The sequence below is a fragment of the Bos indicus genome, chromosome 7, assembly GCF_029378745.1.
Source record: "Bos indicus isolate NIAB-ARS_2022 breed Sahiwal x Tharparkar chromosome 7, NIAB-ARS_B.indTharparkar_mat_pri_1.0, whole genome shotgun sequence".
NCBI classification, from domain to species: Eukaryota; Metazoa; Chordata; class Mammalia; order Artiodactyla; family Bovidae; genus Bos; species Bos indicus.
In genome coordinates this window covers 36,988,447-37,276,804 of record NC_091766.1, presented here as the reverse complement: position 1 = coordinate 37,276,804, position 288,358 = coordinate 36,988,447, and the positions used below count along the sequence as shown (strand labels likewise).

The window sequence follows — 288,358 nt, the reverse complement described above, 5'->3', positions numbered from 1 at the left end:
GAAGGGGATGACAGAGGACTAGATGGTTGGATGGCATCACTGACTCAATGGACATGAGTTTGAGCAAGCTCCAGTAGATGGTGAAGGACAGGGAGGCCTGATGTGCTGCAGTCCATGGGGTCACAAAGAGTCGGACACGACTGAGCGACTGAACAACAACAGCCCATGTCCTCCCTCTCGAACCTTTCCATCAGGTAGTTTTAGATGAAATTGTATGAAGTTGCCCACAGTCAACCGTTTTGTGCCTAGAAACGGCAGTGTCATGTGGTTCAACTCCGTACTTCTCTGTTGGCCTCTTGACCCTCCTTCCAGGGTGGGGACGGAGGAGGAGCTTGCACAAGAGCAGCAGAAAGGCTGTCCCATTCGGGCTGCTGTCACCCCACCTCCCAGATTAGCTTTTAGTCTCCCCCTCTTGACCCCTGAGGCAGTGTCTCCCACCTTCAGCCTCCATCAGCTGTTTCCTCTTAATACTCAAAGCTCATCACTCACAATTTCAACTTGCCACTTCCAGAAGAGACCCCAGATCAGAATCCACCCTGTCTCCCGAGTTCTAGCCCTGTGTATCCACTGCTGGAGAGACAAGTACATGTCTCACAGGGGGAGAAAGAATGGGGCGACTGTGTCCATCTGTGATGCCCTCCCCCCAACCCTGGGACGAGAGTGGGCACAGAAGTGTGGGTGGACTTATACACCCTTTCCCACTGCTAGAGATAACTGAGGCCCCTGCCCTCCTTGCTTCTGAAGGGCACACCATCTGTACCTTCATAGAACTCTCTCCAAGCAACGACTTTCAGCTGGGGACCAATCTCTTTGCAAAGATGGGAAACTGAGGCACCAGTAAAACACCGAGCAGACAGGAGTCCTGCTCAAAGCTAGAACTCAAAAGTATTATCAGCCTGGATTAAAAAACAACAGCAAAGAATGAATTACAAACCAAGTCTCTTGTTGGCAATTAGCATGTTATTGGATGTCTACTATGTGTGATACAGGGTGGGTATGTGGGTGTGTAGGTGGGCGGAGGGGGGTCCCAGGGGACAGATGGAGACTGTGAGGCGGCCTCTCCCAGCAGAGGAGGGGAGTTCTAGAACCTAGGAGAGAAATCACATTAGACACATCAGGATGCATTTTTGGCTTCAGGGGCCTGAGGAGTGAAATATTCTCATGTATGTCATGGTCACATTTTATGCATCCCATGCTTTTATGAGGATCCTGCATAATTCAAGACAACTTTTCCCATAGCAGCAAATGTGAAGTCAGGGGGCTGTGTTCCAGGAGCACATAAATCTGTAATTACTATGTTGTCCTCTCGCTTTCAAGCTGCCTCCCCACCCCCAGCATTATCTTTAATATTTGGCAGAGCCTTTTCTTCCATTAACAGCATGTCAGAGTGTATGGATGGGTTTTATCATGGCATTTTGCCACATCTAACTTCTCTTGCCAAGATTTTGATTTGGGGGCCCCTATTATCAGCCCCCATTAACATCCCCATTCAGGGCTCTTTTAAGTGGTACTTCTATATCAGATTTTCTTAAGATAATAAATTCTATCAGTAATGATTAATATTAGCAAAATAGTCACCAATATACTAACAGACTCTTTCATATATATAAACATTAAGAAGGTTCACAGATTACAGATCCTGAAAAAGCATGGTAGACATTTCTATGGCCTTACATGTGGGAAAAATGCAAATGGTTTCCAAGGGTCTCTGCTGGTCTTAAAATTATGCAGTTCCTGATGGATTTTTTTGGGGGGGGGATTCATATTCTGATTTTGTATATAACATGAGACTGTTAAGTCTATACTACTGTTTATCACTTGGTTTGGATTTTCTGCAATTATGTTGTGATAATTAACTGGGACCCTCTCTTGTGTGCCTGACAATTTAGGCTGGAAATCCTCTAGGCAGAGAGGCAGGCCTGAGCAGTGTGAGAGGAGGTGCAGGGGATGTGGGATGCAGGAGAGGCTGGATCTGGGTGACAGCTGATAGCAATGAATGGAAAGTGAGTTTTCCACCCCAAGTGTACTGTCCTGCTGGTTGGTCACCTCTGTCAGCAAGGAAATGAAAGCTCATTAACTGCCTCTTCAACCCCCAGTGGAAAACACCCCAGGGGAAACTCAAGGAGTGTTGATTCCCTGACTAGTTCTTAGGCAGTAGTTCTCAAACAGTGGTCCCTGATCAGTGCCATCAGCACCACCTGGGGGTCTTGTTACAGTGCACATTCCCATCCAGTTCAGCTGCTGGAGCCTGAGCATCTGCATTCCTAACAAGCTCCCAGGGGATTTAGATTCTGCTGGTCCAGGGACCACATTTTGGGTCATAAGGCTGTTGAGGTCTTTTAGGGCCCATCAGCTCTGTCCCCTAATACCTCTTCACCCACTTGTGTGTGTGTGCTCAGTCACTAAGTTGTGTCCAGCTCTTTGCGACCCCATGGACTGTAGGCCACCAGACTCCTCTGTCCATGGAATTTTCCAGGCAAGAATACTGGAGTGGGTTGCCATTTCCTTCTCCAGGGAATCTTCCTGAACCAGGGACTGAGCCTGTGTCTCTTGTGTTTCCTGCATTGGCAGGTGGATTATTTACCACTCTGCCACCTCAGGAAGTCCCTTCACCCACTTCTAAGTGCCTCAGATTCACCTGATCATACAGTTAGAGGAAAGGTCAAACACTGCTGAAGCCGCAATGTCAGTGATGAATTCTTTCACGGGAGGCAACGACTGGTTCACCTTTTGATACTGGAGAGAGGATGAGGCCCCAGCTTTGACCTGGGAGAGAGGACAGAGGAAGGAATCTGGAAAGCCAGAATCATAGCAAAGACTTGATGGTTCTGCACAGGACGAGCCAAAGGGGTCCTGGGAGCCTCCATCTCTCAGAATGGCTCTGGCTCCATGCTGCTTCGGCTGTATTTATTATGTCTGACTTCACAGAAAGGGGCTTTGTTTAGGGGGTGAGCTAACTGAGGCATCAAGGTATATGAGGTAGACCTTGTCATCCAGGAGTGTAATGTTGGATTTTTAACTGTTTCCAGAACAAGACTTAAGCACCCCAACTCTGCACAAAACCCACCATGGTTAGTTTCCAGTTTCTAAGCACTTTCTCATCCCGGACAGAGAGGCGGACAATCCTGAAAGAGCCTGCTTTCTTCTCTAGAAGCCAGAGGTCTCTCTTACATGTCAAAATATATTCAGCATTGGGGGGAAATGACATGACAACTCATTTTCCTGTAAAATTCATCTTCACAAAGGACAGCAGGCAATGTGCAAGAGCCATGCATGGGATTCCTGAGATTTATTTTTCTTCTTTAAACACACCTTTTACTAGGACTCTGATGATGTGCATACAATAAAAACATTCATTTTAGAAGGCAGAGGAGTCTCTGAACTGTTTCTATTGTGCATTATATTGGTCAGGAGAGAATAAGCTCATTATTCCCATACAGGCAGGAGAGCAGGAAGTGATTAAACCTTTTGATAAGAAGATAAATGATAGGAAATCCATCTGAAAGCCAGTCAGCCTTTCCACACGGGGCCAGCACAAAGCCTGCCTTCTTTGTGCGGCAGCCCCCTCCTTCCAGCTGTTGTCCGCCGTTGGCGGTGACCCTCTTGGAGCCCCACACCTGGGGCAGTAGTGGTTCCTGAAAGCAGGACCTGGAGGCATGGGCACGCCCCTGGCCCTTCACGCCTGTCACCCTCAGCGCCCTTGGAACCGTTTGCTGTTCAGTGTGTGCTCCCCGGATGCTTGATGCTTCCAGATGTTGGAGATCAGGTCTCACGTGCCCAGCCTGCGATACATGGGAACTTAGGAAGATTCGTTAGGTGGATGGATATATAGATGGATAGATGAAAGCTGATCAAACTTTAAAGTGGCCTTCACTGAAAGCTTTGGAGAAGGCAATAGCACCCCACTCCAGTACTCTTGCCTGGAAACTCCCATGGACGGAGGAGCCTGGTAGGCTGCAGTCCATGGGGTCGCTAAGAGTCGGACACAACTGAGCGACTTCACTTTCACTTTTCACTTTCATGTATTGAAGAAGGAAATGGCAACCCACTCCAGTGTTCTTGCCTGGAGAATCCCAGGGATGGGGGAGCCTGGTGGGCTGCCGTCTGTGGGGTCACACAGAGTCGGACACGACTGAAGCGACTTAGCAGCAGCAGCAGCAGCAGCAGGCCAGACTGTTGTATGAATTGGTAACTGAGAGACCATATGTTTGCATCACTTACCCATCTAGGGGGGCTTCCCTGGTGGCACTAGGGGTAAAGAACCCAGCCACCAATGCAGGAGACTTAAGAAATGCTGGTTTGATCTCTGGGTGGAGAAGATCCCCTGGAAGAGGGCTTGGCAACCCACTCCAGTATTCTTGCCTGGAGAATCCCATGGACAGAAGAGCCTGGCGGGCTGTGGTACATAGGGTCACAAACAGTGGGACAGGACTGAAGCAACTTAGCGTGCACGCACCCCTCTACTGGGCAGGTTTCTTCTTGGGGAGATCAGGGGGCACCCATCTTTCTCAGGAATTTTGTGTGCATGCAATGATTTGCTTTATTTTATTTTTTAATATTTATTTACTTATTTGGCTGTACTGGTCTTAGTTGTGGCACATGGGGTCTTCGATCTTTGTTGTGGCGTGCAAACTCTTAGTTAGAGCATGCGGAATCTAGTTCCCCAACCAGGGACCAAACCCAGGTTTCCTGCATTGGGAGCATGGAGTATTAGCCAATTGACCACCAGGGAAGTCTCTGATTTAAGTGCATCAAAAATTGTATCCACTGATGTCCAGGCTCTTAAGTAACACAAACCAACTTCAGTTTGTCTGCTTCAGATGTCATAGCTCACATTCAGGGCCTTGAAGGCACTCCGGACATAGGACCCTCCAACTCTCAGCTCCCTCTCATTTCATCTCAGGTCGTGGCCCAGCAGGGTCTGGACTTCCAGTCCCAAGTTTAATATTCAGGAAGAAAGGAGTCACTGAGAGATTATGGAAATACCACTCCATGGCCCACCTTCCTCCCATTTCTGTGCCTCCGTGCTTCAGGTAAAGCATCGCATGTTTAGAATTAGTGACTTGCTTGACCGCCAGCCAGAATCCACTCATTTAATTGATGCTTCTGAACGTCTGTGTAGCAAAGATAAGGATTAAAAATAGTCTAGGTGGTGTTTCTATGCAAAAAAAAAAAAAGCTTCCTTTTCTTATGTACAGGTAAATATAAACAAAAGAAAACCCCAGCCTTCTCATTAGACATCCTATGTATGCTCTTGATCTCATCTGACAAATTAACAGCTCTGTCCCTTCCACAAGCCATGTTCACCTCTTCCCTTTTGGACCTCACGGTGATGGGTGGACAGAACTCCCAAGAGCCCTGAAGCATACATTGGGCTCTGTTGTCAGCTTGCTCTAAATTTTGTCTCACGCATGCGAAAGCAACAGTGCTTTGTAATCCTGTATCAGGAGTTTATCAAATTAGAGCTTTCTCAAGTGTCAGAATCAATTAGAGGACAAATTATTTTCTGGAACAATACTAATACGAGGCCAGGGGTCTCATTTGCTGTCTTGTGTGTGAAATGATATTGTTTACATGGGTGTATTTTTAACAGGTCCTTCATGCAGGATAAATTGAGTTTTGGGATTACCTATTAATACTAGCGAATTTACCTATTAATTTATCTATTAATTCCAGCGAATAAAATATAAAAAGAGAGTCACTTTTTATAAATAATATAAATTTATAAAAAATATAAATTTCAGTGAAATTTCTTTGGACTGACAAAAATCTTTGGTTTAGGAATCAAAACATGTACATTCTGATCCCCGCTTTGCCATTTACTTACTGGCGTTCTGTCCAGAGTGAACATCTGTTGTTTTTGCCTGCCTATCACCCATGTCCTCGTCTTCAAGTACCAGCAGCTCTTTCTCACTCACTTGCCATGTTTTCCCTGGGACTGATCCCAAATCCCAGCCCCAAGGAATGTTCTAGGCCAGGACATTCAGGTGTATGGTGATTAGTTCAGCATTGGGCATGCAATTTAAACCAGGTCAATGAAATTCAAGCTGTGACACCTGCTAGAACCGCTCTTTTTCACTGGGATTGCCCATTTGGTAGAATACTAGAGCTACTGGTGGCCATCTTTGTTCACAGCAAAGCAAATGCATTGGCAAGAAATGGAAAAAACATACATGTTTGGGATAATGTTAATTGAGCACTTAGAAACAGCCTTGAAAGTGAAAGTGAAAGTGTTAGTCGCTCAATCGTGTCTGACTCTTTGCTATGGACTCCTCTGTCCATGGAATCCTCTAGGCAAGAATACTGAAGGAGGTTGCCATGCCCTTCTCCAGGAGATCTTTCCGACCCAGGGATCAAACCTGGATCTCCCACATTGCGGGCAGATTCTTTACCATCTGAGCCACCAGGGAAGCCCCAGATACAGCCTTACCTGTACAAATAATGCTGCTGCTGCTGCTAAGTCACTTCAGTCGTGTCCGACTCTGTGCAACCCCAGAGACAGCAGCCCACCAGGCTTCCCCGTCCCTGGGGTTCTCCAGGCAAGAACACTGGAGTGGGTTGCCATTTCCTTCTCCAATGCATGAAAGCGAAAAGTGAAAGTGAAGTTGCTCAGTCATGTCCGACTCTTAGCGACCCCATGGACTGCAGCCTACCAGGCTCCTCTGTCCATGGATTTTCCAGGCAAGAGTACTGGAGTGGGGTGCCATTGCCTTCTCTGATACAAATAATGCCTCACATACAAAAGCTAATAAACGTTCCACATATTTGCCTTTTTCTTTTCTCTCACTCCTTCCTATCCTTTCCTTCCTGACTTGGTTTTTGTTATTTGCAACCAAAAGAACAGTGATTTTAGCAAAGGCCTTAACCTCTTTGGTCTTTACTGTACAATTGATAAAATTAAATGAAATGAGATTCCTTGCCTGTCCATGCAGGAGACATAAATGACAAAGGTTCAATCTCTGGGTTGGGAAGATCCCCTGAAGGAGGGCACAGGAACCCTCTCCAGTACTCTTGCCTGGAGAACCCATGGACAGAGGACCCTGGTGGGCTATAGTCCATACGTTTGCACAGAGTCGGACATAACTGAAGCGACTAAGCACATAGGCTTTTATGACTCAAATATCCATTATAGAGATGGTGAAGCACCTTTGGAAATGTGTTTATCTGGGACACCAACTAAACATACGGGGACTGGGAAGAGTCAGTGTCCCCCCAAACCTTTCTAAGCCCTGGCTCCAGGGAGCAGTGGCTGCATCATGTCACTGGCCATCTCATCTGCCCTCCTGGGTTGGTGAATGAGCTGACCGGTCCCACCAAGCCAGACCTGTCCAGAGGGTGACAACCATTGCAAGCACACGGATATCCCTGCAGCGTGTGTAACTGGCACACTGACTGACCCAAACTTGGGGGGTGCAGGTAGAAAACAATTTTGTTGTTGTTCAGTCACTCAGTCGTGTCTGACTTCGCAGCCCCATGGACTGCAACACACCAGGCTCCTCTGTCCTTCACCATCTCCTGGAGTTTGCTCAAACTCACGCCCATTGAGTTGATGATGCCATCTAACCATCTCATCCTCTGTCATCCCCTTCTCCTCCTGCCCATAATCTTTCCCCAGCATCAGGGTCTTTTCCAGTGAGTTTGCTCTTTACGTCAGGTGACTTAAGTATTGGAGCTTCAGCTTCAGCACCAGCCCTTTCTCATTGTTGACTCTCCAGATCCATTCTCTGTAGCAATTTTTATCCATCCATGATAAAATTTCTTGGGAATTCCCTGAATGGTCCAGTAGTTAGGACGCTATGCTTTCACTGCATGGCCTGAGTTCAGTACCTGGTTGGGGAACTAAGATTCTGCAAGCCACATGGTGAGGCCACACACACACAAATTCTGGTCGTTTAAGAATAGTTACAGTTCAGTAATTAAAAGTACCCAGTCTGCTGTAATAATTAAAACCAAACTTGACTGAAATAGGAAAGCTCTGTCCTCCCAGCTTAGGTTTGAGCAGTGGGAGATGGATGAAGGTTGGCTGGATTCTCTTCCATCCCTACTGTCCTGTTCACCTTCTCTTCACTTTACCAGGCTGCTTCTGGCTCCTCCAGAGCCTGGAGAGGGTGGAGAGAGCAGAGATGGGGGTAGGAAAACTTGAATTTGGCTGGTGTCGATATAACTCATGCTGTTGCCTCTTGGGTAGACAGGTTCCCAGCAGGGCCCATGTGGGGTTTATGGGGGGACATTCTTGGGAGCCTTCAACTGCCGTGGGTATCACCTGAGTCCACTGGCCCTGTAGTTCACTTTCCTTCCAGGTGGCCCATATGGGCCGGGTCTAAGATGTTTTGCTAGGCCAGGTCCCTTCTTGCGGTCCCACATCTCATCCTGGGGAGATGGCCACTGTGGATGTATAGTCAGTTTTCAGGAACCCTCTCTGCTCCGCCACCAGGCTGGTTCAGCATGCCTCTGCCTGTGGACTTCTTGAGGAGTGAGCCAGACTTAGTCTCTGTCCCCCAAGCATTCCAGGGGACACAGATCAGACTCTCCAAGTGATTCTTTTGAAGCCGTTATCAGCTGGATTGAAAAGGGGTAAAGCCTCAGCCCTCCTTCACGACCCCAATGTAGGATGGAGCCTTGCAGACTCAGGGCACACTCTCATGCCTGTCCAAAGAAAACCTGGAAGCTTCCTTCAGCTCCGGGCAGATGACGGCTGGTGGACACATCTTTGCAGTGGCCTGTGTAATGGTCGAGCACCCCACTTTGGACTGGAGCTTCCTTGACTCCTAGTGTTCTCTCATACTTCTCTGCCTCTGGGATCTTAACCAAAACTGAGACGACATAAAGAGCCCCCTGTTAATTTCCTGTCCAGGAACTGCCCTGGTGGTCCAGTGGCTAAGATTCTGTGCTCCCAGTGCAGGAGCCCAGGTTTGATCCCTGGTCAGGGAACTGGATCCCACATGCTACTACTAAGAGTTCACATCTGTAATTAAAGATCTCATGTGCCACAACTAAGACCCAGTGCAGCCAAATAAATAAATAAAATTTAAAATATATTTCCTGTCCATGCCTTGGGGTCGCTGTCAGAATTTTCTAGTTCTAAGTGCAAGTGGAATCTTCTTGGTAGAGGGGTCTCCAATCCTATCCTTGGACTCTTCCCCCAAATCATCTCTCTGCCCAGGAATCAGTAGGATCTGGGCCACCATGACCCCAGGAGTGAAGGGGGCACACCTTTGCACAGGAGGGTTCATTTTGATTTCTTGCTCCCTTGCTCATTTGGGAGGATTTCAATCACACTTGATGAGTCTTCAAGCACTCTTCCCAATGATTTGCATCATTATTTAGATTCTAACATATATCATTTGTCTGAACACCTTTGTGAGTTAGACTCCTAGAAGGAGACCAGAGAGGTTGAGCACCTCACCCAAGGTCACACAGCAGAGCCATGGCAAAAACTCTACGACTGTGACCCGCAGATCATTGCTCTGGCCTCTACACCTTGCCAGCGCCCTCCCAAGCTCATTATCATCTGTTAAAAATCCCTCCTCCCATTTTTACACACAGCCTCTGAGATGTCTACAGATTCATTTTAAACAGAAAGCAGACATTTCCAGAACTCATTTCCATTTCCAGCTCTGAGGAGTGTTAACATCTGAGTACTTGGCTGATCATTTTTCCTCTAGCAGCAATAATTGTTTTGAAGAACTTGACACACATTTCACCAGGACTCAGTGCTACCGGGCGGGCAGGGAGCTGTGAGCAACTGAATTCCAAGAGCTAAATTTACATGGTACGGGTGTCCAGAGAATGAGCTGAACACCCAGCTCCCATTAACAATAATGAGAGGTGTGCGTTAAGCTCTTCCTTGTTGCCAGAAATATATCTCATCCTCTGGGGATCTGTTCTGATCCTTGGCCCTTCTGTGCACCTAGCCTCCACAGCATTTGCTCTGTAATTTATAAAAGATGTGTGTTGCACCTGGGTGCCTCAGAAAATTTAACATAATTTAAAAGCATTCAACACCAGCCTTAAATTAAATCTCCCCAAATCCCTTGCCAGACAAGTATAATTAAACTCAGACCCACACAGGTGAGTCTATTAATACATTTGAGGGATCAGGAGCCCTGGGCTGGGTCTAAGACAGGAGCAGTTCCAGAGACTGGAGGGGGGAGGAGGATTGTTGCACAGGTGGTGTGGCATCCTGAGGGCAGATCCCAGAGCTTGGGAGGGCACCATTGTTCCCAGACACTCTGAGCTGTAACAGACACCATCTTACTCACCTGGCTCCGCCCATCAAGGAGAATAGCTCTGGCTTCCCACTCAACACCTTCCCACTCAAAACACCAGGCTGGCCTGACCCCAGGCTTCTCAGCAGAGCAGGAGAGTAAAGTAATCAGAGTCTCTCCCAGTACTGGGATCACTTGCTCATTGTGAGGTAGAAGGGTATCCCATGGACAAAGTGCTTGAGCTTAGGACCTGAATGATCTGCTACTACACCAATAACAACAACACTTGCCACTAAAACACTTATTTTTTAAACCCAAGTCCCTGGAACCTTGGGTAGCATGAACAGTACCACTTTGGGAATTAGAGGGAACTGGGTTGTGTCTTGGCTCTTACTACCCACTAGTGCTGCTGCTGCTGCTGAGTCACTTCAGTCGTGTCTGACTCTATGCGACCCCATAGACAGCAGCCCACCAGGCTCCCCCGTCCCTGGGATTCTCCAGGCAACAACATTGGAGTGGGTTGCCATTTCCTTCTCCAATGCATGAAAGTGAAAAGTGAAAGTGAAGTCACTCAGTCATGTCCAACCCTCAGTGACCCCATGGACTGCAGCCTACCAGGCTCCTCCATCTATGGGATTTTCCAGGCAAGAGTACTGGAGTGGGGTGCCATTGCCTTCTCCGACCCACTAGTGAGTGACCTTCAATAAGTCATGTCACCTCTCAGCTTCATTGTCCTCATCTGTAAGGGGGAAGGGGATAACAGAGTCCACTCTACCATCGCTTTCTTTTTTTTTGAAAGATGTTATCAGTTGGGGAATCTGGATAAAAGGTATACAGGAGTTCTTTCTGCTATTCTTTTTAACTTAGCACTTTATTTTTTATGATAAAATTTATTAAGAAATAAAATATATGTAAATAACATTTTTGAGGACTCAAATACGTGTTATTTAATTTTCTTTACCCTTTACCAATATTTTTTTTTTAATTTTTAACTTTTATTGGACTATAGTTGCCTTAGTGGCACAGATGGTAAAAAAATCTGCCTACATTGCAAGAGACCTGGGTTTGACCCCTGGGTCAGGAAGATCCCCTGGAGAAGGACATGGGAGAAGAATACCTACTCTAGTATTCTTGCTTGGAGAATGCCATGGATGAGGAACCTGGAGGGCTGTAGTCCATGGGGTTGCAAAAGAGTAGGACACGACTGAGCAACTGACACTTTCCCACTTTTGCCTTACAGTGTTGTGTTAGTTTCTGCTTGGGGATCAGTTACATATACACATATCCACTTTTTTCAGATCTCCTTCCCATTAGGTCCCCGCAGAGCGCTGGGTAGAGTTGCTTGTGCTGTACAGTGGTTTCTCACTAGTTACCTGTTTTATACATAGTGGTGTGTATGTGTCACTCCCGATCTCCCAGTTCATCGCACCAGCCCCCTTCCTTGGTATCCATATGTTTGTCCTCTGCATCTGTGTCTCTCTTCTGCTTTGGTTCATCTCTAACATTTTTCTAGATTCCACATATAAGAGATAGTACACCATGTTTGCTTCTCTGACTTCACTCCGTATGATAGTCTCTAGGTCTATCCACACCTCTGCAAATGATGGCGTTCTGGTACTTTTTATGGCTAATTTTCCCTTGTATATATGTACCACATCTTCCTTCTCCTTTCCTCTATTGATAGGCATTTAGTTTGATGCTGCAACGCACATTGGAGTGCATGCATCTTTTTGAATTATGGCTTTCTCCGGGTATATGCTCAGGAGTGGGATTGCTGGGTCATACGGTGGACCTTTTTTAGTTTTTTGAGGAAACTCCATACTGTTCTCTGTAGTGGTTGTGGCAATTTACATTCCCACTAACGGTGTAGGAGGGTTCCCTCATTTTTATTTTTGGCTGTACTGCACGGCATGTGGAACTTCCCCAACCAGGGGTCAAACCTGCGTCCCCTGCTTTGGAAGTGCAGAGTCTTAACCCCTGAACCACCAAGGAAGTCCTGCCGCAGCTTTCTTAACAGACAGACCTGGACGCCCTATTTCCAGGGTTGCCCTACCTCCGTGGTGCAAGCTGGATAAATTCGCATGACGCTGAATCCCTGGTATTTTATCCCAGACTGCAAATCATCTCAATATTTCTCTTATTTCCAAATCTAAAAGCAAGGGTGCTCCATAAGCTCCTAAGTAAATATGTCCTTGTGCTCCACTCTAGATGGGATTCTAGAGAAACAGAATCACTCAACTGAGACAATAAAGAAAAAGCCAAATTAGGACCTGAACAATCCGTGTAATGGCTTTACCTATGTACTTGGTAGGGTTGGAGGCCCCAATTGGGATTGTGCGTTAGAATTGCATAGTCCAGAGTATGTGTGTGTGTGTGTGTGTGTGTGTGTCTCTGTGTATAATACATTATATATATGTGCTGTGCTTAGTCATGTCTGGCTCTTTGTGACCCTGTGGACTGTAGCCTGCCAGCCCCTCTGTCCATGGGATTCTCCAGGAAACCCTGGAGTGGACATTATAAATATATGCACATACATTCTCATTAACCTTTTTTATATTGATTACATGTTGAAATAATATTTTGAACTTAATCGGTTAGATAAAATATTTATTTAAATTTTACTGACTTCTTTTACATTTTTTAATATGGCTACCAGAAAGTTAAAAATTACATATATCTTTTGTATTACATCTATACTATCCTGGAGGTATCTTTTGTTGCCATTGTGAGAGGTAGATACATAGCAACATCAGCTCAAACAAGGGGTTTTATTTTCTGGATCCTTGTGTAATTGTTCAGAAACCTCAGAACCCAAACTCCAGTGTGGATATTGCTCTGGGCGACTGGGTCTGGGAGGCATTCCTGTGTCCCCAGTGGCTCAAAGGCTTCCAGCAGCGGAGTCAGACGTCATCTTCAGCCTGCGTGGTTCACCAGCTCCTGTTCATGCATGTTCTCTCGCCTTCCCCGACCAGTGGGCAGCCTCTCTCCAGATTTTGTGTTTATATTTCTGAGAGAAGGGGAATCATACTGGCCTAGCTAATGTCTCTCTTCTCCATCAGCTCCCATGGTCAGTCCCAACAGCATCCAGTTAGTGTTTGGATTCAGACAAAGCACAGGAAGAAGCTCAGGTGAGGGTCGTACAACAGAGTGAGAGGAAATCTAGGAGAGAAGGCTTTTGTTATGTGCTGAGTTTTGAAATGAAGTGAAAATCACTTAGTTGTGTCCGACTCTTTGCGACCTCATGGACTGTACGGTCCATGGAATTCTCTAGGCAAGAATACTGGAGTGGGTAGCCTTTCCCTTCTCCAGGGGATCTCCCCAACCCAGGGATCAAACCCAGGTCTCTTGCATTGCAGGCTGATTCTTTACCAGCTGAGCCACAAGGGAAGCCCGTGCTGAGTTTTGTTCCCCTTCAAATTCAGACATTAAAATCCTAACCTCCTGAATGTGACTGTATTTGTAGGATCTTTGGAAATGTACTTAATATAAAAAGAGGTCATGAGTTGGGTCCTAATGATGTGCGGCCTAATAAAAGCCTTGAGGTGCAGACCTATGAGGGCAAAGATCGTATGAAGACACAGGAGAAGGTGGTCACTTACAAGTGAAAGCAGGGGGCCTCAGAGGAGACTGACCCTGGTGGCATCTTGATCTCAGATTTCTAGCCCCAAGAGTTGTGAGGAAGTAAGTTTCTGTTGTTTGAGCCACTTCATCTGCAGTACAGTTTTATAGCAGCCCTAGAACACTAAAGGAAACAGGGACAAACTTTATTTTCTTGGGCTCCAAACCACTGCAGTTGGTGACTGCAGTCATGAAATTTAAAGACGCTTGCTCCTGGGAAGAAAAGCTATGACAAACCTAGACAGCATATCAGAAAGCAGACACATTACTTTGCCAACAAAGGTCCATCTAGTCAAAGCTGTGGTTTTTCCAGTAGTCATGTATGGATGTGAGAGTTGGACTATAAAGAAAGCTGAGCACCGAAGAATTGATGCTTTTGAACTGTGGTGTTGGAGAAGACTCTTGAGAGTCTCTTGGACTGCAAGGAGATCCAACCAGTCCATCCTAAAGGAAATCAGTCCTGAATATTCATTGGAAGGACTGATGCTGAAGCTAAAGCTTCAATACTTTGGCCACCTAATGAGAAGAGCCGACTCATTTGAAAAGACCCTGATGCTGGGAAAGATTGAAGGCAGGAGGAGAAGGAGACAACAGAGGATGAGATGGCTGGATGGCATTACCGACTCAATGAACATGAATTTGAGCAAGCTCCGGGAGTTGAGCAGACTCCAAACAGAGGAGCCTGGCGTGCTGCAGTCCATGGGGTCACAAAGAGTCAGACACGATTCAGTGACTGAACAGCAGCAACAATCAAACTCACACAGCCTCAAAGATGAACTTGCCCCAGGCTCAGATTTTCTGTCAACTCAGCCTACCTGGGCTGCAGACTTGTGACTGGTGAAGGCAGCCAGGGAGATTTCCCGACAGGAAGTCAGCCCATCCAGGTGTTCACATCTCCCTGACTCTGTGGCTGGAGGCATAGCCGTGGGGGGAGCCCTCCCCTCACCCCTGCTGCGGTGCACTTCAGCCGGCCGCTCCTTTCTGCTCTGTTGGCTCCTGGAGGATGAGGTCTGCTTTCCACACCTGCTGCTGTCTTTCCCTCCTGAGTTGGCAGCAGGAAGACAAGGACTTGCCCTGGCTTCTCAGCAGCTGCGAGGCAGCTGTTTTTGCTTTGAAAGTCACCAACCTGGGAGCTCCCAGAACTGCTACCCTCTTTAGTGGAACAGGCCCCGAAAGAGCACGTGGCAGGCTGCCGAGTGCCAGGAGAAAGTGTAGTTGTCATCCGAGGCCTTGAAACTTTTAAAGTGACTCAGCAAAGCTGTGTACCCAAAACGTTATCAATTATGCATCATAAAGAAGTTGTTTAAATGCTCAATGTACTAATTAAATAGTACTTTAATTCATAGCAATACGGAGTCATTATGAACCCCACTCCACCCCTTTGCAAAATGCATAGGTGCGCAGAATGGACACCCCTTGAGAAGCCTTGCCATTGGAGAGAAATACTCAGGGTGTATTAATGGAACACAGTACAGAGATGCTTCTTTAAGTCCGTTTTCTGTACCTGTTTTTGCCTGTCATCCTGTGATTGCAGAAATCTGCAGCCTGAAATCTCTACTCCTCCTGTCTGCTAAGTTTTTGAGTTCAAGAAAGGGGCAGCTGTTTGGCTTCTGACAGTGTGCGATGCACCTCACTAGCACTGGGCTCTGAAGGTCACACTTGAACCTGGGACATATGTAGATGTGGCCAGCACCACCCTTCAGAGAGGCTCCACCTTTACCTCCAGAACTTGGGGTTCCTCCAGAACCTGTAGCCTTGGATGGTCTCAGGATGTCCCTTATCGCAGCCACTTGCCAGATGCATTGTTATATTGAGAGAAAATGGTTTATGAGAAATCAGAGTGACAGTAATATAGTTTGTAACAAGGGAGAATTGAAATGCTTGCAGATAAAATTCACTTACAGTGGTTATCTCGGGAAACTTTTCAATTTTCTGCTCCATTTTTTGGTAGTGACATTATATTCATTTTTAAAATAATAATAAAGGAGACAAAGCATCTAAATGTCTCCTCTCTACAGTTGAATCAGATGCCCCACATCGTGGCTGTGGCAGACCATCCATCCAGACTGCACAGAGTCTGGGATGACATCCAAGCCGTGTGACCCACCAACAGTCTAGCCCATCACTGGGAGTTTGATTGCCAAACAGGCTGGTGTATTGGAGAGAGCATCCACGAGAGGGAAAATCCAGAATGTAGCCCCTGGCAAAGGAGAGGCCCTGGGCAGGGCCCACTAGGAAGCACAGCCTTGGCCGCGTGTCTTAGCCCAGCATTCTCTGCCCTTGCCTGACCCATCTCCCCTGTTAGGTTCTGTCCTCCAAAGCCAGATGGTGTGAAAGGAGCTGGTTTCCCTGAGAACACAACAAAGTGGCCCTGTCTTTAGGGCTGGAGGGGCCGGGGCGAGAGAATAGAGCTGCAGCTTTCTGCCTGCAAAACCCACATCTCAGGGTACCGCCAGCCGCCTCCTGGCAGCCCCTCTCCTTCCTCCCATGGGCTTTCCACGGGAAGGAAGGAGGGTGAGGAACCAGGGAATGAACAGTCAGTATGTGTCAACCATGAGCCAACTGCTTTATGTGAATTAATCCATCTGAGTTGTCACAAGGACTTGGAGAGATTGGGGTGGTAGTCTACGTTTTTTTAAAAAAACTGTTTATTTTTGGCTGTGCTGGGTCTTCGTTGCTGCACTGGCTTTTCTCTCGTTGTAGTGAGTAGGGCTACGCTCTAGTGGCGCTGCACAGCTTCTCATTGTGGTGGCTTCCTTTGTAGTGGAACACAAGTTCTAGACTCTGTGGGCTTCAGTAATTATGGCGCATGGGCTCAGTAGTTGCAGTTCCCAGGCTCTAGAGCAGAGGCTCAATAGTTGTGGTGCACGAGCTTAGTTGCTCCGTGGCATGTAGGATCTTCCCGGACCAGGGATTGAACCTGTGTCTCCTGCACTGGCAGGCGGATTCTTTACCACTGAACCACAAGCCCTCTACCTTTATAAAATGAGGAAACTGGGGCTAACGACCTAAGAAATGAGTCAACTAACATCATGCAGCCAATAAGACAGATGATCAAGACTTGATTCCAGATTTTCTGACGTTGAAATTCAGGCTCCTGGCTTGACTTCTGGTGCATCCTACAGGGTGAACAACTAGTTCCAAGACTCCAAGTCTATTTTTTCCCCCAAATGTATTGCTATGGACTGAGTTTCTTTTGCCTAGCTTAGCAATATGTGTAGATTAGAGATGCAGGTACAGAGTCCATAGAAGGGACAACTGGAAGCTGACCACACTAGGCTAGAAAATTGTGGATGCAATAGGTTGTGTGGCTTGGCCATTGTTCCTCCTGTGAACACTGAGCGTGGAGAGTGTAGTCTCCCCTGCACACCCCCCACTCCTCCTCTTCCACCACTGCACCCAGCACCGTTCTTCATTTCGTACAAGTTTAAAAAGTGTTGAACCACAGTCAGAATAAAGTTGTGAGCAGATGAGCCTTTTATCATGTGCCCCAGTGTGAAGTCTGCATGCGAAGTGTGTACTAGGATCACCTAATCACTAGGGCTCAAAATTGGGAAAGGAGTACATCAAGGCTGAATAGTGTCACCTTGTTGTTGAATTTCTATGCAGGGTACATCATGTGAAATGCCGGGCTGGATGAAGCTCAAGCTGGAATCAAGATTGCCGGGAGAAATATCAATAACCTCAGATATGCAGATGACACCACCCTAATGGCAGAAAGCAGAGAGGAACTAAAGAACTTCTTGATGAAGGTGAAAGAGGAGAGTGAAAAAGTTGGCTTAAAACAACATTCAAAAAACTAAAATCATGGCATCTGGTCCCATCACTTCATGGCAAATAGATGGGGAAAAAATGGAAACAGTGGCAGGTTTTATTTTCCTGGGCTCCAAAATCACTGCAGATGGTGACTGCAGTCATGAAATTAAAAGACACTTGCTCCTTGGAAGAAAAGCTATGACAAATCTAGACAGCATATTAAAAAGCAGAGACATTACTTTGTTGACAAAGATCCATCTAGTCCAAGCTATGGTTTTTCCAGTGGTCATGTATGGATGTGAGAGTTGGACCGTAAAGACAACTGAGTGCCAAAGAATTGATGCTTCTGAACTGTGGTGTTGGAGCAGACTTTTGAGAGCCCCTTGGACTGCAAGGAGATCCAACCAGTCCATTCTGAAGGAAATAAGCCCTGAATATTCATTGGAAGGACTGATGCTGAAGCTGAAGCTCCAATACTTTGGTCACCTGATGTGAAGAGCCAACGCACTGGAAAAGACCCTGATGGTGGGACAGATTGAGGGCAAGACCAGAAGAGGGCAACAGAGCATGAGATGGTTTGACGGCATCACTCACTTGATGGACGTGAGTTTGAGCCAACTCTGGGGAATAGTGAAGGACAGGGAAGCCTGGCGTGCTGTAGTCCATGGGGTCACAAAGAGTCAGACACGACTGAGCGACTGAACAAGAGCAGCCACTGCTGGGGCACACTTCATCATGCAATGCGTTGTTCTTTCAGCAGAGCGGAGAGATTCCTGTAAGCCCAGTAGCCTGGTCACTGTTCTTACGTAGCCAAATATGACATTTCTCTGCTCTGTGGGGAAGTGGGTGAGGGTTGAAGGCAAGAAAAACAAGACAATACTCTGAAGAAACGTGGTCCAGAGAAACAGACTCCTCTGAAGACATTAGAGCGACAACAAAGGGCAGAGTTTGCTAAATGTCTTTCCTTTCTCTGCCACCTTTATGATTTTTTGTCATTACATTAGATCACTGAGCTATTATTTATTTTATATTTTGACTTGACTCATTTGTATTTTGGCCACCTCTCAGGCAATCATATCCATCAAGTTACTTTCTAGTTATATAGTTTTCTAAAATGTCCTTAAATTAGGATAATTGGAATAAAAAATATTTGTGTGGCCTGTATAAATCATCCGAGGGCCAGACTATGGCAATCAAGGCCCAAGGGGACCAAGAACGCTTTCCTCCTCTGCATGGGGCTGTCTGTACTTGGGGTCCTAAGAGCTGGAATCTGCCAGCGCCCACCCCTTGCCCTAGTGTTGGAAAGGACAGTAACTACACAGGCCCTGAGTGCCACTGGGGCGGAGCCTATCTGTCATGAGAGGTGTGTTTCCTGAGAACTCAGACTGCTCGGTTGTTGCCATGTGAGCAGTAGGCATGCTTCCAGAACCCCAAATCGGGATACGTGGTTTGGTCACAAGGTAGAATATATATTTTTTTATCAGAGTATAATTGCTTTACAATGTTGTGTTAGTTTCTGTGCTACAGCAAAGTGAATCAGCTATGCATATACATATACCCCTCCCTCTTAGACCTCCCTCCACCTGACCCCCACCCCACCCCTGTAGGTCATCACAGAGCTCTGAGCTGGGATCCCTGTGCTTTAGCAGGCTCCCACCAGCCATCCGTTTTACCCATGGTAATGTATATGTATACACGTACGGGCTTCCCTGGTGGCTCAGAGGTCAAGAATCGCTTGAGATGCAGGAGACTGTCTGGAGTGCAGGAGATGAACCCTTCCCTGGGTTGGGAAGGTCCCCTGGAGAAGGAAATGGCTACCCACTCCAGTATTCTTGCCTGGAGAATTCCATGGACGGAGGAAACTGATGGTCTACAGTCCATGGGGATCACTAAGAGTTGGGCACAACTTAACAACTAAACCGTCATCACTGCTGTATTGTCAATCCTAATCTCCCAATTCGCCTCCCGCTTCCCCTCGCCTCCTGAGTCCACATTCTGTTCTCTGCATCTGCGTCTCTATTCCTGCCCTGGAAATAGGTTCATCTGTACCATTTTTCTAGATCCCATACATATACATTAATATACAATATTTGTTCTTTTTTCTGATGCACTTCCTTCTTTATGACAGATCCTTGGTCCATCCACATCACTACAAATGACCCAATTTCATTCCTTTTTGTGGCTGAGTAATATCCCATTGTCTATATGTACCACATCTTCTTTATTCATTCATCTGTCGATGGACATCTAGGTTGCTTCCATGTCCTAGTTACTGTAAAAAGTGCTGCAGTGAACATTGGGGTACGTGTTTTTTTTTTTTTTTTTTTGAGTTATGGTTTTCTCAGGGTGTATGCCCAGGAGTGGGATTGCTGGGTCATAGGGTGGTTTTATTCCTAGTTTTTAAAGGAACCTCCATCCTGTTATCCATAGTGACTATATCAGTTTACATTCCCACCAATAGTGCAAAAGCATTCTCTTTTCTCCACACCCTCTCCAGCATTTATTAATCATAGACTTTTTTGATGATGGCCATTCTAACTGATGGAGAAGGCGATGGAATTCTTGCCTGGAAAATCGCATGGATGGAGGAGCCTGGTGGGCTGCAGTCCATGGGGTCGTTAAGAGTTGGACACGACTGAGCGACATCACTTTCACTTTTCACTTTCATGCATTGGAGAAGGAAATGGCAACCCACTCCAATGTTGTTGCCTGGAGAATCCCAGGGATGGGGGAGCCTGGTGGGCTGCTGTCTATGGGGTCACACAGAGTCGGACATGACTGAAGCGACTTAGCAGCATTCTAACTGGTATAAAGTGATACCTCACTGTAGTTTTGATTTGCATTTCTCTAATAATGAATGATGTTGAGCATCTTTTCATGTGACTCTTGGCCATCTGTGTGTCTTCTTTTGAGAAATGTCTATTTAGGTCTTCCACCCATTTTTTATTTTTTTATATTGAGCTGCATGAGCTGCTTGTATATTTTGGGATAGAATATTTTTAAATGAAACATTTCCCCAAAATATGGAGAGCGAGGTTGTTGTAGTCACAGCACTTTCGGAGTGGGGTGGGGTGGCTGCTCTCCTGCTCCTTCATGGGTCTGGTGCTTAGAGTAAAAGTGGACCCACCTGGGGGCAGCTTGTGCCCTCTGCTGCCTTGCCGGGTTTTATGAGCTGGCTTGAATGCAGCTGTACGTTTTCCAGAACTTTAATCCCCTGTATCTTATTACTTGAAACCCGCAGACTCTTTCATGAGCATGCGTTGCTGTGGTCCAAACTAACTGGAGAAAGAAAGAGAGGAGAGAAGGGAGTGGCGAGGCTAGAGATTGAGAGAGAGAATGAAAGCAGGTGAATTGATGTGATATGAGGAGCAGGAGGCCCAGCACTGAGAAGGAAAATAAAGTGGAAGCCCAAGGGTCTCCTACCAGTGCCCTTTTCTGGCCCAGACAAGGTGGCCAGAAGGCAAAATAAAAGAGCTCCCGCTGGAATGGGGGTCTTTATAATATTTGGGCAGAGAGACCTATTCACCATGTGGTTTTCCTGCCTCAGTCACCTCAGGAAATTTTCTTTGTGTGTGTTGATAGGTTAGGGCTCTTTCTTTAAATTCTGTTAATTTTAATTTATTTATTATCTTTTTGGCTGTGCCGGGTCTTCATTGTTCCATGGGCTTTTTTCTAGTTGCAGAGAGCAGGGGCCTCTCTCCAGCCGTGGTGCATGGGCTTCTCGTTGTGGTGGCTGCTCTTGGTGAGGAGCACAGGCTCTAGGTGTGTGGGCTCAGGAGTTGCGCTCCTAGACTCTAGAGCACTGGTTCAGTAGCTGTGGTGCACGGGCTTAGCTTTTCTGTGGTATGTGGGATCTTCCCAGACCAGGAATCGAACCTGTGTCTCCAGCATTGGCAAAGAGGTTCTTTATCACTGAGCCACCAGGGAAACCCTAGTTAGGGCTCTTAATTGCAAGGGACACAAGAACCTGCTCAAAGAGTTTTCAGCAAAACCAGAAGGTGTTGATTCTTGTAGGCTACACTGCACTTCCCTGGTGGCTCACTTCCCTGGTGGCTCAGAGGGTAAATCATCTGCCTGCAATGTGGGAGACCTGGGTTCGACCCCCAGGTCGGGAAGATCTGCTGGAGAAGGAAATGGCAACCCCCTCTAGTAATCATGCCTGGAAAATTCCACGGACAGAGGAGCCTGGTAGGCTGCAGTGTATGGGATCGCAAAGAGTCACACACGGCTGAGCAACTTCACTTCTCAGGCTACACTGCACAGGGGTAGGGCTGGTTTTGGGTATGGCTGAGCACGAACCTCAGATAGTGTCTTCAAAACTCAATTTATTTTCCTTTCATTTTCAGTGCTATTTACCAAGTTGGCTTCTGTCTTTTTAAATTTAAATTTTTATTTTATATTGGAGTATAGTTGATTTACAGTGTTGTGTTAGTTTCAGGTATATAGCAAAGTGATTCAGTTACACATATACCCATTCTTTTTCCGATTCTTTTCCTATATAGGTTATTAGAATGTACTGAGTAGAGTTCCCTGTGTTATACATTAGGTCCTTGTTGATTATCTGTTTTTGTCTTTATTTTTTGACCATGCCATGTGGCATGCAGGATCTTAATTCCCCGACCCCCTGCATTGGAAGTGCAGAGTCTTAACCACTGGACCAGGAGGGAAGTATCAGTTATCTATATATAGTAGTAGTATGTATATATACTATATACGTATATATTAATCCCAAACTCCTAATTTACCCCCTACCTTTCCCCTTTGGGAACCATAAGTCTGTTTTTGAAGTCTGTGAATCTGTTTCTATTTTGTGAGTAAGTCCATTTGCTTCGTCTTGACTTTACAGAGTCCTAACCTGGCTGCAGGAGCACCGCTGCTGACGTTGTGTTTGATTTCCAGAACATATTCGGCTGCAACTCACTCCTCTTCAGCTTTTCAGCAGATCCAGGGTTGTAGGAAAGTCAAAGGCCATTTCTGCCAAACTCAGGCCTAACTGAATCTCAAAGGAGAAAAACTGAAGGGCAACAACCAGGCATTGAATTTGATTCAGAAAGATCTCTTTGGTGGTTTTTACACCTTGATGTACAAAGTAAGTTATTGATTTCCATCATTAAATTGGGACTTGGATTATCAGATTTCTGCTCAGTGTGTGAAATAGACTTTAAAAAGATAAGGAAAATATTTTTTAAAAAGATAGCCATATAACCACCCTTTGCAGAGATTGAGACTTTTGGAAGCACTCTCTGGGCCAGACTCACTGTGGCCAAGGACGTCCTTGAAGGCACAGGTGCCCACTGAACCAGGCTGATATTTTGGCTCCTCTCTCTGAATTATTTCCCCTTCAGACTTTCTAGTTTTGCTCCATAATGTAACTGACACCATAATCCAAAGGTACGGGTCCAAAAGGAAACCAGAGGGACTTGGTTTCGAGTTTCCTGACAGAGAGTACAGAATAACTCAAACTTACTGTTAGACACTGACATTTGTTTCCTCACAGCACCTTTAAAAGAAGATCGATATTCTTCATGTATCTGCTGGAGGAAGGGTCTCAGACAGCCTCCCCAGGTCACCTTGAGCCCTGAGATGATAAACGGCAGCATCCCGTCCCATCCTGGCCTGTGTTGTTCCTTCTCCACACCCGCTCCTGCTCCATCCTACCTTCTGTACTTGCTGCCCTTTGCAACCACCTCCTCTTCCCTGAACTCGGGCCAAAGCTGACTTGGCTGAGACAACCACAGCATTGCTGCCTATTTACCTTGGAATAATACAAAATAAAAGCTGTGCTGACACTCTTGAGTTTATCGAGAATTTTCAGTTTTCATGCTTTCTCTCTCATTCGAGTGCTGTAACGCTTCCACGAGGAAGGCTGAGACTATGTAAGGGCTCTGGGTCATTGCTGCACCTCAGCCCAGCCCAAACACGGGCCCAAAACACCAATAATCAGGTCCTCACCACATGAGTCTGCAATCTGAGCAGTGCCCTGTGGGGCAGGCTCGCCTCTGCTCCACGAGGGATAAGCTGAGACAATTTGATGGGAAGCTGTAGGATGAATTTCTAAGATGGCTCACTCACCTGGCTGGCCAAGTGGTGCTGGCCATTCCACTGGGCTTCTCCAGGGGCTAGTTGGATTTCCTCACAGCATGGTGGCTGGGTCCTGACAATGAGTATCCCAAGAGACGTAGAGTGAAATTCTGTTGTTTTTTTAAAAGGCCTGGGTTCAGACACTGGCATAGCAGAATTTGTGCTAGATTCTGCTGGCTCAGCTGTCACAAAGCCCAGATTGCAGGGGAGGCACAGAGGCCTGGACCTCTCAGTGGGAAGAGTGGCGAGGAACTGGAGGGCCATGTTTTAAAACTGCCAAGTTGAGATGAGGGAGTTGAAACCCCAAGACATCTAGTGACTTGCTGGAGGTCACTTCAGTAGACACCTTTTGGGGTGCCTGCCCAGTTTGTTACCACCTTGAGATTTGCTCTTCATCCTTGGGGTGCCCTCTGAAGCCCTATTCATACTAGGAAACCAGGTGCCATAGGAGTTCGATGGTCTGCATGAATAGTGCCCTCTGGAGTTTCTCAGTGCCACCATCCTGAAGGCCCCACTGTGACTTGCTCCCAGGAATTTGGAATTGGGATGCAGACAGATGAGGACTGTAATTGGCAGACAGACCTAGAGTCCTGTCTCTGGGTCAGAGGAAGCCCAGAGCAGGGGCACCCCAATGCATGTTCAAGATAGGGGAAGTTACTTCTTTTCTCTGGGCCTCATCTTTCTGTGAATGATGCTGATGATGATCTGTGTTGATTCACAGCAGAAGGGAAATGTACAAACTTGGCTCCCCAAAGCACTTTCAGTGTCATATTTCCTGTTTTTTTTTTTTTTTTTTTTTTTTAACCTGAAGTGTAATTAATTTAAAATGTTGTGTTAGTTGTGGATATGTAGCAAAGTGATTCAGTTCAGTTTAGTTCAGTTCAGTCACTCAGTCGTGTCTGACTCTTTGCGACCCCATGAATCGCAGCACGCCAGGCCTCCCTGTCCATCACCAACTCCCAGAGTTCACCCAGACTCATGTCCATCGAGTCAGTGATGCCATCCAGCCATCTCATCCTCTGTTATCCCCTTCTCCTCCTGCCCCCAATCCCTCCCAGCATCAGAGTCTTTTCCAATGAGTCAACTCTTCACATGAGGTGGCCAAAGTACTGGAGTTTCAGCTTTAGCATCATTCCTTCCAAAGAAATCCCAGGGCTGATCTCCTTGCAGTCCAAGGGACTCTCAAGAGTCTTCTCCAACACCACAGTTCAAAAGCATCAATTCTTCGGCGCTCAGCCTTCTTCACAGTCCAACTCTCACATCCATACATGACCACTGGAAAAACCATAGCCTTGACTAGACGAACCTTTGTTGGCAAAGTAATGTCTCTGCTTTTCAATATGCTATCTAGGTTGATCATAACTTTTCTTCAAAGGAGTAAGCATCTTTTAATTTCATGGCTGCAGTCACCATCTGCAGTGATTTTGAAGCCCCCCAAAATAAAGTCAGCCACTGTTTCCACTGTTGCCCCATCTATTTCCCATGAAGTGATGGGGCCAGATGCCATGATCTTCCTTTTCTGAATGTTGAGCTTTAAGCCAACTTTTTCACTCTCCACTTTCACTTTCATCAAGAGGCTTTTACATATATTATTGTTCAGTCTCTTAATTCAGTTCAGTTCAGTTCAGTCGCTCAGTCATGTCCGACTCTTTGAGACCCCATGAACTGCAGCACACCAGGCCTCCCTGTCCATCACCAACTCCTGGAGTTCACCCAAACTCATGTCCATTGAGTCGGTGATGCCATCCAGCCATCTCATCCTCTGTTGTCCCCTTCTCCTCCTGCCCCCAATCACTCCCAGCATCAGTGTCTTTTCCAATGAGTCAACTCTTTGCATGAGGTGGCCAAAGTATTGGAGTTTCAGCTTTAGCATCATTCCTTCCAAAGAACATCCAGGACTGATCTCCTTTAGAATGGACTGGTTGGATCTCCTTGCAGTCCAAGGGACTCTCAAGAGTCTTCTCCAACACCACAGTTCAAAAGCATCAATTTTTCGGCACTCAGCTTTCTTCACAGTCCAACTCTCACATCCATACATGACCACTGGAAAAACCATAGCCTTGACTAGATGGACCTTTGTTGGCAAAGTAATATCTCTGCTTTTCAATATGCTATCTAGGTTGGTTATAACTTTCCTTCCAAGGAGTAAGCGTCTTTTAATTTCATGGCTGCAATCACCATCTGCAATGATTTTGGAGCCCCAAAAAATAAAGTCAGCCACTGTTTCCACTATTTCCCCATGTATTTCCCATTAAGTGATGGGACCAGATGCCATGATCTTCCTTTTCTGAATGTTGAGCTTTAAGCCAACTTTTTCACTCTCCACTTTCACTCTCATCAAGAGGCTTTTTAGTTCCTCTTCACTTTCTGCCATAAGGGTGGTGTCATCTGCATATCTGAGGTTATTGATATTTCTCCCGGCAATCTTGATTCCAGCTTGTGCTTCTTCCAGCCCAGCGTTTCTCATGATGTACTCTGCATAGAAGTTAAATAAGCAGGGTGGCAATATACAGCCTTGATATACTCCTTTTCCTATTTGGAACCAGTCTGTTGTTCCATGTCCAGTTCTAATTGTTGCTTCCTGACCTGCATATAGGTTTCTCAAGAGGCAGGTCAGGTGGTCTAGTGTTCCTATCACTTTAAGAATTTTCCACAGTTTATTGTGATCCACACAGTCAAAGGCTTTGGCATAGTCAATAAAGCAGAAATAGATGTTTTTCTGGAACTCTCTTGCTTTTTCCATGATCCAGCAGACGTTGGCAATTTGATCTCTGGTTCCTCTGCCTTTTCTAAAACCAGCTTGAACATCTGGAAGTTCACGGTTCATGTATTGCTGAAGCCTGGCTTGGAGAGTTTTGAGCATTACTTTACTAGCATGTGAGATGAGTGCAATTGTGCGGTAGTTTGAGCATTCTTTGGCATTGCCTTTCTTTGGGATTGGAATGAAAACTGACCTTGTCCAGTCCTGTGGCCACTGCTGAGTTTTCCAAATTTGCTGGCATACTGAGTGCAGCACTTTCACAGCATCATCATTCAGGATTTGAAATAGCTCCACTGGAATTCCATCACCTCCACTAGCTTTGTTTGTAGTGATGCTTTCTAAGGCCCACTTGACTTCACGTTCCAGGATGTCTGGCTCTAGGTGAGTGATCACACCATCGTGATTATCTGGGTCTTGAAGATCTTTTTTGTACAGTTCTTCTGTGTATTCTTACCACCTCTTCTTAATATTTTCTGCTTCTGTTAGGTCCATACCATTTCTGTCCTTTATCAAGCCCATCTTTTCATGAAATGTTCCCTTGGTATCTCTAATTTTCTTGAAGAGATCTCTAGTTTTTCCCACTCTGTTGTTTTCCTCTATATCTTTGCATTGATCACTGAGGAAGGCTTTCTTATCTCTCCTTGCTATTCTTTGGAACTCTGTATTCAGATGCTTATATCTGCTTTTCTCCTTTGCTTTTCGCTTCTCTTCTTTTCACACATATTTGTAAGACCTCCCCAGGCAGCCATTTTGCTTTTTGGCATTTCTTTTCCATGGGGATGGTCTTGATCCCTGTCTCCTGTACAATGTCACGAACCTCATTCCATAGTTCATCAGGCACTTTGTCTATCAGATCTAGTCCCTTAAATCTATTTCTCACGTCCACTGTATAATCGTAAGGGATTTGATTTAGGTCATACCTGAATGGTCTAGTGGTTTTCCCCACTTTCTTCAATTTAAGTCTGAATTTGGCAATAAGGAGTTCATGATCTGAGCCACAGTCACTTAAATCATGTCCAATTCTTTGCAACCCCATGAACTGTAGCCCGCCTCTGTAGGCTTCTCTGTCCATGGCATTTCCCAGAGAAGAATACTGGAGTGGGTTGCCATTTCCTTCTCCAGGGGATCTTCCCGGATCAGGGTCAAACCCACATCTCCTGTATTGCAGGTGGATTTTTTTTACCACTGTGCCACCAGGGAAGCCCATATATATATATATACATACAACATATATGTGTATACATATTCTTTTTCAGATTCTTTTTAATTATTGATTATTACAAGATATTGAATATAGTCCTCTGTGCTATACAGTAGGACTTTGTTGGTTATCTGTTTTGTATAAAATAGGGTATATATATTAATCCCAAACTCTTCTTTATCTCTGCTCCCCCATCTCCTTTGGTAACCATAAATTTGTTTTCTAAATCTGTGAATCTATTTGTGTTTTGTAAATAAGTTCATTTGTATTATTTTTTTAGATTCCACATATAATCTGTCTCATATATCTCTCTTTGTCTGACTTACTTCACTTACTCTGATAATCTTTAGGTCCGTCCATATTGCTGCAAATAGCATAATTTCATTTGTTTTTGTGACTGTGAAATGTTTCATTGTATATGTGTGTATATATATATATACACACCACATCTTTATTCATTCATCTGTCTATGGACACTTAGGTTGCTTCTGTGTCCTGACTGTTGTAAATAGCGCTGCTATGAACATTGGGGTGCATGAGTCTTTTTGAATGAGAGTTTTGCTTGGATATATGCCTAGCAGTGGAATTATTAGATCATATGGTAGCTCTGGTTCTAGTTTTTTAAGGAACCTCCATACCACTCTCCATAGTGGCTTCACTGATTTAGATTCCCATAAACAGTGTCATTTCCTGGTATTTTGATTCTCATCTTAACATTGTCGGAAGACTGAGAATAGGGTAAGGAGTGGCTCATTTTGTGATTGACTCGACTACATGAAGTCACAGATTCTCTGCTTCAGAGTGGAAAGACTGAGGCTGAGATTCCACGAGCACTGAGGTGCCCCAGGCAGTGGGGCAATGGTACGTTCCTGTGGGGCCTGTCTTACCAGCAGGCCTGGCCTCCAGGTCTGCTATATGGGCCAGAAGAAATCATGCCTGGAGAGGAGCTTATCACCCATGAGACACTTCATGACATTGTTTTTAGTACCGTCATCATATAACAGTGGTTCTCAGTTGGGGTGAATTTACCCACAGGGATCAGTTGGCAGTGTCTGAGACAGTTTCGGTGGTCACAAGTGGGGAAGGAGTAAGCTATTGGCATCTAGTAGGTGGAGGCCAGAGGTGCTGCCCCCCTTTTCCCCAATAAAAAATTATCCAACCCAAAATGTCTATAGTACCCAAGGTTGAGAAGTCCTGCTATATCCAGTGGCCCAAGGGAAAATTTGAACTTGCAATCTACATTGACTCAAAGTTTAGATTATGGCTTGAGTTTTTAACATTGGGCTTTTTTTTTTTTCTTCTGGGTTATGACTCAGGTAACAGGTGAAATCTCCCTGCATCTTGAATTAATTTCATGAAGTTAATTCAATTCTAAGTCCATACCTCCTTGCCTAAGATTTCTGCAAACTCCCATGTTCGTGCTTCTGATCACCTTCCATAACCACATGTGGTGTCTGTTCTGTTCCATATCAGCTCATGTGTGAAACTCACCTTCTGTGTCAATTTCCATTCAAGTGTGAGCATGCACACACACCCTATGGGCACTAGACAGTTTATATGTGTGTGTGGTACAGTATTGTGTGTGTGTGTGTTTCAGAGGGGACAGGATGGACTAGGAGATTTTCAATGGGGCATTATTCCTGTTCTTAAGTTTCTTACCTGCCATGCTCATGGGTCACATGGAAACAAGAGTTGCAGCAATGAGTGTATGAAGAGTAGAGAGCGAGGTATAATAACTGGTGGCTATGAGAGAGTGATCGGAGAAGGCAATGGCACCCCACTCCAGTACTCTTGCCTGGAAAATTCCATGGATGGAGGAGCCTGGTAGGCTGCAGTCCATGGGGTCGCGAAGAGTTGGACATGACTGAGTGACTTCACTTTCCCTTTTCACTTTCATGAATTGGAGAAGGAAATGGCAACCCACTCCAGTGTTCTTGCCAGGAGAATCCCAGGGACAGGGGAGCCTGGTGGGCTGCCGTCAATGGGGTCACACAGAGTTGGACACGACTGAAGTGACTTAGCAGCAGTAGCAGCAGCATGAGACAGTGATATTTTAAAAATGGAATGTTCTGTGAATGAAAAAGCCAAGGGAAGTATTTCTTAAACTTTTTTGACCATAACTCTCAGGAAAAAAAATCTGACACCACAGTTCTGTATGCCTATCAAGTACGTATAATTCAAGCAAAAGTTTCTTGAGATATGCCCTTATTACATGCAATGATCTTGGATGTTTTCTTTTCCATTTTGTAAAAATGCTGCTGCTGCTGCTGCTAAGTCACTTCAGTTGTGTCCGACTCTGTGCAGCCCCATAGATAGCAGCCCACCAGGCTCCCCTGTCCCTGGTATTCTCCAGGCAAGAACACTGGAGTGGGTTGCCATTTCCTTCTCCAGTAAAAATGCTACAGCTCACTAAATTGCCTTCATGACTTACCATTGGCTCTGATCGGCAGTTTGAAAATGTGGTGAGGGTGATGCCCTAGGTTTAAAGCCTGAGTAATGGAGATGGATGGATGTGAGGAAGAGTAAGGCTGCTAGTGTTGACAGAGTTGGGAGCTGCAAAGCTTGGGTACTACGTGGTCTTCACAGTTGTACCCAAATTCTCCAGGAGAATGGTGGGACTTGTGGATCAGGGAAGGTTGTAACACATGAGCCCAAGTCATCAGTAATATGGAAGAACCATCAGAATGTCATTCAATGTTTAAAAGGACAAGAGTGAGAAAGCAGGTTGGAAAAAAGCCTCAGAGGTAGTGTTTCTCTTTGAATGGTAGCATATTCACCCAGTCATGTCTAACTCTTTGCGACCCCATGAACTATAGCCTACCAGTCTCCTCTGTCCATGGAATTCTCCAGGCAAGAATGCTGGAGTGGGTAGCTGTCCCCTTCTCCAGGGGATCTTCCCCACCCTGGGATCAAACCAGAGTTTACTACATTGCAGGCAGATTCTTCACTGTCTGAGCCATCAGGGAAGCCCACTGGCGGTTTAGACGAACTCTAAACATCCTTCCAGTCACCAGCACCCATGGTACAATAAGCTGTACTGCACAGGTAGATAATCTTTGTTGATGGATAATTTTTTTTGGCAAATATTTATCCAGCACCAACTAACTTACCACCAGATCCCTGCACTTCTGTGACCTGCTTTGTTCTCCCTAAGAGCATCCTAGAGACTCGCAGCTACACCTGTGAATGCTGTCTGATAACGTTATCCTGTTCCTCCGATACTATCTTCTGCATTAACACATGAGTCAAATGTAAGAAAGCAATTAGAACATGTAAAAGTCTGAACTTGTAACTTGAAAATAACTCCTGACCCCTTTATAGCAGAGAATTTAGGGCAAGATTGTATGACTCATACAGTCTAGGACTAACTTCAATGCCTGCAAGAGTATTAGAATGAGCAAGCAGTGAATCTGCAGTCTAAATGATGAAAGACTCAGCCACTGGACTCCAATTATTACTTCAGACACAATGTTCCTGCTTCAGGCTCTTTGGGAGAAGCCTGGGTTTGAAAAGATCACCGTTTATTTACCTCTTTCCTTGCTCAGCATCAATCTGTGGTCCTGCAAGAGTAAGACAGAGGTTGCTGTCTCCAGCTCTCTAACCCTTGGCAGAGTCTGGGGTCTGTTGGACCCGTGTGTGAATCTAGGCTCAGTTGCTCACCAGCGTTCCCATCTAGATGTCAGTCTTCTATTTATAATATAGGCTTCTTATGCCTGAAACATGTAGGACAATACCTGGCACAAAATAGATCTCTAAAAATATTATTTCTTTTGCCATCCTTCCCTTTACCCTCCCTCCTTATGGTAGCTGGCTTCTCAGTTCTTCACCCCTTACTGTGTGCCATTTCCCATGTTCCTTCTATGAGAGGCAGAATATATTTTTCTGCCCTTCTGATCCTGGGCTTGCCCTAGTTAGTTTTATCTTGGCCATGCAACTTGCTATGGCTGTTGGCATATAAGCAGACATGATGTAAGTGGAGGCTTGAAATGTGTTTTCATGGTTGAGCTTGCACTCCCACTTTTTTTTTTTTTTAACCATGAGAACAACATGTTTCAAAAAGCTGCTGGGCCAAGGAGGGTGGAAAACCTGTGGCGAGACCTGGACCCAGCCTGCAGGTTGGTGTAAAGTCCAGCTGAACCCAGGCTGATCTTCAGGGGGAGAAATACATGCTTCTGGTCATAGGCCTGTGAGTTAATGCAACATTATTGTAGCAATAGCTAACTGATAACTACCTTATAAATTTCGTCCTCCATAATACATGTTTCATATATTCAGTAACAGAGAGAGTAACTTTTCCAGGGAAGCAGTAGAACAAAGCGAATCACTGGTGTATAAAAGGGACTAAAGGTCCGGTGGTGTCAGTGGCTAAGACTCCACATTCCCAGCGTTGGGGTCCTGGGTTAGATCCCTGGTCAGGAAACTAGATCCCATATGCCACAATTAAGAGTTCACATGCTGCAACTGAAGATGCCGAGTACCTCAGCTAAGACCCAGCACAGCCAAATAAGTAAAAAAAAAGATCAAAGGGACTAGAGATTTATTTTTCTGCTGAGCCTGAGAAACATGTTGTAGTGTCACATACTGCAACTTCCCCTCCATCTGTGTCTGTGGGTAGGGGATTTCATATCAAGATGAAACTGGAGATGGCTCCATTTTCTTGAAGATAGTAGTGCCAGGATTATTTTTCTCTGAGACTAGACCCAAACTATTATTAATTGAAAAAAAATAAGCATACTTTACATGAAGCTATATTTTATTGACTTCAGGAGAAGGCAGATTCTTATTGGGTGAAGTTGTCTGCTCCTTGGTAGTCATAAGGTGACCTGAGCCATCATGGTGGAGAAACTAAACGAGGTTCCTGTTGTACCAGAGACAGAGTCCTTTTCTGTCCACTCTGCAGCCTCTGAAAGCAGAGGAAAAGGGGCACCACCTCACATAACTCCTGAAGGCCTGCAGACTTGTCTCCCGTGGGGAAAGTGAAAGTGTTAGTCTCTCAGTTGTGTCCAACTCTTTGTGACCCCATGGACTGTAGCCCACTAGGGATTCTCCAGGCAAGAATACTGGAGTGGGTTGCCATTCCCTTCTCCAGGGGATCTTCCCAACCCAGGGATTGAACCCAGTTCTCCTACATGTGGGCACATTCTTTACCAGCTGAGCTACCAGGGAAGTCCAAGAATACTGGAATGGGTAGCTTATCCTTTCCCCAGGGGATCTTCCCGACCCAGGAATCGAATCAGGGTCTCCTGCATTGCAGGCAGATTCTTACCAGCTGAGCTACTGGGGAAGGCCATGGGGAAAGTGGACTCCAAACAGATAGAGGCAGGGGATGGGAAGCAGCAGGGCTCAGAGAAGGGCTGCAGGAGAAGACGGATGGAGGCTCCTGGGGACAGGGGCCCTACTCGGGCCCCCCAGAGCAGGGAGCATTAGGGAGCCGGTGGGTGGGGGGACTAGAATTCCAGGTGTGCCCCACTCACCTAGCCAGCAATCAGGCACGAACCATTGTCTGCCTGGCGCACCATCAAGACAGAAGGAGGGAACTTCCTTATTTTTCTGATTCTCACGGGAGCACAGCATAAACTGGCAGCTGTTCTGGATAAGAACAAAACACCGCTTCTGTGGGACTGTCCGTGGGGGACATCCTCTGAAGACCTAAACTCTGAGGTCTGTTCTCCCAGCCCCAAGTGTGTCTGGGACAAGGAACCATGCTAGTTAAATAAAGCCGCTTCTTCCTGTCTGTTCACCGAGTCTGCTGTAGGCTACCTTTCTTTCAGTAAAGTGTCCTGCTGAGTTCAGAGTGAGCTCCTGCCGAGGAAGACGGGTGCGGTGCCCCTTCCAGAGAGGAAGCACCTGTTTCCTGGTTACCTGGTAGTGCCCGGCCCTTCTGCATTGGCCTCTAATTCCTTTGGCCCCAGGGACCATCATGCATATTTCTCTGCTTGCCCACAGTCCCCATGAAGTACTGAGGGACATCTCCCTGTGATATAGAAAGAAGGGCGGGTCCTGCTACACCCTGCTTACCATTCTCTTCTATTTCTTCTGTGCAGAGAACTCCCACTGATGAGTTTCCTTTTTTCATTGCTCTTTCCTCTGTTTGTATCCCACTGGGGATAGAGCCAGGTTTCGTTGGGGTCTGTGCTTACATGATGTGAAGGGCCTACTTTATGGGAAAAAAAAAAAAAAGTGGAAAAGAACATTGTGGGATTGGGTGTAGAAGTGGAGTTTTACTTATATGAGACTGGAAGGGGCTGGTGGAAGGACCTGATCCTGAAGTTGGGGTGTTCTTTGCTTCCTGGGAGTCTGTCTCTGAGCACAGCTGATTTAATTTCTCCCCCTTTGGTCTAGGAGGATGGGAGCCAGGAGCCAGAGCCTCCTCGGGGGTGGTGGGCAGAGGGGGGGGAGTTGGCTTCCTCCTGGGCTCCTTGTGGGGATGTCCTCCAGTTCAAGCTGGGCCTGCACTGCTGGCAAGGATGCCCCCAAAACGCAGCTGCCCGCCGTGTCCTGGGGTGTCATCCTTAGAAGGGCTCCAGTAAGGGCCCAGCCAGGCTTTGAGGGCAGAGTCATCCCCCATGACCAGAAAACAAGTGGGATCCTCATGCCAAGGTCTTGGCACATGTCAAATGTCACCCACAGCACTTTGATCATCCCCTTAACGGAATCTGCTGGTGGAGAGGCTAGGCTACACCAGAAACATCCACTGGCATTTTCTCTTTTGTCAAGGAACACACCCAACCTCTCCTGAGGCCACTTTGTCTGAAATAGTCTCTTCCAAGGCTTCCTTTTCTTAAAATGTCCACAGTTGACCATTCCTTCAGATAAGAAATGGGATTAGGGGTTTGTGCCTTGCAAACGAATCTAAGAGAGAATAAAAATGCTGAGGTGTGGCCTGACTTTTCCTGGGTAATTATTCAGGCCGGAGAAAGGACAAGAAAGGAAACAGGGCAGGCATGGAGCTCTGGATAGCCAGCGCACAGAGCCCTGCTTTTGGGTCCGCCGGTTCCAGCTGTTGAGTTATCCTTAGGTCACTTCTGCCAAGGAAAGCCAGATTGGCCTGGAATGGTCCCGTGTGCACCTCTTGTTCCTGACAGATCGGGTCATCCTGAGCGAACGTCCTGTTAAGATGGCACACGATGGGGAGATGAGGTTCTGCAAAGGGAAGCTGAGAGCATGGGGGAGGGGTGCAGAGCAGCACAGGCACTAAAGGTGTGCTCTAGGGTGGAAACAGCCTCTCCCGCAGTCTGCCGTCGGAAGGCGCTTTCACAGCAGCGCCACTCCACCATTAGATGGGTTAGAGTTCAGGGTGTAAGGAGGTGAGACACAGGGTGTTTTGGTGGAAGGCTGGGCTTCAGGGAAGATCTGGAACATGGAAACTGGTAAGAGTCAAATCTGGATAAAGGATTCAAGAGGAAAAGAAGACCCTGAGCCCTGGAGAGTGTGGGGTCAGTGCTGAATGAGATAAGGTTGCTAAAAGGAGGATGGGTCCTAACCAGAAACTATATTGAGTTCACCAGTTTGGGGAGAACGCTTAAGTTTTTCCTATAATGAAGCACTATCCTTTTACAGGGCTTCCCTGGTGGCTCAGTGGTAAAGAATCTGCCTGCAATTCAGGAGCTACAGGATACATGGGTTCAATCCTTGGGTTGGAAATATCCACTGGAGGAGGAAATGGCAACCCACTTCAGTATTCTTGCCTGTAGAATCCCATGGACAGAGGAGTCTGGCAGGCTACAGTCCATGGGGTCATAAAGAGTCAGACACAACTGAAGCAACTTAGCACGCATCCTTTTACAGTAGCCATTTTTCAAAACGGTATCCAGGCATCTCAGCCCAAATGGGGGTCAGACGGTAAAGGAAGCAGGCTTGGAGAAGCAAGCAATTTTGTATTTACTGGCTGAGGCTAAGGCTCCGAGCAGCATCTCTGCAAGGGATTTTGGGAGCTCTGAGGTGTTGAACAGTCATTGGCAAAGCTGTCTGGGACCTCTCATAAAGCCATGGGAGACTATGACAGGCTGCTTCTCAGAAAGAACAGAGGACAAATAACATCATTTTGGAATTTAAAAAAGCAAACAAACTTACGACATCACAGAGCCCTGAGGAAGGACTTACTATATCAAATAGTGGGTCACAATTAATGCTCAGGATCTATTCAGTGAGGTCTTCATAGTCACAAAATGAGAGTGTCATGACTGGAATGCAGCCTGCTCCTACTTCAGGGTCCCTGGGATCATAAATTACTTGTCTGTTCAAACTGTGGAAATAAGTCCTTGTCCCATCAGATTCCTTGGGCTTAGAACGCATGCTGTGAGCTCATCTGTAGAGTGGCTCTCCCAGTGAAGGACGGTGGGCTCTCAAGGGGAGGCTGGCCAGCGAGGAGCAGGGAATGTGGTCATTGTCAGAGGTGGAAGAGATGAGTGGCCCCATCTCTCTCCCTGCAAAGAGCAGGGAGACCTGTGCTCTGTGACATCTTGCCTCTTCTTGGCTTCCTAGGTAACCCCCTACACTTTTAGAACAGGTGTATTTCCTGTCCACATGCCTCCAGAACCACTGGGCTCTGCCTAGAACCCCAGTGTTGGCTCTAACCCAGTCTGGGCTCCCATCCCTCCTTCAGCTGCGTTGCATTTGGCTTTTTGTCCCACTGGAAGCTGCTGCACGAAGGGGGAACAGGCTATTGCTTTTGTTCTTTTAACTACACAGAGGAGTGGAAAGTACCTACGTGTCTTTCTCCAAAAAACAGTTTTTAGACGGTTCCCAATTCGGCTTTTCTTTTTTTCTTCCAAAATGCCTAGATTTATTCTTGGAAGTAGCTCCCTGCTGCTGATGTGACACCTCTTCTTGGTTATGCCTAAGCAGGATCACTGAGCCAGAGTCCCTGGTTATCTGTTTTATGAGGAAGTACACGCAGTTCTGCTTTGCAGAAGAACACCGAGCTTGCAGGCAATGCCCTCGTTTTGGTTCTTGGTTGCTTCAGGTGAGGTTTTGTTGGCCAGTTTTAGACTCTCCATCAGCCTTGTGGGCTTTGAGGATCTTAAGCAAATAGAGGAAACCCATGATCTGAATTCGTCGCTCCCTGCTTAAACATCTTTGATGGTTCTCATGCCAAGCCCAAGATTCCTTAGCCTCACATAAAAGGCCCTTCATGATTTAACTGCAGCCAAAATGTCAAGCCTCCTCTTGTTCTGCCATGAGCATGCACTCCACACCCTAGGTGTGCCACCCTGCTCCTTTCCTATAAAACTGGTTGCCCATCTCTGTACTTCCTCTGCCTGTAGGAGACCCTCAGGTGGGAAGCCTCCTGTTCCCTCCTCCTAGTTTCTGGAACGCTGGCCTTCCTCAAGTAAAGTTCATGTCTCTCTTCTGTGTTTCCATGTTGATGGTCATCTGTCTTTCGGGACACATATCGAGTTTCATTCTAATTATTTGCTCACATCTACCTTCCCTGACCATGAGATCCTTGAACGAAGGCACCAGGTTCTTATTCTCAACATTAAACTGTTAGTCTGGAGTCTGGCCAGAGCTCAGTTCAGTTTAGTCACTCAGTTGTGTCTGACTTTTTAAAACCCAATGGACTGCAGCATGCCAGGCTTCCTGTCCATCACCAACTCCCGGAGCTTACTCAAACTCATGTCCATTGATTCAGTGATGGCATCCAACTATCTCATCCTCTGTTGTCCCCTACTCCTCCTGCCTTCAGTCTTTCCCAGCATCATGGTCTTTTCCAATGAGTCAGTTCTTCAAGTTAGGTGGCCAAAGTATTGGAGTTTCAGCTTCAGCATCAGTCCTTCCAATGAACAGTCAGGACTGATTTCCTTTAGGATGAACTGGTTGGATCTCCTTGCAGTCCAAGGGACTCTCAAGAGTCTTCTCCAACACCACAGTCCAAAAGTATCAATTCTTTGGCGCTCAGCTTTCTTTATAGTCCGATTCTCTCATCTACACATGACTACTGGGAAAACCATAGCTTTGACTAAATGGACCTTTGTTGGCAAAGTAATGTCTCTGCTTTTTAATATGCTGTCTAGGTTGGTCATAGTTTTTCTTCCAAGGATCAAGCGTCTTTTAATTTCATGGTTGCAGTCACCCTCTGAAGTGATTTTGGGGCCCCCCAAAATAAAGTCTGTCACTGTTCCCATTTTTTCCCCATCTATTTGCTGTGAAGTGATGGGACCAGATGCCATGTTTTTAGTTTTCTGAATGTTGAGTTTTAAGCCAACTTTTTCACTTTCATCAAAAGGCTCTTTAGGTCTTCACTTTCTGCCATAAGGGTGATGTTATCTGCATATCTGAGGTTATTGATATTTCTCCCAGCAGTCTTGATTCCAGCTTGTTCTTCATCCAGCTCGACATTTTGCATGATGTACTCTACATATAAGTTAAATAAGCAGGGTGACAATGTACAGCCTTGACATACTCCTTTCCCAATTTGGAACCAGTCTGTTGTTCAGTAAATATTTGATGAGCAGAATGAACAGTTTGACGAGGGCATCTTTTCTTTAGATGGCAGAAACAGCCCTTTTTAGATGGACACATGTCATCCCTGCAGGAGCCGGATGTTCAGGGAGGGACTCACCTCCATTCTCCTCCCCTTCCTTAGGTCTCCTCTGGCCAAAAGGGCCAGAATTCCCAGGAGATGGCTAACGCCTCTCCTGATGGTCTGTTTCCTGTTACGAACTAAAGGAAACGATATACCATTGTGTTTGCCTTCTTTTTTCTCTCTTGGAGGACAGGAAGTTCAGAGTGAAGCCAGTGCTTCCTGATACAATTATTCTACAGACTGCCTCCTTCTTTTGCCTTTTTGCCTTCTTGGCTCTCACCTCCTGAGTTTAGTTGTAGAGGCTGCATGATTCTTTCATATCTGTGCTTTTCACTGAAAGCCGTGTCACATCCTTTTGGAAGCAGGTGGGACATAAATAATAAATGGGAGATGAGGACATGATACGGTGTTCGTATGTTGCTCCACGACAGCCTTGCTAACACCAGAGGTTTCCCACCCCATCTGTGGGTGTATGCTCCTGCCTTCCTCCAATGCACACCCTGGATTCTTGGTCACACTTGTGAGGCAGTGTCACTGCTTACATCATCCCTCACTGGAGTAAAGTCTGTTGACTTGTCTCTTCACTGGAGCACCTGTCACAAATTTCAGAGAATAGGTTCTGTGCATGCAAGGCATTGATCTTTTTTTTAAACAATATGTATGTATATATTTGGCTGTATTGTGTCTCAGTTGCAGCACGTGGAGTCTTTGTTTCATCATGAGGAATCTTTCACTGTGGCACGTGGGATCAGTAGTGGCCCTGTGGTATGTGGGGTCTGAGTTCCCTGACCAGGGATCAAATCTGCAAATCTTCTCCATTGCAAGGCAGGTTCTTAACCACCAAGTCACCTGGGACCACTGGATCTCCAGGGAAGGCCCCTGCATCCATCTTCTTGTGTTTTGTTTATTTTTTGTATTTTCTTGGGCTGTGCTGGGTCTTCATTGCTACTTGGGCTTTTTTCTAGTTGTGGTGAGGGGTGGCTACTCTCTAGTTGTGGTGTGATGGCTTCTCAGTGCAGTGGCTTCTCTTGTTGTGAAGCTTGGGCTTTAGGGCTGTAAGGGCTTCAGGAGTTGTGGCACATGGGCTCAGTAGTTGTGGTTCCTGGGCTCTGGAGCATAGACTCAAAAGTTGTGGTGCACGGGCCTAGCCGCTCCTTGGCATGTGGGATCTGCCCAACTTATGGATTGAACCCGTGTCTCCTGCATTGGCAAGTGGATTCTTTACCACTGAGCCACCAGGGAAGAAGCCCTCCTGCATCCATCTTTACTGTGGATGGATCTCCCTGACTTGCCTGCCATGTGCTTTGTAGGAGATTCTGAAAAGGTAGGGTGATTAGAAAAATATTACGCTTCAGAGTGACCACCTTTCATAGCATCTCTGCTGCTAAGTCACTTCAGTCGTGTCCGACTCTGTGCAACCCCATAGACCGCAGCCCACCAGGCTTCCCCGTCCCTGGGATTCTCCAGACAAGAACACTAGAGTGGGTTGCCATTTCCTTCTCCAGTGCATGAAAGTGAAAAGTGAAAGTGAAGTCTCTCAGTCGTGTCCAACTCTTAGCGACCCCATGGACTGCACAGCCCACCAGGCTCCTCTGTCCATAGCTTCTCTGGAAACACACAAAGACACACATGTACACACGTAATTTTACATACAACTTCAAGGGGGTCAGGAACTCTGGTTTAAAAACCCATTCTATACAGAATGGCTTCAATGGGACGTTGTTCCCGGTCAGAGATGGCTACATCATATGTAGGTGAATAAATACGTGATAAATGCTGAGGAAAGGTTGACAAGAGAACAGTATGATGGTTTCGCTTTACCTGCTTTAAAACTACCATAACTAATGCAGGCATAGTACTGACACAAATACAAAGATTGATGAATAGAAGAGAACAAGGAAAGAGATCCAGAAGACAGTGTATGATAAAGATGATGACCACACTCTGGGTTCAATCACAGAAGCAGAACCACTATCAGTGACATGGAGTGGCAGTTGTCAAGAGAGGTGATATGACCCCAAGGTATGTTTGGCAATGTGTGGAGGCATTATTGTTTTTTTTTGGTAGCTGCAACTAAGGGCCAAGTGCTACAGTGTGTAACAGAGGGCAGGGAGCTACCGATATCCCAATGCACAGGACAGCCTCACATAACACAGAGTTCTCCAACCCAGTGTTAATACCGTTGAAGTTGAGAAGCCCTGATATAAAGGATTTATTATTTACTATAGGTTATACCTGGTACTTCTCAGGTGGCACTAGTGGTAGAGAATCCACCTGCCAGTGCAGGAAACCTAAGAGACATGGGTTCGACCCTTGGGTTGGAAAGATTCCCTGGAGGAGTGTAGCATGGCAACCCACTCCAGTATTCTTGCCTGGAGAATCCCATGGACAGAGGAGCCTGGCAGGCTACAGTCCATAGGCTCTCATAGAGTCAGACATGACTGAAGCAATTTAGCATGCACGCAGGGTGTACACTTAAAATTTTACCAGTATTCAGGGACACTAAAAGCAATGAACCTTTTTGCCCACAAGATCGACCCAACTTAAAAAGACAGAGACCTTACAAGGGTGGTCACGGTGTGGGGAGAAGGAGAAGTACCTTTGTGATTGGTTGTTATGAGCTGAACATTTGTGTCCCCCCAAAGTTCCTGAACTGAACTGAAAGTTCCTATGTCAAAACCTTATGCCCTGTGATGTGGTAGTTTTAGAATATGGGGCCTTTGGGAAATAATTAGGGTTAGAAGGGCTCCAGATGAGTCTTCTCATCCAGGATTCATGTTCTTGTCAGGGTCACCAGCGAGCTGTGCCCTCTCTCTGCTCTCTGCCAGGTGCGCCTATAACACGGAGCTGGAGGTCAGCACCGGAAGAGGCTCCTCATCAGAACCTGATCATTCTGGCACCTGATCTGTTATTTATAAGCCACCTAAATTACAGTATTTTGTTATAGCACCCCAAGGTAAGACATTAGTGTTATTGTGAATTAGAGGCTCAATTCTGAGTAATTTTTAGAAATAATCATTAATACCAAAATACGCACAACTTTTAATATAGGCTTCCCTGGTAGCTCAGCTGGGAAAGAATCTGCCTGCAGTATGGGAGACCTGGGTTCGATCCCTGGATTGGGAAGATCCACTGGAGAAGGGGTAGGCTACCCACTCCAGTATTCGTGGACTTCCCTGGTGGCTCAGCTGGTAAAGAATCCGCCTGCAGTGTGGGAGATCTGGGTTTGATCCCTGGGTTGGGAAGATCCCCTGGAGAAGGGAAAGGCTACCCATGGTCACAAAGAGTCAGACTCAATTGAGCAACTTTCACTTTTAAAATAGTAACCCAATTTCTGGGAATCTAATAAATCAAAATAATGTCAATTTTTAATGATAGAGCTTCCAGTTTATGTATTTTAGCCTTGTTGACATGGGAACAAGTAAATACATATTGCAATCTACCAAGTTTAAAATATTGTGAAGTCCAATATCACTATTCACTTGAAGATCTAGTGAATGTAATTACTGCGATTAGCAGTATATGGACGGAGAAGGCAATGGCACCCCACTCCACTACTCTTGCCTGGAAAATTCCATGGATGGAGGAGCCTGGTAGGCTGCAGTCCATGGGGTCGCTCAGAGTCGGACACGACTGAGCGACTTCACTTTCACTTTTCACTTTCATGCATTGGAGAAGGAAATGGCAACCCACTCCAGTGTTCTTGCCTGGAGAATACCAGGAACGGGGGAGCCTGGTGGGCTGCCGTCTATGGGGTCGCACAGAGTCGGACACAACTGAAGCGACTTAGCAGCAGCCGCAGTATATGGATAGTGGAAATATAGATAGATTCCATATTTGAAAAGAATCCTGCCAAAGAGATAGTATGTGAGAGCGCATGTCAGATTGTTAACACCGGTTACAATGTATGTGTGGGTGTGTGCGTGTGTGTGTGTGGGTGTGTGCATGTGTGTGTGTGTGTATGTGTGTATACAAGAGGAAGAGGCTGCCAAGGGAAAAACAGTATTGTGTGTAGACATTGACTGTGTAATGCGTGCTAACTTCAGAGACCTAAGCATCTGAAGAAATGTGTCTGTCTTAGATTTGAAGACTTGTGTGCTTGCGGATTTCTCCATGAGCTTTATTCTGCTGGGCCTTTGTTAAGACATGCTGTCTCTTTCTCATGGAACAACCCCTCTATGCCACCACCGTGAGATCCAACTGTCAGCCCCACTCACTCAGCTCATTCCTACTCATCTTTGAAGACCCAGCTTGGGGGCCACCTCCTCCAGGAAGCCCTCTCGAAGCCCCCTCCAGCCCCACAATCCGGGTGGGGGCCCCTCCTCTGGTCTCTCCTTGGGCCCCACATCACCAGATCTTGCCCACTTTTCCAGCCACTAGAATAGCAGCCAGAGAATGATGTGTAATCAGTGTTTGCTCACTAATGAATCAGTTTCAGATTTTCTGACAGATGTTTTGGGGAAAGGCCTCTGTTTCCATGTGGTCATTAGAATTAGGCCACAATGCTTGTCAACCTAACACTAAAGCAGAGTGAGGCCTAGCCAAGAGGAGAGACTTTATTATTCAATGTCCCATCCCTCCCCTACTGGCCCCCATCTCTGAATACCAGGCACTTGTTGAGAATCTCCCTCTTCATCTGATATCTGGGGCTCTGATATCCCGGGAAAACTCTATTTCCGTTTTTAACGTTTAAAGAGTAAAAACATACCGAGCACCTGTGGAGTCCCATTAACCACATGGGATGTCATGTTTGTTCAAACACAATCAGGGCCCAGAGACTGCTTACAGCATTGCCACTCAGCCTTCACATGCAGAGTCGGGATGTTAGAGCAAGCCCAACGAACTTGTATTTACAGTCGAAACAGACCCTCACAAAGGCTAAGGAAAAGCCAGCAGTCCCTACCCGTGTCTGAAACCTCAGGGCCATGCAAAAATCATAGGAGAAAGGCCCCTGTCCTCTGATCCCCCCGTGCAGCAAGGCAAGGGGGGATAGATGGATGCTGTTTATTGGAAATTGTTGTGTGCCAGCATTTTCTTAAATTATCTGATTTAATTCTTTCCTAAAAACTTACTTTTTAAAAATGAGGAAATTTGGGCTCAGAAAGGCTGAGCAATTTTCCCCAAACTTAAAAATAATGATCATCGAACTGCAAAATCAGACTATGCTCCTTCCTTCTATCCTTAGGTGGTACCCAAGACATTCTTCAGTGGGCAGCTAACTCCCAAATCAGCACAGAGGCTCCAGGGAATGCAGCAAGGCTCTGATCTGGCCGGAGAGGATGGCTGCTGGGCCTCCACTGACACGGCCCACCCCAGCTGTGGGCTTCAGCCATGAGTCCCAAGGCTCACGAGTCCCCACACTCAGTGTGGTCAATCTTGCCAAGTGTTTGAATCCAGAAGTCATGTGTGTTGGGGGCTCATGTGCCTTTGTGGGGTGCCCGCTTTAGATCTGTGTGAAGAGAGTCAGAGATTGGCAGGGCAATCTCTGCCAATAAACTAAGACGGGGCACCAGAGACTGAGGGGCCCCTGAGACACAGAGAGCACCCTGCTTCTTGACTTTCTAGTTTTGGGGACTGGGCCTTCATGTGGATCAATGAACCCTTGTACCTGGGATTTGTGATACCCTCCTATCCTGTTAACAAACTCCTGCTTTACTTAATTGACTCTATGTCATTTGGGGCTTCCCAGGTGGCACAGTGGTAAAGAATCTGCCTGCCAATGCAGGAGACATGAATTTGATCCTGGCTTGGGAAGATCCCCTGGGAAGGAAATGGCAACCCACGGACAGAGAAGCCTGGCCGGCTACAGTCCATGAGGTCTCAAAAAGTCAGACACTACTGAGCACTAAGCACAGCCCAGTATGGGCAGGATTCTTGCCTGGAAAATCCCACAGACAGAGGAACCTGGTGGATGACAGTCCATGGGGTCACAAAGAGTTGGGCACAACCTAGTGGCTAAACAACAATGACGGCTACATGTCATGTTAGTTTGGTCCCCAAGTTGTATGCTTTGTCCAGAAGGCTCAGTGTCCCAGCCCCATGATTCAGCAAAGCTGACTAGACACTGCCTTTATTCAACATGCCTTCCAAGAGGCCTTCCAGGATGATACAGCTGACTGACGCAGCCTGTAGGCCCACTTGCTGTAGATGGAGGGCTCATATAGTGGCTTCTTCTTCCTGTTTCACCACGTGTACCAGCACATGCTCTCCCCTTCAAACTGCACTTATCCTAGACTTTATAGCACAGGGGTATTTTACTGTGGACATCTGAAACCGCTGGCAGCTGTGGAGGTACATCATAGTGATGGACTTTCAAGGGTGCATCTGGTGATGTTCCTTTTGTTCAGGCATCAGTGCCGACTACGGAGAACGTCCTTCTCCTTGAGATTCTGGGAAGAAGGCTTTGGTCTAGCTTGGGTCACCTGTCTACCTCCTGGTTGCTGTTGGTGTTCAGTTGCCTAGTCGTCCGACTCTTTGTGACCCCATGGACCACAGCACACCAGGCCTCCCCGTCCCTCACCATTTCCAGGAGTTTGCCCAAGTTCATGTTCATGGCGTCAGTGATGCCATCCAACCATCTCATCCTCTGACGCCTTCTTCTCCTTCTGCCCTACAGTCTTTCCCATCAGGGTCTTTTCCAATGAGTTGGCCATCCTCTTGTTTAGAGGAGGACAAACAACCTTAACGTATGGTCCCATCAAGACCATTACAAAGGGGGAATTAGCTCTCCAAAGGAAAGTAGGATGCTATTATCAGGAAAAAAAGAAGCAAACAAGCAGGACATCTAAATGTCTACACTACCCAAGGCTACCGTGTGTGGCCTCCATTCATTTGCACCTGCCTCTTCCATGTACGAAGGCAGATGGGAGGGCTGCTTTGTCCCCTGCCCATGTATCCCCATAAGCTCTATTAAAATCAAATTTCCCACCTTCAAATGAGGTTCTTGGGTCAGGAGGAGCCCCTGGAGAAGGAAATGGCAACCTACTCCAGTATTCTTGCCTGGAGAATCCCATGGATGGAGGAGCCTGGTGGGCTAGAGTCAGTAGGATCACAGAGAGTCGGATATGACTGAAGTGAGTGAGCAATGTGGTTCTTTATATTTACTATAAACCAATTCAATCTGCATTTAAAAATTATAGAGTGGGGTTGTAGGGTCCCCTCTGGGGCCTGCCATGTCTTTTAGCACGAGTTGAGTCCCATGAAATCTTAAGGATAAGCATTGTGCATGTCGGCTTGCTTTTGTTGAGCATCCTACAGTTTCTTATCTTAGTGAAAAGGCTTCAGATTCTGGGTCCTTCCCTTTCCCTGGGGAAGCCGTCACACTATCCTGTTTGCAAAGGCAGTTACTCTGTGTGGATGATCCTCAAGACTCTCGCACCAGTTCTCCTCAAAGATCCTGAAAGGGAAACAGTCGTGTTGTTTTCAGCTTGAAGAGGTTTCCTCCCAGAGTGTCACCCTTACCCCGACTCAGGGGATGTGAAGAAAGGTGGGGTGTAGGTGGCCCGCTGATGCTGGAAGGGGCTCCACCAGCACCCACCATCCCCCTACCCCACTGCCTTCTCTGGGCTCTCTGCAGGTCTTTGAAGGAGGCACTGGGGTGAGGGCACCCCTAAGTGAGGAAGTTCTTATGAGGCTGCGTCCCCTTCTCCCCTTTGCCCACCCACAAAAAGATCCGAAACTTCTTTAAGCCAACATTTTTGCCTCCAGTTTTTGAATAAGTGAAACTTGAAGCTTTGATACCTTATTTATTTTAAAATCAAATGTAACTCCTTCCCACACAGCCCAGATGTTCCTTCACTTTTCCTATTTTGACTTCCGCTTGACATGAGTGATGACTGATGGAAATGAGGGCCAGCGAAGGTGTCATTGCAAACCACCCCATGCCCCTTGAAAGGCTCCTGACCTGTGGATTCTCCCAACTCTTCACCCAGAGCTTCTTTGCCTCCTCAAGACCCTGGTTGATCTTGTGTCTGAACTTGGGAAATGTGTGAGCCTGCTAATTCAGGCTCACTCTGTCAGCTTGCCTATGCTGGCACATCAGAGAGACGAATGAAGAGCCAGAGTAAAAATGAACCTAAAATAAATGGTATTTGAAGACCTTGAAACAGATTAATTTAGATGTGATTTGAAAAAGAGTGGGTTGGCTTTCCCCTCTGCTTAATTTCTTAGTTGGGATTTGGAGATTTTCTTTTTTTAATGGTAGAGCAAAAGATTCAAGTTCTATCCCTTTAATTTCTTCACATTGCTGCAGAGAGTAATGAAGGCTCAACTTGGCTCAAATATTTTTCCTTTGTGTAGAGCGGGCACTCAGTTAATGAGAGGACTCTTGGGCTTCTGGGTATGAGAGAGCTTGTTCTACCCTCCTAGCCCCCACTGCAGAGAGAGGAAGAGGCAGATATTAAACACGGCTCAAAAAAAAAAAAAAAAAAAAAAAAAGTAAAGAAGAGCCCTGGTCCTTGAACTACCTCTAAAAGATATCCTATTACATTTTTTTCAGTGTTTCCTAGGAAACCAGTTCAGTGTAAAAACGTATTCTTTGTCTTCTGCTCTTTGCAAAATTGTTTGAACCATCATATCTCATAAAAGGTTGCTCTACCGGCAATTTGAACAGCATTTAAAAAAAAAAAAAAGCTTAATCTGCAGTTTGCTGCACCAATGAAGGTGATACACCTTTATCAAAGGCTTGAATGCTTCAGATTGTATTTGCTGAAAACGGATAAGATTATGCCATTATTTCTGAAGTGTCTGTGGAATCAAATCTCGTTGTCTTTTCCCCTCCAAATCATGTCTCCCAACCCCTCCGCCCGCCCCCCACCCCCAGACTCTAGTTGCTTTAAAAAAAAAAAACAAAAACAAACTCTACGATGGTTTTAGGAGATTCTTCTCACTACTTACATAGAACATCAAAAAAGAGAAGCGAACCTGCCTCCTTTCTTCATGCCATCCTTTCTTCCTCTCCCGTCATCTTTCCCTCCCTCCCTCTCCCGCCTCCTTCTCCCTAGTATTCAGCATGCATGTGCTTGGTGTCCACGGCTGACGTGCTTGTGTGTCTCAGGGTCATCACCGGCTCACTGTCCCCTCATGCCCACTCTGCCGTCTGGGGTAATCTCTGATTTCTATTCCGCTATCACTGCGTGACTAGTTCTTACTGTGATTTTGCAGACAATGTAAGTATTTGAGTGGGTACTGGGGTGGGGCTCTCATGAGGCTTCTGGGTTTAGGCTATTAGAAGATTTGTTTGTTTTGGACATGTGAAATTGCAGTTGCTAACTTCATCTCACACGCAAAAGCCCTTTGGAAAATAGGACCAGTGTCCCCGCAGCACTGGCGTGGGCGTGAGCATATGGCGTAGCTGCGGGATGGGCTGCTCAGTGTTGTCTGTACTGTTGGAAGAGTGTTGCTGAGGGATTAGTCTGACTCCCATCCCTTGTGTCATTAATCACTTAGCTTCCTGCAGAGTTGGCTGTCTCTTGGTGTCTGATGTGTGTGTGTAAGTCGCTCAGTCATGTCCGATTCTTTGCGACCCCACTGACTGTAGCCCGCCAGGCTTCTCTGTCCATGGGATTCTCCAGGCAAGAATACTGGAGTGAGTTGCTGTGTCCTCCTCTAGGGGATCTTTGTGACCCAGGGATCGAACCCAGGTCTTCTGCATTGCAGGTGAATTCTTTACCATCTGAGCCACCAGAGAAGCCCAAGAATACTGGAGTGGGTAGCCTGTCCCTTCCCAGGAATCAAACTGGGTTCTCCTGCATTGCAGGTGGATTATTTTTACTAACCGAGCTACCCAGGAAGCCCTGGTGTCTGATAAGCACTCTTTATCATGTTAGAAAAGAATCTCCTAGCCCACCTCACCTAATAAGACATAAGATAATTAAAAGCACTGGCTATGGGGGTCATCGACCCATCGCCAGCTCAGTGAGTACGGAGGTTCTTTAATTTGTTTGTGCTTCACTTAGCTTATCTGTCATATGGCACTGACAAAGGCAGGGTTCTTGTGAGGATTCAGTGAGCTAAAGTTGGGAAAACACATAACCCAGGATCTGGTACCTGGTGAGTGTGTAATCAGTGCTACTGCTGTTATGACAACCATGGCAACTGCTAGCAGTAACTTTGTTCCTGCGTGGATGTGTGTGGAGACTCAACTCTAACTGTCTTATCTCTGATGATAACTTAGTTTAGCAAATAATTTCTTGTGTACCTCCAATTTATCAGGCTCAATTGTCGACTGTGGACTTACAAAGGTGAAAAAGATTCAGTTCCTGCCCTTTGGTGTGTTAACAGTCTAATGGAGAAGTAAATCTTTCCAATGGGTTTGTGGTACAAATGAGAAGCTTGTATGCACAGGCTGCCTTGGGGGACAAGAGAAGGAAAGCCCACTTCTGCGTGAGAACTCATAGAAGGCTTGGTGGATGCACGGTACCTAAACCAAGTGTTGATGTAGCAATTCATGGTTGATTACATCTCATTTCCCCCTGGTCTTAGTTGTGGCATGTGGGATCTAGTTCCCTGACTAGGGATTGAACCCGGGCCTGTTGAATTGGGAGCACAGAGTCTTAGCCACTAGACCACCAGGGAAGTCCCTTCTTCTTTTTTAAAGTCCCAGCACACTTCTGAGTTTTCGCTGAGCACAAGCCTCTGAAGTCTACATTTCCTAGTTGCCATCACTTGTGTCGATGTGCAGTTACATTCCTGTCCCTGGGATGTGCTGAAGACTTCTTGCAACTATTGGGATGAGCTCTTAAAAATGGCTGGGAATGCTCCAGCGTGCCTTCTACTCTCCTGTGCTCTTCCTGTTGACTGAGAAAACGGCACAATTAGAAGAGCTTCTCAGATCCAAAGAAAGACAGAGCATGTTGAAAATTGCAGAGCTGCTGGATCGTGTGTTTGGGGGCTTTTATATGAGAGTGAAATGAACTTCTGTCTTTTTTTTCAGCCTCCAAGTTCAGCTGTTACTTTTTTTCAGAAGTTAAATCCGTACTTCACAGCGTATGGTGTCAGGCAGTGAATTAGGAATTGGGACGCCTGCTTCCTGCCCTCAGCTCTAGACACGGACAAGCAGTGTATTATTGAGCCACCACTTATGATTTCATCTTCTCCAACAGAAGGATGTCGAACTATATCTTTCAGCACCACGAGATACATGATAATGACTCTCACTGATATTTCTGGTATAATGCTTTACAGGGGTAACAAAGCAGTTTTTCCCTTGAAAAAAAATGTCACAAACCCTTGGGATGTGGCACAGGGATGGGCTGGGGACTGAGTGAGCAGTTCTTCCATCCAGGCCAACTGGAGCTGAGATTGGAAATGCTTTGGACCTGGACAGGGCAGCACTGGAGGTGTGCTCAGGGAATGAGGCTATGAGGGTGTTGGAAGAAAGTACAAGACTCATTGGAAAAGACCCTGATGCTGGGAAAGATTGAAGACAGGAGGAGAAGGGGACGACAGAGGATGAGATGGTTGGATGGCATCACTGACTTGACAGACCTGAGTTTGAGCAAGCTCCAGGAGTTGGTGATGACAGGGAAGCCTGGCATGCTGCAGTCCGTGGGGTTGCAAAGAGTTGGATACGACTGAGCAACTGAACAACAAGTCACCATAGCGGACAGGTGGTCCAGGGCCACCAGGCATCATAGGATGCCATGGACATTGCCTCAACACCCAAGGCTGTGAGTGAACTTGCAGCTGTGTTCCTTGCAGTGCATTCTGGAGCCTATTCTGGAGGCCAGGCTGTCTAGCCCAGAGACTGCACTGGGGCCAAGCAGAGAGGAAGAGTCTTGGGAGCAGCGAAGGCAGGATTCAGTGATAGGACTACCAGTTCTCCCCAGCCAGCCATCTAGGAATGGAGGAGGAGAACAGCACTGCAGGCTGGGGAGCCCCTGGCCTCTGAGCAGGCGTCATGTGGCTGAGATGGCCGCATCAGTAAGAAAGAGCCTGGGCTCTCTTGGGCCAGGCAGCGCTTTTGTTTAACCAGGTCCGGCTGGCTGCTTTTGTTTTCAGATAAGTAGTGTTTAGGGGAGAGAGAAAAAAGAGACGTTTCCATTATCAGCAGGATGGGGACTCAAAGTCATTTATTTAATCAGAAGATTTAAAGGACTAGGATCTCATTTTGGATGCCAAGTTGGGGAAGAAGAATGCAGTAGGATTTCGCGTTTTGTAAGTACCAGTAAACATTCACCTTGGGTGACTTTAACACGCTCCTGCAAAGTAGACAGGGGCACCATCATTGTCCACTTCGAAGATGGGAAGGGGAAGATGCCAAGAGTTTGAATGACCACCCCACAACTGGGGAGGCTGGCTCAGAGTAGGCCCACAGACTTACAGTGCGAGGCGCTTTCTTCTCAGCTGCTTTGCCTTGTGAGAAGTGAGAACTCTAAGTCACCAAATGAGGGCTGACTGTCCCTAAAAGCCCCCAGGGGCTGGCCTTTGTGGGGCATCTCATCCTCCTGACACCACCCCTACTGAGCCCTGCTCTGTCCCTGGGCCCAGGCTCTTCAGCTGCTCTGGCCAGGTAATTAGAGAGGATCTTTTTGGGTCACTCTTTCCTGAGGACAAAACAAGCCCTTTGGTTTCTCAATTAGAAAGCTCAACAGATTGAGTGACAAGGAAAAGTTTTTGATCTTGCTATTACAGTCACCTAATTAAAATGAGAGGCAGATGTTCTAACACCTAGTAATTTTCGCCTCACTTTACTCTGGCTCCAATTACAGCCCTTCCCTACTGACTTACACTGTTTAAATTACAAAGTCAGAAGGAAATATGAGTATTTACCTGTTTCTATTCATTCATGTAAGTCTAACACATTATCTTTTCTCCCCAAGACAGAAATGTGATCACAGGCCTTCTCCCTGGAAGCAGAGAGGGACACATCTTTGGTTCTTAAAATTAAACACCAATAAGAATTTGAATCAGCCCGCACCTAGTCAGACTTCTATGGACAACTTTATTTCACAAAAGAAATGTACTCTTTCCCCAGGAATGGAGGAGGCACGTCTTCACAACAACTGCAGCCCGTATTGTCCTGGAATACACACTTTGGAATAGAAAACTTCCTTGACAAAGTCAACCAGTTATTGATTCAGACCCTTTAGATCAGGGAAAGTTAATTGCTTCAAAGGTCATTCTGTTTTTTGAGTACATAATTAAGTAAACAGCACCCCGCAGCAGTTGGAATTATGTATATATTTTGTACCAGAGCTACCAAAGGCGGTGCCAGCCAAGCCTTCGTCTTTATTGAAAGCATAGTTGTGTACTGAGAAAAGGCTTGTGGGCTGGGAACAGGGTTTTAACTGGTAAACAAACAAATGGCAAGCCATCAACCAAGCAGAAAGAGAACAGTGGGGTAAAGAAGGGTGATTTTCCTCTCCCTCCAAGTGGAATCTGTCTGAGGTTATGAGTCAGGAGGTGAGTGAAGATGCCGGCTTCTTCAGAGTGCTGGAGAACAGCCTTGCATGGTGACTGGCTGGGTCACGCTGCCCCCAGGGCAGGAGGGAGGCCAGCCACCCGTTCCGGACGAGATGGGCCTGACCCTGTGCACCACGTACCCTATGAACTCCAGGTGGCCATGGGCAGTGATGTGACAGAGGAAGATGGGTACCTGGGTGGAGGCCATCTCTATCTTCTGTCTCCTATTGGGAGAATTGTCTAGGTGCTCAACTGAATCATCCCACCACTGACATCAGAGATGGAGTCGAATTGTTTAGCTGATATCCATACTGCCAAAGTGGCCAAAGGGGCTTACGTGAGAAGTCAACAGGGATATTTCTTTTTTTAAAGAAAACCATTTATTTATTTTTTTGTTTAGTCTGGGTCTTAATTGCGTCATGCGTGCATGCTAAGTCGCTTCAGTCATATCGGACTCTGTGCTACCTTATGGACCACAGCCCGCCAGGCTCCTCTGTCCATGGGATTCTCCAGGCAGGAATACTGGACTGGGTTGCCATGCCCTCTTCCAGGGGATCTTCCTGACCCAGGGGTCAAATTTGCATCTTTCACGTCTCTTATGTCTCCTGAATTGGCAGGTGGGTTCTTTACCACTAGCGCCACCTGAGAAGCCCTAATTGCAGCATGCAGTATCATTTTTTTAGTTGTGACATGTGGGATCTGGTTCCCTGACTAGGAATTGAACCCAGGCCCCCTGCATTGGGAGCACAGATTCTTAACCACTATCCCACCAGGGCAGTCCCCCAGCTTGGCTATTTCTTACTTACCTCTTCCTCTATTCTTACTTCTCCTCATTCTTCTATGAAAGGAAGGGTAAGCAGAATCTTTACCCTTCAACATAGGGGACATTTCTTCTTCTGTGTTCCGAATTAATCCTGCGTTCTCTTAAGCTTCTTATATTTCTCTTGTGCTCTTGGGGTTCGGATAGGAAGAAGAAGCTATAACAGCCGGGCCTTTCATCCTTTTTTTCCACTGAGGCAGCCCGCGTCACCGCCCCTGAAGTGGCAGGGTACGTCTCCAGAAGGGAGGTCAGGGAATTTGGCTTCAGCTCTTTCTTTTCTTGCTTTGTGGATAGTTCCTTATAACCTGGCTGGCATCAGGACTTTGCAGACGCAGGAAGGAAGAGATGTGTTCTTTAATGATGGAAAAATATTAGAGCACAATGCCCTCAAAATAGAACGTGTGCACCTCGCCTTTATTTTGGGGACTTTTATTGTTGTAACCATCTCTCCTGGGAAATGCTGTGGGAGGCTTTTCCCCTTTGGTGAAGCAGAATAATTGTGTAACCTGAGGTGTCCCTGAGAGAGCTGAAGGGATGATGTCAACACACAGGTTTTAGAAACATGACTGCATATTTTTTAATGTCAATCACTGCTCAAGTAACATCCCTTGTCTCCAAAGTCCAATTTCTGTAAAATGAAGATAATCATATATGTGGCTGCCCACCCCACCAGGCTGCTATGAGGATCTAATGATATAATGGATAAGATTATGTCTGCAGACTATAAAATGCCCCCAGTGTAAATTGTCATTTTCATCAGCAATCAGAAGACCTGCTACTTTTGGGTTGGTGCCATTCCACATTTCATCGTTTATGAAGCAAGCATTAGCCTTATTTTTGAAATTTGTGCTTCTGCGCTGACACAGATCAGGCCTGCAAAATGTTCAGTGTCCATATCTAAGAAAGAAGTTTGTTGAGATCACCCACTTTCTCATCACCCTGTAACGTGGTCAGGGCAGGTGTCATGATGAACAGGATAAAAGAGAGCGTTTGGTTCTCAGACAGAGTTTTCATCATCTTTCTCATCCTAGGAGACCCCTGGGAATCCTGCCAGAGTTTCTTTTCGTGTTGGTTGCCTGGCACTGGTGTTGTGTCCAATGTCACCTTCATCTGTTTTTTTGTTTTGTTTTGTTTTTTTTAAACTGAAAATCATCAATGAGAAAAATGCCTTCAATTTCATGGTGTCCTACTTTCGCCTTCATTAACATCCCCTTATTTGAACCATTATTGCAGCTCTGTCAGTGGGACCAATAATGTGGGACCAATCACTTGATGTTAGTGATTCTCAAGAGAGAATCTCCTATTTGAAGCAGATTAGGAAGAATAAAAAAACGGCCAGTGCCTGTGGGCTGCCAGTGACCCGTGTCCAGGCCCCTCTACAAAGGTCTTGGCTCCCACTCCTGTGACTATGGTTTATGACTGTGTGCGCACGCTCAGTCACTCAGTCATGTCTGACTCTTGGTGACCCCATGGGTTGCAGTCCGCCAGGCTCCTGTGTCCACGGGATTCTCCAGGCAAGAGTACTGGAGTGGGTTGCCATTTCCTGTTCCCAGACCAGGGATTGAACCCGAGTCTCCTGCACTGCATGTGGATTCTTTTACTGCTGAGCCACCTGGAAGCCCCTTATGAGTGTTCACTTTTGACCACAAAGTACTGAGATGGAACGCATGTTTTATCAGGAAAGGGGAGGAAGCCTTCCCAAAGGGTCCACGTCCAGTGGGCACTGGTTCTGACCCCTGTGCCAGGTTTGGTTTTAGACCAAGGAGGGAAAAGCCTTGTCACAGCAGCTGTGTGCACATGTGTGCAGGGATGTGTTTACCGAGGGGGTTGGGGAACTCCCCACCACTCAGCTGCCTCTCTGGATTGGCTCAGATTTCATTTCCATTTGCCAGAGGGACATCTGCACGTTTTTCTGCCCAGTCATATCTAATGTGCATCAGTTCAGCCCTAACCCTCTGTTGAGGTTAACCACCCCCACCTCCAGGCATCCCCTAGGGGTTAGAGCTGAGGATACACAATAGTCTAAATGGAATATTGAAGATCCCCATCTGTCTGGCAGGGCCGATCAATAATTGTGAGCCTTCCTTCCCAATTCTGTACAAGAGACACGTTACCACCTGGGTTTAAGATGGGCGTGAGATGCAGGTTTCTAAGGGTTACTGAGTCCAAACACCCAGCTGTCACAGTGTTCAGCCTGGACAAGGATTAAGCTCTTGATTGTGCTATTTTGTTACTAAAGGGTTCTTTGAAATCTCCCTCACCCCTTTCCCTCATGCAAAATATCCCAGGGTCCTGAAACTGTAGGTGCCCTTCTGACAACTTCTATTTCACTTACTGAATGACTTTTCTGGAAAGAGCTTTTGTTCTGGCAGTCAAACCTAGGCCCTGTGATTCTGTGAGTCTTGTATGTCTTCTGCCAACTTACAAGACTGAACAATGAGACAAGTTTGTGCTTGCTTGACATTGTACTTAAGGGAAGCAGGCAGGTCTAAGACACCAACTCTGGCCCCATGAAATACCTAGCCTGGCCCCATGAAATACTTGGCCTGTATTGGGACAGCCACTCCTGGGAGCTGGCTGTCTAAAAACTTTTGGCAGAAGCCACCAACCCTATAACAGGCAAGCAAGGAAACATAATTAAAAAGCTGGGTTACCTGATGCACATCTCAGGTCTGAGCAGGGACATCCCCAGGGCCTAAAATGCAGCTAAAATATAGGCTGCATCTGGTCAGCCTTGGTCACCTCTTCACCACCAGAACAAAGCCAGCTTCAGTGAAAGTCACCATCTCAAGTTTCAGGTTGCATGGTAGGCAGGACCTGTCTACCTACTTGTCAGTGTGGTCTGAACCTCAGCCTTTCCCTTTGCCTCAACCTGGATGAAGGAATTTGGGATGCTCAGCTGGGGAAGAGTGAGGTATGTCCAAATGACTTCCAGAAGGATGGCTGAGTAATTTGGAGATGCAGTTTGGGAGTAGTAGGTGTCATGTCTTTTAAGCTAGTATTACTCTAATGATGAAGGTGAAAGAGGAGAGTAAAAAAACTGGCTTAAAATTCAACATTCAGAAAACTAAGATCATGGCATCTGGTCCCATCACTTCATGGCAAATAGAAGGGGAAAAAAGGGAAATGGTGGCAGATTTTATTTTCTTGGGTTCCAAAATCACTGTGGATGGTGACTAAGCCATGAAATTAAAAGACTATGACCAACCTAGACAGCATACTAAAAAGCAGAGACATTGCCAACAAAGGTCTCTCTAGTCAAAGCTATGGTTTTTCCAGTAGTCATGTATAGATGTGAGAGTTCGACCATAAAGAAAGCTGAGCACTGAAAAATTGATCCTTTTGAACTGTGGTGTTGGAGAAGACTCTAGAGAGTCCCGTGGACTGCAAGGAGATCCAACCAGTCCATCCTAAAGGAAATCAGTCCTGAATATTCATTGGAAGGACTGATGCTGAAGCTGAAACTCCAATACTTTGACCACCTGATGCGAAGAACTGACTCATTGGAAAAGACCATGATGCTGGGAAAGATTGAAGGTGGGAGAAGAGGATGACAGAGGATGAGATGGTTGGATGACATCACCAACTCGATGGACATGAGTTTGAGTAAGCTCTGGGAGTTGGTAATGGACAGGGAAGCCTGGCGCGCTGCAGTTCATGGGGTTGCAAATAGTTGGACATGACTGAGTGGCTGAACTGAACTGAATAGTAAAAGGCAATAAATTTGTGCTTGGTAGAGTGTTCTACCACCAGCTTTAGATCATGGGCAAATCCTTTTACTCAGCGGACTACAGCTTCCTCATTTTTTAAAACAGAAGGGTCAGACAAGCTGTTGGTCATTCTCTGCATTTGACATTTGGGTATAACTGGACAGGACAAACCTGTCAGTCACAGAAGGAGAAGGAAGCTCTTCTGACCAGCCAAGGAAGGAATGGTCACAGAGCTGAGTCAGTTCTGTTTCCAAAAGAATCCAAAACTGGATGTGGGGTTTTCATGCATTGCTCCTACCAACTTGGCATGCCGCTTGGCACACCGCCCGACAGTCAGCAGCCTCTTCCTGAACCAGTCCATTTTGCACATTACTGCCAGGTAGCTTTCTAAACACAAACACATGTGCGTGCAGCTTCACAGACTTCTAATGCGCTCCACTGCCCATCAGCTAGAATCCTGCCCCTGGTACACAGGCCTCTCCTGGTCTGACCCCTTTTCCCAGCCCTGCTCTGGCCAGGCTCTTTCACAGATCCCGCTCAAGGTTCCCTAAACTTTCTGTGTTGCAGTCACAGCGGCCTTGGCACCTTTGTACAAGTTAGCCCTTCCGTCTGGGTCAGACGTCCAGAGAACTGATTCTATAAGGACCAGCTCATATGCAGAGCCCCAGATCTCTGGGCCTTGCCCTCAGCACTTTGTTCCCATCTCCCAGTCTTAGAGGCCATGTCCACCCCTCCTTATAAATGAGGAGGCAGAGACTATATTCTAGTCAACTTTGCGCCTGATAGCACTTGGCCCTGTGGGTGGGATTCAAGTAAAACAATTGGAAATAACTTAGCAAAAGGTGACCAGACCACTGAGGGGTGTAAACTGAGGTCCAACCACAGCTTTTCACACTCAAACTGACCCAAAACACTTGAAAAAAATAATTTCAGAAGGTCAACAGTAAAATACTACAGCTGAAGACTTATTTAAATAACTGTTTTAAAAATACTACACAAGGGGGAAAAAACCTGATCTAGGCATTTCAAAATGCTACCCTGCAAAATAAAAACCAAGTGCTGTACTGCAATATACCTCCATCCGTGTCTTCTGGCTTATAAGAGATAGATGCTAACAAGGAGTAAAATCTGGCACCCTCTACCTTATTAATATGTAAAAAGGCTGAAGTCACATCTGTGCAAAGATCTATTTTTAGTGGACCTTACGTACTAAAATCCTAGCCTTGATCTCTTAAACTATCAAGCCTACCATAAATGTTTGATGATGAACAAGCCCATAAAAAGAAAATGCATAAAATGAATCGAGGGAGTCAACGTGTGCTCTGCCTTTTAATTACTGGTGGCTTCTGCTCCAATCCTGCTCCGGGCTGGGTGCAGGCAGAGAAAACACATCAATAATTTGGGGAGCAGGGTGTGGGTACTGCAAACAAATGGGCCTAACTACATTGTGATTTATGCTTTGGAAGCCAAATAGAGATGGAAAGAGAAGCATCCGAGCCCAAAAGGGGAGGGGCGAGAACGGAGGAAATTACGAGATAAACAAAAGCATTCAGGACACAAAAGAGAATGCAGAACAGTCTTGTTTTATTACTTTTAAGTAATAAAGAGCCTTTTCCTTGCCTTTTTGTCTTTTTTCCCTTTTTTTCTCTTCTTTTTTTTACTTTTTTACAACATACATTAAGTCATGAATCAGATGTTAGGGGATGTGGAGATGGAAGGAAAATTGGTGACATCACAATATTTTTACAACTTTACAACAAATATAAATCTGAGTTGGTTGCATCTACCAGTGTCTAGCAAGGGTGGAGAGCAAAGGCACACGCAGGTTTAGGGACCCTCCCCCCACACGCTGTGGGGAACAAAAGAAAACGGGAAAAATACTTCAATGCAGAAGACCACCTCAATACCTGTGGGCATTTTAGGGTTAACACCATGAGTGATGGGTTGTGGGAGGCAGGGAGGGGTGGAGGCAGACACGGGTCTCTGTAACACAGCTGAGGCATTGATGCCCGCACATGGGGACCAGAGAGAGTAGGTGGGTGCTGCACCTCATTTCTGGTGGGAGTGAAGCTTGGGGAAGAAGGCAGCAGGGTGATTATACCCATCCTCTTCCTAAGTTCCCCATTTCTAAAGAAAATAGACGGAAAGAGACAATATCTCTCTTTGCAGCGAAGTTTCATGGTTTCAGGGCACAGAGTTCACAGGATGTGAATATGGATTCCATTAACAAAACAAAAGCATAACAACACAAGAACAACAAAAACCTGTCCCCAACGAGAGCAAAACTGAAGGGGTGTCTGGAATAAGAAGGTCGTGCATGAGTTCTGGCTGCACACCCGGGTCTCACTCTGATTATGGAGGTACCACTCTTCACTAGCCAATTCAAAGTTATCCCCGATCGTCTTTTTCAGAAGTTTCCTTTTTAAGACAAAACTAAACCCAGAGATTGAACTGGAAATGAAAACGAGACAAAGAGGCCACTAGGTGTACTGTTTAGCGGTTTAAAAAAACAATAACAACCAACAACAATGCTCACAGTTTACAATATGTTGACAGTTCTTTGCAATAGAGTAAGTAAACAAAAGTCCCTTGTGTGTGCTTGAGCTAATGAAAACCAAGGGGAAAAACACACACCCCACCCCCTCCCCCTACAAACAACAGCCACAAAAGGATAGTGAAATAAAAAAAAACTAAAAACCTTTTGCCCCAGTCAACGTTTTTGCAGCATCCATTGTGGTTGGCCTTGTACTTGGAGTTACTCATTAATCACAGCAGGGACCAGCCTGCCTGCATCTATTTCCATGGTATTTCTTTGTGTGCACTGCACGTGTGTGCCTAGCACATGGCTTGGAGACTTCCCCCAGGTGCCTGCCCAACCTTACACAGCGTGTTCTCCTGGCAGTGGACACAGCAGAAATGAGGACTGGGACATTAGTCCCTTTTCTGCTGGCTAATGAGGACATCATCATGTTGAAATGATCTGAGAATACAAGGGAAGCAGGGAGCTCTGGAGGAAGAAAGAGGATTTGCCACCCACAACACTGGGATCCATGCTTGGCAGAATGGCCAAAGGGTGGTTGGGGTTGGCACCACTAGATGGAAGTGTGAATCGGGCTGTGGTACCACCCGGCTCCCCTATAACCATCACTACTGCATCCTCCTTCCCTCAGCTGGATGCTAATCTTCCAGAGGACTGCAGTGGGGGTGGGAGGAGGGAGGATCAAATAAATATCTGCATTTATTTCAAAAGAGGGAAAAGATTATCATAATGACAGTTTACAAGTGTACACAACTCAGGGTGTAAGGCACAAATTTACATGTGGAAAACAGGCTATTCACAGATGTAACCCCACGAAAAACCTGTGTGATCAAACCATTAATTTATGCAAGGTAGCAGCCAGCATATTAATTAGTTCACACCAGTGGTAGATTTTGTTTGCTGTCTCACATGCAAGGTAAAATGAGATGGTGTTTCACAAGCTGGTGCCTTCACAGAAAGTAGGAACCCCTGACAAAGCTATGTTGGCAGCAATGGGACATGAAGTGCCATTCTCAAAGTTCCTCTCCTGGTTGCTTTAAGTTAGGATCTGGAAGGACTTTTAAACAAATTATTCTTTTGCATGTTATAGGCCAGGGACCTGACCAGAAAATTAAGCTGGTAGATTTAAATAAATATTCCCCTCTTAAGTGTTTTTTCTTTAGCTAGAGATCAGACAGTCCAAACACAAAGCTCAGAATTCCAGCTCCGACTTATTTACTCAGTGAATTTATTGTAAAAATAAAGAAACTCAATTATTCCAGTTAATGGATTTCACGTTAAATAGTTTTAACTATCAAGGGGGCTTTCTGAAGAGCTGTTCAGAGGATGGTATGTGGAAGAGTCCTTTCCTTAAGGAAAAAAAAAAATGTGAACAATAAATAAAGAGTTACTTGCGTTAACGGTCACGTTATTTCATTAAAAGAGAGGAGCAGAAATCTATGACATAGTTGCCCAGCATGGCATTCATCTGTTATAACAGAAAGCTGTAACTGGTGGGCATTTCACAGTATCTGCGCATAGTAAACTTCTGCCATTGTTAAAGTCTGAGTTAGAATTATCAATGAATTCTTTTTTTTTGTCTTTTTAATTCTCATTTTTAAAAAATGTGTTTTGCAGGTGGGAGCGCTAGCCCAGTTGGGCAGCGCCCCGTGCAGTCATGGACACGATGTTGCCGTTGCTATCCACGTGTGTGTGTGTGTGTGTGTGTGTGTGTGTGTGTGTGTGTGTGCGCGTGCGCGCACGCGCGCGCGAGGGCGTGCAGACGCACACAGTAGGCGTGGGTGGAGGGGTGGGTATGTGTGCTTTTGGCTCATGTTTGTGATGCTGATTGAAGTCTTTCGTGAGTCCAGCCTGTTGCAGGGCGTGGGGGAAGAGTGAAGGAAGAAGAATGGAGGTGAGTCCTTCGTCGTGAACCTTCACCGAACCGCACGGCCCAATTGTCGACAGTCCCTTCGCCCCCACTGCGTCCCAGGGAGGGACTCAGAGTCCCGGGCGCCGCCGCGGCCGTCTTGGTCGGGTGGGTACTCAGCCATGGAGAACCTTGCCGAGCTGAGCGGGCGGGCGCCTCGCCTTTTCCTGCTGGTTCGACACCTGCCCCCTCCCCACCCCGGGGATTATGTACACGCGTCGTTGGGCTTCATGGATGTGGAAAGAGGGGCAAAGGAGGGTTTGGGGGGCACGTCCGGCTTTAGCGAGGGCGTGCGCTTCAGCCCTGCCCGGGTCAGTGAGTTGTAGGCGCTGTTGAGGCTGGGCTGCCTCGACACAGTCACGGCCTGGCCTGAGGGCTGCGGCGAGCTGTGCGCCTGGATGGAGTCCACCCTCTGTGGGGCAGGGGGCGGGTTGTCTCCCCGGCCAAAGCTCTGGTTCCTGGAGAGGTGGGAGGAATTGGAGGAGTTAGTATTGTTTCTTTTGAGGGTGGCGGCCTGATGGCTTCTGGTGAGCGAGTTCGTGGGGTAGCTCCTCTTATAGTCCAGCCCGTAGGACGAGGAGGGGCGCATCTCCAGCCGCTTGCTCAGGCCGTTCTGCGACAGGGAGGCTCCGGGAGGGCCCAGGGAGGCCTCCCGCTGGGGGACTTTGGGGGGCAGGCTGTCCAGGTTCTCCACCAGGTTCACCCCATGGTTGGGACTCTTGCTGCTGAGATGTTCCTTGATGGTCTTATACTCCAGGGTGGCCGCCTGGTCCTCCAGAGCCATCTGTGCCACCTCGCTCATTTTGGGCTGGTCCACGTACTCGTGCTGGTAGCCCTGCCGCGTGGTGGGCAGCACAACCACGCTGGGGATGTGGCTGGGGGAGGCCCGCAGGGGCAGGTCAGTGGGGATCACTGGGGAGCCCATGGGGGGCATGTCCTTGGTGCAGGCGTTGATGAGGTTCTGATTCCGTTCCCACTCGCGGCTGCCACGGCTGGGCTTGCGTTTCTGCTGCAGCGTTGGCGTGGACTCCGGGGTGGGCAGGGCGGCCAGGTCCAGGTGGTGCTGATCGGCCTTGATGAGCATCTTGGCGGTGTTGCTGGGAGTGGCGAGCTTGCCGTTGTGCATGAGTGGCGTGAGGATGGCCTCTGGCTTGGGGTCTTTGGACTGGGTGTCCCCGAAGAGGCCACTGAGCTTGGTGACGCTGCTCATGGAGCCGCGGCGCGAGTGGGTGAGCTCCTTCTCCTTGCGCTGCACGGAGGACACGTCTTTGCGCCGGTGATCGCAGACGCAGTAGACGATGACGCCCGAGAACACGGCCCCCATGACAAAAGCCAGAATGACCGCGATGGCCAGGAGGGTGACAGGAACGAGCTGGTCGTGGCCTTTGAGATAGCTCTCCCGAATCACTCCTGCAAAAGACATCGCATATGGTGTGAAGAAATGAGAGCAGACCCCGAGGCTTAATTTTGTTTGGCATTCACCCTGTTAATTAATAACAGTAATAAGTGACAATGGCACCTCTGCAGAACTTGTCTTTGAGGCTCCCTCTTGCCAAACATTAACTCATTAATCCTCTCCGCCCCACCCCCCAGGATGTAAACTGACTTCCCTTATTGTCTTCTTTGTGTTTTGGAAAGGTGCATTCCCCTCTTTCCAAGTATGGGCTCTAAGTTGGTTCAGTCCGTGGAATATGGCGGTTTTTTCCTTTCCAAAATCTAATCCTTTTTCCCTTTTCATCTTTTTTTCAATCTTCCCCATCATAAAAGTGCCAGTGAGGTATTCTGTGTCTGGGGAAATAGGCAATACTTTTATGCATGTTAAATAAACAAATGGCACAATGCTCCAGGCTTCCAGGGAGTTTGCTGATGACTTACTTCCTGGTGGGCCCCATGGCCTCTGTCTGGAGAACAGCTAGGTTAGCATTTCAAGCAACAGGGAGAAAGACAGTGGGTATCATTTATAATGAAAGAGAGTAGCTAAAGCCCATAGATTACAAATGTTTATGCTGATTTTGCATCACTTCTCCCAAAACAAAGAACCCATGTAAAAAAACTCAATTTTAGGTAAATAAGCTGAATATTTGAATGAAGCTCTTCCTCTACTTGAGCTGAAAGAATATTTCAAAGTAGAGACCATTTGGGGTCCTGTAGTGGGTTTGAGAAGTGTCAGGTCTCATTATTACAGCTAGAGTTTGCTGTCACGGTGAGATTCTTCAGCAGAGCTAATCTCTTCAATTTAATAAAAATTATGTGACTCTGCCTGTCAATAATCTTACACTACATTAACCAAGATGCTGTGTTTCTGAAGAAAGTGGCTTTCCCTGTTCCTGCTTAATCAGCCACCAAGCTGAGAGACTCTAATCAAATGCAAACACTGAAGCTTTTATTTTTTAAAGCCAAGTGAGAATACACATCACAATTGTCAGATCTTAAGTGCTTGATGCAGTAGCTGAAAAAATAAAATCTCAAATACCTCAATTCCTGCCTCTGGAGAGTGAAAGAACATGAATACATTAGAGGCTCTAACATAGGCTGAGGAAATGTAAACATTGTTCCTATTATGGAAATGATAGTAAGACAGAAAATGTACCTTCTCTGGTCTCAGGAGACACATTTTTCATCAACTAAATCAACTCTTTCTGGAATATGTTTAATGTATTTTACTGGCAGATATCAGTAGTACAGAATGAGAATAAAATGAAATAAAAATCTCTACCCTTTCCCAAACCCACAACACACAACCCTTACACTTCTGTTGAAATGCTTTGTGTGTGACACCCGAGACCCTGAGGAAATGCAGCTTTGTCATGGGGTTTTTCTGTTACAATATTTTGATTGGTGAAGCAATGGTTTTAAAACTCAGAAAACTTAGCCTGGAGAAGAAAGCATTCTCTTTCTCTTTGTGTACTGTCCTCATCCCCTCAATCGTGACATCACAGTTGGTTGCTGTGGAAATGACTGTCCTGTGACAAAGGATTGCAACTGCAGGTGGGGAATAAATATTATAGAAACACCAAATATCTCTTGAGAAACAAAGATTCTGTGATTAAACAAATGCCCTTGGTGTTGAAGGGTAAGGGGGGAAACTCACCCAGGGAAAATACGATCAGACACTGACTAATTTCCAAATGTGACACTTGTCAAATATTTCACGATTTATCTTCATGAACTTTTAAAGGGTAGAAACTGAGAGGCAAAAAACCAGCAGGAAATTCAGCTAAAACTCACACCTTTTTAGGCTGTGGAGCTCCCCAAACAGTGGGGTGTCTTGCATCCAAATATGTTGTAATACCAAGTAACTGCGCTAATGAGAATTTCTTCCTTAAATTTGCATTTCCTTGTTATAGCAACCAATTTTCTTTCAACTTTGGTTTTGCATAGTGTTCTACTAAACATCATTTTTAACCACCTACATATGATGGCACAGAAATGTACACCTGTGAATAAAATGGGCTTAATTTCACTTATTGACTTGGTGATGTCAGTGGGGTGTAACACAGGCTAGGCCCCCCCAATACAGATATTAGGTAGATTGTTTCATAGCAGTGGGCATTTCTTGGGCCCCTTCTGGCAACTGTATTTATGGGGGCTCCCCAATAAATTCATACTTGTGATAGGTAGTGATCTACAATTGACTGTCAATTTACAATTTAAATTACCATCTAAGTTTAAGAGGATCATAGAAGAAGGCTAGAGCAATCCATTTGTTTCATTTATTGTTTAATTGGGAAAACTGCAAAATTTTAAAGTATATACATTGCTTCTTCTTAACTTTGCTTTTAGCTCCCAAATAGTCTTTCTTGTCTGAAGATGCTTAACTATCCGAGTCTCTTGGACCCCATTTGCTCTTTCACTGGGAAAGACTCTTTTAGTGCATGACATTTGAGTTCAGGTTTTTGGTTGTTTAACAAATCAAGCAGGGTCTGACCTTTGAGAAAAATAGTCTCAGACAGCTTTCTTTGGCTCATTTTGTTATGTAAATAGTGTCTTTAAAAACCTTTCTGCATTTCTTGGGCTTTGAGATAGCTACCTTGAAACAGGTGGCTTCCCTCCTCTGCTTGTGCAAAATCAGAAACCCCATGTCCAAAGTTAGAAACAGATCAGAGATTAACTTGAAAGCAAAGTCAAGAAGATAAGACGTGAAAAGTTATTTTTGGAAGATGCTTTCCAAACTTAAAGCTTTCTGATTATATCATAAGAAAAGGGCAAAGCAGCATCTGTGGAAATGATTAAATCAGCTTTGTACAGATGGTCATTGTGAAGACTTGAACACACCAGACCTGTCAGTCAGGCTGAGGGTAGTGTAACACTAGAGATCTTGCTCCCACTTACTGCTGGGTGACCATTAAGCAAGTGACAATGTCTCTGGGCCTCAGTTTTTTCCATCTGTAATGTGGGGTAAACACCCTTAATTTTAATGCCTTACTGCGTAGTTATAAGAATCAGTTGAAATAATGATTAAGAAAGAGCTTAAGTACAGCAGTTTGCTGGACACATCTAAAGATCAGAGGAAGCCACCAAAGAGAGATGGGGGGTTAGTAGCTCACGGAGGGCTTAAGAGTGACAGTCACAGCTTTGCCATTAGATTCTATTTGCTATGGGTCTCCCAGAGGAGGGGCAGACGTGTTCTTCCCAGCTCCAATCCTTGGGCTTTGCAAATGTTGCCAAAAGGTTGATATGTTGAGGCAACATCAGGGAACATGTACCTCTGTTTCAGGATTGCCTGTAGGCCCTGAATTTTGAAATAAGTGAAACAACAACAGTGGGAAATGTTGAGCAAAACACAGTGATTATATTAATAGTTGGGCTTCCCAGGTGGCACTAGTGGTAAAGAACCTTCCTGCCAGTGCAGGAGATGTAAAGAGACGCAGGTTTGATCCCTGGGTTGAGAAGATCCCCTGGAGGAGGGCTTGGCAATCACTCCAGTATTCTTGCCTAGAGAATCCCTTGGACAGAAGAGCCTGGTGGGCTATAGTGCATGGGGTTGCAAAGAGTCTGACATTACTGAAATGACTTAGGACTCATGCATATTACTAGTTAGACTCCTGCTGCTGCTGCTGCTGCTGCTAAGTCGCTTCAGTCGTGTCTGACTCTGTGCGACCCCATAGACGGCAGCCCACCAGGCTCCCCCGTCCCTGGGATTCTCCAGGCAAGAGCACTGGAGTGGGTTGCCATTTCCTTCTCCAATGCATGAAAGTGAAAAGTGAAAGTGAAGTTGTTCAGTCATGTCCGACTCTTAGCGACACCATGGACTGCAGCCCACCAGGCTCCTCCGTCCATGGGATTTTCCAGGCAAGAGTACTGGAGTGGGGTGCCATTGCCTTCTCCGAGTTAGATTCCTAGTGGGGTAATAATCCTATAATCAGCTCCTTGAGGGTAGGGTACATATTTTATATGTGTTTATAATCCTCACCATCCCCAGGGCTCTTGGTCGAGCACTTACTGAGTAATTATTAAATAAATGGGTTTGCAACACATTTAGAGACAGATTTTAAATAAACTTCTAAACTTGGTGGGTCATCTTTGAAGTGATTTGCTTCTGAAATCACAGAATATCCCCATATAACAGAATATAATCATACTAACAACCATTAGATGAAAGAAATCTATAAAGGTGCTCAATATGTATTCAAAATAATAATAGGATAAACTATTTTTAAAGTAAAAAGATATTTGTTCTGGGATAATTCCAAAAGAGAGGATAAAGGTAAATGGGTTATTTGTAACAACTGAGTGCTCCAGCGAAATCAGCTAATACAAAACCAATGCGTCTTTGCAAAGGGCTCAGGGTTCGGGTTGGAGGAACATCATTGCTTCAGGAGTGGCGCGGAAACCCTAGGCAAGTAGAAGGGCCTTTGTAGGGTGATGCCTTTTCCACCCTGGGCTGTTGGAATACCTTCCTCTACCGACCCCTGGGCCTTCTGCTCTCGCCAGTTGAAAATGGGGCATTAGTAATGAAAAGAGTATCTGAGAAACCCTTTGCATTGATTCATTAACCACCAGCTATTTCTCACTAGTCATGAGGTGCTAAATGGTTATTCTTTCCACCTTCCTATTGCAGGAAGCTAGACACACAATGGCCCAAAGATTTCTCTGAAATCATGCCTTAAATTGGCAGAACTGAGAAAGAATAGAATCTCCACTCTTTTTTTTTTCTGAGCTGAGAGAGTTTTCAGAGGCTGCTGGAAGGAGGTCTCAGAGGGGCAGTGTGAAGCTCTTTAGAGGCTGAAAAGATTATGAACAACCCCACCCTCCAGGCCCTACAATATGTAATTCACAATAAGAGCAGTTATAAATGGCAAAATAAGAGGAAACCCAACACAGTTCTGATTTTTCCTATGATGACGATGTCCATGCACTTTGAAATGTCAAACATCAAGTTCCTTATTTAAATAATGGTTTTTGGTAGCTCGAAGATTCTCTACCATTGCCTCTAGTCTGCACAGGATGCCCAGCGTCAGGCTTGGGAACAACATGCCTCAGAAAAGATACTCTCCTAACTCAGGGCTGGATTGTGATGTTGTTGGCGCCTTGACTGTCCTCTCCTGGACTAACAAGGTTTTGACCAAATGCACCTTGTGGCTGCCTTCAGCAAGCAATTACTGAGCATGGATGAAAGTCCCTTGGTGGGCTTTGGGGGGACAAAGATGAAGGAGGCACAAAGTCTGTGATCCAGTACGGGAGAAGATAGGTGTGTGCATATGAACTACATCCAAAGCCCAGAAGCATCATGAGATGATTGCTTCTACCTAATACGGATGGGCAAAGGCTTTATATAGGAGCTGGCGTTTGAGCTAAGACTTCAAGTGCATGGGATGTCAACCCAAGTGGAGAGAGCAACAAGAACCCAGGCATGGAGGGGAGGAAAGAGCAGGCTGTGTTCAGTGATGGCCAGTGGTCCAGGTGCCTTCTAGCCTCTTAGCTCTAGGCACCACCTCTCTGCTGCATTCTTATTGCTTCTGGGCTTTCACACAGGCTGCTCCCTCTGCCCAGAAAACCTCTGCTCACCTCCCAGCCTTCTGACCTCCTCCAGGTCTCAGCTGACCTGAAGAAACTGTCTCCAATTCCCTCAAGCCAGTTTAGCTCTTCCTTCTGTTAAGGGTTCCTGGACCTCTGCACCTCTCTCCCCTAAAGTCATCACTTATGATGCTCTGTTTTTTACACCTAAATTGCTCCAGACAGATCCAGGAAGGAGAGATTTTCTGCTCCGCTGCACCCCCAGGCATACAGGTGCTCAGTAAATAGCTGTTAAATAAATAGTAAATGAGTGCATGCCTGAATGAGTACTTGGAGGGGAAGATAGGAGTGAGAGCTGAACCCCATTTGGAAACAGGCTGTGAAAAGCCTTGAAAGTCTAAAAAAGATGTTTAGAAGACATGTCCATTTGGAAGGAAAATTACCGATTAATTTACCTGTGATTTCAAGGGTCTTCTTGCCTAAGAAAACTGACTTTCAGCTTATTCTGTTCCACACTGAATCCATTATTGAGAAACTACAGGCTTCCAAGAGTCAGTACCTTTGCATCAAAAGCACAGCCAGCCTACTTGAATTTATTATCACTGTTATTAAAATAAGACTCTGTCTTCAACTATACTTATCCCCTGCACCATACAGACATGGCTGGGAGATGTTACCTGTCCTATCAAAGAAATGAAGCCAAACAAAGAGAAATAAATTTACTCTCGCACCTGTTAAACTAAGTACCAAAGGAAAAGCCTTACCCATCCCCACTCCAGTTACCTTGCTAAGTACATGAGACCTTCTACTATCAGAACCTTGAAATGGTTAAGTGCACACTTTCCCCTCTCACCCCTGTTCACTGGACTGCCTGTTTCGGAGCTGCTGCGATATGATGGATGTGTCTGTCTCCACAGTGAAGTGATTAATAGGCATCTGTGTGAAGCGGACCCGCTGACCACAAAGACAACAAAGCCTCTCTGTGTCCTTTAGAGAAATATGCAGAGGCAAAAAGGAGGATGGACATTTCTTCCACCACTGAGCCAGAGCAGGGCTCGTGTTGGGCCTGAGAGCTAAGAAAGATGGCAAAATACCAAGAAAAGCTCCGGAGTGGGATCCCCTAAAAATAGACTCTTGCTTCTGCTTTATAGTAAGACAAGCCTGTAATTTCCTTGAAATCCTCATAACAACTTGGGTGAATGGAATCCAACAACCCAATTTTTCTTGTTTGAAAATCTTAAGTGCACCAAAATGCCAGCCTCAGAGTCCTGCAAGGCAGCATGAATGAATGAACGAGTCACGGGCCAAGCATCGCGGCCGCTAACCACAGAGGACCCGCTGTAATCCCTGCAAAGAGAGAAAAAAACAAATAGGGGAAAAACCTAACTGCAGATAATTTATTCTCAGAGCCACACCCCGGCCCATGGAGATGACCACACGGAAAGTGCAGGGGGAGCTCTCTGTGGTTATCTCGGCAGGAAGCAGCCTTCTCCTAGTCTTACACGGCATAATGCGAACCAGATGGCTTAGGAATAAATGGAACCACCAGCAGCCATGGAAATGGGCTCAGAGTTTACAACTCAAACTTTCCCTTTTTATTTTATTTTCAAATCGTTTTTTTCCCCCCTGGCAGGCCAAAGATTAGGTACTGGAAGAGGCCATGGTCTGTCTTCCAGAGGTATCAAGTTAATGACTGACCACGCCACAGTAGAGACAGCTTCCTGGCTGTTTAATATCCTCCGTTCAGAGGCTATTTTAAAACTCCCATATTGAAATGATGCTGCCTGTGGTCGTCTGCGGATGAATCCACTTCCAGTCCTATCACCTCTGAAACTGATGCATTATTTGTTGTGGCGATGCCATCGCAGGAGGAAAAGGGAGGATGAGCATAAAGCTTCATTTTCCCCTCCGTGCCAGTGGGAGTGCTTGGTTGGCTCCTCCTCCTCGGCCCCACTATTTTAGACTCGGCCCTGCCCCTGGGAGGACTGCACCCAGAGCAGAGATGAGGTCTAGAATGGGGGTCATGATCAGATCATTTTTAAAAGCCATGCTTTGGAATGTTGACCTGTGGTTCCATGTGCTGAGACTCTCACTGTCTTTGTAAAGGTAATGACTATTTCAGATTGGCCAAGTTTTAAGCAGAATTTGCATGGTTTACTTTCCTTCTATTTGAGGTTTTCTTTCTTGGAAGACTAGAAACCCAACATCTAAAGTTTTGGAAACCAGACAAAGCATTTCTGTTTTCCAGCTTCCCGGTTCCATCTTTCTTTGCTCTCTTAAGAGACATCAAGGCTACAAAATAAGGAAGTAGATCGTCTTATAAAATTGTGGAATTTGGGTCATTCTTTGGAATTTTTTGCAGCACTCTGATATTTTTTCTCTGCAATGCAAAGATAAAACAAATTTGAGGAAACAGGTTTGTTTAAATACTCTTAAACTTACTGTTAAGGAGACAGGTTTGTTTGAATACTCTTAAAACTTAAACTTACTGGGAATATAGTTCATGGAATCTGGGTTATAGATGATTTTGGGTATTATTGGTTAAGAATGTAAATCTTGAGATCATAAAGACCTGGGTATCAGTCTTGAATCTATAACTAACTAGTTGTGTTCCTGGGCAAGTCACTCAATCTCTCTAAGCCCCAGTAGTATTGACTCTGAGATGGGTGTTGTGGATAGATTAAATAGATTGAATAAACGAATTCATGTAAAGCATTTAGCACTGTGCAGGACACATTTAATGCTCAATTAATAATGTAAGGTGAGTGTTTCCAACTGACAAGTTACCTGCTTTCTGTGTGGTCCCAGATAAACTGTTTTGATGCAACACTTTGGGTTCAAGTGTGTTAACCAAGAATGGAGAAATAAGGATTTAAAAATATAACAGAATCTTGGAGAGAGACCTTAAATAAGATAGCCCATACAATTTGAAAAGTGTCCTAAATTAGGGTGACTCCGTATTAGTAACCTGTTGGAAATACAAATCCTTGGGTCCTACTAGAACTTTTGAATCAGAATCTCTGGAGATTGGGTTCAGAAATCTGTGTTTTAACAAGGCCTCCAGATGATTCATACATTCGCTAAAGCTTGAGAGGCACTGCCCTAAATGATAGGAATAATATTCCAGAGAACAACATCAAAGTGTTTCACTTTGAAATCCAACCCCAGACAGCACTGAGGCAATGTGTAGCCAGACTTGCTAAATTATTTGTAAAATAAAAAAAATAATAATGCAATCTTCCTTGATGTTCACGAAAGTATGAATCTTTAGTGGGTCTTGTGTATGACATTTTCTTGCAGTTGCCATATTCTGACAAAGGATACAAAATTGATGTGATTTTATTGGTGAGAACAATACATCCCTAACACTTCCCCTTGGTACCTGACAAAAGCTTGACGTATGGCCTAAAATGCTGTACCACTACTTCTGTAACAGAATCAACCCTTCTGCTGGAGCCAGAAGCTGCTGGCAAAATGCCCACTGTCTCTTTATTTGCCCCACTATAAAGTCGCAGGAATTTCTCATGCTCCCCATCTCTGTCCCAGGGGCCTTCAGTTAGTGGATGGTCCTAGAGAGCCCAGTCAGGACTGGGTCTCGGGGACAGAGGAAAGAGAAGCTTGGTAGGAGCTCACTACCAAATAGTTGCGTAGAGCATCCTCCCTTAAAGCTTGCATCCCATGTCACCTTGACATCTCCTCAAACAATGCACAGCCATCAAGGGACATCTGGTTCAGGGGATCTTTCCCCTTACCTCGCCACGATCAGACAAGAGAATAAAAAACCCAGGAAGATTCTTTTCCTTTCTTTTCTGGATAGAAGTAGGGGACCTGAGCTCATGTTCTGTTCCTCAAATGAAGGTCCTGCTTTACAACGTGCACTCAGCAGAGCTCGGTGGTTACACATCTGCTGAGGTGAACTGAATCTGCAAACCCATAGAATTATATAAGACATTTTAAGTTACATTAAATTTCTGCTGTGTGCTTTTAAATCATGGAGTGCAAGACCCGTCAGCACTTAGGGTATATTTATTACCTTAACAAATGTCAGATGATTGTGTCCAGTGTTATCTATTATTTATGAATAACAAGAGGCTGTAGGGCTGGAAATGACAGGCTCTAATATGTCCAAAAGGTTAGGCGTAACGCAGTGTGCTGCCCTGTAAATTTCTTGACATCATTTTCTCTCCTAATGAGCGCTGTCTGTGGTGATTGTACTGAACTTCCATTATCTCTATACAGTTCCTAATGGCTGCGCCTGCCTTCAGTGAAGAAATCTAATTGCAGATACATATTTGAAAAAGAGTGCATCTTTTTTAAAAACACAAATTTTAAAAATAATTGCAGTGGGAAATTCCTATTGTCACATTAAAAAGGAATCTCTTTACAAAGATAACACCCAACTGTAGACTTACAAGAGCTTAAGAAATACTAATTAAGGATGACAAACCTTCATACCACCCGTAATTAGCTTTCTGACACCTGTGAAGAGCCCGTGTTCTCTGTACCCAATATATGTGAATTTACCCAGCTGTGTTTCAGTGGTTGACTCTAGAGTCTTTCTGTGACTGAAGTGCTGGGAGACTGGTGTCTGATGGGGTTCTTGTGGGTCTGCTCAGGCCTGCAGCACAGTCACACGCTTGGCAGGACTTTACCTATTATGACTTGCATAGCCTGTGTCTCCCTGCAACCCCCGAGTGGATACAGCGCTTCCATCCTCTTTCCTTCTATAGCAATGGCATGAATTATGTATTCTGAGCAACTCTTGCAGCTTTTGAGGCCATTCTCATGTATAATGTCAAGAAAAGAGAGGCTATCCTCAAGAAATTTCCCTGTTTCCACCATTTTGCCCTTGCTAGACTACTTTGTCTGTGGAGCAGTGAGGTTTGCAAAGTCAAACCTGTATATAACAAGCATTTTTTTTTTTAACTCCAAGAAACGAGGCTATCAGAAAGAGTTCTGAGACAAAGCTAGTATTATTTTCCCATTAATATACGTGCTCCAAAATACACACTGACTCTTCCCAATTTGATTGTGAGGACAAAACAAATTTTAGCTGAGCACAGTGCAGTTGAGCCAATTAAAGAGCACATTTTTAACTACACCAGATGTTCAGTTAATACGATCATGCCTAACCTAGTCCCTGTAGTCCTTGAAAGTTCCATTAAGCTGTCAGAAAACTTTGTCACTTGTGTGTGTTTTTGTGCAAAAGATAGGAGAGAAAGGGGGAAAAAGATTGAAAGAAAAGGGTGAGGCAAATGAATTCATGTCAAGGGTGATGTGGCTTAAAAAAGTAGCTACAGATTAAAGTAAGTAGCACTTTTAGAGGTGAACTGATTTTTTTTTTTAACACCCCAAGATTTAAGTTGCTGATTTTAAAATAAAAAAGTCTCTCTAATCATAATTTGAGTCCTTTTTTTTTTTTTTTGAGAAAATGATGTTAAGTGAAGATAAAAGGTTCAATTGGTATTTCTAGAAAAGAAAATTCAAATATTGGTGTGCACTTTCAGGCAGGCAGGGAGACGAAACAGCTTTCTACGTGGCTGACATTTAACTTCTTTTCCTTCTACCCTTTCCACAATAATCTCATCAAGACCCCAGATAAATTTAGCTAGTTGTCAGGAGGATACAAAATTAATTAGGTCAAATCTACATCTCTGCCTGTGCGGCTGAAAGAACAATTACAGCTGACCACGTGGGTATCCTGCTGCCCCACCCCCAAACACCCATGCTCGCAGGGAACCTTCCAGGTCGTCCAGTAGAGAGCCCAGTGCCTGGCTGGCTCACAATAGATCATTTTCCTTGGTGCCTCAAAGAAATGTCAGAGACTACCAATAGATTCCTTTTCTGGCAGGTGACAAAGAAATATTAATTTAGTAAAAGTTAGCATTGGCAGGTGGGTTCTTTACCACTAGTGCCACCTGGGAAGCCCCAAATGGTGGCACCCTGAATTATATTATCATTTCTTTCTCAGTCTCCCCCTGCCCTCCCCCGCCATTTCAAAATCTGTTCTGGATGAAGTCTGGCGTGTGCCCTGCACCCCAATGTTCTACCCACTGACACAGAAGGTGGAGTCTGGGGCTCAGCTTTACCAGCACAGAGGTCTTAGTTTGGCATGAAACAGCTGTAGAAAATGCCAGTGATATACAGAAAAACACTATAGATTCAAAACTGATGCAAAATTCTATTTTCCAAACATATTGTGTATGTGTAATTAACAATCTATAGGACTGAATAATCAATTTATTATTTATCTATCATCTGTCAGTCTCTTTGATCTCTGTATTTCCCTCCCTCCCACCCACTGCCTACAGGTAAAGCCAAAACCCCTGAGCATGACTTTTAAGGTTGCAGACTAGCATTTCAATCTCAGTTCCCTTTCTGACCCTTTATGTGCTTCTCTGAACTCTCAGCCTTTGCCATGCCCCACTGCTAGCCAAGAGGCCACCTGTGGGTACCCCCTGCTAACCTGCAGGCTCCTTGTGTATAGCCTCCATGAATCAGATCAGCCTGTACTATAGCACTCAGCAGAAGGCTCCCATATAGCACACATGTTTGCTGAATGTTTTGAATGCATGAAGAAAGAAATGAAGGAAAGTTGCTGTTTTCCCTTTCTTTGATACTAGGGTTTGTGGTTTAGTCGCTAAGAGTCGCTGACTCTTGTGGCTCCATGGACTGTAGCCCGCCAGGCTCCTCTGTCCATGGATTCTCCAGGCAAGAGTACTGGAGTGGATAGCCATTTCCTTCTCCAGGAGATTTTCCCGATCCAGGAATTGAACTTGGGTCTCCTGCATTGCAGGCAGGTTCTTTACAACCAAGCTAGGGTTAATGTTACTAAAGTGTAGTTAACTTACTACATCTCTGGGGCCTCCCAGGTGGCTCAGAGGTAAAGACTCTGCCTGCCAGCGCAAGACCTGCAAGGGACTTGGGTTCAGTCCCTGGGTTGGAAAAATCCCCTGAAGGAGGAAATGGCAACCCACTCTAGTATTCTTGCCTGGAGAATCCTATGGACAGAGGGCTGCAAAAAAGCCGCTCACGACTGAGTGACTGAAATGCATGCCTTTCTTTGCGACTAGGGTTAGTGTCACCATTATTACATTTTCTGTTAAATTAACTGTGAAATTTACTATTATTTTCTAGTGCTTTCTGGATTCTAGTTCATCTCCTTCAAAGTCATGTAAATGAGAAATGAAAAAAAAAAGGCATCCAAATAATTATAGAAAAAAAAACCCATATAGTTACATAATAGTTGATAAAAAACCTGAGGTTAAATTAAAATTAGAAACAGTGGTTTTAATCTTGCCTTTGTTTAGGAACAATTTGATTTCTGAGTCTTCTTCACTTAAAAGTGACCCTTGAAAGCTTACTTTTAGTGATAACTTTTTCAATTACCCTAATATCCAAACACACATACAACTTTTGGAATTAGATATAATGAAAATATTTTTTCCCAGAATGAAGTTGTTAACTTTAATTGCTCTTATGTAGGTTACTATAAATTTCCTAAGAGTTAAAGGGCAGATGTAGACTAGAGATTAAATCTTATATACTTACTGAATAAATTATCAGCAGCCTCTTCAATAGAATTGCCAAGGTCGCAAATCAATATGCAGAACTCTTGGTTAAATTTCAACTTCAGGTAAGTAATAATGTTTTAGTGTAAGCATGTCCCATGAAACAGGTGGGGCACACTTATACTAAGAAATTATTCATGGTTTGTCAAATTCACATTTAACTGGGTACTCTGTATTTAATTTAACCCTACTCTTCCACCCTCAGCTGATGTACATCTATTGGTTACCCATGACTATTCTTCAGACTCACTCTAAACTTTTGGAGATTAAAATAGTTTAACAGAGCATAATAACAATGATAATAAATCTTTAAGGGGCAGGTATAGCACAATTTACAAATTTAAAACTATACGAATGGACTGCATTTCATGAACTGTATTTTTCTTTATCAGCAACAACGTAGATGCCAAATTTCTTATGAATTTTGAAGGATGCCTTTCCTCTCCCTCTCAAAACCAGAAATAAGTGAAGTCTTACTCAAAAGCATTGTGGGGAAAACAGCCACCAGTCCCCCATCTCCTTGACCCTCACCAGGCATGCTCCCACCTGGCTAGGTTAGCTGTTGATTGTTAAGAGGAAGTTGCAGCCCTTTGTCTCCCCACTGGCAGCTCCCTCCCCGTCAAACAGAACCCCTCTTAACCCCTTTTGCTTCCAAGACTGTCCTGTTCTATCACATTTAAAAATGGCTGTGGTACTATAGGTTTTATTAATAAAAACTATGAAAATTACTGTCGAGCTTTTTTTTTTTTTAAATAAAGCTCAGAGTGTTCAAAAAGAGCCCAACTTTGCCAGCATTTCCACAAAAATTTTAAATATGAGCTCTGTACCAAAGACACCTCCTTTCCCTCATCCTCCCTGGCAAGTGGTGTATGACTGCTATAATACTGGTACTGAGGGGGACGACTAAAGAAAAGGGGCTGGGAAAGTGTTTCCAAGTCCTGTGTCCTTGATGTGTTCAGCCAAGTTGTCTTCAGTTGTCTAATACCTTTTTCTAAATCTGCTGTGCACCACTTTGCCTTGTGAACAAGGATAATAGTGGTCGTAAAGACTTTTTGGTGCATTTTTGTGTCTGTGTGTGCTTCATCTGTCTGGCGGTTTGATATTTCTTGGACAGGAACTCTGTCTGTCTCTAGTTTAGCCTCTAACTCCTTATTGGCATCCAATACTGTGCAGTGGAGCCAGTAATAAATTTTGCTTGACGACTCCTCAGAAAACATTTTTGTTATGTTAATGTTACTGAAGAAATGGCAGAAAAAAATGCAGTCCAAGTTTACGAGTCAGGAAAAGATGCTTATTTTTCTGCCTTTATTACCTTCATCAGCAATAATTTTCTGTGTATATATGATCACCTGCATATGACTTGCTAGGAGCCAAGAGATCTCTTTCCTCACTGGGAGAAATAAGATGTTTTAAAACCTTCATCCATTAGATTTTAAGCATTGTTGTTCAGTCACTAAGTCATGTCTGACTCTTTGCCACCCCATGGACTCCTCTGTCCTCCACTGTGTCCTGGAGTTTCCTCAGATTCTTGTCCATTGAGTCGGCGATCCTATCTAACCGTCTCGTCCTCTGCTGCCCCTTCTCCTTTTGCCTTCAGTCTTTCCCAGCATCAAGGTCTTTTCCAATGAGTTGGCTCTTTACATCAGGTGGCCAAAGTATTGGAGCCTCAGCTTTAGCATCAGGCCTTCCAGTGAACATTCTGTGTTGATTTCCTTTAGGACTGAATGGTTTGATTTCCTTGCTGTCCAAGGGACTCTCAAGGGTCTTCGTGGCACTTAGCCTTCTTTATGATCCAACTCTCACATGTGTACATTACATGATTACCTGAAAACCACAGCTTTGACTATATGGACCTTTGTTGGCATTTTAAGCATTACAGATTGTTAAATGCAGAAGCAATTGGGCTAGACTCTGTTACCAAACATGCTCTCTGAAAATGGGGTTTCTTAGTCTGTTCATGAGGAAACTCTGACTCTAGGGTTTGGGACTCACAGTAGGTAAAGTTTGAAAGAGAGAAAAGGCAAAGAAAAGGTCAAGTAAAGGTTATTGCCAGGCCAACGGGATGCGCTGTAGCACAAGAGTCCTTACAGATCTTGGAAAAGTGTAAGTGCTAGAGGTAAACTGTCCCTGGGCCGCATTAGGGAAGTAACGAGCTGTTGTCTATACTTGGATGCTCACTGCTGGTCTGGAAAGCATCTCGCCAGATGCTTAACAAGCCTAGGATGACTAATTTCTTTTTAGTCGAAATCCATCGTGCTCTCGATTCCTACTTGACCAAACTTCTCATCTCTAATCACAAAGCTCTGTAGTTGGAAGAGAAATCAGAAGAGCGCTAGACTGTATAATTGAAGTGGTCAGGGCCCAGCCAGTAGAAGGTAGCACCCTCATTCAATCTTGTTCTTCCAAATGCCAGAAGCACAGTTTTGGTGGTAATTTCATCCTCGCTGTACTCTGTTAATTGCTCCAGGCCAGAGTTACCCACAGTTTGCTGCTGCTGCTGCTGTCGCTTCGGTCATGTCCGACTCTGTGCGACCCCATCCCCGGGATTTTCTAGGCAACAGTACTGGAGTGGCTTGCCATTGCCTTCTCCGACCCACAGTTTAGTCATCAGCTAATAGTGCTGCAAATCAAGGAGTCTCACATACAGTGTTATTTACTTTTAGTATTCCTGTATCCCTCTACTTCCTACATCAGCATTTACTTAGTATTTTATTTACATTGCCTTTAAAATTTGTTTCAGGTGGAAAGTTTATATCATTAAAAAAGTGTCACTTTTCATAACTAGAAGGTAACCACAGAAATAAAATTGCATGCTCAGTCCCTAAGTTGTGTCTGACTCTTTTTGACCCCATGGACTATAGCTCACCAGGCTCTTCCATCCATGGGATTCTCCAGGCAAGAATACTGGAGTGGGTTGCCAGCTCCCACTCCAGGGGATCTCCCTGACCTAAGATTGAACTTGAGTCTCCTGTGTCTCCTGCCTTGGCAGGTGGATTCTTTACCACTGAGCCCCCTGGGAAGCCCCCAAATCAAATTAACTGAAAGTAAAACAGAGTGAGTTCCAGCTAGCTTCAGCTGCATGGCAAAGCTATCTAAAGCCTGTTCTTTCTTCTCAAAAGGATAGTAGTGAGTTTCTGGAGTTGTTAAAGCACCAAACAGACTTTTGTGTTGACATAACTAAGAAGATAGAAGGAGAAATGACACGGGTGTTAACTTTCCACCATATGATTGGGTATTGAAGGCCATGATGTCTCTGAGTCATTTAAATCATCTCTTGTAAGATGTGACCTGTCCTCCTTGGAGGCGATGATGTACTTGAGGAATAAAGAATTGGCTATAAAGAGGATTGTTGATAAACTCTATGGTTTATGCAGTTCCATTCAGGATTGTTAGAAAGTGTGGACAGTATACTCAGCATCCTTTATAGACCTTCTGAATCTTACTGGAATATTATTTCCCAGACTAAAAATTGCTTACAAAACAGCTTGTACATTGATTAAAATATATTCAGCATTTGCTGTACATTTTAGTTTAAATTATTCATTTGATCTCTAATTTAAATTCTGTTTCTACATCTTTTCCTGGTCTGAATTGAGCACATCTTCTTGACTAAATATAATAATGTGATAATAACTTGTTTCAAAGATTTCCCAAAATATATATGCATACTACAGCTCTGGCACTTCCAATCCAATGGGAACATTTTTCTACATATCGACTATTTCATCAGCTTGCTGAGAGCTCATGAGAACTCTAGAAAATAAACTCTGAAGGAGATTTCCTTCTAATCTGGTTTATTCCTGTGTCCTTGGGGCAGTGGTCCATGTGTCCACTGGACATTTATGCTCCACAGCTCTCTTGGCAGAGCTGTCCATGGCTACTCCCCTCACCTATCTTGCAGTCTTCTTGGAAATAAGGTTTTAGAGGACTGTTACTTTGGGTCAGAAACGAGGCACAAGAGTGGCTATTACTTCTCACTATTGCTTAACCTAGAAAAGAAAGCTCTCATTTCTTTTGCTGTGGGAAGGGGGGGTGGGGTGGTGAGGGGAGACAAGCCAAATCTAAAAATAAACTGGATTTTCTTTCTTATTCATAGGTAGTTAGAGCCTCTTTGTAACTACCCATTACCACCTCAATAGTTATAGGATGAGTAAATAATATATATTTTTAAATGTGGCAAAACCAAGAAAGAAGTAGCCAGGGCTGCTTCTAATTTATCAGCTTGGTGATTAAAGGGCTGGCTAGTAGAGGCTCCAGACATCTAGGGAGCCAGAGATAAAACAGGGCAGCTGGCTGTGTTTTTTCCTAATGAATCTAGGGCTTGAAAGATATCAGGCAATTTTAAAGAAAAGCAACAAGGACAAGTGACATTAGACAAGGCCAGCAGGGTAATGAAGGGCAAGGCCAGTTACTGAGAGAGAAAATTACTTCATTTTCTGTGATAATGCTTCTGTGTGCTTTGCGGGTCTCTTCTCACACTTTGTTAGCATGACTGTGTATACACAAACAGTGTTGGAATGCTACCCCCCAGTGTAGAAGGAAAGAGCCTTGGAACGGTCCGCAGAGGGGCAGAGGGCTGGCATCTATTATTAATATTTTGAAAAGGGGAGGCTGAGAACAATGGTAGCAGAAGAGGGTTAGATTGCAAGGTGAGGAACGGGGCTTTGACAGAATGTGGGGGACGCACAGAATTAAATCAAGACGAAAGACACAGCGAGGAAAAGAAAGAAAAAGGCAAGCAAACATACTCTGGAAATGCAGAACTGTTTGGAAGATGAGGTGAGACCAGGAGGGGACCAGCCCAGTAGTGCTCAGCATTTCTGCAGAGCAGAGCTCTGGGCTCATCTGCTCACTGGCTTTTTCCCCCCACAGCAGCCAAAGTAAAAAGGGCACCAGACACTTGATTCCTCTTCAGCTAACTGGTCAGCAGATACCATTTTCTGCTTAGCGGGGAAATGTGTGGTATTTTAGAAACAATTCCAGAGTATATTTAGCTCCTAAAGCCAGGGCACACAAATGTCACATTCCCATGAGACAATCAGCCCAGTGAAAAGAGGACCCACCAGAGGCCTGCAGAAAACCCACGAAACTCTCGCATCCCAGGAGATGCTACACGCACGGATGTGACATCATTAAGGCGCCCACATCAGGGAATGAAAAGAAGCAAGGGGATCACAGATTGGGTCAAGTTAAAGGACGTCATCATGAGTCAGAAAAGAAACAAGACTTTTCCAACAGAGTCACGCCATCACCAAGTCATACCACACAGCGCTTGGCGAAACCAAAGAAAAGTTGGAAATAAATCATGAACATTCAACAGAAAAAAAAAAAAAAAACACTTCAGAGCAAAATGGAAATCAAAATCATAAAAAATCATGGCAAAAGGAACATTAAGCTACATCACATTTTTATTTTTTAAATTTCGGCATAACAACTCGTTGTCGTTGCCCCATCAAATACATAATCAGTTGTCAAAAAACGAAGCTCCAGTTTGACAGGGCAAGGCAAAGAGTTAATAGCACGAGAACAGTGATCATGTTAAACACCCATGCAATCACCTCTGCCACCATTGTTTGACAATCGGTAGACTGCTTCCAGCTTTGTCAATATTCATAAGAAGACCCAAGAGAATGAACAATGCCGAATTTTCAAATGATCTGTCAAAGTGTTAATTGGACTCTTTGATAACCTCCATCCCCTGGGAGAGTTAACGACTGGAGAAAATTCTCGCCATCCGTCTCGGGGAAGTGAGGAGGAAATGACTATAACCAACTGCTAGATATTTGGTTGACATATTTAGTGCTTTACTGGAAAGGCTGTTTGGTTTTTCAGAAAGTCGCAGTGGGCAAACACAATGTGATTTTTACTGTGTTGTCTCTTCTTGAGTAGTCGGCCAAGACTAACACATCTGTGGTCGAGAGCCACACAAAACAAATAATGGCACATGTTAGGGCTGGTATAGCCTGCGGTGGTAGTTCTGCCCTGTTACAAACGGATCTGGTGCTGTCTTGAGGTGGTGAAGAGCAGGGATCCCACCAACTTAAGTGGCTGCCGAGACACCAGCTTCTTTAAAAAAAAATATTGGGGCAGGACATATTAGCAGTAAGAAGTTACAGGAGAATAATAAAATCGACTAAGGGAGTAAGTTCACAAGTTAAAAGGGTTGCATCGTCCTATGTGGGCTTGGCATGTAGTGGCTGAGTGTACAGCATTCTCAGGAGAGGAGCCTCCAGAAAAAAAAAGAAAAGGATGAAAATTTAGCGTGAGTCTCCTAAGCAAACATTCTCTAAAAGCAGAGATGGAAGTATGTATACAGAAACCTGTGGGGGAGGACACTGAGACTGTCTTCCAAAGGTCACCAGAGCTGGTCTGCCCTCGACACTCAAACCCCCGCTTGGATGAAACTCTTGAAAACATATAGAAGTAAACAATGCTGAATGGGGAGAAACAGCTCACAACATAACTGAGCTTTTCAGTCTCTGATTTACAGGACTGTTTTTTGGACAAGTAAAGGCCTCTTTGGTTGCAGCTGCAACTAAAGTAGGATGTGTTACCAGAAGCAGCAAATGGCGAGAAAAGAGATGACATTTCCTGTCTCTAGTCTCTAGCAAAGAAAGCCGGGGAGAATTTAGGACAGTTCACAGTAGAGTCCCTTTCATTTAGCGTGGCTTCCTTTCCATTTTAAATGCATAGCAATTCTGCTTGATTAAATAACATATTTTTTGTTTTAGCTGTTGTCCTCTAAGGGCAATCAAGTGCGTCTCAGAACCTCAGCTCTGTTGAGATTCGGCCCCCTGTAAGGGTGAGGGATGGGACCAGCCAGAAAAGACTTCACTCGGCTACTTCTCCATTCATGATTAAAGGGGCTTTGACTGCAATTACATGTACTTGCCAAAGCCCGCATTGCATTCCATCTTATTATGGGGGGAAAAAGAGGATCCAAAAATCACTGGATGAGCTAAGAGGAGTAGAAGGGGACTTTAGGAGCCAGCGTCCACTTTGGGCCAAGCCATGCCTCTCTTGGGTGGAGGAAGCTGAGAGGATGTGTTATTTGTTTTGTGTGGTTTCTCCTTGGTTGGGGAATCATTTCGGATCAAGTCTAGCACGGAGGATTGGGTTGCAGTCTTTTCTGAGACACTTTCCGTCAGCGTGTGTTGGAGGTCCGTTCCTTAAACGCTGCTGCGGTTCAGCTGGAAGCAGCTACACGGTCCTCCCCACTCCGCCCTCCCTCTCCCCGCAGAGGAAGAGGTGCTTCCAAGGCCTTACCCTTCTTGTCTTGGTGATTATGGGAAGACACTGCCCCCAAAGAGTCTGTGCTGTCGGGTGACTCCTTCCAGTCCATCATTCCTCCCCTAGACTCATACCCCTCTTGAGCCGCCGAATCGGACGTGGTGGTGCTGGGCAGGAGGGAACTGGAGTGCCCTGTTTTCATCACAAATACAGTTAGGGAAGACATCACCGGAGACGCCTGCTTTTTCTTTGCTCAGAGGCCAGGAGGTGGGACACCCGAACTGGCGGTAAAAGACTCAAAGGGGATTGCCCTAGACATAATAAGGCTGGTGGTAGGATTCGGCAGGAGAGCCCTTGAACTTGCAGTTAGAGGGTCTTGTCTCTGCTGCTGGCTGGGTGAGCTGAGGGAATCACTTAACCTCCCTGGGCCTTCATTTTCCTTGTGCACAAAACAGAGGCCTCCAGTGTTTGGAGGCTACAGTGGCATCATGCTGAAAGTACCTAGCAGTGTCTGACACATGGTAGGTGCTCAGGAAATATCAGAGTCCCTTGGTATTCCCATAGCAGCACTAAGGCAGAATGTGTCCACTCTGGGGGTAACATTCATGATGATGGGGCCAGTGTATGGTAGTGGCTGAGTGTGTGCCCTGTCACAGACAACTCAGCTGCCCCGAGCCTTTCCCATGGAGTATGTGTCTAGTATTTGCTTGCAGTGCAGCCTCACAGGCATTCTGCTTTCTAAAGGGAGCTGCTCCAGCCCTCCTGCCTGGAATACAGGGCTTAACTGTTCTGCTTGTTATGGCTTTGCCTTTTGTGTCTTACTCAAACCAAGTTAAGTTTCTTGGTCTCCTGACTCATACCGGTGAGAGGTGGGTTTTGAGGCCACCATGACTGATACGATTCAGACTAGAAAGGGAGAGCTTTCTGAGATCCAGAGTCGCCTACTGCAGGATAATGCCAGAAGAAGGATGGCCAGGTTGGGAGTTATGGCAGAAATTGGACATTTCCTGTGAATACATTTCTAAGCCTTCCTTTCCATCATCCCACAAGGTTAAATGCAGATCGCATCTGGCGCTTTGATCTAAACTGTCACAATGATTTAAAGAAGCCCCACTACCCGTTCTCTCTGGTGGAAATAAAAAATAACCTCTCTATGATTTTCAAGTGGAGTCTTTGGCTTATTAAACCATCTTACCTGTAGAAGCAACCTCTTGAACAATTTTTAAAAAGACATCAGGGAACTACTGTGAATGTGTAGTTGATGGCTTTGGTAGAAAGTAGGACAGATTTCACAAGTGACTCCATCCTCAGGCTGTGATCACCACACATGTGATAAATAAAATGCCAGCCACCAGAAAGAAAGATTCTAGTGAATGCACTGCATTCTTCTTTTTCACAATTATTATCGCAGGTTGGAGTTTCAGGAGACTTTAATACTGTAAATTACAGACCATGTAACCATATACATACATGGTTATATATATAACGTGTGTGTGTGAATAAAGCAGGGAAAAGCAAGCAAGCCAAGTGGGTATCTAAGCTATAGGATTTCCCTGGGAGCTCTACATTTAAAATGTTACCACAAAGCTTTGGTAACATTTAAGAGGCCTCTTTCTGTGTAGGGCTTGTTTGGCTTCTACACAGCTTCAAATATCTGCTTTGCTACAAAGAGTCTAGTTCATATCCAACTGCTAAAAACATGTTCATTTAAAACTCAAGAATGCTTGCATCTAGATTTTTTGTTTTTTACATTTCTGGGTTTCACATTTCATCTCCCAATACTGATAAGAGAACATGAGTCGGAAAATTAATAACCTGGAATTGGAAATACAGACTTTCTTTTACTTCCTTTATGCTTATATTGAGGTCTAAAATATAGCCTCTATTTTCTGCTGTTGAATTAACCATGCTCTCATGAAACATGCTGTCAACCTAAGAGAGACTTCAGCACCCAAACAGTGAGAAATAGCTTAGTAGTGAGTCAGAAAGAGAGGGGAGGAAAACTGAAGCCTTTCCTCCAAGTAGCAAGAACTTCTTTTACCTGAATTGATATGCATTTTGAGCACTTTCAATTTAACTGTGTTCAAGGGGCAATTTTATGGTAATGCCATAAGTATGGTTTAGGGAGAACATTTCTTAATACGGTAATCTAGGGGAAATATATGCCTAAGGGACATATTCTCTATAGAAAAGAGTTCCTGGACCATATGCTGCAAATACATGGAAAAGTCATTGGTAACGGAAAGCTATGGCTATGAGAGGAAATTAGTGTGGACCAGATGGTAGTTAGGTAGGAAAATGTTGCACGCAAATGTGAGAAATCAGCTTCTGCCTATTGCTGAAATGTTAGTTTAATACCCACCACATCTCCGTTTTCTCCATGTAAATCTAGAGAAACCATGCATCGTGTATACTCAAATGGAAGAAAAAAACAGAGCAGCGTGAGGCTTGTAATCTCTGAAACGTATGCTCGAGGACAGACAGTGTGTGTCACTGGTGGAAGCGGTAGTCTGAGAAAGCAGTGCCTGATTCTCAGGAATTTTAGAACTACCATGTGAAAGCACCCGTAAGCAGCCGTCCTTCACTTGAAGTCAAAGAAGTGTATTATTATGACCTTGTTATTACGACCTCTCCAGCTGTTAAATAGGTGTCACTCATGTTTCTTCTTAGAGTCTGGTTCTATGGGCTATATTGTTTTTGTGCATTCCCTAAGAGACTCTGTAACCAAAATCATGCAACAAAAATAGGCAATCATTTGTGGATATGGTATTACAGGTCAACAATTTGGAACCTATAATTTGGTCTTGTTAATCCAATACGAAAAGTCATAATTTTAATCAGTGGAGCTAATTATGTATTATTCTTACAATATACAAAGAAATAGATTTTAAAAGTTAACTCCAGTATGCATCATATTGTTTCTCTATATCTACAAGTCTTTGTATTAATAATTCCAGAGGTTAGAGACCCTTCAAACTACTCTAACCTATTAACAGTGATGGTAGCCAATTAGACACAGAGGAGGCACTAAATCAATACAAGAGAGGATGAGAGAAGGAAGACAATCAGGGTCCAATTCACTAAAAAGGGGTTCTTGTATATGTACTTGGTATTGCAGAGAGCTTATACCATGCAGAGTTTGCATGGGTTATTGAATGATTCTTTTTTTCAGAGTTAGGCAGTTCTTGTTCTGTGGGTCACTCTATGAGTCTGTACTCAGCCACGGAGCTTCAGTGTTATGGGACATGTAAAGGACATGGCTAGACACAGTGGGTGCACTTTGGACTTTGGGGTTGGCTTCCTTGTTTATATCTGGGCTCATGAAAACAGCTATTTGTTTTTTTTTATGGTACAAAAAGAGTAGCTAGTCCAGTGCCTGGCACATAGTAGGCCCCATGCAGCTATCTGCAAATGAAGGAATTAAATCTCTTCTAGGTTTATTAGCTCCCAAATAAGCATCTTTTGCAGTAGTTGGTGTAAAGAAAGTCTCCTGTGCTTTTGTAAGTACTGACTGAACCAGCCCTCATTTTGATGGTCAGTTAATCATCTAACCACTTTACACCGGAGAGACTGGGCCTGAAATGAACAGAATTATTAGCTGAAAGGAAAATTCCAACTCTTCTTAGTGTCATCACAAAAACCACTGATGGAGCGAATGGGGATTGTCCTTTAAAGTGTTAATGTGGAGGAATTAATAAGTTCCTTTCCTTTTGTAAAGGCAGGAAGAGGGGTCCATAAATCGAAGAGTACTTTTTATTCATCAAGAGCATCCCATGCTTTAATTATTCTATCTATATGAGAAACTACCTGGGAGTTAAAGTTGGCCTTAGTCCGACTGATGAATGCTGGGGAGGCTGCTGGTTCAAGTAGATTTAAGATCTGAATTTCTCAATATCTGATAAATATTATTCAATTACAGGAAATGATTGCAAAGTATGATATTGAAAAGAGCAGATGCTAACTGGGTTCTCTTTCTGAAGGGCACACTGAGCTACATGACACTCGCCTCCTGAGGAATGTTTCTCCCAGTTGCTGGGGTTCAGTATTCCGGCTTGAATCGGAGATGAGAGAAGGTTAAAGGTGGATGAATTCAGTGGGCTCACTGACTCCACACTGCCTCACTTCATGACAGGAGAGACTGGGTGTTGTTTTCTGTATCTGTACAGCCGCCATTTATAAGATAAACTTTATGACTTTCAAAGAGGTGTTTTATTGATGCTAGTTAGACACAGGAATGACAGTTTCCACAGAGCTGTTAAACACATTTGTAGCCATTAGGAGCTGTTTTTCTGAATCCTAAATCTACCTTGCTTTCTTTTCCCCCCCTCTTTTTTCTTTCCTTTCTTTTGTTCTCTTCCTCTGTTACCTACCTCGACATTGAAAGACTGACCTGGAGCTGTTACTGTTACGTATTTCAAAACATAAAACTGATAAAATGTCTGCATATCAATGAAATTTGTAGTCCCCGTTATAATACAGAAGTTTAAATTTGCCATTACATATGTGCTGTTCATTATCTTTAAAAAAAACCCCACATGAATAGTTTACCTTAATAAACATTTGGGGCAGCTTTGAGAAAAGGAACTGGAACATTTCAACTACATATTAACTTTCCTTATAAAGAGCTCAGAATATCTGTTTATGGACTTACGGGCTTTATTTAGTGTACTGTCTGTATTTCAGAGGAGGAACAATGGGATAGATCCTGTTTGCACATCATTTCGACTGCGTAACTCTTCCTTATATACATTTAAAGAAATAATCACTGATGATAGGTCTACAAATTCATACTCCATGTATGATTAAATTTTGATGGCTATATTGGAAAGTTTTGCCTGTTAAGAACTTGGTATCTGCATTCTGTATGGATTTTCCTGCAGAGGATGTTGTTCTGAAAGTCAGCATTTTGAGGAATGGTACCATCTATCAGGTAAGGAGCTGTGGCCTATTACTTATAAGCACTGTTCTTTTATCTTGGATGTACTTATGTCCAAAAGCAATTTCTTCTCCCTCAAGAACTCATTAAATGCATTCACCAAATTCCCTAAGGTTGGCATATTTCATGTTATGTGGATTAAAAATGTAAGACTCATTCTCACACATCAGTTGTCTCATATATGTAGAGAAATTTTTGAAGCATCATGAAAGCTATGAATAATTTTAGTGAATTGGGGCCCTGAAGTAGCAAAGGATCTGGTCCATGATGTTTAGGAATGAAAACTCGAAACTACCACAGGATGAGTGGCTCGAAGAATAAGAAAACAAAGCAAAACCATAAACTGACCATATACTGTGTTGTAAGACATTTCATGATCTGGTAGAGGAGTTGAAATGTCTATAAAAAATAATGAGAATTTAAAAGTTAATTGAAAAAGAAACATAAGATTCGGAAATACTCAAGAGGGTTAGTGAAATAGGATTTCACAAATAGATTTCCATTGCTATTAAATTATCAGTAACATCTTCCTTACCATTCAGTGCCACGAAGGAATCTGAAAGACAAAAGGGAGGAGTGAGTTACTTAACGTTTAACACTCTGCTCAATGTGACTTTTGTAACCAGTGGGAATGAGCTGATACAGAGCTGCGCTAACACACAAGGCCTAGACTAAGAAAGTGCTTTTTACTTTCTGCTGGTTACGGAAGATGCTTCATATTTGGTTCAGTTTCATATCCCTGTGTCTCTTTACCAAGTGGGCTTCCTCAAAGTCATGCCTTTGTTGCCAAGAGGCAGAGAAAAAGCAAGCGTGAGTGCAGAGAAGGGTAACTGCGATTATACATAAGCCGTGCTCCATCAGGAGGGACTTGTACATGGGTAAGATGAGTCACTTCTGGACCACACTTATGAAGCAATTGTTCTTTATCGTCTCTCTCATTTCATCCTCCCAACTGTCCTGTGAGGAACTGTCCGATATCACAATGTTCTGACCTCAGCAGGGGTTTAAGTTAGGAAATGAACAAAAATAAAAATCACACATAGAGACACCATCCTGTTTGTGTGTGTGCACGCATGTATATATGTGCTGTGTATCTGGGTCATGTCACTGGGTCACTCAGCCTGCTCCTCAGCCTCTGATACTGGCTCTTTATGGTTTCCTCATTTCCCCTGAAACTTCTGTGCGAGAGTCACCGTGCACCAGATGTCTAAGTCCTGTGAATGCCTATGTGACTAGGGAACAACTAACAGAAGTAGTCGCGCTCCAGTGAGCGCCCAGGACGAGAGACAGCGCTGGAAAAGTCACTACCCTGCCTGGAGCAGGCACCCTGTATGCCTCAATGGGAATGCGTGTCAGGTTATGGGGAACACGAGACCGAAGGGTGAATCTCCGGCCTCGGACCTGAAGGCTTGCCCTGAGCCCCGCCCTGGGACCCGGGTGCGGTGTGAACCTGCTGGTGTCGTTGACGCCTCAGAGAGCCTGTAACACGTCCCCACGTTTCATGTGTGCACCTATTCAATCCATATCGATACCCCTGTTTTTTCTACAGATGCCTTTATCATCAACTCATAAAAATATGAAGAAAATATTCACTGACGTCAGCTAATTAAGTTCACTCACATAGACACACATACAGACCAAAGCCTGCTTCCCTAAAAACGGCACTGGAAAGTGCCAACTTGACTAAGGTCCACCAGTCAAACATCACATTGTTTCGCTGTACACACCTAACAGATCTTTCGGTGATGCCACTGTCTCCTATGTCTACTTCTTAATTCAGATGTTGTGTGTGAGGACATAGTAAGAAAAAGACAAAAGAAGGAGCTTTTGCCAATATATATTTGCAAACCAAAAATATATATGACCAAGAATTTGGAAATGAGGCTGTCTGTAGCCCTCTTTATTTAATTATGTCTCTTCTCCAGAAAAGGTATTAAATGGCACCTTAGAGTCTGTCATTTCAGGACTCATGGCTCAAAGATGGAGAGTTATATCCATGATTTTCATTATCGAATCAAGTATCAGAAGTAATACAGTTTCATTCCCCTAGGAGCTATTTCTGGTGCCATTCTGAATACAAGCTTCTTGAAAATTCATCACATATAACGTTTTGAAACATGGCAAACTAAACATTTTTCAAGGGTATGGCATTATTCTCTAAATTAGTGTTAATAAAGCATTTTCAAGAGAATATGGATATTAATCAGATCACTGAACAGCTGGGCAGAGTTTTGACTAGGATCCTTTATATAAAGTTCTAACTAAAATATTAACATCCAACCAGTCCATCCTAAAGGAGATCAGTCCTGAGTGTTCACTGGAAGGACTGATGTTGAAGCTGAAACTCCAATACTCTGGCCACCTGATGCGAAGAGCTGACTCATTTGAAAAGACCCTGATGCTGGGAAAGATTGAAGGCGGGAGGAGAAGGGGATGACAAGATGAGATGGTTGGATGGCATCACTGACTCAATGGATATGAGTTTGGGTAAACTCTGGGAGTTGGTGATGGACAGGGAGGCCTGGTGTGCTGCAGTTCATGGGGTCACAAAGAGTTGAACCTGACTGAGCGACTGAACTGAATAACTTTTGAAATGCACCCTGAGATTTAGCATAGTAGGTCAGTTCTTATAAAAAGGGTATTTTGAATCACTTTGTACTTAGTGTGTTCTTTCTGAATATTTGTTTTTATTGCAAATGGTAATAAATGTAAGTCTAATTAAAAAATAATTACTTTTGTTCATCGATATGTTCAAGAAAATAGTCCCATTCAACTAAAAAAACAGAGTTCAGTGATCAACCTTTTTAATCATTTGTCTAAAGATTATGCCAATATTGTATTTTTAAAGACAACAAGACTAGTGGTGTTTTGGCTTTTTTTTAAATAGTTTTTTATTCTTTAATTGGAGGAAAATTGCTTTACAGTGTTGTCTTGGTAAAACTGGTTTTTAAGTGGAAATGCTGATACAGCTGACTGTGCTGCTACAGGTTCATCCTCAAGAGTGAATTTGTTTCGCATTTATGATAACGAGCTAGGTGCCAGCATTTTCAGCAACAGCACTGACAACTCTGGCTTCAAAAGACAGTATTTTCTCTGATATTTAGAAGGTGATTTATGTTATTTTTGCATGTTTTAGAGGCAGCTGCACTCAATTTCACATGTGGGGTCATGTTTCTAGGCCATTCTATAAAAGCATCTTTTATCGACTAAATATCCCAAAACAAGCATGGATAAAAAAACTCCACTTACTGTGACAATCCCCCAGGCCATCGGTATTGCCACGCTCTATGTCCTGTTCAAAAGTCAGTCTTCAAAAGGAAGGAAGGAGAAGATAGAAACAGATTCAATGATATGAGTCTTTATTCCAGCATGCATCTTAAATTTCACTAAAGCAACTAACACAGTTTGAAAAACTGAGTGCCAGCTATAAAAAGAAGTAGATAAAACAGCTTGAAAATTTATCTCCGAAGTTTATAGAAATGAGTCCTTTGTGAATCTCCAAGGAGAAGCCATGGTTTGGGCAGTCAATTCAGGTTTTATTCAGGGGGTAAACAAGTTTGTGGATTACCTATATCACTCTTTGCTGCTAATGCCCTGAGCATTTTTGAAACATCTGAAAAGTTTAAATGTTAACCAACATCCAGAAGCATTTTCCTCTCTCCCTTTCTCTTTCACCCCAACTCTTGCCTTCCTAGACCTTTATCTATTTCTTTGTTTAGAAATAACTTTGTATAGCAAAGTGTTCACAGCGGTTGGTGGCTATAAGTGGGCCTCTGAAAGGACACAGAACACGGTGGTGTGTTTTGCTGAGACTATGTGGGTATTTTGTTCACACCTGGCCCCACATCCAGTCTTCAGGAGTATTGCTGTCATGCTCCTCTACAGGTTCACTCTTCTTTCAAGTCCACTAGGTCACTTTTGGAGAAGGCAATGGCACCCCAGTCCAGTACTCTTGCCTGGAAAATCCATAGACGGAGGAGCCTGGTAGGCTGCAGTCCATGGGGTCGCTAAGAGTCGGACATGACTGAGCGACTTCACTTTCACTTTTTACTTTCATGCATGGGAGAAGGAAATGGCAACCCACTCCAGTGTTCTTGCCTGGAGAATCCCAGGGACAGGGAAGCCTGGTGGGCTGCTGTCTATGGGTCACACAGAGTTGGACACGACTAAGGGACTTAGCAGCAGCAGCAGGTCACCTTTGGGCTGCATAAACTCTATACCCCAAAAGAACTGATCTTAATAGTATCTAATTTGATTTTTAAATAAACACACTGGAACAGTCCAAAGAAGTCTTGTTTTTTTGGGGGGGAACTCTGCTCTTCTTTCTGCAACATACTCAAAACTCTGATTTTGCAACTGCCTTCAGAGTTTATTTATGAGCCATCTCGGAAAACTACTTTGACAGTCACACCTTGATCTAATAATCTGCCGTGTTCATTTCTAGTGTTTTTATGCTGTGTCAAAAATCAAATTCAGCCTCAAAGGATAAAGATTTCTAGCTGTAATGAAAGCCAGGATTCACCCGGTCCTGAGGCCACGTTCCAAGGAGAGTTGCACATGTTTTGAACAGTTGAGTTCTCATGCTGACTTAAAAATGATTCTTAAAATTCAGTCTTATTACCTTTGTTACACCTTGACTAAAGAAAGGAGATAGGCCATTTCTCAGCTTCCCTCACTGTGCACTTCTGTGATCCTTCCTCCTTCACTTCAAGGTCCCCGTGAAAAGCTATAAAGCTCTCACCCTGTAGTCTGTCAATATTGCTACTTGCAAAGCTGATCTAATACTGCATGGTGAGTCAACCCTTTGCATTAGCCAGATTTCCAGGTCAGACTTTACAGTTTTCATCAGCTCTGTTATGGGAATACTTTCCCTCAAATTATGCAGGTGGTGGTCAATCAGCTGTCCTTCTATCTGTTTAACTTGGTATTCTCAAATGGGAGAGGGGGCTCTCCCATTGTGTTGGGAGGATAATTCCTTTTGCCTGGTGGATTGGGGGAAGTGAAGAAATGACTACGAAAGAACTGTGCTGGCATCTGGCTTTTTCCTTGAAATGCCATAACCTGTCGAGGACATGCACTGAATATTTCTCCAAATGTTATTTTGGATTTCAAATCCACAGAAGTAAAAGCATAAAGCCTTTGAACTGACACCATCCAAGCACTGGAAGTCAGGGTAACAATTCTCAGCACCAAAATCACATGCGTGGTAGACTGGCTTGATCTAGCTGATCTGCTGGAGAAATGCCAAGAATTGATTGACTCCCTAATGAGGAATAGGGTCAGCTGTTCTGTGGTGCGGGAGAAAGGTTTATTGGATGTGTACACATGCTTGCAGCACAAATGCATTGCTTATTAACAAATGCCCTGCAGTTTCTTCTCAGCCCTGGATGGTCAATTACAGGAGCCAGTTTTGCTATGGCTGGGACAGGCCACATCACTAACCTAATCGGTACCCTCTTGCTCCCTTTCTCTGCCGTTCTTGTACTGTGATGATCAAGGCATATACCCTCTTGTCCCTCTCCTCAGGGAATACTTAAAGTCCACTGTGTTGTTTTTCTCTGTTTTTACTCAGTCTGAGGATAGATGATTAATCAATTGGAAGTCTGCCACGTATGATGTTGGGGTATTCTATGAAATGGGGAAAGGAAGGAGAACGGCCGGCAGGCACAATGATGAGGTATGTGCACAGAAGGCCGAGCGGCAGTGCTGTGTGTGAGCATAATCAAGCCTACGTTTAGGCCACTTTAAACTCGCCCATGCCTCGGGCTCCTTACCTGCTGCTGGGCGACAGATGGGCACACGCACCTGCTTCCTTTACCCACCCACAGTAGGGGTCTCTGGAAGCAATACAGGTTCTGCAGGAAGAGAATGACTGTGAGCTTACCTAGGACTCTTCCCTAAGCACCGTGAACATCCGATGATCAATGAGGCAAATACGTACTTTTTACACTTGCCATGCCGCTCACACCGGCCAAGGGGAACCTTGATCACACAAGTGGAGAATGCAACATACAGGGAGCTGCTGGCTTTGTCCAGCTGCATGCCCATGATCCTCTTGTCTTCTACTCCGTCATAGCTGCACCTACATTTTTAAGGCAGGATAGTCTAAGGCATTCGTAGTCTCTCTTGGGTTAGTTCTTTTCTTCCTGCCACCACCTGCCACCTCCCCGCCCCCAGCCTATGAGATTAGGTCTCTTCATCTGATCTAACTGAAGAAGAAATGGATCCTTATGTGTGCACCCACATACATACACATAAATACACAATATATGTGTTTACCTGTATAAACGCACACATTAGCAGCAAGGAGGAAATAATGCTTTTAATGTATGAAAGGATTTTTACAAATAATGCTAAAAGTCACGTAAAATGCATAAAATCTAAGTCTACCATGCTTTCTCTGAATGGAAAAGATAATAACGTGACAAATAAGTACTAGGAAAAGAACCAAACATTCCACGCACTTTTCAGGATTGTAAACGCTCATCTCCTCCAGGAAAAGGCTGTCATTTAGGAAACCACTGTTTCCTGTCCTGGCCAAGAACTTCAAGATGATTCCCTTCTCCGATCCCAGGAAAACCACAGTGTGGTTCTGATACGGGCCAGCAGCGGTGTCCACCGCGATTTTGGTCAGGCGGTATCTAAAATGACAGGATCACAGTTTTTACATCTTTTTTGGTCTTTCATTAACGTGTCCCCCTTTTCCACTTCAAACAATTGCGATCGAGCTTTCTAGTAAGAACCTCAAGAAAAATATATGCATATAAATAATGCTCTCAAGCTGTTCTGCTCCTTTATTTCCATATGTAGAGCATTAGTATGGCTCCAAGGGGAGGAGAGAGGTATGTATGTGCAGAGGCCAAGTTACATAATAAATACGTAGCCATACCATCTGAAACCATTCAGCAATTATCCCTTCCATGAGCAACAAGGAGAGACTGATGTCTCCTATGAAGAGGAGAAGAAATAAGTGAACTCATTGAATATTTTGCACTAACCACGAACGCTTCACTGAATACTGAAAAGAAAAGCCCTGGCTACCATTTTTCCACACTCTTCCTCTGAGGTGCCAAGACTTGTCAACAAAACGTCAGGTTGGGAAGATTTTGGATTGTGTACAGAGGGGCTGAGAATTCTGAAGGATAGGGGGGAAGGGGTAGAGTGCGAATGGCACTGTTAATAAATAAAAGGGTATATAAGCCAAACAAAATTCATTTAAAGCCAAAGGTAAAGAGCGTTAGTCCTTATCAGCCTCTTAGGTAAGTCTTACATGGCATCTTCTCTAAAATCCCAGAGCAGTTCAACAGTCCATGGAAACCCTTTTCTCTTTAAGCATTGTGGCAGGAATGGGAAAACATGGACTCTTCTGCAAGTTAGGTACCATGGTTTCCATCTTATGGGCAAGAACCATTATAGTATTTTGTGCGTGCCAAGTTGCTTCAGTGGTGTCTGACTCTTTGCGACCCCATGGACTGTAGCCTGCCAGGCTCCTTTGTCCATGGGATTCTCCAGGCAAGAATACTGGAGTGGGTTGCCATGCCCTTCTCCAGTGGGTCTTCCTGACCCAGGGATTGAACCCAGTTCTCCTGCACTGTAGACAGATTCTTTACTGTTTGAGCTGTCAAGGAGGCCTGCCGTGACAGCTAACAATTCAGAGACAGTGCTCAGATGGAATCTGCAGCATGTTTTGCAACCACAGCAAACAAACAGGTGTGTACATCCATTGACTGATTGTCTTCACGCTCCTCTACTTGAACACACGTGGAATTAACCAGCTAAGGTAAAGGAGACATCTTTGCTTCCTCTAATTGTTGGTCTGGGTCCAGTTAGCCTGAAACTCTCTGAACTGTGTTTTCACTGGGAATGTGGTTATGGGGGTTTGGTGGCATCCACCCAACTGCCCAGGACTTCAGAACTGAACCCGGGCCAGGATGACAGAAGGGGTTCATGGCACTTCAAATCATGATCCACCAATGACAGGTCCAATGATCATGGGCGGGAACAGGGGAAATCCAGTAAGGATGCGGTTTGCCTGACACCCACCTGACCATCGTCCTTAGGAACCATGGCCTGTTGATGATGGACGGCACGGCCTCATCCATAAGCGGGTGCGTTTTGATGAAATTCAAGGTGTCGTCAGGAAATTCATTGGAGGTGGTGTATTTTTCTAAGGAGGTGGAGCCGGCGCAGCAGCCTGGCCTACAAAACAAAGGGAGTGAGCTTCTATCACGCTTTATGGCAAATTCTTTGAATGAACTGCTTCTCTATGCAACTCGCATGAGGGAGAATAGGAAGCTGAACAATGCATAATGCCACCAAAAAATATGCTTAGATTGCCTCGGGGCCGCCTCCGCGCTCCATAGAGAAGCCCGAGCCAGGACGGTTCAGCCTTGGCTGAGAGGAGCCGGGTTTCCCCGCCAGAAACACAAACAAACCACACAGTGATGGAACTCGAAACAAGTGAGAGTTTCGAAACAAGTGAGACGTTTGCACGTCCCTGGGACTGCTCTGCCTGTCTTAAAACCCTGCTAGGAGTTCTGGAGGCATTTGTTCCACAGAAGGAGACAACTGGGCTGACTTTTTCACAAATGTAGAAAACAAAGGTGTTCAGAAAGTTGCTGGCCTTATGAAACCTGCTTTGTGGTGGTTTAGTTGCTAAGCCGTGTCCGTCTCTTTTGCGACCCCACGGATTGTAGGCCACCAGGCTCCTCTGTCCATGGGATTTCTCAGACAAGAATACTGGAATGGGTTGCCATTTCCTCCTCCAGGGGATCTTCCCAACCCAGGGACTGAACCTGCATCTCCTGCTTGGCAGGTGGATTCTTTACCACTGAACCTACCTGCTAGACTCAGTATAACCCTCCTGCATCTCCTGCTTGGCAGGTGGATTCTTTACCACTGAACCTACCTGCTAGACTCAGTATAACCCTCCTGCATCTCCTGCTTGGCAGGTGGATTCTTTACCACTGAACCTACCTGCTAGACTCAGTATAACCCTCCTGCATCTCCTGCTTGGCAGGTGGATTCTTTACCATTGAACCTACCTGCTAGACTCAGTATAACCCATTCTCATTACCAGGAGGTCAGGGAACCTTTTGTTTTTTATTGCTTTCATTTGATTTGGGTAGGCATGAAAAGCCAATTACACTGAAATTCTTGTCTGAAAAGTCATTTTAAAACACGCTGAACAATGACACTGAAGATTGGTTTCTAGAAGAAATGACATGGTTTCAGGAGTCAAGGGACATCTCAGCAAAGTCAGATCAGGGAGACATTAGCGCCAGTCTTGTCCAGACTCCTGGCTGCCCCTCTGGTGCAGGAGGGAAAAGTGGACCCTGACAGCACTGGCAGGATCTAGCCCTGGGCACATGCTTTCATGGCACTAACCCAGCCAGCCAGGGAAAGCATCCTGCTGTCTGTAAGAGAGACAGGCCAGCGTGCGGAACGATGACCAGTGGAAAGTCACTTAAAGTATGCGTCCTGCTTGCCTGGAAGGTAGTCAACACTCCTTTAGAGAATCCATCTGACTTAGAGCCTTTGAGAATTCGCCTGAGGTTGCCAGAGTATGTTTTTTACAATTAGCCTGTTCTCCTTTAGTAACAGAGAAGGCACATACCAGATAGTTCAGGGGATGAAAAAGGATGGATCATAGGGGTTTCTGCCCTGGGTACAGTGATTCATATTATCTAAGGTTGTTCAATTCAGTGAATTGGGTTAGGTACTTTTGGGGGGATGGAATTGGATGTTGGAGGAAAGAGTTGGAAACCAAAAAAGTTTAAAAGACATTGGGTTTCCTTCCACAGATTAAGTGGAGGAAGCTAACACACAGGTATGTTTCTGTATATTCATAATGTAGGTTTCAAATGCTGTAGGAGTCAGACACGACTGAGTGACTGAGCAACAAAGGGAGGTATGCCGCGTGTGAAACATAAAGAGGGCAGGCACAGGGCTGGGAGAGGGTTTCATCCTGTCCCAGTTAGAGAAATGAATGAACTGGTTTGTTGTTCAGTCACTCAGTTGTGTCCGACTCTTTGTGACCCCAAAGACTGCAAGCATGCTAGGCTTCTCTGTCCTTCACCATCTCCTGGAGTTTGCTCAAACTCACATCTGTTGAGTCAGTGATGCCATCCAACTATCCCATCCTCTGTTGCCCCCTTATCCTGCTCTCAATATTTCCCAGCATCATGGTCTTTTCCAATGAGTTGGCTGTTCATATCAGGTGGACAAAGTATTGGACTGGTTTAGTGTGTAGATTTGATGGAAATTACACAGGACCAAAAGTCTCTAGATTGTCTCTGGACAATAGGTTCCCCATAAAGGCACTTTTGGGGCATGTTTTGAGGACGAGGGAACCCACGGTATATCCAGACCCCAAACAGACTAGAACCCTCAGACCAGAGACATCCTAATAATGGCCCACTGCACCTGCTGATCCCTACCTGCCCTTAGCTCAGGATTAGCTGTGATTCAGTCTAGTCACAGAATCCAGCGAACACTGTTTATATTTTACATTTTATTAAGGCTGAAAGACATGGGTCTCCGTGAAACTGAAGGGAAGCAGGGAGGAGTGGTGGAAGTCATCTCCCCAGATCGGTGAGCTTGCACAACACACTCTGTACCTCTCTGGGCCTCAGTTTCCTCAGCTATAGACCACTGGGGCTGCTGGGGCAGATGGCTCCTGTCATCCAAGGATTACAGTGGATAATCCACAGATTATATAGTCTAAGTGAAAGACTAGAGAGTCACTGTTTTGAATATAACTTGGGTAATTTGGCGTTTTGGCTAAAGGAATGAAGGTAAATGGCCTCATAGGCCTTTCTTTTGTGTTGGCATTTGTATCTGCCTGCATGGAAGGCCCTGGTGTGCAGTTGATAAGATGCTCATTGCGTGTGTGCTAAGTTGCTTCAGTTGTGTCTGACTCTCTGTGGCCCTGTGGACTGCAGTCCTCTGGGCTCCTTTGTCTATGGGATTCTCCAGACAAGAATACTGGAGTGAGTTGCCATGCCCTCCTCCAGGGGATCTTCCCAACCCAGGGATCGAACCCATGTCTCTTATGTCTCCTGCATTGGCAGGAGAGTTCTTTACCACTAGTGCCACCTGGGAAGCCCAAGATACTCATCATGGGAGCTAACTGCACCACTTCTGGAAATTTAAAAGAGCCTGATAAACATGGGCACGTACCTGGGCTTAGGCACGCGTTCATCAGGAACTGGTGTCCATGTGGAATCTGGAGACTTCTGTTCTTTGAATCTCCCAGTAAAGACATTGGCGATGTCATGCATGTCATAGGCACACACTGCAGATCCAGGGATGCTGCGATGGGACATTTCATACAAAGTGTTACTTATGCAACAGTTCCGCATGCAGTTTGGAAAACATACACCAAAGAAACTTCCCTAGTGCTGGCAGTTGAAATTTAGTGTTCATACTCTGAACAGTATAAATGTAAGGGACCCTAGTGCATAAGGAGACTGTTCCAGTGAATCAGATTTGCCTCACTGGTCTTAAAGAAAGGGCTAGTTAAAGCAAAATCATAGGGAAAAAAACCCTTTTTTGGTCTTGTGTCTGGCACTGCTTTTGTTTATAAAGGAGGAATGGTTGACCTGGTAATTTTCAAGTTTCATGAATTCCCTGAAATTAATTACCAGTCTTTAAACCAAAGATAAAATGTTTGGACAACATTCTGCATCTCTGATACTGGTAAAAGTTTGAAGTAAAAGTGTCCCTGCTGTCCACATATTCCTTCTCTGAATTTGGCTCCTCAAGTCAAGGACGTCAGTAGTGAGAATGTATGTGTGAGGAACCCAAACATATTTTATGTTAATCACTGGACACTGCCAATTTTACTTCCTGTTTATTTGCATAAGACTAAACAGTTTAAATCTCTAAAGCACCAATGCTTTGCAAATAAAATGCTCGATTAAGTGCTAAATAATAACATCAGTAATCTCTACCTATAATTACATTCTTGCCTGGCACTCCTGGAAGGACTTTGGGGTTGTTTTTCATCAATGGTGAGAAGACATGAATTATTCATTCATCCAGGTACACTACTTGAACCTGTGTTTGTTTCTATGGTTGTTCCTTGATTTTGATCAAATAAATTTCAGGCACTGGCTGGCCAACAGTTTGAATCAGGCTTTGAGATAGTGGGTCACTGCACACAGAAGCACCCAGGGCAAGACACAGGCGCTTGGCAGCATCAGCTTCATACAGGGCAGAGAGAATGATTTGGCCTGGATTTTGCACATGTCGAAAAGCTATGGAAAACACTCCATGTATGATTAGGAGAATTTTATGCCACCTTTAATTTCACAAAATAATTATTGAAGTATTACTAAGAAAGTGAGAAATGGGGGAGGATTAGAAAGCTTATTTAAAACAGAGTGGCAGGATGAATTTTAAAGTATGTAGCGTGTGTGTGTGTGTATGTGTGTATTATTCACAATATTAAGTCTATAATAAGACAGTGATCTCCATTTGTTTTGAAACTTTAGCGCCCCTAACATTATTTAATTTTGTAAGACTCTTTTCACATCTTGCTCTCCTAAAAGAGGTGTACACATTTACTTTAAATATTAAGAAAAATAGGATAAATTTGGAAGTATTTTATGAGGCACTTCATAATTGCTAAAGATACCCTAGGGTTTATAATCTTCCTAATGTTAGAATCATGTGTAAAATCCTTTCTTTTTTCTTCCCTACTTTATCCCCTCCCTTTATTCCCATCTTCTGTTCATTCAACATATATTTATGGAATCCCCAATCTCAAGCAGTGAATGCTCAGTAAATAACAAATCGTGCTCTCAGCTGATTCATAATTCAGTGTGGCAGCAAGCAACAACAGCAGTGATAATAATAATAACAACAGCAACTTTTCCAAGACCATCTGGTAAAGGCAGTGTATATGAAAGGCACATGCAGAGTTCCAGGGAATGTGATTGGAACTGAGCCTTGGAGCATGCCCAGGGGCTCAGTGGGCAAGCAGACAGGTTCGGGGAGCAGGCTGGGCAAGACAGCAGGGTGTGAGTGGTTCAGTCAACCCTCTGCACTGGAGGAGGAGCTGACCATGATGGGCTTCCATGCCATGCCAACAAGGGAGCTGGGCTTTATCTTCAGGGCAAGAGGAGCCCCTAAAGGATTTGAGACAACCTGACATGATGGAGTGGGAATGTGTGGAGAATGGGGTGGAAAGGGATGAAACCAGAGGGAGTAATCAGAGAGGGACTATCATTTATAGATGAAGACTGGTCTGCATACTTTTGCCATTTTCTGATCTTACTGACCAAATATGGTTTCTGAGACTGCATTAGCATGCACTTATTGAATGTCTCCTAGGGACCTTTAAAGAAAATTCTTTAAATGGAGTTTGTGTAATATTTAGGAATCTCCTACTTTGTTATAATCACAACGTAACTCATTTTCTCAAAAAACATTAAAAAAAAATTAGAAATGTGCTCTGAAATTCCACTGGCACTTACATTCCTATGTTCCAGAACAGTCTTCTTTTTCAACACTCCTAGATACATGGGTTCCAAAGTACAAGCAGTTAAGGCCTGAATTTTTACATCTTTTCTATTCTCAAGTCTAAAAATTCTCAAGTCTAAAAATGGTCACAACTTACTTAAACCTAACTAAATACTTGCTGCAATACAGGTTTATGTTTTCTTATGTCTTCAATGGGGGATGCTCGATTCTCGCCCTCTGTATAATTGAGGAACGTTATTTCATCTTTCAGCTTGCTCTGTTGTGGACTTTACCCAGTTCTTGGGCATTTTTTCCTAGCTGCTGTCCTCCAGTCTCATCATGTATGTTCCTATCATCTAGCCATTCACCAGGTTCTTCAAAGTCTTTGTAAAAAGTATAATCCAAAACAAGACAGTGTATTGTCTTGAAGATCAGAAGATTGAGCAGAAGATCAGAGAGAACAGGCAGAATTGTACATAGTCTAGTACATGTACTTCAATTTCTTGGCCACGGCCAGAGTGAAGATCATTTCCACAGGACAGTGCTAGGGCTGGGAGAGCCGAGTACCAGGGAACACAGCGTCCCTCTTCCTCTATGCGTTAGTCTCCACATGTGTCCACTGCTCCAGGGACAGTTTTTAGTGTGTCATTTAATAGCTCAGTGTCTTAGCTTAAATAAATACAAAAATAGGAATGAATGGGCTGAGACTCAGTATTTCTCAGTACAATGTTTGATGACTTGTAAATCCTTCAATGGAGGTGGTGGTGGTGTCGCTCAGTCATGTCCATCTCTTGTGACCCCATGGACTGTAGGCCACTAGGGTCCTCTGTCCATGGGATTTCCCAGGCAAGAATACTGGAGTGGGTTGCCATTTCTTTCTCCAAAGGATCTTCCAGGCCCAGGGATCAAACCTGCATCACTTGCATTGCAGGTGGATTCTTTAGTACTGAACCACTAACTCCTTTTATTGAGGTTTATTGATGAAGCCTAAATCCTCAATGAACCCCTCCAGAATCAGACAGTGGTGCTGTGGTTGGGATTCTGGTTCCTCAAACAGGATGATAACCAGGTGGGATGCAAGATGGACTCATCTACTTCCTAAATTTCACCCTGTAGCATTTTAATACATATCCAGTATTTTTCAAAAATTACTGATCTAATCATAGAAATATTAAAAGTCAAATAAAAGGTTAGGTGACCTAGAAAAGAGGAACATTCTTGAATGCCAAAGCTGCTGCTTCTATCTGTGGACTACCTGGACCAGAGAGTAGAATTGAACTCGGTTTCCTCAAGTGTAAAAAGAAGGCAACGGTATTCACTTTTCAAGATAACTAGAGGGATTGAGAAATAACACATGAATAGTGTTTCTATCCCAGACATCTGAAAAGATATTGGAATAATTTATCTCATTACTTTCTCCAAAATTCTCTAACAGCACTTATACTGACCATTTGTGGATGAAAACTGAGCGTTACAGTTATAGTGAATGGCAGTGTTTCCATCAGTTGCAAATCTTGTGTATTAGACAAGAACCCCTTGGGAAAAGGAAGCCGGGAAGGACCGATGAAGTCCGCACCGCCAGGACATGGTTACCTGTTATAAGGTGTGGAGAAGGTTGCCAGGACAACATCACGGCCATGAATATGAATCACATCGGTAACTGCCTGCAGGATGTTGAAATAAAAATGGGAGTCCCCGGGAACGGAGCAATTGAGGCGAGCCTTCAGGAAAGAAGTCCACTGCTTCTCCAGCACTCTCTGAGACCCTCCCATGTCATTCTTACAGACCTGAGCCACCCTTGGGAAAACTACCTGCAGGGGGAAAACACGGAGAAGACAAAATGCACTTACTTTTCATGGAGATCTTGGTAGAATTTACCTTTCTTAGAAAAATAGAAACAGAACAACAAGATGCTTAATTTAATCCTGTGTTTCTAAAATCAGTGGCCAAAAAAAAAAAAAAAAGGGAAAAACTCAGCATTGGAACAGCATGTTTTGAAAGATAAGGCTGTGGCATTTAATACAGAACTATAAATCCTTCAGGGGATCAGCTCCCAGGCACATACACTCATTTCCATACAGACTGCTTAGCTTTTTATTTCCTCAAACAAAAGCGTACTTTGTATGCGCCATCTCTGCCATCCTCCCTGGCTGCCTCTGGGCTCTGCCTCTCATGCTCTGAATTCCTCTAACTGTGCAAGCCACCCTGGTATTGAATTTGTGCCCTCCAACTCAGTGGTCTTGATCCACTCTCTGGTAAAAAATAATCGAAATAGACATCCCCTAAGTCTTCTATTGCTTTTTTGCAATGAATACAGTCGAGACCCTGGGGTTGCTTATAGGTATTGAATAGTTACTTTCTCTCTGTAGAGCAGCTCAGCTTAAATCAAAACAAAATAACTTGATGAGTAGACCTGGAAACCACATCTTTCTTAAGATACTTGAAACTCATCTGTTTATTATGTTTTCAGTGTATTTAAGAGGTTTCCCTGTATTCTGTTACTAATCAGAAAAAGCATATAGGGGTTCAAGGAAGCAAAATGTTTCACTTCCACCAGTCTTTGCTGGGTCTTCTCAAAACGATGACCTTGTCCTTAGATTTATGGTTTTATTTCAAAGCCATTCATAACCACATTGGCCCCATATTAAGACATCCTCCCCTCTTACCTTTCCCATGCTGTTGTACTCCACCGCTATTTCCCTAAAGAAGAAGTAGATGTAGTCTCCATAATCTACCGCTTGGACAAAATACGGTTCTGTGGACAAATGGGCACTTTAATTGGGGGCGTGTCACACAGAGTTAAAAGAACTGCAATCAGTTGCAACCAAAGACATGTTATGAAATAAAATCGTAGGGCCATTAGACATTTGGTTAACACTAACTGTTTCTAGTGACTTTACACATGCAAGTGCTTAATGATTTCCAAAAGCATTTAAGCCTACAGATTTAATCTTCCAGAAGCAGTTGCAATGAACAATGAAGAATAAATGAGTTTTGCATATTTCTGTAATTTTATTTTCTACAATACAAGGCTCATACTACAGAATAGATTTTGTACACATTGCCTTGTCAACCTTGACTCATTCGGGTTGTGAACAGCTTTTTTCCTGTTCCCCACCACCTCTAATTCCCCGTTCCCTTCTATGAATGAAGTGTTTTGTTTAGTTGGTTTTATGTGGGACTTTGAAATGAGAGCTTGAGGCAGGAAAGATGAATGTAATGTATTCTATTATAGTGGTGTTGGTAGTTTTGATAATACTCCAGAAACTCATGGGAAGTGAAAAGGGGAGGTAATAAATCAACTCGGGGCAAGAGATGCAATTTCCACCTTCCTGTCCGTGAGAAGCCATTACTAAAATGAAACTACAATCTGGACCATTCAGACGCTAAATCTCCTTCAAGATATACATCTCCCCCACCACACCTCCTTTCTTTTTTTAATTGTTTGTTCACCTTTTAACCACTTTGAATCATGCTTGACGGTCCGTAGGGTTGGGCTGTCTCCAAGACTCCGGTAGATGACTGCATCAATGGCAAGGAAGTCTGTCACTGTAGCAGAATATAGTTTTCCATCTTTGAAGAGAAAGAGGAGAGGAGAATAGGGTTGGAGCAAGATGGTGGGCACGGGGGAATAATAGAGACATCCCCCACCTGGCTTTCCTATATCAGGCAAATAAGAGGACAACTGAGACAAATCCAAGAGTCGCTAGGAAAATACTTGGCCCACATTCCTAACCATTTTAATCTGGGATCATGAGATGAAACATTTTTCATTTTTAAATTGCATGGCAATTTCTAAGCAGCAGCAGCTCAGGGAACAGGGTAAATGAAAAATGTTTTTTGCTTCACTCCATTAGATGGACCTTGACTGAAATCTCAAGGCCAAGGCCCCTTGGACACTGCAGCCACCACCATACCGTGGTAAACTGGATTAGGTAGGAGCCCCGGGAAAGAGAGAGGCTGATTGTATCACCAGAAAAATTTAAGTGCAAGCAGAAGAAAGTCCACAGCCTAAGCAAGTGAGGGAAGTTGAAGAAAGAGGATTTGTAAGCAAAAAAGAGCTGACTAAATTGCTACATATAATCATACTCCGATTAAAAAAAAGAAAAAAAAAGATTGGTATGTGTATCCTTTTTGAGTCTCTGCTCCTCTTTACCTCAATCAGGAGAGCCACTAACTCCTACTGATCTAGCTTTCCATTTAAGAGATACTTGTTTCAGTATTTCCAAAGTCTCAAACTGAGAACATTCTGATATACAAGAAGCCAAAATAAAGAGGGGGAAGGGATGATGATGAGTTCAAACTGGACTTTTCTTTAAGAATTCATACTCTTTGGGACTTCTGCTTGAGGACACATCCAAGGCAAAAGAGAGACAAGATGATTGAAGATGAAATCCTTAAAATTTGTGGTTCTTTTCCTGGATTAGCAAGCATTCTTTACACAGATAATCAAATGGGCTGTTCTGGAATAGTAAAATCTGTGTAGGTGAAATGGAAACAATAATTACATTCAATATAAATATAAATAGCTTCCTTGGCTCAGCTTTAATGGGTTACCTGTCTTCATTAATTGTGGTTTCCAGAGCATCTTCAGAAGTGGCTTATATACATCACAGTTCTCTTTAAGCTCTAACGCTTGTGGGATAAGCATATGGTTCTGTTTTAAATAAACATACCTAAGCAAAGTCTTTGAGGTCTACTTTTGGTCCCTGGTGGTTCAGAGGGTAAAGCGTCTGCCTGCAATGCAGGAGACCTGGGTTCGATCCCTGGGTCAGGAAGATCCCCTGGAGAAGGCAGTGGCAACCCACTCCAGTACTCTTGCCTGGAAAAATGCCATGGACAGAGAAGCCTGGTAGACTACAGTCCATGGGATCGCAAAGAGTCGGACACGACTGAGCGACTTTACTTTCTTTCACTTTCACTTTCTTTGGTCTTAACTGGTATTTGCTCAGTTTCAGGTAGAGCTGTCTTCATATCTACATTATTGGCAGTCATATATCTGTACGTGTTGACCTTCTGGATTAGATTTTGGCTGCAGATGGCAAACCTTTCTACTGATACACATGCGTGTGCAAAAATCACAAATTTTCTTATAGAATCATAGCTCCGGGTCATATGGATATACCTGAGGAGGAGAGGACAGTGGGGGGTATGTGTGTGTGTGGGTATGTGGTTACTGCTGTTGAACACTCCTCCATACTCTTTGTTTTACATTTTAAACTGGATATCTTGCCAGAACTTTTACTTGTAAAATAGAGTACTATTTTGTCACTCTAGGTAATATGACAACTATTCAGGGGCAACAAGTATCTTCTGTTTATAATGGTGGAAGTTTTAAGAGCTTTCAAGCATTTCAGTGAACATGGATTCAGATACACCTTCCGGGGAGGAGGAGTGGCAGCCACAGGATGGTTTCATGGGGCTTGCTCTTGGAAGGTTGGTGGCCTCGGAAAACACTCTGCTCATTCTCCTCTTTCTACCTTGGGGTGCCTCTTTTTCCTTATTAAATTTACATTCTCCACTGCAGTCCACAACCTCCATTACTCTATTACTAAGTGTCAGAAAAGTGCTGCAGTAGAAGTTAGGCACTTAGGAATATAATCCTCAAGCACTCTTAGTGGCCTTGCCCCTGCCCATGCTTACAAATAGGTTTACATGACTTCGTGTTTCTTACAAGGCTGCTTGCTAGGAATGCTCTACCTTTGGAGGAGCTCCTATACCAATACTTCTCCCTACACCCACCTCAATGAGCACAGCTGGCAATGAATTCCTAAATAAATTTCTAATTATCAATAAAACACCCACATACATACACAAAAATCCCCATCTGAAAGTCATGGCTTATTTGCTTTCATTCTATATCCTTTGCAGTGGAAGGAAGGAGTAGCAATGGGGAGTGTTGGTCAGCCTCTGATCATCAGTATCATCCCTTTGGCCACTACAGTTTTATCAGAGATAGGCATGTAAGCTCATGAGGTCATGATATTTGAGAAGATGCGCTGGTAACCAAAAGAGCTTATAGAAGCTTCCTTTCACCTCTTTCCTTCTCCCTTCTATATGTAGACAAGGGGATGCGTTTATGTGCTAAGTTGCTTCAGTCACGTCCAACTCTATGCAACCTTATGGACTGTAGCCTGCCAGGCTCCTCTGTCCAGGGGATTCTCCAGGCTAGAATACTGGAGTCAGTTGCCATGCCCTCTTCCAGGGGAATCTTCAAAACCCAGGGATCAAACCCATGTCTCTTAAGTGTCCTGCATTGGCATGTGAGTTCTTTACCACTAGCACCACCTGAGAAGCCCAGACAAAAGGATATGTAGCCCTAATTAAGACCCAACAGCATCCTATGACTGTGAGAACAGCCAGTCTCCCTCAGAGAAAGAAAGAAAACTGAGCAGAGAAATGAAAAGGACCTGTGTCCTGGATGAGATGAATGAGTTGTTGAATCAAAGCAACCCCAAAGTCTACCCCACCTTAAATACTCAGTTCACACTGGGGGTTTGAGGTGGGATTTTCTATTACTTCAGCCCAGACACGCCCTAACCAGTATGTCGCATGTTCAGTGCAAAGTTGTTACTCTTTCTAAAGGCAGAGAAGCATGGGTAAGCATGGCAAAGACTTGTCTTAAGAAGTGAGGAGAGAAAAAAGAAAAAGCAAGGGGATCAAACCAGTCAATCCTAAAGGAATCTACCCTGAATATTCACTGGAAGAACAGATGCTCAAGCTGAAGCTCCAATACTTTGGCCACTTGATGTGAAGAGCCAACTCATTGGAAATGACCCTGATGCTGGGAAAGATTGAAGGCCCGAGGAGAAGGGGACGACAGAGGATGAGATGGTTGGATGGCATCCCTGACTCAATGGACACGAGTTTGAGCAAACTCCAGGAGATAGTAAAGGACAGGGAAGCCTGGCATGTTGCAGTCCACGGGTTTGCAAAGAGTTGGAGACAACTGAGTGACTGAATAGCAATAAAAAAACAAAAGTACAATTTCCATATGATTTCAAATGGAAAAGGCTTTCTTAGTTACAGTAGTCACCAGAAAATCAAAGTACAACTGTGACTCTGCAAATCCTCCAGAGCCACAGGCTGAGCCCATGAAAACAAATGCAATGAGGAGAAATCAGGAAATCAGGTCATTTACCTGCAAACAGTGCGATATTGGCATGTTTGGCATCGTAAGGGCATCTGGCCATTCCGCTAAATTCATCACCCACAGGCTCCAAAGTATCCATCTAAATGAAATAATAGGACTAAATTAGAAACAACAACTGACAGTAATAACAGCAACTAATATTTACAAAGCACTTAATTTTTTGAGCAATTTTTATGCCTGGTGCAAATAATACTCAAATACTCTCTAAGGTTAAGTCTTTTAGTTTCAGATGGGGAAGCTGATGTTGAGAGAGATTAAGTCACTTGACCAAGATTCTGTAGCTAGGAGAGTCAGAAGAATCAGTCATGTCTGCTTGACTCAGAACCATGACAATAAAGAGATTCCCATATCCTCCTGGAATGCTAGAGAAATAAGCATCTTTCTCCTTGGAAAAGGGATTTCTGAGGTATTCACCAGGAAAACATATTCCCCTGTCCCCTAGAATTATCTGCTAAGTCATGAACTCTACAGAGAATGACCTCAGTTTTGGTTTTGTTTTGCCAGAGGAGTCTTGCCTTTTTGGGTTAAGTTCTAGGAGAAGACTCTGGAATTCTTTCTCAGGTTACCTGCTAAATAGTATGGCATCAGCAAGCATGAACAAAAACACAGGTGCAAGCAGAGCTCAGGTGGCCTTTGCACCTACTTCAGAAACATGTCTGACCCTCAGATTGTGGAGATGAGAAAGAGAGGCCCAGAAGCTGAGAGGCTCCCATGGGCCCCGGATATGAGCAGTGTGGTTGCCACTTGACTCCCATCTCCTTGTGCCCAGCCCAGGCTTGTTCCTGTATGCTAGAGGTTATTACTAGCCTGCCTGTTTGGTCATCTGAGTATGTTCAGAAAAAGAAAAAGGAAAACTAATTCTCTTTTAAAAAGGCAGATTGCTTATGAAAACTTGGATTTCTTTTGTCTTTTGAACATGTGGGTAAGTCAATTCAGGCCCTTCTTAGCCAAGTGGCAGGAAGGTACAGTTGAATAACGGCCACCCCTGCCATTTTCTTCAGATCGGCATATAGTCTCTAGCACCAAGACCCCTTTACCCATAGATTGTACTGACATCCTGCTTGCTTCACTCTTACAAGTTACCTACCTGGCTCATAGGCATTTGCAGGTGAGGTAAAGCCTTACTAGCTGTTCAACAAATTAATTTCCCTTTCCTCCATATCACACTAAACTACATTTCCCATCCTCCCTTGCAGTCAGGTACGATCACATGACTGAGCTCTGGCCAGTGGGGTGTGACTATTAGGCTCTGCCCCGCCTCTAGGTCTTGCCCCTGAAAACCTCCCCAGATCCTCCACTCTTGCTCTCTGTCCACATTCTTCCCTTCTCTTTCCATCTTCTTCACTGGATCCCCAGTGGAGAATTGCAAGATCCTAAGAGATTGCAGGAGATGGCAGACATATAAGCAGGATGGAGCTGGCTTTCTGAATAACCTCTCAGAATAGAAACTCTCTGACTGACCCACACTTGACTGTGATGTGAGCAAGTAATGAACCTCTGTTGATCAGCCAACTGTCAGTGCTTGGCCCATCTAGACCAATAATTCAGGGGTTCCTCCCACCCTCCCTTTTTGACACCATGAGAACTTCCTAGCATTTAAATCTCAGCATCACAGAGACCAAACAGTGATATCTTCCACAGTACTAATGTTCTGACTCCTCTGTATTTCAGTCTTCTTTATGGTTTTAGGGTATTTTGTTTATCATCTGGCAGTGGCATGGTTTGACTCCATATATGAAAACGGAAAGAAGACAAACCCAAGACAGCACTGAGGAGGGATCTGTAAAGTGCTCTTTAGCACTAAAATCGAAGTGCCTTAAATCAAGGTGCCTGGAGTTGCTGCCCAGGAGGAAAGTGTGAGATCCTTACTGAGCAGTCGCTAGTATAGTCCAATCATTTGTGTTCTTTGCCCTCAACCCACAGAAACTTTTCAAGGATAGGACAGGCCTTTTCTATGTGCAACCACTTTGGGATCTCCCACATCAAAGCCATAATGCTTGTTTAAACTGTGGCTGAGAATCACATGAAGCAGTTGTGTTAAAAATACATTTTTAGGAGAAAGATGTTCAAGTTAGACACCCTTTAAAGCAAATGTACTCTTCCCCGGCACATTTTTATGAAAGTCTTTTCCTAATATTTTATCCCAACAAGAGCTTCTTATTGAACTGCGACAGACTTTGCAGTCTGTGACAAGGATTCAGAGCGATACCCGCTATACATATATATATATGTGTGTGTGTGTGTGTGTGTGTGTGTATATATATATATATATATATATATATTTCGTTTGCAACAGAAATGCCGTTATCCCAAGCAGTTGCAGGCTGTAATCCTGCCCCTGGGGAAACAATAATATATGAGGGGGATATATTTTTTTAAATGTACCTACTTCTAAAAAAGCGGCCACAGCTATAGCTAGTCACGGGCGGGAAGCAATGAGGAATTAATGTATTGGTTTGTGAACTTGGAAAGGTCCAGACACAAGACAATGCCATGGTGAAATCCTCTTTCCCTGAAGTAAGAACTAATCCTTGTAGCAATCATCGAATCTCAGACTTAACAACAGCCCCTGGGAAATTAAATCACCGTGGGGTAGAGATAATTATACTAAGAACCAGCCTGACTTGTGCAGAAGTTCAAGAGGTTTAGAAAACAGGAGGGAAAAGGTATGGAGTGTAGTTGTAGATTTATAATGGACAGTCTTCAGAATTCTTCCCTGGATAATCTTATTTGGGGCTCTAATCTCTCTAATATATTCAGCTTACTTCTGTTATAAAACTTGTGGAAGTCAGGGCATGATGCAGAAGCAGAGACCAAAATTTTGTCACCTTCCTGCTTCAAAGTTTCACTTGATGCTTCTGAACTCTGTGATTTGGGTCTTTCAGTGGAAGACTGGCTATTGTTTTTGCTTTGACCCTTTGGTCCTGATCTAGTGATTAAAAAGCACTTATGAGACAGACTGTCCATTTTCTCTGAACCCAAATACATTATGTCCCATGTCCTCGGGAAAGTCCCAGTCTGCCCAGAGATTCTAAAAACACTTTTCTGAGCAATGCCAAGAGTTCTCACTGCCATTCTCTGTGCTAGGTATATCCTGTCTGTTGTTCCTGAGAGGCCCTGGGCTCCTGGAACATGTCTCAGCAGGTGTGGCTAGAACAAGGGGGAGGTGAAGGCACCTCTTAGAGGTGGAGCACCCTGGGGAATGGAACACGTGCGGGAAGAAGGAGCTGGATCCCTTGCAGGCTGGGTAACACAGTGCCAAGGAAACCTGTAATTTGTCATAGGAGATAGGTCTCCAGCTAGGGAATTCGTTTGGATTTGTTCAAAGCATTCATCTTAATGAGTCCTAAACAATGACACACAGGGATGGAATATTAAGTGGCAGAATTAAAGTCAGAGCTCCAGTATACCGTTACTGGCTGAATGTTTGACTTGATGGGCTGCCTCTTACCACCTGAATTAGCTCCTGTCATTATGTGAAATTTTAATATCTAGTGATAGTATTTTTTTGCATTGTTGTTGTTCAGTCATTAAGTCATGTCCAACTTTGTGACCCCATGGACTGCAGAATACTAGGCTTCCCTGTCTTTCACCATCTCCTGGAGTTTGCCCAAACTCATGTTTATTGAGTCAGTGATGCCATCCAACCATCTCATCCTCTGCTTCCCTGGTGGCTCAGATGGTAAAGAATCTGCTTGCAAAGCAGGAGACTCAGGTTCGATCCCTGGGTTGGGAAGATCTGCTGGAGAAGGGAATGGCTGCCTACTCCAGTATTCTTGCCTGGAGAATTCCATGGACAGAGGAGCCTGGTGGGCTACAGTCCATGAAGTTGCAAAGAGTCAGACACAACTGAGTGACTAACACTTTGACATTTTTGGCATTAGTTTAGACTTATAAAAATACCACATTGAAAATATCATGTATCTTGATTACTAAATTAAAAAAAAATCATTTACTTATTTATTGGCTCTGGTGGGTCCTAGCTGCTGCAAGTGGGCTTTCTCTATTTACTAAGAGCCAGGGGGAGGGGGCAGTCTCTAGTTGCAGTGTGCACGTCTCCCTGCAGTGGCCTCTCTTGTTGCGGCTCACGGCCTCAGTAGTTGTGGTACATGGTTGCTCCATAGCGTGTGGGGTCTTCCTGCACCAGGGATTCAGCCCATGTCTCTTGCGTTGCAAGGCAGATTGCTCACCACTGACGCCCGGGAAGCCCCGTTACGGAATTGTTTTTGGTGCGCCCTCGCATGTTGCGCCTGATCGGAGTGCCTCCCTTGCCTCACTCTAATGCTGGCCTTGCTGGTGCCCATTTCCAGACATACGTGGAAGATGAGCATGAGGGTAAAATAGATTCTCCCTCTCTCTTGCTAAGGCAAAGTCTTTTAAGACTGTCCAACCCAGGCTGGTGAGCCCTCTGGTCCTGACAGCAGCCCATCATTTCTTTTCTCATCCCTAAGGTTTTACTTTATGCTGGTGAACCCAAATCTAGACATCCCCGTGTCTCTCCCTAAATCAAGGCTGAGCCGTCCATCTTTTTGTTAGAGATCTCTATTCATGTCCGGTAGGCATTGCCATCCGTGGTGCCAGGCACACTCAGCATATGCAAAATGGAACCCCCCACGATCTCACCACCCCACCGCTCTTCTGTCCTCCCTGTCCACATTGATGGCCGCCCCAGCCACCCAACCAGGAGATGGTCTCACAGTAGTTCTTAACTCCTCTCTCTCTTTATCTTGTGCTTCTTATTAATTAGTAAATCCTCCTTTTGTTTTTTTTTAAATAGGAGGATAATTGCCTTACAGTGCTGTGTTGGTTTCTACCGCACAACAACAACATAAATCCTCCTGGTTTTGGTCACTTCAGTATTTCCTGAATCTCTTCTTTTCCCTTCATCCCTGGGGCCACCTACCTCTGCAGACTCTTGTTGATTGTCACTTGTCACTTCACGGCCCAACACTTTGGCACCAAATGAAGTTTCTCAAGCTCAGTAGATGGTTTCTTACTCCATGCCTTTGTTCATGCTGTTCCCCTACCTGGAATGCCCCGCTCCCTTCATTGGGTTACTTCTTTAAGACTGAGGTTAGGCATTATCTCATTCACTGTTTACCCAACAAAAAATGAACTGAACACCGTTTGGAGACACTATGTCAGGTTCTGGGCAATCACAGATGCTTGGGTTTCTCTTGGGCTGGGGTATTCATGTTCCATGTGTCCCGACAACAGGAGGGAGTACTCAAAGAGAGGGGTTGTCCACCTCCTTCTGGAAGCTTTCCCTGACTCCTCGTCTCGGGCTGAAGTAAGCACTTTTCTGCAATGCTTCCATCATGCTCTGTATTATGCCACCATGGCAGCAAACCCATGGATTGAAGTTTTCTTCTCCCTGTCTGGCTTCACTAAGAATGGACGCCTCATATCTATCTTTACAGTGTCAATTCCTAGTCATGGGAGGAACTCAGCACGTCTTTGCTGAACAAGAGACTACTGCAGGAAGAGGGACAAGCAAAGGTAAAGATGTGGGGTCAAGACCTCAGGTCATTTTTACCTCCACTCCTGCAGTGACACCATTAGCAGATGAACTAACTTGATTTATTAATGCTGCAAGGGTTAATCTTTTTCCCCTTTGTATGAAGGCCAAGATAAGTCAGACCATGGTCAAGTCAGCTGAGTTCTGAATGGAATTAAATTCCTGTGTTCTTGAAAATCTTACCTAGAGGAATGTCTACAGTTTCCAATGGCATGCTTTTGAGATCCCTTTTAAAATAGAAATCGTTCACAGTATAAGTGTGCTTTTGTGCTCAGAGAGGAGATGGTGGGGTGGGAGGGAAGAGGAGAAAGGGAGAGAGAGGAAATCCACATGGTCTGTGGGGTACACAGGCTGACATTCTGAACAATAGAGAATAGGGTCTTAACAGAAACGTACTTTGCCGGGTCGGCTCTTTAAAGCCACGTCAGTCAATCCTGAACAAACAGGAAGCTTAGAAGCCTGCTCAGGATCAGTCATGTGGAGCACTACATTAAGCGGAACAAGCAAGAGGAACCCAGGTGGTGTTGAATTAACCCTCTTAGGTGACTGCAGGCACAATCGCAGTAAATTATGAAATACCTCCAGGCTGTGTGGTTCCAACAGACAGAACAACATTTACCTTATAGTTTCTGCAGGAAGGGTTGAAGGCATTAGTTCCACAGACGAACAAAGTATCATCATTTTTCTTCAGCAGAACTTTAATAAAGTTGTGACACTCATCCTGAAAAACAGTTCAAACTTGTGGGTGTCCAGTTCAGGGTAGAAACCCATTCAACCGTGGGCCATGATGTGCTGAGAGCAAGGTGAAAATGCAGGTGGCCGGGGTGTTCTCCTGGGAAAAGTCCCGGTGTTTTTACCCCCAAGGTGATGCTGATAGTAACAACTGCTTTTCAACAGTAAATAAGAACAGGAGGTGTGTGTTTGTGCCACCAAAGGAAGGCAAGCCAGGACATAGAAGCATCCCGTCACATTAATTTTAATGCCAGAGGCTCCAGAGTCCCTTGATGCACGAGGTCCCCCGCTGGAGTGTGTTTTATGCTGCTCTGTGGCCGGAGGCGCAGACCCCTTGGGTCTGCGGCAGCCTTTCTGGACTTTGCTGCAGACTTTCTGAGGGCTGTGGACCACGAGGCAGGCTCCCAACAAGTGTGCTCAGAAGACTCAGCACAAGCCAGTTTGGGGTCCAAAGTCCCTGGTGCCCCCTAAATAGTTCATGATGCAGCCCTAGCAGCTGTCATACTGTTTCATCACATTAAAAGCAAACTGTTTTTTGCAAATTAAAGCCTTCAATAAGTTGATGGAAGAAGCAATTACTGGGGGAAAAGGGACTAGCGTGAGCCATTCCACATCACGGTCTGCGGCTGGAGATAACAGTCAAGAACTTAACCCAAAGTGGCAGCTGCAGAAGAAATGAAAATTGCCTACCTTATGTTTTCCCTTCATTCTGCATGTGTCTACATCAGCCTGTCTAGATTTCCATGTCAGTTTCTGCAGGGATCAAGAAAGAAATCAATTAGAGCCCAGAGGTTGTTGCATTTGATTTTAGAAATAAGAGTTCCCTGGGGGAGACTAGAAGCTAAACATATATTTATTAAAAGCTTTCCACACCCTTTCTCCATGATTAATTCACCATAACAACAAAAGATTAGAAATGGAAATGTTCATTTAATTTTGAACCCCTATCTATTCATTAGACTACAAAACGATCTTCTCTTTGAGAAAAAGATGAAGGAGAAAGGAAAGAAGAATAAACAACAGTGTGGAAATTTCACATAAAATATCCACATTAACTTGCTAAATTATGCTCATTTTGATAAAATACATGTCCTTGCCCTTTCCTTTCACTTGATAAATCAGTTTCCATAAAGCAGGCCTTTTCCTTAAAATATGGAAGTCATTTTCTTAAACATAAAGGGGACATTCACTTTAGGTGGACAAAGATTTAATTCAGGTTATACTCCTTCACATAAATTCATGTGTTGAAGGGATCATCTACCTCTGGGGCAGACTTTATTAACTTAAAATACCTCCATGTGGAGTTATAAGAAAGCATAGGTTATATTTTATATCTGCCTGAAATGGATAATGATCAAATTCCTGAACCACAACAGTTGAGTCAAACGTAATATTGCAAGATATGGAAACAGTGAAACACTTGTGGGACAAAAGTTTACATATGGAAACTGATCTTTTCCTGGACAAACATCCAATATTTTATCCAAAGAATTTAGGAATTACCTAAAATTCCAATGTGTTTATGTGCATGTAATTGATGAATAAAATATGAAGTACACAACCATTTCATATTAAGCCGTAACTCATCCCCAAATTAGAATTTCATAAAATGTTCCCAATTATTCTAAGCCATGTCATCTCAATCAATGCATTTACAATACATATTCTCTCCAAGACCCATCCTAAGATCTTCATTTCTGAAAGAATGTTTTAAAACTACTTACTTTGCTACAATAAATTTCTTCTGTGTGTGAGGTGTCTATATCAACAGTATAAATATGGTCCCTATAAACAAAGAATTAAGAGAATGTTAGATGCAAGAGTCAAGCCAATGCATTTTCTCCTGAATGAGTCCATGTCTCATTCAAGGCAGATAAATCCACATCCATGTTATTAAAAACAAGATCCGAGGGCAAGAAGAAGGGGAGGGTTCAGCTTCTAAGAGATGCTTCAGGAACACATTCAGCACCTTCAGAGAAATCATGGCATCTTGCCACCTTTTATGAAAACTTTCCAGTAGTCTCTTGCATCCGGTAACAATAACATCTGTATGTACGTACGTAGTTTAGGTGGGAGATGTCTGAAAGTTAAATAGGCTTCCAAACTAGCACACAGATGGGTTCGCATGGCCTTTCACTTGGTATTTAACATGCTACAGTTGTTCATCAAGAGAGCTAACAAAAAGCTAACGTCTATCTCCATCATTTTTTCAAAAACATATTTTCAGCTTTACCTTTGATGATTTGATTGACAAGACGCAAGACGATAAAGGTAAAATTATTTCCAGAAGCCACTCTTTTTCACACAGTGATGGTCAATTAAGGTTAAGGTGTATTTGAGCTAAAGTTTACATTTCTTGCTTCTGTTCACCTTCCTGTTTTGCTGAGAACTTGGTTGTCTTTATGATTTGCTGCCAATCTCCCCTTGGAAGGGGAGAAACAGAATGAGCAGCTCAGGTGTGGGGCTATATTTAAACATCCCCTTCTGTGTGAGCTGAGTACAAGGGCGTTTTTGTCTGGAATTCAGAAGAAAGAAAAGAAAAGCGCTACATTCAACTGAGGAGATGGGGGGCTAGTGAGGGAAAGCAAAACAGCTCGTTTTCCCTTGAAATAACATTGACTTTTTCTAAAATGCAGGAAGTCCTGGGGCTGGAAAATTACCCACAGCTTTAAAGCAAGACCTCAAGGCTCCCATGCAGACATTCAGGGCCCCTCATTACTTAAAAGAAAGGGAAAGGGGAGAAGGGAAGAAAGAAAAAAGAAAGAAAAGAGAAAGAAAAAAGTGAATCCTGCTGTCAGGATTCACTTCCATTTTTCCCCCCAGTTCTTTGGAAATCTGTTTGCTACTACTTTTAGGGAAAGAACAACAGCGAAAAACAGAAATAAAAACAGGCTTTCTCCTATGAAAGTAAGAGGAGGGGGTAAGGCAGTTGGCCTATAAAATTCCCTTGCCCTTGTGAGTGTGTGTGAGTGTGTATGTGTGTGTAAGAGTGGTGAGGGAGAGAGAGAGGAGCCTGTTTTGTAAATTGCTGAATTGGAAAGTTCTTCAGACTCCAATAGGGTGCCAGAACTGCTCTGCCCTTTAATTCCGAGGCAGTTTTATGGCATTCCTTTATTGCTTGTTTGACTTTATTGGCGGTGCTGTGGGTCAGGTTCATTATTGGAGTGGAATTGCCTATTACTTTGGTATCAGCTTTGAGATGACTCTAGATTTTTTCTGGCCCTGCCTCTCCTTAAAACTTTAAGTAGGAGCTGAACATATGAACTGTAAATTAACATCTGATTAATATGCACTGGCAATTCCTCAGAAAGCTCTTGATTGCCACCGCCCCCCCACCCCTTTGGCATGGCCTGTTTATGTTAATTAGCAGTTCAGAGATTAAACAACAAAAAAAGAATTTACAAAATGGATAATAATAAAGCAGAACTGAAAAGGGGCGTTGCTCATCAAGCTTCACTTAGTCCCTGGGTTCTGGCTGGGGACATGGCTTCTGATAGCTGACACCCATTGTCTAGAAGAACTGGGGAGCCTTTTAAAAATAAAAATTCTATGAATGAAATCTCCTTTGGACAGTGGCAATATTTTTCAGTCTCCAAGAGATCACAGTGCCCAACACACAGAACGATGCATTATGCTAAACCACATATCAAGGGTCAGGGGGTTTTCCCCAGCACCGTGTGTGCATCCCGGGTTTGTACGCTGCTCTTACTGAACTCAGTTACTTGAACACAAACTGACTCAATCCTAGGACTTCCTCTTCCCCTCTCCAGTGAGCACCACTGAACTATGTTGGCATGACTTGAGTCTGGGGAAGGATTTCACTTTAAATCATGTTAGTGGCTGCCTGGGAACGTGGATCTCTTGGGGCTCTGTTGGGATATGTGAAATTTAAGAGAGAGGAGAGACCCTAAATATGCAAACCACAGAAATCATTTAGGAATTTTTCCAGGGGTGCGTACTCCAGGGAAGTGACTGCACAAAGTGAAAACCAACATGTCAATACTAGCTGTTACAGATTTGACTTTTAACCAAGGTCAAGATTTGACCTTTAACCAAAGATGAGTCTGTCTTATAGTGTTACAAAAGTGAATGTGTTTCTCCTTTGTTTCCTTCTTTCCTTTCTTCTTTTCTTGGGGTCAGGAGTTAGGATGAAACAGTCTTGGTTTTAACAAAGTGTTAATATTGGTCACTTTAAAGTCTGCACAGCACCTTGTTCCTAACTCTGGTGCCCCTTGGACTGTTTCACAGCCAAGTTAAAGTCATCAGGTCGTTGGTTATGTTTCTTTTCCCCTAAAGACTGGCTTGCAAAGTGAAAAATTCATAGAAGATTCTTGAGTCAGCCTATTTCTCACAGATATAATGTTTAATCATTTGTTTTGAACAGCCTTTAGCTAACTGGGTACAAATGTAATCTTCCATCCCTGTTACATTTAGGAAACTGAAAATGGTATTTAAGAGGGAGCTAATACTTTCCAGTGGTCATGTATGGATGTGAGAGTTGGACTGTGAAGAAAGCTGAGTGCCGAAAAATTGATGCTTTTGAACTGTGGTGTTGGAGAAGACTCTTGAGAGTCCCTTGGACTGCAAGGAGATCCAAGCAGTCCATCCTAAAGGAGATCAGTCCTGGTGTTCATTGGAAGGACTGATGCTGAAGCTGAAACTCCAATACTTTGGCCACTGCATGCGAAGAGTTGACTCATTGGAAAAGACCCTGATGTTGGGAGGAATTGGGGGCAGGAGGAGAAGGGGATGACAGAGGATGAGATGGCTGGATGGCATCACCAACTCAATGGACATGAGTTTGGGTGAATTCCGGGAGTTGGTGATGGACAGGGAGGCCTGGTGTGCTGCAATTCATGGGGTCGCAAAGAGTCAGACATGACTGAGTGACTGAACTGAACTGAACTGAATACTCTCCCAGAGAGGTGGCTACTGGGGACTCATTGGAATGTTTTTAATGAATACCCACAGTGGCTACTGTTCTTGGGGAAAAGCTATTAGAAGGTTATTACCAGGACAAGTAGGCCTTCCATGGCTCAGTAGGCTGCAGAGCACAGACAGTAGTGGCCTAGACTCTAGAGAAAGACTATTCCCGTTCAAATCCTGCCCGTGTCGTTCTGACCCAGTCATTCCACCTTTGTGCACTTTGGTTTCTTCCTGGTATACATGGGGATGAAAACAGCTCTAGCTCAAAGGGTTTTTTTTTTTTTTTTTTGCCCCAGGATTGAATGAATTAACATTTATAAAGAACTTACAACTATATTTTCAATTTATATAGCACATACAATAAGTATGTACTCAGTGTCTGTGAAATAGAATTTTTAGAAAGTGCTTTGGCATTGTTCCCTGTGACCAAAATGTAGGGTACTCATAGGATATTTTAATCTAGCCAGTGTTTTTTAACTTTACATTGTATAGCTTGTATTTTCAGAACATCTAAGTGCTTTGAAGGAACCAGCACTGTTATTATTTACTTTACTTGTGTTCACAGCCAGACAGGTACTACAAACATAATCTCTATTTCTCCTTCCCAGTGTAAAACGATCAGTCTAGACCCAGGTTATACCACAGTGGACCCCCACAAGATAGTGCTCCTTGTTGCTGTTTATTTAGAAATATTTTGAATAAGCCACAACCCCTGTCCCCAATGGGGGATCATGTATTTTTAGAATCCCAGGGGACACCATTAAGAAATTCTACCCTAGTCTCTACTCTAGTCTCTTATTTAACAGAGGACACTGGACAGCCAGAGAAGTTGTGGTCCAGGTAAGTTAAGAGTAGAGTTGAAACAAAACCTAAATCCATATGATCCCTGTCTGGGTAGTAGTCTTACCAGGCCATTCATCCTTAAGACATGGTCTGTTTGAATAACATTTCCCCAGTGGATGAGTATTTTCTGAACTAGATCCCTATCAAAAACTTCTACTGGGTGGCTGCTGCCATTCTGCTAAAGTAATAATATATACTATACATTATCTGCAAAAATACAGGTTTAACATACACCCACCCACAGATACATTCAACTTAATTTGATACATGTTGACACATTCAACTTAATTTAGCAAGTATCAAGGAGAGAACACTTTATGCTATGCTTGAGTAAATATCTGTGTATACTGTATGTGTGTATATACATATATATGTATATACACAATGTTCAAGATAAACCATATGATTGAGTTTAAACTCCAAAATATGCAATTATTTCTATCCAAATCCACTTCATGAAGTTAAAAGGACACAGAAAGTCTTGAAAGAATGGTTGCTTGACAAATGAAAGTAGCCTTTAAATGAAGTAACACTGTCTTTGGGAATGTCAGGATCTTTACTATGAGGCAGAGTGTGGACATTTAGGTATTAGGCCCGTTGGATGCTCCAAAGGCAAACACGGGGGAAAGGGGGCTCACCTGGCAGCAATGTAGAGGGTTCTGTTCATGATCACGATCATTTGGATGTCCAGCCTGTGCCTCTGCGTGGTGTTCCGTCCTGGCTTGTGGCCCACAAACACCGGATACTGTTTTGTATCTGTGAAAAGAGGACATGGGGCAAGAGAGGGAAGAGGAACTCAAGCCAAGAATTGACAGGGCCGGGGCGGGCGGAAGGGGGTGGCCGCAGAACAAAACCATATTGAAGTCCAACCTTGCCACCATTTTCCATTTCCACGCAGGTCTGTTATTTTAGGAAATGTTGTGATAGAAAAGTGCTCTTTAAGGATAATTGAGTTACAGTTTCATTTCCTGATGCTAATAAGCCTGGGCTTAGATTTCCGAGTGTCAGTCTTTCTGACTTGTCCCTCTTTCTGGGGGGTTAAACTTGCCAGTGAACCCTTTACATGAAGGTGCTCTTTTCTTGCCCAGTTTTCTTTTCATCTTCTTTAGAGTGCTAAGCCTGAGGGGCAGTCTGCCAAAGATCTTGTCTCCGGACAAAACTATTTCAAAGCAGCCTTCCCATCAATCACCACAAAGGCAATGTGGTCTGGAGGCAAGAGCCCTCGTCCAGGAGCCAGAAGGAAAATACAGTCTCCACAGGCGTCCAGCTGGAATAATCTACTATTGAAGGCAGCTCCGCTAGGTCGGCTGGCATTCTAGGAACTGTGGGAAGTTCACTCTCAAGTTAAGCAATTGGCTAATCTCACAGAAATGGGGACTTTGACAGGACAGGGTCAAACTGAGTGTAGCCAGTCGGGTGATCTGGAATTTTCCCTGACCTGCAGAGTCAGTGAGTGTATTTCTCCTTTTCTGCAGTTCTCCTCAGTGGAGAATAGGCAATTTGTAATAATACCTGACCTTTGGAAATACCTACATCTCAAAAATCTCTCTGCCTTTAAACCTATGATCTCCAGAGCACTGGCAGTCCTTCAGAGAAACCAAGGGGGGAAAAAGATGAGTCACATTTAAAAGGCAGTTGTTTTGGGGGGTGAGAGGAATATAAATAATGACTCAAAATCCATTCATAGATTAATGCTCTGACCCACACACCTTAAACCCCTGTAGCCTCTGAGTCTGACTCACTCTTAGAGACTTACTCACAACCATGCTTGGTATGGGATTATCTTGTACTTTCCCTTCCACTGCTCTGAAATTTTATCTACCCATTCACCAAGGAAGTTGCTAAAACAATTAATTCCTGTCTCTGTCCTGTCAAAGATTTGAGTGTCCACTGAAGTATGGTTTTCAGCAACATATTTGGGGTCTCTTTCTTATTTATTTATTCATTTTTTCTCCTGGAGTCTCTTCTGCACAGGGGCACCAAAGATAGAATACTTACCTCAAATGGAGATAAATGCTTATTAAGGTTTAGTACCTTGAGTTAGGTGGAGGAAGGAAATGGCAAGCCACTCCAGTGTTCTTGCCTGGAGAATCCCCATGGACAGAGGAGCCTGGTGGGCTACAGTCCATGGGGTCACAAAAGAGTTGGATACGACTAAGGCGACTTGGCATGCACACACGCCACTTCAAGAATGATGATTTCAAACTACACAGTCTGGTCCTTAGTCATACCGTAACTTTTGTTCTTAATTAGAGGTGTAAAGCCTTGCCACCTCACCTTCATGTAAAATTACTTCTTTTTACAACCTAGACCGTCCGGCAGAAAGCTGGGTGGACGGCGTTAGTATCATAATATTACTGTCAAATACCTTTTTAAACACCCATTCAGTGTTTGAGGATAACTACTGTGAAGATAGATATTTGGGTAAAATGCTTTCCCCTTTACTGTGATAAAATATTTTATCTTTTGGAGAAAAGGAAAAAAAGTAGTTAATTGTCTGTTTCATTCCACACGCAGGTAGAATTGTCCTCTTTTGAGGAGTCAACTGACCTTTTCATCATGGTGCTTTCTACCCTTGATATTGAAGCAGAGATCAAAAGAAAGTTATGAACAGTTAAACCAGGTCCACTGGGAATTCAGAAGCACTTTAAGTCTTGCAATGATATACTTCTGAGTCTAAACAAAAGTTAATTTTTGTCCCAGTCTTCTTCTTTTCTGTTGTAACAATGCCTCTGTATTCGTTACCCCATGAAAATGTGCAGTCCTGGCAACACCCAGAAGACCGTGATGTTCTCCCGCAGCTGGTTTCTAGGTGTGATCACAGCCTCCTTGTAGTAACTCAGACTTCATTGGAGGTACTGAGGGCTGTTTCAAATCCTCACACAAGTATGTCCCCGCAACCTCGTTTATTGGAGTCATAGAACAGTCATCCCACCAGTTTGACTAGACTTGAATTATCCACCGTCCCAGGTGGCACTCCCTGGGTGGGGAAGATCCCCTGGAGGAGGGCATGGCAACCCACTCCAGTACTGTTGCCTGGAGAATCTCATGGACAGAGGAGCCTGGAGGGCTACAGTCCATGGGGTCGCAAAGAGTTGGACACGACTGAAGCAACTTAGCACGCACACATGCATGCCATCCACACAAGTTTAAGTGACTAACAAGTCTCCTCTTCTATGAAATGTTTAATGTGTGTCTTTTGCCGGTTGAAACAGGCACAAGTGCCCATGGACAGAGTGAGAGAGAGGTGGATACTTACAGTTGCCATGCGAAATACTGATTGGCTCAGAATCTTCTGGGAAAGCAGCCCCAGCACAGTGTAGCAGTGTGAAATATAGCAGCAAGGCTTCTGACCTCATAGTAGTTCAGCGGGGAGACTTTACTTCTCTACTTCACCCTGCCAAAGAGCAAAGAAGGGATTTTTATTCTTTTCTCTTTTTTTTGCAAGTCAGTTTTATTCCACTCCATAAAATCAAATGGCCTTGAAGATAAATTTTAGAGAAAGGGGCCTCTGTGTTCTATCTTTCTCATGGTGGATACACTCGTGATGGTATTTTGCAGAAGGAACCTGTGTCTTATCACTCACTGCACCCTCCTCCCTCATGCATAGGAGCCCTTTTGCAAAATTTCTCCCAAACCAGTGACTCAGAGTCTTGGTTCTTTTGCCCTGAGCCATCGTGAGGCCATTATGTGTGACTATTTCACAATCACGAAATGACATTCTGAAAAATGTGGATAATTGAGAATGCTTTTTTCCCCCTTTTAATGTAAATGTATATATTTTTTTCTTCTCAGCAGGTTTAGAGCGACATGCCATCCCCAGACATGTTCTGTGTGGCCACCCCAGGATCTTTCAGAATTTTGAAATAGTTCCCCAATATTGAAAAATTAGAAGGTTCCTACCTTTCTTTAGAAAAATCAGAATATCCGACATTCTGACCTAAATGACAGTTTCCTTCAAGCATTATGCTCTCAGCCACAAACACCACCACCCCACCTGACCCCCAACACCTGTACTGGCCCAGTTCAATGATTTCCATTACCCCCTTGACCCCTTAGTTGAGATTTTCACTCCTGGTTATGTAATTCTACAGTAATTCTATAGTGACCTTAGACATAAATAAAATCACACAATCTATGTTTAAAAAGAAAGAAATGGATCCTTTCAGTCTCTGTGGAGAATGTTACAGGCAGCATCTGAAACCACATCCTGAATAGTATTGTTGACTCTGAAAAAACCCTGTCTTTGTATATTTTAGTGTCAGATGCTGCCATGTGGTGAAATGGTAGTGAATAAAAATGCCAGATATACTGTTCTACCCATCTGCATTTTCTTAAAGATGCTCTTTATGTGTAGGAAAAAAATCTCCTAAATCATTAGAAGTAGAAACACTCCCACGTGGGGCTGCCGGATACAGTGAAAGGAAAGTCGTAAGATAGAACCTATTGCATAATTCCCAGGCACATTTCAAATAACTGTTGATCTATCAGGGAAATTAATGTAAAATAGGGATATCTTTTTATCTTTGTAAAGTCTTTGAAGTAGCCTGCCAAAGATTGTCTTTTTTGAACAAAGTTATTTCACAGTAGTGAATGATTCCATCAATCATTTAAGATTTGGGTGTAATAAAGTCAAACTTAGCAACTTACATGTCTTTGAAAGTTAATTTGGCAAACAAACTGCTAACTGACGCTTTTTGGAACACACTGAATATTAGATACCTGTGTGTCTGTTCTTCATGCCAAAAAAAGCATAACAAGCCCCAAGTGTTGCATCACAACTGATAATTTCACAGACACAGCTGGGTCTTAATCATTTGTTCAATCGAAAAGTGCACATTAATTAATTTGCCTTACCTTGAAAATCAAAGAGGGAGAGAGGTTGAGAGAAAAGCCTAAGCCATTCCATATCTCCATTTCTGATGTGTAGGTTAAAATTAAACTTTAAATAATTACTTGTTCACAGGGCAGTCCATTACCCAGAGATGCAAATGTGTATTTACAGACAGGTGAAAAGCACTGCTCTAGCCATTCATTCATTTGCCAGTTCTTCCTATTCTGGAGAATCTAAACCCAAAGAGAAGCTCTGAGATGCCCTGATTTGGCTTGTCAGGGCTTCTGTTCAGTGTAACATTAAGGAGGAGAAATCAATCACAGGAGTAAGTAAAACATAAAGCAGACCCCAATCAGAAAGTATTCAGGTAAGAGGAAGTGGCAACCTTTACCAAGGGCTCAAGAGCAATATCATAGTATTGTACAGAAGCCTTCACCTCTGAGAGTTTGCAGCACACCGCGGAAGAATAATGGAGACTCAACAACCGGTTCTCATTCCTTTAGAAATCTTTGAGAATATCTGTATCCTTTTAAAGATTAACTTTTCTTGACATGACAAAGGAGTCTGTATCCTCCCACAGTTACATCCATCTTTGTACAGATGTCCTCCAGCTAATGAGACAAAGTCCCACTATTTTAATCTGTCTCCCAATTTTAATTTTTTCCATCTTAACGATTCTGTGGATTGATGCAACACTTTCAAACCCAGATGCTGGCAGGAAGAGCAATGCATGAAGAGGAAATCTCTTATGCAATCCAATGGCTTTTTTTCCCCAATCCTTAAACCTTGCCCTGATCATGGTTGAGATGGGTTATTTAAACATCTCCAGGTTTACAGGAGGGCTCTATACCAGGAAAAATATCTGTTTTATGTGTCTTCCTCTCATCATATCATCAGGTTTTTAACATGTACATCATATGGGTGAAAGTGTTCTGGCAGTCCCGGTTAATCTTGGCTAGTCCACATGAATGCTTCATAATTTTCTTCAGCTGAGGTTTTGATGTATCATTCCCTTTATACAGAACTTTGGGCTCTAACCCTTGTAAATAAGTAGACAATATATTTTCCTGTTGAAACAATGACTTTGTGGAGAAATCCCAATTCAATAACATTGTCATTTTCTATCCTGTTGAACACGGGCTGAGTTTCTCTGCTAAGACCATAGCATACAGACTTGTACTAGCCCAGGAGAATAAAAACAAATAAGAACTCTCCACTGCTTTTCAACATCTTGAGCTAGCTGAGTTGCTGCTATGGGGTTGTTTAAGTGATCGGGAAACTCTGTAAAGTATAGGATGGGGCTTCCCAGGTGGCACAGTGGTAGAGAATCTGCCTGCCAAGCAGGAGACACAGGTTTGATCCCTGAGTCAGGAAGATCCCCTGGAGAAGGAAATGGCAACCCACTCCAGTATTCCTTCCTGGGAAATTCCATGGAGAGAGGAGCCTGGTGGGCTACAGTCCATGGAGTTGCAAAGAGTCGGACACAACTGAGCAACTAAACAACAACATATAGGATATTTATAGGCATCTGTAGACTCTTGTTAATTTCCCTCTCTGTGACTGTGCTTGTATAGGCTGAAAATGATTTAGACTTGATCAGCTACCCAGAATATTAGATCCTGGGAAGAGTATCAATATGAGGATTCTAAACAAACACATTTACTTCAAAAATAAGCTTATTACGCTTGAATTTTCCATCTACATTGTCTCAGTCTTCCATTATTCTTAGCCCGAAGAGAAATGACCCCTGTAAAATATACCATCCCTAAAACATGATATTCCAACACTTTTCTAACCCGCAAAATTCACTGGAAAACCTTAAGAATAGGCAGACGAAGTTAATGGGTAAAAAAGACATTCTAAAGACAATGGTGGGAACGTTTCCCCTGGGGGAGGGCTGGCCCCTCTCCTGTGGACAGCAGCCACATGGCTCTGGAGTGCTGGCCTGCTGCAGTGTTGGCCCGCAAAGCCAGCTCTCTGAGTTCTTCTTTTCCTTAAGAAGCCAGAAAGCTAAAGTTGTATGTTAAATCTCCTATTTTTTTTTTCCCCCTAAATGTTGGCAACTAATTTAGTGTTTTTCTTCTCTGTGAGTCAGTTTGTCCAAATCCTACAAGTTTGTGAGCCCAAGTAGAATTTTCTGGGGCAGGATCTGGGGAGTAGTGGGTAGAGGATTGGAACTAGCATTGGGCAAAGTGAGCAGTTTCCTGGCTGGGTGGGCTTATCATGGCTTCTCAGTCATGTGGCACTTGTGAAATTAACCTGATTAATAAGAAGAAAGATGTGACCACTTGTGACCTCATTCTTTGACTTCATAACCATTTCTGGTTCTTGTGACATCCCCTTCACTTCATGCTTTTACTGACATGATGACTTCTGTACAACGAGGGTGGGGGGTAAATAGAAACCCCAGTTATTGTTGATACATGCAAGTCAATGGGCATTGCTGTTTTTAAAGACCCAAGTGGGCTGTTCCACATACTATCTATGTGTTCAGCTGTAGCATCATTGTACCTGGACTTGGCTATATGGATACAGCTTGCATCTGATTTGTTACAACCATTCTTCCGGAATGTTGGTAACCAGTGAACATTTTAATAGTAAGTGGTAATATGAGAAAATAATTTATCTGGAAACTTGCAAATGCAAAATGCTCTTGTGATAACTCTTAAGTATAGCCTAGAAATAAAAAGGAAATGATGGTAGTAGCCCTTTTTTTTTTCTGTGAGGAAAAGCATTTGCTAACGTTTCTTTTTAAAAGCACATTTTCTACTAATGTCATAGGAAGTTTAAAAGGTAATCATTAGTTCACTCCATCATTAATAGATGGAAGGTGTGATGCTGGGTAAATCTCAGAGCCGCGCTGACTCCTACTTTCCTCACCTGTACAGTGAAGGGATATAAAATATAATGGCCTATGAAAACTGCTCTGAGCTCTGAGACTAGAGCAGTTACAATTCTAGGTGATTCTGCCAGTACGTGATGGTGATTTGGGAGGACAGTGCATGCAGTGACCCTGAACTGGATGCTGCGAGGCCACGGACACCTTGTGGAGGTGTGGGGCTGGGACGGGAGTCGGAGTCTAGGCAGGGTGGGCACTGGGGCTCCAGACAGCAGGAGAGGCAGCTGGGCTCTGCGGTGATTGTGTTAGCCCCCCTCTGAGATGACCACAGAGGTGGGAACAGAACAAACTCCATGCACCTAGAGGATGCTCTTTCCAAAGAGAATAGGGCTGGGTTTTTTCTGTATTCTTTCCTGAAAGTGAAAGTCACTCAGTCGTGTCTGACTCTTCATGACCCCATGGACTATACAGTCCTTGGAATTCTCCAGGCCAGAATACTGGAGTGGGTAGCCTTTCCCTTCTCCAGGGGATCTTCCTGACCCAGGAATTGCACTGGGGTCTCCTGTATTGCAGGCGGATTCTTTACCAACTGTTACCAGGGAAGCCAGTATCCTTTCCTGGTTGCCCCTAAATTGCATATGGTTTGGAAACTCTAGGGGCCATATTGTGTCACTGGTTCTGTATGTGGCAAACGGGAGGAATGGAACAGGCTCTCTTCAACTTTGCTCCTTGAGGACTGCAATAGACAACATACCAACTGTGGAAAGTTCCTCAAGCTGGGGCAAAAGAACCATGACGCTGCCTACGGTTAACATCAGGACAAAGTTCAAGGCCCATAGCTAGTTCTGACCTGGTTGAGGAGATCGCTGTTGTTACAATTGAGTCACATTTGGAGTTTAGTCAGGTTTTACTCTAAGGATGACATTTTCATTTTTATTGCCCAGCTTTCTGACCTCTTCATCTTTGTCTTTACAACATGACTATCTTGAAAAAATCTGAAGTGAATCTGGCATAAAAGCTTTTGCTTGAAATGAAATGATGGTTAATAATCCTAGGGAGGCAGTGGGAGTAGAGGGCAGTAACACAGGACTTGAATGCCTTTGCTCCATTCATGGGTTGGGACCTCTGGAGAGATGCTGAAGATCTCTGAGCTTTGGATTTCTCATCACGAAAGTGGCTAAAATCGCTTCTCAAGATTGTGAGATAACGCACATAGAAAATGGTAGCCCTCCACAAACATCTGCTCATTCTTCAGTTGAGATACTAAAAATTGCCTTTTAACAGGTTTTCTTGGGATTCTTTGAATTCCCAGATTAATGGCTGGAGCTCTATGTCTTCAGTAGGAGAAGCAGTTCTCTCCTCCTTTTCCTTCCCTCCATCCCTCCCCTCCTCCTTCCGGCCCCTAAGCTTCTTCTCTGGAGGGAGAGTCTGTCTCACACGGCACAGCTCACATTGTGTGATTTTAAAAATGTGAATCATAGCACTCTCACAAATGCAAAGGAAAACATTGGTGTGGACACTGGTGAAGGGTGGGGTGGAAGTGAAAGTTTATTGAGCACCTTCTATGTGTGACACACATGTTTGTTATTTTAGTTAAATATCACAGCAATCCAGAGAGACAGGCCATGTGCTCTCCATTGTGCAGACAAGGAAACTGAGGCTCAAAAGGATAAGTAACGTGTCCAGTCAATATTTACAGCCCATCAGTAAAAGGGGAAAGCCAGGAAACCAAGACAGGGCTCATGCATAGTCGCTCAGTCATGTCTGACTCTTTGTTACCCCATGGACTATAGCCTGCCAGGCTCCTCTGTCTGTGGGACTTTTCAGGCAAGAATACTGAAGTGGAGTGCCATTTCCTCCTCCAGGGGATCTTCCCCACCCAGGGATCAAACCTGTGTCTCTTGCATCTTCTGCATTGGCAGGTGAATTCTTTACCATTAGCACCACCTGGGTTGAGCCAGGGCTATGTGATGCCAAAGTGGATGTCCTTCCTAGCATGTCAAAGAAAGGGGAACAGACAGAAGGTTGGAAAGAGAGAGAGGCTGGCATAAATGGAAACTGCACCTAATGATCACAGTTGGATATAGGTTGATACATCTGTGCTTAGGTGGACAGAGTGGCTGAAAGTCCCTAATGGCTTCAGTAATAATAAAAAAAAATCTCTAAAAGGAGTACACAGGCACTTGCAAACGTGTAGGCACGCAAAGGCTCATTCTGCTTTATGGCCTGGTGATTGCAGGCTGAAGGTAGTAGAAAGATTCAAATGCTTCTCGACCACAGTTTTAGGAGGTATAGATGAGCTCGTGACACCTCTTTGTTAAGTAGAACCACTTGCTTGCTGGCAGCTCCCTCAAGAGTGATGTTTTAAAATAAATACATCATGGAGAACATTGTCTGTGATGAAGGGTGAAAACAAAGCTGCCTGTTTCAGGAGCTGAGAGGATAAATAGATTTGGACACTCTTTAAGTCCAAGTAGGGAACCTCTGCTCAGAGAAAAGGTGGGGAGCGGATGTCAGTACAGAAAATCCAGTTTGCTGAATGCTGGAGATTGAAGGTTATTCCTGTATCAAGGGGACAGTTCAAGAATCAAAGTGTTTAAATGGCAGGTGTCCTTCCCTGGCCTGGGCCTCCCTGTTCCACGGGCTGCAGCATGATAGGGATGGCCACAGAAGAACCCCTCCCACATGGAGGTAGGGACAACTGGGACCTGCTGGTCTGGTTGAAATGTCTTCTGTACGCAGTCTTCACAGGTCATGTTGGCCACCTGCTGGGCGATGTTGCGTGAGGATACAAGTTTTATGCCCATGAGAAAAACAGCTCTAGCCTTCAAGTAAAGCATCTGATCTTTTTCTCCTCCTCTTCTCAGCCATTAACAGAGACATAAAAGCTCCCATGTCAGGGGAAAGGGAAGTGGCACAGACCGAACTTCAACACATTTTGGAGAAGGATGATGGCATTCAGTGGAGTACGGTAATAAATATCGACTGTGTTTAATAGGTGTCCTATTTTAGATCTGAAACCACTGTCACAAAGGAGCAGGAAAACAGCTGTGAATTCAGAAGTCCTTTTAGGAAAAAATTTTTTTTTTTTTTAAGAAAAATAAAGGTTGGTTGTAAACCTATGATACTTTGGAGGAGAGAAGGAAAGTCTGGTCTTTCAGGTGATGAAGTCTTTGTTATGATCATTTTCTTCCTTTCTACCAAGGCTCTCCCCACCCCATCAATGCTTGAGGCGGTGTATTTAATGCACGTTTCTTGGCTGTTTAAGATACAGTCTCGTGACTCGTTAGGGCTCCGCAGTTACAGGCATGATCTTGGCAATCTATGCAGAAAAGACTGTGGCAGGCTCCCTTGATCTCAGAAAGCTGCCACCATCCCAACCATGTTTACCCACATCACACCCTAGCTCCCTGCCATCTCTGTGCTTCTCGATTTTTTGTAATATTGCTGCCCTCAAACATCTGCTCCAGAGATAGGAACAGATACCTGCTTTGTTTTACTGTTGAGGAAACTGAGGCCCTGAGAAGTGAGATCATTTTGGCAAATGTCGTGCAGCTGAGAACTGGCAATGCTGAGCAGCCATTGAGGACTCCGGACGCCAGCCCCGAGCTCTGTCCCTGTGTTACATGGCTTTCGGAAAGGAAGCCAAGGCTCATTCATTTCTCCTTGGCTTTCTGCCTGATGTTCATTACTTCCATCACTCGCTCTCCCTCTTACTGGTTCCCTGCTTTCTGCCAGGAGCCAGGCTCTGTGCTGGATGCTGTGTCTCAGCCAGAGATGGAAAAAACTAGATCTCTTCGCCTCCTCAGGACCTTGCTGTCCTAGTAGGTGGGCCCGACAGTTCTAGATCATTGTCCAAAAATAGAACTCCTAGACAATCATTTTTACAAAAGAAATTAAAATTCTGTTGGGGAGAATACTATCTGGAGGGTGCAGGTGTTGTAGAGGAACGTGGGCGGGATGCTCAGCGAGACCTCTGTTTGGAGAAAGCCTTGGCAGGTTGCACGACTGTTCACCGTGGATGGTGGGGGCTAGAGGAGAAGCAGGTCAAAGGACATTTCCGGTCGAAGGGCCCGGTCTGGAGAGCAGGGCATTGAAATGGGTGAACCCATGCTGATCAGACTTTCAGATGCTTTCAAATGGGGCCATTTCACTCTCTGCTTAAGGAATTTCAAATATTTGTCTGAAGTAATGAATGGAGTTTTTTTTTTTTAACTTCACCCAAAGTTCAGTTTAAAGAACGTAGCTCATAATGTAGCTCTGGTATCTGATTATTTTTTCCTTCTAAGAATATGACAGAAGAAGAAAAAGTGGTGTCGGGGGGAACTCTGAGGGAAGAGCTGAGAATATTGGTGTTTATTCTTTCAAGGTGCTGAGTATGTGAGTTATTGTCATATTACTCTCCCTGGTTTTCTACACATTTGTGATTTCATTAAAAATGAAAGAGGGCAAAACTAACATGCCTAAATTGAAGGCAATTTTGGCCAGCCCTTAGAAAGATATTTGCAGAGTAATTTTAAAGGGAACAAATGAAGGATATTACTGACTGGAGTTTTCCATGAACCTTTGTCAAAACCCTGAGCTGATTTAAATCAAAACGGAGCAATGGCTGCCCTTTGTCAGGATGATTCTCCCTTGTAATCACTCCTGTGTTTGGTCTCAGTATAATTTACAGAAAGCAGAATCTCCCAGCCATACCTCTGAGGCTCAGGTGGCTGAGGGATTGTGGTCATTCCCGATTTTGGAGTGAAAGTCCACCGTAGACATGAGAGAGAATTAAGAACAACTTGCAAGTTTCTCCTTTTGAGCTCTGAATAACAGTCCCAAATAACAGTATCACCAAGCACAAAAGACTGAAACCGACAGAATCCTATACATTTTTACTGCTGTTTTTGGTAAGGAGTTTAAGATCACGGAGTAAAAATCATTTCCTTAAACTAAGCTTTTGAAATAGATTTTCTGGTGTTTACTGCGTGCCATCTTTCATTGTATTTCTTGTCTCTTTCAATGAACTCTGATGCTCTCCCAGTACCCTGGAAACCCAAAGTAGAGTTTATATCTGACTACAAGCTTCTGATTTTAGACCTGCTATAATTTCAGGATCTGTTCATCACACAGCATGATATTGCTGACCAGTACTTATCAGCAGTAGAAATCTCCATACACAGCGGACTATTTGTCTCTCTGTGTGCAGACACATCCAGAACAGAAATGAGATGAAAGCATTGTCTCTTGAATTTCCATAATTCTCTTATATTCTTTAGGACATTCATTTCATTTATGAAAAGGAGAAAAATAGTCCACTTTATGTCCCATTAAACTAGAGGGAAATTGCAAAGCCATACATTTAAGCCTATTTCAGGTTATTATGGTATCTGGTAGATATCGCTGCACTTTTCTGAAATAAATATCTTTACTGGCTTTGTTCATGTTCTTTACACATATGAAAGTGACTCATTAGTCCAGCTTGATTTACTTAGGGCAGGATCAGTTTGGATTGGGGTCGAGAGAGTACTATTTACTACTTACCCACTCCCTTAAGTGTTCATTTGTTTTTAATGTGAAATCCTACCTTCAAAATGAAGAACTGTTTCTAAACATCCTGAAAATAGGCTTCCTTAAGGCCACTGAGAGTCAGTTCCAGGAAATCATGAGTTTGTCTGAATGCTTCTACCACTTAGTGACTCGATTCCTTATATAGGTGACCTAAAGGTCAGTGCACAGAACCATCTGAAATCCCGTCCACTGAGATGAAGGCGGTCAGCATCCAGTTGAAGTATTTTGGTGGTGGGAGCTGGTTTTAAAAATGCCTCCTTTCTCCCTTAGTTTATAGAAAGACAGGCAAATCAGTGTTTGAAATACAGGTATATAATCCTTTATTTGTAATTACAAAACAATAACAATGCCCCCGCCCCAAATCAAGAGTTGTTTTTTTTCTATTCATTTGGTGACAAAACTTGACCTCCAGTGGCATGACACTCTATCTCTCTTAGGATGAATATTTATACATTTCACTGCAAAAACACTAATAAGCTGATTACTAGATAAGGCCTGCACTGGGAGATATGTCCCAAGTTACCTTTCTGAAATCTTAAAAATTTTTAATTTTCTGACGCATATCTGTTTCAAAGGTTTTGATAAAGAGACTATAGAATTATATTCCTCTGTCTTGAAGAGATTTAAAAATAGGAAAAAAAAAAGGCGGGGGGCGGGGGGAAGGTGATCTTTTAGAGCAGAATCTGCCTGCCAATGCAGAAGATGAGGATTCGATCCCTGGGTCAGTAAGATCCCCTAGAGAGGGAAATGGCAACCCAGTCCAGTATTCTTGCCTGGAGAATCCCATGGACAGAGAAGCCTGGCGGGCTACAGTCCATGAGGGTCACAAAGGGTCAGACATGATTGAGCAACTGAGCACGCATGTACCCACTCATGGAGCACTCTGATTATCCCTAGATGTATTGTGAGATTCTCACAGAATTTAAAAAATGCAATCTGATTTCATTTTTTGAAAAAACTGTATATCTTGTTATACTTTGCTTGCAAGAATAATTCCGAGATTAGGAACTGCTGACGGAGTCATCTAGTCTCAATTTCCTCTGTTCTGTGCTCATCGTGACAGGCTTCCAGGCTCCCAGCCATAACAGGGACTGAGCAGGCTTGCGCAGATAAGTGATGCTCACAGAGCAGGGCTGATCTTGGTAGAGATGGGCTCCAAGGCTCTCATGAGCGAGTGGTGACATCCAGCAGTAGCAGAAGGTGACAGGCTCACCTGGCGAGGACGTTCCTCCCATTGAACAGCCAACCTCAGGCAGTGCCGTACTCCTTCCTCTCTGAGTTAAACACTGAGTCGTGTCAGACTCTTTGGGATCCCATGGACTGTATAGTTTATTGAATTCTCCAGGCCAGAATACTGGAGTGGGTAGCCTTTCCCTTCTCCAGGGGATCTTCCCAACCCAGCAATCGAACCCAGGTCTCCCTCATTGCAGGCAGATTCTTTACCAGCTGAGCCACCAGGGAAGCCCAAGAATACTGGAGTAGGTAGCCTACCCCTTTTCCAGCAGATCTTCCTAACCCAGGAATTGAACCGGGGTCTCCTGCATTGCAGGTGGATTCTTTACCAACTGAGCTATGAGGGAAGCCCAAATGGAAAGACCTCAAAGGCTTTTTTTGTGCATTTGGTGGTGGTTTCTCCAAAGGATTGTCTTCAGCCTGTAATTTTTCTCTTCCCCATGGAATTACGCTGGTAATGGCTTTCTCCAGTCCCTGTAATCAGTGGGAACTGTGGGCTGGCAGGGCCTGCCCTCTGCTTTGTTAAATGTGCATGCATGCTAAGTCACTCAGTCATGTCCAACTCTTTTGCAACCCAATGGACTGTAGCCTGCCGGGCTCCTCTGTCCACGGGATTCTCCAGGCAAGAATACTGGAGTGGGTTGCCATGCCCTCCTCCAGGGGGTCTTCCCAACCCAGGGGATTGAACCTGCGTTACCTGCGATTCTCTTTTCATGGAGAATACTACTAGGTTGCAGGATTAATGAATACAATGAAGATGCTAAATTTCAAAAATATTTTGGGAGGACAATTCTTATCTTGGGCAATGGGCAGGGCGGCAGAGGAGGAAGTCATACTCTCCTGCCCTCCTGTCTGAGGGGCTCCTCTACACACTGTTCTCTCCTTTCTTCCTCATGGAAGGGATGCTAGGCATTGGGCGCAATGGTAATCAGTTCTAACTCTGGGATAAAATGGAGGCAGATGGTTAATAGCAGGTAACCTGGACACCAAGTTAATCACTGCAGTCCAAATTATCTGGGGGCGGAAAACAGCACATGGCCATCAGCAATTAGCCTCTGAGTCTAAAAATAAATAAATAAGCCACAATTCCTGTAATTAATAGCCCAGCAGACAAATCGGTATAATTACCATCTCTGTGAGAGAGACCAGAATCAGGAGGAAAAGTGAAATTATTCAATAAGCTTGAGGGTGACAGGCAGAAACCAAATTAAAGTGCTGAGGGTTAGACGAAAGGGATGTGATAAATCAGAGAAAGCGAATATGTGACCTGGGCTGAGCCCAGCAGGAGTGCCGGGGCAGCTGGTCACCCAGGAACCCTGCACATGCAGGCTCACCTTTCAGGGGAGGAAGTGGAGGAGGTGAAGGAAATACACTGATGGTTCTGAAAGCTCCTCATTGCCTGGTTACTGGAAAGCACAGAGGTGCCTCTGGGTCACCCAGGCTTTCCCTGGTGAGGATTCTAAGGTCTGAGAGTGAGATGGAAAAAAACACAGCCATGAAACACAAGGAGAGGGCATAACGCATGAACTTCTTGAAAGGGAGAGTCCACTGGTTCACTTTGAATAACTAAAGTGAAGTCTAAAGCAGAATGATTTCCTACCCTAATAGCAATAGTCTTCCTGCTCAGTTAACACAATTGTCATCTCTCCGAAGAGCAAACACAGAAAAGTCATTCCGAAGTGTTAGGCGAGAACAGGCAGTGTGCTCCTCGTGTTAATCGATTTAATAATCGGTCCTTTCCAGCAGCTCTGAGACAGGAAAGGCTGAATCTCCTCCCGAATCTTCAGTGAGGAGGGAGCAAGGTGCTCCAGAGCAGGAGGGCAAGATGATCTCTGCCCCCCGGGCACTGCTGCCTCATCTGGAAGTGAGGGGCATTCGGATGCCTCCCCCTCTACTCACACAGAAGGTGTATTTGAAGGTTGAGGGTCGTGATTCGTCATTTTCCTATGTTTTGCAAATCATTTTACTTCAAAGGAGCATAGCTTTTGTACATCATGGATTATTTCTTTAATGTTTTGGGGGTTACCAGTAAGAACACGAGGCATGAGGAAAATATCATACAAGTGTGTAGGCACTGAAGGTAAAATAAGAAACTGCCTTTGTTGGTTCCACCTTGACTCACTCACTCATCCCTTCATTCCCTCAGGAGTCTGATATGAGCAACCAAGGCCCTGTGCAGGGGTGGCAGGGGAGACCCCCGTCATAGGTCAGTTGCGGGTTCTGCCCTTGAGGAGCCCCACGACTACTACAGAAGATAGTACACGAGCAGCTGTAGCAAAGTAGAAAGCATGTAAAAGGAAATGATGAGAGTTCACAGCACTGAGAGGTAACATCCAGGTTCCCCGGTGGCTCGGTGGTAAAGAACCTACCTGCCAAAGCAGGAGACGAGGGTTCAATCCCTGGGTTGGGAAGACCCCCTGGAGAAGGAAATAGCAACTCACTCCAGTATTCTTGCCTGGGAAGTCCCATGGACAGAGGAGCCTGGCAGGCTGGGGTCTCAAAAGAGTCAGACATGACTTGGTGACTCAACAACAACGACGTTGATTCTACAACCAAAACACCTGTCGAATCTTCCTCTTCTCTGTGTACAACCTATGATCATCTAACCCACCATCAGCTCCTGCCTGGACTACTGCAGTAGCTTCCTAATTAAACTCCCTGCTTCCACTTGGTTCTCCACCTTTTCACTCTCCATACAGCAACAGACAGTCTTTTAAAAACATGGATCAGATCATGTCCTCCTCTGCCTAAAACTCTAGTAGTTCCTTATTGCATTTACAACAGAGCTGAAACCCTCTATCCTGGGTGCAAATGGCGTCACCCATCTCCCAGACCCAGTCTTGTTCCATCCCACCATGGCCCACTTTACTCTAACCTCTCAGTTTGGATTTCCTCAAATGCACAGCTCTCTCACTCCTGCTTCTAGATTTGCTGCTCCCGGCTCCTAGAATCTCCAGTGTTCTTGCCTGGAGAATCCCAGGGATGGGAGAGCCTCGTGGGCTGCTGTCTATGGGGTCGAACAGAGTCAGGCATGACTGAAGCGACTTAGCAGCAGCAGCAGCAGCAGCTCCTAGAATAATCTTCCCCTATCCCAGTCTTTACATAGCTGGTTCACTTCTGTCCTTCAGAACTCAGTTGAAATGCCATATCCTTCAACAGGCTTTCCCTGACCCTGAAAACAGGCCAGTGCCTTTCTTCTATCCCTTTGTTCTAAATCTCTGTAATGGATTTGTCCCTCATTGATGTTCCTACATTTATATTCTTATTTGTTTCTGTCTGTCCCTTCCCTCCATGAGAATGTGAGCTTTGTATGGGCAAATTTGATTTTTGTTAATCACGGTATCTCCACATCCAGGAACAGTGAATTCCCAACAATTATTCATTGAATAATGAATAAATGTTAATCCAAGGAAGGGTGTCAGAACAGTTTCTGACAGATCAGTGTTAAAAACAAAGAAAAGAGATGCAAGGGGCAAGGAGAGGTATTTTGAGATATCTGAAGGAAAACCTAGAAGACAGTTATGAGGGTAGAACTAAGATCAGTGGACAGAAATTATGAGGAGATAATTTCTGCTGAAAATAAGGAGGAACTTTCTCGTAGTCCTAGTAACGCAAACATGGACTGGCTCCCCTAAGGGACCAGAAGGCCGGAGGAATGCTGGGACGGAAGGAATATTGTGCATGGAGTCAGACATCGGATGTGGGGCTAGACTAGACATTGAAGGTCCCAGTAGAGAGGCTGATTGTTGATGATTCTTGGATCCTCTGATAAGTCCTTCCTCCCACATACTGAGGAAGCACTGCTTACAGCAGAAAACCACAGGTGGTCCAGCGCAATCCTCCTGTTGACTTAAGCTCTTAAGATGAAATAACGTGCCAGCAATCAGAGGACCAAAGAGGATGTTGTTGGGCTTTGACCAGGCTTCATTCATTCAGGATCCCAGTTTGAGCAGCTTGTAGAGGCTGCGGGTTAGTAGCCAAAAAGTATATGCAAGGAGAGAGATGGTCACAACCTAATGACCAGAAGCCTTTTGGGCTGGGAATATTCCGTGTGCATACTGCCCAGCCTCTTCCATCTCTGTAAGGCTCACGGAAAGTCCTGAAGTGTGGGATACAGTTAAGCTCTGGTGTGTGGCCTTCCTAGGGATGCATGTCATCCACTGGCTTGTTACTAAGGCTCAATTGCCAATGACACACAGACCCCAAGAGATGATTTAACTCTGCTCTTGTCTCAAATCCCTTACCAGTGACTCATAACTTTCTCCTGACAACACAGCAGCTGGGCCAGCCAGCTGGAGAGAAGACATACAGATGTTGCTGGCTGGAGTCAGAGGGGGCTGAGGGTCTCCCATTTTCAGTCAGCCCAGAATGCTCCCGTGGGATACAGAGTTGGGGGGTGTTTCCCCCTCTGCAGACGAGAGGTGGATGGGGACATCAGCTCTGTCATGGACCATCTCCCATCCTCCAACACGTATGTGTCTTTGAGCACAAAACTCTGCAGCTCCTCTTCTTCAACTTGGAAAAGTTTTATTTCTTTGGGGACTATTAGATCCTTGAGCCAGTCCATCTGGAGAAGGTATGAGAGATAGTACTCTGGCCATGAATGAACCACCCACTCAGATGTCTGGCCTTAAAACAGATCTCCAATCAAAGAGCCTGTGAAAGGATGAGAAGATGAACGAGAGGGTAGAGGTGGGGGGCAAGGAAGGGTTGATCTTGGTTTCTGAGAAAAGGGTTTAGTACCAAGACATTAAATTAGATTAGTTGATTATACACCAGAACACTAGGAAATATATATGTGTGAAATCCTCATTTGAAATGGCTTGCTTAGGCAATGTTTTGTACACTGAAAGCACTTGTTAAATATTTGCTGATATTGATCCCAAGTGGCTTTGACTATTTTTATATATCAGCGCATTGCGTTCTGTAGCATTTGTAAAAGGGGCAAAATTTTAAGTGAAAACTGACACACAAGTCAGACTGACTAATTTTTTAAAACTGTGGTGAATATTTCAGCTTGGTTACATATGCAACCACAGTGGCTGTCTCTGAGAGTGGGAAGGACTGGGGGTCAGATGTGGGGAAAAACTCTCTTTTTATGCTGTGTCCTTTTATGTTTTTTTTTCCCCAATTTTTTCCCTTATGTATGTGTTTCATTTTTGGAACAGAACTAGTTATTTTTTAAAATCTGTGTCTCCAAAGGCAAACCTGGAACACAGGCCTGCTGCTACCTGCCAATTCCCACAGTTTTCCCCAGGATCCCGTCCCCTCACAGCATGTTCAGCCAGTGGTAATGTTCTAGAATACAGGAGGAGGGTGAGGTACATTTACAGGCTCTGTAGGGTCGGCGGTTGTAACTCCATCTGTGACACAGATGAATATATACGGTGGCTGGTCGTTTACGTAACACCACAACCACCCCCTGTGCGCCATATGAATGGCTGCCTAATTTATTAACTTTCAAATAAAAATGTAACCAAGTCAGAAAGGCAGGATGTGATGAAGTGGAATACCAAGCATCAGATGAACTCAAAGCAAATGCCCTTCATATTTAAAATTTTACTTTCTGTAAGCAAGATTACAGGGCTGTGTATGGGAGCTGATGTTTTGCTTGTTCCCTTCTGGGCAGCTCCTGGCCACATGTTCTCTGGCATGATTGCCCTTTCTTGGCATTCACATCCCATGGCAAAGGCTGCTTCCAAAGCATCTCCAGAGGATGCCCAGTTTTTTACAAGTGGAATGAATGTTCTCTTCTGTGAACGATCACCAGAGACTCTCCCAGAATGCCTTCTCTGAGAGAAGAGGGGTCACTGACTAGAGAAAGAATGAAACTTCATGAGAAGAGCGATGGGGGATGAGTGGCAAGGTACCCACTGTACCCACGGGACATGTTGGGTGAAAAGTGTCCTTCACCCTTCCGCAGCATCCCTCTGCAGGAGGGCAGCTACGAGGGACAGCCTCCTCCTTGCTCCTCTTCTTGCTTGTTTACTCAGCAAACACTGAGCTCGGGGCTGAGATGGGGGCCAAGGCTGATTGCTTCCTTCCTTGGTTTCCATTCTCCTGAGAGTCCATTTCAATCACTGAGTTGCTTCTCCTGCCAGGTGGGTCACATACTGCTCTTCTTGGGGCTCTATGTCTCTCAGTGGGAGACAGTAGTTTCTGATTTGAATTTCAACTCCAACTTGAACCTTGGAGGCAAGGGCTGCCTATTGGAACACGAATGTTCTCTTTTCCACACTCCACCAGTACCTGCTGCCCTGTGCATGCATGCTCGGTCTTGTCTAACTCTTTGCAACCCTGTGGACTATAGTCCATCAGGCTCCTCTGCCCATGGAATTCCCCAGGCAAGAATACTGGAGTGGGTTGGCATTTCCTCCTCCAGGGGCTATTTCCAACCCAGTAATCAAACCCGCTTCTCCTGTGTCTCCTGCATTGGCAGGCGGATTCTTTACCACTGAGCCACCTGGGAAGCCCTATCCACAGCTAAATGTGAAAATAGACCACATTGTGGGCATAAAACAGTGCTTTCCACACTTGCCTGTACACTGGAGTCACCTGGAAAGCTTTAAACATTAAGGATGCCTGTGTCTTACACCCAGAGATTGTGACTGAGTTGACCTGGGGGTGTGACCTGGACTTCGGAAATTTTGGTAGATCCCCAGGTGACTCAAGTGAGCAGACAAGTTTGGGAACTGCTGATATAAACACAAATGGCTTCCAAATTACAATCTGAATCCCTTTCATTGCAATGCCTTCAGCTTCAGCCAGGGATAATTAATCATGATTCAGAGAACTTGTATTTGTGCCAGCCACATGGAGTGGCTTTTCAAATATCCAAGTGTATTTCGTGCCCACCCACCCTCATGCCAAACCACTAGCAAAATATAATTTAATCCATTCAAAATTACAGGGAGCCCTGCAGAAACTTCTTTTCTAGCACGGGGCTTGCAAAATATTTCTAATGTAAACACAGACAATAGGTACGTTCTCTTCTATGACAAGAGTTGAAATAAAGCAGATCTAATTAACCCACCCAGATGCTACGGAGTAGAGGCCACGTGAACACTGGATTAGAAGCCTATCTCGCAGCCTTATCAGGACGGCTTTTCTTTTCGACAGTGCCCTGGTAACCTGAGAAATATAAATTTTGATTACTGATTGCTGCATTGTTAGTAAGTGACTATATATCATCAGGAGCTGGTCACCAGTGTCAGCCCAGACTTAATTATCTCAGCTGAAGAGAAAGTAACCCCCTGAAAAGAACTGTTTTCCAATTAAAGCAGCATAGAATATGTGATTTGTCTCTCTGGCGATAACCAATTCATCTCCCCTTTTCATGTTATTTGTATTGTCTTCTTTCCCTCATTACAAGCTCACAGTTGTGCATCTTGGGCTCCCTAACAAGAAACACATAAATATCAAGAGGGCAGCTGTCAGAACTTTGAACAGAAATCATGGCCACCACCAAAAACACAACAGTTATTACAGAGTTTCCACTAGCAAATGCTACAGCTAAGGTTAAAGACAGCTTTCAGTGTATCTACTTATTTTCACAGGTTTCTAACCTCAATAGAATGTGTGTATGACTACTTGTACTCATATAAAGACACACACATACACACACATACACACACACACACATACTTAATTTTTAGAAGCTATTCTTTAGGGGTCAGATGTTCTATGCTTTGTCTTGGCTATTGTTGCAATGATAACATTTTTATACTAGTATAAGAAAAAAATATTTTGGGTAACATTCTAGACAGTACTCTCTCTTTAACTCCTCATTGTCCTAATCTTGTTAGTTTTTACTGCTGTTACTTTGTTATTTATTTCTATTGAATGTCTGCCCCCTTGTCTTTCAAGGCAGTTCTTTATCCCAGGAGAATGTATAAGTTTGTCTCTGTGACTGACTCAACCTTGCCCAGGCCATAAACAAAGGCTTAGAAGTCTGGGCTGTTTCAGAAAAGATTTGCTGAGCACCTACTGTGTGCCAGGCATGTCCTAGGCACTAAGGATTCCTCCACTTTCAGGTAATTATAGTGGGCTTCCAGCTGATTCCTTCTATTCATGGCTCTGTGGACTTGGGTGGGCTATTTAATATCTGTAAGCTTCCTGTAAAGTGGATAGTAATACTTTCTCTTCATCTGGTTATTTTTAGGACTAAAAGCCCTTGGCCCCTGAAGAGGTGTTTAATATATGCCTCCATTTTCTTCTCCATTCCCCTTTGTGCTTGTGGTTGGCATATGGAAACTCTATCTTCATTTTTCAGCGTTTTGAATTTTGTATACTGTACTTATATATCACACGTTTCCTAAAAATACTTCCTCACTGTAGTTTCTATTTTGCCTCTTTTCCCCAAACTTCCCAACCGCGTATAACCTTCTGTGTCTTGCCTTGGAGTCACCCACATTTGGATTCACTTATGCATCGCTGCCATTCTGAGAAGAAGGCAAATGCAGTGTGGTGCTTAACCAGACTGTCGTGGTGGTTTAATGACTTCTTCAGGGGAGGGGGTGCTGTACTTTTTTGGATGCATGGGGCCATGACATGAAAAGGAGGAGGAGCCTATGGTCCTTGGTGTTAGTCATTATCTCCTAGGCTCACAACCCTCTTTCCAGCTACTTTACAAACACCACAAAGGAGAAAACCCTTTTACGACAGACAATACATTGAGTATTTATTGTCTATATTGATGAGCAAGGTACTGTGGCTAGTATACTGATGAGGGCTGGCTGATGTATAAGAACTTGAGAAGGAAGCAGCCCTAAGAACCTTTCTGAAGGGGACTTCCCTGGCAGTCCAGTGGTAAGACTATGTGCTTGCACTGCAGTAAGTGCAGGGTTGGTCCCTGACCAGGGAGCTAAGATCCTGACATGCACAGCAAGGCCAAAATGATTAAGAAAAAAAAATTTTTTTTTTTTTTTAAGATTTCTTTCTGGAATCTTCTCGCCTAGTATTCCTTGGTGAGGGGTCCTGCCCTAGTACCTTAGCTTTCCTACCTGTGCCCAGGATTAAGAATATACACCAGGGTTTTACTGAACGGCTCCTAACAATAGGATGAGAATCTCTCACAATTCAGTTAATTGAATTGGCCATTATTGGTTTTTCTTTGCCTTCTTTTCTCCTCATCTATCCATCCTTTGTATCTGTCTTGCACTGCTCTCCCCTCTACTGATGAAAGTCACTCAGTCATGTCTGATCTTTGAGACCCCATGGACTATATAGTCCATGGAATTCTCCAGGCTAGAATACTGGAGTGGGTAGCCTTTCCCCTCTGCAGCGGATCTTTCCAACCCAGGAATTGAACCGGGGTCTCCTGCATTGCAGGCAGATTCTTTACCAACTAATCTATGAGGGAAGGGGGATTTCCCCCCCCGCCCAATATTTTCTTCATTGCCATCCCCCTAACCCAGCCTACTTCTCCATCCCATTCTTTTTTCTGCCTTGGGAATTCCTCCCTTCCCTAAGACACTCTTCAAACATCACCTCCTCTGTGAGGTCTTTCCTGATCCCCACTGACAGTTAATCACTAATGTCTCTCTTCTTTCTTCCACTTGAAGGAGTTCTATCATAACAGTCAAACTGACATTATTTGTTTACTGATCTGCCCACACCACGGGACAGTGAACCCAGCAGGCAAGGGCTAACAAAATAACAAAGGTTTGGTGGATAGATAAATGCATCAATGAATGAATAATCAAATACACAATATCTGTCCCCAGAGGATTTCCAATTTATGGGGGAGACATATGTCAATAACACAAACTGCAAGGTAAAGTCCAAATACAAATGCCACACATTTGAGTTTTTCCAGAAAGGCTTAGATTTACCTGCTTATTTCCGTTCATAATGGATTGGAGCCATGAAGCAGTTACTATAGACTGAACCCAACCTCCTTTTTAAAAGACTTTCATGCAAACTGGCCTCAGAAACCCTATTATGTATGCATGCCCTGGTAACACACAGCAGCAGACTAACACAGGCTTGGCCTTTCTATTTGCAAATACAGGCTCTTGAAATACACATGAAATGTAAGACACTGGTATTCACATAATGACAGGAACACCTCCATAGTATACGAAATCCCTGACCTAGTTACACTGCTGAAAGCACAGCTTAAGTGCATGTAATGCCCAGCACGTGAAAGAAATTGTTATCTTGAGAAAAGTAAATTTTGCATTCCCCAAGTCCTGTATTATTAAATCTGTGATCTTAATATTACATTAGAGTATATATTTTATTCAATTACATGGACAATGAAATAAGAACTGGGAAAGAGGTAGCTGGCCCAGATTCCCCTGGGTGTGAAACGATGATATTTATTTTATCTACTCCTGACAATGAAGTTTAAATTGTTGCTTCAAGCTCCTACCAGAAAAATATCATTCAAACAGAGGTTAATTCTTCACAGTCATACTTGGCTTTCAACATTTTGTCATCAGAACAAAGCAGTTGACCATTTCTGCCCTAGAAATGGGTGGAGTTGGATCTTCCAATATGTTGGCTAAAGAAGATTGAATGTGGCCAAAAGATGATTATTGCCAGGTTAAACAAATGGATTTGGGACTTGCTCAATAAAAATAAACTGTTTAGAATGATCCAATGCATGGAAATATAAGGTTTTTTAATTTATTTTTTCTATATGGAGGGAAAAATGTTTCTCACCAAAGCACTGTCAGAAAGTGATCTTTTATAATCAGCAGGTCAGGGGAAGATGAAAGTATAAATGAGGTTGGAGAAGGAATTCTTCTCCATCTTTCTCCTGAGAGCCGATATTCTCGCTCCGTGCTAGGAGAAAGGGGTAGGGAACATGGACTGTTTCATCTGTCCTTGTCAACCAGTTGTGGTTCTAATGAAGTCTAATGATTAGTCTTAGATGGTCTGTTAACTGCATGGTGTGAAAGTTGGTGAGCACTTTCAGTTAAAAGTCAACCCTGAGACCACAAAACCTTAGATAAGATTAAATTTTAACATCCAAACAGCTCTCAACTAATCTGTCTGACAGGCTGAAATCCAACTCAAGTGTCATTAATATAATAACACTCAGGTCTAAATACCACAAAGCAAAAGCTTATTAAAAATGAACAACTTAGAGAACCAACAAAGGGAGGGGGAGGGAAATGTGGATTTTTAATTAACAGCTTCTTACAGGACATAAGTTGGAGATATCATTTCCTTTAGGCCATATCATTTAAGTGAATTTAGCTTAAAGCAATTTACTCTCTCCAGGATCACTGGAGGTTAAACACCTAATCAACAAAAGCATAGCCCCCCCCCCCTTTTTTTTTTACTGCTTCCCTTTCCTTTCTTCATTTCCTTTCTTAACAATTGGATACTATTCTTAAGCGATTAACATAGCACATGCTCTCGTTCTCATTTTCCAGCTTCATCCTTTGAAACCAAAAGCGAATACCAAGCCGTGGTAAACTTCCTGCCACGGTTCTTGCTTGCTTAGGGACACGATGTGAATTTCTGGAAATGTCCCATGAAAGGCAAGTGCATGTATGCAGACCCCAGTACCCTGCACATCAGTCCTCTCACCTCATCTCATCGTTTGTCTTTAGAATTGAGCGGATACCGCAGAGGCTGTATTATCATTGAGCTGATTATCAAGAAAGCCTGCTCAGGTAAATTAACTTAATGAAACAGATGACTGTGTATCGAAGTACACCTTTGAAACAAGGCTCAAATATCCACTCAGCTAATGAGCCTGAGATAGGACCCGGGCAGAGGTGCACTTCTGCCACTAAAAGCCTTTCCACAGCCCTGCGTACTATCTTTCTGGCCAAAAACTAGGCAGGAGCTTGACAGCTGCCAAGCTTCCAAAATGCAAACAGCAGCATAGTTGTGACTGATGGTGCACGAAAATACATAGCTCCTTCATAGATGTTCTGGCTGGCAACAAATTAAGGATCTAAACCTTTGTGCTGGGCGGATAGCCAGTGTATTGTGGGGGACTGCTGCGGCTGTACAATTATATCCATCCTGATAATCACCCATCCCACCGCTGTGAAGGGCCGGGACCCATGGACTTTAATTTCGCTGTCCCCCTCCACCAGATAAGGCCTGACCCTGTGTCACTCTCAGTATGAATTGCACTGAAGGAGACAAATGAGTTTTTGCTCTGTGTTAAATTAACTAATGGATTCTGATTGTAAAACTGCCTTCATCATAATAATCCGAGCTCTGCCACGTACTAGGTGGGCACATAGACAGTCTCTAAGGGTGGTTATTAACTGCAGCCATTAAAACAAAACATCAACAAAACTGAAAAATAATCTGGCGAGTGTGAACAAAGAACCTAGTTAGTGTGAATAGTGATTCATGGACAACTTTATATTTCAACCTGTTATTTTGGTATCTGGAGAGACATCCATGAGAGAGCTGTTGTATGGCCTAAAACTAGGGATTAAGTGAGCATTTAAAATCCGCATTTCCCCCTTTTCTTTCAGTGCTTTTGTTTTCCTAATTACAAGGTGCTTCTGATTCAATATGGCTGCACATCCATTTGAGCTAAATGTAAATCCTGAATACCTTAGAATGAAAATTTTCATTGCTTTCATTCTAATATAAAAGGCATGACTGCTTCCAGCAACTGGTAAAGGACATTATAATAGCCTAACTGTACGAATTTCAATGTTGTAGTTATATAGACACTCCCTGTTACACATGGTCTTAATTTTTAAAATATACTTTTCGTTTAGTTCACTCAAGTATTGTGGGTTTCATTTTCATGCAGCTGAAAAGATAAATGTCCTTTCCCATGTTCCCATCACAAATGTGTGTGTTCTGGGAGGTTAAAAAATTACAACTCAGCTGTTCCATACCGTATTAAGAGTGAAATTTGGCAATCTAGATGTGAATCTGTTTCCAAAGAGAATCTGCTAAGTTTTTTTTTTTTTTAAGAGGAAAAATTATTTTAGAAGCTTAACTTATTTTTTAAAAAGGCTCATATTGACTTTTTTAAAAGATAAAATTGTATATAACTTTATTTAAGACCCTTTGGTCTTCTGAAGAGTAAAAATCTCAAGTTAATCAGAGAATTTTACCTTTAGGAACAGGATAATGAAAACGCAAAAGTTGTACAATCTTTCTTAATCAGTGACCAAAAATACATGTTTACCTTTATTATAGGTGGTATATTTCAGAAGGGTTCCCTCTGCCCAAGAAGAATTTTGTTTTGCAAAATAATAACATTTTATTGTGTTTACCATGCACCAGGCTCAGCACTCTTTGTGTGTAATGACTCATTTAATCCTCACAACATCTCCAGACACATGCTATTATTATCCCCATTTTACAGGCCAGGAGACTTCCCAGGGTCACACACTGGATTTGAACCCTGGGCAAGCTGACTCCAAAGCTTCCTCTTAACTACTACATATACTGCCCTCTGATCATAGTCATTTCCTGAATCTTAAGTTTGTTAAACATTTAATAAGTGCCTATTAGTTTAGGTGCAGAGCACTGTACTGGAGACTGGGGGTCAGAAATGGGAGGGTCTAGAGTGGAGAACGGAGAAGGCAATGGCAACCCACTCCAGTACTCTTGCCTGGAAAATCCCATGGACGGAGGAGCCTGGTAGGCTGCAGTCCATGGGGTCGCTAAGAGTCGAGCACGACTGAGGGACTTCACTTTCACTTTTCACTTTCAAGCATTGGAGAAGGAAATGGCAACCCAGTCCAGTATTCTTGCCTGGAGAATCCCAGGGACAGAGGAGCCTAATGGGCTGCCATCTATGGGGTCGCACAGGGTCGGACATGACTGACGCGACTTAGCAGCAGCAGCAGCAGAATGGAGAAAACTAGGGGACAAATTTTTTAAAAAACAATTCTTCCTACAATTTTGTGGGTCAAATAGACATGACTCGATGACTTTTTTCCCCCTGGGCACCAGGAGGTGTCTCTAGGTCCCTGGTCCCCAGGCTGTTGAGATCCCGCTGGCCAGTCCACCTCTGTGTCTCCTTTCCTCAAAAAAATAATTAATTAGGCTGTGTCGGATTTTTGTGTTATGTGGGAGCTTTCGTTGCAGCTCACGGACTCTCCACCTGCGGTTCATGGGCTTAACTGCCCACAGGAGGGATCTTAGTTCCCCAACCAGGGATAGAACTCATGTCCTTTGCATTGCAAGGCAGATTTTTAACCACTGGACCACCAGAGAAGTCCTCAAATGACTATAGTTTGATATTATAAATCCTGCCTTTTCCAGCTGACCTTTCCAGCTTGGAGAATTGTGGGACCTGGAGGCTAGTGTGGGAGACACTCGGGTTCCTCAGAATGGTCTGAGGAACCTGCATGCCTGGCCCAGGCAGCCTGTGGAAAGGCCCTGCTTTGCCCCTGGAAACATTTACAGCGTTACTTTCCTGAAGGCACCCACAGCCTGGCAGTAAAGGTCGTCACCCCTGTCACATCACGGCGCCTTGTGATCTTCCCCCAAGCTGCAGCAGACGTCACTCAGAATGCCCCTGGATGCGGTTACTCTGATGCCGCTGGCTCTGCACGCTCTGTCACACATAAGCCAATTGTTAAAGTGTCCCAGACAGAGATGACAAGTGTAAACAGTTTATAATTTACAAAGTGCAGGATCGGGTTTCTCCATGCCCTCTGCCAACAGCTCACCAGCACACCTTAACTGGGCTCCGGCCTGCACAGTACACATTTTTACAGGAACGTTTTTAGATAAATCCTGTGTCACACCTACTTAGTAACCTTTTGGCCATCTGAATCCCTCTGGCTGTTCATGCAGACTGTGCAGAGCTAGTGGTTAATTTTGAAGTTATTATTGAAGAATGCCAGGTCCACAAAATAAACACATGTGTCTTGAAATACTCCAAATGGACAGTCTTTCTACTCTGAGCTGTGGATTTCTTTCTTTTCTTTTTCCCCTTTTGAACCTATGGTACCCTTATGCGTTGGAGATGGCAGGTTTGAAACGGCTAGCCTTTAAAGAGACTGGCCATTGTTGCTCTGTGATTTCTTACGCCTTTTCAGTCAGTTCCTACTTAGATGCCTTCTGCATTTTTCACTGCTGACATGTCTCAGTGAAACTTTGACTAACTGGAATACTTGAGGGAGGGGGGGCAGTGCTGGTTGAATGATTTCCTGGTTAAGCTGAAAGTTATTTAGAAAGCCCTTGTTATTGAAAATCTTTTCAAAGTACATCAGCTGCTTTTCTCTGGAGTGAAGCAATACTGCTGGAGAAAAATTGTACATAGCTGTTTGCAGCGGCTGCAAAACAAATTTAGCAATGCTGCTCCATGCTCTCCAGTCCTTTCTCTTGCTCGAAAGCTGCCCCTCTCTGGATTGGCGAGGCAGTTAAGATTCCAGACCCTTCCTACCTCTTCCCCTGTCTAGGTGGAGGCCCTACTTCCTTTGTTTTGTTGTTGTTCAGTCGCTAAGTTGTGTCTGACTATGATCCCATGAACTGCAGCACACCAGGCTTCCCTGTCCTTCACCATCTCCTGGAGTTTGCTCAAATTCATGTCCACTGAGTTGGTGATGCCGTCAAGCCATCTCATCCTCTGTTACCCCCTTCTTCTCCTGCCTTCAATCTTTTCCAGCATCAGGGTCTTTTCCAATGAGTTGGCTCTTCACATCAGGTGGCCAAAGATTAGAGCTTCAGCTTCAATCCTCCCACTTGCTACTGGGGGCATGAAACCAAGGCCAGGTGGCCATTGGACTCTCTCTTCCCTTTCTCACACCCCCCCAGGCTTCCCTCTTTCCAGTCTCCACTTGCTTCAATACTCGCCTGCCCCTGTTCCGGATTCATTCTCTCCACCCTCCCCAAGGAGGCTGCCATCTCTTTGCCCTTTCTCTGGAAGTTTTGCTTCTTCCAACCTACTGACATGGCCATAGGCACTCCTGTCTCCCTACTCCAAACAAACCTTTCTCTCCCTCTGCCCTTCCCTTAAAGGCCTTAACCTTTGTTGCCAGACCCCTCACCAGGGTGAGTACAGCTCTGACCCACCTGTAAACATCCCAACCTCCATCACTCACAGAGGTATGTGTCCCCCCGACCTGGAACTACACCAAAGCGGCCCTCGCAAAGGCCATCAGAGACTAACTCTGGAATCCAGTGGCTCTGTCTCTGCCAGCCTTGTTGATTCTTCTACACAGCTAGAATTTCCTCCCTCCTGTCCACCTCTTTCTGCTGATGGGGTATGGAGTATGAGTCAGGTTTCTCATCACCCTCTTCACTGCTTCCATTGCACTTGGAACAAAATACAGACTTCCTGAACCCACAGACCTGTACACTCAGCTCCTGGGAGCCCTGCTCCCTCCTTCAACACATTCCAGTCAAGCCAGCTTCAAGGGTCTGTACATATCCTAAAGTTCCTTCTTGCATGGCGCTGTTTTTACCTGTGGTTCTGTCAACCTGGAGAGCTCATCCCTCTATCTCCTCTGGCTTGCTCCTTCTCCTCCAGGTCTTTGTTCCAGTGCTACCTCCTTCAAGACTTCTGTGACCAAACCGTCTATGTGGGTTCCTGACACCCCTCCTTATCACCTTGATCTTTTTCATGGAACCCCCTTCTTTGCCTTCACACTGCTGACCACAGGCAGTCATGGGCAGTGAACTCACTTGCTCACTGGTTGGGTTCATCTTTTGTGGCCACTAGGCTGTGAGCTCCTAAATCCGCAGATCATGGTCTTTTCATTTACCACTCACACCCAGTGCTGAGCTTGTGCTGGGCATGTAGTTACTGAATGAGCAGATAGACTTTCTACTCTTATAACAAAGGGCCTGTTTAGAAGATTACTGAAACCTAACCGGAGATATAACTCCATGAAGAGCAACTGAAGAAATTCACCTCTTCAGCTTTCTAGCCTTGGAATTGCCTTACTCATATTTACCTGTAGGTAAATCAGGCCACAGGGCTTCCATGGTGATTCAACAGTAAAGGATCCACCTGCCAATGCAGGAGACCCAGGTTTGATACTTGGGTTCGGGAAGATGCCCTGGAGAAGGAAATGGCAACCTACTCCAGTATTCTTGGCTGGGAAATCCCATGAACAGAGGAGTGTGACGGGCTACAGTCCGTGGGTCACAAAGAGTTGGACATGACTTAGCGACTAAACAACAACAAATCAGGCCACACAGCCAGGAGGGAAAAAGCACTCAGCATCATACAAACACATGTACTATTATAAGGAGATGAGAGTCCAAAGAAAAGCACAGACATTGTGTCAAGAGCAGGGACTAGGGTGGCCTGAAGAAGGGCAACTTGGTGGCAGGATGGCTGTGAGCACAGGGGGTCAGGGGTGGGAGGGGCAGGGAGGCTAAAGTCAGAACAAGTAATCAGGTCTTGACCTTGTCAGGAAACAGGGAAGCTGGGTAGCTGGGGGGTGCAGAACTGCAAGTCTGCACAAATGCAAAGTTGGCTCTGCGATGGTTAGAGGGAGAGGACAGGAAGGATCTGGGTGGAGATGAATAGAAACTGCAGTGATGAGCAAAAGCCCGTGGCAGTAGGATGCTGTTGTGAGCACATATGAGTGAGCAGCAGGAGATCTGTGGTAGGCACGTGATCACTGGATTCTGAACAAGGAGAAACTGATCCAGGTAATATCTCGGTTATCCTGACTTTGTATCCAATCAGAAACACAGGTAATTGGATCGAAGATGTTTCGAGTATTAGATGGGAATGTAAACCAGGAATAAAGGCTGCCGTCAACCCAAGGGAGCTAACGAGAGCAGCCTGTCAGCTGGGGCTCAGCTGGAGTCATAAAGCATCACTGTACATATTGATATCCTACTAGGTTCAGGGGGCCCATACACCCTGAAGTGTGGGGCTGATGCTGAGCTGAAGCAGAATTTGGAAATACGTATGTAGCACCTTTCAACGAATGTTCAGCTTTTAAAAAAGTCATGTTGTAGCTATGGGAGCAGAACTGCTGAAGACTCCTCCTATAATGATTTTGTGAAACAGGTTACACCCACTCCCTTGATTGTTCTCCAGTCTGGATTTTCCTATACAGAGACTACTGACAGCAGGGGACTTCTGCATCATTCAAAAATAAGAAGATACGGTAATCATTTTGGGCACTAAAAAATACTATTTAAAAATGAAATGCTGACACTAAATAACTCAATTAACTCAATCCTGTATATCCCAAAGGAAATGATTTCAAATAAAGATGCCTGTCTGGCTTTGAGTTCACTCAGCCCTGTCTACCTGCAGGGAACACAGTCATTTCCTCTGCATTAAAGAATTCTCCAGAATCATCACTTAGAAAACTCACTGTAGGCAGCATGGGGGAACAGCAACCAGCACCAGTAAATTTGCCTTCCTCTTCCTCCACCCCACTATTGCAATCAGATTTGTTTTTTGGTATTATTTTAAGAGTGATTGGAATTTAATTTTAGTAAGGAAGATCAGGCCCATTGTTTACTTACAAACAAAAGAATCCTCTCTCTGCAATAGAATGCCTGCTTGGCTGGTTTTAAATAGATGAGGCCGTCCAGATATTTACCATCAGCTTGGGGGAAGAAAGAGACATTGTCCTAGGGAGGCCGAGTCCTGGGAACTCAGCTCACACAGTGATGCATTGCTAACTGGGCATGGACTATGACCAATCAAAGTCTCGCTGTACATTTCACGGAGGTGGGACCAAAACAGGAAAAGAAAAAGTCCCCAAGTGTCAGCACATTGGGAAGACAGGGTGACAACAAAATTGTGCAACAAATGCTGGCTGGCAGGCCATGACCAGAAACAAACTGCAAAATGCTTATCGGGGTTGGACCAAGAAAAAGGCCCTCTGTGTTCCAAGGACACTGGCAGAAATCCCAGGTCCTGCAACTCCTGAGCGGCGTCTCCTTCAGGTAGCGCACAGTCAGCGGGGCCCTGTTCTCAGCAGTCAAGGAGCAGCGTACAATGCAAGCAGCCTGTGAATGGCTCAAGAGCTTTCTATTCAGGCCTTGTGTGATTAAAAAAAAAAAAAAAAACACAACACCCAAACTGGTGTTCTTTTGTGCTTTACAAAGGCAGTACTTTTCTGGCTCCAAGTTCAAGACTCACGGGCTATTAGGAGAGGCAAGACAGTGTATTAGCCTGTGTGAAAAAGAATAGGCGTTCCTAAAAAACTCGAGTCCATAATAAGAGCAGCCCAGTATTCGGAATACCTACCTAGCCAGAAGCAGCTTGAGCAGCAGTTAGAAGGTAGGGATGTTGACTCCTTTGCTTTTGATGAAAATCTTTTGGCAACCATGACATACACACACACGCTCACTCAGAGACCAACTTATAGGAAACTACAGCTTGTGTTCATAATAAGTGCATTTCATATGTAAGATGGTAATAGAAGTTATGTACCATAATGGAATCTATAGTAGTCATGTACGGATGTGAGAGTTGGACCATAAAGAAGGCTGAGTGCCAAGGAATTGATGCTTTTGAACTGTGGTGCTGAAGAAGACTCTTGAGAGTCCCTTGGACAGCAAGGAGATCAAACTGGTCAATCCTAAAGGAAATCAGTCCTGAATGTTCATTGGAGGGACTGATGCTGAAGCTGAAGCTCTAATACTTTGGCCATCTGATGTGAAGAGCCAACCCATTGGAAAAGACCCTGATGCTGGGAAAGACTGAGGGAAAGAGGAGACGGGGACAACAGAGAATGAGATGGGTGGATGGCATCACTGACTCAATGGACATGAGTTTGAGCAAACTCCAGGAGGTGGTGAAGGACAGGGAAGCCTGGTGTGCTGCAGTTCATGGGGTCACAAAGAATTGGACATGACTGAGCAACTGAACAACAATAAATAGAAGCTAAAACCACAGAAAACATCTAATCCAGTACCTCTGCTGCAGGGAAGAAGCCTTCTTCCTGAAGAACAGGCTTCTGGAGAGGTTAATGACTTGCCCAAAGACAGTGATACTTCACAGAGAAACTTCCACAAGCCTCACATGTAAGACAGTGTTTGAGTCAGTGGGTTTTGCCATCAGTCCAGTCTGGGCTTGGACACCTAGCACTGCTGATTTCCTGTTGTGTGACCTAGGGAAACATCCTTTTACTCTTTAGAATCTCAACTCATTTAACTGAAAAATGGGGATCATAGTCACAAGTACCTTTAAGGGTGCTATACAGATTACGTGAACAAATAGCATGGATTAAAATATATATTGGTTGTTAATGATTGTTGCTATTATTAACAGTAGTCATATTTTTACCTTCTTGGAAATTTTGGTATATTTAGAAAAAAATATTAGGAAAGATATTTTTTAAAAACCCACAGAAGTATATGAGTTGGCATATGGGAATAAATACAGGTAGGCCATATAAGCAGGATGTTTAATTGCTTTGTGTGTGTGTGTTAATCGCTCAGTCATGCCCGACTCTTTGCAACCCCATGGACTGTAGCCCACCAGGCTCCTCTGTCCATGGGATTCTCCAGGCAAGAATACTGGAGTGGGTTGCCACACACACACATATATATACACATACATACATCTATTATATTTTGATTGGGAAAAGTATCCATTATCATTCTTTTGATTCACCATCAGTTCAAACACCACTTGTAAAGTAGGTGAGTGAACAATTATTATAGTAAGTGCAGGCCAAACTGGACTGCGTCATCACCACTCACTGCAGCACAGAGGCCATTTCCTGCCCTGTGCCCTGCCTGTGCCCTCCATCCCTGGATGAACTCCTGCTGCAGGTGTTCACGAAGATCCCCTACTGTCTGGCTATGGCTCTGTTTCACCTCTACTAGAAGAGGCTGGCCCCTTGTTGTTCCCTGAAGCAAAAGAAATGAATTCCCCCATCTTTGGCACAGATCTTGCTAATGTGTCACTGTCAGAACCAGGATATGGCAAGATAAGGGGGTGGAGCATGAGGGGACACTAGAGTTTTGTCCCAAGAGTCCCTGTTTGCTTGTGATCAGACATCCCTCCTGTTTCAGAGACTGACGTTGTGTGTCACATACCTAATGTCAAGAGTGAGAGAGAGAGAGAAAAACAAACTTGGCCCAAGTTAACATTTGTACTTGTGTCTTCCCTGGCAGTTTATTCTCATCTGACTGGCACCCATACCAGCCAACAAATTCTTCAGATCAGTATCTTCTGGCATTTAGACGACAGTATATTTCTGCACAACAGAAAGCAGACAGGAAAAAGTCTTGTGTAAATAATAGTTTCCTTTAACAACACTGAAGGCTCTCGATCCATCCCAAGACAATAAAATTCATAAGCACATTAATAGGAAGATGACAATGAAAATGGCTTACAGGAGAGGTGGCTGTGCCCACCTCCCCCACCGCCAACCCTGATTCTAACTGGGGCAGATCAGGATCATGTCTTTCTCGAGCTGCAGTTGCTTGATAGCATTCATGTGGATCAGTGTCGATGGGTGGTCCAGGTTGGGGGCAAACACACAAACAGTTGAATCACATGCCAGCCTGGCTACGAAGAATGCTGATTAGCGATGATCACTGTGTCTAGTGTGTGTTACATATTCAAAATAAGAATCCAGATTCATCCTGCAGGTCTTTGATCTAAACTTGTGTTTGTTTTCAGAAGCCCTACGGTGATTATTGTGTGTGGGGGAGGGGGAAGGTAGAGTCACCAAAATTATTATTATATATATATTTTAAGTGATAACTAGTATTCCAGGACATTTGAAAGTGGAACTCTTAAAAGGTAGCAACCCTGGACTAATGTAACTAAATAAAGGATAAATTACTGTGTGTGATGCTATGCTAAACCCACACAAGTTCCTCCTGTCAGTACCACGCTCACATTGTTGTCACTGTAAGTTCAAATGCTAATTAATAGTTAGAGGAACTTGGTAACATCTTATACATGAATGGATATCTAGGGCAGAAGAAACTTTTAACTTTTTCAAGATGCTTTCTTATCCAATTTCTCCCATGTAGAAACACATGTTGTATCTTGGGAAATGCATGGGGATTTGCCCAATCCATTTCTTCCCCATGTTTTCTGGAAATTCTGTCCCTGCTGCTGGGAGGGTAGTTGGTTCCTGCGTCATGCTTGGAGAAACAGGAAGCGTCTGTGGCTGACGCTTCCAGGAGCAAGGAAGTGAGGGTGTCAGAGCCTCTTCTGCTCGGTTCTGCTTCATTCACTTCTCCATCTCTTCACTCCTTTAGGCTGGAAACCGCTTCCTTTACTCCAGAGCCTGTGGCTTCAGCACCACTTGAAACATTTCCCTGACTTTTTTTTGTGCTGTCGGAGATAGGATCATTTTCCACTTACAACACTGAGATTCTGTGGTCGGTCTATTTGAATACTCACAAAGCCCAGGCAGCATATCATGAAGATAAAGGTTTTTTTCCCCCCTAAGCTCTGAAAATACTAGCTTTTTCCTTTCAAGATGATGCCAATTTCATTTTTCAACTATTAGGGGTTGTGATTGGTTTTTCAGTTATGACTATACCTGAATTCGTTTAAGCCATAGAAGTCTGGCCTTTGTATTTCATAACTAGTTAAATTTTACTTCATGTTTTTAGAAAGTTCTTACAAGTTCCCTCAGAGAAGGCAATGGCACCCCACTCCAGTACTTTTGCCTGGAAAATCCCATGGATGGAGGAGCCTGGTAGGCTGCAGTCCATGGGGTCGCTAAGAGTCGGACACGACTGAAGTGACTTAGCAGTACAAGTTCCCTTGGTTCGGTAAGACCCCCTTCCCCTGTACCTTCCTACACATGGAGCCCCAGTACCAGTTGACCCAGGTCAGGAGAGGTTCTCTCCCATTCAGAACCCCTTTTCTGAGATCATCTTTGCAATTGGAGATGGGTCTCAGCCTTTTGTTTTTCTCTTGACCTATCTTCTGCTGACAATACGTCTTTCTTCCTAGAGTAATTCTCATTACTCTTGAACCTCTACTACAGAATACTATATATAACATTACCCACTAATCTAAAAACAAAGCTTCTCCTTAACCTCTGGACTTACTAACCTTTTAAATAAGACTAAGAATTTCATTTCCTAATTCTAAGTGGTCAAGACTGGACAACGTCTGGTAACTTTTTGATCTTCTCCAAAGGTTTATAATCCAACTAGTTGGCTGCCTTCCCAGGGCTGTCACACCTAGACTAGCCAGCAGAGATACTGCCCGCACTACTGACATGAGTTTAGGCTGGAAGAAGAAAAAGGAAATGGGACACTACAATAAAGCGAACAGATGTGTGTAGATAATGCGGTTAAGCCCCCACACTCTTGGTGGAGTCTCCAGTGTGGTCAGATCCGTACCCAACTAATGCTTTTCCCATTTGTAGTAAACTTCGTAGATTCTCTCTTTTCCTTCTCTTGTCATGAAACTCTAACGTTTTGGGCAGCTCCTGAAATCCACTTGGTCAGTCTTTGATGATGTCAGTATCCTCTGCTGAATTTATCTTCTCCTTCTCTTGTCATGAAACTCTTTAACGTTTTGGGCAGCTCCTGAAATCCACTTGGTCAGTCTTTGAGGATGTCAGTATCCTCCACTGAATTTATCATGCAGAGTAAATGCACCTTGGTAGAGATGGGGAAGAAAAGAGAATTCTCTTTGGTCCCTAGTGTTTCCAAAAAATGATTTGTCTATAGGAAAAGCTGGAAATAGACTTTAGTCCTTCTTCCAGGAACATGTTTACACTTCTGGTTTATTACTGTTGAAGGCATTTCTTCCAACCTTTGTCACTAGGGGTGGCCCTTTCTTTTCAGAGTTTGTTCGTGAGCTCACTGAGGAATCGCCTTGCTGAGCTTGGGGCCAGGCAGTACCAGGGCATGGATGCAATGTGGAGTTTCCTTGTGTACCTCCCTGGAGAGACCTCCTGTGACTGTCAGAATGGATTCTGCCTGCCAAACAGGACTGAGATAATTACATCAAAATGTTGCAAGGACAAAAAAATAGATCTGCAATTACTGTGATATCGTCATTTCTAGTCAATATTTCTCTAGTGCTATATTTATTGCTTTTAGACTTTGACATATAAGGTGAAGTGGCAAGCGTTTATCTGCAGCCTCACCCTCCACTGTTACAAGAAACTGTGGAAGAGGTGTATTCATATACCACCTAATCACTTGATTGCTCTAGAAAATGGTGGCCCAGAGTGGGAGGGCAAGAGAGAAGGTCTGACCTTGTCTCTCCATGTGGGCGTGAAGAGGCTATTTGGATGTGGTGACAGACTGCTCTAAAGAGGGGCACATCGCTTTCTCCTGACATCTTCACAGCCTCATCTGGTTCCTCTGTCCAGCAAAATTGTGGAAGTGATGGCAGAAATCCTCATTTGACTTAGAATCAGTGAACACAATGCTGAGTTACCCAGCGAGGTTATTATGATGACGAAGATTGTCTTTAAAGGGCTGGAAAGCATTTTGGATGCAGGAAGTTTTAATAAAATAATAAGTCATTTCAGTAATAAGTACCTGCTGGAAACCAAGGGAGGAGTCTTGTTTCTTAGAGTCAAAGCTCTGGAACCTAATAACAGCCATAATCCTAAAGATCATGGAGATTAGCATCAGTCTTCTTATCGTCCAGTGCTTTGACCTCACTTTTGTTTGCTCACATGGCCTTGGGGCTATTAGACAAATATTGGGCCCTCATGACTCCATGGGTACAAGGACGTCAAAGTCCAAGTTAACAACTTCCTCAAGACACTCTGCTTTACATCCTGAAAGATATATATTACCAATAAATACCATCACATCCCTACAATGTAGTTAGCTGGCGAGCTAAAATTGTTCCTCCCTTTTCTAAGACCCCCATTTTTGCACCCCACATTCCACTGTGTCCTCATATCCTTTAGGCCAGTAGCTCTGAAACATCGTCGAGTGCCACTGTCACAGCGGAGACTCCTCTCCAGTCAGTCTGGCCAGGGGTGAGGGTGGCATAGGGAGGGCTGAGCACCTGCAGTTCTGATAAGCTTGCAGGTGATGCTAATTCTGCTGGTCTCTTGGCCACACTTCCAGAAGCAAGGCTATAGGTCACCTGTCAACTGGATCACAGGGCTGGAAGTAGATGATGACTGATAGTTCTTGCCTGCAGCCGGAAGACTATCCAGACTGCCTGGGAAGCCCCCATCCAATTACAAAGATCCTTATCCTATTACACAGATCCTTATCCTAACCTCTTCCAGTGACCACCACAGCACAAGGGAGAATTAAAGAGCTTTCAAAACTCACGTCCCGAGTGGACCCATTTTCCCTGATTCCATCTCCCTGTGTGTTAGCCATGCCCACCTCTTTTTATTGCTCATTATCGCTAGTCTGAACAAACACAAGCTTCAACTTGATAAGCAATCAGCTGACTTTTCCATAAATATAGACTCTCATGAAAAACAAAAAGAAAAGGGAACAGAATGGAGAGGTGTTATGTGTTCAATTTATTTTCAGTTCCAAACCTACTTTTTTCCTTAGGTTTGTTGCCTGATTTCCATTAAGTCATTCTGTTTGCTGCCTCTGCATCAGTTTTTCCTGCTACTCTATAAAGACATTGAAAAGGATTTTGGAAAAAAAAGAAACTATTAGCTTTAAAAAAAAATCTATCCTTTTTATTCTACTGGCATTAAAGAAATGGACATGTGTACCAAATATCCTAGTGAGGTCGAGCCCTGATATGGCTGAAAAACCTCACATTCAATTTTCTGGAAATATTTGCTTTGATCCTTTTCCTTTTGGTCATCCCAATTGGACCCGCAGTTAAGGAATCCAAGGTGCTAAACCCTCTAAAGGTGCTCCATTTATGTTTGTTTATTTTTTCAATATTCAAACATGAAGTTAAGACTTAGGAATTAATTCCTCAAACACCAGCCAATCTAAGTTTTAAAAGCATTTATTTTTTCTCATTATTAAACTGTTTGACTGGTATTCTGTTAAGTCATATGCTGATTAAGAAAAGGCCTTTGTTTTATCTCTTGATGAAGCCTCTGTAACAGAAGCTTTTATTCATAACAGTAGTACCAAGAAGCAAGCATTCAGACTGACTAATAATGTCTTTGGATCTAAACCAGAGAAGAAAATCCAGTGATGTAAACACCTATACATCTGATATTTAGTAAAAGAAGCCGAATGATCCCTTGAGTCAACACCATGAATGTAAAGCATTCTGCAAACAAGGAGGGAACACAATTCAATGCTATTAATTATATTCCACCCAGAACCTTGCAATACATACACTATTCTTTGGGAGAAATGAAAAGCACTTTGAGGGGCTATAGATCAATGCCATCTCCAAAAAGGCTAAACTTTATCCCTGGACATACATACCTTTTGTCCTGGAAGACACTGGCCCCATGGCTATCATAGTTATTGTGTAAGACCATCTACCCTATCACTTACATTCACACCTGCAGGCAGGGATATCTGGCAGCCCTGGACTTAACTGTCTAGCTGGTGGCTGACTGGTCTTGAATTGGTCCCAAAGCTCTGTGGGCATCAGCACAGCTGGGCACTACAGAACAGTGAGAGCCAGTTATGAAGCCTTCACCGCCTTGACAACTTTCTTTTCCATACTTGAGATTTGATTTATGAACCTTAGTTCTTGCTTCCAAGGAGGATTGGCACACTCCCTATGGTGCCTACTGAGCTGCCATGTCCAGGTCAGCTCAACAATGGTTCTCAAGGCTCCTGGGGTATTTCAGTAAATATCACACTTATTGTCACATTGGAGCAGAAAACTCCTTTGGGGTGTGTGTGGAGAAAAGTTTCAAGCTCCTGCCATGCAGGACAGAAACTGTGTGTGTCATTCTAACACAGACTGCTTTGAAAAATGGGTTCTGGAGGGTTGCTGTGGGCTGCTAATACATCTTTAGGTTTTTTTGATGGTCAAGAATCATAAAGCCGGCCTCCTACTATCTGTTTTACATTTTGTTCAATTTAATCTAGAGACATAATGGTATATACAGATGGTGCAGTGGCAAAGAATCTGCCTGCCAAAGCAGGAGGTACAGGAGACGTGGGTTCAATCCCTGGGTTGAGAAGATCCCCTGGACTAGGAAATGGCAACCCATTCCAGTATTCTTGCTTGGAGAATCCCATGGACAGAGGAGCCTGGTGGGCTACAGTCCATGGGGTCACAAAGAGTCAGACACGTCTGAACACATTCTCACACACACACACACACACACACACACACACATACACACACACACACTACCCAAAAGCTACTGCTATGCTTAAATAATACATTTTTCATTAATACAGCTTCTTCAGCCAAATAAAGGGTTTTAAGATATATTTCCAAAAAACTCCCCTTTCCATGGGAAAACTGAGGCCAGGGAACAAACAGGCTTGCTCACAGATTTTACCAAGTCAACAGAAGATATACAAAGGCAATTCTATTCTCTTTGCTTATACAGCTTCAGTTCACCTTAAGACACTACTGCTCTGCACAGTTCCATTCTATGATCCATGGTTCATAACCAAACGGGTTTTTGTCACTATCCAAAACAATTTAAAACTCTGTTCTTACATGAATGCTGTCTTGAAAATGAAGGCAATAATGGGGCAGGCCTGGCATTCTCTGTTGGCAGTTCTTCTAGAAAAACATGTACAATAACTAAAGCATTATCTTATAGATACAGTATTGTAAACCATGAATTTAAAGGCTCTCAGAACTAACTGATGGGAAGACCAAATAAGCACTTTTCAAGCTCTTGATGAATCAACTAAAAATACAATTAAAAGTCATTATAAGCAAATAAGAAAATAGATCTGATAAATCATCTCTTAAATGTCTCTGAAAATTAGGGGGGGGGTGGGTATCACATGCTATACTCCCTTAATATAAGGGCCTAGTAAGAGGATACTTTATAAGCCTCTATTTGAGGACTATATCAAGAAATAAAAGTTTCCCTTGGAGTCTGAGAGGTTAGCCTTAACGATAGGATACATTGTTTTGTGCCATCCCACATCTAGTATCTCAGGTACTAGAACATGATTCAGGCTAAAGCCTGGAGAGAGATAAGAAGCAGAAGGATCTTGGTGATTATGTGTATTTCCCGGAGGAGCCCAGACTACCGTGAAACCCTTGTGACATTCAGAAGGAGAGGATAAGGATGGGGAGCTGACCCAGCAGGGCTCCAGCTGGAACCCCCTGTGACCCATTTTGCTTAACCTCTGATTGGGGGTTAGAGAGGTTAATTTTCTTGTCACCTCTGCCAACACTGACCAGAGAAATAAAATGTAAAGAGATAGAAACTGGAGACAGGAAATAAAAATGATAAAAAAAAAAAAAAAGTGATAAATTATACTCCTCAGGGTTTCCCTGATAGCTCAGTTGATAAAGAATCTGCCTGCAATGCAGGAGACCCTGGTTCGATTCCTGGGTTGGGAAGATCTGCTGGAGAAGGGAAAGGCTACCCACTCCAGTATTCTGGCCTGGAGAATTCCATGGACTGCATAGTCCATGGGGTCTCAAAGAGTTGGACACGACTGAACGACTTTCACTTCACTTCACTTTCAATGAGGCATGGATATCCAGTTCTTGTTCACAGAATCTCTTCTGCTGACCAATGGGATGCACCATTTATATGAAGTGGGCAAGAGAGTTTTCCCTCATGTCACTTATTCTGTGTGTAAATTATAAATTATCAGAGCATATAAAAGTATACACACAATAACCAGAACTCTTAACCAATATTCATCCACTATCATAAATGCTTCTTGCCAAAGGTCAATGCCATGACCTTTGGGACTGGTCACGGCAAACATTCAAGGTCACTTGGTTCACTGGTTTCCTTGGTCATGGGTCTTCTCCCATCCAAGTACTAACCAGGCCCAACCCTGTTTTGCTTCCAATACCAGACAAGATCAGGTGCATTCAGGGTGGGATGGCTGTGGATGGTCATAAGCCTTCTCAACAGGCATCTTATGATCATGTGTAACTCAGTGATGGATCCTAGCTTTGTACAGACAGATGATAAGGAACTCTCTCTCTTTAGGGTTTATATAGAAAGGGGTCCATGGTTAACAGTTTATTTATTTTTAAAGGCGTTTTAAATAGAGATGTTCTTATAAATATCCCTCAGTTATTTCAGGTAATTAATTTCCCGATATTTCCTTCTATGACTGTGTCTAACCCACTTTAACCATGTTTTAAAAGCAAAACAAATGTATCTACTGAAGGTTAGTCACAAACTTCATGCTGTCAGCAGTATCTGAATTATTTTTAAGAAAGGACAGATTACCAAGAGAATGATCCCCTCCGAGGTTATCTGACACCATTACTCTACCTTTTAGTTCTTGAATTTGAAACCAGCTCTGTGAAATGATACTCTAATAAAAAGTGCTAATGTTAACAATATCGATGATCCAGAGAACCCCATGTCCGGCTCCATGGGCTTGAAATCTTGGCTTCAAGTGGGTTTACTGAATCATAGCAAAAGCAAAGGATTCTCTCCAATGACCAGCCTTTGAAGGGCTGGTATGTCATGTGCCTAGCAGACATTTCTGGGCCCTGTGGCCTGAGCACCATCACAGCTCCCAGGGACTCAGAATCTAACAGTAAGAAGAGTGCCTTAAGTTTACCAGGGACTTCACCCTGTGTAAACACATATATGACATCTGCAGCAAACCCTGGGAGGGAAGTTTGACTCTAATCCTCTCACACCACAAGGAACATTATTCTTAGAACAGTTCACTAAATCAGGGCTCCTCAAACGGGCTGCTGCTGCTGCTGCTGCTAAGTCGCTTCAGTCGTGGCCGACTCTGTGCGACCCCATAGATGGCAGCCCATTAGGCTCCTCTGTCCCTGGGATTCTCCAGGCAAGAATATTGGACTGGGTTGCCATTTCCTTCTCCAATGCATGAAAGTGAAAAGTGAAAGTGAAGTCGCTCAGTCGTGCCCGACTCTTAGCGACCCCATGGATTGCAGCCTACCAGGCTTCTCCGCCCATGAGATTTTCCAGGCAAGAGTACTGGAGTGGGGTGCCATTGCCTTCTCTCCAAATGGCAGATCCTCACAAACATCTGAGGGACACTTGACTCCTGTTGCTCCCTAGGCCTTCACCCTGGCGATTCTGGTTAGGTAGGTAGGTCTTCTGTAACCTAGTTTCCCCAAAAACATCATGCCGAAAATTCTCACCTTTGGTCAGCTATCCAGTATCATCAAAAGAGGTCTCGGGTTAGCTTAATATTTAAAATATCAGCATCAATTAGCTCATTCAACAAGTAACTGAATGCGAAAATGATTAGGGTATAATCTCTGTTCTCGGGGACCTCAAAGTTGAGTGGCTTTATGGAGTTCATACAATGTCACTTAGATGAGAGACGGCCCATGACCGAAGAGAACGTGGGTGAAAGAATCTGAAGGAGGGAGGTAGGGTGGGGAGGGGCAGAACAGGGACCTTGGGTGTAGGGACGGTGCTGAAGCGGATGAGGCAGGCCAGGCCACAAAGGGCAAACTTGCTCATGTTGTCATTTGTGTCAATTCAATTCTATATCACATTCTATAGCGTGTGAATGGGATACAGAATACACACACACACTCTTTGTAGCTTATGCCTCATCAGTATGCTTATATAAACAAGATTTGGGTGGTGGTGATGCAAAAATAGCAAAAAAAAAAAAAAAAACAAAACCAAAAACCAAAAAACCACTTATCTACTTGGGAAGATCCCCCAGAAGGGAAAGGCTACCCACTCCAGTATTCTGGCCTGGAGAGTTCCATGGATTGTATAGTCCATGGAGTTGCAAAGAGTCGGACACGACTGAGTGACTTTCACTATTACTGCTTACTATATAATAGACCCTTAAGGCAATTTACACATATTGACTCATTTAATCCTCACAGCAACCCTGAAGCAGACACCATTAGTATTCCATTATACAGAGGAGTGAACTGAGGCACAGGGAGGCTGACTTTTTTCTGAGGTCACACAGCCCAGTGAGTGATGAACTTTGACTCTGCACCCAAGCTCCAGCCTCTCTGCCAGTGACGACTGACATGATGCCTCTGTTCTCTCGGGCATGTGCTTTTTTGGCTAAAGTGATTTCCCTCCCACCCAGCCCTAAGTTTTGACCTGGTTATTGGATTCAGATAGAATAGGTTATCTTGGAGGATGTAATCAGAGCAAGCTTGCTCTATCAGCTTCCTCTTTGCAATTAAATACAGACATGCTACAACAACATCAGTAATCCCTCTAAGGAATTAGAATGTCTGAACTGACAAAGTATCAGGAGCCATCAACTTTCTGACAGCTCACACAGGGCTTTAAAAATACCTGCCTGATGTTTGCCAGAAGGACTCTCCTTAGAGTCCGTCACGGGATTCTGTCCGTAGAGCCTGACTCAGTGATCTACATGAACCTGAAAAAAAAATAATGATAAGAAAACGTAGGCAGGCCACCACCACACACTGCATGTCACTGACAACAGTCAGAGAATTACTGATTAACCTGGAGAGCACCTCGAGGTGAGCCACGGTCTTTGTTCCTACTCTTGAAAATTTCCCGGAACCTGTCAAATAACCGTAGTCCTGGCCCCAGGTTTCCTCTGATGTTCACATTTCTGTTTAAAAAAGGATTCTGTAGCCAACCATCCTTTTCAACATGTTTCACTTTGCCAAGCTGAAGATTACAAAGCACAAGAGTTGGACCAAACAATAAGCACATCTAACTTTACACAGACTGTCTTTTTATTCAAGAGGAGGTTTCTTCTCTTTTTCCAAACCAAGGCAAAGACAGGTGCCATAGAGTATTGTGAGAGTCAAATGAGATGGCAGATATAAAAGAGCGTTGACAGCCTTGCACTAATTACTGGGTCACTGTCTGGGCCCATTACTGACTTGGTACGAAGTGAAATTCTCCCAGGCTGGGCTTGTTAGGATGGTGCTCTTCCCCATCTCTCAGCTCAGTTGCTTAGGGCCCTGGAGCAAGTCAGGTAAGCTCCTGAGGAGTTGGAAGGTGAGAAGGTGAGCAGGTGAGCTGGTCTCCATTTTAGGTGGGGCCAGGCTTCCCAGGTGGAGCTAGTGATAAAGAACCCGTCTGCCCATGCAGGAGACATGAGAGACCGGGGTTCGATCCCTGGGTCGGGAAGATCCTGTAGTGAAGAAAATAGCAACCTGCTCCAGTATGCTTGTCTAGAAACCCCCTGTGGACAGGGGAGCCTGGAGGGCTACAGTCCACAGGGTCACAAAGAGGTGGACACGACTGAAGCAACTTAGCACTCGGCACTGATGGGAGGGGCATTTTCGCCTATCATTCAGGGGCCACTCCCATCCTCTCTCAAAGGCTTTTCTATCAGTGGCAGATAATCGCTTATACTCACGCTTACTTACAGCAAGTGTTATTTTAAAAAATATTTTATTTATTTATTTGGCTATGCCAGGTTTTAGGTGTGACACATGGGCTCTTCAATCTTTGTTAAGGCATGTGGGATCTAGTTCCCTGGTGAAGGATTGAACCCGGGCTCCCTGGGTTGGGAGTGTGGAGTTTTAGCCACTGCACCACCAGAAAAGTCCCCAGGAAGTGTTATTAAAAGGGCAGTTTTATGCAGCCAATAGAAAATTATTTCATAAGTGGTGCCATATGCTGCCAGAGGTGACAAAAATGAAAACATTTTCATCCAGTGTATTCCTTGCCAAAATCCACTAGAAAGTTGAAAGGGTAAAATTGTATGTGGATAGGATGTAGGGATAAATAAGAAATGATGGAGACCCTGTCTCCAGGAGGAGAGCTTCTTCCTGGCAGACGAGGATGCAGGGGGAGTGGACTCTCAAAAGCATCCCTTCTTCCCAAGAATCCTTGTGAGGCACCAAAGGACGCATCTCCATTGGGAAAATGAGGACAATATTATGAGTTTGCAAACTGCTTTGAAAACTGTAGATTATAAATGCATACAGTACATTCAAATAACACATTATGCAACTGTGTATCAGGCTCATTTTTTGTGACTGTATTGGGAAGTCTTTTTTTTTTAAATATGTTCAATTTAAACACACACAGCCAGCCACCTCACTGACCGTTAAGTACTTGAAAATCCAACTGTAATTTTAGCCAGGTTTCTTATGAACCTCCGGGTAACCACTATAGGGAGACCACCTCTGAACTTCAAGTTCAGTCCCTCAAAGGGATTAAATCTTAAACGCACCATCACGTCGACTGCTGTAGCTGATCACACTCGGTGTCATTAGCGTCTGCTTAATATGGCAGCTGATGCCTCGTGGTCCCTGCCAATGAGGGTGAGCGGAGCCTTGGAGAGAAGTGAATTATAATTGTCGGCCTCGGGGCTGTGTGGCGCTGCCGGTGACAGTGGCAAATGGGGAAAGAGGCGAGCATTAGAGAAGGTCTGTTGTACTGATGAAGTGGAATTCCTAGAACACACTGTGCTATCAAATGAGATTTGGCTCCACAGTACTGGGAGCAGACAATGGGCTCAATAGGACCCAGCACCGGTTGCTGGGCATATTCTAGCTGCTTTAGTTGAGCTGCCTTTCATTCAAGGGAGCAGGAGCTATGCTAAAGAATGGAAAGGAAGGGAGTATAGTTTTGGTCCAGAGCAATCCGGAGGATAAGATGTTAGAGGAAAAAAACTAGAGAATTTCAACCAGGATGAATACAATAATAAGATATTTTCTCACACTCAACCAAGTTTCTCTCTTTCTCTCTCTCTATATATAATAAACAGCTATAGAAAGGACTAGCAGAATAGCCCAGCCTCTTTAGTTGGGTTAGTATAGGGCATGTTTTAGAAAGATCTGGGTGAAAGATGAGTCTTTCTTAGATCTTTAGTTCTGGAAAAGGGTGGGGGAAAGAAGGCTTTAATGTTAGGGAGTGGGCTACTGCGTTTCAAGAGTTAGGGAGGGTCTCTATTCTGAGTACTCATCAGTATACAATCTGAATCCGGGGAAAACAAGCAATGAACAGTAAAATCAGAAAAAGATGTTCTAAATCACTTATTATAAAACTACATCCTGCCTCCTCCTTCTTGATGTGCTCAGTCATGTCCAACTCTTTGTGACCCCGTGGACTGTAGCCCACCAGGCCCTTCTGTCCATGGGATTTCCCAGGCAAGAATACTGGAGTGGGTTGCCATTTCCTTCTCCAGGGGATGTTTCTGACTCAGGGATCCAATATGTCTCCTACATTGGCAGGCGGATTCTTCACTGCACCACCACATCCTGCCTTATATAAAGAATTATTTGTCAGTCTCAAGATAGGTAACATTCTGTTATTAACAAGCCAGGAGTTAGTTTGTTCCCAACTTGCAAAATAGAGAGAAGAGAGTGGAGAATTCCTATTCAAAAAGGGCCCCCAGCACTTAAAAGACAGTTGAACTGTTGAAATCAAAGACAGTTAATTGTAGTCTGTACAAGTAGGAACAACTCCACCTAATTATGAATGAGGCTTTGTCAAACCAGTTTGACCCTGAAATACTCACTTTCAACTAACTTAGTTTTTTAAAAACCATTTTATCCAAAACATTTGAACAAAATTACGCTGCAGCTAACCAGGTAAACCAGAGGTGTGAAATGAGCGCACACATTCTGTTTGAGGATTCCCATGAAGGTAATGATTTTTGTAAAGTATCAAAAACTACGGCACAGAAACCAAATTTGTGGAGAAAATTCTCCACCCTTAAGACTTGCCTTGGTGAGTGATGTAGTCTAAACAACCTGATCTGCCCACTTTCTAGAAAGGTTTCAATTCTAAGTACCTACGTACAGACCTCCGTACACACAAAGCAGACACTGACTATCCCTGTGGAGGTATTATATCACAGGGTCCAGGAACCCCAAATCCTGAGGCTGGAGAGAGCCGGGTTTCCCAACAAAGCCTCGTCCACAAGCCGGGAAAGGTAGGCATGGGCCCCAAGAGGGTCACGGCAGATCCAGCCCATTCCTGCCTTATTTGTTCAGATCATTAGGAGGGCACCAATTAGCGCCTATTTGGTGACAGGTTTGTGTTGTGAACATCTGTCCACTAGCATCTGGCCAGGGCCCAAGTCCATTTCACAGGAAACACCAAACAGCTGTCAGATGGTTCTGTGTTTGGGTGAATACCAAACACAGAGTCCACTCTGCCACAGGGGAGGAGGGGCCAACATCTCCATTATCTGTCTCAGGAAGTACCCTGCCGCCAACACATTACCTAACTGCTGACCGGCAACTCTCTTATTTGTGAATTAGGCTTTGCCCACTGGAGTAAGTACTTTGAATGGATAGAGCCAGAAGTAACTTGGCGTCTGCTTGAGAGCTAATGAGCAGCATGGCCCTTGTGTCTATGCTTTAACCACCCAGCCTCCTTTCGGTCTTCTCGGTGCGCCTCAGGGAAGCGGGGGTGAAGACTGGGCTGGACTGGGGATTCACTTTTTAATCCATCTACTCTGCGGTTCAGTGCTCAGTTTTTTGGGTTTTGTGAAAAACAGCCACTTAAAGCCAGTGGATCAATTTGACATTTTCAGTTTACTGGAGTAGGTACTTAATGCCATATATATCTTAAAGTTTTGTTGTATAAAGTATAAACTTTTTGTATTTACACATTGATTTTTGAGTCAGGTTAGAGAAACAGAGACCTCTGAGCCCTCTCTGGAATATTGTGATTCCAAACATAATCCTGACTACAATCTAACACAGAAAACTCCCTCAGTGAGAAAAGCCCTCAGTATTACTGCCTTGGAGTTCCTACATAGTCTGTTCCCAGAGTGCAGGAAGGTTTGTGGCATAAGCCTGATAAATACAGGCCACCTGCGGAACACCAGACCCAACGAAGAACAATTAAGATGGGAGGAAAACGTATTCACCTAACTTCTCATCCCTAGGAACTAATATATAATATAGCTGGATGCATATTGTAGGTACGCACTAAAATATTTCCTAAATGAAGTGAAGAAATGAAGGATTATTCAATCAACCATTTAAAATCACGCCCCGACACACAAAAGTACATAGAAAAAGAGACAGCAACAGAAGCAGAGAGAAAGACTCATCTGGACGCTGTCATCTTGTCATCATCTTGTCTTCTCAGTTTTAACTTACAATGTCAACTATGCCCTCCCAGTGACATGAAGCACTGAATTTCACCAATTCCATTGGGAGAATTTGGTGTCAAATTATAATAGATAATTTTTGTGTGTCCTAAGTTGTTTTAGATGTGTCCAACTCTTTGCGACCCTATGGACAGTAGCTCACCAGGCTCCTCCATCCATGGGATTCTCCAGGCAAGAATACTGGAGTGGGTCACCATGCCCACCTCCAGGGGATCTTCCCAATCCAGGAATCCAACCCACATCTCCTGTGGTTCCTGCATTGCAGGCAGATTCTTTACCACTGAGCCACTGGGGAAGACCCAGATCATTCTTACTGAGTGCTTATTATATACCAGACATTCTTCTGGTACATATCGTCTGATTTAGTCATCAGAATTGCTTCATGAGGTTGGTACTATTAGTATTCCCATTTTACAGATGAGGAAAACAAGGCACAGAGAGGTGAAGTGACTTTCCCAAGTTCTCACAGCCAACAGAACAGGAAACTCCAGGGTTCAGACTTTTAACTCCTTCGTCATGATACCCATCTAGAAGAAAAGTTGACTCCTAAATTCACTTTTAACCCTCAGCTTCATTCTGTGTGTTTCCAGCAGTAATGGGATCTCAGTTATTCTTCCTGATCTTAGTCTCAAACTTTAGGGACATTATCATCATCATTGTCATCAGTCAGCATTTCTATCAAATTCGTGTCCATCACTCTGCTTCTATCAGCTCGATGCACCCAGAACGTTGTAAGGTTACCTCCATAACCCACTGAGAATGCCAGGGTTACACATGCAAAATATAGCCACCAAGACTGAAATTTACTCTCCACTTACTGCCGACTCTGGAGCATGCTTACTCTTCATCCGAGAAAAAGCAGAGCTGGCGCTACTGTCAGAAAGGACTTAATGCCATGGTTTAGGCTGCAGTGCGTGCTTCTCTTCTTAATATCTTCAGAGGATAATCTATAAAGTGCTGAAATGCACTCTTTGAAGGTCTGTAATAGGATAGTGTACTGAAGTTAGAGAACCTTTCCCTGAGGGCTAATTATGCCAGAAACTCTGAGGTGAGTCGCTGTGGTCAAACATCTCCCACCCAGGGGTGGTTGAAAATTCTTTCTTGACATTTGTAATTTTAGTTAAACTTGTTAAAGAAGGTCTTGTTGACTTATTTGACAGAGCTTAAGTTATCGTATATTGCTCTTTTGCATGACATAAAAGAAAAATATCAGTGAAATTAATTGGATAATGTAGTCCTAAAACTTCTTGTCCGATGATTAACTTTGTAAGGGAGTCGGACTTCCGTTCCCAGTCATCAGTGTGTGTGTTTTCCACACAACTTTGTCCTCTTTGCTATCAAGAGCTTTGGGGATGGGCATACTTAAATGTGTTTACCACGTTTCAAACCAGGCATCAAACTTTTTAACACTGTATTTGGAGACAGTGTCTAGGTGGGCTAGGTTAGCTGCTAACTAGCTGCTAAGATTTGTATGTTTTTTCACCTTGCCTGGGATCTGAACAAAAGTGGGTGTGCTGAGATTAAGTAACACTAGAGGGCAGCCTACAAGTTAGAAAAAAGGCAGCCTACACAGGCAGTCTTTTGGCCTCGCACAATAGACAACAGCTCAAATATGGCGTCCCAGTGAAAAGCAAAAAATCATCGAATCATTCCTTAATGTTTAATCTGCATGTGCCTTTAAAAGAAGACTTCAAAGGAAATAACTTCATAAATGTTGTCTCCCTTCTAGAAACTCACTAATTTGTTAAACCCTCCTGAAGATGCTCGATGTTTCTAGTCCTGTTTTGTTTCACTTCCGTTGTTCAACCTCTTTTTAAAATAACAAACAAAACTTTATTAGAGAATAAAACTCTTCTGTTACAAGTTTTATTCAGAAACCTCTGAAATAAAAATGCAATGTGAAGGGTAAAGACAGAATATCCATCTTTTTAGGGTTCCTTTTTATAGCATAAACATTAGTTATTTTCCACCATTAAAGGCATTGGAGGACTCTTGTGGACAACTATATGGTATCAGTACTTATCCAAAGGTTGAAACCATAAAATGAAATCTGTAATGTGTCGTTCACCTATGAGTTGAAGGTTGGTTTCTTCCTAAATAAAATATTACTCAACACATTTTTTTCTTCTGCTACATAAGCAGTGTTCAATTTTAGCACCATGCAGCAGAAAAGGCCTAGCTGTATGCTAACACTGTCTTATTAAATAACCAACACAATTTAGGTGTTATTTGTGTTTTGTGAATTACGTCACCTGTAACATTTCAGTTGCACAAGGCAACTTAAGAGATAAACACTCATATAAATATGCCCACAGCGGGGTGGAGAGGAGGGAGGGAAGGAAGGGGTGAACACATGTACATTGAATTTCAGAATTCAAAGACTTGCATACTGTTCAGAATGGAAAAAATAGGAAACAGGTGGCTCGATGCAGGCCTTGATTCTTCCATGAGTGAATCACAAGCTTCTTGCTTGCCCTGCACTTTGCAGCCAGTCTTTATAGATGCGCTGGATGGTGCTTCAGTCTTTCTCATTATTATCCACCTCGGCTCATGGTATTAACCTCCCTAATGTTGGAGAAAGTGGTACCAGCTGCCAGACCAAATGCAACAGTTTAAGTGCTCTTAATTTGAGAATCTTTAGCACTCATTTTACAGAGCTGGGTATGAGCACAATAGAACTTAAGTCCCAGGCTTTGCTGTTTGGCTTCTTATGTGTCATTTACATATGGTTTCTGATAGCCGTTAAAAATGAACAATTTTTGTCTGTAAACCTGGCCTGTCTTAGCCAATGTCACCACTATCCACTCAGCTCCCCAGATGTGACATCTTGGAACCATTTTTTTCACTCCTTCACCCCCTTACCCCACACGTCCAACTGGCCCCTAAGTCCTGAAGGCTAAACTTTGTCAATGCACCCAGAATCCATTTCCTTTTTTCCACTCACAGCATGAGCAGATTTATATTTCCAAAACACGTGTCTGATGACATCAACATTTGGCTGAAAAGCTTTAATTGCCCGCAGTTTGGAGTCCTACCTCTTAAGCAGGGCCGAGACCTCCATGGGCTGTTCTCCATCCTTCTTTCTGTCTGTGGGGCTTCCAGGCCACATCCCCCGTCACCAGGAGTTTCCCATGCTGCTCTGCGGCCAAATCTTGGATTTCTCTGCCTCTGGCCTTTGCTCCTGCCTCTCTCTTAGCCCCACTGCTCCTCTGCCCCTTGCCAACTAGGTGCCCAAATCTTGTCCACTCCTTAGGTGCAGCTCAAATGCTTCCTCCCAGACTTGACAGAGCACTCCTTTCTGTCCTCAGCATCCTTACCAGACTGCTTTGGACATGGAGAACAGTCAGCCCTCAGACACTGTAGTATTTTTTTTTGCACATCTACCTTCCTGGATAGTATGTGGGCCCAATGTCTGGCCTTGAGTGCTGTTGTTCAGTCGCTATGTCCATGTCCAACTCTTTGCAACCTCATGAACTGCAACATGCCAGGCTTCCCTGTCCTTCAGTATCTCCCGGAGTTTGCTCAAATTCATGTCCATTGAGTCAGGGATGCCATCCAACCATCTCATCCTCTGTCACCCCCTTCTTCTGTCTTCAATCTTTCCTAGCATCAGAGTCTTTTCCAGTGAGTTGGCTCTTTGCATCAGGTGGCCAAAGTATTAGCTTCAGTTTCAGCATCAGTCCTTCCATTGAATATTCAGGGTTGATTTCCTTTAGGATTGACTGGTTTGATCTTGCTGTCCAAGGGACTCTCAAGAGTACTCCAACTCCATAGTTCAAAAGCATCAATTCTTCGGCCCTCAGACATCTTTATGGTCCAGCTCTCACATCTGTACATGACTATTGGGAAAACCATAGTTTTGACTATATGGACCTCTGTTGGCAAAGTGATGTCTGTGCTTTTTAATATGCTGTCTAGGCCCTGAGTGGTTATGCCACAATCGATCAATAGATTCTGAACTAGGTCATCACTTTGTCTCTGCAGTATCTAGAACTTGCCTAGAATAGGTGCTAAATATGTATCTGCTGAATTAAATGGACCTGATGCTTTCACTGCATCCAGCAGTGTGGACCAGAGGAGTCAAATGACCTTGGTTGGAGGGAAAATCCATTTATGTTGAGCCATGCGGTCTACTTTATTCCTCACTAAAAGCATGTTTCTGTTTCATAGGTACAGGCTGCAAGCCCCAGGAGGATATTCCTGCAGGAATATCTGGTTGAGTCCTCTGTCCCTCCAGTTGTACCCTGCACCAGGGTCAAAGTTTCCACCTTTGTTTTTATTCCTACTATCAAACAGGGCTAGAATCCTAAATAACAACATCCTCCATTTTCCAAATGATGTCTTTTTGGATGACACACTCAAGGTCCTACGAGCTGCTGGAGACAAAGAGCTGCATTTGCATGCATCAAGAAGCAGGAGTATAGGTCCTGAACCCTTGGGTGGAGTCCTCGGAAAGCTACTTCTAAGGTTTTTCTGTGGCAGGAGTCAATCTGCATAGTAGGCATAATGTGAAAACATCTTCTGTTGGAAGACTAAATTATTTCCAAATTCTTTTTAAAGTATTCAGCTGTACAATGTCATAGAGCGTAAACTCAGTTTCAGAAGGCTTCAGACCTTGTCTCAAGCCCTTCCCTTCCCAGAGGCGTATACTGTTAGGCCAATGATTTGACCTCTCTGAACCTCAGTTATCTCATCTTTAAATTGGGCATAATAATACCCGCCCTGCCTAACCTAGGCTGTAATGATATTAAACGAGGCAATGTTTGTAAACATACTTAGAAAAATATAAGGACTGTATAATGAGGTCTTTATTAATAGTAATAACACTGTTAAATACTGTTGATGCTGATCACCATTGGTAAGCCTGACTTCTAAATCTGAGCAGCAAGATTCTTCCTGGGCAGACCAGTCCTGGGTGTGCACCTCACTGTTGCAAAGTCAGTCTGTCCTCTCCCTGCAAGATACCATTCCAGGAAGGTATGTCGAGCTCTTGAAACATAGGCAGTGAGAAACGATGAAACACTGCAGATGCACTGTGATTACTTTTATTAGAATAAGCCCTCCAGTGAAGACTGGGTTCCATTGACAATAAGCAAGAATAGACATTGCCTATGTTGAAAACCTTTGCAAGTTGTGCTGGAGAATTTGCATCTCAATAACAACGTGATAATGTCAAGCTATTCACAACATTTCAAAGCCTCCTCTGGCACACCTGGCGTGTGGTAGGATCTGCTTGGGGAACTGGAAGTGGCTGTTTTCTAACAGTACTGGCAGTGACGTTGTCCTTTTCATTCTTGGGAACGGATGTGTTTGAGTAGTATTAACACGTCTTGTTTCTGGACAGGGCAAAATATGAAAACGAAAGCTCCACCCTCCATGATCTCCCAGGAGAATTAATTAATCAGCATATTCAACATGTTGAACTTCCCCTCATCACAAATGAGCGGAAACATCTTGTAGATAAAAGTTGCCTTTTTAATAGAAAACTTTTCCCTGTAAGCCAAACATCCCTTTAAAAGAGAAAAGTATCCAAAAGATGTTGCCTTCCCCTTGGCTATATAGGAAACTACTCTGCTTTCTAGATGATACCAGTAACATATTCTCTTCTTTGGGCAAACATGGGATCATGACACTGGGTTGACTTTACTTCTGTTAAAAGTAAAACCCTATTGCATGCAGGGGGGCAACCATCTTGCCTATATTTTAGGTAATCACTACCCTAGAACACAGTACAGCAAATAGTATCAGTCAATTTAATTTAGGTAATTTCTCATTAAAGATGCTTCTAGATTGGTAAGCTTAATTGTAAAAGCTAGGCATTTATAATTCATAAGCACAAATTATACTCAACCAGATAGGTTATATGCTATTAAGAGTTTCAGATAAGCTGCAAAGTGATTATTCACACAGAAACTTAACTCATAAGTTGGCATTAATATATTATACCTAACTTTCATTAGGCCCTCTGGTTAAAAGTTGAATGTAAATAGTGTGTTAACATTATAGTTCAGTTACTTGACATCTGTCCCAAAACTCATGACACAAGGAAAAGTTCAGTTCAGCTCAGTTCAGTCGCTCAGTTGTGTCCGACTCTTTGCGACCCCATGAATCGCAGCACGCCAGGCCTCCCTGTCCATCACCAACTCCCGGAGTTCACTCAGATTCACATCCATCGAGTCGGTGATGCCATCCAGCCATCTCATCCTCTGTCGTCCCCTTCTCCTCCTGCCCCTGATCCCTCCCAGCATCAGAGTCTTTTCCAATGAGTCAACTCTTCGCATGAGGTGGCCAAAGTACTGGAGTTTCAGCTTCAGCATCATTCCCTCCAAATAAACCAAAAGTAAGGCCAGTTTCTCCAGTGCTTGTAAGTGTTTCAATCACTATGGTTAGCACTCAAGAAAGAGTATTTTGTTGTTGTTGTTTAGTTGCCAAGTTGTGTCCGACTCTTTGTGACTCGGTGGACTAGAGCCCACCAGGCTCCTCTGTCCATGGAATTCTCCAAGCAAGAATACTGGACTGGGTAGCCATTTCCTTCTCCAGGGGATCTTCCCAATCGAGGGATCAAACCCAAGCCTCTTGCAGTAGCAAGCGGATTCTTTTCAGCAGACAAAGGAAATACCACTTGATCCAGCACCACCAGCATACAATGGCTTTCATTTGAAAGACCTGGGGCACCACCACTTAAAGTCTCATTCTATTTTTGTAAAGCATGGCCTCAAATCCAGCTAGGTGCCAGTAAATATCAACAAATTTGTTAAGTTAAAATAAAAAATGGTTCCTCTAAAGATTAAAAACACTTTGCACCACTTATCAGTTTGAACTCTCCCCCAAGTGATATTTCATTCTTTACATGACCATTCTGCGAATGATACAGAATCATGTTTCTCATAAAGAACCTCATGTAGTCTGCATGGCAAGATAATGGAAGCATGTTCAAGTCACTGCTGTCTGAAAATGTTCCAACAGAATGCAGCCTCCAAGGTATTGATGCCTTGGAGGCACCAAAAAAAAAAAAAATCTGTAATCAGAAATCATTAATTAAGGTTAATTAAAGTCTACATTGTATTTGACTGACAGCCTCACAAAAGCCCTGTGACTTTTCTTCAGGCTCCGGTGTGCGATGTTGTGTCTGACCGGATACTGAAGAGTAATCACATCTTGGATTGTCGAGAGGACAGCAAAGTCAATTCCCAGAAACTCTCCTTGGAGCAGAAAAAGTTTCTGATCTGAAATATGAATCCCTTTGTCCTTCCCACTCTATGCCTTTTTTAAAAACAACAACAACTATCTCGTAAGAATACCATAGAAGGAGCAGGACCTATTTTCTGACCCTACCAAATAATCAATAGTCCGTAAGACTGAATTTACATATGCATGTTTTCTTTGCTTCTCCAGAGATGTTGGAGGGAGGTGGGGAAGGGCTGGGGGATAATTGCGGCCTATGGGTAAGCCAGACCACATGATCAAAAACTGCTGTGACACTTAAAAGTGTTTCTCCACAAGGAATTCTGGTGCCCAGAAGCCTGGTGAAGCCAGTAGCAATTAAGGCCATGTTATCCTTTTCATTTACTTCAAATTATTGGCCTCTAAAATCAATCACTGAGTGTGGCTGAGTAAGGGAGGGGTCAATTTAATAGGCACGTGCATTACAAATGCTTGTTGATCTTAAGTAAAAATTTTGGCAGGCCGGATCTGTGGAAATTTAAAACGGCTGCTTTGAAGCTTGCCCTGTCATTTCCTAGTTTTTTAAAAAAATGACTAATTTTCTAGATTAAGCCCATTTATAATGAATGCAAGGTTTGCTTCTTCTGAACCCACCTGGATTTTCATATGCTGTGTTGCATGTCCTGAATCCAGTGCTGTGTGCTTCAAGTGTGAGACAGTTTTATGTTTTAATCTACAAAGGAATGAAATGGCTGGGCTTAGATGGGTAGGAATCCTTGAAAGTCCACTTGGAATATGGGAACTAAAATGTGAAGACATGTACCCGTATCTGTCATATGAGGCCAGATTTACCTAACAAAGGAAAGCTGTGTTCTCCACTGCACACAAAGCCCATAAATTGTGGAGTGTATCTCCCTCTTGTAGCAATTTACTCCTCCACATCTTCTCTTGACTGGGTCACTCACACACTATGGCCACAACTGGAGAGCTTTTCCTTATCACTCTGACATAGTAAGATATTATAATTACAGGAAGAAAAAAAATCGCTCATACACTCAAGAACTGGCAAAGCAGTAGACCTCTGGGCCAGTGTTGCAAAACGCAGTCAAATGGTCCCTAGCCCTTCAGTAATGTATGTCGAACCTGAAAAAATTAAGGGGAAACCTGAAGGAAAGCACTGAATGCTCACATGGCCATACCAAAGCACAACATTCAACACTCCTGAGGTCACTTTATTTATTTAGCCATCTGCAGAGCCGAAACCCAATTATGAGACTGAAATGTGAGTGAAGTCAGGACTGGCCTCATTTACCTCCATGTGTAGGAACAGCCTAACGAAGGGTTTGCACCCTTTGGCTTGTCCAAGGATGAAAGTGCCACCAGCCCCTGGACCGTAATTCTTTACCAGCAAGACTGAGTGAGAGACAGGTCCTGGAGTAAATATCAGCTGGATGCGCACATAACAAGGTCCAGAGAGACACTCTCAGAAGTCGCCTCTTTTAATCCAATGCTGAATTATACGAGAAGTTGTTTTCAGTGCTTTCAGAAGACCATGGCTGCCAAAATCACTGCGAGGCTCGCAAGCCTAGTCTATCTCAAACCTTTCCCAAGACACCCCAACTCTATCTGAGGCCCTGAAACTATGGCAACCGAATAAGAAAGCAGCCTCCATGATTAATAGATGAAGATCTCAGCAACAGTGTCTAGCTAGGGCCATCATTCATGATGTGAGAAGAATTAGCACAGAATCCATCTCGGAAACCATTAGCGAGTATTTATAAAAATCCACCCAACTGCCATCCTGCTACGTAGACTCCAGTTTAGAATGCTGTAAACAGTTTGTTTTCTGTTTAGTGCTCACTCTACAGAAAACGTTCTTAAAGTAACTCAGAGCTCACATTTTTAGAATAATGCAAGGCTTTATAGGCTGGTTTTCCACCTGGGTTTCTGAGGCCTAAGAACAAATGCATTCATACACCAAAATACGTGAATGAAGTCAAGTGGCTCTTGGGTAAAAAGGAGAGACAGTCGCTGGACTGTTGTGAGTGTCTTTTACGGAGTGCAATTTTTTTCATAAAGCATTCCATGTTCAGGAAAGGAACCTTTTCATTCACCAGCTCCATCAGTATTCTTTTAGTTTCCTCATTCAAGGGCAGTAAGAGTCTCGGGGGCAGGAGTCGGGGGAGCACTGGAATCGCTGCAATATTAATGAAAAGATTGAATATGCTCCTGAAAAAAAAAGACTCAGGAATAAGAAAAAGGAAAAAAGAATGGATCCACAGATAGCTTGTCTTTAAAACTCTCATATAACATGAAACCATAATAGATTCTTTATTTCCCAGTCCCTCAAATGCTTATTTTCCAGTGGTGTGTTTTCATTGTGTTTTGATGCCAGATGCTGTTCTCTTCTATAAATGCTTCAAATCAAACCATGGACAAAGGCTTGGTCTTAAACACGTGTGAGGGCAGAAGGGGTAAGAGAGGGATAAATAACATCAGTTTTAGAAATTCATCGGCTAAGGTTTTCAAATTGGCTTGGATTCTTTGAATTAAAGTTTCTGCAGATGGCAATTATAGGTTAGTTGAAAGCCACTCAAAAGTGCTGAGTCATACTAAATGAAATCCTCAGGTCTGAAGGCTGAATGTGGAAACATCTATACTAACAACATTCTCAAAGCACCAGTCATCGCACAGGCTGCTCCGCGGGAGCTGGTCCTTCAGTCTTTGGGGCCTGTGGATTGCTGATTTATTCTGCTCTCTGTACATCCTCTTTCCGCTTACAAAATTTAAGAGAAAAATTTTGTCCTAGATGAAAATAACTGTAATTCTAAGCGTGGAGGGATTCTTACTCCTTCAGGGAACTGGAGTGATAATAACAATTTATTGCCCCTTTTGCTATGCTCTTGAGGAGTCAGAGTCTTCTCACTGATAAGGACATCTATGGCTATCGTTTGAATCAAATTTCAGGTTGTGTATCAGCATATCAGCAGTAGCGTAATCCCTGTCTCCACTGGGGTCAGCTGACTATTTTCTGCATTTGGTGGGAAAGGTGCGCTCAGTCTCCAAGTTAGTCCAACTCTTTGCGACCCCATAGACTGTAGCCCACCAGGCTCCTCTGTCCATGGGATTTCCCCGGCAAAAATACTGGAGTGGGTTGCCATTTCCTTCTCCAAGGGATCTTCCCGACCCAGGGATCAAACCTGTGTCTCCTGCATTGGAGGTGGATTCTTTACCACTGTGCCACCTTGTGGGAAAGTAGTGGTTTGCTTCGGCATGGAGATTCAGGCACTCCCGAACTGTCCCTATGTCAGGTTTGGCCATGGAAGAGTCATCTGGCAAGTATATGTCCACCATGAAGAAACTCATGCAGATCCCAGCCATAGCTTCTTGGAGGAGTTGATTGACAGCCAAGCTTCTCCTCTGTGACACGTGTGTGGTCCTTGGGGTCAACTCAGCTCATCCCTGAATGGTCATTATGGGCAGCTCTCAGATTCTAAATATGGGTGCTCTCAGATTCCTTAGTGGATACAGGCTGTGTGTGTATTTTACTTTTACAGTGGTAGTAAGTGAAAGCTATCATTTTTTAAAAACAACTGCCCTTTGGGTACTTGGTTGATATACAGATAAACAGATATAAATAGCTGTTTGCTATTGTTTTACTTGTATAGTGTTTTCTTCTTCCCTGTTTTGGGTATGATGTTTCCACTTCCAAAGTTAGGCAAAGGATCCCAGCTCTTCTTCTCACGCAAGTGACCCTTTCACACACTCCTCTGCTTAGAACCCCTGACATCGTGGCCAGCTTATGGTGTGAATGTTCCTTTCTAGTCCAAAGGTCATTTCCTTTGCATCCTCTCTTCATGTTGCAGATGTGAAAGGCCGTTTCCTTTGGTCCTCTCCCCACCAGGGCACTCTCCATGACAACTGTCACCCAAATAAAAATAACACCTCATATTTAATGAGTGTGTGTAGTGTCAGGCATTGTGCCATGAATCTTACAGATGTTGTCGTATTTCCTCTCCTCAACAACAATAACACCACCAGCATTGACAAATGGAAACTGAGACAAGAGATGTAACTTCCTCAAAGTCACGGCTATTTGTAAATGGCAAAAAAAAAAAAGGGGGGGTATGCAAATCTGTGTTGTGTCTGCCTAAGACTGTGACCTCTGCATCACCTCGCAAGCTGTCTACAGTCCCTCCACATTTTTAGAGATTTTACACCACAAAACCTAATGAATTTGCCCTGCATTTGATGGGGAAGATAGCAGTATATACCAGAGATCAAAACTTTACCCTGGTGTGTCTGTTCTACATTAATGCTTTCATTTTATTTTGTCTGTAGTTTTGTTTGTTTATCTTTTGGTGGTGCCTCACAGCTTGTGGCATCTCGGCTCCATGACCAGGGATGGAACCCATGCCCCACCCCACCCCCCACACTGGCAGCAAGGAATCTTAACCACGGAACCACCAGGGAGGTCCCAATGCTTTCACTGATGTGAACTATTTAAAACTTACCTGAGCAAAAAAATGCCCTTACTTAAAAAAAAAATAATGCCTGGCAGAGTGATACTCCTATGACCTTGCCTAATTTAATGGTCACATTGAAAACAATCACTAGTTGAAACGGTTGGCATCTGATTCATAAATTTGCCATCCATACACTACCTAGATTATTTTCAGTAAGTCTGAGGACCTTATTTAATTTCATCATGTGGTTAACATTAAAATGATATCCACAAGGTATAATCTTTCTTTTGTTCTATAAACGACAATGAAGCAGGGTCTCTGCTAGGCCTGGGGTCTCTGGAGATGAAAAGGGAGTTAGCATCAAACTTGTCAAACCACAGTGCATTTTATATTTTACCAAATACAATCACACTCATGATTTTGTATTATTCTCCCTATACTTCTACTAGATAGAAAGCATGCGTTTTTACTCTTTACAGTTTTTATTTAAAATATTGACCTTCAAAAGAGTTAAGGGGCTTGTCCGTGGTAATGAGCCCGGAACTCAGGTCATCTGACTTCAAGCACAGGATCTTCAACAATAGTCATCACTGCACTGGGACCGGGCAGAAATGTGAGTTAGTTAATGTGCATGCTTATTCCTCCTGATGGAAACTTGAATTTTAAAAACTACTCCGAGCAAACTCCTAAAAGGCAAGAAGGTTCTGGGGCCAGCGGTTAGAATGCAGAACAAATGAGTCCAGGGTCAAAAGCTCAAGCCCCATAAGTGCTGGCTGTCTTCTTAGCTCTGTTTTTTAGAAGGTTGATTCTACCTAACTCACAGTCCCTTCAGCTTCAACCAGGTGTCCCACAGATGTGCGCTCTGAACTACAGAACGGGGACTGATGGGCGCGAGTGTGGGAACGGGCAGGCTCCAATCCATCACCAAGACTGGGAAAACAATCACAAAGGGATGATCCACTGATGGTATATGAGGCACATCACCTGTGTACATGGAAGACAGTGCTACACACACACACACACACACACACACACACACACACTCATCAAGGCAGAGAGACGTCTCATTTGATGGACACACAGAAACAGGAGCAGGTGAAAAAGATTGGCTGTTCACAAAACGATTCCCTCTTCATTCATTCAACAAGTACTTGTTATGAAAGGCCTGTGATGTGACAGGCACAGGTGTTGGTGCTGGAGACAGCAATGAGACATGAGAATGTCTACCCTTGTGGCGTTATGTTCCAGCGGAAGACAGAAAATAAATGGGGACAACCGACAGTCTGTCAGGATGTGAAAAGTCCTAAGGGAAAAAAAAAAAAAAAAACAACCCTGAGGCTGTCCACTGGGTTAGGGAGTGTTGGGGGAAAAATGGTGAAGTAAGAAAGATGATCAGGAAAGGCTTCACTGAGATAGCGACATGTGAGCAGAGAACCTGCAGGAGGAGAGGAGAAGCAAATTCTGCAGCTCTCTGGGCAAAGGCATGCCCCAAGCCTTGAAAGGGCAAGACCCTGCAAAGGGCCAGATTGGGAGAGGGTATGCTCAAGTGACCCCAAGGAAGAGTGGAGGTCAGAAAGGTGGGGGCCCCAGTGCAGATCATGTGGGTCCACAAAGATCATAGGAAGGACTCTGGCTTTGATGGAATAAGATGGGAAAGCATTTGAGAACACGTAAGCTGATGAGATTTTGCTTTTAAAAATATTTATCACTTTGGCTGCTGTGTTGAGAAAAGACTGTAGGGGACATAGACCAAAGGTGGGAGAGTAGCCGGGAGGCTAGCCCGGTAGATCCCCCGGCAGGCAGATGGAGACAGGGGTTTGGCCAGTGTGAGGGCCACTGAAGTGGAAGACCTGGAAGGAGTCTGCACGCTCTCTGCAGGTGGGGCCAACAACATGGCAGTGAGAACAGGTGATGACATCAGAGAGAGGCCAGTCGAGGATAACCCTCGAGTTTCTTGGCCTAAGCAACTCAGAGGCTAGAACTGCCATTTACCAAAATGGAAAAGATGATAAGAAAGGCATATGTGGAGGAGAAAGATCTGTGCTGAAGGGGTTATTTGGGAAAGATCAGAATATTGATAGTTATATATGACATTCTCCATTAGTGTAATTAGAATTATTCTAATAAAAAGGTTTTACAAGCACTCATCTGCTTGCAAATGAGTGTATACCCTACCCTTGTGTATAAACTATACTGTAATAGTCCCAGGCTAAGAAGTATGCTCAACTCCCTTCCCCCCTTGAGGTTTGTGTGGTATGACATCTTACTTGCCCATTTCAAAGGGATTAAATGCCTCCCTCCCTTCCCTCCCTTCCCATATCCCCAAGAGGCAGCTGTGTGGTTGCCAGTAGAGAAATAGCTCAGTTGCTCTTGCAGCACATTTTAAGGCAGAGGAGAAAAGCCTTCACTCTGGAATAGAAATCTCTCAGAGACAACTTGGCTCCAGGGCACCCCAAGAGAGTGGGGGACACTGGGAGGTCCCAACAGGAGGCTTCCAGGCTTCCCCTGGAGATGTGAACACCCAGGAACACTCACTCTGGGAGGAGGGCGATGAACTTTAAGTGTGTGTGGAGCGCGGAAGGCAGTGCAGGGATTTGTGCAGATTTTCCTAGACTTTCTACTGCTGCAAATGGCAGATGCCTAATTAAAGCATTTGCAATTAGTTTGGCTTGTTCTGTGATTCCTTTCTGCAAACAAATATGATGGGAGAATATATTAGCTCTTGGCAATCTAGTTCTAAAAAAAACTTTTTCTCCCATCATTACTCTTTTGTCCTGCTCAGAAGAGAGCTGAAGCACTGTGTACACAACCTTAAGTATCTGACTTACCTCCTTGTCCAAAACAGTATTTTTCCTTCCATTTCCTAAAGGAATGCAACTACCCATTTGCCTTTAAAAGCAGGAAGATTTATTCTGAATTTAATACAAGTTCTTAATTTGGGTGTCTTATTTGTATTCAATGATGATAACAGTCTTCCTAATTCTTGCCATCCTTCTGATTCAACACACTTGGCTGGCGATGTTATCCACCTCCTCGAAATGCAAATGCTATATTTTTTTAATGATGGGAAAAGCAGTCACTAGACTTTGAAAGAACTTGAGGGGTGTATGTTTGTGTGTGTGTGTCTGTGTGTGTAAATAAAGAGTTGCACTTACCGCCACTTTATTATAACCACTTACTTAAAGGCACAGATTTTTTTTTCTTTTTCACTGCAGGGAAAAAAATGTGCCCAGGTCGCCTTCAAGGGGAGACACGTGACCCATTTGGGACTGTTTCTTTCCTTTACTCATTCAACATTTACTTGAGTTTCTATACTGGTTCTTATGAAATTTTAACTTATTTAAACTTAGATGGTTTTATCCAATGAGTATACTCTGCAAGTAGCCCCTGAGATAACGATCTTAGGTGTCTGTTGAACATTAAATGCATTATGAGACTGTGGCCCATCTCTAAAGGGTAATAACTGCAAAACAGAACACTTAGGGAAGATTGCCATCAAACAGTGTAAATAAGAAAAATGAACGAGAATGCCTAACACAAAAAAGGTTTAAATCTGATGGTTATTCATTTCTGCTTTCAGATAGGCTTGCAAAGCACCTCATTTAAGAAGGTCCTAAAACCAAAATAATAATAGAGAGTAGTGGTTACTCAAGAGTCAAATAAAAGTTACCATATAAACAAGCATGGGTAAGCCAAATTCAAATAGTGCAATTTTTTTTAACAGATAGTTTAGGTTAATAGGTGGAGACACACAGTGTTGCCACTATATTTAAGGTTAGGTTAATAATTAACTCTGATGCCTGGAGTAGTTTAATCAAAGCTTACTATAAAAACTGCTCCATGCAGACTAAAAGGGTATTAAAGAACCATACAAAATACTTGCAATCTTGACCTCTGTAGTCATTTGGAAAGGGTGTGAAAAATCAGATGTTCCATTCAGAAATATGTACCAGCATCTTTACTTTGGGGGGAAAAAATCTTAATAAAGATTCATATTATCTGGAACCAACAATCGTCTCACTGTCATCAGAGTGGCAGTTTGTGGACTTAATGCCCAAGAGGTATGTTGAAAGACGACCAGACAATTATCAGGATTAGAGAAAGGCAAGGCAAAGGCACTCGACCTTCCTACCCGGAAAGACTTAAGAGTCAGCGCTGGGGGGCATTAAATAGCTTTCCTGAGACCTGCTGGCAGGACACTGCCACTGCGTTAAACGTCTTTTCAGATTGGAGGCAAAGAAAGTTGGGCGTACATGTTAGAGAGTCTGTGTCTGTACGTGTGTGTTTTCACACGCCTGTGTTTTCAACCTTTCATGGATCACACTCAGCTGCTACTTAATTTCCATCCAGCCCAAGCAGAGAGCGATCCCACGATCCCACCGTGATCGTCTCTGGTCACCAGATTCACTAAGCAGCCGCCTTTCTCCCAAGGACCGACGCGGACTGGCTGGAGGGGCTGCTCCTTGCAAAACAGGTAGGGGGAGGCCCCTTGGAAGTGTTTGCCTTGGCTGCGAAAACAGCGGGGCCTCCCTGGCTCCACGCACACCTGACTCCCGGCTCTGCTCCTCCCTGAACACCCGCCGGCTGGAAAACGGCGAGCTGGGTGCAGGACACTGGAGATGCTGCGCTTGGAGCCAGCGATCCCCGGCCGGTGTCCACACGCACCCTCGCGCCAGCCGCTGTCCACAGTGGCCGGACCAGCTTCCGAATCCTGCTGGGAAACTTCCCCTTCTCGCCCCTCCCCACGCCCTCCCCTTGTTCGACTGCTTGAGAGACCAGTCCAGCAAGTGCCGCACCGCGACCCCAACCAAGCTGACCATCGGCCAGGGTGCCACTCTCCGAAGAGTTGGCTCCTGGCTCCTGCCTCCTAGCCATATCCTGGGCAGTCTGTCCACCTCCCTGGGGGTTCGTTTTCCCGCGGGGTGCACGTGCTGAGCCCGAAATCGGTCGTGCCCTCCCCCCGCCCATTCCCTGGCCTTCAGAGAAACTTTCCAGAAGTGCCTGGTCGAGTGACCCCGTGCAGGGAAAAAAAAAAAAAAAAAGAAGAAGAAGAGGAGGAGACGCTGGGCGGAGGGTGGTGGCGGCGAGGGAGCGGGAAAGACAGCGGAATCCTGTTTCCTTTCCCGATACCCACAAGTCTAAGACTGCTCCCTGGCTCCCCCTGTACCGTTCCGGTCGTGGAAGGAGGGAACGGACTACGGGATCCTGCTATGCACCGTGTAATACGGTGGGGAGCCGAGAAAAAAAGCAGAGCATCTGGGAGACGGGGGAGAAACACTTCCCATCCCAGCGGGGTCATGCAGAGTGGGTGGGCGCTGTCGGTCTGGGTTGGCAGCGGAGCGCCCCACTGCCAGCGAGGCAGCGCTCTACACGCAGCAAGTAGTCCGGACAATCGAGAACCCCGGGCCCCTGCAGAGGTCTCGTCTGGTTAGCAAGTACTGAGCCATTTCTAGCCAGGTCTTCCCACCCTTCCCCCTCCCGGGACACCTCCTTTCCGAAGAGGGACCACGTAGTATTTGGAAGAGGGAGCAGCGGGCGCCAGCCCCCGGCACGGGGTTCTGTGCCCGAGAGGGACGCAGACGCTACAGATGCTGTCTTCGCCGCCCAGGAGGGAGCTGCGGCGGGGAATAGGACCCAGGGCGGGGAAGCCGCGCCACACCAGGAGGAGGCCACTCATTCGAGCAAACAAAGCCCGGAACCTCTGGTGCCCAGCGGCCGCGGGAGCCGGGATGTCACCAAGTGGCAGGGTGCGCGGGTGCCAGGGCCATTACAAGTTTCCCGCACTCCACTGAGCCCAGCCCAGACCCCGCGCCGACAACAAAAGACTCTCTTTGCCCCCCACCCCCAATCTCTCCGTGTCTGTGGAACCCCTCCTCCCACCTCGAACCCAAACCTAGTGTCGAGCGAAAACAGCGCTCTTGGACCGAACCTCCTCTAGCCCTCGAGGGTAGAACCCCTTCCCCTGCCTTCGCACCAGGACCGGGCGCTTCCGAGAATCTCACCCTTTCTTGGCCTCTCTGCTGCCCGCTGGCCCGAAAGTGAGGACGACCCCCCAGGGATACTGCACACACCTCCCAGGGCCAGGCAGCTATCCGCGCGGTTGGGGTCCCGGGCGGCGCCTGGCGTGTGCGCGACGCGAGTGGGGAAGCTCATAACGCGAAGCCCGGAGGTCTCTGGGGCGCAGGGCAGAGAGGAGCGGCGGACAGGGCTCGCGACTGCTCCCCCAGGGCCGGGCAACGCTCGGAAGACAGACACAAGACAAAATAAAACGCAAGCACCACAAAGCCGACACGGTGTGCGGACCGCGGCCCCGGGACCCGCAGGAGGGAGCGGAACCGCCCGGGAGGTGGGGCGCACCAGGGCGCCCCAGCCGTACCTTTTCGGTGCATCGACGGGCAGGCGGCCGGGGCTCGGAGCGGACTGGTACAGCGTGTATCCCATTTAGTAATCCATTATCGAGGGGATCTCTCCGGGCCGCGAGCTGCGCTTTCCTTCGCAAGCCTTTGTCATTCCTACATGGGTGCTTGTCTCTGTGGGGGTACAGTCGCAGCGACTACTTTCTGGGATGCAAACGCGCCGTATTCATTTCCAATGACAGGCGGAGAAGGGGAGATGAAAAAAGAAAGAAAAAACCAACAAGAAAGGAGGAAATGTTCAAGAAACTCTTCTCCAAATCCAAATTTCACTTGGATTCCACTCCGGCGAGTCCCTTCGCTGGTGTTTGCGCCGATTAACAAGTCATTTCAGGGTGGGGGGGCGGGGTGGGGGCTGGGGCAGGGGTGCGCGCTCTAGCTCCGCTTCACAACCGGGAGCGCTACGCCGCGGGTGTGGCGGTGCTGGACGCTACCGCCGCTCCTAAGCTGGCATCGCGGGCGGTCGGCTCCGCGGAGAAGCGCTGCTGCTGCGGCCGGAGCGCCTGGGTAAGTGCGCGGGGAGCGGAGTTGGCTGCAGCCTCACCCCGTGCCGCTCACTACTCCTCTGTCACTGGAGAGGCCGCCGCTCCAGGGCGGAGCCAAGTCCCGGACTGGATTGCGCAAAGCGGACTCTCTTGCAACCCCGCCTACTTTGGCTGGCGTCTTCTCCGACCCAAAGGAGGGCTGCGGTCTCTGTGTGTGAACCGGAGCGAGCGAGGCGGAGAGAGGGAGAAACTACGCGCAGTGGCCGCAGGTGGAGCCTTGGACCGACTGGTCAGCGCCGCTTCCTTCCACCACTATTGCCCGCCCGCGGCGCGTTCGGTGGAGGTCCCGGCGGGGGCGACACCCGCAGAAGCCCAGCCCGTGCCTCCCCTCACCCCCGCATTTGCTCTTGCTGGGGGGGGGGGGGGGGGGGCGGATCTCGGACAGCATTGCCGAGCCCTGCCAAATCAAAAAAATAAATAAAAATAGACGTAGTGCAGGAGCAAGTTACAAGAAAGGATTTGTTCATCGATTTTTTTAAATGGAAAAGTTTTAAAGGATGAGGGTAAGTGAACGGCGAGCCTTTCTGATTACTATATCAAGAGGTAAATTCCAGAAGTGACGGACGCTCTGCGCACCCAGATGAGTTGGATAGAAACCGGTACACTTAAAAATACACTTCGACGATATGAACTCAGCTATTAGTTAACGTACAAACAACACACGGTAATAAAGCATGTTAAGTAAGCAAATTAACTATAGTGCAAGAAATGCTGGTGGCGACGATCTGCTTTTAAACTTAGAACGTCTGTACACTGTTCTTAGAAATAATTCTGTAAACTTCAGAAATAACACACAATTCCAATGAGTATCCAACAGCTTCATGGAATAACTAAATCGCAACTTCTTCCAAGGCGCTTTTGTGTTATCATCAGGAGGAGAGTGGCAGACACAGTCTTCCTCCGCTTGAAAGTTCAGTAGCCCAAAAGTCCCACAGTTACAAGGCTTGTGCCCACTGGGCAGGCCACACGACGTCCCCCTGGCCCGGCCGTTGCGCGCTCCCTGCCTGCTGGCCGAAAAGACCGCAAAGGAGCACGTTGGCCCCCGCACCCAGGGGGCTTCTCACTTGGTTCGCGCTGGCGGCCAAGCAGTTCTCGGATCAATATTTACTAGTTATGGGGTCGGCCGAGGAAAGCACTGGGACGATCAGGGTCTCAGTCCCCCTTAGGCCGAGTTCCCTTAAATAAATGCATTAGAAACTGTACCTGTTCCCTAATTGGGGCTGCTGCTGCCTAATTGGGGCTAGGGCCACTAATAAGACCGCCTTCCCCCATTTTTTTTGCCTTTCGTACGGGCAACTAAAATACGCACAAGCATGCTAATGAAGGCTCATGAAGAATAAAATAAATGCACTCGTGACAACAGTATAAATATTGTCCACAAACCATTTAGAAAAGGTGAGGAAAATGGTTTGAGGGGAAAAGGTCCGTCTCCCTGCTGTTCGCCAAAGATGCCAGCAGGGGCCGCTATCCCCACCTTTCGCAGGCAAAAGCCGCCAGAGATCCGCGGTGGTGGGGGGTGGGGTGCTGCGGCCGTAGGTGCGCGCGCAGCCCCAGCCGCACGAGGCGCCAGCTCAGGAGCGGCTGGGGCTAAGGGGCCGTGGTCTTGTCTGCGCACTTCTGCGGCCCGGGTGGCGACTGGCTCGCGGACATCCCTTTCGAATCCGGTCCGGACCCGGGGGAAGGGTCCCGGCTAGCCGTGACCGCTCAATCCTCTGCCGTGACTATTTAACGCCCTTGATTTCGACGTTCAATCCCGAGCTCGTCTGTGCGTCCCCGGCGCGGTCCCTCATGTCTGGCCCAAGACGTCCCCGGGGTTCTCCGCCGGCAGTCTCCATCCGGGCCGGATCGCCGAGGCCCCTTCTTCCTTTTCTGCCCCTGGTTTACATGCTAATTGTGTCTGGGAAAAGTTCTTTAATTGGCAGAATGAGGCAGAGCAAACGAATTGTTTCACAGGCTGAACCAAATTAATTCCTGGTTTAGCTTCTTCCCTTGGAGAAACAAACAATTAAACTGTCTTGTTTGTTTTATGGATATATTGGAAATGCCCCACATCGACTTTCAAGATATGTTTTTAAAGGGAAATTATTTTCATTATTAATACTTGCATGTTTAATTTGCAGTAACGCTGAGCCAAGAAGCAAGAGATTAAATTTACGTAATTTAAAATTAGAGAATACAGGAAGAAAAGAATTTGAGTTAACTTTTTGCGTGGCTGAGAAATACCGCCCAGAATCTTCCTGGCAAGGACTAGATCTGAAGTCTCACCATCCAATTAGGCACCCGTCGTCCTGACCAGGTGAGATGACATTTCCACCTGCCAGGGGAGAGATGCTCCCTGGGAGCTGGCAGAAAAGCCAGCTATTGTGTCTCTGCCTGAAGCCCTCGGGGGAGCACCTGTGGGGAGCTGCCCTGAGAAACCTCATGACGTCATTTCCCCTTCTGCGCTGCGCTGACTGACTCCCAGAAGTCTGCCTTAACTTTTAAGTAAAACCGCTGCCCTTCCAGAGCCTTTGAAGTCTGCTGTCTACCCTGTCCCTTCAGGGAAAGAAAGTTAATGGGAGTTAAAAAATCACCAAGCGTTAGGACTAGAAGAAACCCTGGACTGTTTGGTAGTTAAGTGGCCTGGAGTGAGAACAGCCTTAGTCTCTGGAGGCCAGCTGTTTTTAGGTAACTTACTAGCTGGTGGTGACCTTGGGGGCAGTCACTAATTTTTCTGGAGCAGTGGATTCACTTGTTAATGGGGATTCGCTATTACTTTCTTCCCAGGGATTGTGTGAATTAAATGAGATGGAGAGTGTAAACGGCAGGGGTGTAGAGATAAAGGTTAACTAGCATCTATAAAGATTAACTAGCATCATTGTCATCCTTGCCATCCTCCACTTCAAACCTCCCACCACCGTTTTACAGGGGTCAGACGGAGGCGGAGGAAAGAAGGGGCTTGCTTTGTGTCAGTGCTGGGAGCTAGTCCATCGTAATTCCTCTTCAGTGCTCAAAAGACCACACCTGCTTTCCCCCATATCACCTGGAAAAAGTATGATGGAGGAAGAGGAAATGAAAATGTGAACTCAGGATTCTTTTAAAGATCACATCTAGTTATTTGATCTGATCTCTGCTATACCACTGGCCTCCCTGGTGGCTGAGTGGTAAATAACTCACATGTCAATGTGGGAGGTGGTGGGTCCCATCCCTGGGTCTGGGAAGATTCCCCTGAGAAGGAAATGGCAGCCCTCTCTAGTATTCTTGCCTGGCAAGTCCCATGAACAGAGGAGCCTGGCGGGCTACAGTCTGAGGGGGTCACAAAGGCACACAACTTAGCGACTAAACTACAGCAGCTTTACCACAGAATGGAGTAGTGAATTTGGAGGAAATGTCTGCTGCTGCTGCTACTGCTGCTGCTAAGTCACTTCAGTCATGTCCAACTCTGTGTGACCCTATAGATGGCAGCCCGCCAGGCTCCACCATCAGTGGGACTCTCCAGGCAAGAACATTGGAGTGGGTTGCCATTTCCTTCTCCAATGCATGAAAGTGAAAGTGAAGTCACTCAGTCGTGTCCGACTCTTAGCGACCCCATGGGCTGCAGCCTACCAGGCTCCTCTGACCATGGGGTTTTCCAGGCAAGAATACTGGAGTAGGGTGCCATTGCCTTCTCCGAAATGTCTGCTGGTGCTTACTTATTGCTCAACTCCATGTGGGTGTTCCTGGAAGTTACATGAGGAGTACAGTTTGTACAAATAGGCCGTTATCACAAAGTGAAGTTAGTATCATGAAGGGAAATTAGTGTCTTTGGTGCTTTTCAGACCATTCTTCCTTCTCCCCAAAACTCTCAGAGCTTTGGAGGCTGTGCCCTGTGAATACATTGGTACTATTATCCACAGACTTTGTTTTACCCTACTCAAGATTTTAGCACCAGGCTTTCTGTCCTCTTACCTGTCCCACCACCTGTCACCATTCATGGCAGTGTGAGCATCCACCTAACCATGCCTCTGCATTCTCAGCTTTTTGCCTTCCTCATCTACTCTGTCCTTTGTTCTTCCTCACCTCTACCTCCCACTCCAGGACTTCATTATTATCAGAAGAGGCTCCAGGTTCTAAATCACTAATTCTGACATCCTCTCTTTAATCACAATGGACTCTCCTTCCAGCTTACTTGCCTACGCACCTCCTCACACTCACCCTAATTGCAGGAAGCCTTCTGCCATTCTTTCCATCCATCCAGTCCCTGCTTCTTTCATTCCCTTCTGTGTCCAGGAGAGCTTCATAATAACTGTCTCTCTGGCGAACACTTTCAACTCCCTGACTCCTCTTTCTTTTGGTCACACCCATCTGAGTGAAAACCAGTCCTAAATTACAAAAATACCTTCCTTCTCTGCTCTTGGTTCTGGCAGCTGAAACCTACTAGAAAAACATTTCAAGCACACATCTAAGCAGGCTGTACACTCTGTCGTGAACCTGACTTGCTTCATGAAGTTGCTTCATCATCATCTTCCCTTTCTTTGTGTTAGTCTGTAACTTTTCCCCCTAATTGGATAGTTCACCCTCAGTGTCTTCTACTTCCCTGAAAAAGAGTCCGTCGCGTGGGTGCTTCTTGCTTCTGTACCTATCATTTCCTGCTTATCTCCTCTTAGGGTGAAGGCAGTTCCCTTCTCCAATCTGAGGCCAAACTCTCCACCTGTTTTCAGATCATTTACACAGTCTCAGAAATTCTGCCCCACTGTCTTCATCTCCTCTGCATCTCCCCAACTACATATAAACAGGCTTTAGTCTCTCTCATCTTAGAAACAAGCCTTCCTTGTGTCTTCTGCGCTTTTCAGTATTCTCTTCTCTCTTCCAAAGATGAAGGATTGTTGATGATCACCATTGCCATTGTCTTCTCTCTTATTTGTCGTTCCTGTCTGGCTTCTATTCCCAGCGCTCCATTGCCAGGGCTTTTGCTTATGTCTTCAGTGACATCCATGACAGTAAATCCAGTGGACATTTTAAAGTTTTTATTGTATTTGAAGTCTTAGCAGCCATGCACACGACCACTCCTTCCTTTGGGAAATAGGCTTTGCTCTCTCCTGGTTCTCCTCCTGCCTCCTTTTTTTTTTTGTTTTTAAACATTTGAGGCCATTGAAAGATACAGAAAATTTTGAGGAATAATAAAACATTCCAGTTTTTACCATCCCAGAATTAGCAACTGTTCATATTCTTTCATATTTGTTTCTTGTCTTTATTGCAAGGAATGAAACATGGTGTATAAAGCTTAGTGTCCATAGAATCAACACTGTCTTTCCACTTCTTCATATTACTCATGGTCTTGAGTTTCCTGTGCATCTTTATAGTTCCTTTTCTATACTTATATATAGATCATATGTACCCAGAACCAGTATATAGAGAAATATTTTTGGTGGGGTTTTCCCCCAAATTAACATAAATAATATCCTGTTCACTCTTGTCCTCCACATTGTAGCTAAATCGATCTGTGAAAGTTGCGTATCTGATCACATCACTCCCTGGCTTAAAACACTGTGATGTCCCCAAACCTTAATAGGACCTTCAAGCCTGTACAGGACTCACTTCTAGCCTACCTCTCTGCTCTCATCTCTCTGCCAAGCTCCCATGCCCTTCTTCCCTCACAGGATCACTGGTGTGGAAAGTTCCAAGCTGCTTTGTAACTACACACCTACTCTGCAACACTATCATCTTCCCCTCTTTACCTGGCTAACTCCTACCCATCCTTCAAGTTTCAGCCCACATGTTTCTGCTCGAAACAGACTTTCCTGATACTCCAGAAGGCATCATAACCCCTCCACTATGAGTCCTTAAAGTACCCTGCCCAATCAGTCCATCTGTCACAGCTAGAGGTAATTTTTGGTCCAGTAGCTTATTGAATGCTTCTCTTTCCTGTCAGATCACAAACTCTTTGAGTCATAGGACTACATATCTTTCATTTCTCGTATACCTCTAGCACCTAGCAGACAGTAGGGGCCTGGTACCTAAAAGACAGGGTGAATTAGTGAAAGCAGAGAGTTCTTTTTCAGGGATTCAATTGGAAAAGAAATAGATGGTTGGATGGGACCACTTTTAAGCACCACTTAAAAAGGGGGGGGGGAACAAGAAAATTATTTTGAGATTTCAGTTTTCAAGATTAACAAAATCTAGGCTTTCCCCCCCATCATAGAACTTTCAGTGTATGATGTCTGACTTGTTTTTTGAATGAGGATAAAAGGGTTTACAGATGTGAGTGATGAGTAAATACCACGGTTACAAAACAAGATGCTTGAAAATGAGGTGCAATAGGAATAGAAATGTAACCCTAAAAGACCACCGGTGGAATGAGATAAAACTGTAGTTTGAATCCCCTGGGGACGATGTAAGAACATCTCTGGGGACTGCTGTCCCAGCAGGCTGGAGTCTGCTAACAGTGATTTACTGTCTGCCCATCGTGAATAGCTTCACGGGTGGCACCCTCTCCGTGTGTAACAATTGTGCCACTGTCCCAGAGGGCCGCTTGACCTCCATTCTCTCCTGATATCGAATCATTGTTTGGGAAGTGAAGAGAATGGTAGATTAGAAATAAGGCCATGAATGAACAATAAATGTTAACTAACCAGAACTCTGTTTTTGTCCCTCACAAGAGCTCTTTACATTTAATCGAAGTGTTTAGTTATGTAACACAGAGCCAAAGCTATGTCTGACCTTATTTTCGTCTTTCTATTCTAACCTAACTTCTTTTAATTATCCCTCCTCCTACTGTTTAGATTTTAAAAAGTATCTGCTTTAAATATGCGTTTGTTTAAAAATTCAGTTTGCTAAGTATAATTTAAAATTTTCATAACCAGATAAACCAGATGATGAAACACTACTTTGAAATTTGCTGTTTAGCCAAAAGAATGATGAAAAGTAAAATAACTTATTTTTTGAGAATTGTTTTCAAAGCCTTTGCTTCCAGGTAGTGGAAGGCCTCTGGAAGCTCTACACTGGCCTGTGCTTAGCTTAATATCAAATTATTAATAGGTTCAAATTCATTCCAAATCTAGTTTTTAGATTATGTGAGAAAACACTGAATTGATATCAACTGAAAGATTTTTTTCCAGGCTGTTTATGATGAATGTGTATTTAAGATAAATTTTATAACTAGAGAGATGGAGAAAACCAAGAGTATTTTGTTTGTTTTAACATCAAAATCTTAAAACAGAAGACAGCTGTTTTAAATGTCAAACTTAGGCTGGATAATTGCGGACAATGAAAGCACTTTAAAAAAATGATATACTCGGATCTAACGTAGATTTTTAAATGAGGTATAAAAAAAATGATGTCTTTGAATACAAAATGATCCTCCGAAAACTCCTCTGTACTTATAAAATATAAGCATAGTTTCCTAAAGTCTTAGGCTGACTTTGGATTTTGTACCTGGGCAAGTCTCTAGTTAATAGTCCTATAAAACACTGACAACATGTAACTAGCTCTATTTACTAATGTTTCCAGAGATAAGTTTTTGGTGGAAATGAGCTTAAATATTACCTTTTAAAATAAATAGCATACTGTTCAGCACTTCCCCAGAGTTTCAGATGACTCAGTCACACGGTACTAGCGCTTAATTGGTACTTCAGAATTTAAGACAAGTAGAACAATTGATGTCATGTTCTTTGTGAAACCTCTTAAATATACCTTTATTCATAACCAGGTGCTTATTAATTTAAACTAGAATGCTCCATTTTAACATTTGAACTGAAAACCTACCCATCCGTTTTCTTAAGAAATATTGTGTCATGAATTGTATTATTAAGACTTATAAAAACACACATGTCGATTTCCTCCTAGCTCCTCTCCCTTTCTCTCCATGCTTCAAAGCGATTGAGTCATTTCCGTTCACCAAATGGCCCTTTACAGCCTCTTTCTTGTTTAAGCAAACTTTTGAAAGGCCCTAACTCTCCTCTCCTCCTCCTCATTTCTGTACCCTTCTCCACCCTGCGAACAAGATTGCAAGCATAGATTTTTGTATTATTACAACCTGGTGTCAACATCATTTTGTCAGAGTCCCTTGCCTTGGGCAGTTATCCCTTTTGCCTTGAATTAGTCTATCTCAGTTGTAAAGAATCCACCTACAATGCAGGAAACCCTAGTTTGATTCCTGGGTCGGGAAGATCCCCTGGAGAAGGGAACAGCTACCCACTCCAGTATTCTGACCTGGAGAATTCCGTGGACAGAGGAGCCTGGCATGCTACTGTCCATGGGGTCACAAAGAGTTGGACATGACTGAGCGAGTTTCACTTTCAGTTTTCTTTAGTCAATACATTTTCTGGTCACCTTTTTGGGAGAAGGAGAGGAGAAAGCTGTTTAGCTGTTTTTCTTAAAAAACACACTGTGTAAACTGTAATAATAATATTACATAATATTAACAATAATATAAAAATAATGTTGTATAAACAGTGGAAACAGTATCAGACTTTATTTTTGGGGGCTCCAAAATCACTGCAGATGCTGATTGCAGCCATGAAATTAAAAGACCCTTACTCCTTGGAAGGAAAGTTATGAGCAACCTAGATAGCATATTCAAAAGCAGAGACATTACTTTGCCAACAAAGGTCCGTCTAGTCAAGGCTATGGTTTTTCCTGTGGTCATGTATGGATGTGAGAGTTGGACTGTGAAGAAAGCTGAGCACCGAAGAATTGATGCTTTTGAACTGTGGTGTTGGAGAAGACTCTTGAGAGTCCCTTGGACTGCAAGGAGATCCAACCAGTCCATTCTGAAGGAGATCAGCCCTGGGTGTTCTTTGGAAGGAATGGTGCTAAAGCTGAAACTCCAGTACTTTGGCCACCTGATGTGAAGAGCTGACTCATCGGAAAAGACTCTGATGCTGGGAGGGATTGGGGGCAGGAGGAGAAGGGGATGACAGAGGATGAGATGGCTGGATGGCATCACTGACTTGATGGACGTGAGTCTGAGTGAACTCCAGGAGTTGGTGATGGACAGGGAGGCCTGGCGTGCTGCGATTCATGGGGTCTCGAAGAGTCGGACACAACTGAGTGACTGAGCTGAGGGAGTATTGACCACTCACATGGAGGGAGAGTCATCCTTGTGCTCCCAGGATTCTACTGATGCGTTATTGAAGGATGGTGAATCAGATTCCGTGATGCCTTTGTTATCAGCTTGCTCTCTGTGGATCACATTAGGTCATCGTCATCCTTCCAGCTGCTCAGGCCACGCAGCTGAGAGTCATCTGGACTCCTCTCGTTCTCCCATGTTTTTCACCCAGTTCATCAGCAGACCTTGTTGGCTCTGCCTTCAGAATGTATCCAGAGTCTGACAACTTCTCCTTTCTGCCATTATCACACTGGTCCATGCCACCATCGTTGCCATCTGGAGTCTCCTCTTAACTGGTCTTCCCACTCCTGAATGTGCCATACTCTGTACCCTACAGTCTAATCTCCACATGGCCATCAGAAAGATCCATTAAGTTAATGCTTTCAGTAAAGTCTGGCCACTCCTCTGCTCCAAACCATCCACTGGTTTCTCTCCCATCTCCTCAGGGTGAAAGTCAAAACCCATGCCTGGTGGTCTGCTCTCTACCTGCCCTCCTCAGCTCCTCTTAGCCTCCTCTCTCCCTCCACATCTCGCCCTATGCTTGTTTCTCCACCAGAAACACTGTTTCTTAATATATCCCTTGTGCTCACTCCTTCTTCAAGTCTTTGCTCCAATGTCAGGCATCCCTGACCACCATATATAATGTTACAAATCCTCAACCCATTATACTTCCTCTGATACCCCTTACCCTACTTCATTTTCCTCATGGCCATTATTGCCCTGTGACCATGTATGTATTTACTTGCTTATTGGTTTAGCGTCCACCTGGGCTTCCCTGGTGGCTCAGATGGCAAAGAATCTGCCTGCAGTGAAGGATACCTGGGTTCAATCTCTGGGTTGGGAAGATCCCCTGGAGGAGGGCATGGCAACCCACTGCAGTATTCTTGCCTGGAGAATCACCGTGGACAGAGGAGCCTGGAGGGCTACAGTCCATAAGGTTGAAAAGGGACTGACACGACTGAGTGACTAACACTTAGTGTCTATTTCCTGCCACTCAGACTAAGCTTCAGTAGGGCAGGAACAGACTTTCATGTACCAGTGTATCCCCAGCAGTTATAACAGTGCCTGCCACATCCTAGAAATGCAATCCCTATTTGTTGAGTAACTGAATGAACAGCCACACCTTACCAGGTGTATTGTCATCATGTTAGAACCACTGGTTGCAGGGACTGTACTAGGTAACTTTTAAAGCAAAGTGAGTAGGTCTCTTTGGAGAAATGCTCCAAAATACATAATTCCCTTTAGCAGTTTCTCTGTCTAATGTTACAGTAGGCAGCACTTGGTACATTTTTGTTCTTTGCTCTTAATACAGTGCTGCTGTTTGGTGGTCAGAGTAGAAGTAGGGCATACTGAGCTAGAAGGTCCTGAATGAGAAATACCTGGTATGATGATGAGGCTGTTTCTGGCTACTACTTGCTGGTTACTTCAGATGGTCACTTTCAAAGGCCAAGAGGTAAAGGACAGCTGGCCTCACATCACAGCCTCCCTTTGGGCCTTAGTATTAGCTTGGGCGGCCATAATAAAATGTCACAGACCAGATGTCTTACACAATAAAAGTATGTTTTCTCCTGATTCTGGAGGCTAGAAATAGGAAATCAAGGTTCTGGCTGGTTTGGTTTCTGGTGAGAACTGTCTTCCCGGCTTGCCGATGTTTCCCTCTCACTGTGTCCCTGCATGGCCTTTCCTGGAGATGTGTGAGCAGAGAACAGAGATGGTGAACTCTCAAGTCTCATCTTATAAAGACACTAATCTTATTGGGTCAGGGTCCCAATCTTATGATCTCATTTAACCCGAGTTACCTCTCCAAATAGAGCTCCACTGAGGGTTAGGGCTTTAACAAAGGGACTGTGGGGGAACCCAAGTATTTAATTCCTAAAAACCTCCCTTCCAGGTTTAGCTGAGTTCTAGGAAATTTCATGCTTACTGTCTTCCAGGCAGGCTTATATAAAGGAGTGCCCAGCAGAGCCCTTGGGTTTTGGTCTCATGTTTCGAGAAGTTCTCACGTGATCTTTTATAATTTTGTCTTCAAACAATGTCCACATACATACATATACCACATGCATAAAAATAAGCATGTGCATTAAAATATTATATTAATCAGTTCAGTTCAGTCGCTCAGTCATGTTCCCCTCTTTGGGACCCCACGAACCGCAGCACGCCAGGCCTCCCTGTCCATCACCAACTCCCGGAGTTTACCCAAACTCATGTCCATTGAGTCAGTGATGCCATCCAGCCATCTCGTCCTCTGTCGTCCCCTTCTCCTCCTGCCTTCAATCTCTCCCAGCGTCAGGGTCTTTTCCAATGAGTCAGCTCTTCGCATCAGGTGGCCAAAGTATTGGAGTTTCAGCTCCAACATCAGTTCCTCCAATGAACACCTAGGACTAATCTCCTTTAGGATGGACTTGTTGGATCTCCTTGCAGTCCAGGGGACTCTCAAGAGTCTTCTCCAACACCACAGTTCAAAAGCATCAATTCTCTAGCGCTCAGCTTTCTTTATAGTCCAACTCTCACATCCATACATGACTACTGGAAAAACGATAGCCTTAATATGTATATGTATATAAGATACATGTAGTTTATTAAATATAACATATAAAACTACTGTTTATTATTTTCTTTTATTGAACTATAGTTAATTTACAATATTAATTTCAACTGTACAACATGGTGATCCCATATTCTTTTACCATGTACTCAATTTAAAGTTAATATAAAATATTGGCTATATTCCCTGTGCTGTACAATATGTCCTTGTAGTTTATTTTATATGTAGTCATATGTATCTTTTAATCCCCTACCCCTATCTTGCCCCTCTCCCTTCCCTCTCTACACTGATAGACACTGGTTTGTTCTCTGTAAGTCCATTTTAGTTGTATTATATTGGTTAATTTGCTTCATCTTTGATATGCAACATACAAATAATAACATATAGTATTTGTCTTTCTGTGTCTGACTTATTTCACTGAGCATAATTCCTACCAGATCCATGTGGTTGCAAATGGCAACTTTTCACTCTTTTTTCTGGCTTGTTAATATTCCATTACATATATATGTCACAGGTTCTTTATGTATTCATCTGCTGATGGACACTAAAGTCGCTTCCATATCTTGGCTGTTGTAAATAATGCTGCTGTGAACATTGGGTGCATGCATCTTTTCAAATTAGTGTTTTTGTTTTCTTTGAATCTGTACCTAGGAGTGGAAATGCTCAATCATATGGTAGTTCTATTTTCAATTTTTGAGGAGGCTTTATACCATTTCCCATAGTGGTTGCACCAATTTAGGTGCCTACCAACAGTGTACAAAGGTTCCTTCTCTGTATCCTCACCAACATTGATAATTTATGGTCTTTTTGAAGATAGCCATTTTAACAGGTGTGAGCTGATATTTCATTTTGGTTTTGATTTGCCGTTCTTTAATGATTAGTGACGTTGAATAATTTTTCATTTGCCTGTTGCCATCAGTATGTCTTCTTCCAAAAACTAGCTATTCAGGTCTTCTGCCTATCTTCTTTTTTTTTTTTCAGTTGAATTGTATGAGCTGTTTCTGTATTTGGATATCCCTTTTCGGTCCTGTCAATAGCAAATATTTTCTCCCATTTAGTAGGCTGTCTTTTAATTGTGTCAATGGTTTTCACCACTGTGCAAAAGCTTTAAAGCTTAATTGGGTCCCATTTGTTTATTTTTTCTTTTTTCCCCCTTTCTCTTCAATTGTTGCTATTGTTCAGTCACTCGGTTGTGTCTGACTCTTTGTGACCCCTTGGACTGCAGCACACCAGGCTTCCCTGTCCTTCACTGTCTCCTAGAATTTGCTCAAATTCATGTCCATTGAGTCAGTGATGCCATCTAACCATCTCATTCTCTGACGCCCCCTTGTCCTCCTGCCCTCAATATTTCTCAGCATCAGAGTCTTTTGCAATGAGTCAGTCTTCAGAGAAAGAGCCCCTGGAAAATTTTCAATTTATGTCAAAAAATGTCCTATATTTTCCTCTAGGAATTTTATGGCTTCTGGTCTTGCATGTATGTCTGGTTGTGGGTCTCTTTGGGTTCATCTTGTTTGAGACCCTCTGTACTTCCTGTACCTGGATGTCTTAGGGGTTGAGAAGTTTTCAGCCATAATTTAATCAAATACATTTTCAACCTCTTACTCTCTTTCTTCTCCTTTTGACACCCTTAATATGTGAATTTTAGTATGATGTTGACATAGAGGTCCTTTTAAGTATCTTCGTTTTTACAAATTTGCTTTCTTTTTACTGCTTTGAGTGGTTTTCATTGTTCTGTCTTCCAAATCACTCACGTGTTCTTCTGTGTCCCCTATTCTGCTGGTCGTTTCTTCTGGTGTGTTTTTCATTTCGGGTATCATATTCTTCAGCTCCAGCTGTTTCGTATTTCTTTGCTACACTTTTCATCTGTTCATCTATTCTTTTCTCAAGTTCAGTTAGCATTCTCATTATGAATGCTTTGAACTCTTTGTCTGGTAAATTATTCATCCGTTTCATTAATTGTCTTTAGGGTTTTTTTCCTTTTGTTTATAGCAAATCCTCTGTTTTCTTATTATGGTTAACTTTCTCTATCTCTATGAAATTAGAGGAACCGGTTACTTATCCCTGTCTTGAAGGGATGTCCTTGTGAGGGAACGCTCTTATGAAGTCTCTGTCTGCCCCGTGGCTGTGGTGGGAAAGCTGGGTCTGAGTTGAACACAAGTCATGTCTTTCCCCAGGGTGTGCTGGCAATTACTGCCTTGGTGGGAGTGGGGCTGGAGGTGGAGGGGTAGTGCCAGGCCCAGGTATGAACCAGGTCTTCTCCTCCACCCAGTGGCTATCCGTGCCCTGTTAAGGGCAGGGGGAGAGCCCAAGAAGCTGGAAGAGCAGCCCTGAGGGTCAGGTCAGAGCTGATTCTGTTCCTGCGGAGCGTGTGTTCTCCCATCTCGAGGCAGTGGTCCTTTTGCCCCAGAGGGAAGCAGTGCTGAAGCCTGAGGACCCAGAGCAGGTGCCAGATGTGATCCAGGGAGCCCGATGGGTTGGTCTCCGTGTGCCAGTCAAAATTCCAGATGTTTCCTCATCCATTGCCTTCGTGAACAGCAGTACTGGCTGCCCTCGCATGTTCAGAGGCAGAACTAGATCTGAGCCAGCTCTGTCTCCCCTGAGTTTGCACTCCTTCTGGAAATGGCAGGCTTCACCCTGGTGGGGGGCTGTAATCTAGAGCTAGAGGGGACAGGGCAGGTGCTGGGATGGTTTCAGGAAACCAGCTAGAGCCCACGAAGTGTCAGTCTGCTTCCTCAGCCTTGTTCCTGGGAGTAAGCAAGCATATGAGCACTCGTCACAAGTTCTCTTACAGCCCTCCTGTGAGCTCCCCTTTCAGACCAGCTAAGGGGACTCATCTTCCCAGGGTCAGCATCTAGGGCTAGCGTGCCCACTCTGTGGTTTGAACACCTCACTCCCTGGGGATGATCTCTGAGTCTATGTAATCCCCTCCTTTTCTGTATCCACTCCAAGGAGCAAGGTTCCTGTGATCAATAGCTTCTCTCCCCTTCCTCCTTGACTCTGTGTGGATTTTTCTTTACAACCTTGGTGGCAAAAGACTCTTCCAGTCTCTAGTTTGTTTTCAGTGAGAATTGCTCTACAGGTAAATGTATCTTTTTAGCTTGTATTTTTTGATTGAAGTATAGATGATTTACAATATTTCAGGTGTTCAGCAAAGTGATTCAATTATGCATATTATTTATTCTTTAAAGATTCTTTTCCATTGTAGGTTATTATAAGATATTGACTATAGTTCCCTGTTCCTTTGGTATCTCTGATTTTCTTGAAGAGATCTCTAGTCTTTCCCATTCTGTTGTTTTCCTCTATTTCTTTTCATGCAAAGATGGGCTCAATAAAAGACAGAAATGGTATGGACCTAAGAGAAGCAGAAGATATTAAGAAGAGATGGCAAGAATACACAGAAGAACTGTACAAAACAGATCTTCACCACCCAGATACTCACAATGGTGTGATCACTGACCTAGAGCCAGACATCCTGGAATGTGAAGTCAAGTAGGCCTTAGAAAGCATCACTACGAACAAAGCTAGTGGAGGTGATAGAATTCCAGTTGAGCTATTCCAAATCCTGAAAGATGATGCTGTGAAAGTGCTGCACTCAATATGCCAGCAAATTTGGAAAACTCAGCAGTGGCCACAGGACTGGAAAAGGTCAGTTTTCATTCCAATCCCAAAGAAAGGCAATGCCAAAGAATGCTCAAACGACTACACAATTGCACTCATCTCACACGCTAGTAAAGTAATGCTCAAAATTCTCCAAGCCAGGCTTCAGCAATATGTGAACCATGAACTTCCTGATGTTCAAGCTGGTTTTAGAAAAGGACAAGGAAGCAGAGATCAAATTGCCAACATCCTCTGGATCATGGAAAAAGCAAGAGAGTTCCAGAAAAACATCTATTTCTGCTTTATTGACTATGCCAAAGCCTTTGACTGTGTGGATCACAATAAACTGTGGAAAATTCTGAAAGAGATGGGAATACCAGACCACCTGACCTGCGTCTTGAGAAATCTGTTTGCAGGCCAGGAAGCAACAGTTAGAACTGGACAGGGAACAACAGACTGGTTCCAAATAGGAAAAGGAGTATGACAAGGCTGTATATTGTCACCATGTTTATTTAACTTATATGCAGAGTACATCATGAGAAAAGCTGGACTGGAAGAAACACAAGCTTGAATCAAGATTGCCGGGAGAAATATCAATAACCTCAGATATGCAGATGACACCACCCTTATGGCAGAATGTGAAGAGGAACTCAAAAGCCTCTTGATGAAAGTGAAAGTGGAGAGTGAAAAAGTTGGCTTAAAGCTCAACCTTCAGAAAACGAAGATCATGGCATCTGGTCCCATCACTTCATGGGAAATAGATGGGGAAACAGTAGAAACAGTGTCAGACTTTATTTTTCTGGGCTCCAAAATCACTGCATATAGTGACTGCAGCCATGAAATTAAAAGACGCTTACTCCTTGGAAGGAAAGTTATGACCAACCTAGATAGCATATTCAAAAGCAGAGACATTCCTTTGCCAACAAAGGTCCGTCTAGTCAAGGCTATGGTTTTTCCTGTGGTCATGTATGGATGTGAGAGTTGGACTGTGAAGAAGGCTGAGCGCTGAAGAATTGATGCTTTTGAACTGTGGTGTTGGAGAAGACTCTTGAGAGTCCCTTGGACTGCAAGGAGATCCAACCAGTCCATTCTGAAGGAGATCAGCCTTGGGATTTCTTTGGAAGGAATGGTGCTAAAGCTGAAACTCCAGTACTTTGGCCACCTCATGCGAAGAGTTTACTCATTGGAAAAGACTCTGAAGCTGGGAGGGATTGGGGGCAGGAGGAGAAGGGGACGACAGAGGATGAGATGGCTGGGTGGCATCACTGACTCGATGGACGTGAGTCTGAGTGAACTCCAGGAGTTGGTGATGGACAGGGAGGCCTGGCGTGCTGCGATTCACGGGGTTAGGAAGAGTCAGACATGACTGAGCGACTGATCTGATCTGATCTGATAGTTCCCTGTGGTATGGTAAGTCCTTGGTGTTTATTTTATATGTAGTAGTGTGTATCTGTTCATTGAAATTACAAATTTATCCCTTTCCCAAGTGGTGATGGTAGTAAAGAACCTGCCTGCCAGAGCAGGAGACATAAAAGATGCAGGTTCCATCCCTGGGTCAGGAAGACCCCCTGGAGGAGGGCATGGATGACCCACTCCAGTATTCTTGCCTGGAGAATCTCATGGATAGAGGTGCTTGGTGGCCTACAGTCCATTGGGTTGCAAAGAGCTGGACACTACTGAAGTGACTTTGCACACACGCACACTCTTCCCCCTTAGGTAATTATAGCTTTGTTTTCTGTATCTCTGGTGGATGGATTTTTGATGTGTTTGTGGGGGAAATGAGCTCTGCAAACTGGATCTCTTCCCTGTATATTGTTATTTTAAAAATTAAATATTTGCACAGTGCTTATGAGCCTGGTTTGGGACGCCTTATCTTTTGGTATATGGAGCATCTTGCCTCTGCCAACATCAGAGGGGCTGCCTTCTAGATCTGGGGAACTGTATCCACCATGCTGGCTATCTCTATTACTCTTCGTTGTTGTCCAATATTGGCTCTTCCTCCCAGCATTTCTTTCTTGGGTCTTAGTGGTTGGGTCTCCCCTGCTCTCCTCCCATCCATATTTCCCTTTATTGTCCTTGTCTCATTCCAGAACTTCCGCAGAATGTGTAGTGCCCCTGTGTTCTCAGCCTCTTCTGTGACTAATCTTTCCACCACTGGTTCTCCCCTAATATGGCATACCAAAGGACCCTGGGTGCTTTAAGGCTATTCTTAGGTTTTAGGGTAGAGCCCCAAACATACAGAGGTTCCCCCCAAATTGATCATCCCCCAGGGTGGGGTTGACAGGGGAGCCTCTGAATTAACACTGAAGCCTGGATTCTATAAAATGAGGGCCTCTATGAGAGGGGGAGAAAGCCTGGGTGGTAAAAGAGCACTGGGGTGGGACCCAGGACACCTAGGTGACCCCAGAGATCCTGAGAATTAGTTTTTTAAAATCTGGGATAGATACCTGAAATCTCTTAGCAAAGTGCCTCTCATGAAAAGGTCCTGGACAGTAAACATGGCAAGATACTTGCAGTGTCATGAGGGAGCAGGGGTGCTGGGACCTGGAGCTGGGGTGACTATGGAAGGGTCCGGGGCTGGATCACACATCCCCTGGGATCTAGCTGCGTGTGGGGATCAAGGTGCTTTCCTCCTCAGGCTGGCAACAAAGACATTTCCCAACTTGCCTCGACAATACATTTGGGACAAAGACTATTTTTGAAAGTAAACAAGGAAGTCCTGATCATGGAAAAGAGAAGTGAATCTGACAACACACAGTTTAAAAAGGAGAAAATTGAGTGGGGCATCATGAAAGCAGCAGGTCTGAAATCTTCCTCTGTTGTAGAACACTGGTCTTGCTGGAGACTTTTCTAAGAGCTTTGTGGGTACTAGCCCGTTTTGTCTTTATGATAATTCTAATATCTGAGTAGTGTTATTATCCGCATTCAACAGATGAAGCAAAGAGACCAGTGAAAACATGGCCAGTGTCTGGTAGTTGCGATGTGGCTGAGGCAGCATTCAGAGCCAGGCCTTTGGTGGCAGCCACCAGCTGCACTGGGCAGTCAGGCCAAGGAAGGGTGTGAGTTATATACAGCTGGTTCCTTGTGTCAACCCTTTCGAGAAACACAGGGAAGTCCAAAACATTCTTGAGGTGTGTGGTGTTTAATGCTGCTGCTCACTTGATGAGATAGAGCCTGATTGTAACTTGTGTCATCTTCTGGTGAATCTGCCCCTAACACCATTTCAGAAAATTGTTTAAATGTGTGCTCAGTCAATCAAAACCAAATTAAAGGAAAATCTTAATTGTAAAAGAGATAAAGCAGGGATTGATAATTTGATTTATAGAAACATTGGTGTCCTTTTGAGAGGCATTGATATTTTAGTCGGCTCTCCATTCAGGTTTCGGAGAAGGAAATGGCAACCTACTCCAGTACTCTTGCCTGGAAACTCCCATGGACGGGGGAGCCTGGTGGGCTGCCGTCTAAGGGGTTGCACAGAGTCGGACATGACTGAAGTGACTTAGCAGCAGCAGCAATTCAGGTTTAATGTTTAGCCTTACTGAAGTATCACCTATTTAACCTGTGTTAGTTGCATGAGGAATGGATGCACCCTGGGGTCTGTGCTTGCAAGGGTGTGGTCTTGTTCTTCTGGGCCGTGTTGGGAATGTCCTTACACACCAGTACATTTTCCTCTTGAGCTGCATCCAGAAACAGCGAGGCACAAGTGTTTTCTCTTTTTAGAGCTTGAGCTTCTAACAAAAAGAGTCAAGTCTCTACACGCGAACAACCGGCTGTCCATTCAGACAATAGTAGCATTAGTTCCTACCTCACACCACTTTCAAAAATAAATTCGAGATGGATTAGAGAGCTAAAAGCAAAACATACACAAATGTTAGAGAGCTGGATGAGCATGTAAGAGAGCATGACTGATCTTAGGACAGAAAGGCCTTCTATGACCCTGAGAGCAAGACCTCTAAGCGAAAAAATCAGAAATTTTGACCATTTTCAAAGTATATAAATTAAAAGGCAAATGGCAAATTGGGAGACAGTATCTGCCGTCTAACTAACAGAAAAGGATATAGTACATATAAAGGAGCCAGACAAATTGAGAGTAAGAAAGTGATAAATAATTTGATAAGAAGAAATGGACAAAACAAAAAAGCAGAACTTTGGAAGGAATGCAATTGGCCGATATATATCCCAGAGGATGCTCGACTTCACATTAATCGGAGAAGTACAGATTTAAACAATAAGATGACTTTGTACTCATCTGCTTGGCAGAGAATATTAAAGTTTGATACTCTCACATGGTGACAAGTATGTTCAAGCAGCCTCATAAATTACTAGTGAGAATGTAAATTAGGATAGCTGCCTTGGAGGACTGTTTGACAGTGTCTATTAAAATTGATAATGTGTATATTCCATGATCCAGCAGTTCAGCTTCTGGCTATCTCTGCTAGAGAAATATTCTTTCACCTTTGTGCACAGAGAGGCAGGTACAAAAGTTTTTTATTGCAGGGTAGACTGTAATCAGGAAATATCCTAGAAACGACTTAAATGTTTATCAATATGGTGGCAGTTATTTAAAATAGCTGATAGGATCAGGTAATCATATTTTAGAATATCATGCAGCAGTTAAAAATAATATAGTAGCTAGCTACTTGTATACCACTCTGAGAATTCACCCAGACATATTTTATAAAAAACAAGTTGAAGAGGTCTACACACAGGATTTAAAAACTGGTTAGAATTAATGGCTCAGAGGGTAAAGCGTCTGCCTGCAATGTGGGAGACCTGGGTTTGATCCCTGGGTTAGGAAGATCCCCTGGAGAAGGAAATGGCACCCCACTCCAGTACTCTTGCCTGGAGAATCCCATGCCGTCTATGGGGTAGCACAGAGTCGGACACAAATGAGCGACTTCACTTTCTTTCTTTCTTTATAAAACCTGTAAGTCTATAGATTTTTTTTTTTTTTAAAGAAAAAAGTCTAGAATGTCCTTGTACCTGAGAACTGATAATAGAAGACATAATTGGGGAAGAAGCATTTAGGTGTGGGATGGAGGGGATGATATTATTATGAATTGAATGTCCATGTCCCCAAAATCTATATGCTGAAGCCCTAGCCCTCAGGGCGGCTGTATTTGGAATTAGGAAATAATTAAGGTAAATTGAAGCCATAAAGGCAGGGCCTACTTTTATGGGATTAATGCCCTTGTAAGAAGAGACAGGTGGCTCAGTGGTAAAGAATTCACCCGACAATGCAGGAGCCGCAGGAGATGTGGGTTTGATCTCTGGGTCAGGAAGATTACCTGGAGGAGGAAATTGTAGCTCATTCCAGTGATCTTGCTTGGAGAATCCTGTAGACAGATGAGCCTGGTGGGCTATAGCCCATGGGGGTCACAAAAGAGTTGGACACAACTGAGGGACTGAGCATGCATGCAAGAAGAGACACCAGAGAGCTACCTGGTGTCCCCACCCTTACCTCCTCTCTCTCTGTCTTCACCATCTGAGAACAGCCTGAGAAGGTGGCCCTCTGCAAGTCGGAAGAAGAGATATCACCAGAAGCCAAACCCTATAAACCCTGTAGGAACCTTGATCTTGGACTTCTGGCCTCCAAACTGTGAGCAAATAAGTGATTTCTTTTTAGGCCACTCAGTCTGGTATTTTGTCATGGCAGCTCAAGCTGACTAAGACAGTTAATATCTTCTTATTCTAAAATAGTAGAACACTACAGCTAACATGTCAGTTAAGTCTAAAACAACTTATAATTTATTACATACCTTCTTTCACTTATCAAACTTGTTATATATGCTTCATATTGTCACTTTAATGGCTTCTCAATATTTCATTCAGTTGGAATTATGTTGTGTTGGAATTTACTTATCTGTTCCCCTGTGGTTGACATCTAAGCCATTTCCGACTTACATGCATAGATACATAGATTACATACTTACTTACATAGATAATGTTGAGTAAACATTTTCATGCAGTGCATTTTTAAATTTGAGTTAGTTCTCTTGGATAAGTTTTCAAAGGCATTGCTAAGGGCCAGATGATACAAGCAGTTTTTATTCTTATTGATTAAAATTGTTCAATAGCTTTCCAAAGCCTTGTGCCAATTAATGATGGCCCCAGCGATGCACAAATATACCAGGTTCACCTCACTATTGTTGGCATCAGCTGGCATCATTTCAAGCTTTCTGCTGATGTAATAAGTTGAGGAGCTGCTCAACTCTTTGAAGACTACTTGGTGAGCTGATTAAAAATTCTTGAGTTGCATAAAAGTCCAAGGATTATTTTTCCCAGCTCAGCAGCATCCATGCCCTTTCTCTAGGAACAGCACACCGAGTTCCTCTGCTTTCTCAGTCCACGTGGTTTGATGGCACCTCCCCACCTTCAGATCCAGAAATCAGCACATGACAGTGTGCTTCCACATTTATCTCCTCTCACATGCGTACGTGCAGAGGAATGGGTTCAATCAAAGGCAAGCAGAGCCAGGAAGAATAAGTGAGACTCAGTCCTGGTGACAGTGTTTGAGTCCCTTGGTGAGCTGGCCTTGACACCAGATTCTCTTTGGATTTGGGGTCATTGTAGAGAACTTGTGAATTGCAAAGGGTTCCCAGCCAAAGCAAGGAAGGGGGCCTTAGTCCATTTTGTGGGTCTGGGAGCCAGTCGGCATCTACCTAGAGGAAGGGCCATCTTTTTGTTGTTGTTGTTCTCTTTGTTGTTGTTTTCACCCAAAGGCCTGTCGAGCCACATCCTCACACAGGAGTCCTTCTTTCCATTTCTCAGAAGGTGCTTAGTGGGCTGTCAGTAGCTTTGCAGTTAGTTATGTGAACCAATAATTCTCCCCTTTTATTTAAGTCTGTTTGAGGTCTGCCTCTGTCACTTGAAACCCAACTAACCCTGGTTAATATATCAGGTCAAGGGATTTTTAAAACTGGGATAGACCTTAAAAGTTCCCGAGTAACTGCAGGTTCTTTACCAATGAGATGATAGGGAGTTTAGTAACTTGGCCCAGGTCACTATGGGCAGGAGGCAGGCTACTTCCTATTGGCAGTGTGTTATACCACAGTGGGAGTAGTGGCCAGCACTGAAAACCTGATTCCCAAGTGAGCGCTCTTCACAACTCAGTATACTGCGCCTATGTTTACTTCCGGCAATGCTATTTTATGAGCTGGAGTTTGAGAGCCCAGCCCTGCAGGAGTGCTTAGCTCCTCTGGGCTACCCTGCCCACCACACTGCTGCCCCAGGTCAGTGTCGGCCTCTTGTTTATGGCTTTGTGTTCCACCTACCTCTCCATGGCATAAAGATCAGAAAAACAGGATGTGATTCAGTAAATTTATTACTGTGTATAAGAAGTCAATGCAGAAGGTGCCAGAACGCTATGAATGTTATGCCTAGGAAAATTAACAGTTGTACTCTTGAGCCTACGATTTAAAGAAAGAAATACATTTAGATATATTTGCACCTGTCCTTTAGCTGCTATTAAATCCTGTTTAGTTTGTGTGTGGTCTTTTCGAAGGTCTAAGTGAAAATGTGCTCACAGGTCCTCTCAGACTCATAGGTAAGGCCTTAGAGGGAACTTCCTCCTGGTCTGCGCCCAGTGAATGCTGGAAGGGGTTCAGGTGTTTTCAGACCGCCATCCACTGGGCTCATCATTCTGCCTGCTCGTTCTGATGGTCCTGAGTTTTATTTACCCTGGACAGTCTGTCTTCTGCTCTGTATGTCTCTTTAAGCTGGAAAAAGAAGGGAGCTTTCAGCTTTTTGACAGACACAAGGAATGGCTGCATGGTTTCTCTGGGTTCTTGTCAAGGCCTGTTATGGTCTCCTCCCAGACAGAAGAGGGTCACTGGCTTCTACCAGACAGCCCCTTCCTACCCAGATTGGCCCTGCGACAATGTAAAATCAGATTCTCTGCCGGGTTCTATAGACATCTTCTCATTTTGAGGCCTAGTTTCTCTGACAGTGACCTTTGAGCAAATTGCTTTTCAGGGAGGCCCCTTTTCCTCTGCTTGTTGTGAAACACATTCAAGCAGAGCTCTCAAGCTGGCCTCTCCTCTTATCGCATTTTGTCCATTAGTAGCACCCAGGGCAAGGTGTGCGACAGGTACCATCCAACAGGAGCTACAGCTCCCCTCCCCAGCAGCCTGATTCTACCCATGGGCATGGGTTCCAACTCCAGACTTTCAGCAGCTTTCTGCTTTCAATTATCCTGTGCATCTGTGTGACATGTTCTAATCATGCTCAAGTCTTATCCACCTAAATAAGTCCTTTTGTCAACCCAGAATTCCCTCCCAGATATCCCTCTGCCTTCTTTTGTCCCCTTATTCCCACGTTCTTGAAAGATTTGTCTGCATGCACCATCTCTGCTTCCTAACTGTCACTTACTCCTTATATACCACTCTCCAAGCAAAGAGGAGCTAAAGAACATTTTGATGAAGGTGACAGAGGAGAGTGAAGAAGCTGGTTTGAAACTCAGCATTCAAAAAACTAAGATCATGGCATCCAGTACCATCACTTCCTGGCAAATAGATGGGGAAAAAATGGACACAGTGGCAGATTTTATTTTCTTGGGTTCCAGAATCACTGTGGACAGTGACTGCAACCATGAAATTTAAAAAAAATGCTTGCTCCTTGGAAGAAAAGCTATGACAAACCTTGATAGCATATTAAAAAGCAGAGACATCACTTTGCTGACAAAGGTCCATATAGTCAAAGCTATGGTTTTTCCAGTAGTCAGGTATGGATGTGAGAGTTGGACCATAAAGAAGGCTCAGTGCTGAAGAATTGATGCTTTCGAACTGTGGTGCTGGAGAATTCTGACTCTTGAGAGTCCCTTAGACAGCAGGAAGATCCAACCAGTCAATCCTAAAGGAAATCAACCCTGAATATTCACTGGAAGGACTGATGCTGAAGCTGAAGCTGAAGCTCTAACACTTAAGCCACCTAATGGGAACAGCTGATTCATTGGACAAGACCCTGATGCAGGAAATATTGAGGGCAGGAGGAGAAGGGGGCAGCAGAGGATGAGGTGGTTGGATGGCATCACTGACTCAATGGACATGAATTTGAGCCAACTCTGGGAGATGATAAACAGGGAAGCCCGATGTGCTGCAATCCATGGGGTCGGAAAGAGTCAGACATGACTGAGCAACTGAATAACAACAACTATAGCATCCTTCCCCAGCTCTCCACCAAAACAACTTGGGCTCAAGGCATTCGTTGGGGAAACATGTAGGCATCTAAGTGGCTCCAACACAGGAGACCCCTTGAGCGCTCTGTTATCACTTCCTGCTGACCTTTTCCTCCTCCATCCAGTCTCTAAATGTTGGGATTCATTTGGGCTTTATAATACCCACCTCCTGTTTTTTTTTCTTCTGTCTTTATTCCTATGATTTTAAAGACCATTCATATGTGATGACTCCTGAGTATGCATCTTCAGTCCATAGCTCTGCTCTGGAAATCAGATTGACACACTCAACTGCTGCTTGACGCCTCCACTTAGATGCCACACAAGCACGACCCAGATAGGGCTTTGCTTTTCTCACCAATCTCGGGTTGCACTCAGTCTTCCTCATCTCACTTTTCAGACTAGAGACCAAGGATCCTCCCTGATTCTTCCTCACCTCTCAGTTAATTCATTTGCAAATGTTGTCTTCTAGCTCCAACATGTCACATCCCTCTCTTCTTTCCTGTTCTACTGCCACCACACCCATTGAAGCCGCTGTCGTTTCCTAAACTGTTTAGCTGCAACAGCCTCCTAACTAGTTTCTCTGAACCCCATCTTGTGTGTGTGTGTTGATCACTCAGTCGTGTCCGACTCTTTGCGACTACATGGACTGTAGCCAGCCAGGCTTCTCTGTCCATGGAATTCTCCAGGCAAGAATACTGGCGTGGGTTGCCATTTCCTCCTCTAGGGGATCTTCCTGACCCAGGGATCGAGCCCAGGTCTCTTGCACTGAAGGCAGATTCTTTACCACCTGATCCACCAGGGAGGACCATGCATCCCATCTTGGTTCCCTCTAATCTATTATTCCTAATACTGCACCTGGAATAAAGATACAAATGTCATCATATCATTCTATTGCAGAGAACCATTTAACCATTTGCCATTGACCTTAAATCCTGACCACCATCTGCAAGTCTTGGCTAATCCTCTGGAATGTAAGCTTCATGAGAGCAAGTGTCTCTTCTCTCTCATTCTCCTAGGGCTTCACATTATATTTATCACATGAAGGCATTTGATAAATACATATTGAAAAAAATGAATGATGAACACTTTACCATACCATGTGTGTTTATTTCCTTGAAGTCTACTCTCCCAAGTAAAATGCAGGCTCTGTGGAAGCAGGAACCATGAGTTTTCTTGCTTGACCCTTTATACTAGAAAGACTATAACTAGAAAAAAGGCTCCACCATTAATATACAAGAATTGGGAAGAGTAGACTGACTCTGTATATGGCCTTGTGTTTGCTTAATTGCTCAGTCAAGTCCGACTCTGTGACCCTGCGGACTGTAGCCTGCCAGGCCCCTCTGTCCATGGGGATTCTCCAGGCAAGAATACTGCAGTGGGTTGCCATGACTTCCTCCAGGGGATCTTCCCAACCCAGGCACCCAGGTCTCCTGCATTGCAGGCGGATTTTTTTTATCATGTGAGCCACCAGGGAAGCCCAAGAATATCTGAAAACATGGTGCTGAGTGGTAGTGAAGTGAAAGAAAATTTGATGTATAATACAAGGCCACTTAAAAAATAGCACATATATGCAGAACAGCAATGCATATTCTGCAGGATACAATTAAAAAGGCATACATTAAACATCTCAGAATGGCTGCTTATAGAAAGGAGGGATAGGCATGGATTGTTGTTGTTTAGTCACTAAGTTATGTCCACCTCTTTTGCGACCCCATGGACTGCAGTGCACCAAGCTACTCTATCTGTTATTTCCCAGGCAGAAATACTGGAGTGGGTTGTCATTTCCTTCTCCAAGATGTATCAGAATGGCTGCTTATAGAAGGGAGGGATGGGCATGGGAAATAAGATAAAATAGAAAAATATCTAAAGTAAGAGAGGGCAAATGTGTTTGTTAAATGATTGATGAATGGAATTTGCAAGTGATATGAAACTCCAAGTTGAGAAAATATGGGTTTTTAAGGACTCGCAAAATAGGGTTTCAAAGATGTTATAAAAACCCATTTGTTAGTTGGGGATTCTGTCCAACATTTTGAGAATAATGATGGAAATGTGACAGTCATAGCTTTATGACTTTTTTTTCAATACTTTAAAAAGAGAAAATTCCTTAGCACAGATGAAATAGAAACATTCCTATTCCCACTAGCATCAAACATTCCAAATAAGAGTACAAAATTGTCCTTTTTTCTTAAATAATTCTTAAAGAGTCCTTGAGAAAATTCCATTGTTCTTTGCTTTTGTGCGTGCTACTTAAGAATGGTTAAGTTTCAGTGTCCTCAGAAATGTGGTTTTTAAATCTGATTCTGTTGATCTTCAGGAAATCTCCATGGGTGCCAGCAAATTCTTCAAACAAAATTTGCTGTAATTCATTTTTAATAAGGACAAATAAGTATGTGTTATTCAGTACTTTTAAGAGAAAAATGGATTGTCACATCAAATTAATGAGGCTGGGCATGATAAGTGAGAAATTATCATCTTGGAATCAAAACCATAGGCTCTGTACAACATAGTGTAAAGATTTTAGGCTATTTAAAAATTTCCAAGATAGATTCATGGCTCAGCCTAAGCACGTAAAACTTGCTTTTTTTCAGTTGAGAATCACAGGCTGCTTATTCCAGCACCTAAAGCAATGGTGCAGCCAAAACAAGATGTAAAGTCTGAACAGACATTAATGAACAAAGAAAAGGTGAGAAGGAAAAAGTAAAAATAAATCTCATAGTTAAATTTAAGTATTATCAAAGAAGGTCAGCCTCACTGAAAGAGACACGCACACTCGCACTTTGTCGTGAAAGCTAGACAGCCAAAATTCTGAAACACCATACAACTGCAGCTTTTCTTATGAGTTTACTATTTGGTAATTTCAGCTGTGTTGCATAACTGTTTATGAAATGTTTATAAACTTAGGGGATTTCATTTCCACATTTTACCAAGGGGTCTCACATATCAACTTGATTATACTCATAAAGGCCTTCCCTGGTGGCTCAGATGATAAAGAATCCGCCTGCCATGCGAGAGGCCTGATTTTGATCCCTGGGTTGGGAAGATCCCTTGGAGGAGAGCATGGCAATGCACTCCAGTATTCTTGCCTGGAGAATCCCCATGGACAGAGGAGCTTGCTGGGATGCAATCCACAGGGTCGCAAAGAGTCAGACATGACTGAGTGACTAAGCATGCACACATAATGATAAACTTGACTTTTGCAATGGGATTATGACATCCTAAGTTCTGGAGAATCTTAAGAATTCCCGCATCTTCATTTCCAAATAGAGGAAGGAGCACGTATTAACTGGGAATCAAGATTCCATTTATAAAATATAACCCACATATTTTGTTGTGAGGAATATAACCCGGAGTGTTTTTACTTAGTTGTAATAGCTGGTTTTCATCAAGAGGCTCTTTAGTTCTTCTTCACCTTCTGCCATAAGGATAGTGTCATCCATGTATCTGAGGTTATTGATATTTCTCCTGGAAATATTGATTCCAGCTTGTGCTTCATCCAACCCTGCATTTTACATGATGTACTCTGCATATAAGTTAAATAAACAAGGTGACAATATATAGCCTTGACATACTCCTTTCCCAATTTGGAACCAGTTTGTTGTCCCATGTCTGGTTCTAACTGTTGCTTCTTGATATTTCAGGAGAAAGATCAGTAACCTTAATAATCAATATCAAATAATCAATAATCAGATATCAATAACCTCAGATATGCAGATGACACCACCCTTATGGCAGAAAGCGAAGAAGAACTAAAGAGCGTCTTGATGAAAGTGAAAGAAAAGAGTGAAAAAGCTAGCTTAAAACTCAACATTCAAAAAACTAAGATCATGGCATCCAGTCCCATCACTTCATGGCAAATAGATGGGGAAACAATGGTAACAGTGAGAAACTTTATTTTTGGGGGTTCCAAAATCACTGCAGATGATGACTGCAGCCATGAAATTAAAAGACACTTGCTCCTTGGAAGAAAAGCTATGACCAACCTAGATAGAATATTAAAAAGCAGAGACATTACTTTGCTGACAAAGGTCCATCTAGTCAAAGCTGTGGTTTCTCCAGTAGTCATGTATGGATGTGAGAGTTGGACTATAAGGAAAGCTGAGCACCAAAGAATTGATGCTTTTGAACTGTGGTGTTGAAAAAGATTCTTGAGAGTCCCTTGGACAGCAGGGAGATCCAACCAGTCCATCCTAAAGGAAATCAGTTCTAAATATTCATTGGAAGGACTGATGCAGAGGCTGAAACTCCAATACTTCACCACCTGATACGAAGAACTGACTACTTGGAAAAGATCCTGATGCTGGGAAAGATTGAAGATGGGAGGAGAAGGGGACAACAGAGGATGAGATGGTAGGATGGCATCACCGACTCTATGGACATGAGTTTGAGCAAGCTCCAGGAGTTGGTGATGGACAGCGAAGCCTGGTGTGCCTGGTGTGGTAAAACTCCATGGGGTCTCAAAGAGTTGGACACAACTGAGTGACTGAACTGAACTGAATAGGTGGTTTGTCTCCAGTCATGTGCCTTAACCAATATCATTTCTCCCATACTCACTACGTGCTGGATTGGATCAGTCAGGATGTCTATGCAATGGTTATCAAACTTGAGAGTACATCAAAATCACCTCGAGAGCTTGTTACAACACAGATTCCTGGGCTCCATCTCCAGATTTTCCGAGTTAGCAGGCCAGGGGTGGGGTCTGACAGTGTGCATTTCAAGCCCGTACCCAGATGATGCAGCAGTAGAAGGTAAACTCCCGAATTTCAGGAGCTGAAGATCACAAAGCTTTGTCTCTTGCTTTCACACAATCCCACGCAAGTGAGCAGCCCTCGTCCACCTTGTGGCCGCGCCATCTGCCTACACGGCCTCCAGCGATGGCAGAAGCACTGCTTCCTCGACCCGCTTGGGACACGAATGCAGTCAGCCCATGCACTGACTGGAGCTGGATTCCAGGAGCACTCCTTCTGCCAAACAGGTACTTGACATTGACTGACCTTGCTCTGCGCCTCAGAGCTGAAAGGCAGTGTGACAGGGGATTCAGAGATAAGAAAGTGGAAACTCAGAGAGATAGCTGCCTTGACAGGGGGAGGCCTAGAGCTGGGATATAGAGCTGCTGGGCTGACTTCTTCAGAAAACCACTGAACGTGCTGAAGTGGTAAGTTAGTTCAGTCAAGGGTTGGCATAGAGCTGGCTGTTCTATTGAGGTTGGGTAAAAAATGTGTTCAACCTTAACAGAACAGACCCACAATTGCAGGCCTGTGGCACGCTCTTTCCACAGCTCCCTCTCTCTATATAGTTTTGGAACCTGAGAGCCCCTCAGAGTAGCATGAATTAGCCATGTATTTTCACAGCAGTGTATGCCCCTGTGGTAGCTAGATATTTTGAGGAAATGTATCCTAAAGAGGAGAAAGAGGTATTTAAGCAAGAAGCCTCTAGAAGATGGCAGAGGAAAGGCCATCACAGGTTGTTACAGAGTCATTTCTCAGTTGGAAACACTGAAGAGAAACTGAGTCTGCCCAGCTCTTTATTTAATCTGGCATTCTAAGAAACTTTCAGCTATGCATCTCTTTCTTGCCATCCAAGCTTTATCTCAACATAAATAATACAATTTTATGTTTTAAGTTCAAATCTTTTTTTAAATTTAAAAAGTATAGTTGATTTACAATGTTGGTTTCAGGTGTACAGCATAATTATTCAATGTTTTTTATAGATTATACTCTATCTAATATTGTTATCGGAGCAGGCAATGGCACCCCACTCCAGTACTGTTGCCTGGAAAATCCCATGGATGGAAGAGCCTGGTAGGCTGCAGTCCATGGGATCGTGAAGCGACTTCGCGATCTGAGCGACTTCCCTTTCACTTTTCACTTTCATGCATTGGAGAAGGAAATGGCAACCCACTCCAGTGTTCTTGCCTGGAGAATCCCAGGGGAGCCTGGTGGGATGCTGTCTATGGGGTCGCACAGAGTCGGACACAACTGAAGTGACTTAGCAGTAGCAGTAGCAAAATTGTTATAACACGTTGGCTATATTCGCTGTGGTGTACAATGTATCCCTGTAGCTTATTTATTTTGTACATAGTAGTTGGTGCCTCTTAATTTCCTGCCCTTATCTGGCTTCTCACCCCTCCCTCTCCCCACTGGTAACCCTTAGTTAGCTCTCTATATCTGTGAGTGTTTTGTGTTGTTACATTCATTCATTTGTTTTATTTTTTAAATTCCATAGGTAAGTGATAACACAGTATTTGTCTTTCTCTGACTTATTTCACTAAGCATTATATACTTGAGATCCATCTCCGTTTTTGCAAATGGCAGAATTCATTTTTGATGGCTGAGTAGTATTCCACTGTGTGTATATATGTATGTATGTATACATCTACTGTTTATCTGTTGACAGGCACTTGGGTTGCTTCCATATCTTAGTTATGCTGCTATGACCTTTGGGGTGCATGTTTCTTTTCAAATTAGTGCTTTCATTCATTTTCTTCAGATATATACCCAGGAGTAGAATTCCTTGATCATATGGTAGTTCTGTTTTTTGGTTCTGTTTGAGGAACCTCCATACTGTTTGCCATACTGGCTGCATCAATTTACATTCCCACCAATAGTGTAAAAGGGTTTTCTTGTCTTCACATCCTCGCCTTTGTTATTTGTGGCCTTTTTGGTAACAGCCACTCTGACTGTGTGAGGTGTGAGGTGCTAGCTCATGGTGGTTTTGATGTGCATTTCTCTGAAGGTGAGTGATGGTGAACATCTTTTTGTGTGGCCAGTGGCCATCTGTAAATATAAATCTTAACTGAGTGAAGCAGAGCATAGTGATGCCTGGTGTTCAAGCCCTCCCACAGATGTTGTTAACTAGTTCTTCAATTCTAGATACAAGTATACCTAATACTGCTTTAAAACTTAATGTTTCAGGAACTAACGATCCTATATGTAGTCTTTATCTGCCTTGTGCTTGTTCACTCCTTTTGAGCTCCTTATGCTCTTCAGAAGAGCCTTTAAAAGAAACTGGTACACTAACAAAGATAAAACGAAGCACATTCCTTCCACCCACCCACCACGTGTGTTTTGCGTCTTTTAAGTAGTTCTCACAAGAGACTCAGTGGACAAAGGGGTCTGAAATACAGACTGAAAATTAACACTTCCTGTGGATTTACTTTACATTGTGACTAATTGGGAACTGAAAATATATCTTGACCAATTCTCCTCATTCTAAAGGTTAAATTTCATGTTGATTATTCTGTGTCACTTACTTGCATCTATTTCCTTGAGGGAGGGTCTGTAGACATTTCCAGTGTGATAATCTTTTAGACAGCCTTTAAAAAGCACTGTTTAAACATTGCCAGGGAAATTGAAAGATTCTGTTATCTGCAGTATTTTACTTCATTTTTGCTTAATGCCAGAAAATTTGATTTCTTCAGGTCTATATACTTGTTACATATTAATCAAATGAACTCAGTGCTAACATATGCCATTTAAAAAGAACCATGATGATCATTTCTTGCCATTTTGGCTAAGATCAAGTGTGCTAAAAAGAACCACTGATGTGGTATATGAAAAATTAATTCAGTATGGGAACTTGTTACTTTTTGATTCAGAAAGTCAAATTAGCCACATTCTAAGAAAAATTAAATATTGGATTTTTTCTCAAGCAGATGTCATTAACCCGCTGAAAATTAATGTATTAATGTAAAAAGAATATGAAGATTTTTTTAAAATTACTGCAAATAAATAGGCGCATTTTAACTATATGCTGAAAATATAGTGATTAAGCTTTAGGGAAAATCACTTTACTAAATGTTGAGATGTCTTATTCATGGTACAGTTAGAACTCTTTTATGAAGGGCACTTCTGCTTCATAAGTTTAGTAATGCTAAAAATAATTTGAATCTTTAACAAGATTCTCTGACAGTGAGGCCAAAATATATGTGTGTATGTTTTCCAGTGATCTAACTTTAATGGATATATGACTTATTAAACAGGTTCATTTTAAAGAACAAGGGTGAAGAAAAATATATAGATAAAAAATAATATGAAACATTCTGAAGTTAAAATGGACTAGGAGAAGGAATATATATCATATAACAAAGACTGAATTGATATTCAGAATATAGTTTATAAAAATGTCTATAAATCAATAAGAAAAAGACTAAAAAGTAGAAGTCTGTAAAGGTTGTAAGCAGATCATTATCAAAAGAAATTCAAAAAGAATAAACAGGTATTGAAAAAAAAGATTCAACTTCATCAATGACCAGAATTCTACAAATTGAAACAAAAGTGATATGCTGTTTATTATTGGTCATAATTAAAAAATGACATTAGGATTGGAGAAAGTGTGGGCAAACAATATACCAATGAAGGGGGAATACAACCATTTTGGAAAACGTTCTGGAATTATCTAGTAAATTTGAATTTTTACATGTGCTAAAACTTAACATTTTCACTTCTGGATGTGTTGCTTATATAACATCTCTCACAAGTGGATAAGGAGGAGTGGCAGGAATGTTTACAGCAGCATTGTTTTAACAGCAGAAATAATACCCGAACAATGGAAATGGTTTAAATGTCTGTAAATAGAGAAAAAGATAAATAAAGGATGGTTGGCCCTCAGTGTCCTAGGAAGAGCCGAAGTAACTATGCCATTTTGTGTAAGGGACTCAAGCATCCCTGGATTTGGGTGTCTTCTTGTCTGAGGGGATCCTGGAACTGATCTCCTCCCCATAGGCAAGGAGGACATACTGAGATGCCAAAATAATAACAGCGCTTGGAGTGAATGTGCCGCACCTATACGTATTAACACAGATCTTAAAAGAATACATTATAGCCTAGTGTATTGTTAGTAGAGGGGGAAAATCAGAAGTATACGTTGAAGAGTGTTATTGGGTGTCTCCCACCATGTTCCCAGCCTTCCCTCAATGTCTCTTAACCCTACCCCCTTTCCAGCATAGTTCATGCTTCCTGTTGTTCTTGTTCAGTCACTGAGTCGTGTCCAGCTCTTTGTGACTCATGGACTGCAGCACGCCAGGCTTCCCTGTCCTTCACTATCTCCCTGAGTTTGCTCAAACTCATGTCCCTTGAGTGGGTGATGCCGTCCAACCACCTCATCCTCTGTCGTCCCCTTCTCCTGCTTTCAATCTTTCCCAGCGTTAGGGTCTTTTCTAATGAGTTGGCTTTTCGCATCAGGTGGGAGTTTCAGCTTGAGCATCAGTCCTTCTGATGAATATTCAGGATTGACTTCCTTTAGGACTGACTGGTTTGATCTCCTTGTAGTCCAAGGGACTCTCCAGTGTCTTCTTCAGCACCACAGTGGGAAAGCATCAGTTCTTCAGCACTCAGCCTTCTTAATGGTCCAACTCTCTGTACATGACTACTGGAAAAAGTGTAACTTTGACTAGAAGGACCTTTGTTGGCAAAGTGATGTCTCTGCTTTTGCATATGCTGTCTAGGTTTGTCATAGCTTTTCTTCCAAGGAGCAAGTATCTTTTAATTTCGTGGCTGCATTTACTGTCTGCAGTGATTATACAGTCCAAGAAAATAAAATCTGTCACTATTTCCTGCTTCTTAATTCCTGGAAAAAGCCTGTTTACTCCACCCATCCCACCACCACCTTCCTCCTTCCACTACCCCAGGGCTGGGCTGCCCTGTTGATCTGTATCACACTATTATCATAGTGGCTGTTTTATTTGTGAGATCCGGAAAAGCAGGGTCTGTGCCTTTTAATTCTAAATCCCTAGCACTGAGCACCAGAGAAGGTGATGGCACCCCACTCCAGTACCCTTGCCTGGAAAATCCCATGGACAGAGGAGCCTGGTGGGCTGCAGTCTATGGGGTCGCGAAGAGTCGGACACGACTGAGCGACTTTACTTTCACTTTTCACTTTCATACATTGGAGAAGGAAATGGCAGCCCACTCCAGTGTTCTTGCCTGGAGAATACTAGGGACGGGGGAGCCTGGTAGGAGGCCGTCTATGAGGTCGCACAGAATCGGACATGACTGAAGTGACTTAGCAGCAGCAGCAGCAGCCGCAGCAGCAGCAGCAGCAGCACTGAGCACACTGCCCAGAACATGGAATAGTGAGTAAATGAAGCAGCTTGGTTTAACTGATGGCACCAGGGTTCATTTGAGGCAGCAGGAACAGAGACATGGTGCACATAGGAGAAGAAAGTTACATATTATTCTTTTATTTCTTTGAAGGATCATCAATAGTTTATAGAAATCTGTTGTTTTCCAAGTGCAAAGAATGTCTGAAGGTAGTTAAATAAATACATCATTACACTGGAAACAGAAATGTGAACTGAGACCCAGTTTACTAATTGGACCTATAATTCTTTTAGGTCTGTTTTTAATACAAATTAAATTCTCAGCTATTGACCTCCCTTTAACACGATTCTTTTTTCAGATGGGAACCATCTTTTAGTTTAAAAATCGACGGTTTAAATACTGACCTAAATTTTTCTTGGAGCTGGCTTTTCTTTACAGCTTTGATCACAACTAGATTGACTTCTTGAGTCATGTAGTTTGGGGACATTCTTCAAAGCATGCAATCTACATGTGGGCACTGAACTCCTGATAACTATCCTGGGGGTGGGACTGTGATTCGAGGGTATTATCTAAATAGGAGTAATGACATAGTCCAGAACAGTCCTGAACTTACACATGGAGGACATTTTCTTATGGGAGTTGAATCAAAAGTCTTCTTGAAATATTGATGCGTTTTAATTGTTATCAATCAGAGTCATTGCTCCATCAAGAATTAGGTCAAATTCCACAATTTTACCATTTCCATTGTTTAGCTGCTGCTATTACTGATATTAGCATTGCTGCTGTTTGCTTGTTCTTATTTTCCACTCTGTCTGCTCACACACACAACTCCACAGGCACCTAGATTATGTTTCAGTGGGGTCTGACTTTAGTGGGTAGGAGTCTGACTTTAGTAAGTGTTGGAAGGCAATTTAGCTATACAGAAATGTTTTGTAATGGCATAATTTGTAATGTAATTTTACCTGCAAGTTAAACTGGTCTTCCTTGAGTTTCCTGTCATACAACCAGATTGGTTGCTATTTCATCATCACTGTTTACATTCTTCTAGGAGTTTTGTATTTAGTGTTTTCTATGATCTTGGTCCACATTAAAATTAAGCTGACCAATTTAGCATTGTAAGCATCATTTTTTTTCTTCTTTAAATATAGAGGATTTCAGGAAAATGGTATTTTTCATAGCGATCTTTAAGCAGAAGTGAAACCAAGTGTTTGTATCAACGTAACACACCTCACCACCTTCAGAAATCATGCAATAATTATTTAAAAATTATTTTCAATTTTCCTTCTGTTGCTCTTTTTCTTTAAACATGAAGTTGGCAACTTAGGAGCAAAGACAATAAAATTCGCAGTTTTGCAGCTGTTATCCCTGTTTATGTGATCTGGAGCTACAGCTAACCCTACAGTGTTGTTTGGAGATGCAAAAGCTCTCCCTGGGAATGTGCAAAAGGCATCCTGACAGGAGCGTCATGGATTAAATGCTGTGTTCACAGCAAGACTTCATAAAGGCAGAGCATCAATCAAGAATTTAGGGGAGCAGTGGGAGAGGGTTGCGTTTGTCTTGGCAAGGTCCATGTTATCACAAAAGAAGACTGTGGGCCAGTGTAGACCCTTACCACCTCCTGAAATAGCCAAAGTCAAGGAAAGGGTGTAATTGCCATAATTGGGAATAAGTGGCCCAGAGAAGCCTGTTTTATATCATAGAGGTATTACATACACTTACAACATGGAACAGACCTATTAAACATCATATGAAAATAATAGAAAAAGTATGAATGGGTAAATGAAAGGCTGTCTCTATGACCTTGGATCCTTCCATGGATGAAGTCTGGTCAGCTGGACACAAAACAGTCTCTGGCAGGTGAGAAGCCATGTACACCTTCAGAGATTTGAACTCTGGGTTTGAATGGCTAATTTCAATTATTATGAAGCCAGTCGTTTTTGTTCTTGGGATAAAAGGGACTGAAGATGGGAAAAGAAGATGATACTCTAAAAGTTTTGCAGTAGAGGTTGTGCTAGAAAGAAAGTCAAGGTCAATAAATAAAAAGGATCTGGAAAGAAGGTGAGAAACAAAGGGGGAAATAGTGAATGCACTAAAAGGATGATGCCAAACAGGAATCTTATCTCGGAAAAGCTGGGGAGAGAGTGGGTTCTTTCCCCATGTTAGTGTCTGCTGCTGCTGCTGCTAAGTCGCTTCAGTCGTGTCCGACTCTGTGCGACCCCAGAGACGGCAGCCCACCAGGCCCCCCGTCCCTGGGATTCTCCAGGCAAGAACACTGGAGTGGGTTGCCATTTCCTTCTCCAATGCAGGAAAGTGAAAAGTGAAAGTGAAGTCGCTCAGTCGTGACCGACTCTTAGCGACCCCATGGACTGCAGCCTCTCAGGCTCCTCCGCCCATGGGATTTTCCAGGCAAGAGTACTGGAGTGGGGTGCCATTGCCTTCTCCAATGTTCATGTCTAGAGTACAGCTATTGATACTATTTGGCTCTTCTCATTAGCTGAAATAGGCTGATTGCCTAATCCAGATGAACAGTGAAACATGTTGTTAGTTATCCAGATGTTCCCAAATATCTGGAAACACCAAATAAGGCATCTCAACGATCAGTTGAATTTTTTTTCGCTTTGATTATATAGATGTTGACATCATGTGGCAGCTGAAGTTTGCTTGGCACCTGCCTGTGTAGACTATAAAATAGGTTTCAAACGTGAACCTGTTTAACATATAGTGAACCCTTAGGCAGCCACTATGGGCACATGTTTGCTCTGACTCCAACACAGTGCTGCAGCTATCTTTGTGTATCAGAAGGCGAATTAATGTTAAGCACGTTGTCATTACCCATGAAAAGAGGTGACAGTGTTTTGAAAGATAAGAAGAATGCTTCTTTTTCAACATGATATTCAACTGGTGCTCCAGAATTTGAAAAATCATTTTGATTTAATTCTAATCCTTGGGAATAATTGAAGAGCAAATCCTGGAACAGATGAAAAAAAAAAAACAGCATAAATTGGGGGTCAGCATATCCTTTCTGTAAAGGACCAGAGAGAAAATATAGTTTGGGCTTTATGGTTCCTACCGTCTCTGATACTACTTCTAAACTCTGCTGCTGGACTATAAAAGCAGCTGTCAACATTATAGACTTGAATGAGAGTGGCTGTGTTCCAGGAGAACTTTACTTATGGACAATATGATTTGTATTTCATATCACTTTCAGGCAGGGCTGAAATATAATAGGGCTATATTTGGCAGGGCTTCTCATATAGCTCAGTGGTAAAGAATCCACCTGCCGAGTAGGAGACGTGGGTTTGCTCCCTGGGTTGGGAAGATCCCCTGAAGGAGGGAATGTCTATCCACTCCAGTATTCTTGCCTGGAGAATCCCATGGGCAGAGGAGCCTGACAGGCCACAGTTCATGGGGTTGCAGAGTTGGACATGACTTAGCTACTAAACAGCAATGATTTTCATGTCAGAAAATATTCTTCTTTTGTTTCTGACCACTGAAAATTATAAGAACAATTCTTACCTGTCCAACTGTAGAAAAGCAGGTGGTGGGCTGGTTAGTTTGCTCTCCTCTGCCCTAACATAGGAAAGATTTAGATGAATAAAAATTAATAATAATAGTAAAGACTTGCAGCACACTTTTTTTTTTAGTTTAATTTAATTTTATTTTTAAACTTTACAATATTGTATTAGTTTTGCCAAACATCTAAATGAATCCGCCACAGGTATACATGTGCTCCCCATCCTGAACCCTCCTCCCTCCTCCCTCCCCATACCATCCCTCTGGGTCATCCCAGTGCACCAGCCCCAAGCATCCAGTATTGTGCATCGAACCTGGACTGTCAACTTGTTTCATACATGATATCATACATGTTTCAATGCCATTCTCCCAAATCTTCCCACCCTCTCCCTCTCCAACAGAGTCCATAAGACTGTTCTATACATCAGTGTCTCTTTTGCTGTCTCGTACACAGGGTTATTGTTACCATCTTTCTAAATTCCATATATATGCGTTAGTATACTGTATTGGTGTTTTTCTTTCTGGCTTACTTCACTCTGTATAATAGGCTCCAGTTTCATCCACCTCATTAGAACTGATTCAAATGTATTCTTTTTAATGGCTGAGTAATACTCCATTGTGTATATGTACCACAGCTTTCTTATCCATTCATCTGCTGATGGACATCTAGGTTGCTTCCATGTCCTGGCTATTATAAACAGTGCTGCGATGAACATTGGGGTACACGTGTCTCTTTCCCTTCTGGTTTCCTCAGTGTGTATGCCCAGCAGTGGGACTGCTGGATCATAAGGCAGTTCTATTTCCAGTTTTTTAAGAAATCTCCACACTGTTCTCCATAGTGGCTGTACTAGTTTGCATTCCCACCAACAGTGTAAGAGGGTTCCCTTTTCTCCACACCCTCTCCAGCATTTATTGCTTGTAAACTTTTGGATCGCAGCCATTCTGACTGGCGTGAAATGGTACCTCATAGTGGTTTTGATTTGCATTTCTCTGATAATGAGTGATGTTGAGCATCTTTGCATGTGTTTGTTAGCCCTCTGTATGTCTTCTTTGGAGAAATGTCTATTTAGTTCTTTGGCCCATTTTTTGATTGGGTCATTTATTTTTCTGGAGTTGAGCTGTAGGAGTTGCTTGTATATTTTTGAGATTAGTTGTTTGTCAGTTGCTTCATTTGCTATTATTTTCTCCCATTCTGAAGGCTGCCTTTTCACCTTGCTAATAGTTTCCTTTGATGTGCAGCACACTTTCTGTCTTTGCTCTGTAGCAATATAATCCTCCAAACAGCCCCATAAGATTCTTTCAGCAGACAAAGAGGAAATGAAAATTCCGAGATTTTGGGTCATAGAGCCACCATGTACAGCTGTGTGGATTGCTCCTTGCATGTGGGTACCTAGTTATGTTAGTGGGAGGCTGTGGGTTGAAAATGGGCCTTCTGCCTTCTTGGGATTATCATCTGCCTAGAGGGACACCTGTTTCTAATTTTCCCGAGGTCCTAAGGACCAGTCTTGGAAGTAACATACTCAAGGCTATATGTGGTCTTTAAGTGGCTGATCAGGATTTGAACCCGGGACTCTCCTTCTAAAGACTCTGCTATTTTTTGAAGCAATTCCTTGAATCCTTTTGAAGATATTTCATGTTCCAGAGGTAATTTTTGCACAAATCTTGCTTGTTTCTGTATGAATTCTCTCTTCCTTCCCAGAACTAACAGATGCGAGCGCTCTGAGGTGGCTTTGTTCCTGCAATTAGCTCTGTTTGTGTTCATAGCCGCCTTGTGCAGCAGTGCGTCAAAGTGTCAGAAGACATAAAACAGCAGCAGCTCGAACGTTACAAGAATGAAACATTCTGAGGATGGAAACACTTGTTTTCTCTTCACTCCTGTAATTCTTTCCCAAGCCCAAACCAAGACAACCCATTTCCGGTGGGACTGAGGTGAACAGCAGCTTAAAATAGCAAGCCAGAATGTATTACACGATTTGGGCCTGTAATATTACTTGTGTGTGCTAAGTCGCTTCAGTTGTGTCCGACTCTTTGTGACCCCATGGACTGTATCCTGCCAGGCTCCTCTGTCCATGGGATTTCCCAGACAAGAATACTGGAGTGGAGGGATTGAACCTGCATCTTTATGTCTCCTGCATTGCAGGCAGATGCTTTACTGCTGAGCCACCAGGGAAGCTCCGTTTTGGCTATTAATAATCTTTTGTATCAATTTCATGTTCATCTTAAAATATAAATCTTAAAATATTCATTTATGTATTTGATCGCATTGCGTCTTAGTTGCGTCATGCGGGATCTCTCACTGCAGTGCACGAGCTCAGTAGCTATGGTGCACGGGCTTAGTTGCACTGCTGCAGGTGGGATCTTAGTTCATCCACGAGGGATTGAAGCCATGTCCCCTGCATTGCAAGGTGGATTCTTAACCACTGGCCCACCATGGAAGTCCTTAGAATATAATTTTTAAAAAACGATTTCACAGTCTAGTTGGAGACTTTTGTTGCCTGTGTTGTATAGACTTGAGCCAGGCTCTCAAGACCTTCTACAGGACTTCCCACCTTTATTTTTCTAGTTATCCACTATTCCCTCAACTTATTTGGTTAGATTATCTCCTTTTCATTGTCACTGTCGAATATATATGCTCACTCTCCATCCTGGCTCCTTCTGCCCCATGGCCTGGAGAGCCTGCCCCCAGCCCTGCACATCCCGCTGTGACACCCTCTGCTGAGTTACCGTGTCAGCTACCCACCCTCTCCAGAGAGCTTCTTTTGGGTCCCTAGCTCCAAATCACATCTCCTACCCCACATTGTATCATGTAAGCTATGTTCTGTGTTTGTTGGTCTCAGATTCATCTTGTCTCAGTATTCTGGGTACTAGAAGATTATAAACTCTTAGGGCAGGGTATTGCATTCTCTTTAGCAGCCACAGGGTCCACACCCCGAACTCTGCTTTACAAGTAATACTTCTCACTTTCTGTAGCTCAACTTGAGAACTGACTATGATGTGCCCATTCTGGGAAGCCTGTGGAAAAACGAGCCAACAAGCAAAACACAACTAAATTTTAGTTCTCCGTGGGCTTCTCTCACCCCTCCTCTGGCACTGTGCCACGGTTCTGGGAGCTTCCGCAGAGCTGAGGATTGGGGAGGCAGGGGACACTGGGCCCTCTGTTAGCACTCCAGACAGGGTAAGCCTGAGAGCCTGTCGCCTCTGTCCTCAGCTTTAATGGTCTGCTGTTCCCATGTCATGCTGGGAGCCCAGGAATCTTCATGAAGGCTGCTTATATTTCTGTCAGTGTGCACAATGTAGCCATCCCTCTGGGGGCTGGCAGCCTTCCTAGAGGGCTGCTTAATGCAAGGCACAGCTCTCTGCCCTTGGGACGGGTCCTGGGCCTCGCCTCTTCTACGCTTCCCCAAGCCCCGGGAACTGGGAGAGTTGAGAGGAATGGCTCCATTCTTATTTCTTCAGGATATGAATAGAGAATCTCTCCCCATAGGTTGGGGCTTTTACAAAACAAAGACACAAAAGCTTGTGGTTTGCCCTGTTTTCTCCTCTATTGTGTGCTTCTCTTGAATGAATGGAGATCTGATCTGGTGTTGGAATGGGGTGGGGTGGGAGAGGTTTACTGGGATAAAATGAGAAACAAAGAGAAAAAAAAGTAAGTGAATATTTTAAAAGAGTAACCATCCACAGACATGTTTTGTTGTTTTCTCTAGTCCCTTACCCAGCATTACTGATGATGCAGAAAGAGCTTAATAAAGACTATCTCATGTAACTCATGGAGTTCATGGTTTACATGTACAATGAAAACAATAAGAGCATCCATTTCTACCATCAGACATTTTAATGCATTATTTTGTTTTGTTAACTTTTATAGCTGGATTAGATTTAACTAACATGGTTACCATGTAAGCAAAAAAAAAAATCCTCTTCCAAATAGGTGCTTTTTTGTCCTCATATCCTTGTCTGTAAAGAGGAGTGAGAAAGAGAGGTCAGAACTGTTTACAGAGAAAAACTTTGGCTCTCAGTGACATCAACAGGTTAGTAGGTGGTGGCGAAGTCTGTGCAAGTAACTGGCAGGAGAACTCCCTCTGTTTACCTAATTCCTTGGCATGAATCACTTCAAACACTGTCCACTTAGCTCTGCCAGGTATGTCCCTGTCTGAACATCGTGCTTCATTCAGATGAACCCTAGTTATGTCTCATGCTGAGTTTCAAAGGAAGTTACAAACAAAGGGTACGCAGAGAACACCCAGGATCCTAGTGGGAAATCTCAATGAAAGCTTTAAATTAGGGACTGAAAAGGCAAGAGCAGCAGAGGGTGATGGGCCAGCACTGGAGCCAACCTCTGGCTTGAGTTGCAGCATTTAAAAATTTATTTATTTATTTATTTTGGCTGTGTTGGGTCTTTGTTGCTGCATGGACTTTTCTTTGGTTGCAGTGAGTTTGGGCTACTCTTCACGGCAGTGCGTGGGCTTCTCCTTGCAGTGGCTTCTCTCATTGCGGGCTCTACGGTGCACCCGCTTCAGTAATTGCAGTTCCTGGGCTCTAGAGCACAGGTTCAGTAGTTGGGGCACATGGGTTTAATTGCTCCAAGGCATGTAGAATCTTTCTGGGCCAGGGATCGAACCCATGTCTCTTGCATTGGCAGGTGGATTCTTTACCATTGAGCCACCAGGGAAGCCCTTGAGTTGCAGCTCTTATGAACTATGGGACCTGGGACGGGGGCACCATGCTTAACCTCTGATGTTTCTGTTTTCTTCTCTGAAAAATGGAGATAAATGCAATAGTATTATGCAATTATTATGAAGAGTAAGTGAGTTAATTTGTCTTATGCCTAGGATACTGCCAGACATACAGTAAGCAAAATGTGTTGTTTTTATTGCCAGATATATATTCTTTTTTTTTTTAATCTCTTATTCCCTTTCTGATCATATCCTTTTACTCAAAAGCCACTAGAAAGACCCTGTCTAAAATTATTCACAGTTTACCATTTTGTTCAAAATAATTGGAACTGCAAGAGTGACTTACTATGATCTGTCATCTTAGGAAGCTTAGACTTTTCTGCTTAAAGGCATTGCTTTGAAATGGGCAACTACTTTCTGAGTTTTGGGTTCCATCTAGGTCTTCAGGCAGCTGGGTTTCCAATCAATTTGTAATTATATTTGTTTAAGTGTGTGTTAGATACAAGGACTCAAAAGCCCAACAAAAGCTGGCTTAAGGAAACATTAGAAGCATATCCGTTGGTCTGTATAGCTGGCAGCCTACAGGTAGGACAGAACTCTGAGGGATTCTTTAATTCAGTGGTTCATTAACATCATCAGGTTTCTCGCCACTTCTTTTCTTTGCCCACCAGTATGGTGGATTTATCCTGGGGCTGGTCTTGCCTCGTGGTGGTAGTTGGGCTGCTGACAAATTCATAGGATGCTTACTTTCACATGTATCCTTGGAAACAGAGAGATGGTCATATTCAGAAGCTCGCAGAAAAGGGCAAGGATGCTTCTCTCTTGGAAGGTGCAGGAAGCATCTCCCCCGGTCTTACTGACTCCCATATTGTCCATCCCTACCTGAGCCATTACTGTAGCCAGGGAAGGGGATCACACTGATTATTTTAGGCTTCAGCTACATACCTCATAGGAGCAGGGCCCATTCACTCCTTCAAAGCACAAGGGCTCATGGGAAAAAATCAGAAAGATGAGTCAAAGAGAGGGGATGGATGCTGGGGGCAGGCGGTGAGGTCATTGTCCAATACAATACTGTGCCACCTGACCAGAATCTAGACTGTAGTTTGTCTAAAAGCATTCTTTTTGCTTTCTGCTAAAAATTTCATTTCTCCTCATTATGTTAAAAAGAACTGGTTTTGCTCTGGGTTTTTGTTTGTACCTGTTTTCTTTTTATATTAATAGCAAATATCATGATTCATACCTGTCTTGACCACCTGGAATTGTAACTGGCCACAGCAGTAAGTTAGAAGACTCTGCTGCTGCTGCTAAGTCGCTTCAGTCGTGTCCGACTCTGCGACCCCATAGACGGCAGCCCACCAGGCTCCCCTGTCCCTGGGATTCTCCAGGCAAGAACACTAGAGTGGGTTGCCATTTCCTTCTCCAATGCATGAAAGTGAAAAGTGAAAGTGAAGTTGTTCAGTCGTGCCCGACTCTTAGCGACCCCACGGACTGCAGCCTCTCAGGCTCCTCCGTCCATGGGATTTTCCAGGCAAGAGTACTGGAGTGGGGTGCCATTGCCTTCTCCGTAGAAGACTCTACCCTTTGCTAATTAAATTAGACATAACTTCAAAGGGCGAATTAAGTGTACATAAAGACTTACTCATGTATTTTTAAAGTAATTTTTTATGTTGTCCTACTTTGAAGGGTGAATGCTGGTGGAATTAGACTTTCACAGCTTGGATATGTGTTGAGATACATTCATTTTCAGATCCTAACTAAGCTGACAAATTAGCAGTGGGTACACACTCACTGAGGGGAACAGGCACTTCAGCCCTTCCTCCTGCCAGCCCCAGTGTGATAATCTGCTGTTCTCAGCTTTTTTTTCTACCAAGTCACACGTGAAGGAAGACATTCACCCTGAGGACAGGCTCCTGTGTGCACCTGTCATGTTTCCTTTACCTACTCCCTTCCGTTGGAACAAAAACACATCAGAATGCAAGTTAGTGAGAGAGGTATTTTAATAGGCATGAGCTTGAGTCTGCTCCAATGTATAAAAATAAAAAAGTTCTTCTCACATTTTACCTTTTTTATTATTCAGGTAAGGCTAGATTATGCTGCAGTAAGAAACAACCCTTAGTGGCTTCATACAGCATTTAATTTCTGTTTTTAAAAATTCATTTATTTATTTGGCTATACTCGGTCTTATTTGTGACACTCACGATCTGTAGTTGTGACACTTAAACTCTTTACTGTGGCATGTGGGATCTAGTTCCCTGACCAGGGATCGAACCCCAGTCCCTTGCGTTGGGAGTGCGGAATCCTAACCACTGGACCACCAGGGAAGTCCCCAACATTCAGTTCCCTGTGCCGTGTGAGCTTACAGGGGAGGGCGTGCTCTGCTAGCCGTCCAGGGACCCTGCTGACACAGCTGTCATCTTGAAGCAGCTCACACAGTCACAGAGCTGGTGAAGCCAACGTCACCAGTCACGGAGCTGTTCTCGTCATGCCCTGGCACGACACACATCACCTTCACTATTTTGTGGCCAAGATGAGTCACCTCAGCCAAGCTATGTGCCGATGGCCTTAAGTGGTCCTATTATATGAAAGCCCAGTTACCACTACAGGTTGAAAAATAGAAAAATAATTAGTAAGAAATGAGTTCTATCATACCTCATTGACCTGCTCATTCATTGCACTTCCTGCCATCCCAGGGGCCTTACTTGGGTACTGGACTACAGCCTGTTAGGAACTGGGCGCCACAGCAGGAGGTGAGTGTAGGCCAGTGAGTGAAGCTTCACCTGTCACTCCCCATGGCTCACATGACTGCTGGAACTGTCCCCACCCACTACCCCACCCCCCAAGCCGGGGAAACGTTATCTCCCGTGAAACTTGTCCCTGGTGCCAAAAAGGTTGGGACCCCTGTACCAATCAATAAAACTCTGTTGGGCAAACCCGTAAGCTGAAGAAGATGCTTCCTGGACCATTTGCTCTATGTTTGCCCCCTGGAAAGAAAGACATTTTTAGATACTTTGCTGATTTGTTGCACATTCTGGCTTGGCAGCATTTAGAATTATATGTATATACGTATATATACAAGTATATTGCATAGATAAATGTAGGGCTGCTCAGCAATGTATGTTAAAACCCAGAAGATGAAAATAGGCCTCCACGAGCACAGTGAAGAACCAGCCTGAAAACTCAATTTAAATAGCTAACAGTCTACACAGTGAGATCTCCCTTCTATAAGTACCCATATATGTATATTGATAATGCTTAGGAAAATCCCGGAAGCAGATTTACTAAAGTGCTAAGCGTGATTATATATATATATATATATACCATAATAGCAAATGGCATTACACTTTTCATTTTCCTTTCCTTTGTGTTTTCTGTCCTGTCTTACACAGAAAAATAATTATTTCATTGCCTTATCCGTTAGGTGAGATGACTTGAAAAGCAGCTGTGGCAGGCAGAATTCTCAGACAGCCCCAAGTCTCCTACCCTTGGTGTGTATGCCATAGACAGTCCCTTCCCCAAGTGTGGATGGGGCTGTGAGTGGCATGGGATACTACTCCCATCATTATGTTATGTTTTATGGCAAAAGAGGTTTTGAGCATGTGGTTAATGCTCCATATCAGCTGATTTTTGACTGAATCAAAAAGGGAAATGCTCTTGACTGAGAGTAAGCTAATCCGGTGAGCCCTTACAAGAGATGAGAAGGAGCAGCAGCAGCTTTATTCTCCTGGCCTTGAAGAAGGAAGGCGCCCTGTTGGAAAGGGAGAAAGCCCTATGGCTAGGGCCTGAGGGTGATCTCTAGGAGCTAAGAACTAAGAGCCATCCCTGGCTGACACTTTGTAAGAAACCAGGAGCCTCAGGAATTCAGCTGTAAGAAATGAAGTCAGCCACCAAGCAGCCACCAAGCAGCCACCGCACCTCCACGCGGACAGCAGCCCTGGTCTACATCTTGACTACACCTGGCAATGTCCCGAGCAAAGTGAAAGTGAAAGTCACTCGGTCATGTCCTACTCTTTTCAACCACGTGGATTATACAGTCCAGGCCAGAATACTGGAGTGGGTAGCCTTTCCCATCTGCAGGGAATCTTCCCGACCCAGGGATCAAACCCAGGTCTCCCACATTGCGTGTGGATTCTTTACCATCTGAGCCACAAGGGAAGCCCAAGAATACTGGAGTGGGTAGCCTATCCCTTCTCCAGCGGATCTTCCCGACCCAGGAATTGAACCGGGGTCTTCTGCATTGCAGGTGGATTCTTTACCAGCTGAGCTACCAGGGAAGCCCAAAGGGCCCATCTAACGCAAGCCTGGACTTTCGACCCCTGGGCTTTGAGAGAGAATACATTTGTGTTGTTTTAAGTCAATAAGTTTGTGATGACTCATTATACTGTAATAGAAAACTCAACAGTGTCAGTGTCAACAATTGGCACAAAAATCTACAGAGTAAAATCAGGAAAAAGTGAGGGATGAACAAGTGTATTCAAAGGAAGAAAAAAGGTTTTTCAACTGGAAATCAGGATTGCAGTTAGCTTCGTGGAGAGTGCCTGGGGAGAGGGGAGAGCCTTCTGGAGTGCTGGCAGTGGTCTACACCTTGCTGTGGGAACTTTATCTGGATACTGGTGTGTTCACATATAAAAAATGCATTGAACTGTATACTTCAGGCTTGTGTGTATGTTGTTGTTGTTCAGTCGCTCAGTTGTGTCTGACTCTTTGTGATCCCATGGACTACAGCACACCAGGCTTCCCTGTCCTTCACTATCTCCCAGATTTTGCTCAAACTCATGTCCACTGAGTCAGTGATGCTATCCAGCCATCTCATCCTCTGTCGTCCCCTTCTCCTCCTGCCCTCAATCTTTCCCAGCATCAGGGTCTTTTCCAATAAGTCAGTTCTTCACATCAGGTAGTCAAAATATTGGAGCTTCAGCTTTAGCTCCAGTCCTTCCAATGAATATTTAGGGTTAATTTCCTTTAGGATTGTGTGTCTCAATAAAAAATAATGAATTAACTGCAGTGAGCTTGGTGTCAAACCATTACCAAAATTCTAGATAAAATCTGTGTGTATTGTGCATGGTTGGTACTCAAAAAATATTTTTTTCTTGTGGTAAAATATACATAGCATAAAATTCACCATTTAAATCATTTTCAGTGTACAATTCAGTGACACTAAGTGCATCCACATTGTTGTGCAACCAGCGACACTATCCATCTCCAGAACTTTTTCATTATTCCAAACTGAAAGAAATACGCTTTTGTTGTTGAGATTCCTGACTCTGTTTTCTTCTGGCCGTGTGAACAGGTCAAGGAACAACACAGGATGGCTATCGAGGCGCTGCTGGTATTTGGTTTTATTTATGTATAAGGTTGACATGAGCTCTGATTTGCCTCTGGGTTTTAGTGGAGTAAAAATTCTTGGAAGGTGGCCATTTATTTTACCCAGTTTTATAAGCGAGGATTTTTATCATCCCTTCCCAGTCCCACTTTTCATCGCTTCCTCACTCAAACCACATTCTCCATTGTAACAAGTTATTTGTGATTCTCAGACCATACAAGAACTGTTTGATCCTTGCCTGTGTACCTGCTCTGAGATGCTGTCACATCCTTCTATGCCTGGTAGACTTACTCTAACTTACAGTTGGCTCATTTAGAACATCTTATTGTGCACATGCTCTGTGCTAGGTGCAGGGCATACACTGGCGGACAAGACTTAATCCTGCCTCCATGGCATCAAGGGCCGAGATGGACACGTGTCCTTCAAATCGTTACTCCTTTGTGAAACTTTCTCCAGCTGCCTTCCCTCTATGCTCCATTTTCCCTAGTGCCATTGTCTGAGGCTTTTTTTTTTTTTTTTTTTTAGCAATTTATACATACATCTCCCTTCAGACAGCCCCCCTCCCTGGATCACATTTTTTTATATCCTTGTCTCCATGGACAGAGGAGCCTGGCTGGCTGCAGTCCATGGGGTCACAGAGAGTCGGATGCAGCTGAGCTTGCATGCACTCTTCTACTTACCTGAAAGTTACCTAAAAATCTGGTTCTTCCTGTTCATTTCTCTGTCCCCGGTACACAGCACAGTGGCCAAGGTGGCCACTCACTTACTATTCCCTGAATGAGTGAGTTGGATGTGGGGTAGGGATGCTAAGGATATATTATGACTAAATTGCAAACTCTACCTGAGAATCATAGCACCTGAACATCTGTAAGTTACTGAAGTTTGGTTAATAAATAGAGAAAATGCACAAGGCACATTTCGAGTCTTCTTATGATGGATTTATATTATTAATCACACCAAAGTACAGGAACCTGTGAACCTGTACTTCCTCCTCTCAAAGTTGGCTCCCTTTCTTATTAATTAAGTTGGGTATGCTATAGTATAAATCTCCCGATGCGTATTCCACTCATTTCATACATACTAATAAGGACAAGCCTACGAGTGTGGTGGTGGTAGGGAAAATCATTTATTCAGCTGTGGGAAAAATAACATCAGGACTCAGACCCCCTGCTGACTTTGCACACAGCTCTTTTAAAGATTGATATTGGCATACTAATTAAGTAGCTGAGTGCATTAAATAAAGAACATGTCACAGGAGGTTATCAGCGACTCCTTGTGTTTCTCCACGTCGCATCTTGTAGGTGAAGGTAGAGTGTATGGACATTATCTACCGTTTTTTGAGTTTTCTGCTCTCATCAAAAATTAATCACAGAGTTCAGAGAATTTTCAAAGTTCCAATTAACTGTAGAGAGACTCACTTTGATACAAAGCGCCATGGTTATGCCTGTCTCCTTTACAGTGTGTGTATTTAACAGAAACTGTGGGTGATGGTCTCATGGCTAAGCGAGGATGTACTCTGAAGATGTGTCCTCAGACTTGAAAATTGTGCCTAGAATGTTTCCTAATTTCTAGAAAGAGAGAAAAAGGTAAGATAAGTCCCCCAGTCATGGTTTTCTTTGCAGGAAATGATTTGTGCTCTTCCTGAAAGTGAAATTTGCATTATTTTTGACAAGTCCACATGCCTAGTCAGCTCTGTCTGTATCCTGCCTGACTATAGTTAATGATGGCAGAATTGAACCCCAGTAGTAGTAATTTTACCGTTTATCACCTACTCATTTATTTTTTGAATGTCAGTACAAGCAAAATTTTTCAAAAAGCACAGGGAAAGCATTTGTGTGTGTGTTAATATGTAAAGGTGACTGTTAAATTATTTCCTGAGTATTAAATAAAAGTCTTTCTTCGAACAAGAAAGAAGGTGACGAATATTCCGGGAGTTGGTGACGGACAGGGAGGCCTGCTGTGCTGCGGTTCATGGGGTCGCAAAGAGTCGGACACAACTGAGCGACTGAACTGAACTGAAGTATAGTGGTTTTCGTCCTTCCCTTTTGCTTCTTTCTATGTCATGGACATAAAGTGTAGGAGCAGTTTAGGATGGGTAGGTGCCAGTGGATTGAAGAACAGATGGAATGTTTGTTTGGATTGTAGCTTGACTAGAACTGGGAAATGAAAGCCAGAAACAGGCAGGGTCTTGGCCAGTGTCATACAACCAAGACCAGATCATCAGCTCTGACTGCCAGTGGCTGAAGACACGGAAGAGACACAGTTACAAAAATATTCCTCTTTCTTTACTTTTCTTGTTTATCTTTCCCCATATGTTTTTCTCCATCTGTATCTTGACACTGTGTATTAGTAGAGATAAAAGAACTCACTCTTGTTTTCATTTTTGTTTCTCCTGATGCATCCAGTTTTCCCCCTCACTGGGCTCCCAGCTAACTCTTTCCACTCTTTCTTGTCAATATTCTGTTCCCAGAGAGCTGGATCTGTTTTCAATGTTTTTCTGGCTAAATCGAGATTGCAGGAAGAGTTGAAATGTTGACTTTGTATTGTTTCTTAGTTTACCACGAAAGTGGAGGGAGGAGGTAGGATGACGGGAAGGGAAATATTAAGTCATGCTAACAGACTCTTCCCTCCCTTTTCTTTTTTTTTTTCCCCCAAATCTCATTTTATTGATTTGCTTTCCTTTTTAAAACTTCGTATTGGAGAATAGTTGATTTATAATGTATTAGTTTCAGGTGTACAGCAAAGTGATTCAGTTATACATATATCCGTTCTTTTTTAGATTCTTTACTCATATAGGTCATTACAGAATATTGAGCAGAGTTCCTCGCGCTATTCAGTAGGTCCTTGTTGGTTATGTGTCTTACATATAGTAGTGTGTGTGTTAATCACAAACTCCTAGTTTATACCCCCCTGCCATGTTTCCCCTTTGGTAACCATGTTTGTTTTTGAAATCTGTGTCTATTTCTTTTTGTAAATAAGTTTATTTGTATCATTTCTTCAAAATTAGATTCCACATATGCGTGATATTACATGATATTTGTCTTTGCCTGGCTTACTTCGTTTCGTATGATAATCTCTACGTCCATCCATGTTGTTGCACATGGTATTCTTTCTTTTTTGTGACTGAGTAATATTCCATTGTATGTAGGTACCAAATCTTTATCAGTTCCTCTGTTCATGGACATTTAGGTTGCTTCCATGTCCTGGCTATTGTAAATAGTGCTGCAATGAATATTGGGGTGTATGTATTAAATACCTTTTAAAATTATGGTTTTATCCAGAAGTGGGAGTATATTCCTAAGAGTAGGACTGCTGGATCCTATGGTAGTTGTATTTTTAGTTCTTTGTGGAACCTCCATACTGGTCTTCATAGTGGCTCTATCAATTTACATTTCCACCAGCAGTGCAAGAGGCTTCACTTTTCTCCACATCCTCTCCAGCATTTATTGTTTGTAGACTTTGGATGATGGCCATTCTAACTGGTATGAGGTGACACCTCATTGTAATTTTGATTTGCATTTCTCTAATAAGTGTGTGGGCTTCCCTCTTGGCTCAGATAATAAAGAATCTGCCTGCAATGCAGGACACCCAGGTTTGATCCCTGGGTTGGGAAGATCCCCTGGAGAAGGAAATGGCTACCCATTCCAATATTCTTGCCTGGAGAATCCCATGGACAGAGGAACCTGGCAGGCTACAGTCCATGGGGTCACAAAAGTCGGACATGACTAAGTAACTAACCCTTTCACTTTTCTCTAATAATTAGTGATGTTGACCATGTTTTCATGTGCTTTTTGACCATCTGGATGTCTTCTTTGGAGAAGTGTCTTCTTAGTTCTTTTTCTAAACATTTTATTTATTTGTTTCTGGTTGCACTGGGTCTTTATCGCTGTGCACGGGCTTTCTCTAGTTGCAGTTAGTAGGGGCTACACTTTGTTGTGGTGCGTAGGCTTCTCACTGCGGTGGCTTCTCTTGTTGCAGAGCACGGGCTCTGGGTGAGAGGGCTTCAGTAAGTGCAGCATGTGGGTTTTGTAGTTGTGGTGTGTGGCTCTAGAGCACGTGGGTTCAGTAGTTGTGGTGTGTGGCTCTAGAGCACGTGGGTTCGGTAGTTGTGGTGTGTGGCTCTAGAGCATGTGGGTTCCGTAGATGTGGTGTGTGGCTCTAGAGCACGTGGGTTCAGTAGTTGTGGTGTGTGGCTCTAGAGCACGTGGGTTCAGTAGTTGTGGTGTGTGGCTCTAGAGCACGTGGGTTCAGTAGTTGTGGTGTGTGGCTCTAGAGCACGTGGGCTTCAGTCATTGCAGCTTGTGGGCCCTAGAGTGTGGGCTCAGTAGTTGTGGCACAGTCTGAGTTGCTCTGCAGCACGTGGAATCTTCCCAGACCAGGGATCGAACCTGTGTCTCCTGCATTGGCCACTGTCCCACCAAGGAAGTCCTCTTCTTAGTTGTAAGAGAAGGTTTTTCCCATCACACCAGTTGCCTTGCAAAACTGACTCACTGATCAGATCATGTTTTCTTTCCACTGCCTTACCCAGTGACATTGAGGCAGGTACCTTGGCTGGAGAAAAGCAGGGGTGTGGCAAGGGGGAAGCAGAGCAAGGTGGGGGAGTGCATTCGGCATGTCTTGGAAGAAATGTACCACTTCAGAGCAAATTCTCGATTTGACCCCTGCCCCTTGCACCTTTTAGGGCAGGGTACACCATGACCCTTTTGTGCCTTGTTTCCTCATCTTTGAAACAGGAACAAAAATATCTCTTTCCCAGGTTAGAGGTGAGGATGAACTAAAGTGCTTGGCACAAAGCCCGGTCTGCAGGTGGTTACGATTTTCACAGAGTGACATCAACAGGCAGGACATGGTTTCTTGGGAATTCTCACAAATTCTCTCTGAACCAAGACGTCCATGAAATGGAGCTCTGTTTCAACAAATTTTCTTTCTTGGGCATTGGGATAAGAGAAAGTTCTTGCCCTGGGAGGGTAAAGGAGGACAATGGTAAGATCTAGATGAGCTGTCAGCACCTCAGCCAACTGGTGTGAATTCTAGCTATGCTCCAATGCTCAGAAAGAGCTGCAGTGCCAGGCTGGAAAGAGATAAAGCCCAGAGACCCACACTGTAGACACTGGCACTTCTAAAGCTATTTCCGTGTGTGCAATTGAAAAATGTCGACGCTGGCTGTTCCTGTCCATCCTGATGTGGAGGTGGCCAGCGTTACACAGCAAGAACTGCAGGCCAGTACGGATCCTCAACTGACCTGGAATCTCTTGTCTCAGACAGACTTCATGGGAAGCTTCCTTAGGGTTTTTCTGTGTTGTACTTGGCCCAGGCTCCCAGCCCCAGGCTTGGTCTTCAAGTCTCCGTCAACCACGATGATGCAGCCTCAGGCCAGCAGCTCTCTCTGCAAAAGCCACCCAGGCCTTGGGAGACATACATGATGCCTCTACTGTTCCCAGCATCGTTCTGTGTGGACCAGACCCTTGGGCTTTAATTGAGTCTACTCCCTTTCCTGTGCTCCTCCCACTGTGATGGGAGGGAGAATGAGGCTCACTGTAATAAAGTGTGAAAGAGATAAGTGGAAGCAGAATCTGGGCTAAAAATTCATTTTTCTTGTTGCCATATTTCTTTGCTTGTTATAGCTTCTTCATACCCTAGAGCTCTTGTCAGTGACCCATTTTGTGAATGGAGACATTTCTACTTTGAAGTCATAATTTATCCTGCAAGAGCTGCTAAAAGAAGCACTTTTAAACTCGGATCTGAGCGGAGGCTGGGAATTGTAAGTCACCTCCAAGCACTTGGGTAAATTGCAAAGAGTAGAGTCTTTTTACCTCCGGGAGTCAATTTTAACTTATTGCTTTTTTTCTCTGAAGACAGTTTTCTCAAACATTTCCTCCTCCTTGCTTTCATTGCATATTCTGACTTAAGTGGTACGAATGAGCCATCCGTAGTTCATTTATGATATTTAGTTTGCTGATAACTTGTGGCCACCTTATCATTAACCATCTAGCTAAACAAGAGTTTTAAAAATTAACCTATGGAAGGCCTCAAGAAATACTCTATTTTTCCAACCTGTTCCAAGACAATTGCAGTTACTGCCAGCCATCTCTCTTCCTAATAAGCCTTAGAAAGAGAATATGGCAGAGAGGGTAAGAACATGGATGCTGGCATCCACATGCCTGGATTCAAATGCTGACTTTATTATTTGTCAGCTCTGTGATGGAGGGTAAGCTGCTTAACCTCTCTGTGCCTCAATTTCTTCATCTATGAATGAAAGTAAAGTTCACATCTTCCTTAGAGAGCTGTTGCAAGTAGTAAATGAGTCAAGATACCCAAAGATTCTGGAAGTTGCTGGACACATAGAAAGCAAAATGTAAGCACATCTTCTTCTTATTAAATTGTCTTGTAAATGTGAAATATTTGAGTATTAGAAAGAAAGACATCTAGATGGACCAGGAAAGCATATATTTGTAAAAATAGTTATCTTTTACAGTTTGATTAATAGTCAAATGGCTATGAAAAGCAAGTCAGATTTAATCAAAGGTGTTCCTAGAATAGATTTAGTTTTTGAAAGTGTTTTGTTTTTTGTTAAATTAAATCAGAGGCATTATCTATTTAAATCTTCCAGGTCTTATTACAATGGTATTTTGAATGTCATGTTTTAAAGGTTGAAAAGAATGTTTTCAATGTGTGAGTTTGCATAACACAGCCACCTGACTGAATAGGGCTATATTAAGTGGCCTGCTTGACTCCCTGGGGCCCCCCCAACCCTTCTATCTTCCCACATGCTCTCGAGAGAGCGACATGTAGCACATGTTATGCAAGCTCCGGAGAAAGATAATAAAAACACTTTTCTGTCTCCATATGTTATTGCTTTTTCTACACACTGAGTTTTCAGGGTAACTGTCTTGTTGAATTTGCCTATTGCTGACAAAGCTATTCAGGATTAAACAATACTCTCTGCCATCTATTAGGAGGCCAGATTTCCCTGAGAGAATTCTTTTGTGGAACCCTCGAAATGTCCCTTTGTTGTAACCACAGAAGGTCACAAGAGAGCAGCTGAAAGGTGCAGCTGAGTTTTATTTATTAGATGTACACACACGCACACGTGTACAAACGCATGTGTGCACACACACACATATGCAGACACACAGAGCCCTTGTGCCTCATTCCTTCACATTTTTCTGAGGTTGATTGGTGAAGAAATTTGGGCATAAATCTCTGCTAGCTTGGGGCCATGATTGCTTTATGTTTCCAGGAGCTCAAATGCATTACAGTTATTCCTTAATCTTCACAGTGTGCTTTTAGTAGGACTCTATTGTACCCATTTTCCTGCCAGAAAGTCCAAGGAGAATTCTAGGAATGTAGCCAAATACTGGCAGATGACTCACTGGACAGTCACAATTCAGCCACAGGGATGCAGGCATGTGTTTGTTTGGATGCCCCCAAAGGGAAGGTCGTGTTACTTGAATTTCTAGGGGAGGTGGAGAATGTGGGGAGATTTCACAGTTTTAACCTGGAGGCTCAGAGTTCTCATTCCAGTATGATGCCCTGGCTTCTGATCCCACGGGGAAGTTCAGGTCCTCTTGCATCTTGCTTTCAGAACCCACATATATCCTTGTCTTCTAATATGTATCATGTTGTCTTCTTATATTGACTTTTATGATCACCTGAATAATTATCTCCACCCTGAGGGCCAGAACTCCATAAAGAGAACGTTTTACTGATCACTACGTTCTCAGTACCCAACCCAATGGCTGGCATAGAGTTGGTGCCTAGTAAACAGTGCCCGGTTGAGTGGTCTCCTCTTCGTGCGTGTTTCTTGCGCTTTAGTGTCCCCTGCAGCGCCACTGATTCAGCTGGTGATGACTGGGGCCAGACATTATAGGGGGGTCGTGGTGGCTAAAATTATCACATAATCCTCTAGGCAGCCAGGGAGGTGTTATTCCATCAATCAGTACTTTCACAAGAGTTTATTAGATTTGCACTTATGCTCACTTTGTGCTCAGTGCTAAAAACCGAGGGAAATAGTGAAAAGAATAATAGTTTCCTTGCCTAGAGAATTTCAAAATCTAGCTGGCAAGATGAATTCTTATACAAATATCATAATTAAGTGATAATTGAAAAGATTAAAAAAAAACCCAGACTGGTTTTAAGGGAAGTAAAGTTTCAGAGGATGGAGAGATGAAAGTGTTCTGAAATGGACAGAAGAGGTTCCTATGGAGTGAGGAGGGCTATGTGGGGCTGGGATTATCACAGGGCAGAGTGAGACCTTATGTGTGGCAAAGGGAGACCCGATGAGCAAAGACCTGGGGACTGGCATGAAGACGGCTGCCCTGAGGACAAGAGAGGCCACCAGCCTGACTGGAGTGGTGTGTGCTTGAGAGAGAGGAGGAGATCAAAACCAAATGTTGGAGAACCCTGACAGGTGGTCTGTGATCTTGACTCAGCCGGCTCAGCCTGGGACTTCAGTGCCCAAGGTCGAGGTGTGACAAGAGTTGGAATGATAATGGGGTTGGAGGGAGTTATAGGGGCTCATCCTAGCACCTCTATGCCACACTGTCCTCTAGGTTTCAATTTTACTCCCATCAGCACTCAGTTTTTTGACTTAAAAACTCCCAATGATGAACCAGCCTGATCTGTCTATAAGACAGTGGTTCTCAAACTTGAGTGTGCATCACCCCCTTCAGGGATCTTATTTTAAATGAGGATTCCTGGGACTTGTCCCCCACCACACACCCAAGTTCTGATTCCATAGGATAGTTCCAGAGGGCTTAGGGAGCTGCATTTTTGCAAGAAGCCAGGGTGCTCCATAGACCACACTTTGCAAATATCGCCCTAAGGAGTAAGTGGTTCAAGGAACAATAAAAAAACTTAGAAGATGGGCAGCCAGCAGAAGTCATGTATAATAGAAGCATATGTACAGTTCACCACTGTGATGGTGTTCTTTGATGAAATTTAAACACTGTCCAAATAATTCTTAGCTTTCCCATTGTCTAGGGGTTACCTTAATTTGATGAGTAGAGTGATATATATGGTAGACATGGAAACGATCCAGTTTCCAGAAGCTCAAGTTGTGAGAATACTCAAGCTCCCCTTAATCCAAGGACATCCTGAGAGCAGCCACTTGAATTTATGCTTGGCTATCAGCTGGGCCCAGAGCAGCTCATTTTAAACTACAATTAGTAGCAAATTATAGTCAGACTGACTTTCAAAAGAGCTGGTTACATTCTGCTAGGAAACAATTTAAAGGATCAGGTTGGTAGTGCCTCTAAATCAGGCAGGCTCATCTGGCTCCTGAGACTGGGGCCTCCCAACCCTGCAAAGATGGATTCTTGTTTAGCAGAAATTCAGGTTTGGGCTTTGGTATTCTCATCAGTGTTCACTGACAACAGCCGGATCTGCCTGGAGAGGGTGCAGAGAACTCAGTGGCAAACATGCAGAATGGTAAGGATGTGTGTTCCTTCTGCAAATGGGGAGAACTGCCAGAGACTGTGGTACCCAGCTTCTTCAATCTTGTGGTGTGACCTCTCTGCAAGCCTTGTTAGGAAGTCAAGAAGCCCCCAGAGGTCACACCGAGGAGGGAAACTCCTCTGTCAACTGTTCTCTCATTCAGTACACACTAAAGAAAGGCCAGACAGCACAGGGTAAAATCATGCCACTGGGCTCCCTACAAAGTCACACCATTCCCAGTGTGATGACTGGAATGCTATCAGCTGATTAGTCCCTTCAGAGCTGGAATGCGGGGTGTGCAGAGTGGGGTACCGTTTTCAATGGGTCAAGTGAACCTCCTCAGAGTTATAATTTGAGGAAATTGTAAAAGGTATTTCATTTCTTCTATCACAGCTATGGCGGGGGGGGTGTGGTGGGGGAAGCCACTGCAATACTTATTTTACCAGAAGTTTATTTCCTTTTGCTTCCCACTCTCCTGCAGTTTTATAATGAGAGGACAGTCATTTCACCTGAGATAAAAGCAAAGGGAAGAACTCTTAATAGTGAAGGAAACATATTTTAAAACCAATACCACTCCTCTTTTTTTTTCCCCAACCTGTCATCAAAAAACTGTTTGGCTTCATTTTATGTGATGCTAGTTGGCTAGAGTCAAGCATTCATTGGGGGAATATGCAGGTTAAGCGAGTCCAGTGCAGCTGCCTTGGCTCATCCATGCCTGCGTGCAAACACCTATAATGCCTGGAGTTAAGGAAACAAAATCCCCCACTTCTGTGAATCTCCAGCTAAAGGCACTAAAGGCAACCTTCACTTCCCCCCAAGGACAACACAGGTCAAGGGAGAGAATGTTGTTGAACCACACTGAATTTGATTCAAAAGTCAACACCCTTTTCAAAAATGTAAAAAATTTTGCTTGCTTTAAATATCTACCAGGCACTGAATGGGTGGGTCATTGGCGACTCTCCAGGACCACCTAGTCTCTGACTACCACCCAGGTATCTTCCAGTCTCCAACTCAAGATAAAGGAGAGACACCCATCCTGAAACACATCTTGCATGTTTTCTTCTTTTATTCTCTTTCTTTGATTATTCTCTATTCACCGCTTAGCATGGACGAGTTAGCTGTTACAGGGGTGGCAGGAGATGAATTCAGCGTGTTCATGTGCTGTTGTATCCACCAAAGGAGAAAGTGACTGAACTCAGGGCCTCATGAACCCTCAGGCTTCCCTGGTGGCTCAGCTGGTAAAGAATCTGCCTGCTGTACAGGAGACCTGGGTTTGATCCCTGGGTTGGGAAGATCCCCTGGAGAAAGGAGCGGCTACCCTCTCCAGTATTCTGGCCTGGAGAATTCCATGGACTGTGTAGTCCATGAGGTCGCAGAGTCGGACATGACTGAGTGACTTTCACTTTCAGAAAGTGACATGAACCCAGGGCCTGAAGACTCCTAAATGCTTCAGGGTGGAGATAGGGAGACTTGTCTTCACTCTCCTGAGTGGGACTGCTGGGAATGGGGGGGGGTATGGTCATTCTTACCAACCCTGCTATTTTTTTCACTCTAATGCACATCACATCAACTCTGTGAACTAGGTATTATTATCCACACATGAAGAAAGAAGGCTCAAAGAGGTTATGTAATTTGCTCAAGACTGTGCATCTGGAAGAAGCTGAAACAGGATCTGCTTCTGACTTGGCCCAGGATTGTACCATCCGGGCTGGCCTCTAGAGACAGGAAGCTGCCCAGGGGCGGAGCCAATGCTCTCAAAGGACATGCCCCTCACTTATGATGGTTAATTCAGGGGAGGGGCTGCATGTGTGTGTGTGTCTCTCCCTCTATATATATACACATATATATGTATATATCTATATATGTATGTATGTTAGTCCCCAAGGACGGCAACACAGGTGAGAAGGGCTATTTTGCTGCTCAGCAGGCATGGCTCCTAACCACCTGCCCTAGTTCTCTCCTTTCCTCTTTAAGGATTTTTTTTCCCCTCTGAAGTGACATTGGGAGGCAGAAGAATCTTGCAGAGGTGTTATAAATAATGACGCTAGTGTTATGTGCTGCATAAGCTGCTTGATTGCATAGAGCTATCAGATACCTGGGTGGGGATGGGGAGGTAGAGGAAGGGAACAGTGCAGGCACCTTCTCTTTGGGCAAAAGAAACTCAGACCATCCTGCCTGTTGGGCAAATATACAACAGGGCACTGGTTCCCATGTCCTTAGCAGAGATGTTTTTGTAGAAGCACTGTTATTTGCTTTTTCTGGGTATCTATTTAGAGGTGGGTTTCCTCCCCAGGTGGCCCTCTGAATGGAGGTGAAAAAGGAGATGAGTGAGAAGGGAATTTACAAGTACTGTCCAGGTGCAGCAAGTCGGGTACATGGCCCCTTGCTTCACCTGCATTTTTAGAACCAGAGAGGACAGTGCTTGCTTCCTCTCAGCCCAGAAGATGGACTTGGATCCTCTGCATCGGTCAGCTAAGACAACTTCTGTGAGAATATGTTTTCTAATGTGGGACTTTTCTTGGAGGAAAACCTCTGAAGCGGAAAACCCATAATCTGCTTAGGATGTAATTTCTTCTTTCCTTTTGTTCGCTCTAGGTCTTCACTCATTCCGTTTGTCTTTTAAGACACTGGGACTTTAATTAATCCCACTTTTTCTTTATCTCCAGGGATTTGACTTTAGCTTATTTTAAGATGACAGATTACCAAACCCTTTTTCTTCATCTTTCCAAAGATTTGCAAACTGCCAGAACTACTTAAATGCGGGTAATCTGAAGAAACGTTGGCTAATTCTATCCAAATATGGGTGTGTTTTTTTTTCCCCTAGACAAGTACAAAATGACTTTTTGGAGTTGAGAGAAAACTGAAATTATTTTATTATTTTATACAGGAAGACAGAACCCCAAGAAAGAGCAAAAAGTGATGTAAGAATAACATTAGACTGGGGTGGAAGCTTCTCTAAGTTTCTATGCTTTTAATTTTCACATGCTCGCCGCCCTTTTCCACACAAACCTTGAATGCTGGTGAATTGCTGCTGTTTTGAAAAGGGTGAAAAGTCAATCCACTGCCATGAGTTTGACTCACAGGATTATCACCAGAAGAAAGCCTATAAAAGTGTGCTTTGCGGTGGCCATGCAGGCTTTTTAATTTCTTTGATAATTCCTCCGCTGTTCTGTTTTGCTGCAGCTGGGACTGACCTACTTTGTCCCTTCGTTACAGGGTTCTGCATAGTTATTAATAACAGGACGAGGAGGCTCTGATGTTCAAACTCGTCCCTGAAACGCAGCAAGACCTCTCAGCTTCAAATCCCCAGCCCGACTTCATGAATTTTATTTATGCATTCATTTATTTATGTGATGTCTGGTGCCGAGCCGCGGATGAAAAATTAAAACGTAAATTCATCAGCAGGACCCAGAGCAGAGCTGGATTAAAATTTGAACTCCTGAACTTCGAGGCCCCTCCTGCCACAGAGAAAACAAGAGCATCAGCTGAGCTCCACAAACAAAGGAAGAGCTTCTCTCTCCTCGCACAACAGGCGAAAAGGCAGACCTGAGAACACTCAGGCTCCAAATGTCACTCACAACATCCCAAACCAAAACAAAAGCAATGCGCCAAACAGCCACACAAACAGAGGCGGGCGGGACAGGCTTCTAGTAAGCCCTGGTCAGTTGCCAAAATTGGCTTCTGGCTGCTGGCCCTGCGGGAATTACGTAATTCCCAGATAAGGGCCCTCAACTTCAAATTCCATCCTCTCATCTTAGACTTTTACTCTGAAGAGCTGGCAGCAAAAATAGGTGAGAATCTCACTTCCACTGATGCAGTGAGGCTGCTGATTTCTATTAGGCAATTTTGTTGTTCAAATCATTGGGATGGTGTTGGAAGGAAATGCCATGTTTGTGAGATAATAGAATAACCCCACCCCCACCCCTGCCAAAGTAACCGCATTGCCTTCCATCTTATACTCTTGGGTCACCCACGACCTGATTCTCTGAGATCAGTAAATGCGAGTGTCTGCAGTGCAGAACCTTGCATATTTCACCCTTCCACAGTGGGATGGCAGGCTCTGGCCGAAGAACAGAGCTGATGTGCTGGGGTCTTGCTAAAGAGAAACAGGAGGCATAGGAGAGAGTTGAGGCTGGTGGCTGCTATCAGAAGACATATTAGTGAAATGACCCCTGAGAACCAGGTACCTTTCAGATGTCCTCTCATTTCCTACTCACAACAGCCTTATGATTCTCTTTTCATAGGGGAGGAAATTGAGTCAAGGATAAAGCAGCCTGCCTGTAATCACACAGCTGGTTAGTGTGGCTGAGGCCTGAAAGACTTCAAAGCTTATTCCATACCCCAGGCCAAAAAAGCTCTGCTACATCAAGTTCAAGGGATTTAGGTAAAGCGTCCAGTGGCTTCATTAGTTCCATAGGACCCTGTCTGATTGAGCTGCTAAAGGTCTTTATTGCTAGCGTCAAGGCTGCCTCTGTGTTTTCTTATGGCTCCTAGCCATGTGTGGCCATTTACATTTAGATTAGTTATGATAAAATCAAACCATTTAGTTCCTCTATCACACTAGCCACATGTCAGGGATCAGTAACCACATGTGGCTAGCGGCAGTCTTTCTGGATGCACAGGCTTCTAGCATGTTTTCAACTTCACTGAAAGAAAGTGTTATTGGCTAACGGTGGAGATGGAACATTCTAGTTGTTAATTTGACCTCTTCCTTGTAGCCTGCACTTAGTTCTTCTGGGCTTGAAATCCAGACCTATCACAACAGACATTCTAGTCCTACTCTGGGTTTCCACTGGAATAGGTTTCCTCTAAGCAGATTTCTGACCTCTGTCTGACTCTTTACCCAGTCTACTCCAGGGAGTCTACTCCAGCAAATCAGATGCTTTGCTGATTGGTCAGTTTGGGAAGAATAACTTGCAATGAGTTACCCACTGAGAACAAGTTCTGCTGGTCCCACAAGGCTCTGCCCCTGGGGTGGGCATGGTTTGGGGATGCCCGATGCCTTCTGTTTGCCTGTAAATCTACTCTCTAACCTTGTCCACCCTGCTCTAAGCTCCAGGAGGCTGGTCTACATCCATGAGGTCCTTACACCTCTGTCAGACCCACTGCATTGTGTGATCTTACACTCCCAACTGTAATTTATGGCCAAGTGGAAGGGCTACATCAGGGAGAGGGCACAAGCAGGGACAGGGGCACAGAAACCACATGAGCAGGTCGCCTGGTGTATTTCCCCTCCCATCCTTCCACTGAGGCCTCAGTTCACATCTATGGCTACAGGGCATGAGAAGGGCTATTGATGAGCAAACTAGCACCCTAACAGGCAGGGCAAGGAAAGAGAAGAAAGAGGCATACCACTCCAGATTGGAAGGTGGCAGTTTTCACAAGCAAGGGAATTTACATAGAAGGCTTGTCAAGACCAGTAGATCTCCAGGCAGAATCCTGAAGTTTATATGGAGGCCTTAACTGAGTTCAGCCACGTATACTATCCAGAGGATCTCAACAACACATTGATCTCTCAAGGCTGTGCCTGTGAAAATGGCTCCAACTGTGGAAATGATGGGCAGCATGTACATTCCAAGGAGGGGCAGGAGGTGGGGAGCTTCCCATTGCCTAAGTCCAGCTCTCTGGTCAACTGGAGGTCAGATTCTCTCTGTGAACTCCTCCAACGAGATGCCTGTGACCATCTGATGTTGAAGGTAAAAGGTCACACTGGTTCATAGATGGATTGGCTTTTTATGTGAGTATAAACTGAAAGTGGGCTGCTCTCTTACAGTTCCATTCAGGGATGGCCCTGAAAGAAAGAGTGAAGGGAAATTCTCCCAACAGAGATTTAAGAGATATATCTGATCTGCCACTATGTATAGAAGGAGAGGGCTTCCCAGCTGGCTCAGCAGTAAAGAATTCGCCTGCCAATGCAGGAGACACAGGAGATGCGGGTTCAATCCCTGGGTTGGGAAGATCCCCTAGAGTAGGAAATGGCAGCCCACTCCAGTACTTTTGCCTGGGAAATCCCATGGACAGAGGAGCCTGGTAGGCTACAGTCCATGGGTTGCAAAGAGTGGGACACAACTGAGCCTGCACTCACTCACGCATGGAAAGAGAAATAGCCCAAAGTAACAACAAATATCTGATTGATCAAGGCCTGGAAAGAGGAAGATTGGAGAATTAAGGACCATGAGATCTGGGGAAGAAGCCTGTGAAGCATCCATGGGCTGGAGCATGGTGTGTGACAGACTTTATATCAGATATTAATGCTCAACAGAAAGCATGTATTAACCATGGAAGAGGCACTAAACAACCAAGTTGAAGAAGTGACTTATCCAGCTGAATTCAATCCTTGAATGGATACTCAGTACTGGCAAAATGCGCTTCATGCCACGGTATTAGGAATGAAAGCTGTGCATTGACTCAACAGCATGGGCTTCCTCTCATCAAGGCTGGTTTGCCACTGCTGAAAGCCCAGCTTTCTAGGAGCAGAGATGAGAACTGAGCTGCTGATTTGACACCGTCCCCTGTAGAGGCCCACCAGCCACTTGGTGGCAAGTCAATACATCAGACCCCTCCGATCTTGGAAGGAGCAGCTGTCGGTCTTGACTGAATCAGCATGCACAGCAGATACGAAATTGCCTGAAAGCATCTGCGTGACAGAGGACTTAGAGAGTGCTGGATCCCCTGCCACAGGGCTTCTGTGAACTGAAGAGCCTGGTTATAGACCAGGAGGTGTGGCTGTGGGCACATGACCTTGGAATCTGCTGACCTCATTACATGCTGCATCATCCAGAAATTGTTGTCTGTGTAAATAGCTTCTTAACGCAGATCCAGCTTAGAGATGTTAAACTGTGAGGATTGGCATCATCCCCTAGGACACAGTATATACCCTACATCAACAACTATTATAGAGCGCAGTGTCCACAGTAGCAACCGTGAATCTGGAACCTAGGCGTAGAAGTGGGTGTGGCTCTGCTTATATCACTCTCAGTGACCCTCTTAGGGAATTTGTGCTTCCTGCACTTGGGTTACTGCATTTCTAGGCTTTGGGGGTTTGATTTCCAGAGGGAGAACATTTCTATCAGGAAATCCAGTTGGGTGTCCCATTAAGCTCTTAAGTTCTATCATACTGACTGACCTTTGTGCCAAAGTCTATCAAGCAAGGGAACTAGTTTCCATCCCAGTAGGAGTACTTGACCCTAATGATCAGGAGGTAGGGCTGCTATAACATACTGGGGTGTCTCTTGGAACCCCCTTGCCCACTTTAAGAATAAGTGGATGAAGGAGTATCCGTAGTCTGAGAAGGGCATAGTGACCAGGGGCTCAGATCATCTTGCTGCTGAGGGCCAGGATGACCCCACCAGGTTAGACCAACAGAGGGGCTAGCCGAGGGGGAGCGAAATCTAAAACGAGGAGCAGAGTGGCGGGATGGTGTGTATCTGTTACCTGGAGAGCAGCTGCAGCAACAGGAGCTGGAATTCATGTCACTAACTTTCCTCTGGTAACTTGACCCAGAAAAACAGGCCAGCCAGAATCCTGGAGAAGCTGTTCCCAGATTTTACTATTGAAGACAGTGGATCCAGGTGGCTCAGCACTGAACCCTAGTGAGTACGATGGGGACTCTGCAGGATCCCCTTTAAGAGGAGCTCATTCTCCCGGCTTCTGAGAATGGGAGTGACTTGTGCCTCTGAGATGAAGCCTCTCTGGGAATTAGTTTCCCCTAAAGAGAGCAACAGAAGGGCTTCTCTGGTGGCTCAGTGGTAAAGAATTCACCTGCCAATGCAAAAGATGGAGGTTCGATCCCTGAGTCAGGAAGATCCCCTGGAGAAGGAAACGGCAACCCACTCCAGTATTCTTGCCTGGGAAATCCCATGGACAGAGAAGCCTGGTAGGCTATAGTCTATGGAGTCTCAAAAGAACCAGACATGACTAAACAAGAACAACAACACAGAGAGCCACAGGTCATGCTGTCTGCAGGTCACACTCCACTCCCACAGGCAGCCTGCATCGTGTGTGATGAGGGTAAAAGCCCAGCTTCCTTGCGTCAATCAAGCAGGACATCTGGGAAGGCTCATCCCAGTCTCTGGGTCAGATGAGGCTTTAGATGACACTTCTTAGGGATTCAGCACCTCTCTGGCCCAGCTCCACTTCTTCCCCTCTGCAACAGGCATAGCTCTTGAGTGTAAGCCCCACTAAACTTCCTGTTTGCTAAATCTCTTTCAGAGCCCTTTTCCTGGGGCACCAACTTCGGACAGTGCTCTTCCTCAGCTCAGAATACTTTCCCTGCTCACCCTTCTGATGGATTCTCTTGGGATTATCCAGATTTGAATGTGTCCTCTGAGTGCTGCTGGGACCCTCATTGACTGGCACAGTGACATGGGACAGGCCCACTGCAAGCTCCAGACACACCCCTACTGGTGAGTAAGTCTGCCTGGTTCTGAGGATCACTCTCAGTAGGACCCCTGCCCGCATGTAGAATCTGCATCCTCAAACCTACAAAAAATCAACTCAATTAAGACATTTTGGCTTCTCCATTAATTCTGTGTTTAAATTATTCATATTCAGAGCATGAGTCGGGAAATACTCATTGTTGGCTCTCTCAGAAACCCCCAACCCCAAGGAGTGCAACTTGTACCAGATTTAGGTGCAGCAGCCAAGTGTTTGGCCTGATCAAGGGTTCCGTTTTGACTGCGTGTTTATTTCTGTGTTTGTGTGTGTAAGGGTATCTAGCAAGCTTGGCCTCCTTTCAATAGGGCAGCTATTCCCCTCCCACCCCACACGCACTGCCCCTCATGGGACCCTGACAGGATGAGCAGGTTGATTGAATCTCTCTGATTCTCAAGGTTATTTAAGATGTGGATGTGTTCGTATCCAAAATCTCTTTTTAAAATTTATTTTTTCATTGTATAATTAATAAGTGAACTCATTCCCTTCGTTTAAAAAATAATTAAAGCATTCCAGATAAGGTGAAAATTCCTTTTGGCTGTGGCACCAGTCCCAGTCCCCTCCCAGAAGACAAATTATTATCCTACAGACATTTTCCAAATTGGCAGTGTCTATTTAAATTAAAGTTGTTCCTTTTCCTTGACCTGGAAATTCTACTTTTCAGAAGTTACACTGAAGAAAGCCTCTTGAATACGCATGAGAAAGAACGAACAAGGATATTTACGGCGGCATTGTTTATAATAGCCGTAAAGGTAAGCGGCTTAGTAGGGGTCTAAATAAACTGTGGTGTATTTTAAAATTGACACTGGATGCAGTAGTGAACACAGTGAAGTAGCTCTGTAAGTGCTAACATGAAAAAAATCTTCAGGAAGTATAGTGGCATGAAAAAGAAGTTGCAGAATGATAAATGTACTATGATTCTGTTTTATCTGGGTTATTAAAATAATTGCCTAATAGGAAACGACCTGGATTAGGAGTCTGGAGAACAGTTGGCTTTCTCCCTGTCCAGCCTATCTCAGCCATTTCTTCCCGTTTTCCTTTACCATTTCTGCTTCCCTTTTACTCCACATTCTCCCCTCTCTTAATCACTGCTTTTCACGGGTTAACATTGGAGTCAAATCTACATCCTGTGACCGGTTTCTGTTTACTCTCTTTATCAACCGGTTGAACTCAGTTGATGAGCAACATGGCTAATCCAAACTGGTAGTTAAAGTCTCAAAATAAATGGATACATTGCTTGCGCCCCAGCTCACATGGTCGAATTGATGAATAATTAATTGAGGGGCAACATGATCTGTCTATGGAAACCTGCCCACTTGGGCTACTCTAAAAGCTTCAAAGATAAACCAACAATTTGACAAAGTTATGAAAAATATGTACATATAAAAGAAACTTCAATTGTGGGTTGAATAATAAAAGGCTAGCGTTTGCATTAAACAAAATGCAATAGTATTATATTTTGTGTTACATGTAGCCTGAAGAATTCCAGTCTAATGGCTTCTTTTTATATTGGAGAGAATTGTGGCCCAAGGAAGTGAGGTCACAAAGCAGCCCTGCTGGTTTAGCTGGTTTTCTGATGACACATTTTTTTAGACAGTGGAGATGTTCATTCTTCTTTACTCTGGTTCTCTCTCTCTCTTTCTGATATGAGAGGATCCAAACATCTGCTTGTTTCCTCATGGGTCTGTGATTGAGGCACAGTCTTTATGAGATGGATGCAAATGTCTGACATAGTCCTGAATGGGGTAATGGCAGGAAGGAGCAGCTCTGGGACTCTCTAGAATTCTCCATCATGGTTAAATAATGTTCCAATGCTAGAGGGTCTTGGAATAAAATCCTATGGCCACAGGAATTGGACAATTGTAGCTGCAGGAAGAAACTCTGAAGTATGGTTATCACATAAATACAGGGCACCAGTTAAGTTTGAATTCAAGGTAAATAATGAATACTTTTTAAATATAATTATGCCCAGATATTACATGAGACAAATTTATACAAAAAAAAGTATTCATTGCTTATCTGAAAGTAAGTTTGACTGGGCTCCCTGTATTTTGTCTGTTGAATCTGTTAAGTCCACCCATGATACATGTAGACATACTTAACTGGCAGTGTCTTACAACGTGAGAGCACATCGTTTTGCGTGTTTATTTGTCTTGCTGACTCTAAAATTATAAATTATGACCAATTCTTTGAACTCAAAGAGTGCTGGATATTTAATCAATTTTAGGGTTCATTTTCTAATAACTGGAATGTCCAGCAAAGAAACAGGTGGTTTTAAAAAAAAGAGTGCATCCCTGAGCCAAAGATAGTACTACAGCACCATTTTTAATAACTAAGGACTGGGAGGATAAAAAAGGTCATGAATAGGAACTTTTTTGTTTAAAAAATATTAGGGGCACATCTATGCAGTTAGATTTTTCCACAGGTAGATCTCTTTTCTTCTGACCTTTGAAGCTTCTAGCTAATTTTATGACAGGACTGTCACTGTTCTCATAACACGACCAACTGTTTCCTCAACTGACAACTGTTTCCCCAACAGACACCTGTTTCCCAAACAGACATGCGGGTCCGTCTGACTCTTCAGAGTCACTCCTCCCATCCTCCAGGATGGTTCCCTGTGTCCACAGTGGGATGATGTCCACGTCCATCTTGAAATAAGCAGAAGAGCGGCATGCATGGTAAGATCCCATTTGTGAAAATTCTCAAAAGCATCAACATAAATATTGGTAAAAACAACACTTTTTTCTGGTTAAATACCTAAGAAACTCTTAAGACTATTTATTTTGGGATGGTATCAATTATTGAAGGTTGGAGAAAAAGACTTTGTATTTATTTTATACCTTTATGGATGGATATTTAAAAAAAAACAAAACTGTTCACATTGAAACAGGCTGAGTATTTACCTTTTATCCACCACACTCTCAGCGATGGACTGGAATTTGTGACAGAAGGAGGTCTTCTGGCATTCCCTTGAACTTAAAAATTGTATAAATATAACTACTTTGAGAAAAGCCCGTCAGCTAGCCTGGATACCACTGTTAATGCCTTTGAGCTTCCTCAGTCTCCACTGCCCAGTGGAAAGCTCAGATGAGAGGAAAGTGTCTCCCAAGGCATCTGTGGCCGATTGCACGTATTTTTGCCAGTGAGTGTATATGCACACTGTGCACACTTATCCTGAGGGTAAGGAGTATGAGCCTAGGGTCCACAGATCCCCATGCAGTTCTTAGTCTTATGTTCAAGGCAGGTCCAGACACTTCAATGACCAGAAAAGAAAACTTTTTAGTTCTCCTATTAATCATAACTCAAGCTACATGAAATCGCTATTGCATAGGCACAAAAAATTGGCTGAATATCAGCAATTTCATATTGCTCAAGTAATACTACTTCTGAGCATCCCTGTTTATTTTCTCCCTTGATAAGTTAGAAAAACAAATCAAAACAACCAAAGTATGTGTATTTCTAGGCTTCCAAATCTGCCTTAACTTTTATATTACCTATTATTGATGATCCCTATTAATAAACATCTAAAACTTAGGTAGCATTTTGTATGTAGCAGGTGTTTTAAATACTTTGCATACATATGCTTATTCACACTTTACAATAAGCCTCTGAGATAATTCTGTTTTTTTCATTTTGCCTATGGCCAACCCGAGGGGTGCAGAGTTCCAGCATCTCGCCTGTGTGGGTGCAGCTGTAGCTGAGGGAGCAGGGCCGAGTCCATCCGAGGCTGACTTGTAACCATGATGTCACACGGTCTTTCCTTTGTTCCCGTCCCTGACTTTCAGCCATTGCCCTCTCATAACCTGATCTCTTTCCTAGTAGACAAGTTGGCCTCTCTGGGCTCCGCCAGGGCACATGTACTGTATTCTAGGTTGGTCCCTTGAAGCAGTGTAGGAGTTTATCTAGACTTCCCTGAGGGCTCAAACTATAAAGAGTCTGCCTGCAGTGTGGGAGACCTGGGTCCAATCTCTGGGTCGGGAAGATCCCCGGAGAAGGAAATGGCAACCCACTCCAGTATTCTTGCCTGGAGAATCCCATGGACAGAGAAGCCTGGCGGCCTGCAGTCCATGGTCGCAAAGAGTCGAACACACGACTGAGCGACTGGCACACAGGTTGGTCCCTTGAAGCAATGTAGGAGTTTGTCTAACTGCGTTGAGGCCCTGCACCCAGCAGTTTGGAGTGGAGGTCCTCAGGCAGGCAGCGGCAGCCTGATCCTTCCTTGGTGCAGGTGCCAGTCTCATGGCAGGGAAACAGTCCTTGAAAGAATCATCAGTTTTCTCCTGAGCAGCTGCTCCTGCAGGCCCCGTGGAGACACCTGGTTTAACCATCCCCACGAACATGCTCTCCACCCCCCTGCACGTGGAGCTCCTTGCTCCTTTGTGCCTCTGCATCATTTTCCTAAAACAGTGGTGCTGAGGCTGCAGCCAGGCAGAGTGGCTGGTGTGTCCCACAGAAGGAGAGGACCCACCGCTTAGTACCCATGGGCACGATCCTTAAATTTTCAAACTCAAGTCAGTTACTTCCCATGTACAGTGAGCATAATCACGCACATTTTGGGGTAGTCATGTGCCTTAACTAGTTCTTAGATGTAAAGTCTGATATAACAGGCATGCCTGCTAAGTCACTCAGTTGTGTCCGACTCTTTGTGACCCCATGGACTATAGCCCCCCAGGCTCCTCTGTCCATGGGATTCTCCAGGCAAGAATATTGGAGTGGGTTGCCACTCCCTTCTCCAAGGGATCTTCCTGACCCAGGGATCGAAGCCAGGTCTCTTGTGTCTCCAGCATTAGCAGGTGGGTTCTTTACCACTAGAGCCACCTGGCAAGCCCAGTATAACATGGGGCACATGGAAAATAATAGGAAGAAGCAGCACTGGGGTTCAGTCACTTCTATGTGAAGCTGAGCCTGTGACATGGGCTAACACAGTTTTCTTTGGCTTATAAAGTGTACTTTCAGCAATAACCATGACATTTAGCTAGTGGTAAAGAAACTGCCTGCTAGTGCAGGGGATGTAAGAGACATGGGTTCGATCCCTGGGTTGAAAGGATCCCCTGGAGAAGGGCATGGCAACTCACTCCATTATTCTTGCCTGGAGAATCCCATGGACAGAAGAGCCTGTGGGGCTACAGTCCATGGGGTTGCGAAAAGTCAGGCATGACTAAAGTGACTTAGCACACACCTCATTTAAAGGTACTTTTGTTGTTGTTGTTGTATAGTTGCTAAGTTGTGTCCGACTCTTTTGTGACCCGATGAACCGTAGCCTGTCAGGCTCCTCTGTCCATGGAGTTTCTCAGGCAAGAATACCAGAGTGGGTTGCCCTTTCCTCCTCGAGGGGATCTTCCTGACCTAGGGATTGAACTTGCGTCTCTTATGTGTCTTGCTTTGGCAGGCAGGTTCTTTACCGCTGAGCCACCAGGGAAGCCCAAAGTTGCTTTCAGATTTATTAATTACATCTTGTTATCCGTAAGTGAGGAAGTTTAGACCTGCTGTTTCCTTCCATGAGGATAGAGTTGGACTATTTTTGGTATCTCAACCTGCACTCATTTCTTCCCACCCTTGGGGTGGGGAGGAGGAGGGTATGAAATTGCCTACTTGGTGAGTTTCTCCTTGCATCCTCCTTTCTTGTGGGGCTTATCAGCTACCCTGAGCAGATGGTCTCTTCTACTGCAGCAGAGGCAGTCCCCTGTACTCACTGGTCCAGAATCTGGGCTGAGAACGTGGGTCCTATATTACAATTTTTGTTGAAATGTTAGAATGTGGGATTTTTCTGAGCAATATACCTCAGAAGATCTATTAGAATTCAGTTTCTCCTTTGCTCTCAGACCATGCATTGGCTTTGTCAAAAATTTCAAATGCTAATTAAACTCATGTGTTGCATATATCTAGTATTTTAGGCAATAGTTACCATATTAATATGAATATTTGAGATTTGCTGTTTGAGATATTTGAATAATTTGATACTGGAATATTATAAGCATTCATGCTGTTATTTAAATATGTGATGGTGTAATAGATTTTTTTTTTTCACTTCTGTGACTTTTTTTCTATGCTCAGTTTTGGAATGGATTGAACACAGTATTCATTTTAGTGTGATTGAACTGGGTCTTACTGATGAAATGGAGTTTGTTCCCCCAGAAATGCCTCACAGTTTGTTTTTTAAATGACGTAGAATAAACATTTATTCTATAGTCAGATTGTAGCTTAGTTGGTAAAGAATCTGCCTGCAATGTGGGAGACCTGGGTTCCATCCCTGGGTCGGGAAGATCCCCTGGAGAAGGCAATGGCAACCTACTCCAGTATTCTTGCTTGGAGAATGCCATGGACAGAGGAGCCTGGCAGGCTGCAGTCCATGGGTCACAAGAGTTGGACATGACTTAGTAACTAAACCACCATCACAGAATAAACATACAGAAAAGTACATTATAGTATACTGGCACCCAAATGGAGAGAGCTCAGAGCTCCCAGTCACAGCCCCTACCTAGTAAACTACAGTTTTGACCTCTCACATCATCCACGAGCGTTGCTGGGGTTTGAACTTGATGCACATGCAGTCACACCGTAGGCACTTGGTGGGATCTGGTTTCTTTTCAATTAGTAGCACTCTAGTTTCTTGATTCTGCAAATAATGCTGTGCTGGTTTCTAAGCCAGTTTTTGGAAAGGGAAGGAGGCAGGCCGGGGAGGGAGGAGGAAGAATGGGGAAGCGAGAGGGAGAATGTGTATGGGGGTACCGCTTGTCTGTTGCTACTCTGAAAGTGATGCAGCCCATGAAAAATTGGGGGAGAGTATAAACCAGCTTTGCCTTCTTGCCTTTCTTTTTCTTTGGGATGGTTTTGGTTACTGCCTCCTGTACAATGTTATGAAACTCCCTCCATAGTTCTTTAGGCATGAGACCTAATCCCTTGAATATATTCATCACCTTCACTGTATAATCATAAGGGATTTGATTCAGGTCATACTTGAATGGCCTAGTGGTTTTCCCTACTTCTTCAATTTAGGCCTGAATTTTGCAATAAAAAACGCATGATCTGAGCCACAGTCAGCTCCAGGTCTTATTCTTACTGACTATATAGAGCTTCTCCATCTTTGGCTGAAAAGAACATACTCAATCTAATTTCAGTATCGACCATCTGGTGATGTCCATGTGTAGAGTTGTCTATTGCATTTTTGGAAAAGGGTGTTTGCTATGACCAGCATATTTTCTTGACAAATCTTTATTAGCCTTTGCCCTGCTTCATTTTGTACTCCAAGGCTAAATTTGCCTGTTATTCTGGGTATTTTTTGACTTCCTACTTTTACATTCCAATCCTCTGTGATGAAAAGGACATCTTTTTTTGGTGTTAGTTCCAGAAGGTGTCATAGGTTTTCATAGAACTGGTCAACTTCAGCTTCGTCAGCATCAGTGGTTGGGTATAGACTTGAATTACTGTAATATAGAATGGTTTGCCTTGGAAATGAACCAAGATTATTCTGTCATTTTTGAGATTGCACCCAAGTACTGCATTTCAGACTTGTTTGTTAACTATAGTGGCTACTCCATTTCTTCTAAGGGATTCTTGCCTACAGTAGTAGATATAATGGTCATCTGAATTAAATTTGCCAGTCCATTTTAGTTCACTGATTCCTAAGATGTTGATGTTCACTCTTGCCATCTATTGCTTGACCACATCTAGTTTACCTTGATTCAGGGACCTAACATTCCATGTTCCTATGCAATATTGTTTTCTTACAACATCAGAATTTACTTTCACCACCAGACATATCCACAGCTGAGTGTCAAGAAAAATGTTCCTGCTTTGGCTCAGCTTCTTCATTCTTATTGGAGGTATTAATAATTGCCCTCTGCTCTTCCCCAGTAGCATATTGGATGCCTTCTGACCTGGGGGGTGGGTGGTTCATCTGTGGAAGTGGCAGATTTTATTTTCTTGGGCTCCAAAATCACTGCAGACAGTGCCTGCAGCCATGAAATTAAAAGATGCTTGCTCCTTGGAAGAAAAGCTATGACCAACCTAGACAGCATATTAAAAAGCAGAGACATCACTTTACTGAAAAGGTCCGTGTAGTCAAAGCTATGGTTTTTCCAGTAGTCATGTATGGATGTAAGAATTGGGCCATAAAGAAGGCTGAGAGCCAAAGAATTGATGCTTTTGAATTGTGTTACTGGAGAAGACTCTTGAGAGTCCCTTGGACAGCAAAGAGATCAAACCAGTCATTTCTAAAGGAAATCAACCTTGAATATTCATTAGAAGGAATGTTGTTGAAGCCGAAGCTCCAATACTTTGGCCCCCTGATTAGAAGAGCCAATTCATTGGAAAAGACTCTAATGTTGGGAAAGATTGAAGGCAGGAGGAAAAGGGGGTGGCAGAGGATGAGATGGTTAGATGGACATCGCTGACACAATGGACATGAATTTGAGCCAACTCCAGGACATAGTGGAGGACAGAGGAGCCTGGTGTGCTGCAGTCACTAAGAGTTAGATACGACTTAGTGACTGAACAATAACAATATAAACCAGCTGTATTAGTGACTACTTGAGACCTTGTTTAGGTGAGAAAGTAAATTGGATCTGAATGAAAATCTGGCTGAACTGACTTGCTTTGGCTGTACCGTGGTGATATGAACATGTGGTCCAGATACCCGTGAACCTCAAGAGGACCCCAGGATGTTGGCCTGGCTGGATTTTACAGTAGTGACCTGCGTCTCCTTTGCAACAAATGTCTGTTGGGACATGTTTACTTCTAGGTGTTCACCAAAGTGATCGATAATAAACGAATGACCAAATAACAGCATCTTTCCTCTTTTCCACATTATGTGCCCTCTGTGGAACACTAGAGCATTCTAAAGAAGATGAAGACTGTGTTTGTCACAGCCACATTCACATGACAGACATGGGCTTCATGATGGAGGCAGTCATGTTTGTCCATGTGCTTCCCAAACTCTTCAACATCTTTTCCAAGGATATACCCTGAATATTATCTTTCAGGTTCTGAGGGCCTTCATGCTGCTCATTATTCAGGGTGGAGGGGAAGTTAGATAGTTTTCTCAGTCTTCTAAGTGAGAAAGCTAGAATGTGAATCTCCCAGTCTGATTTCCTGTCCAGTGATTGTTTATTCCATGGCATGAATGAAACGTAGTGATCATAGTATATTCTTTCAACTTTTCAGATGAGGCGAGAAGATTGTGTATCTTTTCCCAGGCTCAGTGGCCTTTGACTTCATCACGCTGTCTCCCATCTTCCTCACCTCTTTGCCAACCTCAATCCAAGTTTTCTCTGAGCTCCTACCAGCATTTCATGATAAACATGTGTTTTAGCTATTTGGTTCACTATTCTGGACTAATAATTACTGAATCTAATTAGGACTTGTAGGACAGAGAGTAGAGGACAGTAATGCCTTGGTATTGTTGTGGGAAAGCTACTTTGGGACAAGAGAACCCCCATCGTGTCCCTAAAAATCATACCTTGTAAGTTCCTTTCTACTCCATTTCTGTGTAGATTTTTGTCCTCAGATTATTTGTTTGCTCAAAAATTACTCATTGAGCACCTACTAAGTGCCAGATGATGTTCTGAAGGCTTGGGAGGGCACGTCCATGAGCAAAATAGACAAAAGTCCCTGAGCTTATGAGCCTTAAGGGGGAGGGATAGAGAACCAGCAGTAAGTATTATAAATGATAAATGTGTCAATTACATGATCTATTAGATGATAAGTGGTATGGGAAACAGCACAGTAGGAAGGTTGGGGAATACTGGGGGCAGGTCACTGCAGGTTTAATAGAATGTTCTAAGTGGACTCACTGATAGTAAAGACTTACAGGCAATAAAGGACTAAGCTATGTAGATATTTGAAAGAAGAGCAGCCCACAAAGAGGGACAAGCCAAGGCAAAGGCCTTAACGTAGGAGCATGCTTGGAATGTTTAATATGAGGTGGAAGACCAGTGAGGGAGTAGAAGAACAATAAAAGGTGAAGTCACAGAAGTAACCAGGAGTCAAACCATGTAGTAGCTTGTCTGTCGTTGTTCGGACTCTGGCTTTCCCTCTGATCGAAGTGGGGCAAGGGATTGCAAAGCTTTAACCAGAGGAGAAACTTGCTATGGCTTACATTTTAACTAATCATTTTGGTGGCATTGTTGAGAACAGGCAGTTGGTGGGTGTGAGATAGAGTGGGAGACCAATAAGGAGGCAATTTTAATCACCAGGTTGAGGGATGATGGTGGCTTCGAGTAGTGAAGAAAAGTGCTCATAGTCTGGATACATGACTTCCTGATGTAATGGACATGGAATATAAGAGAAAAAGAAGCCAAGAATGGTTTTGGTGTTTTTGCTATAAGCAACTTAATAATTGGAGTTGCCATCATCCGAGATGGGAAAGACTGCAGGAGCAATGGAATGGGAGGTGATCTTGGACCTCAAAGCTGGGCATGTTGAGAACAGGTGTCCTTTAGATGTCTCAGGTAGAGATGTTGAGTCTGGACTTTGGCAGCATTCTAGTGGAAGGATACTGTGGAAGTAATTCCCCACATACACATGATGAGCTATGAGCTAAAAGCTTAACAAAGCAATGTGGGTAGATAGAGAAGAATTCAAGGTCTGAGCTTGGGCACCCAACATTAATAGGTAAAGAAGAGGAGAAGGAACCAAGAGAGGAGATACAGGAGTTTCAAGGAGGTCATGGGTTGGGGTGGGGTAGGAGGAAATGTAGTGTTTTGGAAAACAAATAAAGAAAGTAAATGAAGGAGAAGAGAAGGTCACCCACATCAAATGTTGCTGGTGGGTCAAGCAATATGGGGATTGAGAATGAGAAATTGGCTTTAGTACTGAGATGGTCCATGGTAACCTTGACAACAGTAGTTTTCATGGGGTAGGGAGGATGAACACTTCATTGAGATTAATTTAAGAGAGAATATGGAGATAAAGATGAAATGGTGAGTATAAACAATTTTTTGAAGTGATTTCTTTTTTAGGAAGGGAAGAAAGCTATTGGGTTGATGGAAGAAGGGTGGTCAAGAGAAGCATTATTTTAAGATGGGGGAAATAATAGCATCTTAATGTGCTGATGGAGTTGTCTATATAGTGGGCAGAGGGATGGATTTCAGGGGGCACTGGGGTGGGAGGAAACAGAATCCAGTGTTAGAGCAGAGGGACTGGCTTTAGAATGGGGCATGGATGGTCCATCCATGGAAGGCAGAGGGCCTATGAGCAGAGGCTGGTACCAGGAACATGAGAGGGTGAGGGGTGGATGGGGACTCTCTTTGAATTGCTCTGTTGTTTCAGAGAAGTAAGAAGGTCATCGACTGAGAATGAGGCTGTAGGAGAAGATGTTGATGTTGAGGAGAGGGGAGAAGGTGTGAATCAGATGTCCGGGAAAGCAGAGATATGAATGAATGAGGAAAGCACTGCACAGTTGCTGGCAGCATTGAGGTTCAAGGTCATGGGTTTTAAAGGAAGCCTCTCAGCATGATCGTGTGTTTTCTCCAGGGGATCTTCATCTGCATAGCTGATGTACATAAAAGGTGGAAGACTGGATCTTTTCTCCTTTGGAAACTTTAAAAATGCAACAATTTAAATGTTCTGAGAATGAGGGAGCCACTTCAAACAATTATGTCTACCAATTTTCCTACATCTTCCTCCTTTCCCTCCCTCCCCACCTCCCCCCTCTTACTTCTTTCCTTCCTTCCAAAAGCACTTATATCTCCTGTATAAAATAATCATACCTGAGACTAGTTATGTATATTTCTTCAATAAACTTTGTGCGCATACTAAGTGCCAGGAGCTCTGTTAGGCACCGTGAAGAAACAAAAAAGCAAAGAAGACCCTAGATGCTTGTAGAGGAGAGGTGAAGATGAAACATGTCTATGACATTTATAAGATGGAAATTGGCCAGCATCAAATTGAAAATGGAACATTATGGGAATTGAGAGAGGGATACCTTGTTCCTAGCTGGAAATGAGGGATCTCTGAAGACGTGGCAGATTGTATCTTCCAAGGGTGGCCACACAGTATCTCCCATCCCACATGCTCTTCTGAGCTGAGACATCGATACTCTTCCCATTTACAGTAGGCGTGGATGTCTTCTCCTTAAATGGGTTGTGACTCATTCATAACCGATACAGTGCACAGAAGAAATGATGCCATAGAACTTCTGAGACTGGGCCAAAAGAGGAGATTCAGCTCCACCCTGTGTGCTGGGACATCATGTAAAAAGTCCTGAGCCTCCAGTTACCCCTGAGGTCACCATGTTTTGAGGAAGCCCAGGCCACATGGGCAGGCAGCTTGTAGGCGCTCTGGTTGACAGTGGTCAGCACCAGCAGTGGACATGTGACAGAGTCACCTCCGCAGCATTCTAGCCCCTAGGTGCTGAGTACCCCTCAGCTACTCAGCACCCCCAGCCATTAAGTCCTTCCAGCTCAGGTCCTGAACATAAAGGGGGAGACTCAAGCTGTCCCTGCTACACACTCTCTGAGTTCCTGACCCAAAGAGTCTCTGAGCATCTTACAATGGATTTTTTTACACCTTTAAGTCTTAGAGTGATTTGTCAAATAGCAGTAGTTATCAGAACAGAAGATTTCTTGAAACACGGAATATTGGAACCAAGTCAGTGTTTAGATGCGAAGAAAATGTGATACTAAATGAGACTGGTGATTTTATTGACTATTTTCTTTATTAGAATTTCCCTTTCACATTTGATATTCCTAATATTAAACATTCTTTTGTAGAAATATCTCTAGATATTCATCAGAACATTTATGAAGACTTTGCAATGCAGCACGTTCTTGTGATTTGATTTCGTGGTGATACAGTGCCATCAAATACACTTTAGCAAAAACTAGGTCTTGAAGAGAGTAACTTTCGTACAAAAGTTAAGAACTTCATTAACATGAAATACTAGGATATTTTCTATAAATGAGTGCTAAACAGTACTATTTACAGGGTGGCATTAAAAACAACTTGGTAGAATATGCATGTGACATAATTTGCTTTTAAAACTAATTTTTATTGTAACCATACCAGTGTTTTTATTTTTGGCTTGAACTTTTCAACTTTTATTGACTTACCAAAAGAGGATAAAGGGAGATTTTAAAGTATGATGGCTGTATAGCAATTGACTCATTTACCTGGTTAGTCTTCTCTGCCTTTCCTAGTGCAATAGATTAATAGGTGATCAAATGGGTTGATTTTATTGATTTCCTCTCCTCTTTCACCTTCTTCTGGCCACACAGATCTGTGTTGCTGCTTTCACAGTTAAGGTATTTTGTTTGCAAGTAACTGAGACCAACGTGAGCCAACTCAGGAAAAACCAATAATAACGAGAGGTGCAAGGATCTGAAAGTGTTTCCAGAATTAAAGGGGAGGCTGAAGAACCAGGAAGGGCAGGCCGAGTAGCCAGGAGCTCCAGGAATATAGCAGGTGGGAAGCCACTTCCAAGCCACTTCGTTCACTGCCTGCCCTGGCGTGAATGAGCTCCGAGTGATCATGGGCACCATGTTCCTTGGCTCACAGCTCTAATTCCCATGGAGTATGACTTGGTCCTAGGAAAGTGAGTCCCTCAGTGAAGCTCCTCTGTTGTCTGTGTCTGGTGGGAGACATATCCCAAAGTAAATCTGTGTCTTTTATGATCTGAAGGGAAATGGAAGTCAGGCAGACCAGAAAGCAGCTGTCCACCTCACTTTTGACTCCTGGAGTCATCTCAATAGCCAGCAGCACACTGGACCTCATAGATTTTTTTAAGGGGGTATGTCCTTGTAGTTTTATTTATTTTGGACCTGAGAGATTTTAGTGCATTCATTCAATCCAAGTGTTTCTGTTAACTTGCAATATACCTTATTTAAAAAATTATTTCTATTACCACATTTTGAAAAGAGTTGTTGTTCAGTGACTCAGTCATGTCTGACTCTTTGTAATGCCAGACTTTCTTGTTCTCACCATCTCCCAGGGCTTGCTCAAACTCATGTCCATTGAGTTGGTGATGCCATTGAACCATTTCATCCTCTGTCATCTCCTTCTCCTCCCGCCTTCAACCTTTTCCAGCATCAGGGTCTTTTCCAATGAGTCCGCTCTTCGCATCAGGTGGCCAAAGTATTGGAGCTTTAGCTTCAGCATCAGTCCTTCCAATGGATATTCAGCACTGATTTCCTTTAGAATCAACTGGTTTGATCTCCTTGTGGTCCAAGGGACTCTCAAGAGTCTTCTCCAACACCACAGTTCAGAAGCATCAGTTCTTCAGCACTCAGTCTTCTTGATGGTCCAACTCTCACATACATACATGACTACTGGAAAAACCATAGCTTTGACTGTACGGACCTTGGTTGGCAAAGTAATGTCTCTGCTTTTTAATATGCTGTCTATGTTTGTCATAGCTTTTCTTCCAAGGAGCAAGAGTTAATGTCTCTTGAAAAAGGTTAATGTCTTTTAAAATAGCTTCCTATTCATTGGCTCCTTCTTTGCTTACAACTTCATAAGATAGAACCAGGATTCACATTCCCTCTTGAGAGTGGAAAACTGGAGGTGTTGGGTGTTTCAGGCCCTTGTCCCAGGTCACTCTGATGTCTTAAAAATATGGTCAGGGCTCCAACTGAATTTGACTATCATTCATCCATCCATTGTCCTTCTCTTTTTTTATGAGGCAGTTTCCGTAAGGACAGCTGTTGCACCTCCTGCCCACTGGGTCTCAACATTCACTAGGAAAATGAAGTACTTTGGAAAGGGAGGATTCAAGTCTTTGCTTTACCACCTATAAGCTGGTGGTCATGATCACAATCTCTCTCACCTGAATTCTACTTACTGGTCCCTCCCAGGGCTGATAAAGAATAAAACGGAGGGATAGATATTACAGGGGGTTATGAAGCAAAGTGTCATGCAATTGTGAAGTGTTATCACTTTATCCATGCTTTTAATTCTCCTTATGTGTGTGGGCATGTGGTACATTATCACTGACTATTACACCACGTGCCGCTTCAACACAGGAGCAATAGCAGTGCAACGTGAGTTCCCTAGGGTTTTATCAGGTCAGACAGAATCAGTGTATCCAGGCCATTATACCTGGAATACAGTTTCTGCAATTTGTTTCTCTTGCAACCTGTTAAGCCTGTAAAGGTGTTCAATTTCCAAAGAATAATTAAGCCAAGGACACTGTGTCCCATCTTTGATTAAATACAGTTTTCACTTTAGAATCAGATACTTCATTTTTAAAAGTTGAATAGAATAGCATCTTAAAAAGAAAAAAAAAAAAGAATTCCCACTGGATAAATTTAGGCTGCTGAAAAAAAGTTTAATGTAAGATTATTCTTGGTACAGAAACATTTTCACTTGGCTGTGAATTGGATACATTTAAAAATCATTTTAGGCTCTTGCCTTTGAAATTGTGTGTGATAAGGGAGATTACTAAACAAATGTCAATAGGCATATTGGATTCAGTAACACTGCTTCCCTCATTCTAATGAACTAGTGCACCTCTGAGTGCCAGGTAAAGATGCTCTTCTGCTTACAAGAACACTTGCAGTGGCTGATTGGTGGAGAAAGCTTGATGGTAATTTTGCTCATGTTGGTCTCTCCGTTCATGCTTGGCTTACCCTGTTTCTGGGCAGACAGGACCTTTGTCTTGCACATTTAAAGCCGTTAGCCTTATCTATACAGGCCTAGGCACTTATGTACTATGTGGCAAATCTAGCCATTTCAACAGATGTACCAATTTATATTCTCTGTTGTAGATCTTCTGCATGTAATTACAATAGATGGCATTTAATAAACTTGTACTGTGTACCAGGTGCTAGACTGATAACTCTCTATGTTGTTTTAAAACCTCATGCTGTTAACATAAAACGTATTGAAAAAGATAATATGACTCATCTGGCCATGAAATAATCCAGCCATTTGGCATACATAAACTTGACCATCACCAGCTAGGATAAAAAAAAAAAGAGTGTATGTGTCTTTCCCTGAAATTTGGAGATTTTTGCTTTCTTGCTGCTTCATCAAAGAAAGCGCTCCAAGCAGAGGAGAGGCGTCCCCCTTTCTCGTTCCAGTCCCATTACATTGCTGTGGACAAGGTGGAGTGAAGACAGTCAAGACTCATGCTTGTCCCCCTAAGGGTTTGTACTCTGGGGATCCTAATAGACTCAGAAGGAGAAAGTGACCCTACTGGAGGCCAGCTCTCATCCCTAGCTCACCCACCCCTGCCAGACAGAGCTGTTGGGGTGCACCCATCTGGGCAGGCTGCCCTTTTCTCAGGACTCCTTTAGCCACTTGCAAAGCCTGGCCACATCTTCAGCCTTGGTGGACTTTTCCAAGAGGACCAGAAAATGATGGGGTTGCTTTCCCTGCTGTGGGACATGGTGGCTTCCATCAAGAACCATGACCAACGGCAGGAGAGTGACCGAGTTACAATAATACCTGTCCGTCTATCTCGCAGGAATGTCATCAGTATGAGATGGCCTCATAGATGTGGAAGTCCCTTGAAAGGCATAAAAACACACGTCAAAACAATAAAAGAACAAAGAGTTTTATGACTGCTATGACATCAGAGCATTCCAGTCCAGGACAGTCAGGGCTGTTGACGACAAGCCAAGTTCTCTCTGCAGGGCCCAGGATTTTCACCCAAGTTTTAGCAGATTTGTCTAAAATTGGTGACTCTCCTAGCCAGGGGGAAGAAAATGAAATAGAGCAGTGAGCTCATATTTGGGGTCATATACTACCCCCAATTTTTTCTCTTAGACATGTAGAGACTCACACCTGCTGCTGCTGCTGCTAAGTCGCTTCAGTCGTGTCTGACTCTGTGCGACCCCATAGACGGCAGCCCACCAGGCTCCCCTGTCCCTGGGATTCTCCAGGCAAGAATGTATACAAAATATGCATGTAAGAAATACATACATGCTGTGTAAATGTTGAGAGAGCAAAAAAGTATAATCTAGAAGTAGCTGGAATTTCTCTCGTTGTCTAGATCGGATCTGTTTCCCTCCATCTCCAGCTTTGCAGCAGGGGTGGCCCCAGTCATCCTAAGCCTGCAAGATTTCTGCAGGCTCCCCAGGTTTCCTCTGGTTCCTCTGTCCTTGGGTTTCCATATCTTACAGGAAGTCTGTTTGCTGCTTAATCTGGGCAGCACTGAGAAACTCAGCTCCTCACTGATCTCAGCAATCATTATCCATCCCAGATATGCCAGTAGATTTTGCTGGCTTGGGTGAGAGTGCGGTGGGTGTGCAGGGGGACTGAGTTCACATGGCCACAGTGAAGACAGTGTGAATCAGCTCAGGAGGCGTTGTCTGAAGTAACCACCTCTTTTCAGGGGAGATTGAGAGCTTGTTTTTGAAGCCCTGTTTTTCCTCCCCCTCCTCACTTCCATCTACCTCTGGACACCCCACATCTATAACCCCTTGGTGGTGGTGGTTTAGTCGCTAAGTCGTGTCCGACCCCATGGACTGTAGCCTGCCAGGCTCCTCTGTCTGTGGGATTCTCCAGGCAAATTACTGGAGTGGGTTGCCATTTCCTTTTCCCCCTAAGCCCTTAGGGGAGTCAAATAACAAATTTCCTTTCCTCATCTCAAGCAGGACACCCCCCCTCCCAGCCCTGATGGTGGGTGGGGCTCCCCTCTTCCACATGGCGCTCTTTCAAACAATGAAAACATCTTCCTAAGTGAATCCAGAGAACAAATTATCTTCATCTCCTTCCAAAAGTGTAAAATATTTACATATTACCTAAATCCTTGACCCCATCAGGGCTGAACACTGATAACAAAATCATGCCCCGTATGTTCTTTTTTTTTTTTTTAAAGATGTGTCCAATATGTTTTGACTATAACTTTAAATAGGTCACTTATGAAAGCTTTAGATTGGACACAATTGTCTTGAAGATCTAGCTGAGCTCTGACATCCTATGTTGCTCTGCTATTCTATTGAGAGAAAAGCGGGAAAAAAAAAAGCTTTATTTCTGTTTGAAAAAAAAAAAATGATCATCTGTCTAAAAATAATGTAAGGAGAACACCCACGATTCCTGTCCTTTCTCAAATGTCACATCCTATTGATCTAGGTCAGCCAGGAAGTCACTTAGCGCTTTCTTTAAAAAGTCATATTGTCCGGGGGATGAAGGACATCTTCTTTCACTTCTAATCAGCCAACCCATTACTCCTTGTCTGCATTTGTAGGTTCGCAGAGAAACTTAAGTGGCATGAGTCATGTTCTGAAAATCAAAATGCACACGCAGAGCATATAAATGAGCCACGAAGAGAGTAGGAATTGGAGACACAGTGTGGCCCTTTGTGAAACATGACAACGTCCTGCGGACCAAGGTTTCTGAGTGTTGTTGAACTAAGGAGGGTAATGACAGGGTTCAGGGTTTGCCGGAAAGTGTGTCATGATATGAGGTTTTAGGAGAAGTGCAGCGTGCCTTTAATCAAGCCCACGGGGAGCTTACTAATGGTGCCCTGTTTCTCAGTTGTTTATGCGGTGGGTGGGTGGGCAGTAATCAGACCAGTTCCACTTTCTGTTATGAAAATTCAGAGTGTATTTATCTAATTCTTTTCTTCTCCAAGGAAACATTGACAAATGTTAATTACAGAGATTCTGGTTTTACCTATCCTGAAAGCATGCTCTGGAGCATTACTTTTACTGGGGGTCACCTCTGTTAAGTGGGAACTTGAGTTTGAATGACTTGGCAGGTCACCCTCAAGGGATAATATCTATGTCTTCAAAGGAACCCTTTGGGATCCACCCCTTGTTTTGGGAAAGGTAATATTTTGGCCTGTGGATTCTGGCAGCTGGACAACATCTTGGGAGGATCCCAGCCACACACAGATGAAGGAATTTTTTACATGTTAAGCCTTCCATGTTGCCAAGGTACTTATTACCTTATTTCTGGGGTGATGGCTGTTTGTTCAGTTGCAGAGTGTTATGGCTGAGTCTTTGATCTCATCTCCTGAAGTTAACTGTAAAACTTTTGCATGATCCCGTATATTCCTGGATTACAAAATTACACCATCAGGCAATTCTTATTGTCATGGATAATTGTCTTAAATAGGGGAATAAGTTAGAGGGCTAGAATAAAGAATGAAAGTAAACACTTATGGGGAACATTACGCTTTAGAAAAAGGCATTACAGTGTAACAGTATGGTGAGTCCAATCCCAGATTTATAGTGATTTAATGAAATAAGCAGCAGGCATTGGCTCTAAACATATGTTGACAGAGGCAGATTGGATATCAGAGATTTCTGTTGTAAAGTAGTTATTTTTGTGTCCAAAATGTCATTATCTTCAAAAGATACATAGTCCTTTGAGGTCTGAAAATACTGATAGTTTCCTTTTACTGCTTCTTGAGCTTAGAACTCGTTGTTTTATCTTGGAAGACATTTGCTATTTCTACATTAGGGCATTGTAATAGGATTTACATTTCAGCAGTCAGCAGTCCCAAGACTGTTTGATAGAAATGCTCAGGAAGAATGAGAAGACTTCTTATTCTGGTTGTCATGGATGATGCCTAGGTTTACAAAGGACTTCAGATAGAATGACAGGGAGAATTCATAACCTGATGCTTTTGAGTCAGTTTCCTGTTCTGTTTTTAATTAGAACTAACCCTCTTTTTTTCATTTGCCAAGGAACATACCTTGCCTTAATTTCTTGGGGGACAAAAGTCTGCCAAAAATGGATTAAAAAACAGTTGATTTGGAATCATGTCATAACATAGAACTAAAGGAAAGGGTTGAACTGGCTGCTTAAGCCTGAAACAATCCTCCAGAGTTGGTCCCACTGGTGGCAGAGAAAGACAAAGCAAACACAAATTGTGTTGAAGTGGCAGCAATGTGACCCTAACTTTGAGTATCTGCCAAAGCTGGGATGAAGGATTTCACTTAACGCAACTAGCATTTTATCCCACTGACATAATTAGAAATTTGGGGCCCTTTCCCACACAGGACTATAGGAATCCCTTTTCGATTTGCTTTTAAGATAATAATCACCTCATTATATATCTACAGCTTCCTTGCAACCCTCATCTTTGGTTTTAATACATAGCCTTCCATTGTTGAGCCCCAGCTTTCATGCATTACGGGAGTGTTCAGTGTTTTAAATTATGCCTGGACTTCTCATGCTTCTTTGAGTGCAGACCTAGGAAACTGTTCCTGAATGAAGAGATTCAGCAGTGCTGTTTTAATATAATATTTTCCTTCCATAAGTCTTGAATCCTTCCCCTTATTTATTCAGCTCTTCATTTTTCCCAGCACTAGGATACAAAATTTCAGAGGTCATTTTTTTCCCTTGAAATTCTGCATGCTATGTTGACTTAAAGAAAAATGATTGTATTTCAGTAAGTAATTCATTCAAATTTGAAGAAGGAGATTAGAAAGTTCAGATGTTATTCCAAATGGATGTTTTTTGAAAAGTCAAACTATCAAAAAAAAAAAAAAATGAAGGTAAAATGGAACTAAACAGAAAGCAAAATGCTTCCAGTTTGAATAAATAAAATTTACTAGATTATCTCATTGGATATCAGCCCTTTCAAAATTTCAAGTCCCTAGTCATTGGGAAATCTTGCTCATTTTCTATGGTAGTAACATATAGAGATTGCAGTAGTTAATTGCAATTATTCACTCTAGACAAAGACAAAAAAAAAAAAGAGTTTTTCATCTTCCAGTTTTTTAGTTTGTGTGCAAAGTTGCCATTCCAGATGGGGCCCATTATGCGATGCTGTATTTCAAAGGGAAACATTTCTTAAAGTTGCTAAAAAAAAAGTCTATTAAGGAAATAAGAGCCGCTGAAGGAAAGACACATGTTATATATTTCTTCAATTAGTGGCAAAGTCCTGGTAGTATGATAAAGAACTGTGGGGGTTCTAAGTGAAATACTTGAATCTTCTCTCCTCCTCAGCCACCCAATGCTGTTGTAAAAAGGGAGAGACAATCATTGGATTCAATTCTAGGGGAAAACCATTTCTGATTTTGTAGCTATGAGAACAGAGTTGCACTCTTTTGCTTAATGTGTCATTTATTAAAAGTTTTTCTCAGTAGGACAGCAAGCAATTATGTGAAGCAGCTGGGTTACAAGAAGGCCTGCTCACATGTTATTACACGCAGAGGAATTATGGATTATGGAAAGATGAACAATGTAATTATGCTCATGGAGTGTCACTTATTATTAATTTTGGGGGTGAAATTTGTAATAATTTCATAATAGCTCTAAAAATCAGAGCAAATGTTTGGATTTCTAAGGGTTCTCCAAGGTTTAAAACTGGTCCATGGGTTTAATTTTGTCAAAATGTGGTCCAGTGCCTGACAGTGCTCAGTGTTTCAAGGGGAATGAAATCCTACAAAGGCTGAAGACAAAGTCTAAAACGTTTAATTTGAAATTTCTCATTTCATTAACTCTCATCTGTCACAACCCATTCCCTTGCTGGGATCCTATAGAGATGGATTCAGAAGAGGGTAGCCCACAGCTGCCTTGCAATTACCCTGAGTAACTCTGCAAAGGTGAAAAGAGGCTGTACTCATGGAAGTCAATTAACATCTTTCCTGGTTCCACCTGGCAATTATTTGAGACCTATCGTCTTCCAGAGACCTGCCAGTCACTCAGAAATCAGGGTGGTCTTTGCCTTTCTAGAGCCCCTTCCTTCGACTGTTCAAACTCCTTTCTCTTATTCTTCCCAACGCCTGTTCCACCCTCTTCCTTCTTGTTTCTTGTTGGCAGTATTGCTAATTAGGCCGCTTTTTCAAACAGAATGAGAAGTCTCTTTTGCCAGGTAAGTGGGTGGTATTTGCAGTAAGTAATTAAAGTGGATTCACTGAATTAAAAAAGCCTAATAATAACAATAGCAAAACAACAACAACAACAAGTGTGGGCAAAAACTTAAGTCACAGAAATGAAGCCACGCTAGTAAATGATCCAGTGGCCTGAAAACTCTGCAGGTGTAGATGTTTGAGTTGCTGGACAAGTGGCTCTTTGGCCATCTAACATAAAGTAAAAAATAAAGGAATACAGAGTCATCATTATCTCAAGTTTAGTGTATTTTAAAGTTTCCCAGCTGCTATATAGTGATAGAGCTTTAATTTTTACCTTTAAGGATGTCTTTTCCAAATGGCAATAACTTAATGTTCTTAGCCTCTAACTGCAGTATGTGTGTGAGTCATTCAGTCATGTCTCTGTGACCGCATGAACTGTAGCCCACCAGGCTACTCTATCCATGGAATTCTCCAGGCAAGAATACTGGAGTGGGTTGCCATTCCCTTCTTCAGGGGATCTTCCTAACCCAGGGATCGAACCCAGGTCTCCTGCATTGCTGGCAGATTCTTTACCATCTGAGCCACCAGAGAAGTCCAGTAGATACTATTGAAAGTTCAAATGAGGTTAAAAAAAAAAAATCCCTAAAAATTGCCAGTGGAAAAATCTGCTAAAACGTAATGCTTACTTTTCCAGCCCTTAAAAAAAAAAACAAAACTGAAGTATAGTTGATTTACAGTGTTGTTCTAGCACTTTATATATGACACAAACATAAATCACAGACACCCATCTATGTAAATACATTTTTGTGTGTGTGAAAATCGATTGAGTCAACATTATTTGCCAAACACCTATTAAGTTCTAGGCCGTGGCATACCATGATGAATGAAAACACATGTAGTCCCTCCCCTCATGGAGCTTACAGCCTACTGCAGGAGAGAGACATTAATTAAAGGATCATGTAACTGAATATAGTACTTCAAATGTGACAAGTACCATAAAGAAGAGGTATATATAGAAGACCATTTATTAGGGAACGAGGGCTTAATCTAGGATGTCAGAAAAGGTTTCACTGGGGAAGTGATGATACTGAGTTTAGATTTCAAATAAGATGGGGATGAGGGGGAAGGAGGGATCCAGAGCAGCTGAGTAGCTTGATTGGAGCCTTTGTGATAGGAAGGAGCATGCACACTGAGAAAGTAAGCGGTGGGTAAGAAGCCAGACTTTGTGGGGCAGAGTAGATGCCGGGGAGGTCTTGGCTCTCGGCCCTGAAGTAATGGATGCTGGGATTCAGGCACGAAGGTGGCACATGTTTCGTCAAGCTCAGCCCAGCTTCAGTGTGGAGACTGATTGGAAGGAGCATAGATTCACGGGGGTTAAATGAGAGGCTGTCATGGTAGAAGGGAGAGAGTTGCTGCGAGTGTGAACTAGAGTAGCGGTGCTGGGGCTGGAGGAAGAGAACTTGATGATGATTTGTATGTGAGGTGGGGAGTAAGAGAGGAGCCAAGGGAGCTTCTTTCCCTGGTGTTTGCTGTGGTTGACTTTCAGGCTTTTTGTCCATTTGACTATACTGCATGCATGTGTGTGCCCAATCGCTAAGTCATGTCTGACTCTTTGCCACCCCATGGACTACAGCCCACCAAGCTCCTCTGTCCATGGGATTTTCCAGGCGAGAATACTAGAGTGGGTTGCCATTTTCTCCTTCAGGGGATCTTTCCCACCCAGCGATCCAACCCACGTCTCCTGTATCTGCTGCATCGGCAGCTGGATCTTTACCACTGAGCCAGCTGGGAAGCCCATTTGACTATAGTGCTCTCCCTCTTTTTTCTTACTAATTTGTACGATATATTCATACATTGTGAATATTATCCCTTCTTCTGTTACATGTTCCAGATATTTTCTTCTGGTCTCTTCCTTGTCTTTCTTATTTTACAGTATTTTTTAATGATTTACATAGTTATACTTGTCAATTTATTTTTTTCTTCCAAATTTTGTGCCTTCTGTGCTTTTCTGATAATGTCTAATTGGTTTTTAAAATTCATTTGGAACTTATATGTTATGAAGTAGGGATTGGTCCTGTATTTTCTAGATGGGTATTAAATTGTATTTATACCATTTAGTCTCTTTTCCCAATTAATTTAAAATAAAACCCCATATACACATATTCAGCAGATATTCCTTACATTATTCTAATTCATTGTTCTAGGTGACTTTCCTGTGCTAATTATGCACTGTTTTAATTAGCATGTGTGTGTGTGCTTAGTCCTCAATTGTGTCTGGCTCTTTGTGCCCCCAAGGACTGTAGCCCACCAGGCTCCTCTGTCCATGGGGATTCTCCAGGCAAGAATACTGGAGTGGGTAACTATGCCCTCCTCCAGGGGCTCTTCCCAATCCAGGGATCGAACCCAGGTCTCCCACATTGCAGGCGGCTTCTTTACCATCTGAACCACCAGGGAAGCCCAAGAATACTGGAGTGGGTAGCCTGTCCCTTCTCCAGGGGATCTTCCTGACCCAGGAATCGAATCGGGGTCTCCTGCATTGCTTATTTTAATTAATTAGGGCTTCCCAGGTGGCCCAGTGGTAAAGAATCTACCTGCCAGTGCAGGAGATGCAAGATTGATCCTTGGGTTGAGAAGATCCCCTGGAGGAGGAAATGGCAACCCACTCCAGTGTTCTTGCCTGGAAAATTCCACGGATAGAGGAGCCTGGCAGGCTCCATTTGTAACAGTCCATGGGGTTGCAAATAGTTGGACATCACTGAGCATGCAGTCACACATTTAATTAATTAAAAATATTTTGTATTCCTCTGGTACATTTTCTCTTAGACATCTAGAGAATCAGCTAGTCAGTTCTATGAAAGGAACTCTTGGGATTTTGCTTGAGATTGCAGTGAATTTATAGATTAATTTAGAAAGAATTGGCATTTTTTGTTACAACATTGAGTCTTCCTACCTAGCAATATGGCATATCTCTCCATTTATTTCAGTGGGGTGCGTCTTCTTTTATGTCCTCCCGTAAAGTTTTATATTTTTATTTATATAGATCTTAAGGCAAAGGTATTTTGTTTTACTTGAATTACCTTAGAGTTTCCTACTTTGTGACTTCAGTTAAGTGTGTATATTTATAAATACTATTCCATCTTCTCCATGTGATTAAGATGTGTCCTCTGTCTCTTAAAAGGTTTGACATCGGTTCCAGGCAGGAGGATAGGGGTAAGGTGGATTTTTCTTTTCTTGGAGTAATTACCTTGATGGAGACTTTCAGATCAATCTCTCTGCAAGTGATAGCCTGCCTTCTCTAGCACACGGTTTAATGTGAGTGGAGGTTATGTATCTGTGCTCTGTATCTACATCTTTCGAAATGCACTGTCTAATGATTTGGAGATATTCCAGCATAATTTCTCTGTTGGTACATGTTCAAGGCCCAGCAGAAGAATCACTCATCCTTAACCTTGTTTGTTTATCTGCTTGCTGATCTTTCTCTTGACTGCTACCTCTTAAATGCGTTGAAGGGTCAAGGGAGTCTAGAAAGCCCTTAAGGACCAACCCTAAAGTTCATCTTCTGTGCTTCCGAAAGACATTCTCTTCTTGCCCCTTCTGCTCCGGCAAAGAAGGGAGTTATCAATAGATGTTATGGTTGATAATGCACACAGAGCATGCACAAAAAATAGATCAAAGACTCTGAACATGTTTATCTGTTTGATGGATCCAGCTTTCTTTGTTCACACAGTTTCGCTCAAAACTGTTCTTTCAGTGTCCAAGCTAAGCTTGTGTCTAGTGATGCAGACTTGATTTAAATTAGAGAGACCCGGTAAGCGCCCTGGCTGAGCTGGGAGGGACAAAGCTGGCTTTCGTCAGCCTCTTTCTATCATCTCTGTGTCCCCTCAGCCTCTTTGGTTTTCTTGCTTGTGAAGCTCTGTCAATGATACTGGTGTCTTTGTTTTGTAGACGTAGCCTGGGCTCTGCAGTGGTGATGGCCTGCCGCTTACTATCGATTTCTTTGGGTGTTAATATTTTCCTATTATGCCTGTTGTCTGGCCCTCACTTCTCTGCCTGGTACTGTAATACACAGCTTTCAGTATTCTGATGGGATAGCATGGGTCTGCTATCACTAGCTTGATTTTTTTAACAGGAAGCTCAGACAATAAAGGCCTTGAGAAAGCAAATGTGAGAAATGCATGCTTCTGTCTAGGGACATGAGTGCAAAAACAAAACAAAACAATACTGTCTATTTTGTTAGTTTCTGCCACCCTGTTTTTACAGTAAAGAACTAGAACCCTTCCCTGCACCCTGGGCATGAGCAGAGAAATTGGCTGCAGCCATCAGAGGCTGCACTTTGAGATATAAAATGTTTTCTGATAAATGTGTAATTATCACCTGTTGTCTGCTTTCTCTCCTGCTGCTCAATTAGTAAATGCCTTCTTGATTTAAGGAGTACATCTTGAATACTACTACTATTACTTCTACTACTAACAATAACAATAAATGTGCATTTAAAAGAGAAATTCATAAAACCTAGTGACAGGTAACTATTAATCCCTCCTTTGTGCATTAATTGAACCTAAGTAGATAACATATACGGCTTTGTTGGAACTGGCTCCGTGTGGAGCAGGTTTTTGAGGAGGGGATCTCTGTTTTTCTTCTGACTCAGTCAATGAGGTTTTATCTAAGAGTGACATGTTAATGAGACTTTAAACGGGATTTGGGGATTTCAGGGGAAGAGGAACATTTAAGAAAGGATCATAAGTTTTCATTGTTCTAAAGGGGGGAAATGTGGAAAGTCAGAAGTGGTCTCTATTTTAGCTTCTAGGCAATGTCAGATATCTGGTTTCTAGCTTGCTTTATAGAGTCCTTCTTACCCTACTCTGTAGCAGTTACCCAGTTGTTCTTGCTGATTCCTCTTTCTTTGCCCTGGGTCTTCAGTGATATTCTTCTCCGCTCTCACATGTCTCATCCTCCCATTGTGTACTGAATTCCACAGTTGTGTTCCTTCTTTTATAATCAGAGTTTTGGCTTGGCACATGGTTGTCTACTTTGAAACTATATTTCTCAGCCTCCCTTGCAGCTAAAAGTCTGCCTAAAAGTTAAGTTCCACTTAAGAAGTTCTCCCAGGAAATTTGGAAGAAGAGAGCTGGGCTTCCTTTGGATCCCCACTGTCTTAATGACCAGCCAGACCGTGGGTTTCCTGCATTGACTTCCGATCCCCTCTTAACTGGTTGTCAAGAAGCAGTGTGGGTCGTGGCCCCTTCTTGATCTCGTGTCTCATCTCTGAGTGCTGCTCCTCATGTCCATTTTCCTGCTTCCTGCTGCACTAGGGGCTTCAGATTAGACTCTGGGCTGTGGCTCTAGTTGTGCCTTTGAGTTAGCAGGCCCCATGCTAGGTTTCTGGGTTGCTCTAGACATCTCTCACTCTTTTCAGTGGTTTTATAAACCCCTCGGTCCCTGTATTAAACTCATTTTGCTTCAAAATACATGGAGTTAGTTTTCAATCCTGCCCTGATCCTATGATAAATAACATTAATTATGTCCATGCCCATAGAATAGGCGGGCAAGGATGGTCCTCATGGAGGAACCACCAGTGAGTTTCGTGGGCCAGGCTCCTGGTGACGCCCTTGACCTTCTCTCATTGACTCATCCCACCCACCCTGCGGGGCAGGCATCACTGCCATCTTACTGAGGTCTCTCTCTCAAGAGGGCTGGGGAGGTCTGTAACAAGTCTGTGGCCACAGGGGTGGGAAGGGAAATCCCGTGCTTTAAGCCTTCTCTGTCACCCCAACTGTGAGCAGAAATTGTTAGGATGTCAGAAATCAGTGCTGCCGACTGAGATGCCAAAACAATGTCTTTCACTTTCACATGGAGAAACTGAGTCTGTCAGAGGGACGTGACCTCATTGCTTTAACTCTTCCCCATGAGCCGGATGCTCTGCACAGTGTGGTTAGACCCATGCCCTGAACCCACGGTGGGACCTGAGGCCTCCGTGTGATGTGATGTGTTGCTCTCACAGCCTCCCCCTCACTACCCTCATTCTCCTTCTAGGGAGGAGTGGGTGCTCTCATCAGTCCCTAATAAGAACTGCCAGTGGCTGAAGAGTTTAGTACACTCTATTTAAAAAATAAAATAAAAGCAGCAGTGCATGTATTGTGAACACTTGGGAGGCTCTCACAAGGCAGGAGTGGACACGGGCACGGAGGCCACTCCCTGCCGCAGCCCGGTTCTCTCTCCCGTTCCTTCCTGCATCCCCGGCTTCCCCTTCCTTGGCTGGAGTTGTTGAAGGCCTGGGAGGCTCCCCTCTCTGTGTTTCTCCCACCACCCAAGTCCTTGTGTCCCGCTCTCTGTGTCTGGCTCCTTTTACTCTGCACTATATTCAGGATTGACTTTTTCTCCAGCCAGAGTCATGAGACAGACACTTTGGGTTTGGGGTGAAGTAAAGCAGGCCTTCTCTGCTGTGTTGCGATTCTAGGGCGTTTCAGCCATTCTGACTTAAAGGCATTTTCCATGGGTCTCAGCTTCTCAGAGTTTTTACTAAGATGCGGGGAAGGGGAGTCAGGAAACTAAGTAGGAAATATTAGCTGGCCTGATTTTGCCTTTATTGTGCGCATATACCCTGAGAGATCTTGAGGAAAAGGACTGGCGAGGCCAAAGCAGAATTTAGGGACTGCGATGGTACCGTTTTATGATCACTCCTTATCAGCTCTCTGCACAGCCGTCCCTGGAAGGTCCTCTGTCCCATGCGTGCCCCCCCCCACTTGAGTGCAGTCTTTCTTCTGTGAAGCCTCAGCTCAGTGGTTACCGCCTCTGTGAAACCTGGCAGACAGCATTAATCCCTTCGTCTTCAGCAGCCCACAAGCTTTGTTGACACAATAGAAATACTACTACAGCACTTAGCACAGTGCGCTGTGAAAAGCTGTTTGCTTATCTGTGTCTCCCACTACATATTGACCTCCTTAAGGAGAGTGACTGCATCTTACTCATCTCTTAATCCGCCACAGCTAAATAAATATTTGCTAAATCAAGCCAAATTCCTATACCAATTCAATGTAACATATCAAAGTACAGAGTTCTTGGATTTTTAGGACCCGTTGATTGTACAATCACCTTTGATTTAAGTAGTGTTTGGGATGTATTCCATGTCCATGTGTGATATTGCCTTAAATGTATTGCTCATGAACATGGATTCTGGAGCCCAGCTCCCCACTGTGAGTGCTGGTTCCACCATGGCCAATCTCTGTGACCTTGGTTGGACAAGGGTCTTAACTCTTCTTTGGTTTCCTCACCTTTAAAATGTGGCTGAAGATAGTATTTATCTCATCACAGGGTTGTGAGAAGATTCAATCAATGAACATTTGAAGAGCATCTAAAGTACATCCTGGCAGACGGTAAGTGCTATCTAAGTATTTGTTGTTATTGTTATCTGGATACCACTTAGAATAAAGTGTAAAACTGAAATGTACACCTTAAACTCATTTTAAAAAGCTGGCTTGAACAACTCTTAGAAATTGCGTAGAACAATTTCCACAACGGCAGCTGCTTCCGAAGCTGGCTCTTCTTTCTCTGGACACTTGAAAGGTTACTCCTGCCCCACCCATGAGGACTCTGATTCTCTTCTTGCAGTATCATTTTTCTTCCTGTTTGTCAGTCTTATTTTCACTTGAAGGGCCAGCCCAGTGTCTTGTATGCTTTAACATCACCTGGCAGGAAATCTAACCAACAGTAAGTACCTAATAAAATGGTAAATGAACCAATGAATCACCAAGAGAACCCACACAGAACACCTGGAAACAATGAATAGATACTATATATATGCTGATACTTGGAGTTAGAATCAACAAATTAACAAACAAGCCCCTGCTCCAACTCTTGACAGGCACATAGTCTCATTTTGGAGACAGGGCTAAATGGGTCTCTGGTTGCCTATACATCTTTTGCCTGTTTTCTTTATTACTTTACCCCTTCTCTTGTCCAAACTGAAATATGGACAATTTTCTCTATGCCCTTCTTCATTATTAATCCATTGACACTTCTTGCTCTCTGCCTTCATCTTACTGCCCTAAAATCCACTCTCCTGCTTGAGTGAGTCCTTGGCTTGTACATGGCAGCTGTCTTATCATCTTCTATATATCCAGATTGTTCAGCTAACTATTTATACTTTTGATGCCATCTTTCTTACTCATGTGCTCTGCTCTGTGAAGGCATGAGTTTGCCTACATTATTATTACTCCAGGACTCTTCCAGGTGCTATAATTGGAAACCATTTAATAAATGCTTTTGGATTAAACATTGGTACTTACCTTGGGTGACTTCAATATGTGAGGATAAATAAGATAGATGATATGGCCTGTATGATCATTTATTCTTTCACTTCTTGAAAACCTATAGAGTTTATATCACACGTGTAGTGCCAGATATTGACAGTCTAACTGGAAAGACAAGATTAAAAGATGCTAAAATACATCATAACTTGCAAAATTGTTTGATACAGCATTGGAGGTGTTCAGTGAAAGGACCTTCAACTGGGGAAGGCCAGAGTGGTCACAGTTGATTTTCGTGCAGGGAGTAGAAAGGACAGAAAGATTCAAGCTCGTGATGGTAAGGTAGTCAAGTGTTCAAGAAGAGGAGTATGGCAGAGAGGCAGGAGTGAGCATGCCATGTGTAGGAGTGAGACCAGTTTGACGGGAATGGAGAACAGGAAACTTTGAATGCCAGGTCCACATATTTAATATGGACAGAATCAGATTTCTGAGACAGGAGGATTGTGATGGACTCAGTAGGGGAAGATAATCTAAATTTTGAAAATAGGATTGAAGAACAGAAAACATAACTTGAGGGAGGCCCACGGGGAACCCCAGTTTCAATGAGTCAAGATGGCAGCATGGGAATGGAGAGGAGATGGGAACATGAAGATATTAGGAAAGAGAAGCAGAGCCTGGCAGATCTTCCTTCTTGTTCCTTAATTAGGTTTCTGGCACATTTTTGGCTTGTGGGAAGCCTATGGCTGCTTTTATATCACATTTCTGTAATTACTCTGGGCCCCATCTCACCTTAGCCCTCCTTATAAAGTATTCACGTAGAATACAAACCCATAGAGATGTGTTAGGTGATGTGATGGTTAGTTTTCTGTGTCAGTTTGCGGGGCCTACAGGATGCCCAAAGAGCTTATTAAACATTAGTTCTGGGTGTGTCTGGAGTGTTTCTATGATGAGATTAGCACTCAAGTCAATGGATGCAGTAAAGAACACTGCCCTCCTGAGTGTGGGTGGCTGTCATTCAGTCTGTCCAGGAGAACAAAAGGTAGGGGAGGAGGATATGCCACTTTTCTCCTGCCTTGCTGTGGAGCTGGGACATCTCATCTCATCTTTTCCCTGCCCTTGGACTGGGATTTACGTCATTGACTGTCCTTATTTTCTGGCCTTTAGGCTCAGACTGAATGACCTCATTGGCTTTCCTGAGTCTCCAGGGCTTATAGAGGACAGGTTTTGGGGGTTTCTCAGCCTCCAATAATTGAGTGGATTCTTCAAAATAAATCAGTCTGTCTCTGTCTCTGAAAAAATGTATATATTCAATTTCTGTTTCTCTGGAGAAGTCTGACTAATACAGGGAGGGAAAAATTCAATCACGTGAAGCACAGGTCTCTGTTATTGGACCTGTGCTTATGATGGTGATGTGTGTTCATGAAATGCCCAGGAAGACCCTGCACAGCTGGCTAGCTGGCTAGGACTTCAGGGAACCATCCTTGTTACAGTGTGCTTTCCCTGGTAGCTCAGCTGGTAAAGAATCCACCCTCCATGTGGGAGACCCCGGTTTGATTTCTGGGTCAGGAAGATCCCCTGGAGAAGGTATAGGGCACCCACTCCAGTATTCTTGGGCTTCCCTGGTGGCTCAGACAGTGAAGAATCCACCTGCAATATGGGTGACCTGGGTTCAATCTCTGGGTTGGGAAGATCTGGAAGAGGGCATGGCAACCCACTCCCGTATTCTTGCCTGGAGAATTCCATGGACAGAGGAGCCTGGCAGGCTAGAGTCCATGGAGTCACAAAGAGTCAGACACAACTGAGCGACTAACACTTTCACTTTTCACATAATGAATGACAGATGTCTGACATGCTTTCCGTCTCCACCACACCCGTCTGCACTCCTAGCAAGAAAATAAAAATGGAAGCGCATAGAGGTTAGGAACCAACCAATCACCAGTTCCTCTCCGTCACCGCTCCCCTCCCCATTCCCTTTCTGCATGTTTGTATATGAGTTCTTTGTGACATTGTTAATTGTCTGAAGACAGCTTAATGAAGCTGCTTTGAGTCTGGTAAGGACTCAGCTTTCTCAGCCACAGAGGTACTTGACAAACATCAGTTATATTTTCTCCCTGTTCTCTAAAGATATTTTAGCCTGACATATTGTTAGCCTTCATAGAAGCTGCTAGTATTCTTTGCTGCTGTTTTGTGGTGATCAGTTTTCTTGAGGTTCAGCTTGTTGTGAGGGCCTGGTATGTCTGGCACTTTTCCTTATGCCTGGCAGAAGTGCTCACTAAGCAGTGGTTGAAAGAATGAATGAATAAATGAATCCCCTGGAGTGCTAGAACCAGAGGCGAACTACTCATACAAGCAACACAACTTTGTGACTGATCGTGGTTTTTGAAGAACTAAAAATAAGTGTACAGCATAAGTTCAGAAATAGGTAAAGTAACTTGGAATATGGGAGAAAATGTAGCTTAAGCATCAAGTATATTTATGTTGACTTTAAATGATAATAAATGGAGGAATGGCCAAACTGGTATAGTGTCCATGTCACAGAACTATAGAATTTAGGGGTCATTTACTCAGATCCTGTAGGCTTTTTAACTGATGTTTAGAAGAAAGAAGTTTTTCCATGGCACTGTGTCTGATGATTGTACCTGAAATAGAATCCAAAATGGGTATCCCCAAGTCTGCCCAAAGAATGCTGCTTTTGGAGATTCATCCATCAGGGACCCCTCCAGGAGATGTGCAGATGCTGTTAGAACTTGCAGGACCCAGACTACTCTTCTCCAAAGGTCTTTGGCCAACAACTCTTCCTGAAGCTTTTTTTGGTTAATATTGGTTAATGAAGATCTATTGGTTAATATTGGTTAATGAAGATCTATTTCACTTCTAGAAATAGTGCTAGCAGCAGGATAAAGATCAGAAAGAGGGCTAGGAAATGTGGGGACACTGGTGATGGTGGTGGGGGTGTGTGTGCCTAAGAGCCAAGGTGATGGTGGCACAAGTTGTCATGGACTGAATATTTGTCTCATCCTCAAATCCACAGGTTGATGTCCTGACCCCTTATGTGAGGGTATTTGGAGGTGAGACTTTGGGAAAGTTATGAGATTTATATGAGGTCATGAGGGTGGATCTCCAAGATGGGATTTAGTGTCTTTACGGGAAGATAAAGATGCCAGATCTCTCTCTCGTCCATAGGAAGACATGGATGTCACAGAAGGCAGATGTCTACCATCTTTCAAATCTATCAACACCTTAATCTTGGACTTCCCAGCTTTCAAGACTGTGAGACATAAATGTTTGTTGTTTAAGGCAGGCAGTCTGTAGCTTTTCGTTATAACAGCCTGAGCAGACTAAGACACACATTGATGCTCTGAGAATTTGGAGAGTACCTTTCTGCTGCTGGAGCAGAAAATAAATACAAGCTTCCAGTGAACCAGATATTCCGGAGAGTATTTACTAACCTATTCAGAGGTTGCTTTTTTTAAGGATGTATTTGAACTGGGACATGATATAAAGTAGGACATTTTTTCCCCTGAGTATGGAGAGGCAGAGAAAATTACCCTGAGAGAGAGAAGAAAGAAGCAACCTCACAGAGCAGAGCAAAGGCTAGCAGTGACCCCCTCAGTGTTGGAGGGTAAGAATGTCTGTTTCTGCTCGCTTCCCATCTGAGCCTCATTCCTCTTGTTCCTCCTACTTGCCTGAAACTAATTTAAATGTTTTTTGTTTCTTGCAATCAGATAGTCCCTGGCTAATACCTGGAGTTATAAATTGCAGTTTTTTGCTTTCCTTCTCCCACAACAAACCCA

At 43.9% G+C, this 288,358-nt stretch overlaps 1 protein-coding gene across 3 annotated transcripts; it reads right to left on the bottom strand.

Annotated features, from left to right (window-relative positions):
* Window positions 1-57,654: 57,654 nt before the first annotated feature.
* On the bottom strand, window positions 57,655-188,874 carry SEMA6A (semaphorin 6A). 3 transcript variants are annotated; one of them, XM_070793290.1, is made up of 20 exons: window positions 188,253-188,874; window positions 123,128-123,265; window positions 120,507-120,624; window positions 115,824-115,884; window positions 114,790-114,852; window positions 113,987-114,088; window positions 107,838-107,928; window positions 104,150-104,269; window positions 103,363-103,451; window positions 102,290-102,507; window positions 98,411-98,542; window positions 95,273-95,428; window positions 93,694-93,870; window positions 93,171-93,311; window positions 93,004-93,084; window positions 90,479-90,537; window positions 87,765-87,785; window positions 87,578-87,628; window positions 82,330-82,485; window positions 57,655-61,945 (listed from the first exon to the last, which is right to left on the bottom strand). In XM_070793290.1, the coding sequence occupies exons 2-20, from the start codon at window positions 123,225-123,227 to the stop codon at window positions 60,741-60,743; spliced, it is 3,141 nt and encodes a 1,046-aa protein (XP_070649391.1). In that variant the 5' UTR covers window positions 123,228-123,265; window positions 188,253-188,874; the 3' UTR covers window positions 57,655-60,740. The 3 variants fall into 3 exon arrangements, with proteins under 3 accessions (XP_070649391.1, XP_019820227.2, XP_019820228.2); XM_019964668.2 differs by lacking the exon at window positions 87,578-87,628 and having other exon boundaries at window positions 188,253-188,872; XM_019964669.2 differs by lacking the exons at window positions 82,330-82,485; window positions 87,578-87,628.
* Window positions 188,875-288,358: the final 99,484 nt, after the last annotated feature.

Coding starts and splice junctions, on each gene's coding strand:
- SEMA6A (XM_070793290.1), bottom strand. CDS start 123,227: ATGAGGTCAGAAGCCTTGCTGCTATATTTCACACTGCTACACTGTGCT. Junction 87,629..87,764: donor TTCCTTCGTGGCACTGAATG/GTAAGGAAGATG, acceptor TATTTTTTATAG/ACATTTCAACTCCTCTACCA. Junction 82,486..87,577: donor GTCTTACAACACAGTATATG/GTCAGTTTATGG, acceptor TGATGAAAACAG/GGCACTCCAGTTCCCTCCTG.